The 288,358-nt window shown below is 29.5% G+C and overlaps 1 protein-coding gene across 2 annotated transcripts; it reads left to right on the top strand.

Annotated features, from left to right (window-relative positions):
* The first annotated feature begins 63,633 nt into the window (after positions 1 to 63,633).
* On the top strand, positions 63,634 to 286,032 carry LOC107439347 (acetylcholine receptor subunit alpha-like). 2 transcript variants are annotated; one of them, XM_016051913.5, is made up of 9 exons: positions 63,634 to 63,973; positions 170,141 to 170,274; positions 212,555 to 212,599; positions 214,394 to 214,503; positions 218,615 to 218,795; positions 232,662 to 233,122; positions 250,802 to 250,910; positions 265,564 to 265,818; positions 282,976 to 286,032. In XM_016051913.5, the coding sequence occupies exons 1-9, from the start codon at positions 63,907 to 63,909 to the stop codon at positions 283,171 to 283,173; spliced, it is 1,560 nt and encodes a 519-aa protein (XP_015907399.2). In that variant the 5' UTR covers positions 63,634 to 63,906; the 3' UTR covers positions 283,174 to 286,032. The 2 variants fall into 2 exon arrangements, with proteins under 2 accessions (XP_015907399.2, XP_042901965.1); XM_043046031.3 differs by having other exon boundaries at positions 63,644 to 63,973; positions 282,979 to 286,032.
* Positions 286,033 to 288,358: the final 2,326 nt, after the last annotated feature.

Below are 288,358 nucleotides of genomic sequence, written 5' to 3'. Positions count from 1 at the left end.
GGTGAGGTTGCTATAGCGATGACGTCAATTTCACATATTCTGTGGATAAAGATCATTTGATTGATCTAATGATAGGTTTTTTAGATAGTTACTTTGTTATTGCTATCTTAATGATGCGAGAGATGCATTTGAGGAATGTTCTTTCATAAATAAGTACGTATAAATTATGTAAAGGGTGTAAAGTTTAATGCAAAGTTCTATGTAAAGTTTAATTTTCAAAAGGATTCATTCCGGCACATTCAGAACTAATTTTTGATGACTCAATTCAGTTTAATCTAGCAAATGACTAAACTTTTTTCTCTCCAGTGGATTCCAAATGGATGATTTCTAATAAAATTATATTTTTGATAAATGAGTCTAGCGTGTGAGTCATTTTTGTTTAAATAAGTGAGTAAAAACATTTCGTAAAAAGTTCGGAAGATCTAACGTAATCTGAAAAAATTAAAACCATTAGATAAGGGATCAAATTTTTGACGTCTCACATAACTAAGCTCCTATAAAACTTCCTAACGGTCCGTGATCAGTAAAACTATCACAGGCTTCCAGATAATAAGTAGTAACACACACTCAAAAAATCTGCTAATCGTTGAACTATAATATCGGTACGTCGAACTATTATATAAGTACCTTAACACTAGATTGTGTAAGGAAGTCATTTTGACTAGTTTTAATTTCAATTAGAAAAACAATGATGACACAATTTCTTAGAGTTTGGTGTTTTTTTGTACAACATATATTTTTTTTATTGTTAATATTTACTAATAACTTATTATATGACTGAAAATAATATCAAAAACATTAAAATTTAATTTTAAACAAATTTCTTTATACATTAGTTATTCTTTCACAATTTTGACTGCTTTTTGGGCAATATAGGTATTTCAGTCTTTCTAGTTACTATTATTTTACCAAAATCATTTCTTCATGTGCAAGTCACTCTCGTGTAACAACTAGTACACCTTCAGTGCATTCCCATGACTTTGCTTAATAAGCGGTTAGTTGGAACTCAATCTATATTAGTCAATATATCAAATAAATAAAATTTTCGATCTATTTTTCCGTCTTTGTAGAAAATTTTCTCCCCATAGAAAAATAATTATGAGCCAACTTATCAGAATAATGTTGTTAGTGAAATAAAATTAGTCTCAATTAAACATTTGCATGAAAATAAACTGAAAATAATATTCTAAAGATGAAGAACTTTTTACTTTAATGTAAAATAAACTGGGGTTTTTTCCCTCCTGAGAATAAATTATTTTCTTTAAGTTCTTCTTTCTTAACTAAAAATGCATTAATGTTCTTTCGACTAGACGGGACGCTTCTTATGCTGCTGTTCTGCTAGAGCATGGCGCGTTAGAGTATGAAATGCTCCCTGATGTTTTTAGCATGGTAAGACAAAAGCCATTATTTAAATATTAACTTCTGTTATGCGTGTCAGAGCGCTGTTTGCGATGATGATGGTACTTTATGAACTTTACAAAGGTCAATTTCAATTTTTCCTTTATTATCGTCTGCTTTTAAATGAAGAGGAATAAAAACCAATGAGACTATTATAAAAAAAGACTTTCTGATTTTTACTTCTTTTTAATTGGTATTGTTCTTTTCAATGATCTTTTTTTATTATTATTACGGATTTTTGAAGATTTTATATAAACTCCTGTTTGTGAAAATTGCAACACCATGAAGGAATCGTCATAATTGAATGAAATTTAATACACAGTTGAGTGGTAGTGGTACAAATAAATGATTAAACTTTCAAAGCAAACAAACAATAACAAGAGATCGAAATCAGTATTTTGTGTAACCACCATGCTCCGCAATAAGTGCTGCTACACGACGTGGCATGGAGTCAAGCAAACTTTGAATGTCTGTCTGAGGAAGAGAATTCCATACTGTTTGTATGCGTACCCAAAGTTCGTCTGTAGAAGCAACAGGACGAGGATTACGAGCGAGACGCCGACCAACGAAATCCCACACATGTTCAATCGGCGACATATCCGGGGAATACGCTGGCCAAGGAAAAAGTTGTACCGGTCGCGATACAAGGAAGGATTGAACAGTCCTAGCAATATGAGGGCGGGCATTGTCCTGTTGAAATACAACACCTGGCAAGGCTTGAAGGAAGGGAACAGTTTGGTGCTGTAGAACTTCACTGATGTACCGGTTGCTGTTCAGATTACCCACAATTCGTAGCATGTGAGATCGTCCAAGATATGTTATGTCACCGCAGACCATAACTCCGTGTGTTCGTCCACTGTGGCGTTCGATAACGCACTCCGGAAGATGGCGTTCACCGGCATAGCGTCTGACACGAATGCGGCAATCATGGTACCACAAATTGAAGCGAGATTCGTCAGAAAACACGACACGCTGCCAATCAGCAAGCCAGTCCCTATGCTGGTTGGCCCATTGCAGCCACAGGCTGCGAAGGTTTAGTGGGAGGGGGATCCTGTATAAAGGAGTCCTTGCGTGCAGTCCACGCTGCAGCAGACGTCTACGAATTGATAAAGCACACAATGAAACACCTGCTGCTACTGACCACCGTGCTGCCAGTAGTCTAGAGGGAGCGGTACGGTCCGTTAGCTCAACGCCGAACAGGTGTCTATCATCGCGAGCTGACGTGACATTTCGGTGTTTACTCCCGCATTTCCGAGTTGTCCGACACTCGTCCATCCACTTCTTTCAAACACGCATCACTGTGCTGCTGTTACGCTGCACACGAGCGGCTACTGCACGACAAGACAATCCAGCTTAACGAAGGCCGATGATTCTCCCCCGTTTAAACTCCGTAATTTGTCGAAATCTCGCTCTCTTTCGTCGAATAGGCTTAAGTAATGACTAAGCTAACGTTTACCACTAGCAGATAACCACCGATAACCATACTCACTTGGCTACAGCCGTCTATTTATTCGGATCCATCCGCCGTTCAGAGGGCGCTGCTCAGCATACGCATGCGCTACGGGTCTGAAATTCTAATCATTTGCATATCATGCTCTGCTTTGCATTTCCTGAAAATTTCAGCTCACTCGCGTAAGTCCTTCATGGTGTTGCAATTTTCACAAACATGAGTTTAAGTTTTTAGAATTATTGAGAAAAATAAATTAAAAAAGTATGAAAATTAGAGGTCGTAAATTAATTTAAAGGCGACGAAAGGAAATTATCTTAATCTAACGCATCACGACAGTGGAAAGAAGGACTGAAAACATCTAAACCTGTCTGTTTTCTGGAAAAAATTTTATTAAATAACTAGAAGTACCGTAACTCAATTCACTGAACAAGCAAACTGGATTTTATGTTCTCTAATCCTAACTCCTAACTATTAGTTCCATATATTTTGTTGGCATTTTTTCTCTTCGCTTAAATGCTAGTTCACCAGCCATGCTGTGAAATCTTGTTTCACTTGCTTTTTAGCAAGGGTTCTCAAATTATCTGAACGTAGGATTAATGAGCATGTAACACTTTTTGTGAATTTAAGTTTCCCGTTTCGTTTACTTCTTTTGAACAAAAGGAATATTTAATTTCCATTTTTAAAAAGGAAATCAAATTTTATGCAGCAAAAAATTAGGTCAAAATTACCAAAATATGGTAAAATTTGCGTGTTACTGACTCTATGGAAAAACCAAAAACACTTGGTAATTTTTATCAGAATACTTTGGTAATGGTTTTGAAAAATTGACAACAAAATATGGTTTTATAATAATTGATAAAATTTTGAAAATATAGTGAAATTTGTTAATTTTATCATGATACCTTGGAGCATGGCTTAAAGCCATTTATTTGGTTAAATTTTACTTTTCAGTTTTGCATTTATTATTAAATGTGTACTAATAAGAATTATAATTTTGGAAACTAAAATTTCTGCAAAACCATTATCGCATTAATAGAGAACATGCAAAGTTAATAGCTTAAATACAATATATTTACGTTTTATTAACCAGTGTATTTTATTTTCCCAGAAATGTCATTATCAAAACAGATGATAATTTTACCAAAATAATTTTCTCCGGGCATCAATTGAAAGTATTACATTTTAAAAAAAGGTAAAAATTGATTTTATTTTAATTGGATTTTATTTTTAAAAAGAATAATATAAAAAATAACCCTTACAACGTTTTAAAAGTGCCCTTTGTTTAAAAAGAAGATTTAAAAATATTGAGCTTCATTATCTCTAATTACATCTATATTTCTTTTCCAACTTGTGACAATAAGAAAAATACTTAACAAGTAATTAATATTTATAGCAAAGAAAACTAAAGAAATACAATCAAAATACTACCAAGTAAAAAGAGAAGACGATATTAAAACACTTTTTTAAATAAATAAATAAAAGAAGAAATAAATAATTAAAGAAATTTTTGGTAGGTATAAAAAATCTCTAATAATTAAAAATAAACTCTGTTTTCGAGACAGCTCTTTTTTATAGATAGGTAGCTGTCCAACATTTCTTTTTCTTTCATGAAATAAAATACATAATTATTTTGTAATTTTAATCATTTAATCTTCACTTTTTTGTCTGATTTATCACTTTGCTTTAATTAATACCCATAGGATACCCTAACATTTTTTAAAAAATATATAGGGACGTTGGATGAGTTGTTTTTTATTTTAGTTATCAAGTAACAATCAATAGAACACTTTATCTATCATATCAATCTGTAAAAAATTTATCTTATCAATTTATCTATAGAACTTTAATGGAATTAGTCTAAATTTTAAATAATTTATTATTATTATTATTTAATTTAAATGCTTAGCAATTATTTTTTTTTAAGAGTGGAGAAAACAAGAAAAAGTAAATCTTAAAGTTAAGAAAATTGAAAATTCAAACGCATTAAAAAGTTTTAAAGGAAATTAAAATGAAGTATTAAAATAATTATAAAAAACTAAAAAAGGTTAAAAACAAATACAAATTTTTAAAAACATTGAAGAAATTAAAAGATGAAAAGAAAACATCAAACATATTTTTTTAAATATTCAGCTTGCAAATATAAATTAAATTGCACTATTATCTTCCTTACTTTAGTTTCATCTATTTTTTACAAACTGGCTGTTAGTTGGTTTATTAATTGTTCTATTAATAGAAATGTAGCATATTTACAATATTATAACTTTTTATAGACAGCTAAAGAAGCTAAAAAAAGGGGATTTGTAAGCCACTTTAGCCCTGAAAAAAAATTCCTGGTGATGGAAATAATCTCAGCATTAGGAGATGCCTGTTCTTTTTTGATGACAGGCTAGACCCTTTAAACTTTTTTTTTTACTGTAAAAGGCATGCTTTCTGTTCTGTCAATCCTGTGAGAAAATCTGAATTTTATTTCTCGGTATGATTTCTCTCCTGTACTTTATTACTGAAAGTATATTGCCTTTAAAATTGAAAGTTTTGTAAGAGTGGATAAAACGGATCTTATTTCTGATCTTTCAAACAATTTTCAATTCACCTTCCAGCTGGAAACATTAAAACTTTAAAGGGATATCACTACATTTGAATTTAAAATGCATTGGGTTTAAAGAAAAGCATTCTATTTTTTCTTAAAAAAATTTTGAATCATAAATACAACCACTTTTTTTAAATTTCGAAGAAAAAAATAATACGCAAATTGATTTTAGAAGAAATGTTTATTAATATCTATTGTTTCAGTAACAATTTTTCTTTGTTTTGTCTATTATTGATGTATCTATTGTGCCTAATACTTTTTCACTTTATCATTTTTACAAATGCTTTCCACAACAAGGTTTTCAATATATTACAATTGATTTTTGATAAAAGTTTAATTTATGACTCTGCATGAGTGTTTTAACGTGACAGTGTAAAATAGTTTTTATTTTCGCAAAAAATTTCAGTTGGATATCGATTTAAAAATCAAAACTGTTATACAGTATTTACTTGCCACAAAAATATAATCTTTTTAAATGTAGTAAGTATGTCAGAAATATTGTTAAAAAACTCACCTTATTACTTCAGATTTTTTTCTGAAAATTAGCAGTTAGCAAGTTTGCAAAACATTCCATTAAACATACTTATTGAAGTTATGATATGTATAAATAACACATTAAAATAATTTTCAAAAGGTTAAAACGATATTTCTTTAGAGTTTTAAATAGCACAGACAAAATTCCACCTCAAACTTGTAAAATTTGCAATATCGTTCGTATATTTTTATTAGCAGCTAGCTTGCTTCTATGACATCATCTTATAAATAATTAAGAAATTTGTAATCAATACATATTGTAAATAAAAATCCTTTCAAAAGATGCGCGCCATAATCTTTTATATTAAAGAAAACTTTAAATTTTGTTTATGAAACTCGGTCACAAATAAAATCGTTTGCGTAGTTTTATTCTTATGACTATTTGATATTGTAATAGAAGAACCTAATTAGTATAATATGATATATTAATTGTATTCCATAATAATTACAATAATATTATTATTATAGAACATAATTAATGTAGTAGAAGAACATAGTTAGAAGAACCCATCATTAATGTTCAAATTACGCTAAGGATTCGAAGTTGATAAAAATTTGATAAATAAATTAGTGTTGTGTAAACATGAAACATTATTTTATGATGTCCTTAAATAGAATTAATAAAATTTAATTTAATAAAAATAATAAATACGCAATTCATTGGTGTTTCTTGATGTTCTAAAGCTATTTCTCAAAAATTCACATTTTTTTACAAAATTCTTCATTTTAAACAGTTTTTTCAGTTCCCGAACTCTTGTATAAAAATGTATACTCTGTGATATAAATTCTGAAGAATATAAACTCAAAATTCACATTTCTAAACATATTTCGACTAAAACAAACGAATTTGTTTCGAACGTCCCCTTTATATTTTATCTCTTGAGACAAAAATAGTGTTAATTACAAAAAGGAGCACACAGTAGCCAAAACCTAAGTATATTTATTTCTTCCTGTTTAGCTGTGTTTATTTCCCACAATGTCGTAAATTCTAGAAGCACACATTTAGTTAGATCTAGTTCCCGTCAGGACTTGTTAGCGAGCGATTCCCCGGACTATTAATCTAGGGAGTGTAAGGCAGGGGATAAGGCCAAAAGGGCTTCAATGTTCGCAATATAATTGCAGTGTAAATCCAAGGCAAAGATGCCTTTCATGTGAGTTTAGCAGAAAAGGACCACATTGCTATACTTAAAGATCAAAAGTAATCTACGACTTAATTCATGGATTTAATATCTGGTCATGGGTTTATGTTGATTCAAAGAAGTTTTATATTTGAATGCGGATAATTCCGGAAAATAAGTGCGATGCATAATAATTTCCACCAGGTAGGCAAGTTATGGATTAAATATAGCAAAACGATTGAGTTATGTTTTTTGATAAGTTTCGTTTACACTGTACCTTTTTACCCATGACAAAATCAAGTCAATTTTTAGTTATCACTAAGCTAGTTACTCACTACTCAGTTGTTAGTTTTCACTAAGTTTAGTTCTCACCAATTTTTAGTTCTAATTTTTATTTCTCACTTTAGTTCTTCACAAAGTTGTCAGTTTTTAGACATATGTATGAAACAAAACATGACAGTAAGCATCATTATAAAATGAAACATGAATTTATTTGTAAATTTTTTCACTATTAATATAGGGTTTTCATCAGCAGATACTATGATAATCAGGGCTAAAATGTTAATGACTTAAATAATCTGCAAAATGCAAGAATAGTCTAAAAACTAAAATCTATAAACTGAAAACTATAAGCCTTATAATGAAAATTAATAGCCTTTATAGTTTCGAGAATATGTTCAAAATATGCAATTAAGAAGAAAAAAACATAAATATTCACCTGTCTTTATAAATCAAATTAAATAATTAAAAATTAATATAAATGCATAATTTAGGAATAAAAAAAAATGTAAATAAATACCATATATAGATTTAGAAGAATTTATAATTATTAGGTAAATCAGAATTATATTGTACTATTTAATAATTCTTTCACATTCTTAAAATCGAAAGAATACTGATTGTCTTAAAGCAAACTCTTAAATTTTGATAACATCGGTTTAAAATCATTACTTGTTTGTATTGAGCATGCGTAAGATGATAATGCTCGATTTAAAATCTGAAGTAATTTATAAAGCTAAAGACTAATTCAGAAGAAAATTACTCTCAAAATGAAAAATATCAATACCAATTCATAAAGGTGACTAAAAGGGGAAAATAAAATCTGAAATATGAAAAAAATTACCAATGGAATAAAGAATAATAGTTGTTTTTAAAAGAAAAAAGGATTAAAAAAATGCAACAGAACGCAAAAATGGCACCTAACCTTACTCTGAGAAAAAAAATAAAGCCAAATTAACCACGATATGGTAAAATGTATCAAGTTCCTGGCTCTATGGCAACTTAAAATGCACGGTTATTTTTACCGAAGCGCTTTGGTTAGGATTTTGGAAAAATTAACCATAAAATTTTGTTTTATTTGTGATAAAGTTTGGCAATTTTATCATGATACCTGAAAGCATGAAAATGTACATTTATTCTGTTAAAGTTACTTTTCGGTTTATATATTGTACAAAATATGTGTGATAATAAGAACTAGAATTTTGAGGACTAGAATTTTCGGTATAGCATATGAATGGTTTAAACACTGTATATTTTTGTTTTCACTTGAATTATGGTGTTTTTAGACAGAAATGTCTTTACCATTCAGTATAGCAATTTTATTGCGAAAACCTGTTCCATTCATTTGTGCGTCAAAGCATTTTTATCTTGCAACCATTTAAAATATTGTGCATTGCCGTTAATTAATTTCAAAATACTCAATATTTCGCAGAAAAAAGCATACAAAGTTAAATCCTTGCAAAAAGACTTTTTTAAATCAGACATTTTAACATACGCAACAGAATTTAGACTTCCTTTGATTTAAGTAACCACCCTTAGAAGCAAACACTACCTAAAGAGCACTAGTGCCATTTTATTAGTTAGCTTGTCCAAATTTTTGTATCCAATGGTATTCAATTTTCTTAGACTGGCCTTTTACCGATGGTTTTGGTGCTCTTGTCTAAATAATTCTTTTGAGTCGTGGTGGCTCAGGGGATAGAACGTTCATCTAACCCGGTTTCGAATCTCAGCAATGTCTGGTAGATAGAAATTCGCACCCGACTCGCACCAACCACATTGCTTGACGTAAAATATCCTCAGTGGTAGACGGTACATGGGTTAGAGTCCTCTTGCAGTCAGACTAACCGTGAGAGGTTCTAGGGTTTTCCCACCATGTTGCGCAATCATGGATTAGTTTCATCGAGAAGTCCTCCCCGAATGCTTGTTTATTCCAATGATTGATCCAGGACTTTCCTTGTTTTCTGGATTGGGTTCAATATTACAAAGATACGGAGCTGAACATTGGTAGTCGAAAACTCAACATTGGATCAATGACGGTTTAAAAATAAAATAAATCTCTCAAAGCCATGCATATTTTAAATAACATGACGAAGTGATCATCTGCCTTAATATTTTTGATTTCGGGCAATGGTCTAAAGAACAATTTTACCCGATTTTACACGTTTGATGAAAAATGAATAAAAACAGTTTTACACAAATTACTTTAATATTATATTAAGAAACCATATTTTGCGTATATTTGATGATTGATAAAAAAAAGGTATGAGTATGAAATTTTTCGATCAGCAGTATAAGTTATCGTTTTAAATTAATCTGTTATAGTTATAAGTTGCCTTGTAGCTGTAAGATTAAATATACTTTCGTTAATATGGAAAAAAATTCTTTACATTGTTTCTAAAATACTAGATAATATTAGATAATATTACATTCTGAAATATCAGAATATATTATCAATCATACATAATTATCGAACTGTTAAAAGACACACAAGAGTATTTAAAGTGGTTCTCTAATGCAAACTTCTAATAAGAACATAAAATTTGCTGTAGCGTTCCTTTAACATTAGCCCTTTAACATTCGAAATCCAACTGTTTTAACGTGAATATATATACAGTTTTTTTTGTTCTCTTTTGGTATGTTAAACAAATTCAAAAGGAATTGAAAATTATTGGAAATCTTCAACACTTATTCCGTTCGGTTGTTCGATTATAATTATATATCTTATAGTTTTAGGAAAATGTTTTCAATCAATCATAGCAATCCAATTGGGGAAAAACAAGAAAATAGAAATGAAATTTTTAATAAAATTGCATGCTGTGCTTTGTTTAATTCTTAATAGTAAGTCCTTTCTTTATGAAGAGCCTTTTGTCTTTGATTTGAAGTACAAATATGTTGTTTTAGTCTTCTTTGTTTGATTTCTTTATCTGACTTATTTTCAACTCACATTTTTTAATTTCCATTACCTTATTTTTATTTGATCTTCATTTGTCTAAATAAAGAGTCCCATAATTTATTTTATTTACTTTATATATTATTTTATGTATTGCAATTAAGAAGTGTATTTTTTAATCTCTTTTTCATTCGCTCTATTTGATTTCCTTTATCATTTTTCATTTGCTCCTCATTTGGCCTAAAAAAGAGACAAAAAATATCTTTTTTTTTTAAATTTGTTATCTTCATTATTTTTTTTTTCATTTTTCATGCATATTTTTACAATTGAATATCTTTGTGTTTATGTCAAAATGTATTACTTTGTTCTTCGTTGTTTGATCTCTTTTTATCCTACTTTTATTAGCTTTTATTTAGGCTCTATTTACCTTAATAAAGTAATTCAAAATTTATTTAGAACAATGGAACACATTTTTCCCTTATAGTTTTTTTATTCTTATGTTATACACTATCTGAAATTTTTATTGCTAAGCAAAAAAATATTTTTATAGCACATAAAGTTAACTTTTAAAAATAAAACATTATTGATACAAAATATTTTAGTTGATTAATGTTTATTTTTGGCTGCATTCTTTATTCTTCAATCATGGTAAGTAAATTACAGAGAATTCACAATGGCTAATCTATACTTTTATTTATTGTGTTTATTTTTCAAGAAATAATTTCGAGGGTTTCTATACGTTGGTAATTTAGAATACATAATTTAAATCATCTTCATGAATATTTAATTGCTCTCTCTTCTGAATAATATGATCGTTAGGTTCTGTGAAAATGGCAAAATGTTTATTTTATGGTAAATAAATTTTGCACGTTGGAAAGGAAAGCAAGAAAAGATGAAATGCACCTTTTATTTCATCTTTTCTACTGTTAGAGAATAAATCAACTAAATTTATGCGAACAGGTATATGTTGGAGTGCTTGCGAATGAGAAAATAAAATAGAACATCGAATGAAAAAAATCGCTGTTTTGTAACAGATAAAATTAGTTTGAGTACGATATTGAAATAAATCAAACCGTAAAAAATTCCGAATCAAATTACGGTATAAAGTACCGGAACTTTGAGTGTAAAATTAAATGCAAACTCAAACAAAAAACATAATTGTTTATTTATTTAAAATAGTTCTATCTCTCATAATTGGTAAATTTTTTTTTACACATAATTATATCAGTAGCGATAGTTTTTATTGGCGCCTAAGTTTATTTACAGTTATTAAAGTCACGCCAACACAAGTAGCATTTTCGTCCCAATAAACATTTGGCTGACCATAAACATTCTAAATAATATTAGTGCAGACAATATTTAAAATTATTTATTTGGGACAAGAACTTTTCTAAATAAACGGATCTACCAGTGATGAAGTTGTAATTAGGACTTTCAAAATATGATCTTACTGGTTAATTTTACGAACTGTACATTATATTTTGAAAAATAATGTATTAAAAAACATATTTTTAAAGATGATTGTGGATTTGGAATGTTTATCTTTATAAAACCATTAAGCGAATAATATAATTTTAATGAAGTTAAATTGAGTCTATATAACTATATTCAAATATGAAAATCAATTCTGATTCATAATACACATTGTCGTATGTCACATTGATAGATAAAATCCATCTCGCCAATCTATATTCACCAAGAAAACATCATTTTTGTACGGAAGGACAAAATCTTCAATTCCATTTCGCCTCACATAAAATAATTTCTCAGGAGATTTCTCTTTGACTGATGGTCCCAAGTATCAAAAAATGTCAGTATAATCAATTTTAAATCAATCAAAAAAATTGACAGATTTTATTTATTTACCTATTCAAAATTCGTACAAATACAATTTAGATTCAATTTCTATAAATGTAAGGAGGCATTTCAACAAAGTTTAAATATAAAAATCAATTCTAATTCATAATACACTTTGACATGTAATCTAACATTGAATTGATCGATAAACCATAAATTCCATCTCTTTTTCGAAGAACAAAATTATCATTTCAACTTTGCTAAACATAAAATAATTTCGCTTAGGAGTCGTCTTTAATGGTCCCAAACAGTGAAAAAAAGCCATTATTATAATTTTTAAATTAATCTAAAAACTTCTTGTCTTTGTATATTTACCTATTCAAAACTGACTATGAAAGTAACGGTGGGAAGCACAGTTTCGACAAGTTTAAGCAGTTCGTTTTAGTTAGTTCGTTTAGTTTAGTTCGTTAGAAGAGTTTAAGTTAGTTCGAAAATAAAAATCAATTCAAAATTCGTAATCCTTATTGATACGCAATTTAATAACGAATTGATAGATAAATTCCATCTCTCCAATCTATTCACCTAGAAAACATAATCCTTTACGGAAGAAAAAAAAATGTACAATTCCATTTCACTCCATATAAAATAATTTCTCTAAGAGTTTTCTTTAACTGATGGTCCCAAATGGCCTAAAAAAAATACCATTTTTTTTTTCCGTGTCTATGAGTGATGATGAAAAGAGGGTTTAAGAAAGAAGTCATCCCGATTTCCAAACATCCACTCCATATCTGGTAGGGTCCTCCTGAACTTTCTGCTGAAGAAGAAAAGGAACAATGGATTGACGTTGTCCCTATGACAGCCATCGAAAAGGAGTACAAATGTGATGGATTAGCCATTAGCGGTCTTCTGACAACAGCCCATACAATGGCCCGAATCGATAGAGAACGTTGTAGGCGGAATTTGGAAGATCGCGTGGGTGGATCGGACAAATTACCATGATATTCAATGCATTCTGATGCAGAGGAAGCGTTTGTGTAATGAAGAGGATTTTTAAAAACGTAATCTTTGAAATATCCGTTGCAAAGAGTGAAACTGTCTAATTAAGAAATTAAAGTATGGTGGAATGGTGCTCTCAGATTAGAATTTTCAATTATATTGTTTTTAAATTAACTTTTGGTTGTGAAATTCGGATTTTGACTATTAAAGATGAAAATAAGTCATTAATATTAGGCAAAAAAAATTGAAAAGAAATATTTTGACCATTTCAAATAAAAATATAATCAGTGCACTGAGAAAATAAGTATGGTGAAAATTACCAGAAAATGGTAAAATTTCGCATGTAGTCTATGGGAACAACAAACAAGCCCGGTGATTTTTGCTAGAAGTGCTTTGAGAATTATTTTGGTAAAATGAACAGTAAAATATGCCTCTATATTATGTGATAAAATTTGGTTAATGTGGTAAAATTTTGTAATTTTATCACGATACTTTAAGCATCGTTTAAAAACCATTTATTCGGTTAAATCTACTTTTCAGATTATACTTCCACTAAATGTTCACTTTTATTTTGAAAACCGTTTTCAGTAAACCGTTATCATATGAACGGAAAAATTACCAAATGAATGGTTTAAGTTCCGTATATATTGTTTTTTTTTAAACCAGTATTCTGTTATTTTTGTATTTACCAGAGATTAACCTAGTAATTCTTTACAAAATATTTTTCTCCTTATAGAGGATAAAAAAAGTAATCGTAAATTTGACAGTTTAATTAAAAAAAACTATTTATAAAATTGAGACATTTGGAATGCTGGGCCATATGAAGATTCGAATGGAAGAAGATAAAAGTCTTAGGGAATTGGAAGAAAATGGGAAATAAATGTTCCCATGAACCCAAAAATAAATGGTTGGAATACTTAAATGTCTTAGAAAATTAGAAGAAAATTGGAAATTGATGTCCTCATGAACCCAAAAAGAAATGGTTAGTGCAAACAAAATGGCTATGCTTTTAACAAAAGATACAACCGTAATGAAGATTTCAATTTGGAAACATAAAAGTTAGGAACAACACAGTCCAGTAAGTCAGGTCCCACAATGAGTAGTAGACCCGTAAATGTAAGAATTGTTTTTAAGTAAATATTTTTAAAAAAATATAAATAATAAAATCAAGTGTGGTTTTCACCTAGATCTTACAGAGCACGTTCAACTATATTGTTCCGATTTGGTGCATCTAATATATAGTGCGAGGTGGAACCCTTTTATCGTACTTCCTACCCACTATAGTTAAACTTGAATGGATACTCGATTAAATTAGATATCTTATTAAATTTGCACCGTATTATGATGTAAGGTATCATTTGTCCTTTTATAACATTATCTTTTCTAACAACGTATCAGCATCTTTTTTCCTTCATTCAACTTTCTTTCCATTGGCTTCAATTATTTTGCAACGCTATGTTTTCCAATTTTGTTCTTTAACATTTTCTTTTCCGAATTTACGAATAACTGCAGTGTTCAAAAATGCAACCATCACTCTGTTTAGTTCAGTTTAATAAGGATTAATCATGTATTTAAAAATGCAGGGTATGTTGTAGGCTTTCTTTATACCACTTCGCAACCCAAAATTTCACTTCATACTCAATTTAAATGTTTAACATTTTCATAATCATTTATTCTTTTGACATTCATTCGACACTCTTTGCATTAATTTCAACCATCTTTAAGATCATTTCCTCCTACAAATTTGTAATTAATAATTATAACATGAATGCTTTGCTGTGTTTAAGGATTTGATCGTAATTTAATGATCACAATTTAAACTAAACAGATACTGAGTGGCATTTCGTTTAAAAAAGCCTTTATAGTTACTCGCTGTTCGAAAAGGTTTCGAGCTTAAAAATCAGAAAGGAATGTTAAAAGTTCTGATTTAGTTCCTAAATTCCAGCATAGCAAAACATTTGTCCACATGCTCATAGATTAATCTACAAGGTTTTCCAAACATAAATCTACTCTATATAATAAATCATTTTTTTGAGTTTTGTTTAAATTTCTTAAAATATTTGTAGCACAAAAATTTAGAATGGACATAGGAAAAATATTTTCTAAAATGAAAAATTTTATATTAATAACGCGCAAATTTTAATTGTAAAAAAATCTGTAAAATTAAGGATTCACATTTTCATCGATTTACAGTTTATATTTACTTATAATGGTTTAATTAATTTTGCCGTTATAACACACATATTTGCGCTTCTGCTTGAATTATTTTTGTCAGAAACTATTGTCTGGGGCTTATTGTAAATCAAATACTACTTTAAAATGATTAAATAGTTAAAAAAATATAATCAGAAAACAGAATATTTAAATCTGATTCAAAAAGATAATCTATTTAAAATTATTCAGTAAATTAATATTCATTGAAAATATGAATTGAAAAATGTATAAAAATCTCCATAGATAAAAAGTAAATAAAAAATATAAAACAAATCATATCAAGGAAATGTTAAGCATGTATCGAGAAAGAATTAGTTAAAAATAAATATAAAGCACAAAAAAATTATGCTAAAAACGTTGTATCATAGGTTATTCAAATTGGTCTATTAAAGAGATTATATAGTATGTAAAAAAGTACATTTTGAAGAATGAGTAAGAGATCAATGCATTCAATATTTCTTAAAAGCTATCCAATAATTCGAAATTCAATTTTACACCTCATCCCCTGAGGATGAGGATGTCAAATTTTAAATTTGAAACATGAACCCTTATTTCTTTATTGCAGATTTGGATTCTCTAGAAAAAGTAGCCCTATTCGGTACAAACTGCTTAAAATTATGGAACTGTTTGAAATGATAATTGTTCAGTCCCATGCCACATCAGGTTAAAAAGGAATAAAAATATTTCTAGAATATTTTTTGGAGAAAAAATTGCAAAATTCGAAAAAGATTTCTTGAGACATGTTTATTATTACATTTTTCATCTGATGGATCCGTGATTTGCCTCTTCAAAAAGTTTGTATCCTATTTTAGTTTTCTCAGTTACACCATTTGTGAAGCAATATGCATAATCCTACAATTAAAATAGAGTAAATTTTTTCTAGAAAATCCAAATCTGCAACAAAAATCGGAGATTTAGGAACATGATTTCAAAGTTGCCTTCATCCCAACCCCAACGGAAAAGGATGGAAAAATTGATTTTGATATCATTTAATAGCTTTTAACCCTATGAGCACTGAATAGCTTTTCCGAATATTCAAATAGAGGTTTTCCTGCATCAAAAAACCAATTTCTCCAAGTTAAGGAATGCAAAAATAGCGCGTAACAGGAAAACTTCTGCTCAATTTTACCCGGGGCACAGTGCTTGGAGGGTTAAAATTAATTTAATGTGTCTTCACTTTTTTTACCCGATGTAGTATTCCCGAGATATTTGAACCCCTGTATTTTATCAAATAAATTAAAATGTCATTGTTTGAATAAATTTAATAAGACCTCGGCAACTATTTCAGATAAATTATTTATTAAAAGTATTCTTCTTTTCTTGTTTGAATTAATTCTTAATTTATTTCGTAATTTAAAAATAAGTGCAATTCACTCTAAATAAGAAAGATAATACTTATTTTATTTCAACGAGTAATAATTACTTCATAAGAAAAATAATCTTATTTTTATTCAAAGTTTCATCGTGTTCTTTGAAATTGCTGAAGGAGATAATGGCTTTTTAGAAAGAACAATAAAAAATAAATAACAATTTTCAACACGGCACTTTTAATGACGTATTTAAAATTCTGGAATCCCATTACATGTGATCCACCATTTTTTAAGAAAGAAAATTAAACTGAGCACATATGAATTTAAAACCCTTTTTATTTATCTAAAAACAAAGATATTACTTTTTATAAAATTTGAAATAAAATTGAAGCGATTACGCTTCATTTGATATTCCATTTGCACACGTCAGTCATTTTTCGAGACATTAAGAAAAAATTCTCACTTTACAAATACCTCATTCAGTTTTATAATCGAAATTCGGTTGTCAAAACTGGCAACGATTAATTATTCGCCAGGCTAGCTCATAATCAGAAAATATTCCACCTGACATCCACTTGAAGATGAATGGTTATTAATGTCACGTAATCGATCATAAACGCAAAAGATAACTTAAAAGCAGACGATGTGTGATATTTGTTTTTGTTTTTATAAAAAATGGCAACACAATTTATTCGATCCATCAAATCGTCTGCGTTTTTCCCACCGTTATATTCTACATAAATGGGAAAAAGTCAAATAATAAAAAGGGAAAGTGGTATATGAAAGCATATGACGTCATTCAGGACAAATAAAAGGAGTATAATGCTGTAATGCGACTCCATAGGGAAGTGCATTTTCACTCCATTATAGAAAAATTCGATGTTCACTTTCATATAAGGATTTAAGACGTTGTGGCAATGGCTTTTAAAAGAATACTGAACCGCCTTTTATGCCAATATGAAGTGAAAAAATAGAAATAAATTCCACTTTGAAGGAGAAAGTTGAACCGGATTTCCATACATATTGGTCTTCTCTATGAAGTGAAAATAATACTAAACCGAATTTTCCTCACAATTTCTTATCATCTGTCAAGAAGGGTTCATGTTTTTATTTTATTTTTGAAGTTCCGTTTAGAATTATTTTGCTTTAAATTTTGCTTATTTCCTGTAGCTAACAATATTATTTCTATAATTTCGGGGTAAAATGTCAAATTTTACGTGGCGATTAGTTTTGTTTTATGTTTAAAATAAAAATGCGTTGTATGTAATATATTTTCACTGGTGATTACCTTTTTTTAAATATACGTAAATTCAAATTTAAATAAAATTTTCATGAAAAATAAAGAAAAGTTTTTTTCTTATTTCAGGATAGTCACTTTAAAAAGAATACTAAAGAAAACGTTTTTCTCGTTTAAATAAATCCATCTAGTTCGTTTAAGGGAGTTTAAATATAAATTTTCCTCAAATATTTTTTTTTATTTCTCAAACTCTTTGCATCATTGAAGTTATTACTTGTATAGTGCACAAAAAAACGGACCACCCTGAATAACTTTTGATCGAATGATCGGATCTTCAAGATCTAGGACTCAATTTTAGTGACCTCAAATATGCTAATTGATAAGGGCAGGCAATATTTTAAGTTACGAAATATGACACTAAAACGTATTTTCTCTGAATAAACATACTTTGTTAAGTCGGATTCGGATTTCCGACCCCCAAAACATAAGGGGTAGCCCCAATGGGCGAAATATGGAAATATAGTTAGTCAGGAGAGTGCTTCAAAGTTCGGACCCCTTATGTTAATTTCACTTTTTGCGTATTTCGCTATAGTTAGAGAACTTTTTAAGCGAAACGAAAATTTTTTGTTCACAATTATGAAATCCGTATGCCTGCAAAAAATAACTTTTTGTAAAAATTTATTATTTTTTGTTATTTTATTCAATAATGATCTAAAAAAATTTGAATTGTAAGGTATACAAATTTTTGCATCATTTCAAAGAATATAATTTTACAAGTCAAAATACTAAATCTGAGCAAAATCGGCCCTGAGAAATGAAATTTTAACCGATTTTGCACTAATTTTGTATTTTGCCATGCAAATTTATCTTCTTTAAAATGATGCAAAATATTTTATACCTTACTATTCAAAATTTTTCAACCATTGTTGATGTTGAAATGAAATAATAAAAAATGATAAATGTTTACCAAAAGGTATTTTTTTTCATGGAATTATCTTTGAATAAACGAATTTCATAATTGTGTGCAAATTTATTTTTAATTCGCTTAAAAAGTTCTCGAGATATTGCGAAACAAAATGAAAAATAGAAAATGGGAAGTAAACATTTCGGAGCACTCTCCGAACCAAACTATGGGGACCATATTTCCCAGATTGTGGCTACCCCTGTATATACCCCCGAATCTGTCGAAAAAAAGCTTGTGGATAATGTTTATTCAAAGAAAGCAGGTTTTTGTGACTGAATTCGTAACTTAAAATATCGTCTGCACTTATTAATTAGCGTATTTAAGATTACACCCTCCAGACATCAAGATTGATTCCTAGAACGTGAGTGTGACGCCAGAATTTGGCATTACATATTTATTTCCTATCTTTTTAAAATATCCTTCATTACTTAACCTTATTTTTATTAATGGAAGAATTACTTTTAAAATAAATCAAAAACTTAATCTTTTTAAACGAACATAAAATATTTATTTCTTCTCTTCCAGATTGGTAACGGATACTTTCTTTTTATTTCATTATTATTGCAGACATATTAATTCACTGTCGCCTATAATCGAAAACAAAAATCTATTTATAACTTTTGATTCTAATTTTCCAACGGCTAAATGTTTCGGTTGCATGGTTATAATAATTCACATAAATTTGTTGGCGACTCGTGATCGCCAAGGTGTTCTTTTAAACCCATGTGGATATGCTAGTTGGCTTTGTTTTTGGCTATGATATACGGTGATAAATCGCCACCAATTATGGATCTCCTACCCATACTTTCTCTGTCCGTTGAGAATAAATATATTCACTTTTAATTTCTAAATTGGTGAGGCTGGGACCCCTCTGGGGGGGGGCCTCCCAGTCTCAATTTTCTAACGGTCAGAAATGTTGCTCTGGCTTTATGATCTCTCAATAGAGAGTATTATTATTTCATCCCTTTAAGGGATTTCTTATTTAGGATGAAAATGTGGCCACTCGAAATCTTAAATTATGCTTAATAAAATCTAAATTTACATTCAACGATTTGTACATTATTTCCTGGAAACGTTATTGTTTTTATTCATTCAATATTGGCCTAAATGAACATTTATATATACCACTATCAACTATACGGCTAATGACGGGGAAGCCAAGTCCTCCCTCACAGTGAGGATCCAATCATCAAATTAAAAGTTATTCAGTGTATTTATTTTTTTAGCACACCTAACATTATTAATTGGAATTTGACGAAATTCAATAAAAACTTTAAGAAATAAAAAAAAGAGATGTTTTTAAATCCATCATTTTACATACTAGAAACTAGACGAAAAAACAATTTATCCTACCGTATAAAAATAAGCATTAAATATTCACGATTAATTATTTTTTTTTCTTTGCGTTTTTGAGGAAACTGCCTCCTAAATTTCAATAATGGGTAGTAAACTTCGTCATTTGAGAAAGTACCATCTTCTCTTATTTGAGGACAGGAATTTTGTCAAAAGCATTAAGCGTGAGGCTATATATCGATTAAGACAATACAAGAAGTCCGTGTGAATTAAATCAACAACTTCAGACAACAACATGACTCGAAACCGAGAATTCAGCTTGACAGGGAAGCATATTAATCCCTGTGCCATCATGTCATACGGTGGGAATAGTTTTTATATCAGACAACAAAAAAAAAATTGTTAGACAACTTTTAAAATTTTCTGAGTAGAACCAGCTGTGAAGAAGCAGTTTTGCTAAATATTTGAGAGTCCGTGCTTAGTTAAGATTCACTTGAATTCGTAATGATATGTTTATCAAACACGACGAAATGTAGCTGAAAATTTGCTGAGTCTTCAAATAATTAAGTTCAGTTCCAAAGAGTTCGCAAAAGGATCATGATTTAAGCTGCGAAGGAGTGTAAACTGCAAAATATTAATAATAATTACCAAAAACGAAAAAAATATGTGGCTAAAGTTAGATTTTTAAAACTCTTTCAATTGGTTAGTTTGCATCTTGGAATAAACAACCTTAATTATAAAAATTTCGCAGTTATTTTGCACTTAAGAAATTACTAACATCGAAAGTAATAACGAGGAAAACAAAGCTTCAGGTTTATAAAACTATAATCAGACCAACCATTATCTATGGATCAGAGACGTGGACTCCAACCCAGAAACAAGAAAAAATGCTGATTACCTGGGAAAGAAAAATTCTTAGAACTATTTTTGGGCCTGTCAAAGAGGGTGATCTGTGGAGAAGGCGATACAATTTTGAAATCGCAATACTATTTAAAGAAAAATATATAATAAATTATGTAAAAGCAAAGAGAATTCAATGGCTAGGACACCTTGAGAGAATGGAGGAAAACAGAGGCACTAAGAAGATATTCAAGGGGCAGTGCCAGGGCCAAAGGAAAAGAGGAAGGCCGGTCAAGAGATAGTTTGACGAGGTGGAAAAAGACCTTAAGACTCTAAAAGTCCGAAACTGGAAGCAAAGAGCTAGAGACTGGCGACTTGAGAGGAAAATTGTTAGTGAGGCCATGGTCCAACATGGACTGTAATGCCAGGGAGTTAGTTAATTATAAAAGTAACTGATAGAAATATCAATAGGAATAATACCTTGCGTGAAATATTTTTATATTTGTGTTACGCATGGAAAAACACACTCTTAGAATTTTTATTCTATAATTGCGGAAAAATAACTGACTGCAGTCTGTCCATCCAAATAACATTAAGTTTATGGTTAGGACCATATTTTATCTTAACGGTTTTGCAATTACCACTGTTGAAAACCGTGACTATACGGTTTTGTAACCATTTACAATTATAAAATGAAACTTATAGGGACTCACAGCTCTGTGGTTGCTGTGCCATTTATGCGTGAATTATAATTTTGTAATCTAATAGTCCAGAGTCATGGATTGAATATAGCAGGGCACCGGAAACTCTTAAAGTATTGAAGAAATGAAAGAAATATTATAGTATCAAGACTGGGATTCGAACCCCTGTTCATCCGGCATGAGAGTGATCAATCAGCCCTCTTTGCTACAGTATGTACCCAGCTGCATGGTACGAAATGGCTTTATAATGTGGGCCTATTTGGCATCGGATTGGATTCTGGTTGTTTAACCGCACTATGAAAAAAACATTTAATAAACGCGTTTTCTCACACTGAACAGTTGTATTCGAACTATTTTATTACCAATTTATTAGAATGCTGGACTAATAATTCTTCGCTTTATTTTATTTACCACTGACTAATTTGAAATTTAAATGGCCTACTAAAATCTAAAGTGGATTAGTTACGTTAAGATTAAAGTTATTGCAAAAAAAGTTCTGTTACATTAAACAGTCCCAAACTGATGCGACCATTTTATATTATTTTCTCTGATTCATTAATTGCCCTAAAAATGTCACTTACCTGGCTCTTCCTTCAGGCTTTTTCACTGTGTCAGTATATGCTTTTGCTTTTCAGTTTCAAAAAAGATTTCGTAGTGTTTCTCAGTATTAATTATTGATTCCTTACTTATTTTTATTCACCCCTTCGAAAAACCGGTATTTAGCTAGGTGAATTTAAAAAAAATTTTTTTTTAATACTTCTTATTAAGCATTAAATCTCAACTTTTGTACAAGTTTTCTTCCTTAATTAAAATAGCCTCAATCATTTTAATGCACTTAACTTTCTTACAAGCATTTTAAGACTTAATCTAAATTTTTTCTTCAAACTTAAAAAAAAATCATTAGCTTTGCAAAGAAAAAAAAATATTTATTAGATATAATACGTAACATAAATTACGTTTTTAAATAGTTGTTGGGTAATCTATTAAAACCAAATTAAAGCAACGAATAAAAATTGGCTAAATACAAAAACACTAATTTAAATAACATAATATTGAGATTAAAATTCGATGTTTTTCATTATTTAACAAAAATTTTTCATAATACTAGTACTTGATACCCGATTATATTCTAAATTAAAATTTCCGAAGCAACTATTATGAATAAAAAGTCTCAACAATGAAACAGAATTATTACCGTTTTGAGAAGCTTCGATAAAAAGCTCATTCAACTCAATTAAATTTTCTATTTTTAATAATTATAATTCTAACATACTGCGGTTTTTGTTACATTATTGTCTTTTATAATTGTCTAATGTGTAATCCTTCAATTTCTTTATTTTTTTTCTAGATATTCTAACGGTTACATGGTCTTTGTTTCTAAATGTTCTTTGTTCGAAAATGGGCGGATAATTAGCTTCCTTTGTTGGTATTGGAGTCGAAAGTTTTGACAAGAAAAGATTCTCTCTTCTGTGAAAAATCCTATTTGTCTCTTGGCAATTAGCGTCTGTCACATTTTACTTTTGTAGCATTTTTTTACTGTATTTTTGTACTCCACTAAAGCGATGTTGAACTGTTTCAATTAAACTGTCATAATATTACTATTGAATATCAACCTCCGGTTTTTTTTTTAAAACAAACGAAAACGAAAACAAGTTAACTAATGGAGGAACGTTTGTAAAACAGTGATGAACCACAAAACTAATATCAGAAATATTCTATAAAAATTCAGTACTCAATTTTGCTATTTACTTAAAACTGCCTAAAGATAAACTTCTATCTATTTATTTAACCATAATAAGAATAAAAGAAAACTAGCTAATTTTTAGATGAAGGAGCAATGTTAATCTACAAAATTTAGTTACAGAGATGTTATACTGATTCTATATTTAATTACTCGTATAATATCGCAACAATACCATTGATACAATGATATTCATCAATTTACAATTTATCCTAAATAATAGTAAAAGCTAACAAGCTAGTTTAAAATTACAGTAAGTTATGTAAGACAACTATAAACTACAAAATTAATTGTAAAATATTCCTTTTTTATACAGTATTAAATAATAAAGACAAAAAAGATACTGCTTGACATTCGCTTTCTGTTTCACATTTCTCCACAATAAAGATATAAAAAAACACGTTAGTTTATGATTAAAAAGATATTTGTAATATAGTATAATTAAGTAAAAAGTTTATTACAAAAATATTATGTAAACTTAGTATCATCCTTCCATACGGCGAAAATAAATTCTGGTAAAATTTCCGAAAATAACCAGTAAAGAAAATCTTAACTCCTATTATTAAAATTAAAATATACGGTATTTAAACCATTCATTTGGTATTATTTCCGTTCTTATAGTAACAGGTTATGGGAAATTCTGATTTTAGAAATCATATTTCTTATTAAAATATATTTAGCAAAAAAAATACAGTACTGAAACGTAAATTATATGGAATAAAAACGCTTTTCATGCCATACATGTTATTGTTAATTTTAACAAAGTCATAACTAAAGCGCTTTGGTAAAAATTACTGAGCTTTTTGGTGTTCTATGACCAGAAATACTGCATATTTTACCATTTTCTTGTAGTTATACTTTTTTCTCAGCATATCTATACATTTTTTGTATTTGTTTTCATAAAAATGAAATAGAAATGTTTTATTTAATTTAGGAGGAATGTAACCATGGTTAAATTTTCATGAATCTTAGTAGAAGTCAATGAAAGAAAATTAGAAAATTAAATCACCATTATCCTGTTTATTTTCGGGATAAAGGCGAAAATCTTTTTCCAATGAAAAGTAAGTATATTCAATTTCAAGCTGATAAATAAACTGGATAAATGGATAGTTTTAATCGCATCTTTCATCAAACCGATGTAGATAATGATTCATCAGATTTCAATAATGTTTTCTTTTTCTACGTTTTATTGAATATTCTATTAAAATTGCCATTTTGCATAGCATTCTTTACATCATTTACATTATTACATTATTTACAGCATTTTTTACATTTCTTGCAAAAAAAAGCATTATTCTGGTTAATAAAACCAAAACATATAAATACACAAGTGGGCGACCTTTGTGCTAAAATACAAAATATATAGTATAATTAAATCATTCATTTGGCAGCTTTTCTTTCTATATGGTAACGGTTTACCTGAAATTTTAACTTTCAAAATTATAAATCTTATTACCCCTCATTTAGTAAAAAATACTAATTTAAAGAATAAATAAAGCCAAATTTATGATTTTTGTGTCATGCTCTAAAACATAGATTCTCAACCTTTTTAACATTACCACCCCCCTAAGGAGCAAAACAAATTTCAACGCCTCCCTTTGTGAAAATCCAGTTATTTTAAGCAAGGGGTGGAGGGGAGGTGCTAAATTATAAGAGGCAACATTTTTAAGCAATTTTTTAGGAGTAAAATTTGCTTGGTTCTTTTATAAATAGTAATGTGCACGTTAACTCGATATTTTTCTCCCGGCAGATAATCACATTCTATTTGTTATAATCAAAATAAATACAGTATTGAAAAAAAAAATACAACAAAGAAGCCTGTAGTTAAAATGAGTAATCTATTCTTAATCTATACATAATAATAAAAGCGGCTGTGTGTGTGTGTGTCTGTAATCACAATATATCGCCCCAGAAGCCTCGCCCGGGCACGAAACTCGGCCCATAATTGTGTTTTGACATAATGAAGAAGTATTTTTTTTTCTTTTTCAAAAATTTTGATTAGTTATTTAGTTATCAGTCATTTTGTAAGTCTATGCTTTTCGTCTGCTTTTTCGTCTTCAAAGAGCCATATTCAAAAAACTATTAAAAAATGCATATACTTTTCCCCACTCTTATAAATGTATGCTAATGCGAACCTCACAATTGAAATATTAATTTTCGACAACTTAAACCAATAATATACGAAGGAATTAATAATTTAATTGTAAAGTTCGCATTAGTTTACATTTATTAAAGTGGAGAAAAGTTTAACTTTTGTATTAAAAATGTGGCAACATATTCGATACGTAAATAGAACGCTTCGCTTTGATATATTTGTCGCTGTTCATAATTGTTATAATAAGTTTTTCTTCTTCTTTCCACGCTCTATTTTTTTTTCTTAAGCGAAGACGATAATTTTTATAGCGATATTGTAGTACTTTGTACAACTAAAAATTCTTTTCACAACATTATCTAAAATTTTAAATAATATTTGCTTTATTTTCTTTATATATACAGAGAACAGTCGGCAAAGAATTCGATTAGGTTGAAAAACATTTCGCTAAAAAGGAACGAATTCCAAAAGAAAAAATAAACAACTTAAAGAATAAAAATGTTGATGCCAGTCAATTTTTTGAAAGTTAACTTAGAAGTAACAAACCAAACGATGAACAAAATGACGTAGAAAGCGCAACTAGATCAAAATCATACAAGCACAACTAGATCAAATTATAATACCTGAGTGCTTGACGTAACAGATATAGAAATAGAAATTGATACCATAAAAAGTTTATTCGTTTTCGTGCTCTTTTCATGTATTTAGCATTTTAGTTCTTTTTTTCTTTAAGCGTTGCAGCTATATAATTTCAAACATCCTCAAGAGCTATAACACATCTGCAGCAGAACTGGATATGAAGACAAAATTGCTGGACAGGAACACTTTAATTGTCCACTATTCTTCAGATTTCCTGCCATGTTTTAAAAAACTTTATTTGTGAAAACCTTCAGCGTGGCGGACAGCTGGCCGCCTTAGGCGGCTAGTTAGATAATAAAAAGACACACAAAAATAATTTTTTTACTCTGAAAATTATTTTCAACGAAACAATCAAGTAACTATGTTAGTGGAATGATTGTGCTTGATGGTTCAGAGCCAGTTTCTTAACATTCGGTTCAATATTTTTAGTTAGATAAAGACGCAAAACTTTTTTTTTTCTTTTTTTGTGTGACTAGATCCGTCACAGCACTGAATCTTTGTTCGACAAGGTAGGAAGAAGGGAAGGCAACTTGAACTTTTTTGACAACAGTTCATAGTCCAGGTGAGTGGTGTTACCTTGGAGCCAAAATTCTGAGAGATGATCACCATTTCAAAGTTTCATTGCTTGAAAGTTCGGCCGATTCCTCCTGAATCTGAATCCCCGTTGTCTCAATATTCACAAAAGGATTCATATCCCATTTAGGGACTTCCAGGGACAAAACATCTTTTTAACGGTCGGAAAAGTCCATGTGTAAGGACTCAAGGTGCTAGTAATATTCTTGTGTATCACCAGAGGGAGTTCCACTATTCTTTTTAAGATCCGATTAGATTGGAAATTGGTTAAACTCATTCCGACCTAAATTTTGTTTTCTTAAAATAATTTTTTTAGAAAGGCAAAAATTAACTAATTTTGTAGTGATCAAATTGAACTTGTGGCCTTGAAGACGTAAATTAATACAATTAAATTTTGCAAATAAATCTATCATGTATGCAACTTCTATCTTAAATTCTAGCAATCCGTCTTTCAGAACTACATTTCTGTTTTCGAGGAACTCAAGTATTAATTCGGAAAGATGCTAAAGCCTATTGAGACAGGTGCCTTAGGAAAGACAGCGAATCTTAATGCCTAGTAGCAAGCGATTGAATTCATTTTTTTTCCACACAACTTATGAATATACAATTGATGAGAGCATTACTGTTAATTTTGTTCACAGCAGAGTTCGACATATTGCAATGACTGATGCAAACAGTCACTGGGATTTTTTCCAACTAAATGCTGTCTGTAAATCACGCAGCAAACAGTTAAAATATCTGGTACCCTCTTCAAAAGGGTGAAAAACCCATGATGTCGACCCACCATTGCAGGAGTTTCATCAGGGGCGACAGAGGTAATATTCTCAAGACGAATGTTTTCTGTTTAAAATAATCTTTGGCAGTATTAAAAATAGATTCACATTTGGTTTCTACAATCAAGCTTCTTGCAAAAAGCATCTCTTGAATAATTTTTCTTTCTTTAACTAACCGGACGTACGCCAAAAGTGAAGCCTCATTACTTAGCAAGGTTAACTCATAAACTTGAGGGGAAAATATGTTGGATATCAAAAGTTTGCATACAGAAACTTCAATGTCTTCAACCATCTCATCATTTCGTCGCTGCACTTCATCGTTACTTAATTGGATATTTTTGATTGCATTGAATACAGCTGGATGGTGTAAAACTGCTTCTAAAGCTTCTTTGTCAGCCAGCAGTATCAACTCTTCGCCTTTGGTATGAAAGAATCCCAGATTCAGCAATTAATTTTGATATATTTCAAGATGCTATCAAACAATCATCCTATTTTTGTGAGGAGGTTGCTAGCAAGCCCGAGACCGATCGTGCCCGTCAGAAACTTGTGCTTGATGTTCGTGAAAAATGACAGATCTTGATTTTGTTTGTCAGGATGAATTTTTTGCAAATGATCCTTCAAACGGAAAGGTTTTATTGCCTCATTAGATAAAACTTTCTAACAAATAAACACTTGCGTAGTTGAGAGTTCAACGGCGATTGAACAAATCTGAACTTCAAGTACGTGACACTGATGAGTATTCAAGTATTGACGACAATTCTTTCTGTTAACCGGCATTGTTGGAGGCAGCAAAATACAAACGGTGAAAGATAATACACTATTTTTCAAAATTAATAAATAATTTACGATAAAGAACTAATTCACGCAAGTTTCCTAGCCAAATAAACAGTGAAAATGAATCGAAACTGGGGGAAAATACTAAAAGGAGCTAACGAAACATGGGTCAAACCAAACATTCCTACTGAAATTATATGCATTTCAATTTTCGCCAAATGGCTCGTATGAGTCAGAGGCAAAAACAACTGTCTCATGCGTTGCGCTGGTTCGAATTCGAGAATATTGATCACATAAGTTCGTTTTATTGCTGGAACCAATGGTGAATCGGATAATCTTAATTTAATATATTGATTTAATCTTTCTTTTAACATTAATTTTATTTATTAAATCAATAGTAATTTAATAATTTTATTTGGGAGTTTCAAAATTAAATTTGAATGACAAAACATGGCCACCGCCCCCCCCCTAACGCCCAAAACATACCCACCACCCCCCTACTGCCCAAAACAAGTTCACCACCCCTCAGCATACTTCTACCGCCCCCCAGGGGGCGATATCGCCCCCGTTGAGAAACAATACTCTAAAAATATCATGATAAAATTACCAAATTTTACCACATTTAGCAAATTTCATCCCATATTATAAAACAATATTTTATTATTAATATTACAAATCTCATTACCAAAGCATTACCAAGACCGAGGTTGATATACCCATAGATCTAGAAATAGTGTAAATTTCACCATAATCCATTTATAGTTTTGATCACACTTTTTTTTCACTTCCATGACATTTCAAACTCTTAGAAAATTAGTAGTGGCACTAAAAATTAGAGTTAAGCACTTTTCCTTGATTTTTACGCGGTCTGAAAACAGAAGAAGGGTAAAAAAAATATGAAAACAAGAATATCTGAGTTACAAGATAGATGAACGAAATTACGAAATCACTTTCAAATTCGAGATGCTGCTTTGTCAGATCACGATTTACTTTGCTGTACTTAGTATGAAGACATTGTAAATTGGCTTGATGGTGGCAATTTTTAAAAACAATATTTCTCATACTTAGAGCAATATAATTACAAGTTTATTCTCTGAAAAAGTTTTAAAAACTCCTACGGTAAAATACGTTATAATGATAGAACTCACATCAAATTTTCCTGTCACATGAGGTCTTCGAAATAATTTTAACACAATTTATAATTAATTTTTTTCTAAAGTTAAAACATAAGCTTAATCCCCAGGGGGCAATATATACAGGCATATACAAACGTATTAAATTCTTAAAAAACGTCTCTTTCCATTTAAAGATTATTCAGAACATTTGAAAAAGTTTCAAAAATGAAGAAATATTTATTCGTTTTTCGTGTTAAGAATCTATAAATAAAACTAATACCTAGCAGTTCGTCTTACTCTTAGAGGTTGTTCCCACTAATTTTTTTTCTCTCAATTTTTTAAATTGGGAAAGAAAATCAAAAATAAATGAATCTTTATTCGTTTTTGGAAGGCCATCTACAAATAGACCGCACACCTTCTGTTTCTATTTAAAGATCCTTCAAATTATATTTTTCCTTTCCAGATTTAAATTTGGGAAACCAAGAAATAAATTACTATTTAATCAATTCTAGAATAGAGTTTTTAAAACCCGAGTTGTTTACTAATAGATTTATCTTTTCTTTTAAATAATATTCAAACCAATTTATTGTCTTAATATATAAATTGGTGTACTCCGAAGAATAAGTGACTATTTATTCGCTTTTAAAATAAACTATCTAAAAATGGAACTAATTCCTAATAGACTTGTCTTTCTAAGGATAAAACTATTTGTTTTTCTCACAATATGTAAACTTGGGAAGCCTTAAAAGTATATTACTATTTCATCGCGTTTGGAATAAAATATCTAAAACCGGAAGTGATACTTAGTAGGCCTGTCTTTTCCTTTACAAAATATTTAAGTTATTGTCTCAATATATAAAATGGGATAGTCCTAAGAATAAATGAATATTTATTCACTTTTTAAAAAAACTATCTAAAAATGGAGCTGACACCTAATACACTATTTTTGTATTTTAAAGATCCCTCAGACAATATTTTTCTTACAATATATAAACTTGAAAAGCCTTAAAAATTCATTACTGTTTCATCGTTTTTGGAATAAAGTATCTAATCCCGGAATTGATACTTAGTTGACTTTTCTTTTCTTTTAAAGATTACTGGAGCTAATTTATTGTCTTAATATATAAATTGGGATAATCCTAAAAAGAAATGACTATTTATTCGCTTTTAGAATAAACTGTCAAAAAATGGAGCTAATACCTAAGAGACTTGTCTTTCTACTTAAAGGTCACTAAAACTATTTTTTTCTCAATATCTAAATGTTTTATAAAGCCCTAAAAATATATTACTATTTCAGCGCTTTTGGAATAAGGGAGCTATTTCAGCCCTATTTAAAACCGAAGTTGATATTTAATAGATTAATATTTTCTTTTAAAAATTACTCAAGCTAATTTATTGTCTCAATATAAAAATTGGGGTAGCTCTAAAAATAAATGACTATTTAATCGCTTTTAGAATAAACTGTCCAAAATTGGAGCAAATACCTAAGAGATTTGTCTTTCTGTAATGGTCACTCTAGCTATTTTTTTTTCTCAATACATAAATTGGGAAAGATCTAAAAAATAAATGAATCTTCATCCGCTTCAGAATGGACACCTTATACATCCTTGTCTTGTAAGGTCACGTCCTTATAAGGACATGCAATTTTATTTCTGTTGGATTTGGGATGGTCTGAAAATTAAATTGCTATTTAATCACCGTTCGAAAAAGTATATAAACTGAAGCCATTTTCCAATAGACAAGTCTCTTCGTATTTAGATGATTACTAAAGCTAATTCCTTTATCTCAGTATATAAATTGTGACTTCCTAAAAATAAACAATTATTCAATTGCTTTTAGAATAAAAAATCTAAAAATGGAGCTAATACATAATTGACAAGTCTTTCTATTTAAAGAACAACTCAAGCTAATTTTTTTCTCTCGATTTATTAATTGGGAAAGCCTAAACATAAATGAATATTTAACCACTTTTTCTATTTCGGTATACCTAAATAAATTAATTAATTTCTTCCTAACTTTAATTTTTCTTGAAAAGACATAAACCAAGAATACCGACCTGTTATTTCATTAAAGAGTTATATCAAAGACAGAGTATCGTAAAAAGTAAACTATGTATTTTTATTTAAGAGGCAGTAAAATTAAATAGTTTATGTTATAACAATAAATTCTTCATACAAGTCATTGGATATTTATGGATCGTTATTCAAAAGAAACACAGGCGTACACATTTTTAACAATTGTAATAACTGTTATTTATAGCTTTTTTATAACTCTGGAATGACTTCGATTTATTAAACTGTTTGAAGGCCCTGTTTCGTCTTGTTACATGAAATAAATGTCAACTCAATACAATGTATAAAACTGTGAGTCTAATAAAATCTTTTAATAAAATTAATTTGCTATTTGATTTCTTTGCAGATTTATTAATAATAATATGAAAAAGTTTTATATGTTCGAGTAGATATGTATTGGCTTAATGAAAAAAACTTTTCAGGAAAGGAAAGAGACTAGAAAGAACGTGTATATAATTTATATGCATATGCATATAATTTATATTGAATTAAGAATCCAATTTTTAAGTAAAACTTTTAGTCTAACTCATTGTCAAAAAAGTCTTATTTAATTAAGTTAATAAAAATCTAACGTTCAGCTGTAAAAACTGGGGTGCACTGTCTCTACAAAAACAGCCAACCCCAAAACAACCAACACCAATGTTGAGAACCTTATTTAAAGGATGCAATTGAATCTAAAACACTTATAATGGAAAAATTTGAAACTAAGCTAATGAGTCTTCATATCAAACGTTTAATATTTTCACTTCCGAAAAAAACGATGTTGGAGCAATATTTATATCGTCTGAGACTGTTTAGAATCGATCTCAAGTCTGCGTGAGTTTGTTGTAATCGTCAATGATGTTTTACATAAACTAAAACAAGAGTTTGGTGTGTACAGAGAGAGTTTTAGTTATGTAATGAGGAAATTTATATTTTAATTTTTAAGTCTCTGTAAACTGTATTAACCCCTTAATGGTCACGTAATTTTAAAGTAAACGATCAATAAAGATCCGATTCTTTTTTATTCAAGAAAATTATATAAAACTAAGGTCATGCACAATATCTGTATTAATTTTTTATTTTTACGTTAAATTTTAGCCTATATATTTGATGAGAACTGACATCCAGTTTGAAATAAACTATCTCTAAACATATTGTAAATAGTCTGGTGTACCGCAAAGGACTGATCGTTAAGATACGGTGCCCAGTAAAGCACCGAAATCAAGTATCACTGGCTGCGGTCATTGCGCGGGTGGGTGACTACTTTGATCAGATTATGAAGGGACCGAGGGTGCGCGGAATCGGTCTTCGCTAAACTATTCGATCGAGAAGTGCTCGATTTCGCAGGCATCTCATTGGGCCTCCGAAGCAGGGGAGTCATCCCCTCTACAGAGGTTCAAAATTGTGATGGCATGTCTGAATCATCCTCAGGGATGTTTCTCAAACCGTCACCGATAGCCTTATGTGCAGCTCCAGTGTGACGAAAACAAACAACAAATAGTCTGGTACTGCCATCTGGTGCATAGACAGAGAAATAAACATGATTTCGTGCATAATAAATAGATAATTTTAATTTTTTGACGTGTTATTTTTGAATACTCCAAAACGGAAATTACATCGGAATGTGAAATAGACGGCGAAACTTCACCCCCTTTTTTTGACGGGAACGAGAAAGTAAGCGTTAAATAATTTTATAATGCATAATTTCTGTCCACTTTTGCTTTGCTAAGCCTAGTTCGAATTAGTTTAAAATTCTATTTGTGCTGCTCGTATGTTTGTTTTACAAGCTAATTTTATTTTAAGTATTTGTGTATATAGTATTTGCGCATCTTAAATTAGTGGTTCTTGCCTTATATTGTCTCTTAAAATTAACTCACTGACTCTTACTTTTATCTTATTTGAGTGTAATTATAAATATTAGAGTTACTGAAGAGTAAAAATTGTCGCAGCTACTTTTCATCAAGCAGTAGCGTAAAGGAACATTCTTAATAGTTAACTGCACTTAGTTCTATATCAATTTGGCGAAAAGTAGCTGCCACCACTTTTGATGTTAAAATGCACTACAATATTTTATAGAGTACATTATCCAGATTAATCAGAGCAGAAAGATAAATTAAAACCATCAAAGTCAGTTTATTTGACTAGTAAAGATAACTAAGTTATAAACTAAGGGTGAGCGTATTTTGGTATAAGCCGATTAATACACTTGTTTTTAATTTTAATCCATAGACTTTTCTGGTAAATCTCAACGAAGTTTCGCTAGATATTGGTAATTATTTCATAGCTAATATAAAAATGTTGTCAACCTAGAATGAGATTTAATTTATCAATGATTGAAGATATTTTGAACTGTGAGGAACTAAAATTTTTACATCTTATTAAAAATCTATTAATTAATAACAAGACTGAAAACTTGAATGAAATCGAATAAAAAGTTTCTGAGAAATGAAACTTACTTACAAAAACAATGAGTTATATAGTAAAAATAACAATAATGGTTCAAACAAGATACTAAGGGACAACTAAAATTAAGGGCAAATATCAGAAACATCATTAAGGGACAAAATAAGAGACATCTTTCAGGTATCGATCGTTCTTTACTAACTTAGTGGAATCATCTTTCTTCAGGCTGCATTTTTGAGGAGTTACATTTATAAAAAAAGTATGATTAAAACTACCAGAATATGGTTAAATTTACCGTATTTCTGGTTCTATAGAAACACCGAAAACTCGGTTATTTTTACCGAAGCACTTTGGTAAGAATTATGGTTAAAATGGACAATAAAATACAGTTTTATAATATTTGATAAAACTTGGTAAATGTGGTAGAATTTGGTAATTTTATTATGATACATTAAAGAAAGGCATAAAGAACATTTATTCAGCTAATTTTACTTTTCAGATTTGCATTTTTTACAAAACTTTTGAAATTGAAAATTTTTCGGTAAAGCATTACCATATTTTTTAATTAATACTAGAAAATTATTTAATTAATACCTTATATTTCGGTTTTATTAACCAGAATTATGTTTTATTTACTTATTTATTTATTTTTTACCAGAAATGTCATAACTATGCAGTACAGTAATTTCACCAGAATTTTTTTCTGCGTTCTGAATTCCATATTCACCATCAAAAAGTTATTTTTGCGACTACGTATATTATTTTTTTAAACTCCTTTTACAATATTTTTACGATAGTTTAGCAGGCTAGATGTGTTCTATTAATAAAATCATGTATCTTTCTTTGTAAAAGAACGCATAATGGAATAAAAAATAAAATAAAATAAAATGGCGGGAAAAAGGTTCAAATTTCAAAACCGCATAACTCCCTTCAATATTAAGCTATAATTTTGAAACTCGGACCGATAGTAGCCCTTGATGAGCCAAACCATCCTACCAAAGATAATTTGTAAAGATCATTTAGGTAGGCCGCAATGGCCCCTTAAGTCTTTTGTCTAGCTAACCGGGACAGGGTACTTGAAGCTATGTAGTAGCACGATCCCCGTATAAGCGTGGTTCAACGGCTAAGACCATGTGCAAGTGACTTACGCCTGAAACGAGGGGGCACGGGTTCAAACCCCAGCTGTGGTCAATTTTTAAAATTTTCTTTTCTCTTTTGCTTATTTTACATTATATTACTTATTTAATGTAATTTTCGATATATTAAGAGATCCTATATATAAAAAATAATTTATTTTTATTCTTGAAATTTCAAATAATGCCTAAAAACTGGAAAAATCCAGGAAAATTAGTTTATTTATATTACGGAAAATTAGTAATTCCATAACTAATTCACACTTAAGCAAAACTATATCAATTAAGTTATGAATCTATATATATTAACATAACCTTATTATTACAGGTCCGTGCTAACTAATTATCTCACTTAAAATGTATCCCATAAAACATTGAGGTTATATCTTTGCACGAGGACTTCACTTGGAATTCCGATCATTTAAATAAAGTTTCAAAAAAATATTACACGTCAACTAACATTGAATACACATTAGTAATTACACGTAAACTGAGTACATCAAAGACAATAATTACATGTAGAAACCGATTACATTAATTACATGTAAGCTGACGTTTGCATTACAGAAATATGTTTTTTCCCATTTGCATGTCAAGATTAGAATTTTTTATTTTTTTCAATAATACCTTGTTAATAATACCTTGAACATTCATTAAATGCGTTTCAATGTATTATTAGATATTTTGAAAACAATTCTTTTGATATTTTTTATTAGAAAATTTATTTCGTATTCATAACTACTTTAGTTAATACTACTTTAATAAAGAGTTTTTTCATTTATATAAAGGGTAATATGACAGCCAATTAACATATTTTCATTATTTTTTTATTCGAACTAGATAATTTATTCTGGGAACAAAAGAATTTTATTTATGGAAGTTCATTATAAGATGAGATTTATAATTAAATGCTTGATTCTTCCCAGCCGGAAGATTTGCGTTATTCCCACAGGTATTAATTAATTTACCCAAAAGTTTGTAAGTACAGCTCTTTTGTGTTAAAATATTTAAGATAAAATCTTCGTAAACTGCTTAAATGACACTTTAAAATTCAAAGAGCCTTTATTAATAAACTTAAACTAGCTCATATTTACTCAAGTTTTAATTTTTTTCCCTTATTCGGCCTTTACCCATACAGATTGTATATCTTGTATTAAAAAAAGCTAATAAGCAAACCTATACAATACCAAAAAATAAATGTAACACCCTGAAACATATCCTTTTTTTTGATGAATTTGGATTTTTGACTGACAAACATACTTTTTTTTCGACGGACTTGCGTTTTTGACTCTCAAATATGGATGTTTATCGACGGATTTTGAGTTTTTGACTCTCAAATATGGATGTTTATCGACGGATTTTGAGTTTTTGACTCTCAAATATGCGTGTTTATCGACGGATTTTGAGTTTTTGACTCTCAAACATGCATGTTTATCGACGGATTTGGGTTTTTGACTCTCAACTCAAACATACATGTTTATTGACGGATTTTTAGTTTTCACTTTTAAGCATACCTTTTTTTTGACAAATTTAAGTTTTCGACTCTCAAATTAGACAGGGTAGTCGCATTCTGGAAAGTATTGTCCCAAAAGTTCGGACGGGAGAGCGGTTGAATGTTTGGACTACTTATTGTTAATCTTACTTTTTGCCTATTTCGCCATATCTTAGAACTCTTTTTAAATCGAATTGAAATTTTTTTTCACACTATCCCAAAATAATTCCACTCAAAAATAATTTTAAAAAATATTTATTAATTAATTTTTTAACATTTATTAATTTTTTAATATTTATTAATTTTACAAAAATATTTATTAATATTTAAAAAAATTCATTATTTGATATAAAAATAGTTGAAAAATTTGAACTGTGAAATGCACAAAAATTTATATCATTCTAGAGAATGCGGTTTTAAATGGCAAAATACAAAATTTGAGAGCAATCGGTATCGCAGTCCTTGTGAAATCAAATTTTAAACACGCGGTTTCGTTTTGAAAAGTTTTTATAAAAGTTCACCACCATAACTTTAGCTGAATGAAAGTGAACTCATACGATATAAAAACTCTTAAGCTGAATATTGGGAGACATTTGCTTTCTATGAGAGCATTTTGATGGTACTAAGAAGCATGAGTAATTAAAGTTATTAACTTATGCCCCCTAGTATTCACTTAAATTCATAAAATATTTAATATAGTGCAAAATACCTCAATTACGGCGAATTGAAAAACTAATTTCGATTTAATAATTTTAGTGGGACACCTCACATTCATTTCAGACGTACAATGCGAAAAACTAAAAATAGACCACCCTAAATAACTTTTGATGTAATTATCGGATCTTTCCGTTCTAGGACTCATTCTTAATGGTTTGAGGGAGTGAAATTCTATATGTTAATTAATTAGCTCAAACGTCATTTTAAGTTATGAAATCAGACACGAAAGCGTACTTTCTCTAAGTAAGTATACCTTTTTGCCAACGGATTTGGATTTCTAATCCCCAAAATACGAAGGAGGTAGCCGCGATCTAGGAAATATGGTCTCAATAATTTGATTAGGAGTGCCGTTCAAAGTTTGAATCTTTTAATGTTAATTTTACTATTTGCGTATTTCACTATTTCTCGAGAATTTCTACAGCGAATTTAAAAATTTTGCACACAAAATTATAAAATTAGTTTATCCGAAGGTAATTCCATGTTCGATTCAAGAAATCGTGTGGTTCAGAAATCGAGTTTCAAAAAAGTCGTATTCTAAAAATTCGATTTCTCAGTAACTATTTGACCAATTTTATTCAAATTTTGTATTTTGTCATGTAAAATTATATTCCTTGAAAAGTTCTACATCTTACAATTCATCATTTTTCGACTAATATTAAATAAAATAATAAATATTTATTAAAAGTTATTTTTTACAAGGATAAATGATTTTTATGAAAATGAATTTATTTCTTTGGATAAATGAATTTCATAATTGTGTGAAAAAAGTTTTCAATTCTCTTTAAAAGTTATTGAGAAATAGCGAAATGCGCAAAAAGTAAAATTAACATTAAGGGATCCAAACTTTGTAGTGCTCTCCTGACCAAACTATTGGGACCATACTTTCCAAATTGAAGTTCCCCCTATATTTTGGAGGTCAGAAATTGGAATCGGTTGAAAAAAGGTATGTTCATTTAGAAAAAGTACTTTTTTGCGTATTATTTAGTAACTTGAAACATCCTCTGAGATCGCCCCATCGAACCATTAAGATTGAGTCCAAGAACGTGAAGATCCTATCATTAGATCAATAAGTTATTCCGGGTGGTCCGTTTATTTTTTTTCGCACTGTACATACTACCCAAATAAGAATATTCAAAGGAAAGTATGGATCAAAATTCTTATAATATGGATGTAATAAGGGGCTTGGATAACCTGGTTGGTAGGACGTGGGACGCATGTCCAAGAGGTCGTGAGACGAGACCACAGGACTAAGACTCCCAGTGTAAATGGCGAATGGTAAACGTTTAATTGATCAGGTCACAATGTCCTCCATGTTCTCATATCAAATCATACCTCTTTTATTTTATTTTATAACTGTTGTTGAACAGCCGACTCAATTTTTCTGTTTACGATTTCTAATTTTGAGCCTAATTTTAGCCTTGTTTTTGAGCCTAATTTTAGCCTCGTAATTTTGAACCAATCCAGAAGACAAGGAAACTCATGAATCAGTACCCCCAGAGGTATTGATTTGTTATGGGAACATGGAGGACTTTGCAACTCGACAGATTTAGAGAGCATCAGTCACCATTTACTACACTGGGAGTCTTCGGCCGGCCTGGGATCGAACCCACGAACTCTTGGACATGGGTCCAGTGCCCTATCAACCAGGCTATTCCTGCCCAAATCATACCTCCTTTTTTTAATAACCGTCGTTGAACAGCCGACCCAATTTTACGGGTTTACGACTACTAATGTTCAACTTCGTAGCCCTGTGATTTTGAACCCAATACGGAAGACATTGGAACTCCTGGATCGAGTATTGGGAGAAATTTGTCTTCGTGGAGGACTTTTTGACGGAGCTAACCCGCATTTGCGTTACATGGAGAGGAAGACTACGAGAACCTCCCGCGGTTAGCCTGACGGCAAGGGGACTCTAACCCATGATCTCTCTATCACTGAGGATATTTCTCGTCAGCACTGTGGTTGGTGCAAGCAGGGGGCGGAATTCGTATCGACTGGGATTCGAACCCGGTTCGCCTCATTGGAAGGCGAATGCTCTATCCCCTGAACCATCGCGGCTCAAATCATACCTCTTGGGGTACTGAGCTGGAAATTAATCGTTCTCTGGTTTAGGTCAAAATTGTGATATGTGGATGAAAAATGGCTGTATGAATCTGACCGCCCTATAAACGGGGAGTGGTTGAAGTCGCATTCTTCGCCAAAGATGGCGTCACCGAAGAAAAAAAAACAAGAAGCGCACCGTCTGCAATAAATTCGCTTGGTTCCACCTATCAATCTTGTTGGTATTGACAAGTGGCAATAGGAATAACAACAATTTTAATAAAGCACTTAAATTCAAGCTGTGGAATTTTGCTGCAACTGAACTAGGTGTAACGTGAGAATGACTTGAATGGACATTAAGTGAGGCTACCTACGTATTTTTTCCTTGTAAGAAAGTTGATCTTTTATTCAAATAACACCTTCGCAGGCTCTGTAAAAAATTCCGGATCAAACTACGTTAAAAAATACCGGCATTTCCATTACCTTAAATCCATTATAGCGGTAAATAAGGATTTTACGGCAAAATGGATTAAACGGATGATGCGTTCAAAACGCTAGTACTTTATACCGTCTTTTGACCCGAAATTTTTAACAGTATATTACGGTTGGAATGTACAATATAATATAAGATAAAAATTTTGAATTTCTTAATTGAAACTCATTTTATGGTTAAAGATACCTATCACTCAAATTTAAGAAGAAAAAAAAACGCAGTAGATGAAAATAATTTGAAAAGAAAAAAAAATCTTTTAATTCACCATTCATCATTTTTAATCATTATATTTAAAGAAAATATTAAATTTGTTTATTTTCCTTTTGCTGATGGATTCAATTTCTTTTATTTTTTGACAACGTAAAACAATCTTTTCTGCAAGTTATTGTCCTTCTAGTCAATAAACGCTTTTAATTGTAAACACGAAAGACAATAGTTCCCGAAATTCAGCAAACAAATACATAAACATAGGGAAATAAAGTATTTTTGTAGCTAAGAGAATGTTTTTTTTTTTTTTTTTTTTTTTTTTTTTAAAAAATAAGCTGTAATTGTCAGATTTGTTTCACGCATTTATTTTTTTTTTATTTTGATAATTTAAACTTTTTTTTTAAATTTTTGAAATTTTAGAACAGTTGTTTTACCGAGTAATTCGAAAAATTGTAACAAGTATGATCTATTTTCTATGTCACATATACAATTGAGAATAGAAAACATGCTAGCCTTGGTAATTTAAGAAACAAACACTCAAGCATAGAAAAGGAAAATAAATATTTATGTAGCTGAGAATATATTGAAAAAAATATATTGTTTATTGTTTTTTAAGCTTTTGTTAATTTTTATTTCATAAATTATTAAAAATTGCTTTGATTGAAAATGTATTCAACTGCCAGTAATCCAACTTTGGAAAAGAAAACGTCTTTTCGTAGATAAGAATAATTTGAAAAACAAAAAAGCTACATTTGTTTGTTTTTATAAAGACAGTTTCAATGTCTTCCATTTTTTGTCACTCGTTTTGCAGTCAAGTAAGTGGCACGTTAGTCGCATAAACAATCTAATTGTGAATAGAGAATATGATAGGCTCCAAAATTTAAGAAACAAATATTCAACCGAAATAAAAACTAAAAAAAATTCGTAGCTGAAGATAATCTAAAAAAGAAAAACGAAACAGTAATTTTTTTTCTGTCGACAATTTCAATGTATTTCCTTTTGTTGACAATTTGAATGAATTGTTTCATTAAGTTATTGTCATGTTAGTCAAAAGAACGATCTAATTGAGAAGAGAAAGACGATAACGAAGATCTCACCATGTTTTTTTTTTCAATTTTTTGTATTTTATAGCATAAAATACGATATACTATTAAAAATCAAAATAATTCAATTGGGAATCTTTTGTTCTGAGACTAATTTTAAAAACAAATTATCAAACTTAAGAAGAGAAAAAGCATTTTCGTAGATAAGTATATTTTGATAAACAATCGTTGTTCCATGCTTGTGTTTAGAAAAAAGAACTTAATTTGTTTCTTTTTATGCGTACAGTTTCAATTTTTTTAATTTTACCGACGCAGTAAAGCAATCCTTTTACCAAGTCATTGACAAGTTAGTTGCATAAACAAATTAGGAATGACGAAGGCTTCCGCCCTCAAAATTTAAGACACAAGTACTCCAACATAAGAAAGGAAAAAAAGCATTTTCGTAGCTGACAATAATGTTTAGAAAAAAGCAGTAATTATTTAAATTATTTGTATATACAATTTATATTTATTTCATTGACACAGAAAAAAATTGAATTACCAAGTTAGCAACACGTTAGTCACATAAACAGTTTAATTGGGAAAAGAAGAGACGGTGACGAAAGAACATAAAGAATTGTGAAAACATCACGATACTTTTTCACGATACTTTATTAGAGTATAAAATACGAAACAATATTCAAAAATTAAAATGCTTCAATTGAAAATATACTGAACGCTAAGTAATTTCAAAAACAAATACTCAAAACTTTGGAAAAGCTAGTGTATTTTCGTAGCTGAAATTAACTTTTAAGCCTTTGTTGCGGAATATTTATTAAAAAAATTTTTTATAATTTTTCATTATTTTGTAATAGCTTAAGTCAAAATAAGTGAAAAATGTTATGATTAGTGTTTTAATAATTTATGGTAGCATGATACAGCGGTGTCTCTTTCTGCGTAAAGGTAAAATCTTCCACACGCGAATTACTTCCAAACAATAATTTGCATTTATTTATAGGTATTTAAATCTAAAAGAGACAGTTATTCATAACTGAAATTTATTTAAGTTACAAAATCAATTATTGATAGATTTTTGAATAGAAATGAGAACAAAAATTTGAACTATTTTTGCTCAATTTTATATTTTAATACAAATATAAATTCGATAATCTAACAGATTACTTTAGCAACTTTAAACTGCTTTTTCTAATAAAAAAATACCAAAATATATTTTTGCGTGTGATTAGAACGTATAAAATATATAAAAGGGTATAAAAGCGTATAAAATATAAAAAAATGTATATAAAAGGGACACCGGTGTCAGATCTGTGCCAAAGGATTAAAAGCAATCATATTTTTCAATCTTCATATTTTTCAAAAAAAAATATAATTTTTTAGTTTAATGTAGACAGTTTCAATTTCTCTCATTATATGACACATTAAATAAATCGTTTCATCAAGTTAGTAACTCTTTAGCCGCATGAACAACTTCATTTAAAAAATAAAATCTATAACGCTAGCTTTCACCATGTTTTCAATAATGCATTATATATTACAGCATAAAATACGATAGAATATAAGAAATTCAAATGTTTCAATTGGAAATTTCTTGTACAGTCAGAATTTTTAAAAACAAATACTCAAACTTTAAAGCGCAGTTTCGTTGCTGAGAATAATTTAAAGAAAGCAATCATTGTTCCTTGTTTGTGTTTATAAGAAACGGCGTTTGTTTATTTTTATTCAGACAGTTTCAATTTCTTTCATTTTTTTTTGACACCGTAAAGCAATCGTATCGCCACGTTAGTTGCATAAACAATCTAATTGAGAATAGAACAGACGATGGATACGGCACGCTTGGATTTCCAGAAAATTCAATTTTACTCCTTGTATTCCTTTAACTGGTACCGATGGAAAACAAGGACAGATGGAAAGAAAAAAAAAAGATTTCTTTTGATTAAATTCAATAAAAATGGTAGAGATACCCTTGGGGGTGGTTTCCTACCCACTGAAACAGAAGAAACTAAAAGGAGAGAAAGGATTACGAAATTGAGAAATGAAATCTTTACGAAGTTTTCTCCTTTTTAGCTCCGTTAGTTTTTGTGCCACAAACAAAGGAGAGGCCTTTGTGCAGCAAAGAAAAAAGAAAAGTTAAAGAGATTAGAAAATTTTCAGTCACGCTGAAAAAGAAAATACAAACATTGTTTTCTAAGAAAGCTAATTAGGCCTTGTAAAGAGTAATTATTCTTAGAAAATATTTATACACATATAAGAGAAAGTGCTCGCTATGCCTTCAAATTTTTAAGATTTTGATTGTGTTCTGTGATATCTTCATTTGATGATGAAAAAGAAAATACAAACATTCTTTTGCGAGAAAGATAATTAGGCCTAGTGCAGAGGGATTATTTTCAGAAAATATTTACACAAGTATAAGAGAAAATTTCTCCAAATTTTTGAGATTTTGATTGTGTTTTATTCTGATGTCTTCATTAAAAATTATTTTCATTATAAAATAATCTTGAGAAAAATCAGAATATATCAGTAAAACTTGAATCAGAAATATTTTTAAATATGACAATGTGCTGTAGTACAAAATTCTGATTTGAAAATTGACTGCTTTTTCCCAATACTTCCATCATTAATTTTTTTTAAATATTTTCCAGAAAATTCAATTTTACTCTTTGTATTCCTTTAACTGGTTCCGATAGAAAACAAAAAAAATATTTCTTTTGATTAAATTCAATGAAAATGGTAGAGATACCCTTGGGGGTGGTTTCCTGCCCACTGAAACAGAAGAAACTAAAAGGAGAGAAAGGATTACGAAATTGAGAAATGAAATCTTTACGAAGTTTTCTCCTTTTTAGCTAAGTTAGTTTTTGTGCCACAAACAAAGGAGAGGCCTTAGTGGGGCAAAGTAAAAAGATATTAAAGAGATTAGAAAATTTTCAGACACGACGAAAAATAAAATACAAACATTTTTTTCCGAGAAAGCTAATTAGTCCTTGTACAAAGTAATTTTTTTTTAAAAAAGCATAAATACTAATGTAAGAGAAAATGTTCTTTATGCTGCCACATTTTTAAGAATTTGATTAAGTTTTATACTGATGACTTTGTTCAGTAAAATTTATTTTCATTTTAAAATAATCTTGAGAAAAATCATAATATATCAATAAAACTGGAGTTAGAAATAGTTTTAAGCAAAACACTGTGTTTTAGTACAAAATTCTGACCTGAAAATTGTTTGTTTTTACTCAATGCTTTTATTATTATGTTGTTTCATACTTTATTTTAACTATCTATATCTAGACTGAGAAAAAAGAGCCATAATTAAAGCTACCTAATATTTACTAGGTTTCTCACTTTTTTGTAACACTAGAAAGATTGGTATAATCTTTGCCGAAGTGCTTTGGGAATGATTTTGACAAAATTAACATTAAAATAATGTGATTTTGTAATACGTGATAAACTTTGTTAAATGCAGTAAATTTTTTCATTTAATTGTGATATCGCAGAACGGGCATGAAAACCATTTATTCGTGAAATTCACTTTTCAGTTATGTATTTTCTTACTAAATGTGAGGTAAGAAGAACTCGAATTTTGAGAACCAGAAATTCTGGTAAACCGTTGCTATTTAAACAGAAAAATAACCAAATGAACGGGTTAAATACCGCATATTTAGGTTTTATTAACCAGAATTACGGATTTTTTTTACCAAAAATGTCTTTACCATACAGTACAATAAATTTACCAGAATATTTTTTACTTGTATAAGTAACTTGGTTTCGTTGCACCGAAATAATTCAATGAATTAATTACAAAGATCAGCTCGAAAATATCCGAACTTCATTACGTTTCCTCCACGTGACTACATTTGAGTTTTGTGAAAAATACATTTGTCAGAGACAACCAACAAAAGCCAATTTTTAAAAAAAAAATCGAATTCTTATCAGAACTTGATAAGAATTTTGGCGCATGATCCGCATGATCATGCACCAATCAAACCTATCATGCTCAGATAGATCTGCATGATCATATCTCTATCCGACCTTCAATTTACTTTTAAAATATTTATAAGTAGCTGTGAAACAATAATTCTATTTCATTAAAATATTAATATACTATCTTAGCTACCACTAAAAAAATATTTTCTAAAACTGCGGAAAACCCGTTGTAGAATTCTTATCAAAACTGCACAAATTACCATGATGCCAGCAGTTCATATTACCACCATTAATATACAATAATTGAGCGTCATCTGTGACTTGCTATTTTCTGCGGTTTTCCTATAATTTCCTATTAACCTTTTCTCCTTTCATTTTGCTTTTTTGGCACATAGCTTATTTTATTTTATTTCAATTAATGCATATTATCAATATTAATAAAGCATTAGTTTCAATAATAAAATGGCAATTTCGTACGGCACCCCAAAGGAAATAAGTATCCATTCACCATTATTTTTGCTTTTAAGTTCATAAGTTTTCAATATCAATTAACATATTACCAACATAAATTAAGCATAATTGTCGTCAAATATAGTATGACGATTTTTTACAGTTCTTCTAGACAAAAAAAATCTTTACTCCATTACTTTTGCCTTCTAGTACATAGTTTATTTCCTTTATTTCAATATGCATATATTACCTAAATTAGTTAATCATGACAGGCGTCGATCACAATATGGCGATTTTTTTACCTATCTCCTACATATCTGATACATAAATACTTTTGTTCTATTCAATTACCGTCGATTTTAAATTATAAATTTTTTTAAAAACATGTTTTAGAAGAATTAATATAGAAAGAAAGCCCATAATATCAGTCAACTTTAAAGGTATAAAGTTGGGGTCGTAGACTACGCGTGCTACCATGTAAGGTTCTTCAGTGAATTATCTCTATGTGTAAATACGTGAAATAAACTATATATATATTTTTAACAAATACAGCTATGAGCTAGTAATTATCACTGATGTTGTCTTTAAAATATGTAAAAATTGAATAGTCTATAGTTAAATTTAAGAAAATGGCTAGCCCTCAACCAATTAGAAAATTCCTTTTCGTTTTTCGCTCATCCCGCTTAAGTGTTTATTGGTAAAATATTATAATTTCAACAGTGACCTTCCTCGTGCTTCAAACTATCTGCATACCGAATTTTATCGATTTCGGTTGGATGCTTTAGGAGTCTATAAAGGATACACACACACACAGACAAACAGACATGCATTAAATTTTTATATAAATTTATAGATTCGTACTATATTCCGACAATAGCGGAAAGATCGCTTTTTCCTTCCTTACAGTTTATATTTATAATTTTATTTCACTTTCGGAATAAACTTACAAACCTAAACTAGTTTTATAGTGCTTTAGGAGTCTATAAAGGATACACACACACAGACAAACAGACATGGATTAAACTTTTATATAAATTTATAGATTCGTACTATATTCCGACAATAGCGGAAAGATTGCTTTTTCCTTCCTTACAGTTTATACTTATAACTTTATTTCACTTTCGGAATAAACTTACAAACCTAAACTAGTCTTCATGACAAAAAATGTAGTATTTCATTTACTCTTGTAGTCAGGACAAAATGAGGGCCAAATATTATTCTATCATTTACTGTTAAATTTATGGAATCCGTAAAGAAAATTTAAAATATCAAATTTCAATCATTACTTAAACTATTTCTATTTAGTAGACTTTTCGAGTAATAAAATCTTTTTTATATCCCAGCCATCTATTCAGTGCTTTTTTTATGTAAGATTTATAAGGAATCAAATAAAAAAGGATTTAGCCAGACAGACAATTTTTTTCTATTATAACTTCTTCTTGTCTAGTATGATCAAAACAATAGACACAAGAAATGGGGAACAAAATTTCAATTCGCTAAAATTGCCTTTTATGCTATTTTTCTATAGATTTTGCATTGGTACTCTGTCTTGTTCCACTATTTGAATATAAATGTGTAGTTTGACTTTTCGTACCGGAAAGAAAAAAACATTTATGAAAGAGGCAGTAAATATTAATCACCACACTGAGCTCAAACAAATTATAAATAATTTGGAACAAAAATTTTCTAAAACTCGAATGAAAATTGTTTTGAGGAATATATCTTAAGTTTTAAAATGCAATTGGCATATTTTGAGAGTCTCGTACCACCAGAAGTGCTAATGACAAGTTCCAATTTAGACTTTGCGAGTGTAAATAGTTATTTGTTTGTCCTGCTTTAGACGGCGTGTCTTGAGATAACCATAATTGGCTTATTTGCACCTATTATTTCTTTGAAACAGATTTCTTTGAACAGACAGCTTTGATTCTCACTGAGTTGACCATCAAAGAAAAACAACATTTTACCATCAAAGAAACACAATATTTGACCGTCAAAGAGAAACAACAAATCACCATCAGAGATAAACAACAATAAATATTTTCTTCATTGAGCACAAATTTAATTTCAATTATTGATAATAAACGATGACTATATGCATAAATATAGTATAGTAAGAAGAACATCAGGGTAAGGAATACCGGGAGATGTTACCAAAAAAAAACTTTAGTTCACGGTATTCAGGGCTATACCTTTTAACCTTACAAAGACATAAAATTAGGATCTAAAGGGCAATGCCTTTTGACCTTACAAAGGCATCAAATTAGGATCAACAGGGCAATATCTTTAAACCTTACAAAGGCATCAAATTAGGAGCTACAGGGCAATACCTTTAACCTTACAAAGGCATCAAATTAGGACTTACAGGGCAAAGACATCAAATTAGGATCAACAGGGCAATATCTTTAAACCTTACAAAGGCATCAAATTAGGAGCTACAGGGCAATACCTTTTAACCTTACAAAGACATCAAATTAGGATCAACAGGACAATATCTTTTAACCTTGCAAAGGCATCAAATTAGGAACTACAGGGTAATAGCAATTGATCTTTAAAAAAATATGTGTTCCGGAAATGACCCTTTTTCTTGAAAATACCTCAATGTGGGGAACACCGAGCAAATGCAAACTGGGAAATAACATACTTATCACTACATTGTTTTTGTCTGGATTAATCTGATAATTGTTAATGATAAATAAAATTTATCAATATAGTCTCGTCATTAATAACCCATATTTCATCATACACTGTTATTTTATTTTAGTGTTTCTTAATCTATTGAAAAAAAAGTATTGGAAAATTTTTTTTATCACTAAAGATGTAAATGGAAGTTATAGTACAAAAATGATGTTGTAAAGATTATTTATGCAAATCGTATAATCTGAAGGGTGATATTGTTATACTTTAGTGTTTTCTTTGTTTTTAGCTTCTCATAAATATTTTTGGGATTTACAGTGGATAACTATATTTTGTTGGGGAAAATCGAAATTAGTGAATGTCACCATTCATAGTCGCAGTGGTGAATCTCCGGAACATTTACTAATTATCATTTATCTCATCAACCATCAACACCTTGTTCAAATCATTTATCTCATCATCAACTTGCTCCTCGTTCAACCAATTGTTCAAATTCAACATGCGTGAGTGCTCAAATATGAAGAGCTCAGTGGATTCGGAGTATAAGGGACATTTCTGAAAACATATTGTTATATTAAATAGCACAAATTTAATTTATTTTGCAATTTTTTTTAAAACTCCAGAGATTTTAGTGGGAAAAAGATTCAATTTACAATTTCTGAGTGTTTTAGAGCATAAATTATCTAATTGTGCAAAAATGTTGAAGAATCAGTTGAAATTATGACAAAGCAAAAATGTGAAGACAAGAGTAAGAGAAAGTTGAAGTGAATAGTACGAAAGGGCAAAAATGTGAAGACAAAAGTAAGAGAAAGCGGAAGCGAATAGAACGAAAGAGCAAAAATGTGAAGACAAGAATAAGAGAAAGTCGAAGTGAATAGCACGAAAGAGCAAAAATGTGAAGAAAAGAGTAAGAGAAAGCTGAAGCGAATAGTACGAAGGAACAAAAATGTGAAGACAAAAGTAAGAGAAAGCTGAAGCGAATAATACGAAGGGGCAAAAATGTGAAGGCAAAAGTAAGAGAAAGCTGAAGCGAATGGTACGAAGGAGCAAAAATGTGAAGACAGGAATAAAAGAAAGCTGAAGCGAATAGTACGAAGGGGCAAAAATGTGAAAACAAAAATAAGAGAAAGCGGAAGCGAATAGTACGAAGGAGCAAAAATGTGAAGACAAGAGTAAGAGAAAGCTGAAGCGAATAGTACGAAGGAACAAAAATGTGAAGACAAAAGTAAGAGAAAATGGAAGCGAGTAGTACGAAAGGGCAAAAATGTGAAGGCAAAAGTAAGAGAAAGCTGAAGCGAATGGTACGAAGGAGCAAAAATGTGAAGACAGGAATAAAAGAAAGCTGAAGCGAATAGTACGAAGGGGCAAAAATGTGAAAACAAAAATAAGAGAAAGCGGAAGCGAATAGTACGAAGGAGCAAAAATGTGAAGACAAGAGTAAGAGAAAGCTGAAGCGAATAGTACGAAGGAACAAAAATGTGAAGACAAAAGTAAGAGAAAGTGGAAGCGAGTAGTACGAAAGGGCAAAAATGTGAAGGCAAAAGTAAGAGAAAGCTGAAGCGAATGGTACGAAGGAGCAAAAATGTGAAGACAGGAATAAAAGAAAGCTGAAGCGAATAGTACGAAGGGGCAAAAATGTGAAAACAAAAATAAGAGAAAGCGGAAGCGAATAGTACGAAGGAGCAAAAATGTGAAGACAAGAGTAAGAGAAAGCTGAAGCGAATAGTACGAAGGAACAAAAATGTGAAGACAAAAGTAAGAGAAAGTGGAAGCGAGTAGTACGAAAGGGCAAAAATGTGAAGACAGAAGTAAGAGAAAGCTGAAGCGAATAGTACGAAGCGGCAAAAATGTGAAAACAACAGTGAGAGAAAATCGAAGCTAATGGTACGGAGAAACAAAAATACGAAACAGCAATAGGAGAAAGCCGAAATAAATTAATTGCACTAAGAAGCAAAAATATGAAAACCACAAAAGGAGAAAGACGAAGTGAATAGTGTGAGAACGGGAACATAGACTGAATGAGAATATAAGAACATAATGAGACAGAACTGAATGTATGTTTCTGAATTTGACTTGAGAAAAATGATGAATGTGCAGATTGATTGTAATTTATTTACAAGCTGCTAAAAAACATTTTCACTTTTTATTGCTTAACTATATGCAAGCTTTTCAAAAAAAATTTTCAATAAAATTGAATGAAATATGATAATATTTGCTTCTTTTGTAATTAGAATATAAACGTTAACTGTTACCTAATAATTTTATTTATATAGTTTTTATTTATATTTATTTACTTTGGAGACAATAATTACACGCAGAAATTATATATTCCTTGTAAAGAAAAATGTGAATAGAATGCTAACTCCGTTGTTCTCGATTTCTCAAGCAAAACATAATTTTGAATAAGATTTTTATTTTTAATAGGATTATTCTAGACAACAACTGTTTGATATTTGAACTCACTCGTAGTTCGGGATTCAAACTGTGATTATTCAAACATTTTCCTGCTTTGATCCCTAATAATTGAAACAGCAAGGTCTTTGATTTTTATACTCAGTTAGGATACGTCTTAGGTATTTATGCACAGTTAGTGGATTTTCATTAGATAGCAAAGTAGTTCGTATATTTTTTGCGTCAAAACTTTAATGAAAATGGTAAACAGATAGGAATAACTTTAAAGGGGAACGAAAAATAATGCTCTAAACTCACTCACAATGAGTAATAAATTTATTTGTAGAACAAACAGAAAGACGTCCGGAGTCATTCTATGACCCCAATAACTGATAAAATATCTATTGGAACAAGAAAAATGCCTAAAATAACTTATAATTATTCAGAAAAAGGCAGATATAGAAGTAAAACTCAGCTACTAATAAAAAAATGGATAAACAATCTTTTTACATTTCTAAGAATTCAAATTTATAGTTTTATTTCTATTTTTAAAGAAATAAGTGCATTCTGCCGGGAGACTTTCTACCCTAACGCACTTAGTTCTTAAAAACAACCACGTGATTCAAATGCCATTTTATTTTTCCTAACATTTCTGTTAGTCACGATATTCATTCATTTTTTCTTCGAACAAAAGTCCAGCGCCTGTGTTTTGTTAAAAAAAATAAATACTCTTTAGATAAAGTACCTCATTCACACTTTGACATCTGAAAATAAAAGCCATCTAACAAAAGAGCACCAGAAACCTTATCTCCCTGAAAAGAAAAGCTCTGTCCTGTTTCTCATAAAACTTTTACGAACTACATTCAGATGATGTGGATGTGAGATGAAATCAAGAAGTCATGAGTCCTTTATTCTAGGTGCTGAAGAGTCATATAAAAGAGTCATATATTTTTCAATGGCATGGAAGAATTGGATATCTCGAATATATCTGGGCTTTTCGCAAAAACCTTAAATATTTTATCAGAAATGTGAGAGTGTTTTTTGATAGAGGACTAAGAATTCAATTATTAATTTGAATTAGATGACGAGTTTCAAATTCTTATGTGCTTCAGAAATAATAAGTAATTTTTCTGTGTGACACATTGTTTAATGAAGTTACTGTAGCTTAAAAGTTACATTAGATTTTGAGAACTATGACATTTCTCTAAGAAAAGAATTTAAGCTGAAAATAAAGCTAGGGAATAAATCACGAAAAATAACGCAAACAGACATATAATTGTTTAAAGCACCCGACTGGATTTGGCACTCTTTTTTTGTAAACTGCATTAATTAAAAATTTAATTTTATTTTCGGTAAGCAGAGGTCATACCATTATAAATCTGTAGTAAAGTTTAAAAATTTTGAAAATATTTCTTTTCAGACAGAGGAGAAATTTCAGCATACAAACTGCACATTTTTTATGTCACGAAACGGCTCTACAGCAAATTTTAATGCATAAATAATTGAAAACTATTTTTCCAAGATCAATTATATAATGTGCGGTGTTATGTATGAAAAACTTTAAATATTTCAAATATACAATGAAATAGAACTAACGGAACTGAAACTAATAGACATAAAAATATTGTTCAGTATTGATTTTTTAAATTAAATTCTCAACATTCGTACTTAAAACGCGCTGACAATAATAAATTCACGCTAAGACTTTAACTTTTAGTTTAAAGCATAGCTAACATTATACAAAATCTACACACAATGTTTCAATGAAATCTATATTAAACCTTCTTTGTAACGTGTGTTAGGGTAATAAAGATTTTCTGAAAGTCAACGTTTTTCTGAAAATTCCTCAAAAGTATGTCATTGCTATTCTACCTAGTTAGTCAGCAAGTCAACAAATGACATCAACTTTGATTCTAAAGATTTGAGACTAAAATTTTAAAAAGATTTAGAAAGCCAATTAACAAAGGTTCCAATATTGACATTAAAAAATAGAAATTTTCTTCTGAATGACTGATTTTCCCCCAATAGGAAATCCTAAAAAAACATTTAAAAATCTGAAAGTGTTTCCGTGAAAATAGTCATCATTAGCAGGACAAACAAGACAGAGATAGCAAAATGGAGATAATATAATTCAACAAAAATTACGTCACACATATGGAAAAAAAATAGACAGTTCAAGAGTAAAAATAAGAAATTGTCAGAAAAAAGTAAAAAAAAAATGGTGATTTTTTTTAATTTGTGTAAAATAAGTTGTGGTAGTAAGATTAGTAACAGTTAAATTTTTGTTTTTGCAGAAAATCTAATATATGAATATATATATATATATATATATATATATATATGTTACGCTTTGAAAGCCTAAACATTGTAAGTTCGTAGTTCGGCCGGTGCTTCTTGAAAAAGATACAGGAAATTCAGGAATCATAATATAATTTTATTAAAGTAAGGGCCAGAGCCCCAGAATGACAACCTTACATGCTGGTGGATAGGTATAGAATAGCACATTTGACCTTGGAAAGAGGGTTTTTATATCTTTCTGGACAATATATTTAAATGTTAATAGGTCTCAGTAGCGTGGGACTGATCAATTTCCCAATCTACTAAAGCCACATCATCACATATTTTGAGATAATTAGATCAATATTATTACTTTCTTGTGGGAGAGGTTTTTAAACGTTTGCGCGTTAGATAAATGCTCTATTTATGGATTATATTTAATATATAATTGTTTTAGCATTACATAATATTTGTATATATATATATATATATATATATATATATATATATATATATATATATATATATATATATATATATATATATATATATATATATATATATATATATATATATATATATATATATATACTTATTAATAGAAACATCACACATCACATTTTTCAGACATGAAATTACAAATCTTTTAAACGACCTGTAACTTTTTACTATTATTCAATACTTTTTTCCTTTTTGATTGTACATTCATCGCACTATGTGTAACTTATCCTTTTTCAAAATATTTTATCTCGTTTTGCTGTCTCAGACTGTTTTGTTCTAAAGCCCTAGATTAACCTAGTTTCCAGGTTAATATATCCAGGGCTTTAATTTTCTCTACTGCTGAAGGTTCACCGAAACGCGTAAAAGTTTTTAATACATTTTACTACTTGAGATTTCAAATGTTGTTCTCAGCAAAATTTGATATTATCACTAAGTTTCATTTTGTTTATTTTATTTCAAAGACATACAATAGTTACTGTTGCATAATTAAAAATCTTCCTTTGTGACAAAAATAACGTCGATTTCGACACTGAGGAGAATTTAAGGTTATAATACCGAAACTATAGTATGTCTGCTTTACTGGCCTTATTTATGCTTTTTTTACGCTATCTATTCGTATTTTCGTATAAAGCTCACAGTATACGGTTTCTTTATCTGAAAGAATTTAAATATTTACAGCTGTGATACACAATGAGCAGACATCTCTACACTGTTAAAATTTTAATCCTTAAATTATGGTAAAATAACTGGCAGCTGTCTGTCCATCCGATTAACGGTAATGTTTACGGTAAAGAACATTTTTTCCTTTATGGTTTTGAAACCATTTACAAAAAGTATGGTTATAAGACCATGAATACAAAACTATGCTAGTTTTTAACCATTTACAACCAGCATTTTTCAAAAACGTAAAAAAAAACTTTTTAACTAGAGATTGGAGCTCGGCTTTTCGTAAGGTAATGGGCATTGGAGAGCCCCGGACACTGGAAAATCTTCATGTGTTGAAGGGAATGGAGGAAATAGTGTGCTGTCAACACTAGAAATCGAACTCCAGTTCTGCCGGTCATGAGATTGACAGATAATCCCGCTCGGCTATGATATTTACTCAATTGCAAAGAACTAAGTAGCTTCATTAGGTGGTTCTAGTTGGTGCGCTAAAATTCTGATTGCTTAACCGTATTAAGTGAAAGCAATTAATAAACAGTTTTTCTCAAACTTAACAGTTTGATTACCATTTCCTTTATAGTTATTTGACAGTTTTGCTTAAATATGGTAAAATAATCATTCAATAAACTGTAATTTAACCATTTTTTTCCAAGAAATTTCTAACAGCGTGTATATTGAGAGAACAAGCTTTGTGAAATTTTCTTCATTTTTCAGGAGACCATTATCTGATAAATGATATACGCGAACCTTTCGTCAAATAGAAAAAATTACTATTTTCATTTGTTTCAGGACATGAATTTTGCTAAAAGCTTTACTTTTAAAGCATTATATTTCATATAGTATTTAATAATTTTCAAAATAATATAATGACTTGTAATTTAATATAGTATTTAAATAAGGAATATGTTGCAATAAGTATATCTAGCTTTAATAAAATGTTTTACAATAAAGCATAAAAAACAAACTAATTAAAATTTATAAATTACACTTATGTTGAAAAATAAAAACCATTAATGAAATTAATAAACCATTTCTAACTTTATTTATTTATAAGTAAAGTTAATAATTATTCCTTTCTCTAGTTTACTTATGGTCGCTATTATTTTGCTAAAAAATACAGTAATTTCAAATAAAAACTTGAAACTTTAAATGTAAGCCGAAAATTGTCTGTAATTTAATATATTATTTCCCAAAAATAATACAATGTCATAATTATATCTAGCTTTAATTAAGTACTTTTTTGCAATTAAGGAATACCATACAAAACAAACTAATTAAAATTTATGAAATACATTTATCTTAATAAATAGAAACCATTAATAAAGTTACCTAAATTAACGAACTCATAATCTTAATGAGAAAAAAAATTACAGAAATAAACTTTTTTTGCGTAAATTAATTTATTTGATTTTTCATCCAATTAGAACTAAGGGAAAAAACTCATCTTTAGCTTATTAAGGAAAGTAAATTCAAGAGACTTATTTTTCTAGCATACCAATTATTTTTTATTTCCGATGATTTTCTTTCTGGTATGTAGTCCAAAAAAATTTAGACAAATATCTAACAAGTATTCTTTTTAAGCCTCCTTAAATTCATCGAGAAATAAAAAGTTCAGAAAAAGGCAATTCTTGAACTCATCTGCAATTTTTTATTTTTTTTCATAAAATGATTTTAAATCTAAAAAGTTAGTAGATTTCTAGTTTGCTTTTACAGTTAGTTTGTTAAATAACTTTTAACTGCATTTATGCAGATTTACAGCAAATGTGAGAAAAATAAATTTTCAAAAATGCCATTTGAAATCTAAGTGCTTTTAATATCTCTAAAATTTCCTTTAGCTAATAAAAAAAAATGTTTTCATTCTTTCCTGGCTAATATCTTGATTAGTACGAGCTATTTTAATCATTACAATTTAAAATATTTACTTTAACGCTATTAATAAAAAGTAAATATATTTTGATGTTCTGTATCTTGCAATTTTGAAATTTTTATGAAATAGTTATGAACGCAAAACTCTGATATACACGTTTATCTTTTGAATTTTATAGCTAGTTTTTTAAGTCTAAAAATTAAAAGAGATGCTATTTGCATAATGATTAGAAAATATGCAAAAGAATGCTAATTAAGCTTTTTATAAACTGAAACGCAAAGCTACAATTGAAATTTCAAAAAAAAGAAAAAAAAATCAGCATTTGCTTCAAAAGGTAGAAAAAATTGCTGATATGTTTCGAGTGCTCAGAAATAGGCACTCATTCTCAAGAACCACTAGACGTGAATGAGAAAAACAAAACAGAATTGAATAAGAATTCTCGAAGTTGCCAACCACACATAAAATTGAGATAAAGGAATAAGGGTGAAAAATCAAACTAAGAAGGCGAAAAAATGGTTTCGTTTCAACTTTTTTCGGATTTTTTTTGCTCTGGTTTTAATTTTATACATTTGTTTTATTTTCCATCCTTTCATTGAGAACTCTGACTTTTCTTTTTTCAAATCTTTTTTTTCTTATTCGCGTCTCGTAAATCTAGAGAAAGGTTTCCTATCTGGAGTGCTTGAAACATATCGGCCAGTTCCTAATAATTCCAAATAAATTCTTACCAGTGCCATATTTGAAGCTGGAAACGAAGATAATTTTGCGGTAGTTGGAGTTCGAAAAATTTGCCCTAGGCCTCTTTGTCAGAAATTCGGACCTACAGGTCGAAAAAAAGGATAAAAAAGAATAGAAGTCTTTTATGTCATAAAAAATATACAGACAGAGTCATATAAAGTTGAGTGAACAAAAGTGTTATCCAAAAGAATATTATGACAATTCTTGTGACGTAATTTAAATATTTGAACGTCCATAAGCGTCCATAAGTTATAAAACTAATAAAAAAGAACTCGGAAAATCCTTGAAAAACTATAACTAGCTCCATTGAAAAGTAACTTAAAAGATACACAAATGAATTTAAAGTGCCATTTGTAATAGTTTTTATCCTGAATATTCGCCAGAGAATCTTCTTGTAATAATATGTTTATATAGAAGCACTGTAATAAAATACGAATCGAATTAAGGTGCTTGTGCATTTTACAGTAAAATCCATTTTTCCGGAATATGTTGTTGAAAAAACTATATACGGTAATCGCTAAAGTAATAATAATAATAAAACCATCAAATCACTATAATTAAATAAATATTACTGGAAAAATCACGGTATAATAATATTTATGGGGAAAATGGATTTTACGGTAAAATGAATTTTATGGTAAAATAGATCTTTCGGATGATGCACCGAACTGTATACCGTAATTTAGTACGATATTTTGTATAGTATTGGTGAGTGTGGCAGAATTGATAGGTAGCTCTTTTCTTTTAATGATTATGCACAACTTTAATATTTTGCACAAATATATATTTTTCACTAATTTATTGAACTATTACTTTATAATATAAAGTGCAATTTTAATTAAGAACGTTTAACCACATTACTCTGATCATTGACGAAAAACAACTGACATAGACATATTTTAATGAATAACATTTAGTTACTAAGAATAATAATTCCTTCCTATTTTTCAAAAATATTATTCGAAAATATTTGAATAATTCTTTTAAAATTCGATGAATGATATACTTCGTATCAAACAACTTAATTATATAATCCATTTCTTCCGTGAAATTTTATTCTATAATTTTGAAAGCAAAATGCTTTTATTCATAGTTATTCAATGATTTTGCAGTTAAATAATAATCTGAAAATTACGATAAGTCAGATTTTTTCCGTAAAACTTTACAGTAAAACTGAATTTTACTGTAAAATGCACCAGCTACCTTAATAACAAGTACTATTTATCATAATTTGATCCAGAATTTTTCACAGTGAAGATACTCAATTTTCTGATCAGATTAAAAAGAGCATGAATTACTAGTCTATAATCCATATTTCAAACAAAAATATTCATTTTATCTTTCGCTATAGAATATACAAACAAAAAACAGTATTTTAATGAAATTTCCAACTTTTCGCTAGTATAAGTAAATAGTTTAATGATTAATTTCTAAGAAGAGAAGCAACTAAAACATTTCTCTTGCCATAAATTTTGTTTTCAGAAAATACATTTCAATAGGAAATGCACAGTAATAATTTTGATAAACTTATATCAGTATAATTTTGATAAACAGTATAATTTTGATAAACTTTTGATAAACTTATATAAACTTCAGTACAGTTACTTTCAACCAACCCTAATTTGATCCGGAATTTCTTACAGTGAAGATACTCGATATTCTGATCGGATGTAAAAACATAAATTTCTTTTCTGAAATTTATTTTTCAAACAAAAATATTCCTCTTATCTGCCTCTACAGAATATACAAATAAAAAACAGCGTTTTGATGAATTTTGCAACTTTATTGTGAACATCAGTAAATAGTTTGATTATTCATTTCTGAGAGGATGCTCAATAATGATTTTGATAAATTTATATCAACTTATATCAACATCAGTACAGTTACTTTCAACCCTAATTTGATCCGGAATTTCTTACAGGGAAGATACTCAATATTCTGATGGGATTAAAAATAAATTTCTATTCTAAGATTTATTTTTCATATAAAAATATTCCTCTTATCTGCCGCTATAGAATATACAAATAAAAAACAGTGTTTTGATGAATTTTGCAACTTTATTGTGAACATCAGTAAATAGTTTGATTATTCATTTCTAAGAGAATGCTCAATAATGATTTTGATAAATTTATATCAACTTCATCAACTTATATCAACATCAGTACAGTTACTTTCAACCCTAATTTGATCCGGAATTTCTTACAGTGAAGATACTCAATATTCTGATGGGATTAAAAATAAATTTCTATTCTAAGATTTATTTTTCATATAAAAATATTCCTCTTATCTGCCGCTATAGAATATACAAATAAAAAACAGTGTTTTGATGAATTTTGCAACTTTATTGTGAACATCAGTAAATAGTTTGATTATTCATTTCTAAGAGAATGCTCAATAATGATTTTGATAAATTTATATCAACTTCATCAACTTATATCAACATCAGTACAGTTACTTTCAACCCTAATTTGATCCGGAATTTCTTACAGTGAAGATACTCAATATTCTGATGGGATTAAAAATAAATTTCTATTCTAAGATTTATTTTTCATATAAAAATATTCCTCTTATCTGCCGCTATAGAATATACAAATAAAAAACAGTGTTTTGATGAATTTTGCAACTTTATTGTGAACATCAGTAAATAGTTTGATTATTCATTTCTAAGAGAATGCTCAATAATGATTTTGATAAATTTACATCAACTTCATCAACTTATATCAACATCAGTACAGTTACTTTCAACCCTAATTTGATCCGGAATTTCTTACAGTGAAGATACTCAATATTCTGATGGGATTAAAAATAAATTTCTATTCTAAGATTTATTTTTCATATAAAAATATTCCTCTTATCTGCCGCTATAGAATATACAAATAAAAAACAGTGTTTTGATGAATTTTGCAACTTTATTGTGAACATCAGTAAATAGTTTGATTATTCATTTCTAAGAGAATGCTCAATAATGATTTTGATAAATTTATATCAACTTCATCAACTTATATCAACATCAGTACAGTTACTTTCAACCCTAATTTGATCCGGAATTTCTTACAGTGAAGATACTCAATATTCTGATGAAATTAAAAATAAATTTCTATTCTAAGATTTATTTTTCATATAAAAATATTCCTCTTATCTGCCGCTATAGAATATACAAATAAAAAACAGTGTTTTGATGAATTTTGCAACTTTATTGTGAACATCAGTAAATAGTTTGATTATTCATTTCTAAGAGAATGCTCAATAATGATTTTGATAAATTTATATCAACTTCATCAACTTATATCAACATCAGTACAGTTACTTTCAACCCTAATTTGATCCGGAATTTCTTACAGTGAAGATACTCAATATTCTGATGGGATTAAAAATAAATTTCTATTCTAAGATTTATTTTTCATATAAAAATATTTCTCTTATCTGCCGCTATAGAATATACAAATAAAAAACAGTGTTTTGATGAATTTTGCAACTTTATTGTGAACATCAGTAAATAGTTTGATTATTCATTTCTAAGAGAATGCTCAATAATGATTTTGATAAATTTATATCAACTTCATCAACTTATATCAACATCAGTACAGTTACTTTCAACCCTAATTTGATCCGGAATTTCTTACAGTGAAGATACTCAATATTCTGATGGGATTAAAAATAAATTTCTATTCTAAGATTTATTTTTCATATAAAAATATTCCTCTTATCTGCCGCTATAGAATATACAAATAAAAAACAGTGTTTTGATGAATTTTGCAACTTTATTGTGAACATCAGTAAATAGTTTGATTATTCATTTCTAAGAGAATGCTCAATAATGATTTTGATAAATTTATATCAACTTCATCAACTTATATCAACATCAGTACAGTTACTTTCAACCCTAATTTGATCCGGAATTTCTTACAGTGAAGATACTCAATATTCTGATGGGATTAAAAATAAATTTCTATTCTAAGATTTATTTTTCATATAAAAATATTCCTCTTATCTGCCGCTATAGAATATACAAATAAAAAACAGTGTTTTGATGAATTTTGCAACTTTATTGTGAACATCAGTAAATAGTTTGATTATTCATTTCTAAGAGAATGCTCAATAATGATTTTGATAAATTTATATCAACTTCATCAACTTATATCAACATCAGTACAGTTACTTTCAACCCTAATTTGATCCGGAATTTCTTACAGTGAAGATACTCAATATTCTGATGAAATTAAAAATAAATTTCTATTCTAAGATTTATTTTTCATATAAAAATATTCCTCTTATCTGCCGCTATAGAATATACAAATAAAAAACAGTGTTTTGATGAATTTTGCAACTTTATTGTGAACATCAGTAAATAGTTTGATTATTCATTTCTAAGAGAATGCTCAATAATGATTTTGATAAATTTATATCAACTTCATCAACTTATATCAACATCAGTACAGTTACTTTCAACCCTAATTTGATCCGGAATTTCTTACAGTGAAGATACTCAATATTCTGATGGGATTAAAAATAAATTTCTATTCTAAGATTTATTTTTCATATAAAAATATTTCTCTTATCTGCCGCTATAGAATATACAAATAAAAAACAGTGTTTTGATGAATTTTGCAACTTTATTGTGAACATCAGTAAATAGTTTGATTATTCATTTCTAAGAGAATGCTCAATAATGATTTTGATAAATTTATATCAACTTCATCAACTTATATCAACATCAGTACAGTTACTTTCAACCCTAATTTGATCCGGAATTTCTTACAGTGAAGATACTCAATATTCTGATGGGATTAAAAATAAATTTCTATTCTAAGATTTATTTTTCATATAAAAATATTCCTCTTATCTGCCGCTATAGAATATACAAATAAAAAACAGTGTTTTGATGAATTTTGCAACTTTATTGTGAACATCAGTAAATAGTTTGATTATTCATTTCTAAGAGAATGCTCAATAATGATTTTGATAAATTTATATCAACTTCATCAACTTATATCAACATCAGTACAGTTACTTTCAACCCTAATTTGATCCGGAATTTCTTACAGTGAAGATACTCAATATTCTGATGGGATTAAAAATAAATTTCTATTCTAAGATTTATTTTTCATATAAAAATATTCCTCTTATCTGCCGCTATAGAATATACAAATAAAAAACAATGTCTTGATGAATTTTGCAACTTTATTGTAAACATAAGTAAATAGTTTGAGAGGATGCGTATGCATTTCTAAGAGGATGCTCAATAATGATTTTGAAAAATTTATATCAATTACAGTGCCGTTACTTCAAACCGGAATTTGATCCGGAATTTTTTAGAGTGTACTGTTTGCCTGTCATTAATGACCATTACGGGTTTAATGATCAAAAACCAAGCCTCCATTATGGTACACCAAAAGTAAATAGGACCTTAACGGGCATCTCCGCACATGAATCACAAATATCATGGACTATAGATTCTTTACTATATATTTATGTTGGAAACGAAATTATTTACCCAAAACTGAGTTAGCCTTAGCTGTTGTGGAAATATAACATCAATTTCAAATTTTTTTTAAAAAAAATATGGTTACCGAGCTAACTAGTCTGTTATTATTACAAGGGGGGAAAATTTTGTAGTAAAATAGTTGGTATTTTCAAATAAAAATAGCAAAGCGTTTACTATGAAATTTAGGTAAAAATCAAATGCTGGTAAACAGTTTATTTTTAAAAATATCAAATGTTTGAACATAATGACAAAGAAAGCGTTATAAATATTTTTTGAATCATTACACGGAAACACTCTGGTAAAACTACCGTACTGTATGGTAATGACATCTAGTAAAAAAGATTCAGGTTTATAAAAGCAAAATACATGGTATTTAAATCATTCATTTGTCAATTTTTCCGTTTATATGGTAATGATTTACCGGATAGTCTGCATTTCAAAATAACAGTTCTTATCAGAACACATTTAGTAAAATGTATTAATTAAAAATTAATTTTATCCGAATAAATGGTTCTTATACGGTGCTTTAATAAATTAACAAATTTTACAACATTCCCCAAATTGTGTCACATATTATAACACCTTGCTTTACTATTAATTTTACCAAAATCATTACCAAAGCGTTATGGTAATATTAACTCAACTTTTTGTTGCTATCACAGAGCTGGAAAGCTGTTATCATATTCAGGTAGTTTGATCATATTTTTTTCCTCAGTGTATAAAAATGTCTTGCTTGTGACGAACGTGATTTTTAACTCGGGAAGAAATGAAATTAGTACTTTTAGTACGATTTCCACTTTTTGGAGGTAGCTTACACAACTGATATTTCTTCCCAATAAAATCAGGAAGCAAATGTTCACTATTTGTTTATTTGAAAAAAGAAGCATTTTTTTTCTGCTTTGACCCTATTAACAAAGAATTTTAACTGCTTCCCGTGCATCTGCTAATCTACAGTTAGTTCTGAAAAGAAACAGTCGTCATAGTATCGGAATATTTTAAACGAATTGTACTGCTATTTAATGTTTAAAACAGTTTCATAGATGAGTGTAAAAAAATCAAGAGGGGAATGAATTTTAGTTCAATTTTTAGAGGATTACGGAGTTAAGAAGGACTTGAAAATATTATGTTGATTTTCTCTAAACTTCTTAGTGTAGTAAATATTCGCATTTGGATCTTTACACTGCTTATGTTTTGATATTTATAAGGAATTAAATCAATATTTTGATTTAATATTATTGAAACCGAATTTAAGACAAAGTTTTAACTGTTCTTTTGATTACAAATGTGCTATTTGTTTTATAAGAGCACCTGTATTAAATGCAAATGATGGTACAATGAAACATTTTTGCCGGGTATAACCTGAAAATCATAGATTCTGAACACTATGATGACAAAAAAATAAGCTTGTAAAGTAAAAAGGGGTAACATAAAAAGCTAATTACTCCGAAGAAAGCAAAAGCGCAGATAACATATCCCCAAATAGAAAAAAGACCGTACTTGTACCCTAATTAGCCCAGAAGAAGTATATCAAATAAACAGCTGTATTAGAAAAGTAAGATCCTGTAGAATCAATTGTACCATATAATTGTGTCTTGTAGTTTACGCAACACTGCAGGACACCTAAATAGCAGTCGTCACCAAACCTTCAGAACTTCTTCCCCAAAAACCATGAGCAGATCCTCACCCACCCCAACACGCGCGTCCCTTTGTCACCTGAGCTTGCCATTAATCTTCTTCTTCCCTAGGTAAAGCGACAGCATCCAGGGGAAGCTCAGGAAGAAGGTGGGAGGAGCAGAGAAGATCCCCGACGACGCCAGCGCCATCCGGAGAACAAGGTGCACTCACTTCGTTCGGCAGACCCCTTCTAAGTGGGGCTGTGATCAAAAAGTGTGCTTGGTGGGCGACAGAGACCCCCAACCAAAAACCAACAGTCGTACCAGCCGCCACGTTCTTTCAGGGCCTCTGGAGCATCCTGAAGTGGTGTGGTGGAGGGAAGATAAATTCCAGAAATGATGTTTTTGGGGTGAAGGATGGATGGATTAAAGATGTTGAAGATCAACAGGAGGTTCGGGTGATAGAAGGCGAGAAATGCTTAGCAGCGGGAGCCTGGCTGCTTTTCTTCTCGTCTTCTCTTCCCTTCTCATACTTGCTCCAGGTAAGGATCAACTCACTCTTCCTTGGGTCGATGGCCCACAACCACTCTGCGGTTGACTAATTGAGTGGTCAGGGTTCACTTCCCGGTTCCTTCTTACTCCCTAAAGTGTTTTAATGAAGATGTATTTATGCTTTGGTGATTCTTAATGCTTATCTTCATTTAGATGCCTATTTTATGTTTTAAAATATCTTTAACGCTTCTTTTAAAATGATGAACTTATGCATTACTTTCAGTTAAGATAGTCTAATGACATTTTATATTGAGTAATTGAGTTGCCAGGGTTCACTTCCCGATTGCTTCATAATACCTAAAGTGTTTTAATGAAAATGTATTTTTACTTTGGTGATTCTTAATGCCTATCGTCATTTAGATGTTTATTTTATGTTTTAACTTATCATTAACGTTTCTTCTAAAATGTTGAATTTATACATTGCAAATAATTTAGAGTCAAATAATATCTTAGGTTGACTAGTTGAGTGGTCAGGGTTCATTTCCCAATTGCTTCATCCTCCTGAAATTGATAAATTTTTTTGATGAAAATGTATTTATGCTTTGATGAATTTAAGTATTGTCTTCATATTATTGCATTAAAAAGTTGAATTCTCAGATTATTTCCCACATTATTCATGTTGAATTCGCATATTATTTCGCACTTTATTCACGTTGAATTCGCACATTATTTCTAAGAGAATGATATTTCTGATTGACTAATTGGGGGTCCGGCAATAATTTCCCGTTTGATTCATAATTGCTTAAGTGTTTTAATGAAATATATTTATGCTAATTCTGCTCTGAATGCTAACCATGCTCGTATCCTCAAACATTTGAGAATCAAGCGAAATATTTTTCTTCTCTTGTGGTAGACAACTAAAATGAGTATTTTTATGACAAATAGAATTTTTATGAGCCCTTTTTCGGAATATAAGTGCGCAACCAATTCTCTGTAATATCTTTTATATATCTGCTTAAATTATATGAGGTTGTGGACAAAGTTATATTAATTTTTATTTATTAAATATTAATACATCACATTAGCTACAACAGAGAAAAATATTACCTAAAATTAAGGAAATTCCAAATAGTCTAGAAGAATAGTTGAAGAGTTTGTAGACTGCACTTACTATTTTTATTTAGACTGTCACTCTAAGAATTATTCTTAAAATGAATTATTAAAATAATTACTGCGAGTTGTTAAAAAACCAACAAAATGTTACATATTTCTTTTAAAATGTTGAAGCTACAAATAATTTATGGTTTGAGATAAATTACATTTTCGGTTCCACAATTGAGTTCCAGCTTCGTAATTATATATGACTATATGAATACACATTATTTATAGAGATGCTATAAATTTTACCTTATAATTATAAATGATATAAATTAGGCAGTAAGTGTTTCATTATTTATTTTTTATCATTATTAATTTGGTATAGCGGACGATTTTACGTCAAAGAGGCAATTATAAATTAATCCAGGTTTTGTTTAGGACTACATAGACAAAACTATTCTAGTAAAATTATCGTGCTGTATGGTAACTTCTTGCAAAAAACATTATTTATTTAATAAACCAAAATATAATATATTTAAAACATTCATTCGAAAACTTTTCCAAATGGCAACGGTTTACCAGAAAATATGGTTTTGAAAATTACAGTTCTTATTACCACACATTTAGTAAAAAATACAGAACTGTTAAGAAAATTTAACTGTACAAATGGTTTTTATGCCCTGCTGTAAGGTATCCTGAGTATCCTGATAAAAGTACCAAATTTTGCTAAATTCACCAAATTTCATCACTTATACACAACTGTATTTTTTTTGTTTAATTTTATCAAAATCATTACCAAGGCACTTAAGAAAAAATTACGAAACTTTTTGGTGCTCTTATAAGATCCGGAAACACGGCATATTTTACCATATTCGGGTAGCTTTGATGACCATACCTTATTTGTTTCAGTGTAGATATGTAAGCAATAAGACTATAGCAATAAGATGACTATAAGAATGTATATTTTTCATGAGGATGTTTATAAATTCCACCTTGGAATCATACAGATATTGCTAGAAATTAGGCTGTGAAAGTCTATATATTTATTTTTCTTTTGTATAGAGGACCATTTTAGTTTCGAGGGGGCAATCATTCCTGTACGTCTCAGCATGGTACAGAGAGCAGGAGGTTATTACAGTATCTTTAGATCATTACTACTTTAGTTTTGTTATTATTATTACAAAGCAAGCAATCAAATAAGGGAAATTCTGCGAGACTTCTATTTAAAACACATCTAAACTTGATTCCAATAAAAATGAGAGAACACCAAGAAGAACAAGGGCTAAAGATTTTTTTTTTCTGCTACTTGATTGCAAGTCTTATTGTTTAGGAAAGGATTCTATTTTTTTAGTATCATAGTATAAAATGCAATTGAAATATTAAGCAATACGAATTTTTAAGATACGTTATATTTACAATTTTTATTACCTGTATGCTGAAATTATGCATTGATTCGCTTTGTCAAACTGGGTTGAGATCGCTAACAAATTTGGATTTATGAAAACATCGCTGTAGAATCACTCTGCTGTTGGGGCCATCACAAATTAAAAGCTAACCCCGATTCATTTTGAGACTATGAATAAAATTACTTTATGCTAATCACAATCAGTGCAAAGATATTCTAGATATAGATATACATATCTACAAACTTTTTTTGACAAATATTGTAATGAATTTTAATGCATCGATGCGAAAGCAAACTATAGTTACAGGCTAGGGAAAACCAATTCATCGTTTATTCATAATATTGATATCCGAGCCACTTTCATCAGAGTATATGATGCAAAATTAATAAAAAGTGACGTTTTTGCTATGTCTTTGTTTAAGTGGAACCATAGTATCGTGCTATGAATTTTAAGATGGTTTTCTCTGCTCTGTAATATGGTTTGCATGCTTCAATCTTTTAGAGTTTGTGTAGATTATGCACTTTATGAAAGCAAGTAAAAAATTTATAAATATTTAAAGATAGGTATTTAACTAGACAAAAAAGCATTTAACTGATTTAAAAATTGTACCGAAAATCTACTGATTTAAAAATCAATTCAAAATATAAATCTTAATACAATTTTTTTAACAAAATATCTAATTTTATAATGCAATCTCAAATAAATGCATACCATTTACGCCATTATTATTATACCATTAAAACTGGCATGCTAAGAACGGCATATCATTTATATTTTCACTGTAAAAAATTCCGGATCAAATTATGGTATATATGTCACCGTAAAATAAATTTTTTACTGTAAAATTTTGGAACAAAATATTTCTGTACCGTAATTTTTACTGTAAACTTACTAATTCACTGTAATTAAATAAATATTACTGTGAAAATTAGAGTATAAAAGTTTATGGTAAAAATGATTTTTACTGTAAAATAGATTTTACTGTAAGATTACTGTAAATTAGATTTTACTTAAAATAGATTTTACTGTAAAATGAATTTTACGAATGAGACACTTCATTTTTTTATATGATCTCTATTTTTAAACATCTGAAAAATCTTCGTGGGTTATTTTCCACACACGCCAACCCCCATACTGGCTTCTCATTTATCATAAGAAATCGATAAAAAAAAGATAATTTAGTTATTTTTGTTGTCTTTTGTTATAATTTTTGTTTTTAAAATGTTTAACTATTGTATTTTAATGTAAGTACATTTTGTTCTTATGTTAATCGTAGCAAAATAAACGAATATCTAGATTTTAAAAATAATCAGTTGTACTTGAAAAGAAAATTTAAATTTAGGAATACAGAATTTGCACTCAAACTGACTATTCAGATTTACAGCTATCGATTGCGAAGGTGCTTCCTTAATTGCCCCGATGTTTTATCTTACAGTGCGGGACTATGTAGAATTAACTATGAAAACTGTACTACTTTTAACTTCTAAACTTTAACCAATTAGGGATTACAGCCCCTGCTAAATATATAAAAAAAAGTTCAATTTTTGTAGTTGGTATTAATATACCAAAATTACTATTGTGCATAGCTTACTGAAGAATATTCTTATAAAAATGAAAGTATTTCGGCTGTTTCTCCTCTTCGTTTTTTCATCAACCTATTCACTAACGTTTAAGAAAAAGTTCTTCTGAACTGTATACTTATTCTATATCTACAGAAAAAAAAAGGATTATTTTTGAAAAATAAATTATCGAATAAAAATTTATGTTTTTATATCCGATCAAAAAATTGAATATCTTGGTGAATAGTAGGAGAATCACGTTTCGACAAGAAAATTACAAAAATATAATCATATCATCTTTGATAATTTTAAACATGAAAACAGATTTAAAATTTAAAAAGTTATATAATTTTTCCATCTCGGGTTAATCAGTTTCTCAAAACTTTGCTCTGAAGAATTAGAGAACAAGTAATAAAAAATATTAAATTTTTATAAAAAAGTAAAAAAATGTAAAATTTCTTTTTAATGATAATATTAAATTACAAGAGTTATAGTTACGAAAGTACCTTATTAAAGGTATGAGATAAAAATTTTGTTTATAATTTGCGAGTTTTTAAGCATTCTAAATATTTAAGTTATTGAAACAGCTATTTATTTTTAAATTTATTTTTATTTTCCAAAGCCCAATTGGGGGATGTGTGCTGAAAATTTCCTCCATGAAACAAATTACTTTCATCATATTTTACGTATGACCAATTAAATAGCAATAAACCAAAAATTTAGTATACTATTATTTGTATGAAAAATGATGTCTCGATGCTTAATATACAATTAAAATATTCGAAATACGTAAGAAATGTAATTATGCAAATTTTAACTCTGAAAAAAGACTAACTATTTAAATATAAAAACGATTTATAAAATTTATTATAAATCAAAACACATTTTCAGTTTATACTATACATAAAATAATAAATATAGTTGCAAGAGACGAAACATAATTTTTCGATTAACAGATTCAGAACTTCTACTATTTTGTTTGTATTTGTGAAACATATAATTTAACATAAGAAAATTGATTTGCATTTATTGCTTAAAGTGAAACAAAATATAACTAAAGCTCTTTAATTTCTATACATTCCTACTTATTATTATTTTTGATCTTGCATTATGACTTGCAAAATATGGTATTTCAAATCAATATTTATGAAGCTGTTACACTGTAAAAAGTATACTGGTCCCCTGATTGCCGGTACTTTTGACCGTAAAATATATTTCTGCCATAAAATTCTACGAAACAAATATCTCATAAACTAGAATTTTTACGAAAATATATGCTGCAAAATCACTGAATTATTGTGATTAAACAATTGCTAACTGTAAAAATTACTGTAAAAATTGCTGTGAAAATGGATTTTATGGACGCTGCACTGAATATATATTATCGTAATTTTATCCAGAATTTTTTACAGTTTACTTACAGTAAAACTACTTCCATTTAGTTCTGTATAAAACATTGATCGTTGAAAAGGGTAAAATATACTTTTAGTCATCCCTTTTGGTCACCAAAACTAATAAACAGTCACTTGGCCAAGTGAAATAGGTATATAAATACACTCTATAACAAAAAAAATCGACGCACCAAGTAGGAGTTCTCCGATTTAAACGAAAATTGGTCCTCTAGCCTGGATACAAACTACCACACGGCGTGGCATAGACCGATAAAGCTCCCGGATGGTCTCTTGTCGTATTTCCTGCCAAATTCGATTCAATTGTCGAACGAGGTCATCAACATTTCGAGCCAGATGCAATCGCCTTCCCATCATATCCCAGACATGCTCGATGGGAGAGAGTTCTGGTGATCTGATAGGCCAATAGGAGTTTGACAGGCTTGCAGACTGTTCATAGCAACACGTGCCGTATGTGGTCTAGCATTGTCCTGCTGAAAAACTTGCCCAGGGCGCTGCAAAAGGAACGGTAGCAAAACAGGTCTTAGGATGTCGTCGACGTACCGCTGTGCAGTAAGTGTACCTCGAATGACGACCAAAGGGATCCGGCTGTCAAAGGAAGTGGCACCCCAGACCATAATGCTTTGTTGAGGGCCGGTGTGGCGTGCAATAGTGAAGGCAGGATACCCCCTCTGCCCTGTGCGTCTCCAAATACGTCTTCGATGATCGTCAGGGCACAGTTGGAAGCGGGATTTGTCGCTAAAGACTATACGTCCCCAGTCGGCATCATTCCAGCCATGCACCACTGTAATCTGGCACCAAGAAGCAATCGGTTGATTGCTTCTTCGTGAGTCGATTTTTTTGTTATAGAGTGTATTATAATTTAAAAAAAAGGTTAAGAGATGTTTCGATAAAATTGGAATTACATAGGATTCGAAATTACAGACAAACCAACAAATTTATTAAATAATCAATAGAATAAAATGTAAGGAAGATTTCTTGAATAAGGAAAAGATTAATTTTAATCGTCAGCAGAGTAAAATTTTTATCCAAAAAAATTTATGTATATAAGCCAATCATGGTAATTTTAAGACCCACCGTATAAAATGGGACGATCCAATAACCATCACCCTCACAACCTGAAATGACACAATTCTCTATAACCGCTTGGAATGGGTTCACCACAGTCGGTGCTAAGCCAATAAAAAGAAGCCATATTGATTTTATTGAACTTAAAATTTGTCAGTCATTTAGTAAAAAATGTGGTACACTTACAATTAATTTTTTTGACCTATATTTTTAAGAAAAATAAAATTGGTGTTTTTTATTAACGAAACATTTTAAATGAGAAACTAACATTTAAATTTAGTTATTATCCAAACTTTTATTTCTAAATATATTTTTATTTGAAAGCTAAATAATATTTACATTTATTTTTAAAATAAACAATATATGGTAAAAAATTATGTCATATGAGTATAGTAAGTTAATATAAATTGTTTAATTACATAATAAACTATAATGCCTTAGTTTGAATCAAAGGCTTTCACTTATTTTTTTTATTTTCTTGTTAATTTATTTAAGTAATTTACTATTTTTAAATATTTAGTGTAAAAAAAAATTAAAACTTCCTAGCAAATAAGTATATTTTTATTAAATTATTATCATACGTAGTTAACTTTATTTCGAGCAAAAGGATTTCAAAAAAATTATTCTCTTGTACTTTTTCAATATTATTATAAATTGAGTTAAAAACTCGAGACATGAATAATTAATGGTTCTGCTATTCATTACGTATGCAATAATTCTATAAATGAATGCATAATCAATGCTTTATGTGTATTTCAAAGGAATTTATTTTTTTCAAATGTTTATTTTATATCATTCATTAAAACTTATTATTATCAAAAGATACTCTGTTTCCAGTGCAGACATTTTCTTACGGATGAGGAAATTAATCAGCATTGTTTTTTTTTTAACTAAATACAATTTTTATTCCTTTATTTCATTGTTTTAGATACAAATAATATATCTCTCGTTTTTGAAACTAGTTTTCTATTAAAAATTTGCCTAAAATTTAAGAAAAATGCATTTTTTTTAATGTTTTATTATTTTTTTCAAAAGACGCAACCATATTTTGTAAATCGTATTCGATGTTTTGTTTGTATCCATAATAGTTTTTATACTATTCTTTACAAAACCTATTTATAAACATTCATTGAAACAATAAACAAAGAACACTGATAAAAAAATGAGCAATAATAAACATAAATTACAATTTAACGGTACAATAAATAAAGAATATCATAAGAAAGGAGCTTATGCAACATTTATTTCAAAAATTGTCTGATGTAATGAACAAAACATTAGCTTCTTTATATACAAGGTTTCTTATAATCAGTAATATATGTATATATATAAGCTGAAATATTGAGAAAATAATAAAAAATAGAAGGAAGAAAGAAAATTATTAAAAATAATTTTTCAAAAGTATTTTTAGAAAAATATATATTATTTGATACCTAAAAGGAAGTAAAAATAAAAAATAAAAAATCCGGAAAACAAAACAAAAAAAAGATATAATCTCTTCATCAGCCCACACGACTATATCCGCAAAAAGGAGTGCTTTCTAATATTGTATTAATATAGCCAAAGCAAAATATATCAATAAAATAGTGCTATATATATATAAATGTATATGTATAAAGCAAGAGTCTCAGCTCGATATAGCTTTCAATTATACTGCTTTCAATTTTTTTGCTCGCAACTCAAAAGGCCAAATTTGAACTTAAAAACATTGATAAATCTTATAATACATAAACTATAATAATACTTATAAATAATAACTAAAATAAGTAATAAATAAATATGATTAAGATTATGTAAAAAAAATTATCGTATTTTATTAATATATATTTGAAATTGATGTTCTTCTTTTAAAAAAAATCATTGTTTTTCTTAATTTTTTTAAATTTGCTTTCAAAAAATCCATTTTCAGGGGGCCCCTAATCATTGGGGGGCCTTTCTTATTAATAACAATAGTTAGCAGTTATTAAGAACAATTATCATTTAACAAGTAATAAGACTTATTAAAAAGGACATCTAAAAATCGTAACAAATATACGTCTTTCTTTAGCATTTAAAAATAAAACTAATTAAAAAATGATAAATATTGTTTCTTGCAGAAGATTTCCTTCTACAGCGAAACAAAAGTAAAAAATTTTCATCTCACATTTGATTTTAAAGAGCATGTCATATGTCGCCAAGTCTAGAATTCCAGTAAGACTTCGAAACTACAGCCTTTTTTTAATAATTTTATGACATATATCATAAAAGCTAGCGCGAATTAACTGACATGTTTAACTTTTAAAGCTTTTATATTGTTTTGAAGGCATATTTGCATAATTTGATAAGGAAATTAAACGGAATTATTTGCCGTCGCGGGTGATAATTTAAGTCCTATACGGCAGTGGTCTTTTCTTAACTTGCAACAGAGTATAGAAATTATGTAAGACTAAGCAAATTCTGACTACCTTCTTGTTCAAATTAAGCTCATATACTTCACAAGTGAATAGAAATATACCTGAAACAGCGTAACATTTTTTTTAAATTACTTTTGTGATCCATATATATTGTTCTTTGAAAGAATTATATATTTTCAAGAAAAATTAACTATTTCATAGAAAAATCCGCAAAATGTTAGATGTGTTACCAAAAGGTTTTTTGCGAGATAGTACATTTGAAACGTTTTTATCGAATAAAGAAATTTTGGTATGTTTTGAGAAAATTACAAACAAATGTTTCTTCAACACTTTTTGTTTTTTTACACAAAATGAATAACTTCGTCGTAAAACTGCTAACTAATAATAATAACCAATAATAACTAATAATATTAATAATAACTAACAAAAATTCATAATACTTTAGTGAAATTTATCGCGTATAAACAAAGCAGTAAACTTCATTAGATGATATAATAGTTAATTATGAATAAAAGAAACTTCATTTTTTAAATTTTGATTTAATTTTTATCATTAAAGCTTCATTTATTTATTTAAATCTTACTGCAGATTTACCATTTGAAAAATTTAATTACTGATTCATAAACAAAGCATTAAAAATATGCTATAAAGAGTATCATTAAATTTAAAATTAATTATGGCAATATCACAGAATAGAATAAAACAAAAAATTTATTTTGCAGAGCATTCTTTACTAGATTGCTCTCTGACAGTCCAATTAAAAACTAATTTCGTATTAAATTTCAATTAATTCAATGTAGAGATATAATTAATTTTACTATTATATTTGGAATTGCTATATTTGGATGTAAAGTCATTATTAATAAAATGATTTTATTATACAAATATTAATCGCAAGTTTTAATAAAGAATGAAGTTGATCACTTTTAAAACGTCAAGCGAAATGCTTTTTAAGAGGCATGTTTAAAATGTTTATTCGATTTTCTTATTGCATAAAATACATTATTTATGCAATAAATTACAATTAATAGGCTCAGCTTCAATTAATATATGAAATTTATAAAATGAAATTATCTTTAGATTTCAATTGTTTATTAAAATCCTAATTTTAAAATTATAAATATTTTAATGCTCATGTTACTTACGGTATTAATTAATTTTGATTTTTTGAAATTAAATATGAATTTTTAAATATTTAAAGTGCTATATTTAACAATGATGAACTAGATGTAATGCCCATTTGAACAAAAAAAGCTTAACGTTTAAGTCGAATGTTTAATCATTTAAAAGAAGTGTTTAAATGCATAAACGCTAGCACTTGTTACACCACATGAATGAGCTAGTGAAATCGAGAGCGTTATTATGAAAAAATATTCCTTGCAGTTTAATGTGGCTATTGTTATTAAACCATCAATGTCGGAATTTTTTTATATGCCGTTATAAAAACATTGGTGCAGTAATAATATCCGTAAAATCACTGAATCACACTAATTAAATAAAGATTACTGTAAAATGCGCGATATAATATTTAGTGGAAAATGGATTTTAAGGAAGGTGCTCCCAAAGTGCCAATGCTTTTTACTGTAAAATATATCTGATATACCATCTTGTACAGTAATAATTACAGCAAAATCCTTGAATCACACTAATTAAATAAAGATAAGTGTAAAATTTACTGTATAATATTTCATGGAAAATGGATTTTATGGAAGGTGCTCCTAAAGTGCCAATACTTTTTACCGTAAAATATATTTCCACCGAAACATCTTACAAAACAAAAATATCTGATACACCATCTTGTACAGTAATAACTACCACGAAATCCTTGAATCACACTAATTAAGTAAATATTACTGTAAAATTTACGGTATAATATTTCATTGAAAACAGATTTTACGGAAGATGATCCCAAAGTGCCAATACTTTTGACCGTAAAATCTATTTCTACCGAAATATCTTACAGAACAAAGATATCTGATATACCATCTTGTACAGTAATAATTACAGCAAAATCCTTGAATCACACTAATTAAATAAAGATAAGTGTAAAATTTACTGTATAATATTTCATGGAAAATGGATTTTATGGAAGGTGCTCCTAAAGTGCCAATACTTTTTACCGTAAAATATATTTCCACCGAAACATCTTACAAAACAAAAATATCTGATACACCATCTTGTACAGTAATAACTACCACGAAATCCTTGAATCACACTAATTAAGTAAATATTACTGTAAAATTTACGGTATAATATTTCATTGAAAACAGATTTTACGGAAGATGATCCCAAAGTGCCAATACTTTTGACCGTAAAATCTATTTCTACCGAAATATCTTACAGAACAAAGATATCTGATATACCATCTCGTACAGTAATAATTACCGCAAAATCCTTGAATAACACTAATTAAATTAAGATTACCGTAAAATGTGCGGTATAATATTTCATGGAAAATGGATTTTATGGAAGGTGCTCCCAAAGTGCCAATACTTTTTACCGTAAAATCTATTTTCACCGAAGCATCTCACAAAACAAAAATATCTGATATACCATCTTGTACAGTAATAACTACCGCAAAATCCTTGAACCACACTAATTAAATAAAGATTACTGTAAAATTTACTGTATAATATTTTATGGAAAATGGATTTTACGGCAGGTGCTCCCAAAGTGCCAATGCTTTTTACCGTAAAATCTATTTTTACCGAAACATGTTACGAAACAAAAAAGTCTGATATACCGTATTTTCTACTTAAAATATTTCAAAGCTATAAGAGGGTAACCAAATTATAAAAAATTTATAGATTACCGACAAAACTATAAGCTCAGCATAGTAGAAAATTTGGCTGCAAAGCATGATATGATTAATCACTAATAAGTTTAGACATCCAAATGACAAACCGGCACAGTAGAAAATACTTATATTTCTTGTTTTTTTTTAGGTTATATAGTTATTATTTTTATATATTTCGATTGCATGTTTTTAGTATGATAATGAAAAGTAAGATCTTAGTGGGAAAAATAGGCTCATATTTATATCGCTTTCGCTAATGAAAAACTTACATTTTAGTAATCCAACGCACTTATATGGATTTATCGAAATGATAACGCGGCCAGGATGTATTGATAGTTGTCCGGTATTCCCCACATTAATGTTTCATTAAAGTAAAGACATATTGCCAATATACACCTCCCGGTTTTCTTTACTCTGATGTCTTTCTCATAAAATAATAATAATACACAAATAAGCTAGTCAAAGAAAAATTTCAGTTTCATAATATTTCTTAAATGAAGGAAATTTCATATTTCTTTTCATACCAACTAAGTAATATTTCTTTAAGAAAGAAAGCTATGAAAAATAATGACTAATGACTATGAAAAATAAATGACAAACCATACTATTATACTTTGTCAAAAGTGCATTTATCATTACAGACAATGTTAAGGTAAAGTATGTAATATTCGTATTTCATACTTCGTTTAAATATACCAGGCATTTTATACAATGCAACCGTTTCTTATATTTTTTTGGAAACATATAAGTAACTCAATGCGGAAAAATATTGAGATACCTAGTTATAGTGATAAACACACACTGTAAGAAATTCCGAATCGAATTATGGCAAATAGTACCAGCATATGAGTGCAGCATCCGTAAAATAATTTTACCGTATATGCCATTTTCACCTCAGAATATTGTACCTTATATTTAGCATTAATAATTATTTAAATACAGTAAATCAGTAATTTTAAAATAAATATTGCTATAAAAATTACTGTATATCAGATTTTTGTTCAGTAAAATTGTACGGTAAAAAGTATCATCACACTGGGTGCCGGTACATTTTACCGTAATTGGATCCGAAATTTAATAAAAGATACGAATATTTTTTTCTTATTTCTAAAATCTTTTGTCTTAATGTCTGGTACAAATAATATATCCGACTAATTAACAACTTATTTTAAATTTTGCATTTAAAATGGAGTATTGAGATTGAATGTACTTTAACGTTATGTCGAAGCATTATAAATAATGAATAGAAGCACTGTATAATAGAATTCAATAAACCACGATGACTTGTTAACTTCAGACAGATATAAATCTATAATTGGTAGAAATGATAAACAAATTGATCATACGAATGCATTTTCCTTTTCATACATAATAAATATAACTATTGTGAACATGATTGCGAGAGCAATTAACGAGCTGGCACGTTAATTCAAAACATTTCAGGTATTTAATTATCAAGTAAGTTGGAGAAGAAGAAAAAGAAAAGCAGAGATCGTGTGCATTGCAATTATATTGACATCCCAGAAAACATGATAAATTTTTAGCGACAAAGGCGGCTAATTTCATTATTCTGGAATTCAGATGGTTTCTAATGTCTGTTTTTCGTGCACGGAGCAATTTACTAGATTTTTAACATTTAATAGGAAATTAGAATAAAATTTTTCCGCATTTTCTTAAATGGAGTATATTTATCTTTTTCTCTTCAACGTTTTCAACTTTTTTGATGTTTATTTCGTTATGCTTTGGAGAACAGATGCAGGAAAAATTCTGACCAAATTAAATGATTCAATGTTACCTCCCATGTTGTTCTTAATAGCTATGGCTTTCAAATTACGTTATGTATTACGCTTATGCGCAATTCATAAATAATTCAATGTAATAAATCAAGGATGCATTTTTATATATCCTTAAACCTAAATATTGTGAGTGTTTTTTGAATTTAAATTAGACTTAGCGAGAAATGATTAAAATTTAAGAAAAAATATTTTTCTTAAGCCCACATAAATGAAGAAGGAAAATACAGGATTTTCCTAACAACGTGACAAAGAATGAGAAATATATAATAGTTTAAACTAGTGGGGTGCGCCCCCTGGTCGCTAACGCTCGCCAACCCCCGAAAATTGCTACGCAATCTTATGTGGTTTGCTTCGCAAACCAAGCTCGCTTCGCTCGCTACTAACTTAGGTACATTGCAAATGCATAAAATTCTAAGAATTCAAAACAATAATTCAAATCCATATAACAACTTTTTTTTTAAGAAAAAAAATACATCTTTTTAGTAAATACTAAGTAATTAAAATAAATTTGAATTCAAATAAATGACATGTAATTCGTTAAACCTATTAGAAATGTGCTATAGTATAAAATCTTAAGATAAAATTTCTAAAACTGATATATCTTCAAAAAGGTGAAAATTTTGGCTATAATTAAGTCTATGAAAAATTGAAATAAGTGAATTGCAATTGAAAAACCTGCATAAACAAATAAATTCTAGTAAAACAAATAAATTCGTGGTATAAATCAAAAATCATCAACTAAATTCGTAATATATAAATTCTTGAAAAAAAGCGCTTTCGACAAAATACTAAAATAGAGATCTATCGACAAAGACTACTCACTTCTGCCTAGCTTATGCTCTCTATGGTTTTTTCAGTTTCCGTTTTTAAAAGCGCTACATGTTGAGCCATCTCATCTAGATTCGGCATGTGACATTTTTAGCGGCAATCATTGGTCGATTTTCTAGCGTTGCCATTCGGGGAGTTGTAATGAGGCTTTTTTTTGTAGCCGTGTAAGAGAAATATACATAGAGATAGCACATTTCAGCAAATATTATTTACTCGTAAAATTAGTCTAACCTAAAAAGAAGAATAACTATGAACAATTTGATTGCTTACCAGACAGTTAACCAAATTACGGTTTGATAATTGATAGGATTTCTTTACAAAGATGCTTAGAGCTTGGATTAAAGAAGCACAACTCTTAATTATTTTTCTTATGTCTTGCCGTTGCAAGATCTAAACTGATAACCTAAAATAATGACTAATAAAACCACGATGAAATTTAAAATGCATCAATAATAAACAACCTAACTTTCATTTTAAAAAGGGAATTTTAAATACACATAAAGATTTTTATTTTACTCTCTTATACAGCAGTAAGAGTCCGTCCGGGTGGCCGAGATGTTTGCGTGCCTGACTGTGAAGCCAAAGACTGCAGGTTAGAACCCCGCTCAAGGCATGGATGTTTCTCTCTGTGTGTTTGTCTTCTGTTGTGTGTGATGTGTGAATGTGGCCCACCCTATGAACGAACATCCGTGCCAGTGAGGCGAGGGTAATGTTGCTCGCCTTCGTGACTTTAGCCACAAGGTGCTCATCAGACAAAGCAAAATGAGTAACACTTTCCATGACGATAAGTTTGGTGCCTGCCATTAAAAAATATTCAATAAATTTTCATTAAAAAAATTTTTTTTTTCAAATTTTGCTATTTTATTTTCATTGGCTTTTTATAAAAAAAATTCAAATAAGGAACCAAAATATTAAATAAATTATGAATAAATGATTGTATATAAAAATAATAATTCCTGGTTTAAAAAAATTACAAATTTTACCACGGATACTAGGACTGTGTGGAATATCTTTTGGGAACCGCAGCACTCGGCAACTAGTGTAAAACTTCTCAAAAATACAAGTTTTACTATTATTTCCCCTTAAAAATAAAAGTAGAGCAGAACACTATTTACTTTAAGGTGGATTTATAAAAATATTTCTAACAAATGGCCCTCGATTATTTTAAAAACGGAGAATACATGTTTTATGACTATTCATCCATTTTTGCCGGGAAAGGTGCCAGCGCTTTTGCGAGTGATAAATCGTCTTTGAAGTTTGTATGAACTTGCCCACTCATCGAATTTCTCTCGAATGAAAGTTTCCGAAAACAACGTTCCCGGTATCTGAAATAAAATAAACTGCTTTTGACATTTTAAATCAGAAATTTTCTAAAGTGGCATCAGGAAAAACACATCAGACAATGTCTTGCTGTAGAGAAGAATTTTAAAGTAGGAAACACTTCTACCATTTGTTTTTGAAAATGAATTATTTATACAAAAGAACTGTCCATTTGGAAATGATATATAAATTTTGTTTAAAATAGGACATGGAGTGTTTGGAAAAGTTTGAATTTATGGGATCTATAGATACGCAAATACTTATTTATGTCGTTTTGCGTTCTTAGTTAGGCAAAAGGTGTTTAGTTTTAAGGCATCTTTGCAAAACATAAGGACTACGGTCATGTTCATAAGAGAGTGAGCTCTTGTCTTAAACTTTCCATTTTCAGGTATTGCCAGGAACTTTAACAAAGATCAATTAGGATCTTCCTTTTCAGGATTCTAAAAGCTCAAAATTCAATCCAAGTCAAAATTCTTGTTGGTTTCAGAGCGATTCAAGGTGGTCCAACATCATTTGATGGTCACCATCATCCAACATTTTCCCTTATGCGTTCATGGCTTTTGATATTCTAACAAACTTCCTTGATTCCATGATGGAAAATGATACTTTAACACGATGATGGATAACCATTAAGAGAAGTTTGATTCTCATTGACCAACAATCCATGATGTTTCCATACACTTTCATGATGGATTAGTGGAAATTATAGTTGGTTCCACAGGAATATACCATCAAAACAGTTTTTTTTAAAGTTGGTCCATCAAAAATCCGTCTGAATTTCTAGATTGGGTTTATGGCGGTCCATGATCGTTCCAACATTTGATTTCTAAAAAACTATGATGGAAAATTCTGATGGTTCAACCTGAACAAACCATCAAAACAAGTTGATATTCTTATGTTGAACCATCTTAAAGCAGTCCGAATTCCTACGTTGGGGTGATGGTCACTTATGTTGGTTACCATCAGAAATATAATGCTTCAAGATGGAATTATTGATGGTTACCATCAAGATTATGTTGGTCCATCAATGGAAAACCATCAAAAAACTTTACTTGGGTAGGCACTAGTATTAATTGTCAGGAGTCAACATTTTATATAATATAAATTAGTGAAATATAATAATAATGGTATATAATATTAATTCAAAGATATGTGCAGATAGCTAAAACCTTTAACTTTTGATAATAAAAAAATAATAAGAAGAAATAATAGGCACACTATTTTTATACCTCCAGAATTGTTTGAAAATGTATAAAATATCAGAAAATAATAGTGAACATCAAAAATATTGATGCCCTTATTATGTTAAATTCAATTAATTAATCCTGAGGTTACGGTTTGACAGGGTTACGGTCTGGACAACCTAGAGAATAGATCGAATTCGATTAATGATTACTGAGATTCGCCCATATATTATGCAAGATAAATACACATTTCATGCTCGATTTGATCTTATGTTATATTTAGATAAAACACTTCCTTTGTAAGAGTCATCAAAATAGTTAACTTAAGCAATATCCCACTGAGAAAAAAACAATTAATATTTGGGATCCTTTTTTATAGGATCTCTACAACCCGTCATTGTAATTGACCATAGCTCAAACTTTCTAGGAGCTAAGATCAATTTTAATGAGTCAGGATTTTATGGGGAAAAATGGTGAAGCATCTTAATAATGGTATATAATAATAATGCAAGGAAATATTATGCAAGCAAAATACTCGTCACATACCCGTTCTCATCTAACAAGGCGCCTTACATCTAACAATATATTTAAAAAAACTTTCAGCTGTAAGAGTCATCAAAAACATTAATTAACCTAAGCAATAACAAACTAAGAAAAAAAGTGCGGCCAAAACTACCAGAATATGGTAAAATTTATCGTGGTTTTTACTCTACGGGAACATGAAAACACTCGGTAATTTTTACCAAAGCGCTTCTTCCATTAGTTTGTGTCTTAATTGTGTATTTCATTCTTGTTAATGCGCATTAAATTCAACTTGGAAATAAATATAAAAACAAGAAAAAGATGGGAAATAGAATTATTTAAAATAAATCATAATTTACTTTGTTTGTTTTGATTAAAAAATTAACCGATAAGCATTTCATCGAGCTAATTAAAAAATAACCAAACGATTATAAAAAAATTTATAAACTCAATTAAAAATTAATAAAGGAAAACGATAAACTCGTCTATCTAACTGATGGTTAAATTTTTTGCCGTAGTCAAATCTGTTTGGCCCAGATTATTGCCATTTTAGCATGCATCAAGAAAAAAAACACTTCGTCATTTTAAATGCTCTAGAATTAAAGTGAAAACTTTATACATATTTCTCAGTTTGGGAAACTACTTATGTACTTCTCTGTGGCTCTAACATATTTCTCAGTTTGGGAAACTTCTGTGGCTCTAACAAACATTAATAGAGTAGAAACTCTATATATTTCTCTGAGATCAAATCCAATGACAACTCTTTCTTCGGTATTAAGCCCGTGAACCGGTAGCAGAAGAAAGTTTTAATATAAACAGGTTGATCGTCTCTTCGAACGTAGTTGCACCAATTTTGGTGTGGATTGGTTCAGAAATGCGATTTCTTTAAAAGTACATACATAAATAGAAACATTCTGCTTTATTTATACAGATTTTCTTCCTGTGTTCATCGACACATATTTTGACGAAATTAGCATTCTCAAACAAATGAAGATAGCAATTTCCTCAATCTGACAAAATATTTACTCTGAGAATTTTGTTAAAAACAATTTAGTCCAATCCCGAAGTAAACCACATTGATTTTTTTATATTTTTATTTTTTTTATATAATATGGTTTTGGAATATAATAAATCCAATTGCACCATAAGTATTTCGGTGATACAAATAAGCACAAATATTAAATAAATAATCCCAAAAAACAGAAGCTGTATTTTATTACTATATTAAAAACTTCATTCGCTTCAGAAGTATTTAAATAGGAATTACCTGTCGACATGTTTCAAGCACTTTAAAACAGGATCCCATTTTCCAGACATGCTGAACTTGAATGAGAAGTAACAAAAGTGATTTGAATTAGAAAAAGGAAAGTTGTCAACGAAAAATGGAACAAAAAGGGGAGAAACAAACAATAGAAAAACCACAATAGACGAAAAAGAAAAATTAAATACTGCTTTCTCCCTCGGCTACTATTGTTTTTCTAAGTTTTGTTTATCAACAATATTTTTCCATTTTTGCGTTTTATAATTCAGATCACTTTTTGTTTCTTTTCATTCACGACTAGCATGTCTGGGAAAGGGGCACTTGTTTTTGAGTGCTTGAAACACAATGACTGATATTTCCGATTTATGCATTTATGAAGCGAAGCTTTTAATCTCTTAATGAGCACAAACATATTTTTAACTGAAAAAGCTCAATTCCTTTAAATTATTTGCTCACTGTGAGAATTATATACACAAGAACTACAAATATATAAACATTTCAAATATTAATCTAAAAAAGCATTTTTATTCTATAAATGATATTTTAAACTAACTATATATATTCTATAAAGGATGTTATAACTATGATATTATAAACTAAATTAAAATCTACCCGTTGTTTGCATTACCCTTCATTAAACTAAATTATAAATTTCATTTTAGTTGCTCTTTCTAATAAATAATTCTCAATTCACAATGCTTTCAGATTCTTTAGTATTTCAAGGAAAAATAGTGAACTGTTGTTGAAAGACACTTAATTGAATTGAATAGATTCTTTGAGATTACATTTCTGTACAAGTTTCATGTATTTTGTTTTTTCTTTGTTCTCTTGATTTCCTTTGAAACGCAATATTACTTCCGCTTTTGTTTTGTCAGTTCTTTAGATATTGTTAGATTCGCGTATGTCTTTTTTTTTTTTTATCTTCCATTTTCTTTTCTCTTCTTGACAAATAGAACAGATTCTTTTATAGATTGAATAAAAAAATAAAATGGTTAAAGAAATATTAAACACTTAAAGAGAATATTTTATTATTTCTCCTGATTTTGACATTCTGAATTAAGTTTGAGTTTGAAATTCGTCTGGGAGCATAAATTAAACTCAAGAAACTGATTGTGTTTTTATTCGTATCAAACAATCTAACAGAATATTAAATTATGCTTTTCTTTGAGAAATAAACATTGAAAATACTTTTATTTTCGTAAGTAATAATTTAATTTAATTTTATTATTGGTTTATTTACATGAAAACACAAAGAAAGATTAATATTTGCTTAGACTGTTATATTAAGTTTTCATTTGCATGAATTGTAATTTAATGTGCGGTATAATGTTATACTTATTTGTTCAATTATTGAACAAAGGAAAAACATGTTTTAATAAAAGTAAAAGTATTTAATATTTCGTTTCATTTATAAAATGGTATTTTCTGTGGAATTTTTATGTGTACAAAAAACTTATTACTATTAATATGAGTATTGCTTAAAACTCAGATGTATTAATTTATTAATCTCTTATTGAAATTAAAAATATTTAATAGCAATGTTCTAAAAACATATTTTTATCACAAATGTTCATTTTTTTTAAATACTTTTATTGAATTTAAGAACATTTTACTGTATTGTGCAAAAAAAAACTTAGATTAGTATGTATTTACAAAACTGAAATATATTATCTATTTATTGAAACATTTTAGAAAAAATAAAAATAATCTACAGTATTGTTCAAAAGAACATATTTTTATTAGTATGAGCATTGCATAAAACTCAGAAGTAATGTCTATTTATTATACTTTATGTGTAAATGTGTGTGTAAAAAACACATAATGTGTAAATGTGTAAAAAACACATTTCACTAATGAGTAAAAAACGCATTTCACAGTAATGTGTAAAAAACACATTTCTATCCGTTCGAGTATATTGTATAAAACTCAATTTAATGACTGTTTATTAAAGTCTTTTTCTTAATTTAAAAATATTTTACAGCAATGTGTCAAAACCGTATTTCAATTACTACGGGAGTAACATAAAATATGAGCTCTTATGTCTATACATTAAAACATTTGAATAATATTAAAAACATAGTACAATAATATTTAAAATATATAATTTTTATTAATATGAATACTGCAGGAAACTCAGATGTAATGACAATTTCTTAAGATCTTTATTAAAGAAATTCTTATAGTATAAGTACTGCATACAGCTCAAATGTTAAGTTTCTTTGTTAAAACATTTTATTAAAACTAATAATAAATTTACAATAATGCTTAAATAACATATTTCTATTAATATGAGTACTGCATAAAACATATAAAATGTCTGTTTATTAAAACATGTAAAAAATATTCCACAGAAATGTGTAAAAAGATATTTCTATCATCGTTAGCATTACATAAAACTCATAGTTAACGTTTATTTATTAAAATTAAATATATTTTACAGCGTTGAAATGTTTTTTTCTCTTACCACAAAGATTTATCGCCTGGACTCAGAGTAGTTTAAAGTCAAAAAAGCTAAAAGGAACTACATTGCATCGAGTATAACTAAACCAGAAGAAAATTAAGAAAGAGAAGATCTCTACGATAAGTTATTAAAAATCAATAAAACTTATTTAACGTTTAACAATAGAAAAAAGGAAAACGGTAACTAAAAATGTCGCAGGAAAAGGTATACAGAGTAAAAACTTCTGTTGCTATTTCAGTATTTTTTGTTAATGACGTTTCGAGTAAGCAAAAAAAAGAAATAAAATGCATAATTTTGGTAATAAAACCAAAATATGCGGTATTTAAACAATTAATATGGTAATGGTTTACCGTAAATTCCGGTTTGTAAAATTATAGTTCTCATTACCACTTATTTAGCAAAAATACAAAACTTAAAATCAACTTTAACCTAATAAATGGTTTTAATGTTATGCTCTAAAATACCATTATAAAACTATCAAAATTTACCACTTTTATATAGTTTTACAACATAATGTAAACCGAGCTTTTTGGTGTTCCCATAGAGTCAGAAACTCTTTAAATTTTACCATATCTCGGTAGTTTTGACCATACTTTTTTCTTAATGTATTATGGAAATAACAGAAAAACGCTTTTAGTTAAAAAAAACCTTTAACTTCGAAAAACAATCAAAATCTAAGAAGTTATATTAACAGAGAATAATATAATAAAGGGTTGATAAATTAGTATTGCTGCAAAATATAAATAAATTTATAAAAATAATTCAGTAATAAATACGGATATACCTTTCATTATTTCTATTCTGGTGATAGTTAAATACATTTAAATATTCTGTGTTTATTAACGATAAAATGGCATTTGTCTTATTATGAGATTAGGATAAAGTGTTTTTGTGAATAAACAGTTTGCTATAATCCAGCCAATTTTCATTATTCAATCCGTTTCAATCATTCTGCATCATAATTTAATCAATTCAGTGAACTTCACTATCATTGAAATAGTTTGCATGCTTAGTAACGCAATCAAACATACTGGACTGATTTTCAGAAAATATATCTAATTTTCAAAACAAAAAACAAAAATAAAGACAAAATTTTAGTCGAAACAGTTTTCTAAAAAAAACTAACTAAAATTTATTAAATTCATTTTAAAAAAATGTTTAATGTAAATAAATGTTATAACTAGATATACACTTTCATCATGTGCTGAAAAGTTCCCATGAGAGATTTAATGCACAAAATTAAAATATAGCCTTAAAAATTCGGAACAAGCTCTTCAAAAACATAATCAGTGGCTTTTTTAGATACCATAATGTAACAAATCATCATTTCGAGGACTTTTTTTTCATTTTTTTTTATATATGATAGCAAATTAAGCTTTCATAATTTATCAGCTTCAAAAAACGTTCGTCGCTCAAATAAGTTCGAAGCGGAGTTTTTCTCTTACCTTAGTAATTAGAAGCAGCAAACATCAATTTTTAAATAAAAAGTTAATTTATGCTAATATTAGTTTGAAAAAAACACTTGCAAGCCATTAACATATTAATTTGTTACATATTTTCTATGTTAAGCAGATATAAAGACACTTATAGACAATTTAACATACTTTCCGTTCAACTGCTGATTTATCATACGTAAACAATTCTCTCAACGAAAGCTTTTTTGACTAAACATTATTATACATGAAAATTATTATTTAGAAAAAAACATTTTATATTCTAATACCCCATTATACTTAATTGTAAATAAATAATTCTTTTGAAAAATATTTTATATTCTAATACAGTAATATTATCACAAATGCAAATACTCCTTCCTGTAGATGTTTCATATTCTAGTTGAGTAATATATTTATTTGCAAAACAATTTTTCCATAAATAATGCTCGAATACCATAAGCTAAAATTACTTTGCCTCAATATTCTGTAAACAAATGTAAGTATATTCTTCTAAATAAGAACATTAGTTAAACTAACTTTCGTTACTTCGATACACTGAGAAAAAAACATGGTTAAAACTAACAGAATGCGGTAAAATTTGTCTTTTTTTTTTTACTCTTTGGGAACACAAAAAAACAATGATTTGGTTTCTGATTGCTAATTTTGGCTAAATTAGTAATAAAATGTGATTTTAAAATACGTGATAAAATTTTGTAATTTTATCATGATATCTTAGAGCATGGCAAAATAGACCTTTATTCTCATAAATTTATGTTTCAGTTTTGTACTTTTTACTAAATGTGGGGTAATAAGAATAATTTTATTGAAAACTAGGATTTTCGGTAAACCTTTACCGTATGAGCGATACTTTTTATTTACAAGAAAATAAGTACAAATTTACCACGTTTAGAAGTCCTGATTGATACAAGATATCTAATTTTGAAACTTAAAAACTATATACCCAAGTCAAAATTCTTGATGGTCCCATCAAATCATTTTGATGGTTTTTGTTGGTTTTAGTGCAATTCATGATGGTTCAACATCATTTGCATTGGGATGATGGTTGATCATGATCGTTCCAGCATTTGATTTCTAAGAAACTATAATGGAAATTTCTGATAGTTCAACATGAACAAACCATCAAAACAAGTTGCTATTCTTATGCTGGACCATCATAAATCCGTCCGAATTCCTACATTGGGGTGATGGTTACCATCAAAATTGTAATAGTTCATGATGGAATTATTGATGGTTGCCATCAAGATTATATTGTTCCATCAATGAAAAACCATCAAAAATTTTGTCTTCGATATTGGTAAATTTTCCTCTGAATTTTCTTAGTGTTTTCTCAACAAATGCATTGTATGTAATTCACATTCGAATAAATGCTCTCAACAAATAATTAGGGGAGAGTGGGGTCAATTGTAACATGGTACGATTGTAGCAGAGCAAGAATTTCGAGTGTCGGGCTCTAGATTTGATTCCTATGTGGCACACAAGGTGTATTTAATAAATTTACATGTACCTTTCACAGCAAAAATTAAAAGTTTTAACCCCTTAAAGTTAAAAGTTTAACCCTTTAGGTGTCTGCTCATTATTATTTTTACTCCTAAAATATCACTACTAGTTTGATCAATAAGAAAATATATCACAACTATGATAATATGTATAATTAACTATGTTTTAGTTGAATTTATGAACTGTTACAATTGACCACGTAAGTGGAGACAGTTGTAACAAGTGCACGGCTGTCAAAAATTGTTAATAACTAATACAATGACATTTAAATAAGGTATTTTTTTTCTAGTAGAGGTCAGTCTACTTTCGTCTGTCAATTAATACTAATAATATATTGGATTTTTTGTTAGTTAAAAATAGTTAAGTAAAAAATATTACAATTGACCACACTCTACCCTACCTTTTAATTTATGGTTGGATAAATAGTTTTATTTTGAATTCCTTCCAAAATCCTATTTTTTGGTGTTATGAGAAAAGGAAACCACTTAATAATGCATAATGTAACGATTTCTTCATAAATAAAAACTAATTTATAAAAAAAAAACACTGTTTAACGCTTAATGAAATATTCATTATACGCCATGTTTGTAATATGCATATAAATACTCTCATTTTATTTTTTTAATTCTGCCAAATAATTATTATCTTACCGTGAATTGAAATTGACTTTAATAACATTGAATTCACAATAATTTCAAAACAAAAGAAATCATTTTGTTTTCAAGTAAATAAATTAAAACGTAATCGTAGCAAATTATTATTACACATCAATACATCAAATTGACGTTCAGTCTATCTCAATAACTTCGAAAGCAATGAACTCAACTCAGTTTATAAAGTAGAAATAAATTGAATTTTTATCAGTTGAACTGTTAGATGTATGCGTTTATTTTAAATCACTACACTCTCAACATTTTAAATCCAGAATTTAATTTTCTATAAATAAATATGCCGTTTACGTGAGCTTTAAGTTCTGTGAGATAAACAAAAAATTACTAACACAAGTAAAAGAAGTTACAAAAAACAAAACACAGCATTGAAGACTAAGTTAAGAGATTTCAACTAGTAATTCTTAAAAGATTATTTAAAAACAAAAATCTACATGCGACTCATTTCTTTCAACTAATTCCACATTGTTTTCTCAGTTTTTTTACTTAAAAAGGATTCAAATCATTTGAAGTCTTTAGCACTCAAAAAACTAGAATGCTTTAAAGATTTAAGACCTTTTCAAGAAGAAGCTAAGACTCACGAATTACAATGAACTTCGGTGGGCTGGAACGTGCTTTGTTTATGAACTCGATTTATTTATATCGTTGAAGGGTAGTTTATTTTGAATACGTACGTTAAATTACCAAATAGTTTAAGAGTTTAGTTTTTTCAGTTCTCTTCTCAAAATGTTTTATTTTAATATAAATTACTTTTCTCTGAATATTATAGAAAGAAATAGGCTTCATTTTACCGCTAAAGTGTAGAAACAAGTTAAACTACTGGCTTGAGATTTAGGAAAAATTACAATTTAAGTAGTTTATACTATTTTCAAAACTTAAGTGTTTGCAGTTTTATTCCACTGTCCTTGAAAGGATTAAAAAAAAGTTACTTTTCTTAACCTTACAATTTAATAAGGTTTATTTTTTTAACTAAAGTATTACAGATCAGTGTTCTTAAAATCACAATGATTATGTACCTCAAATTTAATTCAACAATGTAAAGTAAAACGTATCCCACTGCTCCTGAAAGGGTTAAAAAAGTTACTTTTCTTAATCTTACAATTTATTGCTCTTTAATTTTTTTTTAACAAAAGTATTAAAGATCTGTGTTTTAAAATTACAATGATTGTGTACCTGAAATTTAATTCAACAATGTAAAGTAAAACGTAAGATGATTTCTTTCCAAATACAAGACAACACATCATGTCACGTAAAAACAAAAGGAGAACTTTTCACTCCAAAAAAGCCATCATCGTTAACCTTACAATTTATCGAGGTCCTTCTCCGAGATCGCCCCAACAAACTTCTTTTTTTTCTGCTCCACATCATCTTCCACGTAGAAAAGGCTATAAGAAGAGCCTCATGGTGGTGAAAACGATAGCTCTTAAGACAACAAACTGAAAACAAAAACAAGTAGTCCAGACACATTGTTTTCTGGTTTGGAAGTACACCGAAGAAAAAGTAGTGGTTCAAACAGAAAGAACTCTCTCTCTTTGGTGAAGGAAATAATGAAATAAAGAAAAGAAACTGCTGAAGTAGGCTAAAAAACGTATTTAGAGAAAGAATGAGAAAAATCCGGCCAGAAACTGCGAATCAAAAAATCGATGGTTACAGAGATGGAGATAGAACAAATAATAACAGTAAAATGAATTCACAGAAAGATAGGAAGAAATGTATTCCTTAACTTTTTAGCAAAACTCTTTTTTTTTATATTCTTCTTTTCTTATGATAATGTACAACAAAAGTAAAAACCCAAACCGTGTTCTTGGATCCAGCTCAAACGGAGAGGAAAATTATTCATTTTGTTGCCCACCTCCTTCCCGTCCCTTAACTTTGGAAACCCCGTCGCCATCTTACCTATCTCTTAGAATCCCAAATGACTTTTTGTCTTTAAATATTCCACACGTAAGAATTTCCTTTAAAAAGATCTAATGTAATTACCATAAACTCTATTATCGAAAGCCCTCTTACGAAGGATTTCATTGCCAACAGTATAATTTAGGTAATGCCGCTATTCTTTTGAAATCTTCATTTTTTTAAGGAAGAAAATTATACATGTTATTTAAATTGAAACAGCCATTTTTATTAATATTAAATAGAATATGTATTAAAATTATTATTAGTTTGCAATTTGACTTGTTCAGATACAAACCGAATCAATGGCAATCCATCTAACACTGTTATATTTTAATATAATAACGCAAATATTATTTTTAAATAACATCAAACAAAATGATTGCCGTTTCTGACAAAAAATTTGTTATTGATAGTTTTTTATTTATTAATAAACAGAGCAACAATTTTATTTGTATTAAATATATATATTTACATTATTAATTTGATTTGGTGGGATATATTTAACAGAATTAATAGCGAATCCATTTAACACTCTGCACTAATAACACTTTCTAAATAAAATCAAACATAATAATTGTAATTTCTGACAGCCAAATTATTCATTTATAGATTTAGTATTCATCATAAATTGATTCAAACATTCAATGATTCGCTGATTCGATGGGTCCGCTAATTTACTAATTTGCCAATTCTTTTTCTTTCTTTTTTATCTTTACGTTCACTTGTAATTGTATGAATTTTCTTTTAAAAAAATATTCATTTAATAAATAATATTCATTTTACAAAATAATATTCCTTGTAAATGTAAATTAACGCATATTTTATAAAACATAGCTTTAACTAGTTTGCAATTTTATTTAGTACTTTTGCTAGGAATAACTAATTAAACTCGACATAATATGAAAATTACGATAATGCTAATTAACGTTATACAGCATAAGCTTCAAAAAGTAAATTTGAAAAATAAGTTTTGATTAAGAAATCTCTTTTCTCCTACTACGAGTTTTAAAAATCAAAGAAACAAATAAAAAAGTCCTTTAAGTTCTATACAAAATCCTTTTCCGATGTGCTGTCTATCTAGCAAAGACGTTGCCAAAGTGAAATCTCATAAAACGAAATGAGTTTCCGCGCTTAATTTCAGACAATACCGATTGCAATGTATTTTCTCAGGAGAAACAAAAATAAATCGTTTGCCGGAATAATTTCAACATGAAGCAACGAAAATACGTAGATGAATATATAGATCTAAGTAATAATTCAAAATGTAATATTTTCGCAGTAAAATATTTAGTCATACGCGATTATTTGGGCAGATTTAGACTCTTTTTGTTTTAGATGATTTTCTTTCTTTTTTTTTGTGAGTTCGAAAATGTTTTGAGATTAACATATGTAATTTCCCTATTATACTTTACACAAAATACTCTTGTTTATTTTTAGAATTGTTACGTAACGGATCCATGAAATAAATTTAATGCATACTTTCAAACATAATTCCATTTTTTTCTTTTCAACAGTTTTATATATTACAGGAAGTAACTATTTAAACTCGATAAACTCAAAACTTAGAACAATGCAAATGAGCGTCATACAACTTAAGCTTTTAATACTAGCCTAAAAGAACAACAGTTTTGATTAAGAAATCTCTTTTCACCGTCTAACAATTTCGAAGGTCCTTAAAGTTTTATACAAAATCCCATTCGATGCACTCTCCTTCGAACAAAGACATTGCCAAAACGAAATCTCATAGAACGAAATGAGTTTCCGCGCTTAATTGCAGACGATAACGATCGCAATGTATTTTCTCAGACAAGACAGAAACCATTCGTTTGCAAGAATAATTCCAGCATGAATTAACGAAAATGACTAACTCAATCAACACTAAAAGAAGAAAGTACAATTAAAATTGATGAAGGCCGTTAAGTTTCTCTTTTAAATCGCTATCTGGGAAAACAGTTTTATTAGTGACTTTTCGTTATTTCCTTTTACTATTTTCATAATTTAGAAATGGATTGATTTTGGCAGTGACCCTCATCAACTGTGGAGTTCAATCATGTTATGGTTTTGCTGAACTTTGCAATTAACTTAAATGGCATTTCTGAATAAGGTTTCAATTCAAATTGACTCTCAATCACTGTTTCAAAAAAAAATATTTTGTTTTTTGTAATTGTAATTTTTTTTCTTGCAATATGAGGATTTTAAGATTTTATTTTCAAAGGAAAATATCCTCCATCTATAGTGGCTTGAAAATTTTTTTTTTATCAAATTCTTGTTTATTTTTTTTAAATAAAATTTTTAGTAGGGAGAATTTTTCTACAAATGAAATAAAGGAAATCTGTATTTTCAATTTTCATATCCAGTTTCAAGTTAAATTTATAGTTATTCTAATAATTAATTATTATAAAATGATTATTTAGTTAAAAGCGAAATTAAAATGCAAATAATTATACAGCATTTTGTTTATTGCATTTATAATTATTAAAAAAGGCTAAAGTTGAGGTCAAGTTAAAAAATACGCCGTACTTTCCAATGGGTCTAATTAAAATTATTTTTATATTGCGGATTAAAAATACTATGAATGTTCTAATACACTCATGTCCGTAAATTACGGTTAGTCCAGAATCACACGGGAATTCAAATTTATCTAACCAGCATTCTCACCTGACTTGAATCCAATAGAGCATGTGTGGGACATACTTAGCCGAAGAGTTTCAGTCCGTCAACCACACCTCATACATGTGTACAAGAATTTAGAAGAGCATTGCTTGCTGAGTGGGGTACTCTTCCTCAAGATTAGCTCATGAGCAGCGATGGTTCAGGGGACAGAGAGTTTGCCTTCCAATGAGGTGAACCGGGTTCGAATCCCGATAATAGCTGGTCGATACGAATTCCGCATCCGGCTTGCACCGATCACAGTGCTGACATGAAATATCCTCAGTGGTAGACGGATCATGCGTTAGAGTCCCGTTGCCATCATGCTAACCACGGGAGGTTCTCGTAGTCTTCTTCTCCATGTAACGCAAATGCGAATTAGTTCCCTCAAAAAGTCCTCCACGAAGGCAAATTTCTCCCAAAACCCGAAAATTGGGTCCGCTCTTCAACAACTGTTATCGAATAAAATATACGATATTATAAAATAAATCAAAATAAATCAGGAATGCGTTATGCTTTTCCCATTGTGTTTAGTGATATACTAGCAGGATGTTTAAAGAGAATTGCTTTAAACCTGTTTTCCTATGAATTTGCAACAACCTTATCTTAGTAAAGCATATTTAAAGCTTCCCCAAATCATATGCACCACTACAAAATGCATATAATTTGTGCAAATTATTACATAAATAGGGCACTTTTATTATGAGAGAAATGCTGATATACGACTTCTCATTCGTGTTACTGCTAAATTTCCTTCTCTTTGAATTTTTCTGTAAAAATTTAACAAAGTTGATACTTGCTGTTTTATTTTGAAAACGCACTTTATTATTTAATGTACGGAGAAATCGGATAGTCGTCATTAATTATATTCTTTTTATAAATATAAATTATCATCTGTACCTCAACTTTGATTTTTGCGTTAGAGTAATTTTATGCGCATCCATTTTTAATTAAAAATCATAGTAATCGATTTTAAACGCACAGATTTTGAAACTTCTCTTATAAATTTCGCTATATTAATTCTCAATATTAATAAACTAAAACGAAATACTCAAATCATAAATTTTAAACATTATGTTATTCAATTTTTATATATTTATTTTCCTTGAAATAATTATTAATTTTCTTTTTCACAATCTACGCTAATTTTTCGTAGCTTCTACAAGTTTAAAAATTTTTAACGAGCTAATTCGACAAATAATTAAACCATTAAAAACTCGTTCTTGGAAGCAGTAAGATAATTGACTTAATTTTGTTTTCTATTCTAAAAGTAGGTTGTGCTTAAAATAAATAAATATTAAAAAAAGCAGATAAAAAATTTTTTTTGTAAAAGAGTTTGTAATGAGAGCGGTAATTACTTTAAAAGAAAAATGATGAGAACTTATTTCTGTTAATCTTATATCTAATCGGAGGGAGAAATTGTTGACCCGAGTCGGATCCTTTCAAAAATGTAACGTATTTTTAAGGTTCTTATGAGGTTGTTTTGAGGTGTCAAAGTTGATTTCAAATTTAATCGAAGTTGATTTCAAAAACAGCCTTAACAGGTCTACCTCCCAAAATGTATAATCAAGATGTAGGAAATTGGTTTATTCAGACTTGAGGTTGTTTTTAAGTTCCTCAAACATTTAGAGCATCAAACTTAGGGAGGTTGTTTTTGAGGTGTGCGGATTATTTTTTCTGCACTTTAAGCAAATACGTATATATTAGATATGGATAATTTTACCCGATCTATTTCTGAGTTATATATGAAGTTGATTTTGTGATACATAAATGAGGTTGAAATTGAGGTTTATTAATGAGGTTATTTTTGGTGAAAAACATAAACTCATTTTCTTCCTCCAGTGTATTTGTTTACTTCTGTATACCTCAAAATAACCTTAAAAACACCTTATTCTTTTTGTAAGGGCAGTCACCAAGAAAAAGTGAAGAGCTATCTTTAATAAGGCTCGATGTTTAAAAAAGAAGCAGTTTTAATCTGTGACAGAAATGAAGGCTGCTATCATTAAAGCTTGATATAATATTGATGCTACTGTCCTCCTGGTATTGGTAAATGGTATGCAACGTCATATATTTTAAGTCACATAATATATTTTGGCTATAATCAGAAGTATCATTTAGACACTATTTTTCTCCTTTTTTACTTATTCAATGTTTTATTCCTGTCCAAGTAATGAGTAACTCCTTGTAAATATGTATTTAGATATAGGCTTTCTTAAAATATATGTTTGGTTTTTCTTGGTTTTATTTACTTACCGTTATGGCAAAAAATCAAAATGACTGTGTTTAAGTGGAGTACATTTTGCGTTTAAGGTGGTATAACAGAAACGAAAAATATGCATTTCCAGCACTTAGATTGTTTAGATTGTTCGAACTTAGATTGTTGCTTTCAGTGGGAAGCACCTAATGTTTAAATTGATGGAGCCAAAATATAGAGAATTGTCTAAATTAATATAAAATCCTTATCGCTTATTCAAACTTTTATGTATAATGTTTTGTTTCTGAAACATTGTTTTTTTTAGATAAAATTGTAATTTCGTTGATCTGTCAAAAAATATAATTTTCAAAAATTAATAAAATTAACTCTAAAATAAAACAGTGTTAAATAAAATATATAGATTCAAATACAGTTATGTTAACTACTGACATAATTAAACAAACTAAAAATTGTAGCCAATTTTTTAACAACTTGAAATTGAAATTTTATTATAATTTTGCACAGATGAAGTTTTATTCATGACATCAAGTTAATTTAATGATAGCTAAAAACATTTTAAACGGCGTTAAAGTAGAATTGATTTTAAAAGAAAAGAAAATCAATGGAAATAAAATGAAAACTAAGAACCTCACATTTGTAGGACTTTGAAGTTTTTATTATTCAACGAAAATAAATTCTAGTAATTGCATGTTAAGGATTTTATTATCAAAACAAAAATGCACATTTTGAAAGTAGACCTTTTTCTTCTAGCTCCGTTATTTTTCGAATTACATTTCATTCCGTTTTGAATAAGTAAGAACATTTTTTTTTAAATCTTTAAATGTAACTCTGCTTTTTTTAATTTGCTTATGTAATACATTTTCTCTATTTGGTAAATATTTTTATTTTAACTTTTTGACGCAGAAACACCGGTGTCATTTTTTTAGTTAAAGTTACAATTATTCCAAACACGGCTGACTTCCAGACAATAATTTTTCAAATTTGCACTCATTTTCAGTTATTTGAACCTAAGAGAAATAGTTATTCATCACTGAAATTTCTGTAACATACAAAATCAATTATTGATAAAATTTTGAATGTGAATGAAAAAATATTTTTCGTAATTACTATTTTTGGACTTTATATTTTAGAAGAAATTTCATTACGATAATCTAACAGATTTGTTAGTAACAATTAGACTGTTTTTTATAATTAAAAATACGAAAATATATTTTTGCTTGTAATTAGTGTGTCAGAAAAAAATCCATAAAATGGAAAAGGATGTTAAAATTGCGTCGAAAGGTTGTGTCTTAAATAATAGCAACACAGCACTTTTAAAGCATAAAAAAATAAAGGGATTATGAGTGGAGTAACAGAGTGAACATCACGTCATTAGTGTAATTAGTTTAAAAAAAAATGAAAATATTGTAGAATCAGTCACGATAACAATTTGAATGAAAAGAAAGCTACCCTAATCTATGATGCTAATTTAAATTACTTCTTTTGCAAATGACTTACTAAATACGTTGAATGCTATTTTACAGACAATATTTTTCAGTAATGTTTAACTGTAACATGAGAAACAATATAAGCTCTCAAAATACTTTAGAATACACACAAATAAGGAGGCAGTTTCGTCAGGTTTCTCATATTACGTTAAGTCAAAAAATCGCGTAATTTCGATGGTACAGAAATAATAAGGTACAGAAATAACAAAATGCTGTTCAAAGATAGTTGAATTTTTAAAAGAAAAGAAATTTGTAGTTGAGAATGTGACGGATTCATTTTGCTTAAAGAAAAATAAGCAAAATTGATGTTACTTTTATTGAGTTCGCCTTATTTTTTAGATGCATATACGCTTTGTTAAGACTTGATTTTATGCTAAGTTATCAAAATTATACAGAGTGGTTCGATTATTCTCATACTAAGCCTTTTTTCCAATAATAAGCCGAAATTAGAGAAGTCCACCTATTATCCAAGATCTCTAAATAGCTAGGCGGACATGTTGATACACTTTCATTTACATAGCTGAACTGGATCCGTAACTTAAGGCTGAACTAGATCAGTAACTTAAGACTGAACTAGATCCGTAACTTAACTGTCTTGATCGTAGCCAACGATTACGATCAATTTCAGCTTTGCACTAACTTATTTTCTAGACACTGGTTTTATTTAAATTTTTGAGTGTGTCTGAATTCTCACTAAAAAAACAAAAGTTTGGATAGATTAAATAACTCTTTTCAAAATGTGGAATTTATTTTGTTTCTTTTTTACCTGAAACTGATTCCGTTGGATATTCAATTTCCTTGTCTTTTTATTGCCCACTGCTATACAGGGTGTTTTGTTAAGAATACTTTTAGCACATACACTTTTAGAGTCATTGTCAAAAAAAAAAATGCAAAAAAGTACATACATTTAAATGATAAAAAACACACTTTTAAAGGTTCGAAGAACATATATCTCCCTACTACCCCCTGTAAAAATGGGAGATATGCAATGTTCCACTTATCTTGCCACTTTATCTTAAAAATCACTTTTGCTTAACTGTACAAAAATAAGAAAAGACAAGGACAACCATTTAATTTTCCCAATCAAGAAATTTAGAGCTAATATTTTATCGAAACAACATAACACGTGACATCTGTAATCTGACGTAATCCGAAATAAAAGTCGCACTCACCAAAGATAAAGTCATTAGACTGTCCACGTCAGGAAAAAAAATTCCAGACATGCGCGCGTTGCTGTTATGAGGTGACAGATATAATACCACGAAATAATCCTTGTTTGCCTGAAGATTCTTTAGAGCTCAATACATTGCAGCAACTTGTCAAAGTAACTCCTAACTGGATTATGTCATTTCGGCTGTCACTTACTCTCGCCTGAACGACTCCATGCATCTCTTGATGTATAGAGGCCAAAACGTTGCTTTAAGGGTGAATGGAGCTTTTCCAGCAACGTTGGCTTGTTCAACTGAAATGTCGCCATCTTTCGACGATATGAAGCTCGCCAAGGATATTAATTAAGTAGAGATCTGCTAAAGTAATTTACCAGCTGTCAAGAAGTTTTAGTTAATAATAAATTGAGCTTTTGTTTGAATGGAGCTGTATTCTACTGGGAATGTTCTAATGCCATTGATATTTTTGTTGAGAAACGTGTTTAGTTTAATTAATTTAGTTTTGAGATATTAATGAATATTTTCTTAATCATAAAACATCCTTCAGATTTCGCATCTGAATTGTTTTTTGCTTTTCGGGAAGTGAAATTTAAAGCAATTCTGGAATATCAGTAAATTATGATGCTGTCCAATTGCTGAAGTTCGGCAAAGCTTATCCTTATGATTCTTGTAAAAGGTATATTGCCTTTACAATGTTCACAAACTATTTGCTGTATGCAATAATTAGAATATTAAAACGTGAGTTAATATATGATAATTAATACAGAAACAAATATTTAAAAGATAAACCAAAATATGAGTTGATATATGATGTTTCATACGGAAACAAATATTTAGAACGTAAACCAAAATATGAGATGTCGTATGATGTTTTATACAGAAACAAATATTTAGATTTTAAACTTAAGACATGAGTTGATACATGATGTTTTAAACAGGCACAAATATTTAGTGTTTGAACTAAAAATATGAGTTCTTATATAATGTTTTATATCGAAATAAATATTTAAAATGTGAACCAAAATATGAGTTGATATATGTTTTATACAGAAACAAATGTTTAGAAAGTAATTCTGAAACAGTTATAAACGTTTTTCAAGCAAAAGCATATCATTAAAAAAGTTTTATTACTGTAACAAATATTTCATGATATTAATTTGCAAATTTCTTTCAACAAATTTCATGATAAAATTAGCTTCTACTTTAAGCAAAAACGGGCATATTTTTAGAATAAAGAAAGAAAATTTAAATTTAACAAGAGGTAATCGTAACTGTGATAGAGTATCCATTAAATGTGTTTACTTTTCACTTAATTTTTATGAAGATTCTAAAATTTATTTTAAGAATCACTATGTAACACTCCGTGCCAAAAACAAAAAAAAAAGTAAAATGCCTCCTAATAAAAAAAGCCCGTTATCTTTATTACAATAGGTTTTCATAACATTTCATAGCAATCTTTATTTTTCCTACCTGTGTTTTATAATTCAAATTTTAATGCTTTGTTATTAAAGTCACATTTTTCCCAATGTTGGAATTCACTGCATGAATTTCCAAAATCAAAATTTTAAAAATCCATTTTATAAAAGCAAGTTGTTAGAAAAGTCGCACAAACACGTAGAAAAAAAATTCTAGTAAAGTTACCGTATACTCTATGGTAAGGATATTTCAAGTAAAAAAAACTATAATTCTGGTGATGAAACCAAAATATACGATATTTAAACCATTCTTTTGTGAATTTTTCCGTTCCTAACAGTTATAATAACAGTTTACCGAAAATTCTAGTTTTCAAATTATAGTCCTTATTACCCCACATTTAGTAACACATACAAACTAAAAAGTAAATTTAACAAATAAATGGCTTTATTGCCATGCTTTATGATAAAATTGATAAGATTAGCAAACTTATCACATTTACTAAATTTTCACACATATTGTAAAACAATATTTAATCACTTCGGAAAAATTACCGAGCATTTTGGTTTTTTCATGATGCCAAAGACGTGGTAAATTTTAACATATTCTGGAAGTTCATACCATGTTTTTTTTTTCTCAGTGCAAGAGCACATAAATATTTACTTTCCTTTAAAATACAAACAATCATCTCATTTCCGCTTCTTAACTTTTGGATAGAATTCTAAATACGTCGAAAATTCTAAGTTTTTAAGTCATTTTTCATTCATATTCCAGGCATTTCTTTGCTGAAAATATGGTGAGAGAAAATATCAAAAATCAAAAAAGTCCAATTTAAAAATCCAATAAGTCCAATTAAATCCAGGATACACGAATCCGCTAATAGAGATGTTCATTTTAATGTTCGACTTCTAGCATTCTTTATCAACTATTTACTTTCCTATCCCTATACTGTCTTAAAAATGAAACAATATGTCTTTTTAAAGAGTTATTTAGTTGCATAAATTTGATTATTTTGTAGTTCCAGTTTTACTTGGAGTTATTCTACCTAAGAACACACAGCATATATTTATTAAAAGAATATAATTATCAATTGTACATTTTAAACATTCTGCTATTAGAAATGTCGAACACAGAACGTACTTAAATATTTACTTTCTTCCAAAATAAAAACATGTATCTCGTTTCCGTTTTTGAACTTTTGGATAGAATTGTAAATACGTCGACAATTTCAAGATTTTAAGCCATTTTTCATACATATGCCAGACATTTCTTTGCTGAAAACATGTTGAGAGAAAATATCGAAAATCAAAAAAGTAGCCTTAAATCCAGGAAACACGATTCTGCAAATGGAAATATTCATTTCTATGTTTGACTTCATGCTTTTTATCAAATATTTACTTCCATATCGTTCCATATTCCATCTTCCGGCATAAGTTTCCGCTTTTTATTCCGTAGAAATTCAAGTTTTCTTCAACGTTCGACTTAGGCGTTACATAATACCTTTCTTCTCATCATTGCTATAGCAACTAGAGTTTGAAAAAAAATGCTGAATTCCCACACTATTTACATGAAGATGCATGGGAAAGTAGCAACTTGCAGCCATTTGATCAAATAAAAAAAAGAAGAAGAAAGATGCTTTTTTTGAGGAACAGTTAAAAGCTTTTTTCCTGCAGACGATTCTGAATTTTTTTTACTTTTCAAGTTTTTAACATTAAATTTTCTCTTCGTCTGAAATTATACGATCAAAACTTATAAAAGCATAGTAAACATACAATATTTAGTCGAAATGTTACATACTTCGTAGAAACGTAGTTTGTATTTACGTAAGTAAAAATAATATTTTAAACAAAAAGAACATATTTCTTATAAAAGAAGTACAATAAATGAAAACAGTCTGTTCATTTCGACTTCATGGTAGCTTTTTTAATAATAATAAAATCAATAAGTATTCGATTTATTTTGATTTTAAAAATATAATTTTGGAATTATAGTATTAAGTTATACATTTTTTAAAGTTGGCGTAATAATCTTAAACTGTTTATTGGTTCAGTTTTCAATAAGTATTTAAAAATTTGCGAAATTTTTATCAGATAACAACAAAGTAAGAGCATAAAAACATTTTACAGATATGTGTCATAGTTACTGCATATTACTGTAATACTGCATTATTTTAGATTATTACAGATAAGTCAACATTTTTTGCTGTGAATAGAAAATTTCCAACTGATTTTCCTAAATAATTTTGATCTTCAGTTATAACTGAAATTTTTTCACAAAAATATATTATGAAGTATACAAATTTATTTAAAAAGTTTTTCAAGGGTCAAGTTACAAAAAATACTTACAATCATAACATTTTAATTAGGTTCATTGTAACACATTTCAATGAATAACATGGTACAAAAAATATTTATAAATATCAATAAGTTACTGAAGGAATAAAGAAATTTCGGGTGTACATTTCTCCGTGGTTCATCATGGAAGAAGTTAAATACCTTTTATTTAATTATGTTGAGAGACACTTATCCGAAAATCAGTTCCCGAATTGCTAAAATTTTGAATGAATTGGAGTTTAAAAGTCGTTTTTTCTCCTGAAAATATAATGTATTTCACCAATCTAAGAAAACCCAATTGCTTATGCTCATATCTGGACAATTTATCACATTTCGTGTCAATAATGTCTAGCGTATATTTGACTAAACGTACCCTTAAACATCGACTTAAAGAAAACGAAATATAAGTTCAAAATAAGGATTTTAACCGATTTTACATCACTCTATGTAGTTAGAATTCAAATCTCGGGTTAGATTTTCATTCTACTAAAATCATTTAACACTGCCCTTCATCTACTGAGCTTGATTTTTGGGAATCATTACATATTTTGAAAAATTCTAATAATTTAGGTAATAATCTTTTGAATACATACTGTTTCTCCTTATTTATGAAGTTCATTTTAATTTAATCTGTTACACCCTGCGGCTCCCGCCAAATCTCCTCACACATGTTTCTTATCTCTCCATTGTTATTTCCTTGTTCAAACTTGTTCCTTTGTCCCTATTGGTTAAATCACTTTACACTTGTCTATGTCTTTATTTCTCAACCTTCATGAGACGTTTAGTTCGCGCTGTTTTTTGCTTTACTTAGCACAAAGTATTACCCTTTCCTCTGTTAACTACCTATTGTGTTTAAGAAGATACATCACCTTAAAATGAAAAAAAAAATAGTTTGTGAAACAAATCAGAAATGAATAACCTATAGCTTTCGTGCATAAGTATATTGTCTTCAAACTATAACTCATTTCTATATAAATACTAGTTCAATTTTCCTATAACGATCAAAAAACAAAAACTGTTTGAACTAAGAAAAGCAATTTTTATCAGAGTGTCACTCAATTTACTAAGTAAGAAGTACTAAGCATATCACACTGATGAAATCGAGTTTATCTCATTTTAGTAAATAATTTACTTAATTTTAAATTTTTGCTGAAGCCATAAAATGTATCCTCATGGTTTCAACAGTAACAATGTGTTTTAACAGTTGGTTGTTGAAAAACATTATGTGATGTTGATGTTCAAAGATATTACTTGGCTAACGAAAGCTATTTAAGGGTTTCTTCTTCCAGTTTTATGGTTTGATAGCCTCTAGAATTTTCAAAGTGTCAACAAGCGGAAATGTCTGTAAAAAAATTGTTTCCAGCAAATTCAGTCTGGAACTTTCCAGAGTTTGTCTTTAAGTAAAAGTTGATTTGTCATTAGAGAAGATATGTGATTATGAAAATAGATTACAACTTAGATGAACTGGTAAGCGTCCAATGGTTAATGAAACTAACTGTTAATGATGTATGAATGATTGATAATTATTGATGAATGTTATGGCTGATTAAAAATTAACTGTTAATGATTGTTAATGATAACATATATATTTAATGTTGCTAGATGTTTTATTAAAGCCTGCTTGTGAGTTTCTAAAACTTGCAACCCCCAATCAGTATGATTTCTATTCTCATGAGTTAAAATAATAAAGAAGATTGAGATTTAATGCTTTAAGATAATTTCTGATTGATTTCAACATTTTTGTGAGGCCAACATCCCCACCCTCAAATTGCAATAAATATTCTTAAAAATAAAACTTTCACTTAACTATTTCTCTTATTCACATCTGCAAGTGAACTAATAAATACAAATGAAACACACAACTGTATTCTCCACTTCACTAAATGAGAAAACATTTAATGAAGTGGAGAATACAGTGGTATTACCGATAAAATCACGCTAGATATCTCCCAATCAACATGATTTCTATTCTCATGAGTTAAAATAATAAAGAAGATTGAAATTCAATGCTTTAAGGTCGATTCAGATTGATTTCAACATTTTTGTGAGGCCAACATCCCTACAATCAAATTGCAATAAATATTCTTAAAAATATTACTTTCACTTAGTCACATCTGCAAGTGAACTGATAAATACAAATGAAACACACAACTGTATTCTCCACTTCACTAAATGAGAAAGCATTTAATGAAGTGGAGAATACAGTGGTATTACCGATAAAATCACGCTAGATATCTCCCTTCAGCAAACAATTTGCTTAATTTTAAAACTAGCAACCGTGAAGGGGCTTTCTCGTGAAAACCGCATAAAAATCTTATTATCTAAACAGTATGCTCCCGAGGAAACATTCTGTGGTGTAGATGACATTCCAATTTGTTAACGAAAGCTGCCCAAGAACTAATCTCATTTGGTTTCAGGTAGACATTTCAACTCAATTTACGAGTCCACCAACACCAAAGGCAAGAGGCAAACTTTTCAAAATAGAGGCTTTTCCCCTCCAAAAGCACTCTTCCTTATTACAAACTGCTGACATCAAAAGAAGGTGCGTGAATGGGCTCTCTTACATTTCTCTGAATGAGCTCTGAAAAGGGAAGCTAATTGTCAGACCAGATTCAACTTTGTGATTTATAGCGGGGAATTAAGATTTCCCGTCTTAAGGTGACTTGGATAGAATTTAGTTGCGACGAAAAGGGCTTTTAAAGCAGCTGCGAAAAGAGAATTTATAAGCCAAAGCTTACAAAGAAGTAATTGGTGGCCATTTTAATAGCGTTTGAACTGCTCCCTGAAGCGTACTTTTAAAAGTTCCATCTTAAAAGAGAAATTGAATTATTTATCTCGATTTTTTCCAAATTTAATTTATTTCATCTTTAGAAAATTAAGTAGGTATTCATATGTTTTAGATTTTGAATACGCATGGAAAATCCTTCGTAACTGGACCATTGTTATATCGTCTTGAGGAGCATTAGTGACGTATTTTTGAAAGAAAGCATCGATGCTTAGCATTTAAAAGTATTTGAATCCCACTACCATATAATCAAAGTATTAATTCTGAAAATACAAAGTATCTATAGTGCTTGATTGTATCCTTACTGAATTTTAACCTACATTTTAGCTTATCGTTATCATAGTAATATGTAATTTTCGATATTGATATTTGTATTGCTAAACCTCATTTGCCGAATTCTGTAAATATGCCAGTAAAAAGCAATAGTTCATGCAAAACACTTAATAAATTAGTTTTTTTCTTTAAAAAAGTATCATGTCTCTCGTGTTTAAAAAAATCATTGTAAACTCTAAAAATATTAAAAACGTTTTTGAAAACTAATTTCTGTTGAAAAATACCTGTTAGAAATTCACAGTACTATGGAATATAAGTTCTTATGTGGAACTACGTGACCACGCGTAAGTTTAATATTGCATTTGGCCATAGTGCTTTTGAAAAAGCGTTATCTCGAGCGTATAATCCGCGGATTAAAAGTTAAAAACGTTGCACTGCTGTGTCGATGCGGGTAAACTTCCGACATTATTTTCTCGCATCAGATATGGCGAATTTCCTATCGACTTTCGTTTGCCATGATAGTGTAAATAAGAACCGTTCAAACTGGATGAAGAAACTTATTGGTGAAATATATTTACCAGCGAAATATTTACCCGCGCATCCAGTGTTAATGCCCCTTAAGCATGATCAGCGATCACTATTGGTTTATATATGACGTAGATTCATTCTCACATGACATAGATTATGCCAATTGGAGAGGCTTGTGTATATATGCTATTTCCATTAAAAAATAGATCGCGACGCAACCGCATAATACGCGGATTATGCGGTGTGAGTTCCCGCGGATCTGTAGATTGTTCACCACCACAGACAATACACAGGAAATTACGGTCTTTGGAAACATATAAGATGCAGCTGGTACTTTTCCGTTTTCTTAACACGAAGAAAGCCAACCCGAAAAAACCACCTTACTGTATGGTAATGACAATTTTAGTAAAGAAAAACAACATATTTCTGGTTAATAATACCAAAACATACGTTTTAAAACCATTCACATGGTAGTTTTTCTGTTCGTATGGTTACAGTTCGATAGAAATTCTGCTTTAACAGTTATTACTACACAATTAGTAACAAGTGCAAAATTAGAAGGTAAATTTAACCGAATAAATGGGCTTTATGCCATGCGCCAAAGTATCAATGTAAAAGTACCAAATTTCACCACAATTACCAAATTTTATAACATGTTTTAAAACCATATTTTACTTTTAATATTTTCAAAATCATTACCAAAGCGTTTCACTAGGGAGCTAAAAATGCTGTCTGTGAATAGTCCAGTGCGCAAAATAAAAATGGACCACCCTGAATAACTTTTGATCTAATGATCAGATTTTCACGTTCGGGGACTCAATCTTAATGGTTTGAGGAGGTAACCTAGAATATGCTTATTAATTTGTGCAATTACAAAATCAGACGTTTTTTAAAGTTGCAAAATCAGACACAAAAACGTACTTTCTCTGAATAAACATACCTTTTTTCGGATGGATTTGGATTTCTGACCCCCAAAATATAGAAAGTAGACGCCATCTGGGAAATATGGTTCTAATAGTTTGATCAGGAGAGCGCTCCAAAGTTTAGAAACCTTAATGTCAATATAACTTTTTGCATATTTCGCTATAAGTGGAGAATTTTTAGCCGCAATTTTTGCACACTATTAGAAAATTCGCTTATTCTAAGATAATTCCATGCAAAAATTAATTTTAGCAAATAATTACTATTTTTTTATTATTTTACTTAATAACAGTCGTAAGAGTTTTGGTACATGCATTTTTCAGTAATTTTAAAGTAATCTAACTTTACAAGGCAAAATACAAAATTTGAGAGAAATTGGGTGAATAGTTTCTGAAAAATCGAATTTTAAAAAAGTCGTATATTTAAAATTTGATTTTGTTCTTCAAATTCGGATACTACACGTGCATTTATAATTAAATATTTCTGAAAATATTTTTTCAGGAGTACGAAACATTTTTCATACATTTAAACATTTGTTTTAGTTCTCAAAGCTTTTTTTCCACCTTCTATATTTTTCAACATTCATTTTTATTTCCAACTTATTTTCACTTTGCTTCCGTTATATTTTTTAAGTACAACGTATAGAAAAAACAGTATTTTATAAAATCGAGAAGCACTAGTTAAGTCAGAATATTTTTAAAAAATTCTGGGATATGTTTTGGTTTAATCAATTTAAAGAGAATTCTTCTCAACTTTCAGTTTTAGTTTCTTTTAAAACCAATATTCGAACAGTTGTTAACTCCAAACTTTTGCCAAGAGCAGTTCCGAGTGTAAATATTGATTATTACTTTTTCCTTGAACTACTTACCTCAACTTTTTTTCGGTGAAATAAAAATAATTCTATGTTTTTGTTATATTTTTTTCCTATTGCCTACATAAAAAAGTATTATATTTATGGTTTTGTCTAGTTACGCTGTTGGGGTGAAATAAGAATGTTTCGTTAACAGAATAAAAATATTAAAGCTAAGGTATTCATCATAATTTCTTCTCAGATTATATAAGTATTTTTTTTTCAGATTATATAAATATTTTTAAATTAAAATAAAAGTAGAAAATTTAATTTCGAAGCGTAATTTAATATCTTATATTTATGTGATGCAAAACTTTTTATTAGATATTTAAAAGATGTTTAAACTAACATGTTTAAATATTCTTCAAAAGTTTTTCGGACAGATTTTCATTCTTTGAAAAAATTACTTTAATTAAGGCTTATTGTCTACAATAAAGCTTCTAATATCGTTCTTTTAGGCTTAGCTGGCCGTAGACTTTTTGACTTTAAAAAGGATCTCTATAAGAAAAACAAAGTAGTTGAATCCTTTGGTCGATTGTCTGAATCCCTTGGTCGAGCCAGTTTTTATCGCTCACTCTAAAGTTCTTTCTTTCTTTTTTTCCCTTTTTTGGAGTTTCAAGGCTACAAAACATTTTAAACTTCACCATTAAACTACAAGAGCCAAGATCAACAAGGGCGTTATTTAAAGCTCTTTTGAAGAATTAGTTGTATGTAAAAAAGCTCTTTAGCAAATAATTTGCTATATCACAAAACTGTTGAGAGTTTTTAGCAGTTATTTATGAATGCAGGTTAAAGTTTTTTTTTTTCTAAACAGAATCCTTTTTGATGATTAACCGGTTCTCTATTATGACGTAATATTATGCGATATGATATTGTGTGCACCCTGTTTTGATGTAATATTGCGTTCCGCTTAAATCCTTCCATTCCTTTTTCCTCTGACGTATCATTTTGTTCTTCGCACTTTATCTGCATTCTAGCAAATAGCAAAGATTGCCTGTATGCTAGCAAATGACGATAGAAAAACAAATAGATACGAAAACGATAGAAAACAATTTTTCTCACTAGATAGCTCCTCATACCAACGTAATTTTAAAGTGCACGTAAAATGTCATTTCGGAACCAGCTAAGTGAGAGAGATATCTACGACGAGACGGTACCACGCCTGTTATTGCAAGATCTAAGGGCAAAATTCATATTATTAATTACAATTAAAAAGTTAAATTTAATTATTAACATCAGTAATTGCATGTTTTTTTAATTATTGTGGTGTGAGTTTTTCTCGTTTTGCAATATTTAAAATGTAATGAGAATAAACTGCAGTGTATCAGATTAGATATTTGATAGAATGAGATAGAGCTGCAAAAACTGTAAAAAATAATGAATAGTAAATTGAGTTTCTCTTCATCAAACTAATAATCTCTTCCATACGATAAACTCAGTTTGAAAACTTTATACCTAACTATAACTTCTCGAGACTGATATATTCTTTTATTGAAAGTTATTCAAATTAAATGAACGTTTGAAGTGAAAGAAATGGCTTTTAATATAGAACGATTTAGAAATTTTCAGCAGACGATATTTTGATTTTACCTTTTGTAGGAAATACAACTTTTCCTAACAAAGCGTGTGACTCAGCTTTTGGTTCAAATTGGTCTCTTGTTCCTTATAATAGTTTTACATTCTTGCTCTTTCATGAAGCTATCTACAGTAATTGCATTAGATCCTAAGGGATATCAATAGTTAAAGATCTTAACCAACAGAAATTGCTCTGTTTCAAGGAAAAAGAATATATTTTACTGCTTTAGCATCATTATTTTAAACGTGGTATTATTTTCTATTGTATTCAGATATAGATTCGTGGTATTCAGATAATTTATTTCACAAAAATTATGGTAAGAAACTCATTTTTATTACAAAATATAAAAAATTGGAATAATATTTATAACGATATTAATAACTATTGTAACTTAAAAATAAATTATGATAAAACTTTTACTAGAAAACGTTGAAAATTTAATTTCGAATGATAAGGATAGAAAGATACATGGTAAATAAAGTTATCGTTTGCTTTTATTATTCAAATTAACACTTTGACCTCATACCCGAAAATTATCTTGAAAAATCTCGAGGAATATTTTTTTTCTCTTTGTCGAAAACTGATATCTTCCTTCATCGAAAGTTATTCAAAAAAAATCAATAACAGCCGTTGAAAGAAAGTGCTTCTCAAATAAAAGAATATTGAAATTTCTAACCAGACGATATTTTATTTCACTTATTTTAGGGAACTACAACTTCTACTTTTGTAAAGTGTGTGAGTCAGCATTTGGTGTAAATTAGATTCTCGTTCTTTAAAATAATTAAACTCTCTTGCACTTTTATCGAACTATCTACAGTAATTGCTCTTGTTCCTCGGGGAGAGGATATCTGTTACTGTATTTTTTTATTATTCTTTTTTTACCTTTTTTCTTTGTCTAGATAGTCACGAACAAAAATTGATTTAAGAAAAATCTATAAAAGCTTCCCTTTCCGTCCCTTGGGGTATTTTGAGGTTTCCCGATTTCCCATACTCTTTTGGGAATCTGTTTTTATAACAAGATCAGAAACTAGAACTGCAGTTTTTGTTTCTTTTTGCAATTCAAAGAAAGCTTGTTCTTTCGAAAAAGAAGCTCTCAGTACTTCAAGTTCTGAAGCAGTTGCTACAGTACACAAATTAGATCATAGATGCATCGTTTGCGTTTTCTTCGTGTATCTATAAAAAAATGGTGCAATTAACATATTGACTTTTCAATTAGGGAATAATATCTTAGGGTAGTACTTATTCCCTTAATGACACGATAAAGTCTGTTTGCAGAGTTGCAATTTAGTTTATGCGGTTTTTTGGTTTTGGTTTTCTAAACGTAATTAGTTTCATGGAAAAGTTTTTTTTTCCTCCAAATTCAGATTTTTTTTTAAACTGGTAATCCTGGAAATGGAGTGATATTTAATTTCCATAAACATGTTTAACAAATAATGTGTTTGAAAAAAATAAACGATTTCAAAGCATCAGATAACGGAAAAGTAATTAAATTAAGAGTTTTTTTTGTTGTTAATATTAACTAATTTACTCAGAGTTGCTATAATTTTTGAATCCCTTTCAGTTATGATTTTTAGACATTAATACATGATCATTAGCTAGCTTTGTTTATTACAGAGCACTTCTACGGCCTGCAAAACAAGGTTTACATATTAGTCGTGAGAAATAATTTGCAATTAAAACTTATTACAAATTAGCAAAGTCGTTGTTAGAATGAAAAAGCATTAGAAATTAGTGGCATGGCTAAATTTACTCAATGATGATGATTATTGACGTTTAAATCATCATTATCGAGATAATATTAGCATTAAATTCCTTTAATTTCCTGGCAATACTTGATAAAAATATATTATTACAACCGAATTTTGTGAGAGAAAAAATTTCTGTATTTTAGCAATATCGTTGACAAAATTAAATAATGCTTAATACTTGTTGACTAGGACAAGACAATTCAATGTGTTTATTTACTTAAAATTAAAGAATATACATATATCGCATTTTTAAAGCAATAATTTCTGCTGAATTTATAAGTTAGAATGATTTTATATAAACCCAAAGAATATTTGTTTATAAAGAAAAAATAAAATTTAACCTTTATTTGTCCTGAAGTATACTCTAGGGTTCATAAAAAAAAACATTTTAAACTTACTTATCTTCTGATAAAGTCCAAATACCAAGAATGTCTTCAAACCAGAAGAGAAGTACAGCTACCTCTCCTAGGAGACTAGTCAGTACGGGATGGTGTACCGAAAAAAACAATGCGCAGGGAATGCAACATGCTCAGATTTTACTGAGCATCGTGAGCACTAAGATTAAGTAGATCGCAATTATAATGCAAGCTTTCATTTCCTTTAAAATTTGTTAACTGAGCTAAAAAAAAAAGTCAAGAATCATGTTTTTTTTAATTAAAAAAAACGGGTGGTAGCGCAGCTGGATTAAAAATTCACGAATCAGTTGTTGGTTGGGAACGCTGTCTGCCGCTAACTGCTATTTTATTCTACCGCTCTATCTCAAAACGTACTACCATATTTAACAATATGGGTGATGTAAATGAATTCTTAAATAAATAATACAGTAATTTTAATAAATAGTGCAAAAATGCAACAGCAGACCAACCATGAGCCATGGTGGCTCAGATGATAAAATGCTCGCCTTCCAAAGAGTTGCCCTGGTTTGAATTACAGCAATTGTTGGTAGATACAAACTCAGCACCCGGTTTGCACCGACCAAAGTGCTGACGTAAAACATCTTCAATGGTAAACTGATCATGAGTTAGAGTCTCCTGGCCGTCAGGCTAACCGTGGGATGCTTTCGCGGTTTTCCTCTCCATGAAACACAGATGTGGGTTAGTTCCATCAAAAAGTCCTCCGCAAATGCACATTCCTCCCAATACTTGAACCAGGAGTTCCCTTGTCCTCTGGATTGGATTGAAAATTGCAAGGTTACAGAGTTGAAGATAGGATTGAAGAAGAGATGGTTACAAATTCGTTTCAAAAAGATCCTCTGCTGCTGTGCCCCTAAATGTTGCTTTTTCTTTTGTACACAAATACCCTAACTGCCCTTGGGGGGGGGCGGTTTACATAATATCTGAAAAAACTAGCCTTCTTGAAAGTTTTAATAAGTATAGATGAATTCATAATTTTTTCAAAATTACATTCTTTTCTAAAGCTTGAAATGATGTTAAATTCTAGGTATTTCAAAGCAGTCTTTAATTGAATATAATATATATATATATATATATATATATATATATATATATATATATATATATATATATATATATATATATATAATAACGAACAATAATTAAAGTTTTATAAATAGAATAAAATATAAAATGGCATATAGTATAAAATAGAATACTTTTTTGTCCATAGAAATATCACTGAGAGAACATTAAATAAATCTTGAAAAATGGATAAACTTTTTAATTATTCCTTCCGAATATTCCGATAGGATATGCATGAAACGGCAACAAAATATATAATGTTCTCAAGTTGAATTATAAATTAGTTACTTGGTTTGCAATATTTCCTTAAACGATAACTAATTAAAACTAACAACTAACTCCATTTCAACAACGAAATCCTGAGCATCTATTATAACGTTCTCTAAACACTGCCCCACTAATACTTTAAATATCTACCCACTGTCTATTTGCTCTGTAACGAGAAAAACATTTTATATCTTAAATTTTTATAAATTACCGGTGGCAACGCTTTTGAAAAATAAACTCTTCCCCCACCCGAAATCCGTTTCGAGATTCATGACATTGGAATTGAGGAAGCGCTCAAGAGAGCTGCTCGATATTCAAAATCGAAAGCTTTGCAGAAAAGACTTGAATGTAATTCCTCTGTTCCGCTGTCGTCACGTGACTTCGTATTGAATTTTATGAGTGATCACCCACAACTCGTAAATCATACCCACAGCAGATATTACCATCTCACAAAAGCAGGCTTTGATCTATGCTCTTATTCATCCAAGAGAAGATTCCCTTCAATATTAAGCAACTATGGAGCCGTAAATTTGGATTTTGAGGCCTTGAATGGGAATGAATTTCGAAGATTTAAAAGATGTTGTTTATTTACTTTGAAAGGTTTCGCCTTAAATAAGCTGGAATAACTAAGTTTTGGAAAGACATTATTGACATATGTTGAAATCGAGTCGCCATTAAACGAATGATGAGATTTGAGGTAATGGAAGTTAAATAAAAATTTTAATTTTAATTCACGCGTTTTGAAATCAATGCGAAATTTTAATTTAATAAGCAGATGTTTCAACATACTTTTTATTGAAGTTATGCTTCTTATGCGACTTCCAACAAGTTTGCGTTAAACGTTTAACGCTACATTTTTATTGGCCGGGAAATCACGTGGTAGGATCCAGTTTTCCCTCATTCATTTCCATATTCTTTTGGTTTTCACTAGCATAAAAATAATAAAAGTCATAAAAGTATTGTACTTGAAGTTATACTTCTTATGCGACTTCCAACAAGGTTGCGTTAAACGTTTAACGCTACATTTTTATTGGCCGGGATATCACGTGGTAGGATCCAGTTTTCCCTCATTCATTTCCATACTGTTTTGGTTCTCATTAGCATAAAAATAATAAAAGTCATAAAAGTATTGTTTTTTTCTATAAATATTTTTTTAGTTTGCTTTGATACACATATAATTTAATAGGGTAGTATTTTTTATTTTCAAATTTAGTGGATAACAATTGTAAAAAATGAGTGAGAACAATCCCACGGACAATGCGACGGATTTAAGGTTATGTCAAGGTGTGAATATCAATTGATTGTTAGGTTTTCTCTTCTGAAATTACATTATGACGCATTCACATACATTATTAATAAAAATACATTTTCCAGGGCTACCACAAGCACTTCCACTAGTTCAAGAGGTCCACGTGGGAAAAATGCACAATATTACTGTGATTACAGAGCACGGAAACGAGCGGAGCAGGAAAAAGAGTCGTTGAATAGAACTAGTGATCCTTCTACGACTGCTGATTCTTCTACAATTAACGTCGCAGGTTGCGAAGAATAACTTCTTCCGCGCGGAGGGACTCTACGCACTATTTTTTTTTCTATTGGGTACTTGCAACTCGAGACGAAGTGATGTGATTACGCCTAACTGTGTGATTTAACTGTGTGATCGAATTGGATATCTGTAAACGACGTCACACGTGATTGACTTGTGAATCGACAAATGCCACTGTTTAACTAAGGCAGTGTTTCCCAAACTTATGACTTTTGCATACCCTTTCTAAATTTTTGTAGCGTTGTGTACCACTAATATAAAAATGAATGTATTTTTCACCGTAGAAAAATTGCCCAAATCATAAAAATTACAACTGGCGGTTGACACCACTAATTATTAACTGTTAACTCTGTAAAAAATAGTCAGTCGAAAATACGTAATCGTAAATTTTCATGACTAGCTTTGTTCTTAAATAAAAATTTTTGAATTTTCGTTTGTTGCAAGATATTTCGCATAAGAAAGCGTACCCCCGCTAAACTGTTCCCGTACCCCTGGGGGTACGCGTACCACACTTTGGGAAACACTGAACTAAGGTGACGTTACTTAGAGGTATCCACTTGCCGCTACGGATGAGTAACATTTTTGTCATTTATTTTAATCGCTGAAGGAGTTAAAATGAATGACAAACCACATTGTCCCACTCCCATCACCGTGACTTCGTTTTGAATTTTATGACTGTCGCCTGCGCAGTTATTTAACTCACAAGTCTTCTATTACTTTGTATATTATTCAGCATATGTACATTTCTTTTCTATTTTTTCATTTACCTATTTATTCTTTTGTTTCTATTTATCTATTTATAGCATCGTTTTAATTCGTTAATTTATTTCGCTGTTATGATTTGTTCGTTTTATTTTTCAATGAAGGAATATATAACGTACAAGGATCATAGCTAAACGCAAGCATCAAGGCTAACTATTGTGTTAAGAAAATGAATAAAGCTGTGTGTTCCAGTACACTTTAGAGCTATATTTTAACTGCAAAAACACCATTCGTAGATCTTCAACACTTTTGAAGCGTACCAAATTTTATTTAGAACATTTTATGGATTATATTATTTGCAAAATAAATCTTAAAACATTTAATAACTTTATGTACTGCCTTACAATTTCATAAAAAATTCGCCATTTCTTTTTTTTTTAAAAAAATAAATTTAAACACGCAAACATTTTTGAATAAAACAACATTCTATTCCCAGAAAAGAAATATTTACACTACTTTTACGAATACTTATGACTTATGATATTATTTCCTCTCTTCGCAAAATGTAGATTTCTTGAAGAAAGAAAGCATTTCAAAGGAATAAAAATAGGATTAAATTCTTCGAAAATCACCATTTTTTTTAAATATTCGTGTCAAATATAAATAAATAAATTAGACTTTTGGACTGATTCTTATTAAATTCGGAAAATGTTATTGTTTCGGTAAGAATTATTCATAAACCAAAAAAAGCAAATCAAGATATATTTGGTTGATCAAGATGTATTTGGAACAGCAAATGATAGTATGTTGTGCAATATGGAAAAGCTGGTTTTTTAATAATTCTTACTGCAGTTATGAACGCAGAATTTTTTCTATAGCATCTTGATTACACATTTATAATAATTTTAATGGTTATTTCATAAGATACAATTGCATAAACTGTTCAATGGTTATTCTTAGAGCCAAGGTGGCTCCAGATATAATGCGTTCACCTCCCAATGAAGTGTCCCAGGTTCGAATTCGAGTGGCGGCTGGTCCATATGAATTCTGCTCCCGACTCGCAGCGATCACAATGGTGACGTAAAATAAACTCCGTAGTAGACGAATCATGGGATAGAATTCCCTTGGTGTCGGGCTAACCGTGAGAGGTTTCCGTGGTTTTCATCTCCATCAAGAAGTGTTCCAATAAGGCCAGTTTGCTCCGTCACTTGATCTAGGAGTTCTCTTGTCTTCTTGATTGGGTTCAATGCTACAAGGCTACGGAGTTAAACATTGATAATCGTAAACATAAAACTGAATCGGCTGCTCAACGCCAATAATAAAAATAAAAATAAAATGAATATTTTTAGTGATTATTATTTTTTAATGCTTAGACTTTTATTTACAAGTTTTATTTTTTTCCATCGATGTAGTTGTTTATTATTGTTTCATATTATTAAAAAACAGACTTAATTTACAATAATAAAAGAATAAATAAAATAAAAACTACTGTACAAAAAAAATGCAATATCATATGCTGAGCTATCATTTGCATATTAATTTAAGCAATGTATCATAAAAACAATTAAACATACAGCGATAAAATAATAATGAAGATACAAAAAAGTATAAATTTAAAAATACGTAACATCAAAAGTTGAACTATCATGTTGAATTCAATTGAATTACAGATTCCAAAAAAAACTACGCAATTTACAACGAAAAATAAGATAATTCAACTTATAAAAATGTAATACATTTTTGAAAAAAAAGCATCATCAAGAAATGAACTAATCTAATTCTATTACTTCATTGACTATTAGATGATTGTATGCACTGAATAGATTTCGCCCTATTCTGCATCTCTAAATATCATTTTTAATTCGAATTATTTACAGTAAAGCGATTACTTATAAATGATGTCTGTGTTTATTTATTTTTGAATCACTATTTAAATATTTACTCAGCAAATAGATGGTTGCTTAACATTATTTGTAGAAAATTTTAATGTATAATAAAACGAAAACTGCACTTTTTGCGAAAGTAATGCGCTTTTCAATGAATAAATTTTCCACTGATGTAAGCAGAAAAGAAAAATAAGTCTAAATTGTTAAACAATGTTTGTTAAATATTGAAAAGTGAAAGAATCGCGCTTAGTTTTCACTGAATTAATTGTTTGCGGACTGAAATATAAATATTTAATGTAGAAAGAATGCCGTTTTTTTATACAATTTATGTTTTATTCATTGAAATCTTTTAACTGATACAGATATTTTTACTTTTGAGCTTACTAAATAAGGTCTTATTTAAATATATTTTGACATAACGGAATCGCTTGAAAATAATTTATAAAATAATTTTGAATATTGGCAAAGCATAAATAAAATTTCAAAAAATCGTAAACTTTATACTACGCTACAATTTTTAACACTATACGTTATTCATGTTCCTTCGAAATTGCATAGCAGGGTTGGATAATATGCACTGGAAATATGCACTAAGTATAGTGCAATGAATTAATACAAGTGGCAATTCGGTCAGTTCTCATATTACAGAAAACGATTTTTCAATTGCTTAACCACAACTTTAACAATTTAGGATACTGAGTATAAAGTGAGACTAAAATAGATAGATACTATAGTTAAGAAACAATTAACAATGATATTTTTTAGTACAGTAAATATTTTATGCATTGCAATTTTCTATATTTTTACTCAGAGTGAACTTACAAAACAGTATACGTTTATAATCTAGGTATTATAACATAACTTTAGTTGTTTCTTAAGAAAATATGATTAATATATATTTAGATGCATAGCTCTCGTATATGAACAAGTCTGCCTAACAATTGGTGAATACTATGCATATTGCTAGCCGCCTCTGGTCAACAACAATCTTTATCACGCCATACGACTTTAACGATAGTTTTTAATGTTATTTTGTTTGCAGTTATACGGCTGCAATTATACGGCTAACCATCCTTGTCTAACAGCTGAATTGCATATTAACTATCTTTCAGCAAGTTTGAGAGCATTTATTTTAGAAAATACAGAATAATCGAGAACCCATTTACAAAACAATTTTTTTCCTTGACTACCGCCTAAGCTTAAAACTTTGCAAAGTAATAATTAAATGATCAGCATGCACTCTAAAAAAGTTTTGTTAAAATTTAAAGACAAAAACAGGAATGTCTGTAAATTACGGAAGTTCTTGTTCAAATGCTTGAAACCTAGTTTTACATAAACAGAATTACAGAAAAAATCTAGTTTTTCTTGAACATTTCTGAAGAGGGACTTTTTTACAGATATTCTAATGCATTGTTCAGTACTTTATGAGTAGCCCATTCGGAATGGTGCAGAATTTTTGAACATCACGATACTCTTCAGAGTTCGATTATTTGTGATGAGAGCTGAGTTTCTAATCGATTTGTGCTTTCCCCGTTATTGCATAATATCTTAGGTGATTTCAGAAAAAGAAGAGTTCTAATATCTAATAACTGGAAAGTAATTTACTGAGTTTCACTTGCTGTATTTTAATAAAATTACTGATTCTTCAGTAAATATGTTTCGACATTTAACAGAAACTTTACGTTTTTAATTCTCTATAAATTTTACTTGTAAATCCTGATAATTGATTTTCCAGTTGATGCTCGTGTAAAAAAATTTTTTTGCATTGTGAAAAACCGAATACAACTCGTTCTTAAGTCCCAAAACCTATAAATTTAAACATCCCTTATCAGATTTTAAGTATCTGACTTTTTCGAAATACAATTTCTCAGAAACTATTCAACCAATTGCGTTCAAGTTTTGTATTTTGGCCATTTAAAATTTCGTTCTTTAAAATGATGCAAAAAAGTTTATGCTTTGCTATTCAAAAAATTTTCGACCATTATTAAATAAAAAATAATAAATATTCAGTAAAAGTTATCTTTTTGCATGGAATTATCTTTGGATAAACGAATTTTCTAATTGTGTGAAAAAAAATTTCCATTTGCTTAAAAAAATTTTAAGATATAGCGAAATACGCAAAACGAAAAATTAAAATTAAGGGGTTCGAACTTAGGAGCCTTGTCCTGACCAAACTATTGGGACCGTATTTCCCAGATTGCGTCAGCCCCCAGGATTACAGAAATCGAAATCCATCGGAAAAAAAGTATGTTCAGAGAAAGCACGTTTTTGTGTCTGATTTGTAACTTAAAATATCTATCGTCTGCACTTATTAATTAGCATATTTGAGATCCTCTGTCTCACACATTTCTCTCAAAACAGTACTTTTGAGACTACGTATTTCACTCGAAAATGAGTATATGTTCTTTCCTTTTTGAATACGAGGGGTTTTCAAATTCGACAGACTAAGACATATTTTGATACATTCTTGTTTTATTTAGAGAAGCCCTTTCTTTTACAGTGTACTAAATATATTAATATTGCTATCAAGGTAACCTACAATATAGTTACTGTTGAAATAGGTTTTCTAATCATCCACAGAAAGGAATAAATAACGGAGAAAATTGTTCATTGTGAATTTCCTGATACAATATTAATTTTGAGGATATGACCTCTAATAATAGCATTATTCCGAATAATATCGCTTAAAATTAGTTTTTATTTCAATGGGATGAACTTATAAGAAAATGCTTTGCTCAATCTGATAACATAAAGCCATCGAAAAAGGCAACAAATAATAATAACAAAAAAATGGAATTGTTTTAGCTTAACTAATTTTGAATGTATAGATATTTCATTTTTTGGGAATGATTTTCTAATGCTCCTTAATACTGATTTATTAATAATTTTTCTTTTTTTCGCCCCTTATAATGAAAGGAAATTCAGCTGGTATAGTAAATATTTGAATCATTAATATTTAGTCTTCTTGCGTATCTTGTTCTACAAGAATCCATAGCTAAAAGTTTGCTTCGTTCTACACAAACGTTTGTTGCAGACACAGCTAAAAATTTCACATTTTTATGCGCAAAATTAGTAACCTCTACTTTTACCGTAATTTGATCCAGAGTTTTTTACAATGTACTTTTTGTCTTACATATTTACTGTATAAAATTAAAGACAGAAAAAAATAAAAAATCGAATAAAAAACTAGGGAATCATAGACAAGATTAGATTTTAGGGAATTTTTTTTAACAAATATAAGCCCTATCCTCTATACCGTCCCGTCATACATCATATACTGTTTTAAAATAAGATAAAATATGTTGGATAAACCAATCATAACGTTACTGTGTAGGTGGTAAAAACTACCATAAACCTCTGCAAACTTAATCCAAAATACTACTTTATCCATTCACTTCAGAAATTAATGAATAACAGTCGAGATGTTTATTTCTTATTTGTTTATTTCTGATGTGAATGAAGTTTTCAATCACGTACTATCTTACAGTTACAGTTTTCAGGGATTATTTATTTGATAATACACTGGTGGACAAAATTGAGAGATGGAAAGCATTTTCGCACATTCATTCGCACATGCAAGATACTCGCACACAGCTCCATGTGTTTGACAATGGTTCCGTGAATGCCCAGAGGTACAGGCAGGAGGTCCTAGAGCCCTATGTGCGTCTTTTCAGGGGCGCTGTTGGCCCTGAGTTCATTTTTATGGACGACAATGGACCCCCCCCCCCAGAACCATTCTGGAGTTAAGAATTGCTCTGGTGGAAGAATGGGAGGGTCTTCCACAAGTCCTCCTTAACTCCCTTATTAGCAGCATGCATACTCGTTGTGCATGCTGTCTGTCAGGGATGGCCATACAACCTTACTAAAGGCAACACACAATGTACAAGCCTCACTTTTATTGTCATCTTTTATCCTTAAGTTCAGACAACATTGGATTTATTGGCAATAGGTCTTGCCAGTGAATGGCACTCTCATTTTCGTTTTGCATACTTTATTATCATGGAATAAGCTATATCCATACCAAATTTCATTTATTTATATTCAGTATTTTTTGAGATATTTGGGAAAATGTCTTCCATTTCTTAATTTTGTCCACCAGTGTATTTTATCCGTTTAATTTATTGTAACAGTTAAGCTATAGAGTAGAGACTAAATTTTGCAGTAATATTCACCCCAAAATTTTCAAAAAAAAATTTTTTTTTTGAAGAGCGCGAAACTTTAGTAGAAATGTCAGCTGTCTAGCAAAGGTAAAAGTGGTAAAAAAATGCAATTAATGATAAATTTATATGGTGGTAATATAGTGATGAATTCACTTGTAGTGAAAGCAAAGTGGACATTACAGAGCTCTAATTGAAGTTATATCACTCTAGTTACGTAGGACGAAGTCAAAATTTCAATTACAAGATGTGTTCTTCACAAATAGAGACGCATTTAGTTAAATATAAATATGGTAATAAAATAAACTCATTTAATAACTTAACTTTTATAGCTTAATCTTCAAATTTGAATTTTCTAATAGTTAATGCATAATCTTTTATCCTACTTTTTACCTCAAGGTGGCTGGGTGGCGCAGTTGGTTTGTTGTCGGCTTTCTGAGCCCAAGTCTGCGGGCACGATCCCCGGCCCAGACACCGGATTTTCGGGACGCAGAAAATCCTCAGCTGCCATGTAGTATCATTATGCGGCATGTGAAAGATCTCTGGAGTGCCTTATTGGCTCTTGGCATTTCCGGCAAAATTAAATTCCTAGTGCACTTTAGCATACAAATAGAATCTCGGTGCTGCCATCTAGTGTGGCAGAAGCTAGACGTCCAAAATTAACATGACCAATGGTATCTCACCCATTGTGGTGGTCCTGAAAGAGTGGATACCACCACTGGAGAACGCACTAGGTCTGCTCATCGACAAGACTGATTGTGCAGCTCATTGGAAATTAAAAAAAATTTAAAAATAAAAAAAAAACTTTTTACCTCAAGCACTTAGGAAATAATTGACAATATATCGGAAATAATTCGGAAATATATAGCTACAAACTAATAATTGAGTAAAGGAGTTTCCCAAGAGTAAATATTTCCAATCCCTAAATCCTAAATATTTTGATTCCTCACGGATCTTGTTTTCCAAGAAACCTTAGTTAAATGTTTGCTCTGCATTACACAAACACTTGCGACAGAAGCAATAGTCCCGAAATTCTTATACCTTTTTCTCTTTTTTTTGATCACCAAAAAATGAAATCCCCTTTAGTGTTGGGAAAATCCCTTTAGGAGATTGATTTTTGGTGAATCCTCTGATATACTGTTGGTTTCCCTTCTCAAGCGCATTCTCTCCGGGGAGAGGGAATAGGATTTATATCCAGTTTTCCCTTTTCCTACGGAATAGATTAGCATAACAAATACCTAAGCCTTCATTCGGATAGGTGGTTTTGTGAGAACATTTATTGTTCCGAAGTTTATGTCAGTGGAGGTGATGCTGGCTTTAAAGTAGCTATCTTTTATAAAAAAATTTTTAAATGCTTTAATTTATTTGAAAGTTTAAACTTGTTTTCGTAAATTTAAATTTATTAAATTATTTTATTACCATATTTATATTTTACTAAATGCGACTCTATTTCTAAGGAGCACATCTTGCAATTGAAATTTCGTCCCGGCTAGCTAGAGTGGCTTTTATTTTAACCTATTTATTTCTATAGCCTTTATTTTAACAGTAATATTTCTGTATTTAGAGTGATTCAGTGATTTTACAGCTAATATAACTGTAAAAATTACGGTATATCAGTTTTTTTGCTCCTTAAAATTTTAAGGTAAAAATGCATTTTTTGATAAAAAAGTACTGTCACCCTAAGTTTTTACCCCCTATTTGTTCCGGAATTTGTTACAGTTTATTGGCTCTGTTCCGATAGGTAACACAGTAAATTATCAGAAATTTTCCTTCCTGGGGTTCCAAATCACAGTTCAAGTCTAAGTCTATATAACTAGACATCATTTATAAAATCAACTAATTCAAGTAAACCTAGAGTAGGCCATAAGGTTTCAATTGCTAAAAAAAAATTTCAGAATATCAAAAATCAAGCACATTTTTGGAAGAGTACTTTCCCATTGCGTAATCATAAGTTTATCCTCTCAAAATTTGTTTCACAATTTTGACATTTTTGAAATTTCTTTTCAGTATTTGAAACCTGTGAACTCACTTTTTTTTATCTTTACTTAAGGTGAAAGAGAATTTGCGATCATAAGTTTATCTCGTCGTATAGCTTCCTCTTAATGAGATCAGGTGATCTCAAAAAACTGAGAACTTCACAACAAGTAAATTACATATGAATTATGAAAATATTTCTCAACAATGAAAACGCGTTCTTTCAATTTGCGCTACATTTTTAAAAATCACAACTTATCATCTATCACTTTTTCTTTTTTCTTCCTTTTGGCAGCATTTTACAATGGCTCAAAATTCAAATCTTGCTTAAGTTCTGGAACACCCTTTATGATATTTTTCCATAAATCACCGTTTTTATTCTTCACACAAAAATGTAAAGACTTTACCAAACTCTAATATTTCAACTCTAGTTATATTTCATTCATGAAGAATTAACTTCAGAAACTCATCACTATATATAATAAATTTCAATACTCTTTTTAACTACTGGTGAAATATAGTGAACTAATAACAAAAATATTAAAGTAAAAGTCTTGAAATAGACCGAAATTACATAAATCTCCCTGTAGTTTTATTCCGCACAGTAAATTTCCTTAAAAAACTCAAATATTTCAACCCTAGTTAGTCCATTTACAAAGAACTAACTTCAGGAAACCATCAATATCTATCGAAACTTTATTACTATATCTAACCACTAAGGAATGATTAAATCAAAAAGCTGAAGCAAAACTTTTTTTTATCACTTCCATATTTTTCCTTGTAAGATTTCATCGAACTCAATCGATACGAGTTCCCTGAAAGGCACCGTTTAAATTCTTTGTCGCTGAACTTTCATGGTGATTTATATGGAAAACGTCCATTCATTCTATGGTTTGGATATTTGAACTTTATTTCGCCATGAAAGGAGCCAATGTGTCAAAGCGTCAAAGGCAGCCAATCGACATGCGTAAATGGAGTTCTTATAAGAAGAAGGAAAAAAACGTTCATGTCTTATTTAAATTTTCTCCTCCCTGCACTTCATTGCATTAAATGATTTTGTGGCAGCACGGTATTACGTAACAATGAAGATTTTTAAATTAATGTAGTGGCGCTTTACTCAGAGAGGTTTTAGATGTGAAGTCAATTGATATCACTATTTTTATACACAGGATTTTTTAATTTAAGTTTTGTCTATGTGTTCTCACTTATGTAATATTAGCCACTGAATGGTCTTGAAAATCTACTTGAAACTTCGATTTTTACTACTAATTTGAAAACTTTAATTTCTGTTTCCTATGTTTAGTCCTTATTAAATTACATGAGTTAGTGCCCATATAGTATTAATGTTGGAAATTTTAAAGCCTGCATTTGTGTAAAAAATACAAAAACTTACTTTATCCCTATTTTTACTCATAAATTAATGTGTCTGAAAGTTAGAGGTTTTATATTTTATAATTTTATAACCTTCGTTGAACAGCCGACCCAGTTTTGGGTTTAAAACTACTAATGTTCAACTCCGTAGCCTTGTCAATTTGAACCCAATCCAGAAGACAAGGGAACTCCTGGATCAAGCATTGGAGATGATTTTGCCTTCGTGGAGGACTTTTTCATGGAACTAACCCGCATTTGCGTTACATGGAGAGGAAGACCACGAAAACCGCCCACATTTAACCTGACGGCAAAGGGAATCTAACCCATGATCCGTCTATAACTGAAGATATTTTTGCGTCAACACTGTGGTCGGTGCAAACCGGGTGCGGAATTCATATCCACCAGACATTGCTGGGATTCGGACCCAGATCACCTGTTTGGAAGTTGAACGCTCTATCCCCTGAGTCACCATGGCTCAAAGTTAGATTTTGTAAGATATAGCGCGAGAAGTATTAAAGGATATTAAGCTTTCAGAGCTTACGAGTTACAAAGAATTCAACTTAGTGCCCGCCGCCGAAGGCTACAATAACTCATTTGATGGAATTAATTAGTCATAATATATAAAATCGATATAAATTTTTTGAAATAAAGAATGTTTTCAATACATTAATAAAGTGATATTATCATTCGGAAACCAAATTCGGTGGTGAAAAGACCAGAAACTACGTAAGTTATGTTTATTTCCCCCATAGCAGACTGAACAGAATATTAACCTTTAGTGAACTAAGTCAGTACCTTAATATTTTACCTAACACTGCATACTCCTTACACTAAATTACTAGTCTTTCTACGAGAATCTATAAAAGGGCCCAATCCTATGTAAAAGTGTTAAATATCGATTTAAGCCTATAGATGGGAATCTATAAACAGTGTCGAATATCTATTAAGTTTATCAATGAAAATAGATAAACGATCGGGAAGGGCTAAATACCTATTAAGTCTCTCAATGAAAATCTATAAACATTCAAGGAGTGCTAAATATTTATTAAGTATATCAACGAAAATTGATAAACGTTCCGGAAATGAGATTATCTATTAAATCTATCAAGAGAATCTATAAACATTCAGGAAGTGCTAAATATCTATTAAGTATATCAACGAAAATTGCTAAACTTTCCGGAAATAAGATTATTTATTAAATCTATCAAGGAATTTATAAACGTTCAAGGAGTGCTAAATATCTATTAAGTCTAACAATAAAAAGATAAAAACGCTCTTGAAATTTTAAATATCTATTAAATTTAATAGAAATCTATCAATAAGAATCTATAAACATGTAAGATGTCAAAAAAAGCTAAATATCTCTTTAACCTATTATTGAGTTAAGAGGTATTTAACACATTTATTCAGCATCCTGCAGGTTCACGTACGTATGTTTTACGCAAGCTATTAGCGAAATTAACACTTAAATAAAAAAATTAGCCGGTTTGAAATTTAAAGAAAAGCAAATAAAATTATTAAAAGCTCTCAAAATATCTAAAATACAAGTACATTAAAAAAGTAATTTAATCCAACTAATGACAAATAATTTTCAAGCTAAAATTGCCTTAGCAGGAAGTCAAGAACAGTTCTTAACTTAAATATAATTTAGAGTTTTTAGTCCTATACGTGCATTAATCAGGATAAAACTTTCTGTTAACACGTTGATCCTCTGGAAACAGCTAACTTCTTTAATCACTTTCAATCATAATGAACTTAATTAACCAAGAGGTATAAAAAGTCAAAATTGTTTCATTTTCAACCCGAAGTAAAATAAAACTTCTCTTCTCAAACTTTCATCATTTACATAAATTATTTCGAAGAACTAAAAAGAAAATTAATTTCGTAGAATATGCGTAACAGATAAAAGAAATTGAGAAGGTTCTTGATTTATCAAACCTATCTATTTTTAATTAAAATGAAGTTAAGTAAAAGATCATGCTTTGATATTATGTTACCTTACTTAGTAATATTTTGGAATCACCTGTTTTTGCTCATTACAGAGTTAGTGATTTTTAAACTCAAGTTTAGTGAGATTAATTTTTTTATTAGAAAATTAGTTGTGAAATTAAATCGTTAACAGCGGCTTTTATACATGAGTGTCTTACTTAATCTTGGAAGATTACAAAAAAAAATGTGGTAAAATTAGCGTACTGTATAGTAATTACATTTATGGTTAAAAAAAAATTCTGGTTATTAAAACTGAAATATGCGGTAGGGGAGAGTGGGGTCAATTGTAACAGGGTACGATTGTAACAGAGCAAAAATTTCGAGTGTCGGGTTCTAGATTTGGTTCCTAGGTGGCGCACAAAGTGTATTTAATAAATCTACATGTACACCCCTGCTGTCAGCCATTTTTATGTACTTTTGAAAGAGTTACATCACAAAAGATATTTTGACGCTGCGTAAGTACTTTTTTTGGTATTAGAATATTATATTGTAACAAAGTAATTTTGTTTAAACAAATAAAAATTATTAACAGAATATGTAAGTGGACACCTTAATTAACATTTCAAAAATAAAAAGATTAGTTATGTCAATTAACTAGCATTGTTTTTAACAAATGAAGCTGAAATGGCGTCTTGGGGACAATTGTAACAATAAGTAAAGGGGCGATTGTAACAGCTGAAAATAAATTCATAATTTCAATTGCAATTGTTTAACCCTTTAGGTCCCATTTCTTATGTTTACAAACCATTACTTAATTCTTTAAGAACCACAAATAGTTTCATATATCATTTATATTATGTTGCATGTGCATTATTTTATTTGTCACCTTTCACAGCACAAATTAAAACTTTTAACCCCTTAGGTCTCTGCTCATTATTATTTTTACTCCTAAAATATAACTACTATTTTAATCAATAAAAAAATATATTACAACTATGATAATCTGTATGATTAACTATGTTTGAGTTGAATTTATGAACTGTTACAATTGTAACATGTGCACGACTGTCAAAAATTGTTAATAACTAATATAACAACATTTAAAATAAGGTATTTTTTTTCTACTAGAGGAGAGTCTACTTTACTCGTCTGTCAATTAATACTAATAATATATTGGATTTTTTGTTAGTTAAAGATAGTTAAGTAAAAAATGTTACAATTGACCCCACTCTCCCCTACTCAATCCCAGCATTTGGTAAATTTTCCGTTCATACGGTAACTGTTAACAGGAAATTCTAGTTTTCAAAATTATAACATTTAGAAAAAATACAAAACTGAAGAAGAACAAAACTGAAGAACTATTTAGTTAGTTGATGAGTAAATTTGACTGATTAAATGGTTCTTATGTCAACCTCTAAGATTTACCAAAGATGCTGTACTCTAAGATAAAATACCATACTCTAAGAAAATTACCAAATTTCACATTTCACTGATTTTATCTCATGTAATAAAATAATATTTTATTGTTAAGCTTAACAAAATCATTACTTAAGCACTTCCGTAAAAATTACCATGTCTTTTGGTTTTCCAATAGAGCCAGGTGTTTTAGGTAGAATTAGGAATCCTCTTGTGTCACATCTAGCATTATAATGAAAGTCGTAAATTATGTATTTTTTACTTCAAATACTCAAAACTATCCACTTACGCGACCTAATCATATTTCTCCTACAGAAATATATGTGCTATTTTTTAACATGTTTAAGTTTTATTGGCAATTAAAAATACTTTTTAAATAGAACTTTTTGAGAGTTGTAATTACTTTAAAAACAGCAGTGAAATTTGAAATATAAATACAAAGTACACAAAGAAATAATTTCTGGTTAAATTACCGTATTATATGGTAATGCATTTTTAGTTTAAAAAAGCATAATTTCGGTTATTAAAAATAAAAATATCCGGTATTTAATACATTCATTTGGTAATTTCCTTCTTTCATATGTTAAAAGTTTACCAGAAATTCCGGTTTTCAAAGTTATGGTTCTTATTATCACGCATTTAGTAAAACATATAAAACTGAAAAGTAAATTTTACCAAATAAATGGTTTTTATGCCGTGCTCTCAGGTATCTTGATAAATTTTATCGAAGTCTTATCGCATCTATTTTTTAACGTTAATTTTACCAAAATCATTACCAAAGCGCTTCGGTAAAAATTACCGAGCTTTTCGGTTTTCCCAAGGAGCCAAACATTGCATTATATCCTGGTAGTTTTAAACTTACTTCTTTTCAGTGTGGTTTATAAAACAACTCCCAAAAAGTCATTAGACGAAGAGCAATTAGTAATTTTTGAATGAGATTTTTCAAATTTTACACAAAATATTACGATAATACACTTTTTGAACACTTAAAGTTGCATAAAAGAACAAAATAAAAATCTTTTTGCAATTTCGAAATTGCTTGGCTCTAAAGAAGCCTGATAAAATTGCCAAATTTTAACCCATTTACCAAATTTTATCACATATTATAAAATTATATTTTATTGTTAATTTTACCAAAATATTACCGAACAATTTCGGTAAAAATTACCGAGCTTTTTGGTGTTCCCATGCAGCCAAAAACATGATAAATATTACCATGTTCCAGTAGTTTTGATCATACTTTTCTTCGTATTGTACGATTTTTTGCTTTGCATATGGAATGTCGCAAATTATTTCGTTTCAAGCCTGTATATCCAAAACTATACATTGTGTTACAAAATTATAAGACCCCCCCAAATATCCCTCATTTCTGTGGTGCACTGCGTAATATAAATAATTTTAAACTAGTGAAGAGCTATTGAAATAAGTTATCTTTTATCAAATAAATAAAAAGAGAAAAAAATAGTTAGTTTCACCTACAAATAATTTTTTAATATCTGGGTGTTACACAAATGCAAGACCATCTAATTCTTTTTTCAAAATCGTTCAAGTTTTGAACAAAAAAAATTTTTTTCTCTGAAAATCATACGTAAAGTGAAGCTTTGCATCTCAGAAAACGGTTTTATATAATATAAATTTATTTGTTTTCATAAGAAAATTCACAAGGCTTCGTTGGAAAGAATTATCTAAGCTATAAGTTAGAAACATTTTGTTTTTAAAGGTTGTGGGTAGCCGGAGCGTGAAACATGTAAGCTAATTAAAAGTTCTAAGACTGCTGCTCATAATGTTTAAACCATAAGAGGTTCTTATGGTACGATCTCCAAAGTAGTACGATCTCCCATACAATTGTATGGCATACTTAGAGATTGAATTCGAACGTTATTTTTCAAAAGAGTAAAAAGAAAGCCAAGACTGTTGAAGCATCCTATACAAGAGCACTGAAGTGGGCTAAATAGATCATGACCTGGGATGCTATGTGGAAAAATTTCATTTTTTCCGATGGAATTCGGTATTCCAGGATGGTAATAATTACTACTGGCATGATTTGCGAACAGAACCTTGTGATTTCTTTGATGGACAGATGGATGGCGGCTTGGTGTACTGTCTGGGGAGGCTTTGCGTATGATGGTAAATGCAACCTGCAGCGAATTTCTGAAAAAAATGAATTCGAGTTGTTATTAACAACTTCTTTACCAACACCTTATACGTTTTGGTCCACATCTTACTTTCCAGTAGGGTTAGACTGTAAATTTCAGGAAGACAATGCGCCATGCCATGCGTCTCAATGAACTGAAAATTCATTTCAGAACAAGGAAAGATTCAAGGTCCTAAGCTGGCCAAGTCATAGTCCTTATTTGAATCCTGCAGAAAACTTGTGGGGCTACTTGTCTAGACAAGTGTATGCAAATTATCGCCAATATGATTCTATATACGACCTGGTAAAAGCTATCATGAATGAATGGCACGCGATTCTTAAAATCACTTGATGGAGTCAATGAAAGTTCGAGTCTTTGAAGTTATCCAGAGAAAAGGTGAATCAACATTCTTTTAGTTCTGCAAAAGAGTTTATTTTAACTGGTGGTCAGATTGACTGGTTGTAACAGATGAAATTTTGAAATTGTTGACAAAATAATCATATTTAAATATATCTGTTACAAGGTATACACATGTGCCGGCCAGGTGACCGAACGGTTAGCGCGGCTGACTGCGAAGCCAATGACTGCGGGTTCGAATCCCACTCTGGGTATGGACGTTTCTCTTTCTATGTGTTGTCCTCTGTTGTGTGTGATGTGTGAATGTGGCCCACCCTATAAACGGGTTTGTGGCAGTGTGCCGTGGGTAATGTTGCTCGCCTCCATGACTTTGGTTCACAGGAGCCCACTGGGTAAGGTGAAATGAGTAACAATTCCGGCATCTTCTAATTCGAAGAATAGTGTTCAGTGCCTGCCATTTGGTAAAAAAAGTATACACATGTATTTAGTTTTCCATTTATTTTCATTAACTTAATTTAATTTTGGAAAGTTTATATCAGTTATAATAAAAGTCACAAAAACCACATCGGTCTTACAATTTTGCAACAAGCTGTATCTTATATGATTATTACTGTTTTCCTCAGATAAAAAATCCCGAAAATACAAAATCCAACACACAATTTTTCTTACAAAATATGTAAAACGTTAAATGAGGCTTTTGTGCCGCATGAATAGTATAGTTCAAACAACAATGGGCATTGAATTAAAATGTAAAGACAAACATGATTTTTTCGAGTCACATATGGCACAGATTATGTGCGTCGTAAATTATGTCGTTCTTATCCACTGCACCCAAAACTATATACTTATGTGACCTTTATATTACCATATTTCTCACACAAAAGATTTTACAGTTTCAGTTGATTCTCGAAAAGGAGGTTTATTGCTTTTGCCTAGATCACTTTTATGGTTTGAAATGTACTTTTCTGGAATTGGAATAATCTTGGGTAGCTTCCAGTTAACATAAAACTATTCCAAGCATCGGGAAAAGTTGTAAAGAGTTTTTATTTTAATAGCGAAAAATCAATGGAATAAATGCTGTCTGTTTTTACAATCTCCATCAAACAGTAAAACGAAATTTGAAGCATTGGTGGAATAAAAATTGACGTAAAAAGTATTGTCTGTATGTTAAAAAAATGCTAATTTCTTCTAACTACTTGGATATTTTCAGGTTAATGCTTATTTTTGTTAATTCATTTTGTGGTTTTAAGATGCTTTTGAAAATGAATTAACTCTTTATTTTTATCATATGTTTAAAAACAAGGAAAAATCAGTAACTTTACTTACAGAATCTACGCTAGTAAAAATTTAGGAAAGATTTATAGAAAAAATATTCCATATAGAATAGAAAATGTTAGGCCTAAATTATAAAATCATTATTGATATTTTTAGATATGGAACTTATTGTATACATTTAATTCAATTTTTATAAGTAAATATTAATGAATAAGCTGGTCTCAATTTTAATTTATTAATTCAACAAATAAAGAACTGAATAGAAATATTCATCAATCATAAAATTTCATCAATTACATCAATGATTTTATTTTGCTTATTACTTGACTTACTAAAAAGATATTAAATGATTTAATAAACTTTATTAAGTGACTTAGTAAAAGAAAATTTTCTGAAATTGGAATAATCTTGGGGCTTCCAGTTAACATAAAACTATTGCAAGCATCGGGAAAAGCTGTAATAGGTTTTTATTTCAATGCCAAGAAATCAATGGAATAAGTGCTGTCTTTTTTTTACAATCTGTATCAAACAGTAAAACGAAATTTGATGCATTGGTAGAATAAAAATTGTTGTCAAACTGTCAGTATGTTGGAAAAATTTCCATTTCTTCTGGCTTCCTGGATATTTTCATAGTACTTATTTTTATCATCTGATTTTGTGGTTTTAAGATACTTTTGAAAATGAATTAATTCTATATTTTTAACATATTCTGTTATTTAAAAGCATTTAAAAACAAAGAACGAACTATATCTTGACATATAGAATTCACGAATAAACAAGAAACCAACATTCAACTACTTTGTAAGGCGTTCTTGTAGCTTTTTAAAATCACGCCAACAAAACTTAAAGATGAGGAGAATCTTAAAAAACACAACAATTGTTTATTAAAGAGGTTTGTCTTTGATTAAAAAAGTTTTTTTTTTCTGTTAAATAGTTACCAAATATAACCTGACACCTTCACTAAATGCTTTTACATTTACACCAAAGAGCCATTACATTATGACCACCCTCCATCTATAACAATGGGCTAACCAAGGTTTTCATCGTTTCTCCCAGGAACAATGTTTTCATGGGGCACATTAGGACCCATAATCCTCATAGAACAATCCCTGAGGTCTGTAAGCTATTTGAACTTAGTTGCAGACCAGGTTCACCCATTCATGGCAACAGTTTTTCCTGCGGGGGATGGTGTTTACCAACTGGATAATGCACCATGTCATACGGGTTGAATCGTCATGAATTGGTTCGAGGAACATTCCCGTGACTTTCAAATCAGGTCTTTACCCCCAAATTCACCTGACCTTAATCGAATGGAGCATTTGTGGTCCTACTTGGAAAACCAAATTCGTGCTGCAACGCTACCGCCTCGCAATGTGAGAGAATTGCAAGACCAGTTGGTGAGCGCTTGGTACCAGATACCTCAGACTACCTATCAGCACCTTGTGGAATCAATGCCACGGCGGGTGCTGGCAGTTCTAAGGTCTAAAGGTGGTCCTACATGTTATTAGCAAGGTGGTCATAATGTAATGGCTCTTCGGTGTATAAGACGTGGCAGTTATCAATTTATTATTTCTTTAAGAAATAGACTCGCAGCAAAATATTTTAGTGAACACTTTTTATTTATTGCTAATAACTGCATGACGAGTCTCACTCGTCAAATGTACCTAAAGGGTTAATTGATATTGACAATACGTCAAATTTTCACTCTAGAGGATAGAGTGGCATACGTCAGAAAAATTTAAGACTTAAGTTTTCTATATTTAGGCTTATACAGTAAAAATTATTTAAGTAGTTAAATATATCAATTACTAAACTGAAACAAATTAGGATTAAAAGTTAAAACATAATATCAGTAACTTGCACCACTATATGGAGGGAGCCAGAAACAACATTAATAAGGTGTTAGTATCCTAACATTCATAAAGTGCTGACTTTTTTTTTGTTCGAGTTAAACTTTAATATCATGTAATCAAGTTCATGAAGTAAGATAATTTATGATCTCAGAACCATAGTAAAATAGTTTCAAATTGGAACGATCAATGCTCTCAATAACCATCCCACTAAAACAATCAAACATTTTCTTTTATACTATCTGATGATAATCAAAAAGCCTACTTTAAGAACTTATAAATTACCTATAAGTTTTTAATTTCTACTTGTTTTATTTTGCATATAAAATTTAGAGATGAACTTCAAAATGAATTCTAAAAGCTGGAAATTTCGCAATATTAAGAATGTTTTATTTTATTTTATCGTCACTGAACTGCTTACTCAATTTTGGGTTTACGAATGCTAATGTTCATCTCCATAGCCTTGTAATTGTGAACCCAATCCAGGAGACAAGAGAACTCCTTGATCAAATATTGGGGGGAATTTACCTTCGTGGAGGACTTTTTGAGGGAACTAACCCGCATTTGAGTTACGTGGAGAGGAAGACCATGAAAACCTTCCATGGTTAGCCTGACCGCAAGGGGACTCTAACCTATGATCCGTCTACCACTAAGGATATTTTACATCAGCACTGTGGTCGGTGGGTTATCGCGAATCAACCAGCTATCGCTGGGATCTAACCCGGGTCACTTAATTGGGAGGCGAGTGCTCTATCCCCTGAGCCACCACAACTCATATTACAAATGCTCCGAAAATTAAACCTACGTTGCAATGAATTCCTAATTGTCTTAAGCCTATAAAATTGCAATGAAAAAGATGGATTTTAGAAGAGGCACTGAATTAAAACAATGTATACACTTACCATCTTACAACCAAAAAAACAATTTAAATAATTAACCTTACCCTTTTCCATAATTTTTTTTTCATTTTTTTTATTGCTCATCAGATTTTCTAGCACATTGAAGTCAAGTCAATATGTTTAACTAATTTCCGTCGCATATTTGTATTATTCTTATTGTTGATTTAACTTCTGATAACCGTAAATTATTTCTAATATGATTTTTTGAAGAAAAATATAATTTAATCCAAGCAGAATTCGGCTATTAAATGAATAGGACCTGTCGGTTTTGACCACTGACTAATCAGGTTAGGTGTATATATATACTCAAAATTAAGTCGGCTGTTTAACGAGGGTTATATATATATATATATAAATATATATATATATTTATTCATTTTGAACTTATCTAATGAGTGCTGTTTACTTGCAGCTTAAGCGCAATAAATGTTACTTATTGTTTTTCTTAACTTTCTTAGTGTTTTCTTGTATTTATTTATTTATTATATATATATATATATATATATATATATATATATATATATATATATATATATATATATATATATATATATATATATATATAAAACCCTCGTTAAACAGCCGACTTAATTTTGAGTTTACGACTACCAATGTTCGGCTTTGTAACCTTAGAAGTTTGAAGCCGATTCAGAAGACAAGAAAACTCCTGACTCAAGTATCGAGAGAAGTTTGCTTTCGCGGAGGGCTTTTTTGATGGAGTTAATCCGCATTTGCGTTATATGGAGAGGATAACCACGAAAACCTCCCATGATTAGCCTGGACGTAAAGAGTCTTTAACTTATGATCCGTTTACCACTGAAGATTTTTTACGACAGTACTGTGTTCAATGCTTGGGGAATTCCTGTTTACTAAGTGAAAGTTTAAATTTTCAGGCCAATTCTACATCATACTCAAATCTTTTTAAACAGTTTAAAAGGCTGCTTATACGAGATTTCATCAAACACATTTCTTAAAAGAAAAAAAGTTCGCATCTTTCAGCCACTTAACTAATTGCGAAAAAAATATTTAAGAGAACAATATTAAAAGTCAAATGAAATAAAGAGAAGCAGCGAGTGCAGTAGCTTTCTTTTAAATTGAGCGAAATTTTTATGGTTTTTCTTCGTATACGAAATTTCACTTCAAGAAGTATAGTACTTCAAGAAATGAAGCATTCCATGAAGCATTAGTTGCTTCATGGAATACAGCAATAAAAGTCTGATATTCACTCATCCTGATGAGTGTTATTGCTTTTTTCACTTACTTAACTTCAAATTTATAAATACATAGAATATTTTTATAAAAATAAGAAAACTAAACTAGTTAAATTCATGTCTAAACACTTGTTTCCACTGAAGTTTTTTTTTAGCAATGATGAAAAACCACATTAACCAGTGTGCTATTCCGCGAGAGTCAATTATTATTAGTATTTTTTTTTAATTCGGTGCTTGGTCATCCATTTTATTTCTTCGCGCTCATTTAATTTTCTACTTATTCCGCAAAAATATTTGCTAACAAAATCAATCAACACGATGGAATTTCAATGAGTATATGTATATATATATATATATATATATATATATATATATATATATATATATATATATATATATATATATATATATATATATATATATATATATAAGTATATATATATATATAAGTATATATATATATATAAGTTCAAAATGAAGAATAAAACAAAGAAAAATTATAGACATATGAAAAAAAAGGGGGGGGGGGAATAATAAGTAAAAAATAACAAACAACAGTTTATATATACATATAAAAGAAAATTTTAAAAAAAATAAATGAAATTTTATTTAAAAAACCGGGAAAAAAAGATATAATATTTTCTTCAGCCCACACGATTATATCCGCAAAACAGAGTGCTTTCTGTTATTGTATCAATAAAGCCAAAGCAAAATATATTAATACAATAGTGTGAGGAGCACTCAAAAATTTTTTTAATGAAAATAACAATGAATAAAATCAAATTTTTTTCCGGTTTTTTAAATAAAATTTCATTCATTTTTTTTATATATATATAAACTGTTGTTTGTTATTTTTTACTTATTATTCCCCCCCCCTTTTTTTTCATATGTCTATAATTTTTCTTTGTTTTATTCTTCATTTTGAACTTATCTAATGAGTTCTGTTTACTTGCAGCTTAAGCGCAATAAATGAAACTTATTGTTTTTCTTAACTTTCTTCGTATTTTCTTATATTTATTTATGTATATATATATATATATATATATATATATATATATATATATATATATATATATATATATGTTACGGACGGGGAGTGTCGATGAAGCTTCAAAGCAGTCTAGGGTTGCATTTTAAAGCTTTTATAATGACAAAAAACACTTAAATGGCAGTACAAAATAATTAGAGCTGGAACATCTTAATGAGCTCGCTCCCCGTAGCCGTTCAGTGAGAGAATGCAAGGGAGTCTGCTTACTCACAGGTGGCGCTACATGGCGTATGCAACACTCTGTCATCCTGACTTAGTCGGTCTCCGACTAATTGCTTCAAAGGTAAATATTAAACATTATTAAAGGTAATAAACATAAAATATTGATGACAGAAATATTTTGACAATTGAATTGAAATATAAAACAATAAATTTATGAAAATTTAAATCTTAACTAATCTTAAATAAGTAATAAAAAGATATTTTCAAATATATAAATCCACAAATTTTTTTTTCTCACTTCTGAAAAATACGATCAATATGAATATATAGATCATTAAAATAGAAATTTGTCATTATATTCAGTTAAATATGTTCAATTAATTTTTGATTTATGCAATAAAATCCAAAATGAAAATAAATTTTAAAAAAAAATCGAAAGTCTGTGTAAAAGTTCTTGCACAGTTAAAAAGTTCATAGTTCATATGAAAAAAAAGGAAAAAGTTTATGGATCTTCCCACGGTTTCATTAAGTCTGCTGATGTGGATGTGACAGTTGGTCCTTCTCCTATACCGATCTTGTGAACATCATATCTATCGTTGGGTCTAATTTTTGTCACTGTGTATGGACCGAAAAATTTTGGTCGAAGTTTCAAACCTGTCCCGAATTGGGTTCGTTTGATGGCAACTCTGTCGTGGAGCTTATACTTCGTTGCTGTCTTTCGTCTAGTATTATAATTGTGCTTGGTTTTTTCTTGCATCTCAAGTATATTGCTTTTTGCTTCTTTTCGCATTTGTTGTTGATTTTCAAGTAAAATATGTATGTGCTCTTCTTCGAGAATTTTCTTGATGTGCAGGTCTTCTTTATTTCTCATCTTAACTCCTGTTAAGAGCTCGAAGGGTGTAAACTTTGTTGTTGAAGAAACAGTGCTGTTGATTACACGTTGGACTGCTGGTACATGCTTGAACCATTTGCTGGGGTTGTCAAGGGATAACTTGGTGATGACTGAGATTATCGTAGCATGAAATTTTTCCACCTGTCCATTCCCACGAGGTTGACCTGTGGTGATTGTGATATGATCAATTTGTTCGTCTTCACAGTACTTTTTGAATTCTATTGAGGTGAATGCGGATCCTTTATCTGATATGATTCTTCTTGGATTTCCAAAAGTAATTTGTTGCAGTTGTAGTTTTTCCAAGGCATCTTTAGCTGATGTTGACTTGACTGGATAAATCCATAAGAATTTGGTGAAAGCATCGACGACGGTGTAAATGTATTTATAATTCTTATGTGTACTGGGTAAGGGACCAAGAAAATCTATGTGGTATGTATCAAGAGGAATGTCTCCTTTTGGGATGGGATGTAAGAAACCTTCTTGTTTTCCTACTTTACGTGATGAGAGTATACATGGAATGCAATTGGAAATTACGTTTTCAACAGTCTTTCGCATGTTTGGAAAATAGAATTGTTGTTTTAGCAAATTTTCCGTTTTATTTATGCCAAAATGTCCTTTAGAATGTTCAAGTTGTACAATTTGTTTTTGCATGTCAAGTGGAACTACCAAAAGTTCTTGATCATTGACTATTTTGTAAAGCACATTGTTTTTTAATGTATAATCAGGTGCTGAAGAATTATTAATTAGTTGCTTTATACTTGCTGTAAACTCATCATTGATTTGTGCTTCTCTGATTTTCTGTGTTGATTCGTTGTATTGTATTACCATAACTGGATAGCGGCTAAGAGCATCTACATGTTGCATTCGTTTACCTGGCCGATGAAGTATTTCGTAATCAAAATCTTCTAAGAAGAGTGCCCATCGTGCTATTTTGGGTGGTAGATCTTTTTTTGTCATTGTCTTTTGAAACGCCTGGCAATCTGTATATATTTGGAATTTTGTGCCTATTAGATAGTGTCTAAATTTTTTTAATGCTGTAACTATCGCTAAAACTTCCAATTCGTAGCTGGAATATTTCTCTTCTTGGGGAGAAGTTTTACGACTCATGTATTGTATGGGATGGAAATTGTTTTCAGAGTCCTTTTGAAGGAGTATAGCACCAAATCCTTTAGCACTGGCATCACAGTGGAGTTGTAATGGAATACCTTGCTGATATAGATGTAAAACAGGTTCAGATGATAAAATTTGTTTCAGAGAAATGAAAGCTTGTTTCTGTGCAGGGCCAAAAATAAATTTGACTTTGTCTCGTAAAAGGTCGCTTAAAGGTCTTGCAATTAGTGCATAGTCTTTGATAAATTTTCTAAAGTATCCGGTTAGTCCTAAAAATGATTGAACATGTTGAGTTGTTTTGGGTTCTGGAAAGTTCATGACGGCGGTTGTCTTAGTTGCTGAAGGGCGAATGGTGTTTTGCTCAATAATATGTCCAAGAAAGGTTATCCTACGCTGTAGAAAATTGCACTTTTTGAAATTAAATTCTACACCATAACTAGAAGCTACTTCAAATACTTTTTTGAGTTTTACAATTCCTTCACTCTTATTTTTAGAAGGCACTATGATATCGTCCATATAAATTATAACAGTACCATCATTTAAAAGATCTTTAAAAATAATTTGAATGTATTTTTGGAATACTGAGGGAGAGTTACACAAGCCAAAAGGAACTTTGTTAAATTCGTATTGTCCAGTTGGTGTTACGAAGCTGGTAAATTTGCGACTGTCAGGTTCAATTGAAACATGGAAATAACCGTTCCTAAGGTCAAGGTTGGAAAATAACACTCCTCCTTGAAGTCTATCGAAAATGTCATCAATGAGTGGTAATGGGAATCTCTGTTTAATTGTTTTGGAATTAAGAGCGCGATAATCTACGCATATTCTTGTTGACTGATCTTTTTTCTTAACAAGAACCAAAGGTGCGGCGTAATCGGACGAACTTTCAGAAATAATTCCATCGGTAAGCCATTGGTCCATTTGGTTTTCAACGATAATTTTTTCTGTTTGGCCTAGCCTTCTTGGTCGTAACGCGATAGGTTTATCGTCAGAAAGAATTATTTTCATTTGTAAGTTGGTATCTTTAATTTTGTTTGGCTTATAAGATTTAATAAGTTGTTCAATTTCAGTACGCGTATCGGATTCTAAATGAGATAAATCAACATCGGTGTAAACTATATTTATATTAGATAAACAATAGTCTGTATTTTCAATAAACGCATTTTTAATCTCTTTATTTTCCGGATTAGAAGAATTAAAATCGTTTGTTTCTGTTTCGGCTGACGAAAAAATATCGGTTTCGGTTTGTTTGTTTACATCGGAAAGAGCACGGTGAACATTGGATGTGACGCAGCGATCACGTGTTTCGGTAGTATCCGCTTTCCTATTAGATGCAGACGTCATTGAATCAAACTCATTTATTTGTTTTTCAAATAAATTTTGAGTAGAAGTACTTTTGCATTCGCATAACAAATTTTCGGTTTCAGTTTGAAAAGGGAGTGGTTCATTAGTATTCTCTATCTCAAAGAAAGACTGACCTTCGTCTAACTGACGCCACTGTATTGCACCCTTGTCGGATCTATTTTTAGAAACTGGGGGAGAAAAATTATCGTTTTCTGTATTGGAAATGAAAGAATTTTGATTTTCTTTTTTAGACATTGAGTTTAATTCGAAAGTATTTTGTTGTTCGTTTTTAGGCAAAGGAAATTTAGTTTTAGAATAAGGAGAAATCATGTTTTCTTTTGAAATTCGATCATATTCTTTTTTTGCTTCATTTAAATCATCCAAAATATTTGGGGGAATTATTAAATCACAATAAAGATTTTTACAAACAGCTGCCGTTACTGTTACGGGATTTTCACGAAAGCTTGGAAGCGCTAATTTTATTTTTGAAAGTTCAGCTTGTACTTCATTTCCGAAAGCACAAGTTAATTGAACAGTTCCGACACTTTTAGTTTTGGAGGGAATTAAGTGTTCTCGTACGCAAATAATATTGGCTCCCGAATCAACTAACGATTGAACAACTAGTTTATCATTAACGAAAATTTTTTCATATTGTAATTCATGCTTAGACTCATTAAATATTTTAGCTTGGACTTTGCAAACAGGGTCTCGATTTGAGTTAAATCTACGATTTGAATTAGTTTCGTTTCTGTGAAAGCTTTCGCGCGGATTATTTCGTGATGGGTTTTCTGTAGAATTTCTCTCATATGAATTACGATAAGAGCTTTGAAATGAGTTATTTTTTTGCTTGTACTCGAACGGTTGTTGACGGTAGTGTTTTATTTCGGCAAAAGATTTCCGTTTCGAAACAAAGTATACATCGCATTCTTTCGCTAGTTCAGTTGGTTTAAACCAAGTTTCGTTTTGGCGTATCGCAATATGTTGTTGCGTTTCACGATCGAGGGTAGAAAACAATTTATCGGCTATCATTAATTCGCACAAGCTTTTATAATCATTAACGTTACGAAGGTTACAATAGTATTCAAAAGAGCTTGTCAATCTTGACGAAAATTGTACGTGTGATTCATTAGGTAATCGTTGAGCTCTTCGGAAATTAATTAAGCATTCCTGGGGTGTTGGCTGAAATTCTCGTAATATAATATTTTTAACTTTTTCGTAATCTTGGAGTTCGTTTTCCGAAATGTAAAGTAAAATACTATTCGCTTTTTCACCGAGAATATTTATTAATATTTCTGATTTGAATTCTGGCGGAACATTTTTGGTGGTAAACGCGCGTTCTAAAGAATGAAAGAATAAGTTAAAATTTTCGGGTTTAGTAGGAATCGGCATACTAAGTGTTTTAACTGATTTAATTAGACTTTCGAGATCTGAAGATGATGTTGTAATTATCGCGTTTGTGTTTTCGGAATTATTTTGATTTGAGCCGGAGTTAATTGATGCTAATTCGATTTCTTTTTCGATTTGGGCTAACTTGATTTTTTCTTTTTCGCATTGTTCTGCTTCTTTTCTTTCTTCGACGATTAAATAAATCATGTCTTTAACAAATTCTGGTTCATTTTTGAACGTATCAGTTTTTTCTATAAGTTCTTTTAAACAAATAATAGTAGCATTTTCTGGAATATCTATTCCTAATTCCTTGACGGTATTAACTAAATCTTCTTTTTTAGTATTTCGATACATATTTGATAATAAAAAGGATTGATCCTACCTTGTTTGAAGATATCGGTGTTTGTTGATATAAGAATTCACAACTGTTTCACTACGATGCTACGACTTTTATCGTTGTTGACGTTGAATGCCGTGACTTATGTAGAAGAGAAGTATCGATTTCTTAATTCGTTGAATGTTGATGTAGAGATTTCTTAATTGTGGACGGGAAATTGGTCACACAGGTGGTTGAATTGGCCTTGTTGTAGAACGTAGTTGAAGATATTTCTTTAGACACTTAGGCGGGGAAATTGGCCTCTTGAGTTGTTGATTTTTCGCTGTAGAAGATATTTAGATCTGGAAATATATCATAGGCGGTGGAATTGGCCTTTTGAAGTTGAACATTTGTCAGCAATAGTTCGATGTTTTCAAAGCGGGAAATTGGCTCTTCAGTGTAGGCGGGAGGATTGGCCTTTTGTAGTTGAATATTTTTCAGCAATAGTTCGTTGTTTTCAAAGCGGGAAATTGGCTTTTCAGTTCAGGCGGGAAAATTGGCCTTTTGTAGTTGAATATTTTTCAGCAATAGTTCGTTGTTTTCAAAGCGGGAAATTGGCTTTTCAGTTCAGGCGGGAAAATTGGCCTGCGTAGATAAAATTGTTCGAAGATATTTTGAATTATGCGGCGGGGTTATTGGCCGACTTATGAAGTAGAGTTATTGCGCCATTTTGTTTGGGCGGCTATCGCTTTCAATTTTAAGCATCAGGTTCCGATGACCGGGTAGAGCCCCCATGTTACGGACGGGGAGTGTCGATGAAGCTTCAAAGCAGTCTAGGGTTGCATTTTAAAGCTTTTATAATGACAAAAAACACTTAAATGGCAGTACAAAATAATTAGAGCTGGAACATCTTAATGAGCTCGCTCCCCGTAGCCGTTCAGTGAGAGAATGCAAGGGAGTCTGCTTACTCACAGGTGGCGCTACATGGCGTATGCAACATATATATATATATATATATATATATATATATATATATATATATATATATATATATATATATATATATATATATACATACATATATATATATATATATATATATATATATATATATATATATATATACATACATATATATATATATATATATATATATATATAAGAACCTCATTAATCAATCTGATATTCAGCTAGTGTTAATTTTTTTTTTAATTCAGTGTTTGGTCTTATCGATTATTATTGCTTCCGATTCATGTAATTTTTCTTTTATTGGACAAAAATATTTGCTAACAAATTCAAACAGAAGCATGTGATTGGTTTGAAAAAGTAAAACGTGATGTAATTTCAGTGATAAGAATATTAAGGAATATAGATATGTATATATTTAGAAAAAGGATGAAGAACCACATTAACCAGTCTAATATTCAGATGGCTTCAATTATCATTTCTTAAAATTCGGTATTTAGTCATCCATCGTATGGCTTCCTGTTCCTCTATTTTTCCCTTATTGCACAAAAATATTTACTAACAAAAACATATGATTGGTTAGAAAAAAATAAAACGCTATGGAATAGCAGTGAGAAGAATATCCAAGAACTGCCATTATGTTTGTAACGAATTCTCACCACGTATTCAGAGCCATTATCAAGCTTGAAAACAGCACAAATATATATAACTCTTGGCTTCACTTCAATTCAATAAGGTCATCCTCCATTGCGCAACATCTTCCAAAATTATCGTTATTTCTTTTGGAGCCGAGAAAATTGCAGAGAAGAATAAGGAAAACAGTAATCTATAAATCACGAAGTAAAGAGAGAAAAAAAACATCCAGCTCTGATTCTAGAATGAAGAGAAAACCAACCACTTGTTGAGAAGTGTATTTCCAGATCCCATCGGCGCCATTACGTCCCGCGTCCTCAAAATGTAACTGTAACTAAAACTGGGGTGTTGTGGAGAAGGGTGCACGAAATGAACGAACGAAAAAGCCTTCAGAATTGATGGTTGGCAATTCCGCCCTCTGGAGCTGCCTGACTCCAACTTGGCTTCGAACGCAACAGGCATCAAAGATTCAAGCCTCCTCGTGTAGCGAAACACGTAGTATTCGGGTTTTAAGAAGTTCTTCTAGTGGAAGGTATTTTTGCCCGGAATTGCTAAAACGTGAGGAATGCGAAAAAGAAGATAAGGTTAATTCTGTTGAGATTAGCTCTTTTCTTTTTAGAATGTTAAGGTGGAATGCTGTGTCGTATGATGGCTTTGTTGTCCTGATGGACGCTGGCATTGTTCCTAGTTTCTTGGGATATTGCTCAGGAGCACGTGATGCACTTTAACCCGGGATAATGTGGTTATCGTTCTTGTATGTGAAAAATACAGGGAACGCATTTTGAAAGAAAGCTAGTGATAAAGCAAGTTAAAAAGAAAAGATTATGTGAAAAGAATACAATGAGTAAATAAATTAAGTTAGAAGATGAAAACTTTGTTCTAGCTTAAATTTAAGAGGTAATTAAACTGGCTTTAACCTAGCTCAATTTCACTTTTAAAAAAGTATTTTGTGCTCGTTACATAGAATTAACACTCATTACATTATAATTGGATACTTGCAAGCGACGTCATCGTGGGCATAGGTCCAGATTAGCTGTTGACACGTGTTCTTTGCTTACGAAAACAGCTGTTCTTTCCATTCTATTTCGAATAAGCTAGCCCGTCAAATATGAATTATCTTAAAAGACAGATTCTATATTCTTTCGCTATGAAAGATTTCTTTTATTTAGTACTTAACACACAGACACGCATGAAGCCATGCAGAACATAAACTACTTATGTAAAAAAGTTGCCAGATACACAAAACAGATTACAATAAAATTCATAAATAAATAATAAAGTTAAATAATATTCGTAGAAAAGAAAGAATTGTATTTTAAGAAATTATATATCCAATACCTCGTTGTATTTAATTAAATTCACGTTAATTAACATTTTATATTATGCAAAGAAAGTTAACTCGACTTTAATCAACAATATCCTGTATAATAACACGCCATCTCATTAACATTTGGTCACTGACCTAATGGTCTTCCTCTTCTCAAATTGAAAATATCCCATTAAACTTATTTTACAAGAAAAAATGTGTTTAAGTATCTAAGAAAATATATGCACACTAAGAAATTATTGCATAAAAATACTACTTTAGCTTCGTAGAGGTTAGTTGTTTACTTTTTAAAACTATAAGGTGGAATATTGTGTTGTATAAAAGCTTTGTTTTCCTAATAGCTGCAACGTTGGCACTATTCCTAGTTGCTTTGGATATAGAGTTGTCCAAGCCAGAGGCTGAACTACTTCCTTGAGTGGAATAAATAAATAAATTTTCGAAATTTTATGGCTATGAATGGCAACTAGCTTTTTGCACTACTCTTATTGGATAATATGTATTTCCATCCCACAGTAAAAGCGTATTCATATTGGTTGCTATGTTAGGCAGTAACTGATTGGTTATTGATGGATTGCCAGTGGACAGGTAAGAGAAGTGACGTCAACTTAGACATTTTCAATACTAAGAAACACGTGATGCTCTTTAACCCAAGATAATGTGGTTACCTTTTGCGTCAGTGAAAAATACAAGAATTCGCGAACGCAACGACCTATATGGGGCGTTGTTATTTGAGACCAATTTCTGCTATCAGAACAACAGGATCATCAGTTGCACCGGAGATTTCTTCTGTGTAGCATGGTAATGTTCCTTTTTTTATTAGGGCTTAGTAAATTTAAAAAAGGATAATTTATGATATTTTTTTCGTATGCAAATGAAAACAAAATAGAATATCTTTTTTTAAAGAAGGAACATCCAAAATACATAGGAAAGCATTCGTAAAAAAAACTTGCAGTTAGAGTTAAAACCTATTGTCTTAGAAATCGTTCTACTAAATTTAAGGATCTAGTGTGAAAGGTCTATTTAAATTTTACATTCCATACTTTTTCTATATCATACTACTTCACACATTAAAATTATGCAAAAGTATACAGAAGCACATAATGCTATTCTATTTAATTTTGCAAAAAAAGCTTTTTGACAACAATTTGTATCAAAAAATTTAAAGTTTCAATAAAACTGTTATGTTCTCTGACAAATAATACGTGTCTCTTTTTTTATATACTTTAGCAGTAGAGTGGTGACTTTTTATATATTTATCTCTAGTTTAAATGACGCATCATAACTACGGTGAATATAAGGTGCATTTTATTAGCAAAGATCGGCCAGCCATGAACTTTCGTTTTCCTTTTCTTACCTTTTTTTGTTTTAATTCATTTTGTGAGCTTATGTTAGAATCAAAGTGTTATGAGTTTTTGTAAGAATGAATAAAATCTTGTGCTTTGATATTTTTAATTTTGTGTTTGAAAAATCGCAATGTGAATAAATTGAATGAAATTTTAATAAAGCGAAAGTTTCCCAGGATGTATATTTGTAATTTTTTTTTAAGAATTTTCTTTTAAAAAATTATTAACCTACATACAAAGCTAGACAAACTATAGAAGTATTCAAAAAGGGGAATGACCGAAGGAAATTGCGACAACGTTTCCGAGGTAGGCAATAGCAGCGAGCAGGGTTGAACTTCTTCGTTACATTATATTTGCTTGTTAATAACAAGTTTTGTCTTAAAACATTTTATTCTTATAATCTTTTACTATTAGAGAATAACTATCTCTTCGTTCAACTCGCACATACTAAATTCTAGTCTTTAAAATCTATTCACCAAACTGCTTTTAAAAAGTACACATCGTTTCACCATTGATAATGTTAGACAAGTAAACAAATAGCACTTGACAGAACTTTGCAAGCATTTTAACTGGGTTAGTTACTCAATAATAAACTTACAATCGAGCATTAGATTCCAGCAAATAAACTTATTCTTTGCAAAGTGGAAAACTCCTGAAGAATTTTCTGGAAGAATTCCAAATTTTCGACCATTGTTCGAGAACCTTTCAGATAAAACCCGTGGAACTCAACAATTCTGTCACATAGAAAATCGTATTACTATTTAAGAGAACATTTCTCGTGTTAAAAGAGTTCTCAAAGCTCTTTTGTGGAGGAATTCCAAAAGGTTTCGTTCCATTATGAAACCTCTGGAGAGGCGGTCTTCTGTTCTAATATTGCCCATTAGAATATTCATAATGATTAGGAAAAAATGAATTTCTTAAGTTGAATTTACATCCAGGCCATTTATATTCATTTTAGGATTCATTTGTCTTTCGAATATATATGTACCTTCTGCCGTACCTTCTCTACAGAAAGCATTAATAGAGGCTCCATTATGGAGTTAAATATTTCTACATATCATGAAAAGGAGGCTCAGGGGATAGAGAGCTCGCTTCCTAATTAGGAGACCCGAGTTCGAATCCCAGTGATGACAGGTCGATACGTATTCCACACCCAGCTCGCACAGCCCGGATCAAAAATGGTAGTCATAGTATCGAAATTGGGTCGGCTGTTCAACAATAGTTATAAAATAAAATGAAATGTTGACCGTGTGAGTCACGGTGGCTCAAATAATAGAGCGTGAGCTTCCCAATCAGGTGACGCAGGTTTTAATTCTTCCGGCTGACCATAGTGTTAACGTAAAATATCCTCAATGGTAGACGGATCATGAGTTAGAATGCTCCTGCCGTCGGACTAACCGTTGGAGGGTTTTGTGTTTTTTCTCTCCATTTAAGCAAATGCGGGTTAGTTCCATCAAAAAATTCTTCACGAAGACTAGTTTGTCCCAATACTTGATCCAGGAGTCCTTCACTTCTGCATTAGGTTCAAAATTACAAAGCTACAGAGATGACGATTGATATTCGTAAACTTAGAACTAGTTCGGCTGTCCAATACCAGTTATAAAACAAAATAAAATACTTACCGTTTTGTGCATTCTTAGTGGAAAGAAAAATCATGTGATATTGATCGTTAATAAACAAAGGAGATCCAGTTATTTTTGAAGGCCATCAAAATGAATAAAAGTTATAACGGTTTAAAAATTAATGCATATTTTTCAAATTTAATGGCATTTACTATTAATATTTATTTATTATCCCTTCTTAATAAAATTACATTAATATTTTGAGTGTGTGTCTTAAATTAAAAGCGTACAACTAGAAAATGTCACTAATTTAGTATCACATCATACAATCTTCGATTCAATATTTTGTGATTATAACTATTAGTATTAGTTTCACAATTATATAAAAAATATTAGAACAAAAGGTGTCTATGTCTGTTAAAATAATTATGAACTATTGGATGATGCCATTATTTTTCCTATCCCGTACTTAAATTTAGAGCTAATGTTTCCATCCTGTAAATAATATAGAATTTGAGGGGATATCAATGACAAATCTGTAAATGAAGATCGTCACAATACCTCAAGTATGACATACCAGTTTGTGATCATCATTCAAGATTTGAGGGAGATATCAATTACAAGACTGTAAGCGTAAACATTATTGTAATTCATTAGATTAGTTGTTATGTAACGTAAACAATCAAACTACGCTTAACCATTAGTACAAAATTAAAAGAGATGTATTTAAATAATTTATTTTTCAATATTATTTTAATTTTTAAAATAAAATACACATTTCTAACTTCAAGTAAGCAGTACTTTAAATTAAAGCGATTCATCAGCATTTTTAAGCTGTTATTCAGTAAAATTTAGACTTGAAGTTGAAAATGATAAAAATTTCATTTTAAAGCAATACAAATATCTACTATATGATATCTACTATATTTTAATATTTTTAATATTCTTTTAAATTGAATAAAAGGATTGGATTATGTTTAATAATGAAATTGTAATCATGTTTTTCAGTAGCACAATTGGGCCTGGATAGCCTGGTCAGTAGGGCCCTGGGCCCATGCCCGAGAGTTCGTGGGTTCGAACCCCGCCGGCCGAAGACTCCCCGTGTAGTAAAGTGACTGATGCACGTTTAATGTATCGAGTCTCAAAAGTCCTCCATGTTCCCATAGCAAATCAAAACCTCTGGGGGTACTGGATTGGAGATCGATCGTTCTCTGATTCAGGTCAAAATTACGATGTGTGGATGAATGAATGGTTATGTGAATGGGTCCGCCCTATAAACGGGTGTGATGTACGGTGTGTCAGAAGTCGAATTCTTGCGCCACTGTCAGAATATCGCCACTGGAAGACAGGAACAATCGCGCCCCATTCGCCTAAACAAGCATACGTCAACAACTAGCACAATTTTAAACTGGTTGTTGGGTGGAAAAAATGCTAACATTCATTAATTTCTTTACTAAGCAATATCACATTTTTAAGAAGAAGAAAAACAATTACGAGTCCTTTTCTTTCTTCCAATCTATTATAACACTTATGGTGTTTCAAAACTAGAGAATGCAACAAATTTCCCATAATGTAGCTACGACCGACTACGTTGTTTATTACGTTATGAAACTAACAGATACATTAAGTATCCTATAAAATACTTTATAGAAGAAATTAAACTCCCATTTTATGATTGCCAAACCACGTCATAAAGCATATTTTAAACAGAACCAAATACTAAAATCATCATAACTGTAAAATATTTTCATAGATATATTCGATTTCAGACACACACAAAAAAGAAGTATTATCATCGATTTCCCATTTTTTAAAAAGCATTTCTTTTATTCTAAAGACATGCATACTAGTATATTTCTTCTTCTTAGATAATCTTCTGTCTGAAAATCGTTTGACGATTTTATGTTTCAACGCTTGAACTCACTTTCCAACTTTTCCCCAAAGTTTTTCCTTTTACATTTGATGCGTTTCTCTCAGTATTTCGAAGCCGTTAAAAATAAGCAATTCGCTCCAGGTTTCGCCACACAATGAGAGCAATATTCATTGGAGGTAATACCTTTAAACCTTCTCGAATTTTCTACGTTTTTATCGCTAAACATAAAAGCTCTTGTCGTTACAGCATGGAATAATCCACAGATAGCTCTGAGCAGAACCCCAAAAAGGCATAAAAAGAATTATGTTGACAAAACCAACAACAAATCGAAGATTATGAGAAAATCGTAAAGAAATGAGGACGCCAGTCAGAGATGGCTTGTAAAAAGTTTTTTTTTCTTTATTTTTTTATTTATTTATGTTCGCTTTGATTGGCAATAAGCCATGAGGTATGAGAGGTAATAGTTTTTAATGCCGCCATTTTTGTCTAGTTGATGATGGTGGAAATCAAAACTCCATTTATTCGTGGACTTTTCGTAAAGTTCTTTCTAAACTTTTCGAAGCTAAAATGATACTTTGAAAGAGTATTTTTAAATATGAATTAAGTATTTTTCATAAGGAAATTTCACTCTTGAATACAAGTAAAGATTCTTTGAAATTTTTGAAATAAATCAAAGTTTGGAGTAATTTTTTTAATCACAAGAACTGTATTAATTTAAATACTAAATCACGGTATATTGCTAGTGTGGTTAGTTGGCATTTAACCATGAGTATTGAAAAATATACGTAATGAAGTGATTCGAAAAGTGTTTTTATTATTATTCATTATTTTCGTTTCAAGTGTAAATGTTTAAGCCTTCTTGCAAAAACTTTACCATGTCTTTAAGTGACTTTTAATTTAAATATTTCATTTCAATGTTTCATTATGGTAAAAATTGCTTGTAAATATAATGTCTTGAATAAAATAGACACTAAAATAGATTAAGAAAAGATCTGAATATTGGAGAGGGGCTAAAACAATTCATATGAAGCAATCTTCAAACCAATTTCATTCTCTGTTTTGGCCCTGACCTTACTTCTTTACATCAAATTCCTTTTAGCTAGAGAGTTACGACAAGCAGATAACAGTATGCAATTGGCCAAGAGCCAAAGTTTTTCGTAAACAGCAGAAAATTTTTCTGTAGACTTATCAAGCAATGATTGACAGGATTTCTATCTAGTAGAATTTTAAAATTATAGGTATTTTAAGGCTAGCAGAGACAACGCGATTAAAGAGATTGCCCAGAACGACGAACTGGTGAAAAGACATTATGATTGTTGCGATTCCAGGTATATATACGTACGATAGCAGTTCCGTTGAGTGTGCTTGAATTACCAAGTTACTTGCACACCAAGGATAAACATAGCAAAGCTAGTCTTTTAATAAAAACTAGCCGGTTCGGACTTTTTCAGAAAAGCCGGCTGTTTTGCAACCCTGGTTAAAATTAACTTAAAATAAATCATATGGTTTAATGACTCAATCACTTGGTTCAGTTTGGCTCTGAAAATATACTCCATTAAAAACATTAATTCGCGTCAAACAGATTTTGATAGAACTTTGAACATTACATATCAGATTCGGAATTTGTTAATTCTTAAAATTTTTTTAAGCTATTCTAAATTACATCTAAGAAATTAAAATTTTACAATATTGTATTATAAAATATTAAAATTATCTTAAACAATTCATGGAATTTAGCTACTCCATTAATTTACTTCTAAAACACCTGAGCAGATTTTAAATTATTTTTGAAACAGTCGTGATTTTTAACTGAATATTAAGTAAGTCGCAACTAATTTTCTGCATCATTTTTAAAACAGTTGTAAGAAATAATTGCGTGACAGGGAGTTTATATTTAAGAAAATGAGAGAGCATTTTAAATCTTAATGGGTCTTTTTAAGAAAAATCTTGCAAAAAAAAAGAAGAAACTTATCTTATAGGAATAAAAAAATAGAAGTGCTACTTAACCCATTTATTTTCTATCCATAAAACTTTAGAAACTTATTACAACCATAATAGTATCAAAAATATGACTTTTTTTACGTCAATTACTCTCTTTTTTGAACAACTAATAAAAGCTCTCGGTTTAGGATTTCAAAAAAATTGCGAACGGAAATTTAAAAAAAATACTGTGGTGTAATCTCATTAAAAACTAATACTATTTGCGAAGGAGAAAAAAAATTTTATCATTGCTTTATTATTCTGCGCAGAGAATCGATATTTTTTATACTAAATTTTTTTAAACGGATCTATTTTTTTTTCAAGTCACCCGTTGCCGCGAAATCATTCTATAACTTTATATTTTATTGCCGGGCTTGCTTTCTTTTTTATTATTATTATTTTTCTTTTATTATGATTTCGGAAACTAACAAAAAAAAAGAATTGCTCTATCGCATCTTTTATGCATTGTAAGCAATGTTCATCTAAAAAATACCTTTAAGCTTTTTCCAATTTTCTATGCTTTTATCGCTAAGCATAAACCTCTTGTCATTACAACAAGCAATAAGCCTTGATATGTAGTTATGAGTGAAACCCCAAAAACCCATAAAAGATATTACGTCGGCAAAAAAACAACAAGTAAACTCTTACAAGAAAAATCATAACAAAAATAACGACGTCAATCAGAAAAGCCATCAAAAGAGAGTTCTGACTTATGTCAGATTTGACTGGTAATAATATTTGATTATATGCGAGAAAACAATTTACAAGATTGTGATTTATGCACTGAGTACAAATCAATGCTATGTCTGAATGTTTTCGCCTTGTTTTTATCCAAACTGATCGAAAAGTATGAAAATGGTCAAATATCCAGAAAAATATGCATCAGATAAAATACTCATGTTAAGTATTTTCAAAATATACGTTCAAAGGTACTAAACTAACCTCTCCCAACCTCTAGAATCATAATCAATATCCTAGGGCAGTGTTTCCCAAAGTGTGGTACGCGTACCCCCAGGGGTACGGGAACAGTTTAGCGGGGGTACGCGTTCTTATGCAAAATATCTTGCAACACATGAAAATTTCGAAATTTTTAATTCAAAAACAAAACTAGCCATGAAAATTTACGATTACGTATTTTTCTATTGGCTATTTTTTGCAGAAATAACAGTTAATAATTAGTGGTGTCAACAGCCAGTTGTGATTTTTAACTTTTGTGCATTTTTTATAGTAAAAAATACATTCATTTTTTTATTAGGGGTACACAGAGTTAGGAAAAATTTAGAAAGGGTACACAAAATTCATAAGTTTGGGAAACACTGTCCTAGGGGGTAGGTATATGGAGAAAAATTCTGGTAAAATTATCGTACTGTATAGAATACGTACCGTGTTTGAATACGCGTGTAAAGTATTTTCAAAATATATGTTTAAAGGTACTAAACTGACCCTCCTCCTAACCACTTGAAGCATAGCCAACATCCTGTGGTTAAGTATACGGAGAAAAAATTCTGGTAAAATTACCGTACTGTATAATAATGGCATTTCTGGGGAAAAAATATTTAAAAATATTCCTGGCATTAAAAACATAAATATATGGTATTTCAACCATTCATTTAGCAATTTTTCAGTTCATATGATAGCATTTTATTGACCTTAAAATTACAGTTCGTATTACCACACATTTGGCAACAAATGCAAACTGAAAAATAAATTTAATCGAACAAATGGTTTTTATGCAATGTTCTAAGGTATCATGATAAAATCACCGCATTTTCCAAACTTTGTCACATCTCATAAAACCATATTTTATTGTTGATATTATAATATTATCAAAATCATTACCAAATAAAGCGCCATCTGTGAAGAAAACGCAAAACCTGTGTGTCATATTAGATTGCTTTTTTCTGGAGAATCCAAATAAAAGAGCAGGGAATTATGTTTTTAATGTTAATATTGACACTACACTACACTAGAGTTTGAAGTAGGGGGAAGTCTAGTTTGAAATCGAAATGAAACAATTTCCAAAAATATTTCATAACTATTTTAAGATTTTGATCCGAGGCGTGTTTTTCGAAATTCTTGGACGATATGATTCCAAAATTTGAAAAATTAGAACCTTTCCAAGAGACTTTGTGTCTTACAATTTTCACTAAAAACTGGTTCATACATATGTAGTCACTTTTCAATCAATAAGATTTTGAATTTCAAGAAATGTTTGTAGTTATACACCCCTTATCAAATGCTCCAAAGATAAAAACTACATGTTTTTTATTGAATTGGTGGTTCTAAGAAATGAAAAATGTATCACACACAGACTAATTATTCAAAGTTTGTGTGCAATGGTGAATTTAGATTATCATAATGATTCTTTAAAGAAGAGTATTTGCATATTCCTAATCTAACCTTCTACAAGCGCAAACAAAATAAATAAATAAAAACATCTACGCATTTATTTTCAATACGCATCATCCATCAACTAGAAGGATCAGATATACATTAAGTATTGTCTTTTTTTAATACTTTAGAGGCTAGAGAAACTTTTCTTATAAATGACTACGATTCGTAAAAATATCCTTAGTTTAAAACGATCAAAAAATTTAGAAAAAAAAATTCTTAAAGAAATGTTTGAATAATACCTTTCTGCCATCAATACATTTCACGAAGAAAGAATAATTGTCTCTAAGATTTTTTTTCAAGTTAAAAATACATTTTGTTTATTTTTATGTCACGCAAATATGTCGTAGATAATGGACAGTTGAAACACATCATTATTTTGATGTATTTGTGAATTTTTATCTCTTGTTTCCCTTTCAACAATAAAAGGCCTATTACATATAATATTTCTTCCTCCTGCCCCCATCAATATGCAATCTTTATCTTGTTTTTCGCATTTATGCTAGCAAAACTTCATTAAAATAGGTTATTACCTTTGTTACTAAACATTAATACATTTTAATGTTTCTAATATTTATATTTACTAAGTTTGCGATAATTTACTAAGCAAGCTAAAAAACATTCAGTCAAATTGAAAAATATTTAGATCCTACAAAAGTAAATATTTTATTTGGGGGTACCAAAGAAAAAAAATTTATTACTTGTAAACACAAATCTAACACAAATTTTAGTTTTCAAGTTTATTGATTTTTTTTAATACTTTAGAGAGAATTTTCTAAAGAAGAAATAATACACTGTAACACATTTCATATCAAATTACAGTAAAAAGTAATAGCCCTCAGAAATGCTTACCGTAAAATTAATTTTTTCCGGAGCATGTTACAGAGCAAAAATATTTGAAATACCGTAATTTTGCAGTAATAATTACACAAAGGTACTGAATCAAAATAATTAAATACTTACTGTCAAAATGACGATATAATATATTACAGAATAATCTATATAACGATAAAAAATCGATTTTATTTTTTGATAAAATGGATTCTATGGATGATTTATGGATGTTGCACCTAAAGTGCAGATGTCTTATACCGTAATTTGATTCGGAATCTTTCACAGTGTAATACTAAAAAATATATGCAGATTGCAAAATTTCCATCTCGTGAATACTTTATAATAAAACTCTATACAAAGTCAACAAATAGGTACTTTAAGGGTAAATCCTGCAACTTTACTCAAAAAGTAGGATTCGAACCCGCTACCTTCACATTTCATTGCATTTAGCGAAAGAACAATACCTCTCAGCAAATGAGTGATTCATGGTACAAATCTTGGAAACATCCTCAATATTACGATTTGGGTAATTGACAATTATGCAAGAGTTCCCTGGAAATGTGATTTTTTACGAGCTTTACAACTTATGACTGTGTTTATATACAATCCCATAAGTTTTTGTTTCATTACGGGTAATCTGTTATTGTATTTTAATTTGATACGTGCTTATTAATATCAATACTCAGCACTTTTGAAAACAAATATTTATATCTTAATCTATGTTATTTTTTTATCCTATTTAACGAACTTCCTCTATTCATCTTCCCTCTACTTTGTGGGTAAGATGAAGAAAAGTGGTAAGATGACGTTGTAAAATGACGAAAAGTACTATTTTGAGGTTTTGAGACGGAGGATATTTTTTTATCTTCCAAAAAAAATCTAATTATTTCTATTTTCTTTCACTAAACAAAAACTTTGAAGGAAAGCTTTTCATAAATTTCATATTTTTAAACCATTTACTGAGTTAAAGAAAAATGTTTGATGAATTGAAAAAATGAAGAATTGAATTGAATATACTGAATTAAAGAAAAATGTAAAGCTAATCATCTTACCCCCTCCCATTTCGTCTAATATTTTAACAGCTTAAAGTAAAATAAAATTTTCTCTTTTTTTTTTTTAGACTAACTTGAAGAATAAAAATAGCTTCGTCCTACCAACTAATTTCGAAAAATAAAAAATCATATTGGGTGTACAAATTAGTTCGGTCCGTTTTTAAAAAATGGCTCTGCTGTTATGAATGTTATATAGTGACAGCTGGTTTCAGTGGTTTCAGAGAGGTTAAGCATCTGTCAATAATATTCAGTTTATATCGCTTTGAGTTTCATTCAAAAACCTTGTTTTTTACTTTGTTTAAGATGTCAAATTTTGCGGTAATGAAGCACCATTTGCGGGAGGTTTTATGTTTCTGCTTCAATTAGAAGAAAAGTGCAGCTGAAGCGCATCGAATGCTTGTAGAAGTTTATGTTGACAATGCTCCAACTGATAAATCATGTAGGGAATGGTTTCGACGTTTCAAGAATGGTGAATGAAGAATGGTAAATGGTGAATAGTTTTGTATACTATGAGCTGCTACAAACTGGTGATTCCATTACGGGAGATTGGTATAGGCTACAATTGATTCATTTGAGCAGTGCATTACGAGAAAAAATGGCGGAATACGAGCAAAGACATGACAAAGTTATTCTTCTGTATAATAACGGTAAGCCTGATGTCTCAAAAGTCGTAAAAAACTATATGGAAACGCTCAAGTAGGATATTTTACCGCACCCGCTGTATTCCCTGGACATTGCTCCTTCTGATAACTGGTTGTTCCGACGGATGCAGCATGATTTTGCAGGTCACCAGTTCACTTCTTTTGCAGAAATCGAAAATTGACTAACTTGGATCGCCTCTAAAGACGAGACATTTTTTCGAGATGGAATTCAAAAATTGCCTGAGAGGTGGGGAAAAGTAGTAGCCAGCGATAGACAATACTTTGATTAATCTGTTCATTCATTTTGTTCTAAAATAAATGCATTTTTGACCACAAAAGAACGGACTGAACTAATTTGTACTCCCAATAAAAAAACATTTAAAACAATGTACTCAAAAAATAAATCAACTCTTCATAAACAATACTGCAATAAAACAAGCTTAGTTAAAAATATCGAAAATAAAATAATTACTTTTCAATTCTACTTCTTCTATTATAAAATATAATAGTCTGCTGTTTATTTAACACTTATAACCAAGCTCAAACAAAAATATTTAAAACACTTTAAATGGTTTTGAAATAGTTTTGAAATTATTAAAATACATAAAGAACTCTTTCATAAATTTTTGAAATAGTTCGTCGACATCAAAACAGAAAAGTAAGTTTCACAATATTTTACCAGAAATTAATCTAACTTAGAAAAGCAAAGAGTAAAATCTCCCGACGCAAAAATATAGTCAAACACTTTCTTGATTCAATTTCTCTCGAATATAGTAGACTAACATACACATATTTCAATAATGCATACCGGTCTGAAATAATTAAGTTTGTGATTTGTCTCGCTGAAATGAGTTTTTATTCTTCAAAAATGCCTGAATATGTATTATATGTATTCACTTTATTCAAATGCGCTGAAGATTAGAAAATAATGAGTATTGCAAACACTACGATTAAAAGCAATTTAAAATTAATGAAGAGGAGGATTATAACATTTATGAATTCAAACAGGCTGTTAAGCTCAATTAAGTACTTTAATTAGTTAAAACACGAGTGAAAATATGTTTGTATGCTTGAAAATATTTCATTTGTTCAAATATATTGTATGGTTGACGGAGAAACATTTGTTTGAGTAATATTTTGATAAAGTAGAGAAATTTAGTTTGTTATTATATTATATTAAAACTATAAGAATACAAATGTTTTAATACAAATGTTTTGTTAATAATACCATTTCATGATTGGTTGTATTAATTAAAATTCATATTTACTAATAATAGTAAAAATATCAGGAGTTATCTATTTATCTATAACTATGGAATGTCTTAAAATTATAAAACCAAAATACAGATTTATATCATAAATATTTATTCGCATTAAAAGAACTATTTATTTGCATCTATATGGCGTACAAAATGGAGGATACATGGGAAATCACATGTATATACATAGTTTCTTGTAGGGAAAGGTAGGGCATAATGATCTACCTACCTTAAAATATTTTTTAAAAATAATAACTAGTCAAATAAATAACTTCAAATGTTCACATGTTTCATTAACCAAACCATATAGATTTTGTGGTACTTCTTATTATAACGTATATTACTCACTTTTAAGTAAGGCTTAACTCCCCTACTTATCTGCCTCAAAGAGTGACAGACATCGTTACCATCCTCACGGTATGACACTATTACTTGCCACACAGTATGAAAGTATTACTTGCCTCACTGTATGAAAATATTACTTAGCTCACAATATGAGGGTATTATTCGAGATAGAGAATACTTGTCTCAAAGTATAACTTTATTTTATTTTATAATCGGTTGAACAGCCAACCCAATTCTGAGTTTAGGACTATCAATGTTCAATTCTGTGGCCTTGAAGTTTTGAACCCAACCCAAAAGACAAGGAAACTTCTTTGGGAAAAACAAGCCTTCGTGAAGGACTTTTTAATGGAACTAACCTACATTTGCTTTACAATGAGAGGAAAACAACGAAATCCTCCCAGGGTTATCCAGATAGAAAATAATCCATCTACAACTGAGAATATTTTACGTCAGCACTGTACGGTACAAACCGTTAGCAGAATTCGTATCAAACAGTGAACGCTGGAATTCGGACCACGATCACCTCATTGGGATGCGAACACTCTATCTCCTGAGCCACCATGACTCTCTTATAGTGTGATAGAATTCTTTGCCTTTAACTATATCGCTATTATTTTTCTTATAGTATAGCTGTATTATTTTCTAATAGAAGGATTACAGTATAGACACTGTCACTTGACTAACACTACGAAAATATTATGTGACGCACAGCATGGCATTATTACTTTACTAATAGAATATCAGTATCACTAGTCTCACGGTATAACATTATTACTTTCTTCAGAGGAGGTAAATATTGGTTGCCTCAAAGTGGGACGGTATTACTAACCATACAGAGGACAAAGTATCACTTGCCTTACAGTATGACAGTATTACTAACCTCGCAGTATCACTTTGTTACTTGTGCCACAGTACAATAGTGTGACTTATACCAAAATATTATATAATTACTTGCCTATATTTGTCACAGTATGACATGGTTTTCTTAATTTTACGTGAAATCAACTTTAAATTTGTTTACTTTTAAATCCAAGAGTTAAAAATTATAATTTCACATGGCTACAGCAACCAATATAATAGATGATTTTTGATATAGTTAGTGATTGAAAGAAAAAAAAAGAAGAAAAAAGCAACAAACAACTGACTCACAAAATCGATGACTTAATGAATTGAAGAGTCAGTTTTAAAACCAACTATAATTATTTATTTATTTATTTTTAATTTTCACATACTTTACTGTCATTATTATAATAAGCAAATGAGACATATTCAAATTTCTCCCATTTCCTTCCTTAATAAGCTAAGAACTTTATATTTACTATAATCTAATAAGATAGGGATATTTCCTTTCTTGAAATTTTCGAAAATGAGGCGGACTTCACAATCTTTAGAATATTCAATTAAATTGTTTAGTACTAAGTATTCATAACATGTACGATATTGAGAATTACTAGTTTCTTAGATAAACATTGAACAATATTCGGAAAGCTTTGCTTTCTTAAAAATATTCATTAAGTCCTTTCCGTTACTTAATATAAATGCATGTTTTCGAAACTGCCTCAAGCTCAAAAGTAATTAAAAATAGTAATTTTATACTATGGAACGTACATAAGAACTGAAGAATATACTTCTCATGTTTCGACTAATAATCTTTTCTTATAAATGCTTAATTATAATTTACATTTTACTTCATTTATTTTAATATTTTGACGTTATTTTTAATATTTTTACTAATTATTTCTTAGTTGTACATTTTGTTCGAATTGCGAAAAAAATAAAACGTTAACGAAAGAAATCTTCAATACAGTAAAAAATATTATTTTTACATTTGTTTCACTTTTTCTGCTTTTCTTGAGACAAAAAAAATTCAAAATTTTTTTTTTTTTTTTCTTAATTTTCAATCAAGTGTTTGTCCTAATTTATTGCCTATTCCATATTTTTTATAGAAAAAACTTTTTTTCATTCAAGTGTTTTGTCAACAAAAAATCTTAATTTGAGTGCTTGTTTCAATTCATTGGCTATTTCAAATTGTTCCTAAAAGGTTTTTTTCGTTAGAAAACCGATTCCGTTTCTGCTATAATTATTTCAACTTTTTTTGTTTCATAAAAAAAATAAGTTACAATGACGCAAAATAAATATGTAAACAAATGAAATATCTGTTTTGTTATTTCTACCATTAACTAACAGCTCTCAAAAAATAAGAATATTAATTGATTAGTTAATAAGCCTAAAAAAAAAGATAAAAAATTTAAGTAAGTGAAACGCATCTGTCCATTAACAAAAATTACAAAATGAATGGTTTAAATGCATTTTTAAACCATTCATTTGTAATTTTTCCATTTCTAAAACAATAATTTACTGGAAATTCTGGCTTTAAAAATTATAGTTCTTATTACCGTAGTAAAAAATACGAAACTCAAATAAACTGAAAAAGTTATACAGTTGGTACAATGCTTTCAACAAATATTTGAAATACTATACTCAATTAATGGAATTAATTTCCTCTAGGATTGCATTTGTTACATTAATTTTTACGCTTCCTGACTGACATATATATATATATATATATATATATATATATATATATATATATATATATATATATATATATATATATATATATATATATATATATGTGGGGACGGCATGAGTGGTCGTCTTTGAAAATAAGAGGCACTGTACTTTAACAAAACATATATTAAACGCTAAATTTACATAAAGATGGACGATAAACAAACACAGGAATAACACAAAATAAATGAGTTCGTCATCGTGAAGTTAAAAGAAAATCGTCATTGCTGCCCCTTTCTGGAATTCATCAGCGTCTCCTTTTTTGTTAGTTCCATTACGCGCTCCCGTGTCTCTCGTGTCTTTTGGAAATTCGCACGGGGTCTAACTTGCAGCTTGCATAATCTGTCATAATCTGGTTGGATCTCTAGCTAGATCAGCTTACAGCACAGGAACTGGTACTATAGATTGGAACTGGCACTACAGAATCGGCACCACAGAATCGGCCGTCCTGCATTTCGGCTGGTCCTCCAGCGACTCTAAAAGAATAAAAAAGAAAAACAGAGCAGACTGAAAAATATAATTGATATCTGAAAATTAAATGTTTTAGGTTAATGTCTTTCATGAAAAAAAATCTTTCAGGTAAGAGTGTATCAGTTCAGGCACTTTCACTCTTCCATCTTTGCACGTCTTTTCTCTTCTTCAAAGGCTTCGTCTTCTTTTCTTTTCAACGTCTTTGGTCTTTTTTCTTTAGCGTCTTTCGTCTTTCTTTTTAACGTCTTTCGTCTTGAACTTCTTCGTCTTTAAATTCTTTTGTCTTCTTTCACGTCTTTCGTCTTCTTTTACGTCTTTCGTCTTTAAATTCTTTCATCTTCTTTTACGTCTTTAAATTCTTTCGTCTTCTTTTACGTCTTTAAATTCTTTCGTCTTCTTTTACGTCTTTCGTCTTTAAATTTTTCGTCTTCTTTCAAGTCTTTCGTCTTTAAATTCTTTCGTCTTCTTTTACGTCTTTAAATTCTTTCGTCATCTTTTACGTCTTTCGTCTTTAAATAATATTCTTGAGCCGATTCACAATCCTTCATTTTTCGTCTACTTAATAGATCATGCAAATTGGCAGAATTAATTTCAAAAGAAAATTCGTCAATCAAAGCTTCTTTTAATTTTCGCCATGAATTTATTTCCGGTACAGTCCTGACAAATAAAGAGGCGTTACCACCAAGAGATCTTTTGGCAAAAATAAATTTTTGTAAATCTGACAAATTAAACAATTTTGAAATATTTTCGAAATGTTCGATCCAATGAACAATATTTTCATGCGATCCTGCATTATACTTAGAAATAGTACTTTCGATATCAGAATAATTAATAGCAACATTTTGAAATTCGAAATTTCTACAGGAATTATTTTTATCTTTTAAACACGAATTACTGTTTTTATTTTCATCATTTCTCTGCACTGGAAAATTGTGTTCCTTCTCTTTAATCAAAGGTTCAGTTTCACTTTGAGGATTGCTTATGTCGTCGTCCGACTCTGAACTAGACGCGTTGGCGCTGTTGGCGAACTCTGCCAGTTTATTCAAATCCATTAATAACGTCAACATGTTTATTGCAATTTCGGTTTCATTGCCTTCATACGAAATATTTAGAATATTGGAAAGAGTTATAAGTTGGTTAAGAGTGAATTCTTTTTCAATATTTTTTAATTTATTTTGAAATTCTTCGCTGTCTAAAGTAAAATTGAAACCAGTAAAATTTCTTAATCGTTTTCTGTTTGAACGATCGCCTTCTACATCGAAAATAAATTTATGTAAAAGTCCTATTTTGTCTTTCTTAAAATTTTTCAATGCTTTGCTTACTTGCTTAATATCGTTAAGAATCATTTTTGATTAATGAATAAAAGTCTAATAATAAATGTAGATGTCACAAATGTACGATACGTACCCCAATTGTAGTTGCAGAGATGAAATAAAAAAACGAAAGTTTCATCACAACGCCATTCCGTTACTTACTTTCACAAGAGTGAAACCATTCGGCATCCAATTTTCTTCGCCAATAATTTTCTTTTTACTAGCAATTTTTTCTCAATCTAATTTCTTCACCATCAATTTGTTCTTGAAACCACTTCTGATTTTGTGGGGACGGCATGAGTGGTCGTCTTTGAAAATAAGAGGCACTGTACTTTAACAAAACATATATTAAACGCTAAATTTACATAAAGATGGACGATAAACAAACACAGGAATAACACAAAATAAATGAGTTCGTCATCGTGAAGTTAAAAGAAAATCGTCATTGCTGCCCCTTTCTGGAATTCATCAGCGTCTCCTTTTTTGTTAGTTCCATTACGCGCTCCCGTGTCTCTCGTGTCTTTTGGAAATTCGCACGGGGTCTAACTTGCAGCTTGCATAATCTGTCATAATCTGGTTGGATCTCTAGCTAGATCAGCTTACAGCACAGGAACTGGTACTATAGATTGGAACTGGCACTACAGAATCGGCACCACATATATATATATATATATATATATATATATATATATATATATATATATATATATATATATATATATATATATATATATATATATATATATATATATATATATATATATATATATATATATATATATATATATATTATCTATTATATATATCTGAACGTTTGATTATGATTCTGTTTTGCGAATTTGGAAAATATTTTATTAGACATTGCGATTTTTTATTATAAGATATTATAGCTAAAAATCAAAAAAGATCAATTAGTTTAAACCATTATTTTCAACTGATAGTTCATGAGATCCAAGAGAAACAGGAGATGCGTGAAAAGGTTTACAAGTACATTGTTATAATGATTCAACTTTAAATCAATAACGAAACCATAAAGCGAAATAAATTTGCTTGTGTATAATTACTGCACTGTAGCTAATTATAAAATGTTATTTTATTTTACTTTTCCTTTTTTGATATTTTTAACTCCCAGAGCTTGCAATCTTGCAAATTACGAACATTTCAGTTTTTTTGGAAGCTTTCTATTCTAAATTTAAGCTAGGCCCAGTGAAAGCATTAAAATTAATATATGAACTAAAAGAAAATTCAATATTTTCCTTTTAAATGCAATATATCTCGATCAAACGATAGAATAAGCAATATTTTCATGAAAACCCTAATTTAGAAATCTCTCTAATATTATTGACTAAAAAAACCTTTTAAGATAGTTCTCTCTTTTGAAATAATATTCTTTAATTAACTTCTGACTCACTGGTAGAAATGAATATATCGTTTTGTCAAAAAAATTCATTTGCAATTTTAATTACATTTACCCCTGACGTCAACATAAACTTACCTAAAAGTTAAACGCAAAACCTGATACAAAACTAAATATTTCAGTTTTTAACCCTAACTTTGAATTTTGTTCCATATGGCATCCAAAAATAAGAAATTAAGAGTTTTTATCTAAATTAATATCTAATAAAATGGTAATCGTTTCGTGCAATCTGATTGGACAGAAAAATCACATGATGTGATCGTTAATAAACGAAACAGCTGCAGATATGTTAAACAGTCATTAGCTGAAAACTATTAAAAGTTTAGAATCGTTTTATATTGTTTCAAATATATAAAGTTTCACTTGGTGAAATAACGTTTTCTGTTATTTTTAAATGTAAAAAAATTGCATACCTAAGAATTCAAAATTTTTCCGACTATCATTAAGTAATATAATAAATATTTAATAAAAGTTATTTTTTGCATGGAATTATTCTTAGATGGGCGAATTTTATAACTGTGTACAAACATTTTTCAATTCGCTTTAAAAATTCTCGAGTAATTGTAAAATACGTCAAAAGTAAAACTAACATTAAAAGTTTCAAACTTTGGAACCTCACCAAACCCTCACCAAACTACAAGGACCATATTTTCCTGATTGCGGCTAGCCCCTATATTTTGGAAGACAGAAATCCGTATTCGTGGGAAAAAAAGCATGTTTATTCAGAGAAAGTACGATTTTGTAACTTAAAACATCGCAACTTAAAATATCGCCCGCACAAATAAAATAGCATATTTGAGGTCATCTCCCAGAATCATTAAGATTGAGTCCTAGGACGTAAAAATCTGGTCATTAGGATCAAAAGTTATTCAGGGTGATCTGTTTTCTATTTTGCGCACTGTGCATAATCAAAACTGTATTTCACGTTCAAAATTACCAAATTTGCTGTGCTGACAGAGATGCATTGTTTTTAAATATTAAAATCGAGAAAAGTGATTTGGTTTACAAACGGATCCCAACAAAATTGCTTGGTAAATCTTTAAGGATGAATTTTGATTACTTGTACATATTTAAGCGAAAAAATCTACTTTTAAGTGAATAATTTTGACATTTGAAAACACAACGATTGATACGAGACAATAATGGGGTTTAGTCGGATCTCGAAAAAAATTAAAAATTAATGAGTATTTAAAATTGCATAACTACGCTGCGCATTTTGTTTTGGGCGCATTCGTTTTAAAAACTTCCACGCAAAATACATTAAATATTATGTTATTATTGATTGAACTTCTCTGAGTTAGAAATAGTTATGAAATGATGATATTTCATGTGCAAAGTCATGTAAATTGCATTCTTTATAATAAGCTTATTTGAAAAGCGAAATTATTAGAACTTAGTTATGAACTCCACAAAAAAAGCTATGTCAATTATACAAGGAATAAAAGTTCTGTCCCTATCAAGTTTAACTTTAGTTCCAACAATCTGAAAGTAATTCGGTGATCTATAAAAATGAATGTCTGTGTGTTGGTCTTTTATAGACAATTACAGCATCAGACTGGAAAATATGAAATTCGGCACATAGATAGTTAAAATCAAGAGGAAGACCACTGCCGATATTAGAACATTCTACGACAAACCGTTCGAGCGGGATCAGTGAAAAGCGAAATGAAACTTTCTGATTGGTTAAGCACTAGCCAATGCCTTCAATTCAAATTTAGATAATTCTATAAATCATTTTTTAAAGATAACATCAGAGATACTTGTAGCTTATAGCATTATTTGATAAAAAAGTTTGTTGCAGGACGCATGGATACGTCACCCAATTTTTTAATGGAAAAAGCAAAATTAATGAAAAATAGGTACTAATTCGTTCAAGAGAAACGTAAAAAACCGCCATACTATTATTATCGCCAAAGATGCTTATAGTTTAAGTAATATATGCACACTGAAATAAAAGAAATAGGCTTTGTACTAAAAGATAACATTAATAGAGTAAAATTACTTATACGTTAAGAGGAACCGTAAAAAATTGCTAGTTATTGATGACTATGATGCTTAATTAATGTTGGTAACATGCATCAGATGAAATTTAACAAAAGCTAATTGCTATAATGAGAAATAAGCTATGTATATTCGAAATTAGTTTAGGGGAACAGTAGAAAATCGCTCTACACAGATGACGCTTAATTATTATTGTACTGTGTACTACTGGTATTATTTTAAATTATGCTATTTTGATAAGAGTTGTACAACAGGTTTTCCATTGTTTCAAAAAGCATTTTTACAGTGACATCAAAGATAGTGTATTAATATTTTAATGAATTAAAATGAAAAGAACTTTTTTAAACTACTACTTATAAATATTTTGAACTCTAAATTGAATTTCCTTTAGAGAAATATTTATGCTCTGAAGTCCTTAATAAGTTAATTGTTCTTAATTCTGAACACATAATTACTGTTTTAATTACTGTTAACGTAAAATTTGTATTTTTGTTTCCTTTTTAATTCTGATGTGGTTTGCTGCCACAGATAAATGTTGTATTTGTTGGGTTGAAGGTGTATGTCATAAGTACCAAATGTATTAAGGATAAGTAAAAAGTATTTTGTACGTAGTTGTTTTGAGAGTATTTGTATTACGTATGAATAAAAAATAGGTAGAAAGTATTTTTTAATTTCGTCCCTTGAAAATTTTGGCTGTCATGAGTTGATCACGAGCAATAATGCTAAGTAATCCAAAATACAATTAATCTCAATTCTGATGGAATGAACTACAATAATCTGAATTTGCTTAGTTTAGTAACATAATTTCATGGGAAAGGTTTGCAAATACTAATAAATAAAGAAAAAAATATTTTAGCTTTATTAAGGATATTGAAGGACTTAGTGGAAGAACCAAGTAAGGTACATTTTCAGCTAGTCTGAAATCAAAATAGGAAAAAAAAAGTGATATCATATCCGAACTATTTTATTACGCATACATTAGAAAGCGGGGCTAATAATTATTCGCCTTTTTTTATCTACCCCTTGCTTAATTTGAAATAAAAATCATGTAAGCATACTAAAACTAATGTGGATTAGTTTGTTGAGATTAAATTGAAGGCAAGAACATTTCTGTTACATAAAACATGCCTATATTGATGCAACCGATTTATTTTATTTTCTCTAATTCATTAATTCCCCTAAAAGTATTACCTGGTTCGTCCACTAGGCTTTTCAATTCAGTTTTGAATATGTTTTCGCGACGCTTCTCAATACTGATTTATTGATTCGTTTTTTTTTTATTCACCCCCAGTGGAGAATGGGTATTCAGCTAGTTACATAATAAAAGAAATTTGAGTCCTCTAATTGAATAATTTTTTGTTCAGATGTAACAATAGAATTATGATGCAAAGAAAGAAAGTGACAAAATTCTAAGGTAAATAAACAAAAATTATTTCGAAATTTATTTCATGAGTTTATTTTTTAAGAGATAAGTTTCTGGGATTTCAAAAAAACATAAACATATTTTTTTAATTTTTTTTTTGAAAATTTATTTTCTATAAAGAGTAATTTTTATTACAAAGAAGTTCTTGAAACAAAATTAATTAACTTTTTCTTTAAATTTCGTAAAAGAGTGTGAGTTTTAATGATGCTTTTGATCCTTTTAAATACTGATATCTTTTGTTGTTATATATACTTGTTGTTATTTACATTTATTTACTTGTATGCATAATGCTTCTGATAATATATATACTTTATTATATTACTTTAAATGAATATTCTATAAATAATATTGTAATATTAAAACAGTTAAGTATTTATTTCCAAATTTCAAATAAAACATTAGCAAAAGTTTAAAAGAAATGAACATAATAAAATCTGCATTTTAATGAAAGTAGTAATAACTAAACTTTGCTAATAAGAAAACACTTTATATGATGCTTTCAAAATAAATTAATTTTTTATGTTACTTACGAAAAGAAAAATTGCCTACTCTAAAATGTTATTCTTTATTTTTAATAAAATGTACCTAAATTTGGACGAATAATCCTTATGTATTTGAGCTTTTCTAATATTACTTCTCATAGAAATTTGTTTCAAAATAATTTGCAAACAATTACGTTAAAGCAATTTAGTTGCTTATATTATACAGAGACAATTATTTCGCCAAATCTCCTCAAAGCTTATTATGAGTTTGTATAGTCAAGACTGTTAGACAGTAATTCAGGCTTAATTAAAAACCGCTTTGCCTCATAAAATTGGAATTAAGCTAATCGATAGCAATAACTACTCTAATTTTCACACACTTGTCAGAATTTCTTAAAAGCATCGAGGCTTATAATAATTAGCAACTAGAGTGCTGAGATTGCATTTCATTTACTAATTGAAGAGTATTTAAATTATTTTGCCTAAGGTCATAATGAGTCATAATAATTGGAGACCTTTCTCTTTACATTTATAACTTAATGTATTGAAAGTAGATGTTCCGAGAAAGTATGAAGTTAAAATTATAACAACCCTGTTTATATATTAAAAAAGTAATAATTAATGTATATTAAGTTGCAGCAATAAAATTAAAGACTGTTTATCATTAGAGTGCTGCTTCTAAAAGAAATATTTTTTTGTTCCCAAGTAATAAAAATAATTTCTTATATTTAACAATTATTTTGCCCAAGGTCATAATGAGTCATAACAATAATTATAGACTTCTCTGTTTTCATTTATAACTTAATGTATTGAAAGTAGATGTTCGTTGAAAGTATGAAGTTAAAATTATTACAACCTTGTTTATATATTAAAAAAAGTAATAATTAATGTATATATTACAACTAATATTGCATCGATATAAGGAATAGCTGACAACAAATTAGTAATAACCGTAGCAAAGTTGCAACAATAAAATTAAAGACTGTTTATTATTAGAGTGCTGCTTCTCAAATAAATATTTTCTTGTTCTCAAGTAATAAAAATAATTTCTTATATTTAACAATTATTTTGCCTAAGGTCATAATGAGTCATAATAATAATTGTAGACTTTTCTGTTTTCATCTATAACTTAATGTATTGAAAGTAGATGTTCGATGAAAGTATGAAGTTAAAATTATAGCAACCTTGTTTATATATTAAAAAAGTAATAATTAATGTATATATTACAACTAATATTACACCGATATAAGGAATAGCTGGCAACAAATTAGTAATAACCGTAGCAAAGTTGCAACAATAAAATTAAAGACTGCTTATTATTAGAGTGCTGCTTCTCAAATAAATATTTTCTTGTTCCCAAGTAATAAAAATAATTTCTTATATTTAACATATTTTTTAAAAAAGAGGATTTAAAAAAAACCATACATTTATGATGAAGTCTTGCATAAAATTGCATGAAAAATAAACATTGTTTTTGAATATAAAACATTTTATTGTATACATTTTTAAGTTTTTTTAATGTATGAAGCATTGAAAAATTATCACACGAGCTATTTTTCATAGAATGTACATACAAAAATGTTTTTTTCTCCTTAAACACTCCGCAATATGAAGCTTTATCTTAATAAAACTTTTATTTTAAATTTTTCTCGATAATATTCAGTACTACTACTTTAAGTTCTACAAATTCGTACTTTTTTTCTACTTGTAACCATAATCATAATGAATTATCAACTTAATATGTATTTTCAATGAAATGATTTTCTAGTTAAGTAAAAAAAAAGTTATTTTTAATTTATTCCTCCTTTCTATCAATTTTTAACAAGTATCGTGATATACCTTTGTGTAAGCGTTGTTCATAATTAAATTTAATAAAAACTTAAACTATTTATTACAATATAAAAAAAAATCAGTTTGTTAATTAAAAAAATTTTAATTGTTATTTTTTTTAAATTATCCTTTTTTTAACAATAATCCATATATTTTTTAAAATAAAATAAATGTAGAATTTTTTTTGCTTTCATAAATTCAAACTTTTAAAAAAAAGTAGTTTAAATTAACAAAAAATAATAATTTATAAATTGAATGAAACATGCTTAATAGTTATCCACCTCTGTAGAACAAAATTCCAGCTTCTTAGCTAGAATTTTGATAATTGTTAAATTAGTCAATTTCTTTTATACTTTTTCTTATTTTATCGGTAAGTTAGTTTTTTTTTTCTCATTTCCTTTTTTTTCAACTCATTTACAATTACTTAAATTTTGTTTTCTGATGATTTTGCTTGAGTTTCTTTTCCGAATTGGCTCTATGTATTTCTTGTTTTTTTGTCCTGGACTTCTATACAAAACCTTCAGAGTACTGAGGGAGTTAATTTAGGCATTTGCCCACTCTCTCAATAGAAAAGGTTTTGTTTTATGGCTACCCCCTGGTCGGGGGTAGCCATAAAACAAAACCTTTTCTATTGGTCATAATTTCGGTACCCCCTGAAGACGTCGGCTTCGGTGGTCATAATTTTATTTTTATTTCTTTCGTTTCCTTTATTGATACATTTATTCTTTCTTTTTTTTAATTTCTGCTGCTTTTAAGCGCGTTTTTTTTTTTCAAAGAACTTTTGTCAATTTAGAATTAAATTGTTTGTATTATTTTAGTATCATTTAGAATTACGTTATTATTTAATTTTTTGAAGTAATGGGTCCCTATAAATAGTAATTTTTATCTTAAAAAAATTATTCTTTTCTTCGAAATGCTTCGGTCGTAAAAGAATGCCTTCCCGAAGAGAACTTTTACTTTTATTCCAACAAGCTTTTACTATATTTCTAATTATTTATTATGTTTCATAGCGACCTGAAACCACGTCTAATGAACATAACTTCAGAAAGATAATACTATTTTATTCTAGAGACTTTATTAATTCACTGAATAATAAAACATTTACCTTATTGTTGATTTTAGATCAGAATATAATTTTTTAAACTTCTAATTATTTTCTTCCTAAATTATTTGTATTTATAATTATCTGATAAGCAGTATTTTTTTTCTAAAAAATTATCATCTCTTTCAGAGGGAAACCCGGATGCTAAACGGCTTTACGATGATCTCATCTCCCGTTACAACAAGCTGGTACGACCGGTGATTAATGTGTCGGAGGCCCTGACGGTCTCAATCAAGCTAAAACTCTCACAGCTCATCGAAGTCGTAAGTTCCATCCATTTATTTGCTCTCACCATTAATAACCAGAAAAGCTCTCTCTCTCTCATCCATGTAACATTAGTCGCGCGTTCGCAAATTTCGAAATCATTTCCACGGATCATTCTGGTGAACGTAACTCTGAATTTGCGAACGGGAAATTTATTCTCTATGAATGTCGTAACATGCACGAGATATTTACCAGCATCGTGTTGCACAACCGAGTGAAATTTATGGCTGATAATTGAAAATTTGATGCAATGCTTGATGATTGTGAATATTGAAAGTGCATTGATAAAATAAATTCATTTATATATCCAGTTCCATAAGGAACTACATCTGATGCTTTAATTGTAAAAAAATATTTCATAATATTATTGCTATTAATAATTTGAAACGCAAGATGTACTAAGCATAATAGAACTTTTAATAAGTTAAAATCAATGGTTAAAAATGATAAAACTTTTAATAAGTTTGAAATATGCAAGCCATGGTCTGGTTCATAAATTTGTGAGAAATTATATTTTCTAGAGATCATTATATGAATTATTAATAATGTTTGGTTTATGGGATAATTTTTTTACAAATTATTGCCTTTCACCAATTTGTTTTATCACAATAATTATTCATCAATTATCATTTATAGTATACAATTAGGATGATGAAAAATTTTGTCCGTGAAATATTGGACAATTGTTTACCAGACAATGGCTTTTTGCCAAAACAATTTTATAGAAAATGCAGGCTGGTGATCCTTTATCTTGAAAAACATCTGTGTAGGGAATACCGGGCAAGCATATTAAAAACAATGGCCTACATATTCCTAACCGGTAATTTTCCTGGTAAATCCTTCTATTAAAAACAATGTAAGGTGGTTGCTAAAAGTTTGTCTTTCTTATGAAAAGAAATAAAACAAAGTTAATACCAACTCGTTACACCAAAAAATAATTTTAAATTAATATAAGTAAATCAAGCAGTGGTGGCTCCGGGGACAGAGCATTCTCCTGCTAATGAGGTGAACCAGGTTCAAAACTCAGCGACGGCTGGTCGATACGAATTCCGCACCCGGCTCGCACCGATCATAGTGCTGACGAAAATTCTCCTCAGTGGCACACAAATCATAGGCTAACCGTAAGTGGTTTTGAGGTTTTCCTCTCCATGTAACGCAAATGCGGGTTAGTTCCATCAAAGAGTCCTCCACGAAGGCAAATTTTTCCTAATACTTGATCCAGGAGTTTCCTTGTCTTCTGCATTGGGTTCAGAATTATAAAACAACGGCGTTAAACTTTAGTAGTCGTAAACCCAAAATTGGGTCGGATGTTGAATGACAATTGTAAAATATAAAATAACATAGATAACTCATAATGATACTCATTAAAAGTTAAAAATAGGCATATTTCATGTTTTTCTGTTGTGTCGTTTGAACTTCTTCAAATTGTTGAGGCAATGTATGAAATATTTAATAATTTCATACTTTGCCCGTCAATTTATCAGATTGTTTATGTTGCCGGATACCCAACTTTGACGATAACATCTAAATATTTGAACATAAGAAAAATGACCTAGCAGTGCTTCTAACTTTATGAAAATTATTTCAATTATGATTGTTTATTGGGTCGAATTCAATTAAAAAATTTGAATTAATTAAATACTTTTCAATTTGATACACCAGCAAGCGACGTCACGCGTGAGTCAGCCAATCACATCCGTGACGTCGCTTGCAGGTATCAAATCAAATCTGATCGTAAAATTTATTAAGTTTGGTAATAACCCAAACCTTAAAGCTGAAACCTTAACACGGCATGCACAACCACGTGATTAGACGCTACCGCGAGATTATTTGCAAGTACCCAATTACCCAAAGTTGACAAAAATATTTCATTCACAGATGGTTCATGATTTAACATCCATTGCAGAAGGTATTCCATACTACTTTTTACCTCTTTAAATCAGGCAAATGCTGATTAATTCAATTATAAATTATTTTTAAAATAGAACAAGTAGATTGTGACTCAAAATCTTAATTGTTGATCTTAAAAATTCGCTAAATAGTTCCACAATTTGATATCGGGGATAAAATTAAGGATCATTATTTAAGACTAATTGACTACTTTTATTCATTTAAAACTGATTAAATTAATTTGAAATAACACAAAAACTGCATAATTTAGTTAGAAAAGTGGTTTCTGTACTATAATATTTTAATAGAAAGCTAAGAAATTTCAGTGCAAAGTTTTTAAGTAATGAACATCTATTAAATTAATATTTTTGAATATCAGTGATAAAGCTAAATATACTGATAAAATTAACTAGTTAATTTAACTCAAAATAATTCATATACTGATCAATTTAATTAAAAAAGTTATTTTGAAAGCTAGATTCTGTTTATGCGATACTAAAAAATGTCTTTGTTTTGAAGTATTTCTCTGAAATTTTGAAATATTAAAGTACTTGCACCACCTATCTGACAAACCAATCTATTGTTTAATGATAGTGACAAAACTAAACTACTGTAAATTATTCGTCATAAATTATTTTCATATTTTTCAATAGTTAATGTAGCTATTATTACGTAAAATATGCATGACTTAACTATGATAATTTAAATAAATATACCTAGACGGAGGACTAATAAATAATTTTTGTTCCCTAATAAATTAAAAAAATAATGTTGTTTTACACACCAGCTTCGAACGAAAACTCTCTTTTCAAAAATTAAATTCACGTTACATTTTAATAAAAGTAATAAATTACAATGTGCTTTTAAGTAGCGCAACCGTTAAAAACCACGACAAATTATAGTTTTTTTTATGCCTAATCAATTTTATAAGAAAATTACTTTTCGTAACATTGCTAATGAAATTCTAATTCTTAAATTAAACTTTTTTTTATTCTCACATTTTCACTATCTTGAGCGTCAGGTACCAGAAATGAATTAAGTTTGCGAATTTTTTTTTTCGCTGAAGGTGAAGTCAAAGAAGCTCTTGAACCAAATAATAAAAAAATGGAAAGTTTCCAAGTGATCGTAATCGATAAAAAGCTTCAGAAATGCTTCCCAGCAATCTTATTAATAAATAGCTTCACACTTTCTTACTTTACAGAAGATATTTTCTCTCTCTCTCTATCGCTGATCGTTGTGATGATTCTTTAAGGTTGTTTTTTTTCTTCCTTGCTTTCCAATTTTAACACCGATAATAGAAGTATGAATAAATTAACGAAAATCTTAGTAAGTATATAGATTTAGTACGATCAATATATCGGTTATTTTTTATATCTAAATTATTTTTTAAAAAAAATTGGTTTGGTTAAATCAATCGCTCAATTTAACTTGTTATAAATGTTTATTTTTCTTAATTAAATTGAGTTTTATATTGAAAATTGGTTTATCCAGAATAAAGTTATTAACGCCTAGCAATTAGTTTCCCTCCATTAATCATTAGTTATGAACTATTTTACAAAGCAAGTTAATTTATTTTGCTCAGTAAATCTTTTTGAAAAAATACGTTTTTATGCTTTTCCACATTAATTATTTCTATCATTTGATAGTTAATTTTTTACACTCAGTTCAACTCAATCAGTTAAGGATAGAGTTGTTTAAAGTGATTTTTTTAGATTTAAGTATCGCTTTTCATGCATTTCATTCAATTACTTTAATACTATTTTAATATTAATTTAATCAATATCCTCAATATTAAACCTCAGTCGTAGAGTTTGTAGTATTCTATGTTTTGCCAAATTTACTCCATAATTTGTGGAAATTTTCTTAATCCGAAAATTCTTTAGTTGGATAAGTTCAATTTTAAAAATCAAAAAAGAAATTATCGCACATAAACTATATTTTTATAAGAATTGCCAAGTAAAATAACAATAATATAGTATGTATTAAAATTGCAACCTAACGCTGTTTAACTCACTATAAGAAAGTAAATTATCCTTATTATTTAGTATTTTAAGGAATATTCATAAATTTAAATGTCTTTATTTTATTTTATTCTAATTTGTGGAAATTTTGTTAATCCGAAAATTCTTTAATTGGATAAGTTCTTTTTTACAAATCAGGAAAAAATTAACATGATCGATTAAACTTTCAAAGTAAAAAATTCATCACAAATTTACTATGCTTCAGTTAAGTCTAAAAATATAGAATGATCATGAGGAGGCAAATATAGAGTGATCATAGAAGGCAATAATAAAAATTTAAATAAAATATATATTTTATTATTGCTTAATTTTTTAATATTAGAAAGTTTTCAAGCAATAAAGTAATAGTATTAATAATAATGCTAGTACAGATGATCAATTAATTTTTCAGTCTTAAATTCCAATTTTAACTTTGATTTGGTTAGAGAGGTATGAATAAATTAACCCTTTTCTTCTCGCTCCCGTGAAAATGATGAGTCGAGGTTTCGCCCTCTATTTCTCGATCCCGTGAAATTTCCGGGCTGGAGTGTTCAGTAGTAACGCACCAATAATAATAAAACTAATTCATTTCTTTTGCCTGGAAAACATTTTATTTCTCCCTTTACACACCAGATGGCAGTACCAGGATATATTTAAGGTAATTGTAGATAGTTAGTTTTTTTTTAAACTAGATGTCAGCACTAATTAAATACATGTATTTGGCAAAATAGGCACTTTTATGACCGTTTTCTTGAAAATTAACCGATCGTTAAGGGGTTAAAGAAAGTTTTAGAAAATATAGATTTAATAAGATCCATGTAATGGTTGTTTTTTTATATCCTGTTTCACAAAACTTGGTTTGTTTGATTAATACAATTTCTCAATTTAACTTCTTGTAAATGTTTTTATGGAAGTGAAGTTTCACATTAAAACTTGGTTTATATGGAATAAAGTCATTAAATCCTACAAATTACTTTTACCACTATTTATATTTTTTCAATTCAGTTAAGAGTTATTTCACAAAAGCTAATTTCTTTTATTGAATGAATCTGCAAACAATTTTCGGTTATTATGCTTTTTGCATGCTTTATATTTTCTTAATACGATTTATTCAATGCGCACATACTTTTTAATTTCTTTTCAAAATAATCTTAATTATGTCTAAAAGATGTAAATTAATATTAACTTTGAAAACATTAAATGTATTTAACATTTAAAATCTCCTGCATTGTGAAAAATTCCCTATCAAATAGCGATAAAAAGTACTGACGCTCTGAATGCAGTATCTGCAAAACCTTTTACCGTAAAATTCTTTTTTACAGTAATATTTAATACCGTAATTTTTACACTAATAGTTATTTTATTATAGTTAAGTTATATTGCACTTAATATTGCTGTAGAAATTACAGTATATAAGATTTTCGTTTTTCGTATAACCTTACGGTAAAAATGGATTTTGCGATAAAATGTACTGGTAGTCGGGATACCGGTACTTTTTGTTTTGCTTTCCTTTGAAATATGCTTTATTTTATTTTGCATCTTCATCTTACTTTAATCCAATAATTTTCTTTAATTTATTTCACTTTGTTTTACATCATTTGACTTTGTTTTTAATAACGTTGCTTTGCGGTTATTTTTGGTTTGCTTTACTTTATGTCTTCATATTTAATTACTTTACTGAGATTTATCTCTCTTAGAAAATTTTTATGTAAGTTTTGCGGAAATAGTAATTTTCAGTTCAATTCTATCGGAGTTTATAAATATGTACAAAAAACGATAATTTCATTAAACATTTTTTTTGCTTTATTTTCTTTCATATTTAATTACTGGATTGCTTTGTTTCACTTCTTAAATTGTTTTATACTATTTTACTGCACATCTTTGTTTTTCTTTTAGCTTCGCTTCTTTTTAAATTGTTGTTTTTTTACCTTTGTTTTACATTTCCTTCCTAGTTGCATCTTAATTTTGCATAGTTATCTTACTTTAATTTCATAATTTTCTGTAATTTTTTTCAATTTGTCTTACTTTATTTAATTTTGATTTTCCTGACTATGTTTCACTTCGTTTTGCTTTACTTTATGTCGAAATAGTTTATAACTTTATTTAATTTTTCTTCTATTAACTAATTTTTATATTATTTTTGTCGAAATAAAAATAAAACTTTTCCATTAATTCATTTTTAGTTCTATTGAAGTTTTTCAAAATGCGAACTATAAGAAAATTTCATGAAACATTTTATTTTGCTTTACTTTGTTTAATATTTAATTATTGGGCTGCTTTATTCTGCCTCCTAACTTGCATCATTTTATTTCACATCTTTAATGTACTCTACTTTAATAAATTTAATTTATTTTCTTTTTACTTGTTTACATCTTTGTTTTACTTTATATTTCTGTTTATCATTTAGCATCGCTTTATTTTATATTTTTCGTTTCTTATACTTTCCTATTTTTACATTATTCTTTCATATTTTCATGATTTTAGTTTTATCTCATTCTGTTCTTCTTATTTTGAAAATTCTTATTATTATTCTTTTCTTATTTTTCTTATTTTCTTATTGATCTTTATTATTTTGTTCCTTATTTATCTTAATCCAACTTTTCTTTGCTTTTCATTTCCAGTGTTCCAAAATCCATGCAAGAAAAATCTCAAAAATAATTGTTTGATTCTAAATCAAATTCTAAATGTGTTCAACAAGAAAAATATCGTCCTCTTTGAAAGAACATTTTAATCTGACATGAAAAAAAAGTATAACTTTAAAAGAAAAGATTTAGAACAAACATTTCACGATTCAATTTTCTTTTCTGCATGAGTGACATACAAAGATTTCTTTACATACCTCAGTCGTCATGCAACGGCATTCAGCCATCCTTTCTTTATATCTAGCTCAAGAAAACATTTGATAGATATTTTATACATCCTGACTCAAGAAACAAAACTTTTAAAATGTTTCTGAAATCGAAACTGTCAGAATAATAGTCATTCTGATGTCAGAGGCACCAAAACAATTTTAAAATTCTTACTTGATTTCTAAGTTTTTAAAGAATTTATCTCGAATTTTGAGCTCATTTTTTGAACAACATGTACCAAGCCATAGCTTTAATTTTTTAGTGAATCATAATAATGAAATTTAAATTCTTCTAGAGCCTACAAACTAAATTAATTTTGATAAAATCAATAATAAACATTTTTTTTTACTTTCTAGAATATTCTAAATTGTTTTTAAACAATATCCCACATTGATTCCAAAAAGGAAATGCTTGGAATAATTTAATAATAGTCATTTAGAATAGAATAATATAGAATAATGTCAGAATAATAGTCATTCTGATGTCAGGGGCACCAAAACAATTTTAAAATTCTTACTTGATTTCTAAGTTTTGAAAGAATTTATCTCGAATTTTGAACTCATTTTTTGAACAACCTGTACCAAGTCATAGCTTTAATTTTTTAGTGAATCATAATAATGAAATTTAAATTCTTCTAGAGCCTACAAACTAAATTAATTTTGATAAAATCAATAATAAACATTTTTTTTTACTTTCTAGAATATTCTAAATTGTTTTTAAACAATATCCCACATTGATTCCAAAAAGGAAATGCTTGGAATAATTTAATAATAGTCATTTAGAATAGAATAATATAGAATAATGTCAGAATAATAGTCATTCTGATGTCAGGGGCACCAAAACAATTTTAAAATTCTTACTTGATTTCTAAGTTTTGAAAGAATTTATCTCGAATTTTGAACTCATTTTTTGAACAACCTGTACCAAGTCATAGCTTTAATTTTTTAGTGTATCATAATAATGAAATTTAAATTCTTCTAGAACCTACAAACTAAATTAATTTGATAAAATCAATAATAAACATTTTTTTTACTTTCTAGAATATTCTAAATTGTTTTTAAACAATATCCCACATTCACTCCAAAAAGGAAATGCTTATAATAATTTTAAAAAGTAAAGAAATAAGGTTTTGTCTCCTTTTATAAGACAGAATTTGAATTTCATGTAATAATGCATATTGTTGCAAATATCTTTAAAATTAAATGGAAAGAAATAAATTCACCTATTAAGGTTTTATTATCGTCTTTTTACATATACCTATGCTATGAGAATAAATAAAAAAAACGCAATCGGCTTTGAGAGTAACCAAAATGCTACACAAATAAAAAATCCGTTAAAGAAGTACAATTGAGTCAAGAACTTTAAGAAATATAGTGATTAATCACACTTTTGACACTTCTAAATTTTTTGTTTAGCAGTTATTGGAAAAAACGTATAATTATGTATCATATAATTATGTCGGAAATAAACTTTATCTAAAATATATTTTATTCTAAATTCAATTTGACTTCTATTATTAAAAATATTTTAGGCATATAACCTTATGAAGAAACTCAAAACTGAATTATGGAAAGTGCTGCTATATGCATACTTGCGAGATTTAATACTTGTACAGAAAACTTCTTCACTCCATTCAGTTTGTTTAGACAAAAGTTTTAAACTTAGTTTGAGAAAAGATCCATTGTTTTATCCAGTAAAACTCTCCATTCTTCAGTTTAAACTGTTTAAAACCGTTCTTAAATGAAACTGAGATGATTCATTTTAGTCAAATTCATGAGAGTTAAGTCCGTGCATTTACAAACGTACTACTAAATATGACTTCGTAAGGGTAAAAAATATTTGCTATAACGAACATTGTAGTAGCTTTAAACCGAGAAACCGGAGTATTTTGTATACTCCCGGTTTCACGGTTTAATAATATTACATTTTCCGCCGTTAGAGAATTTAATAACAAATAAACTTTAATAAGTTTTGATCTAATATAGTATATATATATATATATATATATATATATATATATATATATATATATATATATATATATATATATATATATATATATATATATATATATATATATATATATATATATATATATATATATATACATATACATATACATATATATATATATATATATATATATATATATATATATATATATATATATATATATATATATATATATATATATATATATATATATATATATATATATATATATATATATATATATATATATATATATATATATATATATATATATATATATATATATATATATATATATATATATATATATATATATATATATATATATATACAAGGAGAGAGTGCATTAAAATATTCTTCCATTAAGTTTTATAAAACGCTCTTAGAAAAGTAAATATGGTAAAGCTTAGTACACATTACCGTGTTTCTGGCTCTAAAAGAACACTAAAAAGCTTTTATAAGTTTCACCAAAGCAATTCAGTAATGATTTTAATAAAATTACCAATAAAATATGGCTTTATAATAAACGATTAAATTTGGTAAACGTGGTTAAACTTAGTAATTTTAGAGTATGCCTTAGAGTATGGCATGAAAGTTTGCCTTAGTATATGGCATAAAAATCATTCATTTGGTTCAATTCATTTTTCAGTTTTGCGTTTTTTACTAAATGCGAACAACAGTTTTGAGAACCAGAATTTCTGGTTACCGTTACCTTATGAATAGAAAAATTTACAAATGGATGGTTTAAATACCGTATAGTTTGATTTTATTAACCAGAATTATTTTTCTACCAGAAATGTCATTACCATACGGTATAGTAGTTTTACCACGAATTTTTTTCACCATGGGCAAAAGTAGAATGAATTTCATTTAAAAAAAGTGGTTAATTATTTAATTTGATGTTGAGTAAAGAAGTTTTTTTTAACTCATTACAAAATTATCATATTTTGTTTTACTGCTTTAATTTGAAACCAAAATTCCCAACGTTTAAATTAATTGGTTCTCAAGAAATAAAGACCAAAAAACGTGTCTTTTTTTCAGTTTTATTTATTGGAAATAGTTAACCTGTTCATTAAAACTTTAGGATTAGTCACTTAAGACTACAAAAACAAAAAGTAAACATGTTTTTACCTCTTAATTTTAATTAGAATCAATTTAGATTTAAAAAAAATAGTAAATTAGTACGAGTAGTAGTAATATTAATAAATTGATGAATTTTATAATTTCGTTCAGTAATGAATTTTATAATTTTGTTCAAAGGTTTATGAGTTTGATTAAATCTCACAAAACAGAAAATCAACCTTTAAAGGTCCGAGAATCTTTCAAGTTTACTTCTTACCATACTGTACTGTTCAAATTATGGATAAGGATCAAGTATCGGCACTTTGGTTTCATCATCCGCAAAATCCAGTTTTACCGTAATAATTATTTATTTAGATGATTATTTAATCAGTATTTCAACGATAATTATTATTGTAAAAATTACGATATACACACACAATCAAAAATTTTACGGGATAACAGTTTAACTAGGACTTAAACCGCGCGCTCTCAGTTCCTGCGCAGGCTGATCAAAGTACTTAACAACCCGCTTTCTGACACAAGCCAGGGATGCTTAACTTCGGTGTTGTACTGGGAATATTGTCTTTATGATAGGTCCCCTGTGGAATATCCCACATTAGGACACATTTTATTTTGCAGAATTGTTATTCTTTATGTTTATTCAAAAGCTTTTGAGTTTAGAAAAACTGACCAATTCCTACTGATTTACACCAATCATATGCGCTTTAAGTACTATAACAATGAAAATCCTAATAATTGTTATTTTCTAATCTTTATTTTAAAAAGATCTCACGTTTTGTGAACCTTACCCTATGAAAATGGTGTCTATGTATAGTAAAGTAGCTACGCGCGAACAAATGAGAATACTTATGGCACCACATAGAGAAAACTGCGTAGTTTCTATTTTCAAAACAGTACAAGATATGGAGAAAGGGGAATTACAGAGCTATAGAATATTATCTATTTAGCATAAATAGACATTGTGTTTATAGGTGTTTAAAAAGGCTTAAAAGGAGCAGTTTTATGTTTGAAATTGTCTATTATGTAACGTAATCAAACGATCTTACGAAAAGAAACTTTATTTTCTGGTTTCAAACCCCTCTTATACTTTTTTATTCGAAAATAAAAGCTTTTTCTTAAGCTTTATGCATCTTAAATTATTCGAAACAAAGTTTCTAGCTTTTAATGAGCATTCATTTAAAATAATTGAGGGTAGTTACTTGTATAGATGAAGCAATTTCAGCAGCTCGTGTAATATTAAACTGTTAAGAAGAATTAATGAAAATGTGTGACTTAAACTATTTTTCGCTAGACACTTGACTACTCAAATGACCTTAAAGCTACGCATTCTTATTCTAAACTATTAATCTTGTTTAATAGTTAGCGGAATAGGAGACAAGGAAAAGGGCATTGAAATCTATGAAATTGCTTTGCTAGTGTGAATGATGATGCCTATCTCAACTAATAAATTTTATTTAAACGTATATTAAGTCAAAGTACTAAAATATAAATTTAATTTTAGTTACAGTTTCTTTATGTCTCCATTAATTCTAAATTTTAAAAAAAAGAACCAAAACTTAACGTGTTTTATACTTTTTTAGGCAATACACTGTAAAAAAATTCTGGACCTTCATCAATAAAATTCATTTTACAGGCAAGATCTATTTACAGGCAAGATCAAAATATCACACTGCAAGTTTTACAGAAATATTTATTTAATTCGAGTGATTCAGCACCTTTACGCTAAAAAATACTATAAGAATTAAAATATATCTTATTTTTCGCTCCCTAACATGTTCCGATAAAAATGAATTCTATGGTAAAAAATGGATTCGGCACTCATTGTGTCAGTACTTTTTACCGTAATTTTTTACTGTATAGAGGACGTTAAATGACGAAGTTTAACTACAAGCTATGGTTATGGTTAGGCGTAAAAGAACTATCTGTTCCGCAAATGGTTAATTTTAGGTATATAATATTTATTTGTTATTTTAAATGAAAAAGGTTTTAAACAAAAATGATGATCTAATCTGGTATACCGATGGATCAAAGAAAGGTTACCTCTCAGGACTGGGGTTCTGTGGCTTGTCACCAAGATTCAACCTTTTTGAAAGTCTTGGGGAGCATGCTACTGTCTTCTTGCTATCGTCAACTGTCTGCAGATAAATATTAAGAAAGGCTACCATGGTAAGCGGATTCTTATTTTCAGCGACAGTCAAGCAGCCTTGATGGCTCTTTACTCATTTCAAGTTTAATCAAAAATTGTTCTGGATTGCAAGAATCTCCTAATAGAACTGGCAAAAAGGAATAAAATCATTCTTATTTGGGTACCAGGGCATATGGGAATTTATGGTAATGAAAGAACTGATGAACTCGCAAAACAGGGATCCTCTTTCAATCCAATAGGAACGGAATCCTTCTGTGGAATCAATATGAAGACTACAAAGAAGGCCGTCCAAAAATGGGAAAAACAGGCGATGAACAAAGTTTGACGCAATTCTCTTGGACAAAAACATGCTAAAAGCATGATCAGCAGCCCTTCTGCAAAAATTGCTTCTGAAATTCTTAAGCTCCCAATATTGAAGATACAAACAATTGTAGGCTTCATCACTGGACACTATCATTTTAGGAAACATCTACATAGAATGGGACTTTTCGAACAAGAACCAATATGTCGGAAATGCCGTGAAGCGGTACAATCAGCACATCATATCCTATACGAGTGTGATGCCCTCGCCCTTACGCGTCTCACTACCTTAGGCAATCCATGTCCTAAAGAGCTTCACCTTAATTCCATTAAGGGACTGTCAGACTATATAAACAAAGTAGGCGACCCAAGACAATGGAACTAGGAAAAATTGGGCTTGGAGCACGAAACAAAATGCAACATGTGCAGAGGTGCCACATATCTGACAAGCCCAAGCAAGAAGATGAAGAAACAAAAAATTACTTTCACATCATTTTAATTTCAAAAAAATGTTTAAAATTCACCAAACTAATACATTTTTTTCTCTTCTATACTCATTGGAATATGCTGAAGTGACGTAAGAATAACACTTTTAGTATTATATCGGAAATATTCTCATTTTTTGAGTTTAAAATTACAGTTTGTAGTCATTTTTAAGTGATTTTAAGTAACACAGATTTGTTAAGCCATTAGATAGTTTTAGGTAGAGAAAATTAATTTTTTGTTTTAAGTAAAAAATACTTATATTTGATAATTACTCCTAATTTATTATTCATAATGATTTCAGAACTTAAAAAAAAATAATTTAACTAATATCTAACTTTTTTATAAGCACTGTTATGATGCACTGATATTTTATAACCACTGTTATGAAGATGTTAAGTGAAAAAAAATAAAACGTATATAAGTTTACTAAAAACACTACTTATTTTGAGTTTATCAACATGCTATGGCTAGTCTCAAGAGTAGAATAATTATTTGTTATTAGTTTATTTGTAATTCGGGTTTAAAATTAGTTTATATTTATTTTTAAGAGTTAAACACTAATTTGTGCCAATGGTTAATTTCAGGTACAGGTTATTAATTTTTTATTTTAAATAAGGCTTTCAATAAAAATATTTTTAAATAAAAATTATTTATATTTTATATTTACTCTTCTTTTATTATTCATAATGATTTTAAAATTTAAAAAAAAACAGTAAAAATTCCTTAAACTAATACCTAACATATTTTAAACGCATTGGAAGAAAGAATAACCTGTTAAATAACGCGATGAAAACACTGATTTTTTCAGTTTGATAGCATGTTATGGTTAGTTTTAGGTGTAAAATATTTGTTATAATTCCAGCTGCTTAAAAATAAAAACGTTTTTGAGAGATAATTTCTTCTCACAATTTATTTATATTTCTATTGATTTAAAGAATGTTTTACGTTACTAAACTTTTACTGAATAATGTTCTTTTACTCATATCTTCCAGTAAACATATAGAAACATGTATACATTACCTGACTAAAACAAGTTGTGACCTGAATTCTAACGTTACTTTTTAAATTAAAAAAGGGAGCTTATGTTACCAAAATTTCAGGCTATTCCTTAAATTCATGCTTTTGTCTTACATTACTTACAAATAAGGAGTTTATTTATAATTTTTACCAACAATAAAATAAACTTTTAAAAAAAATAGTTTGTCTCAATTTTGTTCATTATTTTCCATATTCAGTTTTATACAATCAGTAAATATTACACCATACACTGAGAAAAAAGTATGGTCAAAACTATCAGAATATGGTAAAATCTACCATGTTTCTGGCTCTATTAAAAAACTGATAAGTTCGATGTTTTTTTAACGAGGAACGTTGGTAATGATTTTGCTAAAATTGAGAATAAAATATTGTTTTAAAATATATGTTAAAATTTGATGTGTGGTAACAATCGGTAATTTAATCATGATAATTTAAAGCATAGCATGAAAACCATTTATACAGTTAATCTTACTTTTAAGTTTTGTATTTTTTACTAAATGCGTGGTAATAAATACTATATTTTAAAAAGCAGAATTTCCTGTAAAATATTACTATATAAATGGAAAAATTATTAAATAAATGGTTTAAATACAGTATATTTTAATAATATTAAACAGAATTATGTTGTTTGTTTTACCTTTCAAATTTCATTACCATACAGTGCGGTATTTCTTATAGATTTTTTTCTCCATGTAATATTAATTATTCTAAGAAACTTTGAATTATTAAACAGACATTTTTGTAAAGATTAAAAATAAAAAAATATCCATAATTTTTTAACCACAAACCCCAATAATTCGTTATTGGGAAAAAATTATGATTTTCCTAAACAAAACAATTACATTTTAATGTTTATAAATATCAATATAGCTTTTATTTCAATGTAGTTTATAAAAAATTAATATTTTTATTTGATATAATAGAGTACATAATTTAAATAGAACTAATTTTAATTAAATATTTAATTTAAATAGAATAGTTTTTAGCAATAGGACTAAAATATGTATTATTAGGTAAAAAAATAAAACACTTCTTTTTGACAAATCTATAATTTTTAAACATCATGTGAACAATTTTTAGAGATCAATATTAGCGACAGTAAAATACTTAGTAGAAATATGCTTGTGCGCTTCGCAAATATTTACTTACATTCCTCAACGAACTGAAAATGACATTTCTATTTCGATACTTTTTCTAAATATTTTCTATACTCTCAACTCAATTGATCTAATGTGTTTGAGTGATTTTCAATTATAGAAATTCTGAAAATGACATTTTACAGGAAAACTTTTTAAACAAGTTTTTTAAGTTGCTTTCTTAAATTGAAATGTCAAAAGCCTTTTCAGCAACTAGAAAAGATATCTGTCCCTTTCATAAGTTAAACGTAGCTTATATTTCTCACTCCACCCCACAAAATAGTTCCAAATACAAAGAATTAAAAGGAAACTATATCTGAGCATGCTTTTAAAAAGCTTTTTCAAACTTTCATTTATTTATTTCTTTTACAATTTATATTGATAACAAGAATAATGGAAAAATCAAAGTTTTGAAATCCAACCTTTTGATTGATGAAAAATTTACTAACTCTTTTCATCTTACATATTTTCTTGGATGATTTAAGTTGTAGAAAAGAATTTAGTCATAAAAATTTACTGGAAAACAATACCGCTATAGAAATCGTTTATTCAAAGAAATTTTTTGAACTTATATTTAACATAAATCTGTGCATTTTTAATTAAGTATTATTATTTATTTACTTTACAAATTTCATGAAGAATTTTCTTTACAAATTTTTTAAAATTTTGTTAAAAAAACTATCTTTTTGGAGGAATTACGACTTAGAAGGGTATTATATTTCTTTTTAAATAAATTCCCTTAATGTAAATTAAAAATTTCCTTAAATCATTTAAAATGCTATTAAAATTTTGAATTTAATATAAAACATCATTTAAACCTTTTTGAGAGCATATAAATATTACAATACGACTTAGAGGGATTAAGCTACCTACATAAATAAAGTAGAATGTTTACACTTCTATGTGCAATTGCATAATCACTCAATGAATACTTTAGTAAAAATTTAAAAAAGAAAGTGTTTGAAGGTGCAAAAGTAACTTTCAATTTTTTTCTTTACTTTCTTATTAAAGTATTTTAATTTCAGAATTTCAATAAAAGATGATAATATGAGATATATTATATGGGTTTATAGCTATTTTAATTTTAACGCTTTCAATTAACCAGTATTAAGAATAAACAAACATCTGCCTTCGTGAGACTAGTGTAGACACATGGTGATGAGCAAGTGCAGACGTTTAACACTGGCCCCAATGAACGAAATATGAATTAGTTTAAAATTTAATGTATTTGATGCTAATTATTTTATAAATTTCAATTATTTTGTCGAATAATATGCTTTTACAATTAGTGATCTTGTCGAATAGTATACCTTTGCAACTAGGGATTTCTTCGAATGATATACCTGTACAGTTAGTGATTTTGTCGAATGTTGTACCTTTACAATTACTGATTTTGTTGAATAATATATTTTTGCAATTAGTGATTTTGTCGAATGATATACCTTTCCGATTAGAGATTTTGTCGAATAATATACATTTACAAATAGTGAATTTCTTGAATAATATACCTTTAAAATTAGTGAATTTGTCGAATGATGTTCCTTCACAATTAGTGATTTTGTCGAATGATATACCTTTAAAATTAGTGATTTTGTCGAATGATATACCTAATAGCTAGATGATAATACTAATTGTGAAATTAGTGATTTTGTCAAATGTCACCTTTACAATTAGGGATTTTGTTGAATAATATATTTTTACAATTAGTGATTTTGTCGAATAATATACCTTTACAATTAGTGATTTTGTCATATAATATACCATTACAACTAGTGACTTTTCGAATGATATACCCTTAAAATTAATAATTTTGTCTAATAATATACATTTACAATTATGATTTTGTCGAATAATATACCTTTAGAATAGTGATTTTGTCGAACGATATACCTTCTCAATTACAATTAGTGGTTTCACAAGTAAAGCATTTAGCACGAAGCATCTGTATCAATACACTTTATAAAGATTTTAAGAAACTTTAAAGGAAATTATTTTTTGCAATACATTAAACTAAAACAGAGCATCAGCAAACTGTGGCGCGTTTTCTCTTTTGCGCGTTGTTTACATTGCTGTAGTGAAGGAAAGATCCTTTATCCATGCTCTCCATGTGTCGTCCATTCGGAATATTTAATAATCAAGTAAAAATTAAGGTGATAAAATTGGTTCTTTGCTTTCAAATAAATCAAAATGAATAATTGTTTTTCAAATATATTGGTTTGAGTTTAAAATGCTTTTAACTCAATGCTTTTAACGAATGCTCCAGTAAAAATTAGTATTTTAATTAAATTATGTGAATATTTATTCTCCAATAAGACATCTGGGACTCAATGTTTAGCAAATATTTCGATTGATTTTATGTTCTTCATATATTAGTTACAAGCCGTATAAAATCTTGATATGAGAAATCTTTTTATGGGAAAATGTAACAACCACTAATATATTTTCATAATATATAAAACACCTTAACAAGGGATTATTATAGCTCTGCACCATAAGAACTACTATTTACACAATATATTTTTATTTCAATAACATTCACCTCCCAATAACGTAAGGAGGCTAACACTTATGTTACAAAGTAATAGCAAAAGTTTCTTAATGAACTGCTGTTAAAACATAACAATTGCACCACAATTGTTTAAAAATGCAAAGAGGGGATCAACACGCTATTTTCCTAAACATACTCTACGAGTTTTAAGCCTATCTGCAATCATGATTTATCGGGCAACATGGAGCTCACCGTCTAATAGAATTAAACCGATTGAGCGTTCTCATAATCATTTCAATGGAATGACATCCAAAGTAACTCAAATTTGCAAAATTATTATGGCATTTATGGTAATACCGTTACTGATTAATGATCCTAAACTTAGCAGCAGATATGGTGATAATATAATGTTATTTATATTCCCGTCATTTAAAACTGTTATCTCGTAATGTTGGAATACATACATTGTTAGAAACAGTAGATCTCGTAAATTATTCATATATTCGTTATATTATTCAAACTTCCTATAAAATTAATGTTGTGCTAAGTGAACAATATTCTCGTACTTTTTAAACTTGATTAAAAGATAATATGGTTTAACTGGAACGGAAACATGCTTCAAAATAACTCTTTATTAAGATTACAGCAAATTTACACAGTATAGTTCCTGTAGCCATGATTATGGTTCAAGTTGAAAAGAAATATTGTTCATTCAACACATTAAGGTTACAGCACATTTTTACTGTCTAGTTCATATTACCAATATTATGGTTCAACTTGAATGGAAACATTGTTCATTTGAACACTTTATTGGTTACAGCAAATTTTTACCGTCGAGTTCATATTACAGATATTATGATTCAACTTGAACGGAAACATGGTTCATTTGAACACTTTATTAAGATTAAAGCAAATTTTTACCGTCTAGTTCATATTGCCGACATTATGGTTCAACTTGAATGGATTAATAGTTCATTTGAACACTTTATTAAGATTACAGCAAATTTTTACGGTCTAGTTCATATTACCGATATTATGGTTCAACTTAAATGGACTAAAAGTTCATTTGAACACTTTATTGGTTACAGTAAATTTTTACCGTCTAGTTCATGTTACCGATATTATGATTCAACTTGAACGGAAACATGGTTCATTTGAACACTATATCAAGATTACGGCAAATTTTTACAGTCTAGTTCATATTACCAATATTATGGTTCAACTTGAATCGAAACATAGTTCATTTGAACACTTTATTAAGGTTACAGAAAATTTTTATCGTTTATTTCATACTACGGATATTATTATTCAACCTCGAGTCAATTATATCGAAAGTATCTGAAAATCAAAATTTGCGTTTAAATAAAGTGCTGAAATTAGCATTGAATTTTTTTATAACTTAAAACTGATTAATTCAAGATATTTTTTTATATTTTTTTCATTTTATTTTTATATTCATTTGCTTTTTTCCTTATTATTTCACTTTAATACATTTTTGTTAAAAGAAAATTGTACTTTTAAATCCTCTATTCAGTATTAAATGTCCTAGAATGTTGATAGAACAGCTTTAACACCAGAATTTAAAATTCCTTCAGAACCGCGATCATGCATCGTGATCAAGAGTTTTTTCCCTTCTCGTATCATATACGGTGGTCCGCGATCACTCTAACGTGATTTAATTCGGTACTTACGTATTGTGTCTTGTATTTGTACGTATAAGTACCCTTTAGTGTCTCGAAATTCCTGGTTCTGGGGAAACGTTTCGTTCAGCTGATCTTGAAGGGGTTAAAGCAGAAACAGTTAAGTTATTTTACTGAAAGTATACATTTCATTTAAATTCGAAATAGTTATTTTATTTTTGTTCATGTTAATTTCATTCTAATTAATATTTAATTTATTTTAATTAATAAGAATTTAATTTTTATGGATGGGTGATCGTGTAAAGCTAAGGGTGGTGGCGCTAGTGGTAAAATTGCTCTTTCAAGACTTCCGGGTTACTGCTTCCGATATATTTTCACGCCGCAGATTGAAAAAACGCGCCATCATACTATTGCATCATATCTTTTGCAGTATTTCACATGTATCGAGTTCTTTCTTTCAGCCTTTAAACTTCAGCATTATCATATTAATATTATAATCATTAGAATATTTTCAAATTAGGCTATCTTAAAAATATATTTTCGGCGACATATTATTCAAATGTAGCCAAATAAGGGATAAAATACAAAACATGGCAAACCTTAAGAATTATTCACAATGCTATATTAACTTTCCAAAATTTTTTTTGGCCTTACGACCTCTGAGAATCAATACATTTCTGAAAGCTCTTATGAATGGTGCGATTATGTTTAGATTTGAACCCAAATTACAATAACAAAACTGCATAGAATATAAGGCTTGTTCACACATCGCCTCGTAGTCATAACATAAGCGGAGGGATACACCGGAAATTTTCTAAATTTCTTCCGGTTTAAGGACGCTTGTTATTGTTTACATTAGACCACCCATCCATACAATGACATTTCAACCGTGAAACAAAGTATCCCGGATAGTAGGCAACCTTGCATCAAACGATGTATTTTTATTTTCATTTAATTGGCATTAAAATGTTGACTAAACTTTTTTAAACTTAGTCGAAATATTAGCATGTCAGGCTTGTTTTTTTTTAGAGATTGAATATAGGCTGGAAATTTTCACTTTTTAGCCTTTACTGTAAACCTTGTTTTTGTCTTTTTTTTCATTCTACCTTTGTCCAGGTTCTCAAATGCAATATTTTGTTTGTGTTGAAAACTTATTAATAAAAACTGAAATAATCATTGGGAAAGTGTATTTTTCCTCTATTTGAGAGAGCTTTCTACTCTTGATTTGCAAATAATGATTTATCCTCAATTTCAGAATGTTTTCCTAGCCTTTTTTGTTTTAGTAAAGATAAATTCTATCTCGATATAAAAGGATTGTTTGCGCAAGCTTAATGTGAACCTCATTGCGCATAAACAAGCATAGTTAAATTGAATATTTTTTCAAGCACGCGCGATTTATTTACTAATCATTTATAAATCTTCTTGGGCTTTGTATTAAAGGTTGTTGCTGACAGTAAAATCAATTACACTGCTATCTGGAATGTATTTCATTCTAGTTTTAATTCATGGAAATTATTTCCTTTCAATTTCTATAAACAAACTAACTCACGCCATTTACATATTTTGAGGGTTTTTTTCACGTAATACTAGTTACTTACACTAGTGACACAAATATTATATTGCAAGAATTAGTCACATTTAGAAATTTGTAAACCTTCCTCGGTTAGAAATCCTAGGTTTGATAGCGCTTTCTACTCTTGATCTGCCAATAATGATTCATCTTCGATTTCAGAAGGTTTTCCTAGCCTTGTTTTGTAAAGACAAATTCTATCTTGATTTAAAAGGGTTGTTTGTGCAAGTTTAGTGCAAACCTCATAGCGCAAAAACTAGCATAGTTAACTTTAATATTGTTTCAAGCTTCCACGGTTATATTTGCTAATCATACATAAACCTTCTTGGGCATTGTGATAAAGGTTGTTGCTGACATTAAAATCAACCTTACATTTCTATGTGGAATGTACAGTCCGCAAAAAAAAAAAACGAATCACCCTGAATAACTTTCGTTCTAATGATCGGATTTTCACGAACTGTCAATCTTAATGGTTCCTGGGGATGACCTCAAATATGCTAATTAATTAGTGCTAACTATTAATTAAGTTACGAAATCAGACACAAAAACGTACTTTCTCTGAATAAACATGCATTTTTTTTCACATATTTGGATTTCTTATTGTCAAAATATAGGGGATAGCCGCAATCTGGGAAATGTGGTCCCCATAGTTTGGTCAGGAGAGCGATTCAAAGTTCGTACCCCTTAATGTTAATTTCGCTTTTTACGTTTTCAGTCATATTTTCAAAACTAATGAAGCAATTCAAAAAAAATTGCACCCACTCATAAAACTCATTTACCCAAAGATAATTTCATGCAAAAAATAATTTTTAATAATTATTTATTATTTTTTATTATTTAATTAAAGTGAGGATGAAAAAATATTGAATTATAAGGTATGAATGTTTTTATACCATATTAATCTACATATTTTTCAATTGAAAAATCTAAAGTTTCAACTGTTTTTATTTATTAGAAGCTGAGAAAAATTAAAATTAATTATTTTTAAAAAAATAATTTGGCGACAATAAAGAAATAACTAATTGGGGCGATTAATATTAAAATGTGATAAACTTGGGAGAAACTTGACTTCGCGCGCGTAGCGTAAAATTTCATTCATATTTTTTCGCTAATAATCGTTTGCTAATCTTTTTATTTTTATTTCTTTCACACTATAAAATACGATGTTTCTTTTTTAGTCATTTAATAATTTATTTGCAATTTAGTAAAGAATTTTGAATAAAAAACACTTTATTCAACAAATGTCTAGTTTTAAAAAAGCGTGCTTCTGATAGAATACACCAGATTGTGCTTTTTTAATGTGATTATTTTTTATATTTTTTATTTTGCTTTTCAATAACTGATACAATTTCAATAATATACATACGTATGCATAGATTTGGAATAATATATTTATCAATTTCTTGAATATATATTTTATAAATATTAATAAAAATACGTAGTCAACATTTTTAAACATCTCTCACAACATCGCAAATTTCTCAACATCTTATAGGGTAAACTAAACAATGAAGGAACACTTAGGCTTAGCTTGCCTTTAAAAAAAATTCATAAAAATTTCAAAATTTGTAATTTTAGCTAAATGATGGATTCGACATATTTGTTATTAAATGCAAATTATGTAAAAAAAGTTAGATAACTTACATAATATTGTTTTAAGCTTTTGGTGGTTTAAATAATAAGTAGTAAGATGACCAAGTGAAGGAACAGTTCTTACCAGTGAATAAACACTAAATTTTCCAGAGAATGAACACTTAATTTTGATGATGTTTGATGCTCGTTAGGAATTCATAGGCCACACAAATGTCTAAAAACAAGATTTTTCTTGGAATTACGACATATAACCATAGTTAATGTGGAAAATTTTACTTTTTTTTCAGTCATGGAATGGAAAGTAAAATATGTTTGAATACATAATTTTAAAAAAATGTTTTTCATTTTTTTCTCACAGTTTATGAATGTTTATCATTGTGTAATCTGATGATGTTTTTATTATTATTATAATTCGATCATTTTTTTGTTTAATCTTTTCCTCATATTTTTTAAGCTTCTTTTTAAATCTTTTTAAGAATTTTTTTTCTCTTCGTCATGAGTAATTTATTTCTTTTTCTTTTGATTTAACCTTCCTCTTTTTTCCAAATTTTTGGCCAATGTAAATGTATCTTCGAAATTTCTTTTGATTTTCCAGTTCCATTTCCAGAATTCCTCATTGGATAATAAATGAGAAAAAGGAGTTTCGAAGTTTGAGTAAAACCCATCTCTCATTGACTTATATCTAGTAGTTACTTATGAAACCAATCGTTTTTGCAACTAACAATGCCTCAAGAGGACTTATCTCAAAATCGGTTTTCAAGATACTTTCATTATTAATGTTAGTTGTCTCAGCTTCAGAGCCAAAATTTGATTATACAATTGTTCTTTTTGAAATAAATTCTTCAATATTGAGAAAAGCGCAGGCTATTGGATATTTGGGAGATTAAACTTTTCTGTCAATGTTCCTTTAAAAATTTGCAACATAACTTGTGAGATTTCCTTCTCAAGCTTCTGAAGAAATAGCGCATCGTTACTCTCGAAGCATGTGTTTTGTTGATAAGTTGTCTTGCTCATTAACTCTTGGTGTCTGTTTTGCATGCATTTGTTACAGTCAACGTTTTCTACATCGAATGAAAAAATATCGCATTTCATAAAAGCATTTTAACTTCATCAGTTGATGCCTCAAATCTTATTTAAAAATGGATGTAAAATTTTCTAGACATATTGTTTTACAATTCTTTTGTTTTCAAGATCTAACGAGATTTCCAAGAATTACGTAGAAAACTAAACCAGAAAATTCGTTTTGAGGAACAAAACTTGCTCAGTTTCAAATTGATATGAGATTTATACCTATCCAGAAGAAGCAAAATTAGGAATTTGATTGCATTTTTAATTAGCCATGGGTAGAAACATTTGCAATATATTTGTAAAATGTTGCTGCGGTCATCGTTTCATTTCATGAATAGCTTTTTCCAATGAAATATGTAGCAGGGACTGATTCTGTAATATCTCTACGAATTCTTCTGTAAGGAAAAACTACCAATGGAGGGACTTTTTCTTTCCTAGGTACTTTAGAATATAAATCCTTATAATTTTAAGGCCGCAGATTTTTCCCGTTTAAGGGCAGTATTCAACTCTTGTTTCATTCGCATTGTAAATACAATCACTTTATAAAAGGATGCCAGGGCTACTTCCCTCCTAAAGATTCTCTGAAGTTCTTAAAACCAGTATTTCGAATATTATTCTCTAAGGGAAGTTTTGCCTTTTGAAATTATCTTCGCATTGCACTGAGTCATCGGTGGATGTCACCTTAAAAAAACTTCACCCATTTTTCACCTAGATAATTGTCTTTAAATGGATTTTCCTACCAGTTCCCGTTAGGACATTAAAGACGGCAATAGGATAATAATTTTGCTAATTATTGGCACAAAATCCTGCAAAGATTCCATTCAAGCTTTTATTATTATATTTAGTTGTTATATTTAGTTAATAAACATAGTTTATTAAGGAGTCTAAGGTATGATGTAATAACTAATCATTACATTTATAAAGATAAATAATAAATTAATTATTATTATAATTCTTTAAATAAATTTAGCAATTAAATTTGCATATTTAAATGAAATAGTTATAGGAACTATTCATACAACATTTAACTGAATTTTAGGAGTCCTCTATGTCGCTGAACTACTAATTATCCAAGTAAAATCATATTTCACACATACTATTCATTCACTGGGAAATCTATTCTCAGTGAAGGAACATGCCTGTTCCTTCACTGGTTAGAAGTTGTTTTTTTTTTATTTTTAACATAATTTTGATTTATAATATGACAAAAGGTACAAGAAAATTAAAATTTTTCTTTTATTTTCATTAACTTGAAAAAATCCCAGTAAAGGAACACTTGCTTATACATTGGTTTTTCATCGTTCTGTAATCCAGTTAATAAACACCCCCTAATCTCAGTACTTGCTTATGTTATGATGCTTAAAATAAATAAAACGTAACTTCAATGACCATATTTTGAATTCTTTTTTTCACAATGAAAAGAAAAAGCATTATTATATGCAATTAATTGTAGTTTAAACGGATAACAACAAACACTGACCTTATAATTTTGTCAAAGAAACAAGGCGTTGAACAGATACTAACAAATTCAAAACTTTTTCCAGAGAAGACTCAAAGACCAGATAACTAAATGCATTGTTAAAGGACTTCCTATTGTTAGGTAGTAAGCTACTCTTACCAATCAATCTAAATTAAAACGTTTAAAATCTTATTTCTAAGAAATATCTATGAAATGCTCCTTCATTTGTTGGTTTACCCTATATCATCCTAATCTTAAAAGAAATTTCCGGAAGTGTATCGCAGAACTATTTTACCAACTATTTAATAAAATTTTAACATTTTAAAATTCTTATTCTTTTCCATTTTACGTTTATTATTTCTTCATTAATATACTAATAATTTTTTTAGAACTTTAATTTAGATTTTCTTTAATTTAGGTTTCCTTTTCAAATTATAGTCAAGTTTTTTTTAAAGAATTATTGTCTGCTAGCTAAGAATAAAACCTTGTTAAGAAATTAAAAACATTCAGCTGTTTAAAATAATTTAATGCAAAACAGCTGATTATTTACTTAGCATACTATTTTTTTGAAAAAAGAATATAAATTATTGATTTTCTTCTTTTTTTTTGTTTCTTGTGACTTCAACTTAGATTATCTAAAATAGTGTTGATGTTTTACAAGTCACTACAAAGTGGATAAAGATACCGAACATAAAAAGCTGTGGAATACGGAACCAATTTTTTTAGTGTCTTAAAATATCTCAGTCGTCCTACTATCTTAGTTGTGAAATTAAATTTTTAATTATCTGACCACGTGTGATTCACTAATTATTTCATTATATCTTTTACTCTTTATCATACCAAGTAGATTTTTTTTCTGATAATATACTAAACTATTTTGTTTAATTTTTTACTTTAGCATGATTTCCAAGATATTATTGCAGTATAATTTGTTATCAGGAAAATGCCTTATTTTGTTAATCAGGAAATACTAAAAATTGAAATTTGTAAGGATTCCGAAGCTGTGCACACAATACACAATTTCCGACCTTATTTTAATAAAAAAAAATTTAAAAAAAAACGTGGCAAGTAGGCTAACATACTTTTTACAGAAACTGTGAAAACTAATTTTTCCTGTATTTCGTTAAAAGAGGATAAGAATGATATTGCTCCAAGGGACCTACTCAATAATTTCGCTATTTCCAGAATGAAATCTGTTTGATCGAAACATATTATTCCTTGAAAATTACACGAGGGAAAAATTAACTTTTATTATTTATCTAAGCTTATTCCATTTATTTAATGATAGCGGTATTAAGGTTAAGGATATGCGTCGGAAGCTCCGTTTATTATTATACTATAAATGCATTAAATCATGTAGCTTGAATAATTTATTTTAAGAAAATTATTTAATAATTTTAAGCAAATAAGGGTGTAAAAATAAACTCGATCGAAATACTCCGAAAGTATACCCTGAAATATATGTAGAATAAACTTTGGAATCGATATATAAAAAATACCTATTCAAACAACTTCGAGTAGGACGGAAACGCTAACATGTTTAAAAAAGTTGTCCTTGTTACTATTTAATTTCGATTCCTGGTACTAGGGGACATTCCATTTTCACATTCGACTTTTGAAATTTCAATTGTAAACGGAATTTTTTTATGACCTTAAACTAAAATGTTAAGGCTTGCAGCAAAAAAAAAAATTTATTTTTTTTACTGCATTAATTTTTTTACAAAGTAGTGAATTATTATTTTTTCAATCTAAGAACCTGTGCCTATAACATATGTAAAACTTATTTTAATATCGAGTGAAATAATTTAATATGTTGTGTAACTAAATGGATTATCCCAAGAAACTGAATCGAAAATATAAAAACTTCATTGATTTAAAAAAAATAATAGATGATAATAAAAATAGACATGTTTTGAGCGTCCAATAATAAAAGTCACAAGTTATTCAAGCCTGACAAGTCTTGAGAATGGGCGATTATATTTGAAAACTCGAAACATGTCGACTTTTACTTCCCTCTTCATATGTTTTGAAGCCAGTTGAGTTTTTATCGTCAATTATACTGTTTTACATTTGGGTCTTGATCATTATTTTGATAAGGATTTCACACTAGTTAAAGTAAACATATGCATTTTAATATTTTATCAGGATTCATATGGTCTTTAAAAATGTAAGAACATCAATATTGTAAAAGTTATATTTAACTTAAAAATTAACATTTTGACACCAGATATTTTGAGTTAATGAAATTAAATATTTTATCTCTTAAATTTTTGTGCCCCCATTTCAGTATCTTAAGGATCTTACGAGCTCTGTTTAAAAAGAGATCATCAGATATATATAAGAAAGCAAAAATAACCATAGTAGCAGTATTTGGTGGTAAATGTAGCTTATCGTAATTGAAGAATATGCTGTGCGACATTTTATGGTGAATTTGCGAACGTATAAGTTTCAGAATGTATCGAAACATGAGGATGCTATTTGCTAATCATCTTTATCCAAAGGAAACGATGTAACCTAAATATGTAGTAGAATGAAGCGATTTTTTAAGCAATGAATCCTACAATTTGCAACATATTATTTCAATATCTTATTCTTAAACATAACATATTTCAATCTTTTTAAAATGCCACTAAACATTCAGCAATTCCTTGAGTTATAGAAAAAAAGAAATATCGTAAATTATAGAAAGCCTTGTGAATGTGCATTAGAATTATTATACAATCTACATTTTATTTTTCAAGCACTTTTTTTTTCTTCAAATTTTCTTGCCTTGAAGACTCGATTAAAACTGTAAAAATGATTATCCCTAAAATTTTGTATATAGCTATAATAAGTTATGCTCATTTTATTTTAGTATAAAATCCTCGAATAAATATAGTAAAAACAGTGTAATCTAAACAATATCAGATAAAAAGTTCATGTATTTAAATTCTAAAAACTATCATAAATAATTTATAAATCGATTCAAATTTACTTTTCAAAGGAGATTAAAATAATATTTTTTTTGCTTTTTGGACAGAAATCCCCTAAAAAAATTGTTTATGGCCTGGAAACTTCGAGATATTTTCTATTAACAATAAATTAAACCCCTCCGAGCAATCACTGAACATTATTTCAATTTTTTTACTATCAGAGTTTGGTTGCGTAGCAACGTAGTAAAATTAAGCACTCCTGTTTTGAATTAGTCAATGGGTTATCTTAAAATATTTATTTGCGCAGGCGACTTTTTTTGGCGGTTTTCTGGACTATCGCCAAATATATAAACCTTTATTGCGGCCCAATTTACCACCCAATTTTTGCAAAATTTTGTCTACCCCCACTAATTCAAGGGTCTAGATTCCAAATATGTAAAAAAAATTATATGTTTATTCAGAGAAAGTACGTTTTTGTGTCTGATTTCGTAACTTAATTAATAGTTAGCACTAATTAATTAACATATTTGAGGTCACCCCCAGGAACCATTAAGATTGACACTTAGTTCGTGAAAATCCGATCATTAGAACGAAAGTTATTCAGGGTGATTCGTTTTTTTTTTTGCGGACTGTACTTCACTCTTGTTTTGATTTAAAGAATTTATTTTTTATTTTAATTTCTATAAACAAATTAAATCACACTATTAAGATATTTTGCAGTTGCTGTTTTTTTCAAGTTCATAATAGTTGCTTACACTAGTTACACAATATTACATTGTGAGTAGAATTAATTAAATTTAGGAATTCGTAAACCTTGAAATTGATTGTTTGTCATTCTAATTTGTTGTCAGGCCATTGTTCATCAAAGCCTTTTCAATGCCGTATGTAGACGCTTTCAAACCTTCCCAAACTGAAATTAATGCATTCTTGACATGTTATAAGATTTTGAAATGTGTCCCTAAGTTTAGAATCTATTTCCATCCTATTATGCCTAGCGAGTGTGCAAGTTTACAGACAACTTTGCCGAACTTCTAAACGAATTAAATGGGTTAGATTTAATTCTTTTAAATTCTTAAGTTGTTCGCTACTAACCTTATGATTATTGAAATAAACTACAGTACAATTGTATGTTATATGTGAAGTTTTGATCTTGGAAATAAAGGTTTTTGTTTTTGTAAAATAAATCATGAAGTTCACAAAAATTAAAAAAAAGAACTTTCCATAACTTAAGGTTTACGTTTGGTTTCGACATATTTTTTTTAAAAAGAGGTTCAATTAAAATTTTAATTTCATGGTTAAAAAGCAGGGGATTCTAAAATTATAAATTTAAAGTAAAGTTTAAAAAATTATAAAATATTTCCCAAAATAATAGCAAATTTAAGCTTAAGACTACAATATCATTTCTAACAGCTATACAACAAATTGGGATGCATAATTTCAAAATAATTTTTTTCTTTACCTGTGCTTTGAACTGAAATATGAAAACTTTTCAAAAAAACAATGCAGTAGACCTAAATATATTGTTTATTATTGTATTTTTTTAAGAAAAATTCTTATCATTCTTATTTAATGCTCAAAAAAATAACCAATTCACACTTAGACCTTACCTTTAACTCAAAACATTGCTACAATTACACAAAATCTAAGTATCAAAAATTTCAAAGAATTCTATAATAATTCATTTTGTATGTTAGCGCGAATAAATTTTCTAAAAATCATCGTTCTTCAAAAAATAAATTTAGAAAGTTAATAATTTGAAAATTAATTTCTGGAAATGAATTTTGTTTGTCTCTTAAAAGTAATTTATTCAAATAAATAAGCGTTAAAATACTCACAGAAAAACGAAAACTCATTTTAGTTTCGTTTTCTGGAATTTACTTCCGGTTCCGGTAAAAGCATGGTCCCAATAGCATAGTAAAGAGCTTGGTAACTTTAATTTCTTTTTTTGCTGTTGTTGTTGTTGTCGTCAGTCATTAAGGCAAAGAGGTGTGATTGTTTCTGATTTCCAGTGGCACCATCTTAGGCCAAGAATTCGACTTCTGCCACATTCGTACGTCACTCCCTTTTATAGGGCGAACCCATTCATACATCCACTCATTCATCCATAGATCGTAATTTTGACCTGAACCAGAGAACGATCAATCTTAAATTCAGTACCCCCAGGCATATAATTTGTTATGGGAACATAGAGGACTTTGTGACCAGACAGATTTAACGCGCATGAGTCACCATTTACTACAAGGGGAGTCTTCGGCTACTGGATTCGAACCCCCGTTCTCACGAACGTGAGTCCAGTGCCCGGCCAACCATGCTATCCCAGCCTCTTTTTTGCTCATTTCGCTATATCTTAAAAACCTTTCAGCTAATGAAATTTGTGTCATGATGTGTCATCGCGGCAGCCACTAAATAAAACTTCTTAATTCTCCCTGGACTGGGGCTAAAAACTATGGTGGTTAGAGCATCCTATTACAAACCCGTAGGTTCTTGGTTCGAAACCTTCCAGTAGCCTATGAATGAACATCTCTACATAATAATTCTCCCGTCAATTGCATTGCATTTTGCTTAATCATCAGTGTATAGTGCTGCAATTTTGAATGCATAGGGTTTTCTTATTTCACTATTATTTGCTTCGGAGATATTTTGACACAATTTTGAGAAATTTTGGAGTGTATATTTTTTAATATTTAGAAACACTTTATTTTAATATAAAGAAATATTTTAAGTTGTTACAAAATCAGCAAAAGTGCTAAAGGTGAATATTTTGAAAATCTTGATAAAAAAATTGATACTTCATTTCCCTAAGAGCAGATCCATACAGGCAAGAAATTTATATTTCAACGAATTTCGTGTGTGATATGGTGCATTATTTAATTAATTTTATGTTAATTAACATTCTAACTTACCTATTAATTTTTGAGAAGCTTAGCTTAATTTCAACACACTATTTTGCTTATAAACGATCAACTGGCTATGAGGTCATAGGTCATATGTATTGGTATCCGTGATCTTCTTCTTTCCGAAGTGCAAGCACCCAATTGATCTATCTTATTTATATTGCTGCAACGAGTCGCGGTGGCTCAGGGGATAAAGCATTCACTTTTCAGTGAGGTGAACGGGGTTCGAATCCCAGCGATGGCTGGCCGATACGAATTCCGCATCCGGAAAGAAGGATCAGTAGCTGTAAGCCCAAAATTGGTTCGACTATTCAGCGAATGCTATAAAATAAAATATATTGTAGCAAGTTGAAAGTAAACTGAGTGTCACTTTCTTTCTACATTTTTTTGATACCATTATTAAAATTGCAAAAATAACAAATGTTACAGAAACTAATATTTTATACAACGAAGTAATAATCTTCTTTTATTTATTAGCAAAACATAGGCAAGTTACTTGTCTTTCACTAAGATATATGTAAACAATATTTATCTCATTTAACATATTGGATGATAAAGCTGGGAAAATATTTCCTAACCACTCTCTCATAAGGATTTAGCTATTTACATTGCACTTCAATAAAACAAAATGCCACCCCAAAGTATGCTTTCAAATATCAAAACAATTTTCTTTTACCTTACCACAAAACCAATTTAGGTTCTTAAATCTTTAAAGTAAATATAACAGCCAGAACGCTGGCTTCTGTTCAAAATATAAATATCTCAAGACAAACAAAAGATTATTAGCATTGTTTAAAATAATAAATCTAAAATTTTAAACTCATTCTCCAGTGCAAATCGTTTGAACCGAATAAATACGCCAGTTCATTTAATCCAGTAAATGTCATTATCTCCCACTCTAAGAAAAATGTCACTTTTATGATAAAACAAACTGAAAACACTGAAACACTACTTGTGGGAGAGAGAGAGAGTGAAATATGACTTTTTTCCGGAAAGTTTTTATGACGGAAAAGCCTCATTTCACGTTTTAACTGATTAGAGGGAGATAAATGAATTACCCTATTATAGCATTTAGCAGAAGGATTTTTCTTTTATGCAACAATTGACTTAATGGGTTTTTGTCATTTTCTGTCGAGCATTAAATCGCGGCGACGATTATGGTTTGAAGAAGATTATACGAACGAATGGATATAGTTGAAGGAACGGATGATTCAAAAATAGCTATTCTTTTTTCGTGGGTATTATGAAGAACGATTTGTTATTTTCGTTTGGGGATGACAGGCATGCATTTGATGGATTGGTTTAATGTTGGTGCTTATGTAAATTACTGTATTTATCACCAAATAGGGAAATCCTCCTTTAATTTGGAATAACAATTTTTAGATTATTTTTTATTGGATAATTAGTAAGATTTATCTTGATTTTCATTTTATTTTATTACCATTGCAGAACAGCCGACTTATTTATGAGCTTACGACTACCAATGTTTAACTCCGTAGCCTTGTAGTTTTGAACCCGATCCAGAAGACAAAGGAAAACCTGGATCATTGCGAGACGAGCATTTCATCCCCTGAGCCACCATGGCTCCTTATTTTTTATTGGTCGGTTTTGAGATAGCTTGGTAACGTTTCTAGTGGCAGATTAAAATGTATTGCAGTAGAATCCATAGTAATAGGTTATTTAGAGCTAATAGATGCAATCATGGCTTAAAATATTCATCAAGATCTAAAATACTAAATTTCTAGACAAAAATAAATATTTAAACAGCAGCATTTATGAAACCTATCAAATTGTGTGGTAATGAATGATGGCCGCTAACAAAAAGAGTTAAAGACAGAATTTTAATCTTCGAATGAAGATTTCTTTGTAAAATATATGTAACAATTTCAGAAAATGACAAATGGAAAATTTTGTTTAATCATGAAGTCTATAAAAATGTAAACTACATAATATTACCAGAATAATCAAAACTTATTGTATCAGATTGTTTGGCATCTTGCTAGATAAGACACCTCTAAAAAAATCACCTTTCCAAGTGTATAGAGTACCTAAAGATTTCGCTTAAGATGGGCAGATTGAGTACAATCTAACATTAAGAGGCTAAAGATCAAGTGTTGACGGACGAGGACGTCTCATATGATTCTTTGGGGGAAGCTTACTGAGATGGCACTGACCTATTGCTGGCTGTAGTGCATTTGACAGAGAAGAACACACGCGACTCATTTATTTCTTCCAAGCAATTCAAAAATGGTAATATTGCAACTAAACTAAACCAATATGATAGCATTATAAGTAACTCTTTATATCAGCGTTAAAGAGAAAGCTTGGTAAAATGACATTATATTCAAAACTCGGTTCTTTTTATAAACAAAATATCATATCATTTCTATTTTTTTATTTCATTTCTTTAAATGAAGTATTAATAAATTATTTTTTGAAGCAAAATATCAGTTTTATTTTTAAATAATAGCATTTTTTTTTAATAAAAATGAGTAAGTCTTATTAAAATTTATTCAATTTTTAAAAAGAAGATAAACATGCTTCTTAAAGAGTAAAAGTAACTTTGGATAATTTAATTTTTATTAAAAAGAGTTTTATTGATCATAATATTTCAAATGATATAGTGATATCATTTTAACACAAGATGTGCAAGTCAGAAAACCAAGGAAATTTTGATACATTGTGTATCGAAATTGATAAAATAATATAAATTATTATTCTATTATAACAATAAATGATTGTTAAAAAGAATTTTGTCTCAGATTATCTTTGGATAAGCGAATTTTATAAATGTGTGCAAAGAATTTTCAATTCACTTAAAATGTTCGCACGATTTGGCGAAATACGTAAAAAGTAAAATAAACATTAATGGATTCAAACTCATCTGAACAATACCCCTTATATTTTGAGGGGCAGAATTCGAATCCGTCAAAAAAAGGCATTCGGAAAACTTCCTTTTTTACGACTAATTTCGTAATTTATAATATCGTTTGCAATAATTAATTTACATATTTGAGGTCACTTCTTCGAACCATTGAGTCCAAGAACGTGAAGATCCGATCATTAGAACAAAAGTTTTTCAGGGTGGTCCGTGCTTTTTTTTGCACATTGCACATATTTTTATCGGATAACAGGATTTTATAATAATTTCCTTACTTTATTAATTTTTGTTTTTGATATTTTTGTAAAATAAAAGATTTATTGCTTTTTTAACATCCTCCGTTGAACATTAAACTTTAATAGTGATTATAAACACATCAAAATGGTTATAGCTTAAAATTTTATACGTTATTATACCAATATTTTAAAATTAAAAGCGTCGTTTTGGTTGAGCAAAGTGTTTTTAGAAATGTAATAATTACTTTATTCATCCCTTTAAAAGCTATGAATTACCACTTTAAATGTTTTTTATATAATAAGTTTTATGCTAGTTTAATATTCGAGATTCAGCATTAAACCACAATTCTGGCAATAAACACATCAAAATTATTATAGATTAAAAACGGCAGATTTTAAAACAACTATTCTTTTTGAAATAATTCAGAATGGCAATACGTTCTTGTCTTATGATTCTGACAGAGTCATATTTTACGAATTTGATGGATTACTTTTGTAAAATTTTATGGAAATGGTTAGATTTATCATTCAAAAATGGAATAAGTGCTATGACCAGAAGAACAATTTACTGTTTGATTTATTTCATTGTTAAACCATTTGTAAAGATTTATTGATTTTCGTTCTTTTTATGAAGGTTACCAGATTTCTGATGATTTTATTAAAGTCTGATTTAAGACAAATCAAAGTTATGTTAGTTTCAAGTGTTAGTCAAGTCAAGTTACGTTAGTTCATAACTAAAGCGTTTATATTAACTATTTACAAAATTGAATAAATATTCGATGTAGAAATTGTTTTGCCTATACTTATACTAATACACTAATAAAAATGGGTCAAAACTTCCAGAATGTGGTAAAATTTACCGTGTTTATGGCACTGTTTGAACACCAAAGACCTCGGTAATTTTTACCGAAGCACTTTGGTAACGATTATGGAAAAGCTTACAATAAAATATGGTTTTATAATATGTGATGAAATTTGGCAAAAGTGGTAAAATTTGATAATTTTATCTTGATACCTTAAAGAATGGCATAAGACCATTTATTCGGTTGAATTTATTTTCTAGTTTCGTATTACACTGCTGGACAATTGCTAAAGACGGATGACACTATCATCCAAAGCAACAGCAAAAGGAAAGGAAGCAAAATGTGGAAAATTAGAATAAGTGCGGGATATAGTAAGAAGAGATTTGCGTATGCAAATTTTTTTTCCACGTCTGTTCATCACGTGATAGCGCTGATAAGAGCTTTAAAGGTTTTGACGCGTGTGGAGAGTTGTTGTTTCAAGTCAAAGCTTTACAGGAAAGATTTAGTTTACGAACTTGAAATTTTCGGCATGTCTTCCCGATACCACTTAGATTATTTTAAGCGTGGCCGAGTTATTGGAAAGATCGAAGAAGGGCGAAAAATAACAGATGTTGCCAGGGAGTTCGACATCGCTCACAGCGTTGTTTCACGGCTGTGGAAATCATTTAAAACTACTGGAATGTGTAGTAGGCAGCACGGGGGAGGTCGTGTTAGAAGTACGACGCCTGCAGAAGACAGATACATCGTCCTATCAGCAAAAAGGAGCAGGCGCACCACAGCTCAGCAGGTGGCAAATCAGTTTCTTGCTGCCACAGGAAAGCAGATCTCTCGAAAAACTGTTGCCAGACGTTTGAGGGGAGGAGGACTATACGCCCGCAGATCTGTTGTGTGTATCCCATTGACCAGACAGCACCGTACTGCCCGTTTACAATGGTGTCGTGAGCATCACAATTGAACTGAACAGGACTGGGCATGCGCACTATTCTCCGATGAGAGTGAGTTCACTCTGTCATCGGATTGTACACGGCAACTGATCTGGCACGAGAGTGGTACTTGTTATCGTCCAGAAAATATCCAGGAAAGGGACCGATATCCGACATGCAGTGTCATGGTGTGGGCCGGCATCATGATCAATGGCCGTACGCTCCTGCACGTGGTTGCGAATGGGACTATGACGGGCTAACGATACATTGATGAAGTTCTACTTCTTCATGTTCGTCTTTTCCGTGGTGCTGTCGGTGATAAATTTGTTTTTATGGACGACAACGCAACATGTCATCGAACACTCGCTGTTTAGGATTGTCTTGACAGCGAGGGTATTCAACGCCTCGTATGGCCATCACGTTCTCCAGATCTAAACCCCATTGAAAATGTTTGGGATGCTTTGGGGAGGCAACATGCTGATCGAAACTATCCTCCGACAAAAAAGAACACCCTCATCCGTGCACTGACAGAGGAATGGAATAAATTGTCTCAACAGTTGCTGGATAATGTTGTGCAAAGTATGATACGACGTGTAAAATGTTACATCACACTCCACGGTGGACATATCCCGTACTGACACCTTTCTTCAAGCTGCCTGCTGACATTTAGATGCATTGTTCCATATTTCCGTAAGCAGCATCAAATGAACATTTTTTTTCTTTCAGATGTTTCATAGCTTTTGTACTTTCCAGAACAATGAATATTCTTTATTCTAATGTCTGAACAGTGTGGCAACTATATTTTATCCTACTAGGCCTCATGTCTCGCTTAATGTTATGCTACATTGCAATTTATGATCCGTCCTTAGCAATTGTCCAGCAGTGTATTTAATACATGTATCGTAGTAAGAGCTATAATTTTAAAAACTAGAATTTTCGATAAATCGTTGCCATATGAATGGAAAAATTACGAAATAACTTGTTTAAATACTGTATATTTTGGTTTTGTAACCAGAAATTTGTTTGTTTGTTTTTTCACCTGAAATGTAATTACCATACATTATAGTAATTTGAATGGAAATTTTTTACTCCTTGCATTGATGTTTCAAATTTCAGTAACATTACAAATTATTGCTATAAAGCAACATTTATATGAATTTCTTATTTGAAAAAATGGCCCAACTATTCTCTTAAAAAAGCGGAATTAGCAGCAATTTTATACTTATAGAAGTTGTTTCTATCTAGTTTTGACGTTGGTACACCTCCAGTTTTTTTTCTCCTACCAGTCAAAGTGCACCACAAATCAAACGTGATCTGAAAAACCTTAAACTTATTAGACATTATTGCTCTGTGTATCTCACAGTGAACAAAATGGGAGATGTTCCACTATTCTTGTAAAACCTTCAAATGATAGAGAGTGTTTGCTTTCTCACTTGCCGCAACTCACACTCACGTACGTAGGTTTTACGCAAGTTCTGTAGAGAGCAAAGACTATTCTACATTAAAAGTGTTTCGCAGAATATTTATATATGAGGTGATAGGATGCTACGTAAGCTTATTAATTATCAAGATTTTAAGCTTATGCAAGTTATTTCTACCTAGTTTTTAAATTAGTACATCTAAGGCTTTTTTTCTGTTATGCAATTAAAGGATAGCACAAATCAAGCAATATCTGAAAAATATTAAATTCATTAGACATTATGGCTCTGTATACCTCAAAGTTAACAAAAGGGGAGCTGTGCTACTATTCGAGTAATACCTTCGATCAATGGAAAGATTTTCCTCTCCCACGTAGCATACCGTGAGAATGTTAACGTACGTTGGATGCACGCAATTTCTGTAGAAAGACTATTTTGCAAAACAGCTACGTTGAACCTATAGATATGAGAGGATGCAGAATATCTCTAATATTCCTTACAACGATATGCATAAAAAACAGAAAATTAAAAACTTAATAATATTTTTAAAATTTACTTGGAACAGAAACGTTACAAAATGTTTTAATTTGCACCCTAAAACGTAGATTTGTCAATTTCCTTGAAAACATGATAAAAGAAATTTCCCTTATTCTTCATAAACGTAGCATAAATATTGCGACACTCCACTTTGGTTTCAAACCTTATTGATTTCTAACTTTATTGGTTTCGAGCGTTATTGTGTCGAAAATACAAAGTGTCAGCAAAATTATCTATTTGCTTGTAATAAACCAAAACTAATAGCCAACAAGCTGTACCGAACGTGCTTTTAAGATAACGGAAAGGAAAGAGAAAGCACAATAGTTTGAGTAATGCATAATTTTTTTTTCGTCGATGCCTGGCTTCACCACTATTCAGGTCAAAAATACAGCTTCAACTCAATTTCAGTTTTTCACTGTGAGTATCACGTTTCGAGGTTAGACAACTTCAAAATTTAGAAACTAAGCGATTATCTAATTCCAAGGGAGCCGGTAGAATAATATAAAAGGGGGTGCAACCCTCTAACTAACTATCCCTCCCCCCAAAAAAAATATTTTGTTATTACATTTTGTTCTGTTATTCCATATACTTTCATCTGTTAATCTTTTTAAGGATACATTTCTTCATTGTTAACAAGATATTTAAAAAAAAAGTTTCTTGTACTTGCAAATTTTGCCACAAGAAACTGTATTGATGGCGCTAGAATAGCTACTGACTTTGAAACACAAATAACTACAAACAGTAGTTTCGTATACTAACGTGTTTGTGCACGCCTAACATTGGTATTTATTGTGTTGATGAAGCTTTACAGTTGTCAGAAGTCAGTACAATGAGACGCATCAAAACATAGAATCGGTACTACAATGTCTCACTAGAGATTAAGTAGTTTGTGCATAGTCAGTGTGCATACGAAAAGAATCAAAGATGACTCAGAATTCATTGAAAAAGTTATAAACAGATTTGGACATCAAACAAGACAATTACAAATCTTGTTTGATTAAACAATTTTTTAATTGTTATGCATCAATAATTACTTATTTGTTTTCGAATAAAAATATTTTTAGTAAAAAAATTTTATGACAAAATTTTATTTCTGTATCTCTTTGCTTTTTTAAAAAAAAAACAGGGGGTGCAAGTGCACCCCCTTGCACCCTGCTGCCGGCGCCCTTGTCTACTTCCTACATTTGCGGTTACGAAACAAAATTTCATGATTTCAAAAAGCTAAAAACCTACTTATTTTCATTGAATTGTGATTCTGAGAGGGAAAAAAATCTCAACACAGAGTTGGCAGAGATAAAGAGAGAAAACTAACAACGCTGACGACAAGTAAAAAATACGACCGATAGTAGAACGGGCCAAGTAGAGATAAAGAATAGAGTTATGAATGTTTGATGTGAAAGAGATTCTGCTCAGCTGAATGTATTCTGAAGATATAAGAAACAAACAAACAAAAAACAGCGATTTGTATGCTTAATCTTTCCCTCTTCATCTCTGTCTAGAGTCACTTGCATCCCTGCACGCCGCACAGCTCCAACTCCCGTTTAAATTTTCTATTGTAAAGATAACGTTTTGATGAGAGTTGTCATTTGAAAACGCTAAAATTTTGTCAAAACAACCATAACCGTTAAGGCTCTGTAATCGTTTTTAATGTAATTATTGAATGCACAATTTTTAATAATTCAATGCAAAATTTTATTCTTCCAAAAAATATGCTCGCCAAAGGGTTATACTTGAGTCTACTTATTTTACAATTACCCTGTAGGAGCAGCGGTGGTTCAGGGGGTAGAGCGCTTGCCTTGGAATGAGGTACTCAGGTTCGAATCCCAGCGATGTCTGTTCGATACGAATTCCGCATATGGCTCGCACCGATCACAGGGCTGATGTAAAATATCCTCAGTGGTAAACGGATCATGGCTTAGAGTTCCCTGACCACTGGGCTAACTGTGGGAGGTTTTCGTGGTTTTCCTTCCCATATAACGCAAATGCGTGGTAATTCCCTCAAAAAGTCCTCTACGAAGGCAGATTTCTTTCAACACTTGATACAGGAGTTTCCTTGACTTCTCGATTGGGTTCAAAATTACAAGGCTTAGGAGTTGAACAAAAGTAATCGTAAATCTAAAATTGGGTCGGTTGTTCAACAACGGTTAGAAAATAAAAGAAATAACCCTGTAGATTATAAGTTTTAAGCTAGGTGAGAGATTGATAAATACTGACACACAAATCCTTTAACTCTTTTTACACAAACAGCTGTTTTTTCTTACTAAGTGATAAATTTAAACTCCAGATAGAAACGCTAAAGCTAGTTTATATAAAGTTGTTTAGATGGAAGTTATGTTAGGACATTGATCAAGAGCATGAAAGCAATAAAGTAAATTCTGTGAAGCGTATCGAAATAATTGAAACTAATAATCTCTTTAATCATATTTAACGATTTGATTTATCTCTAAAAGAAGATATCAAATAGACGATAATAGACGATCAAATAGAATATAAAGAAGATATCGGAATCCATCAAATGGTTGTTACATAAGCTGTTTCATTCGATGAGTTTTAAAAAAAAATCTGACAAAGCTAACTTTTCATTTTCAATTATTGTCTATGTGAGATAAATAATTTAGATTGCGTCGATTTCGCATTTTGATGGCTTTTTTTTCAAACTCAATAAGTTAATTTCTGAGGATTTAAGAGATGCACTGAAACTCTTTTATAAGTTGTTACGAAGTTTTCCAAGCAGCTTAAGTAGTATAATATGTGTTTGATATTATAAACATTTAAGGAATATTCCAGCCTTCCTAGGCGGAGAAAAAAATTCTTGTGAAAATTACCGTACTGTGCATATATCGAGCAAAAATAAATAAATAAAATGTAATAAAAAAAACATTATTTTGATTAAAAGACAAAAGATAGATGACAAATTTTGCCATTTTCTGGTCGTATTGATCATACTTCTTTTTCTCAGTGTACAGTACGCCAATAAAATGAACCATCCTCAATAACTTTTGATCTAATGATTGAACCTTCAGATTTTAGGACTCAATAGTTTAAGAGGGTCACTTCAAATATGCTAATAGTTAATGCAGACGATATTTAAAGTTACGAAATCAGATACAAAAACATACTTTTTCTGAATAAACATATCTTTTTTTGACGGATCTGGATTTCTGATCCCACAATATAAGATAGCAGTAATCTAGGAAACATGGTTCCCATAGCTTGATCAGGAGCGCAATCCAACGTTTGGATCCCTTATTGTTTACTTTTTGTGTATTTTGCCATATCTCGCGAACTTTTTTAGCGAATTGAAACATTTTTGCATACAATTATAAAATTTTTTGGCCAAAGATAATTCCATGCACAAAATTATTTATGCATATTTGAGTTCACCCTCTTAAACCATTATGCTGTGAATCCAAGAACGTGGAGATCCGATCATTAGATCAAAAGTTATTCAGGGTGGTCTGCTTTTTATTTTGCGTCAAGGAAAGAATGGGGATGTCTCTAAAACGAGATTCCGAAAAAAAAATTACATCAAGTGAAAAAAAATCAGCATATTTTTGTAACGAACAGTGCATGAATAAAGTTTTTTTGCGCCAAGAGTAGAATTGACATATATCTGAAAAGAATTGTGCAAAAAAATTTTTGCATCAAGAATTTAAATAACTAGGATCAAATTCTTCGAAAAACGTTTTTAATATCAATTTTAGAATCGACACGTTTTAGAACAAATTTTACGAAAACGTTTTAGCGCCCGATTATGAAGCCCACTTTTACAAAGATTGCTAATAAAATAGCTTTTTGTTTCTTATTTTTCGTAATTAAAATTATATGAAATCTTTTTACCCCGAATACTGTAAGATAATTCAATAATTTTGTAAGACAAAATTAAAAATTTATGCAAAAACGTTAAAATATTTTCCCAAAATAAAATAAATAAATATAACCTTATCGAATTTCTCACTAATTATTTAACTGATTTTGTTCAAATTTTGAATTCTGACATTTAAATTATATGAGTATGATAGCGAATAGCGTACTTATGCTCTTACTTTGCATAAGTATGATATCGGATGCACCTTAAATCTCAAACTTTTTTATCATTATTCAAAAAAAATTCAAAATTATTATAAATTATTTTGTTTTTAAAATCATTTTCAGGTAAGCAAATCATATAAAATTTGTAATATCTAAGAAAAATAGGTTTATTATTGAACCATAATAAGGTAGAAATTTTCTTCAATTTTTTTTAAAGTGTAAATTTGAATCACGTCTTCTTTCAAATTGAACCATAGTATCATGGTATCCAGTTTGAGAAATACGTTAATGTGCACTTTAACATTGTAACGTTAAATCAAATTTAAACGATATTATGGTTCAAAAAACTCTAAATAGTCGAACATCATTAAGTATAAGATCTATCACTAGGTCAAAATTTCTTCAATGCACTGTTTTTATATATCTGTTTTTGTATCTTTCCTGGGCCATTTGATTTATTTTTCATAATAAATAAGCTCATCAAAATATTTTAGATTCCACATATTCATCTCCTTCGATGTGAAATACAACTTACATTACTTTTCAGAATAAGTCAGAATATCAAAAATAACAAATGAATTTTAATATGAATGATCTATTTCCGATAAACAATGAGGGATAGATCATCCAGATTTATGGTCGAAATGATTGATTCAGACTAAAAAGATTTCCATTAGAAGATCATATCAAGATATCAAAGATCTGTACAACACTGCTATGATTGATATATAATGTTTTTTCCTCTGATCATTTGCACACTAATAGTATCTCAGGTCATAGTAAACAAGCAAAAATTGCTAAGGATGTTTAAAAAAAACAATATTTCAGTATGTTTTTTACTGACTAAATAATGTGACTAAGTACAATTCATAAATGATTAATTACGTACTTTATTTCTCTTTTAGAACCTCAAGAATCAGATCATGACAACAAATCTTTGGGTGGAACAGGTAAGAATCCTTTACGAATATATTATAATTATAATATTATAACAGTCGTTGAACAGCCGATCCAGTTTTTGGGTTTACGACTACTTATGTTCAACTACGTGGCTTTGTAATTTTGAACCCAATCCAGAAGACAAGGGAACTCCTGGATCAAGTATTAGAAGAAAATTGCCTTCGGGGAGGACTTTTTTAATGGAACTAACCCGCATTTGCGTTGCATGGAAAGGAAGAACACGAGAACCTCCCACGGTTAGTCTGATGGCAAGGAGAAATATTACGTCAGCACTGTGGTTGGTGCAATTCGGATGCGGAATTCGTATCGACCAGCAATCGCTGGTATTCGAACCCAGTTAACCTCATAGGAAGGCGAAAGTTCTATCCCTTGAGCCACCATGGTTAATGATACACAATCACGTGAACATCTTTACGTGAGCTATCTAAAAATTAAAAAGAACCAATGCAAGTTACGTGGACTGATTTCCGTGAACTTTTATCAATGGCCAAACTTAGCATATTAAAATTTTAACTACAAATTGTCACATGAATGACAATTTTCATGCTCGGCTAAATATTACAAACCAGGTTATTAACATACATTTTAAAAAAAATTTAAAAAAATAATTTTTTAAATATCATTACAATTTGCGAATTGTAGATTACCAAATCACAAAATTTCAACTGTTAGGTATTTTGAAGATGCCATTGCATTTAAGTTAAGATCCGAACTTAAGTAAAAAAATAACTTTTAAAAATTTTCTTTCAAACAACAATCATCTCTTAAATAATTTTTTACTTTACTCATAAAAGGATGGTTTACATTGTTCCTCTAAAACAAGTTCGATGTTTAGCAATCGTGCATTAAAAAGCTTGTATCGATTACCTCGCTTGTATCGATTGTATCGATTATCCATCGTGCATAAAAGCTTGTATCGAAATATGAAATAAATAAATCTAAGAAGGAAAGTAAATCCCTTAACTCATTTCTCACTTTCCCATTTAAAAAAAATGAAAAATTCCATTTTTGGCTTCAGGTTCGCAAACGTACCATTTCAGTAAATATTTTTTATTTACACTGTGATGTATATTTTCACTAATTTTTTTTTCTGCTGTTCTCAGGGATTCTGAAGACATCCATAAATTATTATTAATTAAATTTGAATAAACACTCTCTGTTGAGAAAATTTTAAACTATTCAAAATTTTTTACTTGAAACGGTTATTGACAAACGAAATGTTTTGAAAATTTATATGAGATATATCATATGTTTTTCAAATCTTTTGAGATATATCATATGTTTTTATGATGGATTAAAGTTATAAGTCAGTAAATAAAAATAAATAAAAAAATTTCATTAAAAAAACAAGCGTTCACCTAAATGGTTTGTTTATTGATTTGGTGAATGGTGCCTATACGCAGCATTTTATTTCTTACATAAAATATAATTTTTTATTCACGAATTTTTTTCTGCGGCTTAATGAATGTAAAGTAATCATATTGCAATGGAAACAATACCATATTTTATAAAATTTATATGCTTGGCCTGAAATGGGCTAATTGACTTTAACCTAACTAACCTACTGCCTGACCGTTGCTAAGAAACGTATCAATGAAACTAGACAATAGGCTTTCATTTATATAAACACTAATAGAACAACGGAGATGGCTTCATTAACAATGCTGAAAATTTATTTATACAATAGTATATAATTTACTAACTTGTTTAATGGAAAAATTGTTGTTTTTAAGTAAACTCTTTCAATATAATGGTATAATTCACTCAATCATCCTTTTTTCTAGTATTGGAACGATTACAAACTGACATGGGATCCGAGAGAATACGGAGGGGTGGACATGCTCCATGTACCATCTGATCATATATGGAGGCCTGACATCGTCCTCTATAACAAGTAAATATCAACCAATCCGTTTTTCAAAATCATTGGTACCCATATGTTTATACCGCCAAAAATCAATATATACAATATATTTATCCTCGTATCATCAACGATGTAAAATATCAATCACGATCTAATTTAATAATGTATATGAATGATGCAATGTAAAGACACCGGTAAAAGAACCTTTAAAAAATTTTTGAAGTTGTGGGTAAAGTGCCAATTCACAGGGATAATTTGTAACAGGATTTAAAAAATTCAAAATATTTAACGATAAGTTTCTTAAGCACGCGTTATTGATGCAATTTAAAACTTAATTGTGTGAATTCATCGGAAAGAGGAAAATATATTTTTTAAAAAAAGTAGAAGTTATGGTTAAAGTGCCAATTTACAGGTATAATTTGTAACAGGATTGAAAAATCAATTATATATAAAAAGATAAGTTTCGTAATAAAGCGTGTTTATTGATGTAAATTAAAACTTAATATTGTAAATTCATCGGAGAGAAAAAATAAATAAAAAGCGGAATTTATGAATAAAGGGCCAATTCACCGGGATAAACTGTTTAGTGATGAATTACCTATTGAAACGCGTTTTCATTCAGTTCCTAATGTAAATGCAATGAAATTGATAACTATTAGGAAAAAAATGGAAGTAAGTATTAAGTGCCAATTAACCTGGATATTTTGTGGCAGGGCTAAGAAAAAGTATATAATATTTATAAAATTGATAATGTAATGTCCCCGGAAAGGACAATTACTTATGAAAAGATGAAAGCAATATGCAAAGCGTCAATTATATGGGATAAATGTTAGCTAATAGAAAAAAACAACGAAAACTTTTGGTAAAAATTTCCTTTCTAAACTCTTGCTTATGCTTGTCGTTAATCGTTTTTTTTTCTTGTTTGTTATTTCGCGAGCGATCAAAGATCAACGTGAATGCCGTATGAGACTACATCACCAAATTAGTATTTCGAAATTACCTAAAACCATGTGTTTAGTTTATTCATAGTTTTACTTTTAAAATGCGTTCCTATAAAATTAATATTCTATTAACCCTTTTGAAGGCCGTGGTAAGTATACTTACCACCACGTTTTACCATCTTTTAATTTAGGTTTCCATTTTTCAATAACTTCAGCTTTCTTGAAGTGAGTTTGAGTAAAATTGGTAACCATTTGTCACTTTTAAAAAACGTATAAAAGTTATAAAATACATAATTTCTTTTGAAGTTTGTAGCATTTAACGAATTTATTTTATAAATAAAGAAAAATAAAAGTCAGTAAATTCTTAATAGGTCATGTTAAATATATTTACCACCAAAAAAATGGCATTTTTATAAACTAAATGAGTTTTTCCTTTTTTATATAAATTACTGTTCTTAAAACAATTTCAATTTCAAAAATACTTTAATTTACCTTTACTAGAAATAAAGGGCCCGTTAAAGGGTTAAACTAAGAGGAATTAAATAATTAAAAATTAAGTAATGCAGAGAGCAAAAGTGATGGTGAAAATTGAGCAAATGAGGTAAATTTTTACTACCATGAATTGGTCACTATCTATGGCGTCCTTTTCGTGGCCGAAAGATCTTGAGTGTAGTTAAACTTTATTCCGGTTAAAAACGTGTTTTCTGTAATCTAACAATGTAAAATCACCGAGTCAACTTTTTTAACTTTGTTATCATTTGTATTCATGATGTTCAAATGTTATTTAAGACCCGATTCATTGAATCCTTATTTTAGTTCATTGATGAACGAAAAAAAGATACTCAGTTAGTTTTAAGAAAATTTAGAGAAAAAGGATATTAAAATTTTATATATTGACATCAAGTATAAAGCAGTTACTCTTTTCAAACGAAAATACAGATGTAGTTTTAAACTCAAGTGATGCTTCAAACAGCCATATTGTGTTAATGGAGCTTGAAAAATAATGTCCTTAAGTAGTAACAGTCGATAACATTTTTCACATTGGTCCTGTTGGCAAAAGATCTTACCTACAAGTATTAAAACTGGCGTTATTCAGAGAGAAAAAAACCAAGAAATATTTTAAGACATATATTTAAATTACAACATAAGAAATTCCGTGGGCATTAAATAAATAATAACAGTTACTCGCAGCATCACTTAAGCGATATACTATTCTGATGGTTGTTATTTCTTCTCAAAACGTATGTATGTATGTGTATATACATAAGTTAAAAATATTGAGAAAATATGAAAAAAATATAATAAAGATTTATGAAAAGAGGATAAGAAAAATAATTAAAAATAATAATTTTGAAAACATTTTTAAAGCCTAAAACGGAATAATGAAAAGATATAATTTTGTCATCAGCTCACACGATTATATCCTCAAAAAAGAGTGCTTTCTAATATTGTATTCATATAGCTAAAGCGAAATATATCAATACAATATACAAATGTGATAATTGCAGTAAAATCTGGTACATTTTCATTATGAAACCTGAGCAAAGCATAAAAACTATTTATTCAGTTAAATTTACTTATTTAAAATTTTTTTACTAAATGTGTGGTAATAAGAATTACATTTCTAAAACCAGTAATTCCAAAAAATCGTTACTGTAGCTCTAAATTCATTCTAAAGAAAATAGACATAGCTTAACATTGATGTTTAAAAAAATTGACTTAGCTTAAAATGCGTATTTAAAAAAATGAATATAACTGAAAATGCGTACTAAGGAAAATAGACATAGCTTAAAAATGCGTGTTTGAAAAATGGTCGTAGCTCAAAATACGCTCTTAAGAAAATAGACAGTGCTGAAGATATTGTTTTAAAAAATTAACATAGCTCAAAATGCATTCTAAAAAATAGACATAGCTTAAAATGCGTATTTGAATAAATGCCATGACTCAAAATTAGTACTAAAGAATATAGACATAACTAAGAAAATTGTTAGAAAAAATTAACATTGCTCAAAATAAGTTCTAAAGAAAATAGACATAGCTTGAAAATGAGTTTTTGAAGACATAGTCGGAAATGCGTACATAATGTTTTGCACGATAAACGTAGTTCTGTGAATAAAAATTTATTTCACACCAAAAAAGTGTCAAATATACACCAAAATTTTTTACAGTCTAGTAAGAAAATGAAATTAGTTTGAAGTGCTCATTTGAAAAAAAATGGTAGCTTTAAATACGCGCTTGCTAAAATAATATTTAATAAAATAGGCATAGCATTTAATTTCTCTTGAGGGATGACAAAAATGCTAAATAAGTATACAGATGATATATTAAATTACGAAATCAGACACAGAAACCATGCACATTTGGTGGATAATAAGGTCGTTTTATAAAAAACTTCGAGAAAAAAAAGCAAATATTAGGGGGAACGGAAAGTAATGTCGTTTCGGTGCATTTCATATTTGTTATCGAGATTTTATTTTCAATCGATAATGTATTCACCCTCGTTAGCAACAACCTTTCAATGTCGGATCGAAAAGAAATCGAAATGAATAGAAAAAAATGATTGGTTTTTGAGACTAACAAATATTTAACGCTCCGAAACGACATTACTTTCCGGTCCCCCTAATACTCCTCTTCAACTTTGTATCACTTTAAAATTTATCATCATTTGCATTATTAATGTCTTTTGTGGACTCATTTAATTTGCATTAAAAGAAAGTGGTTTTTACGAACATGCTGCGATAATGAACAAAAAATGCGATAAATAAACAAAATATGCGATTTTAAAAAAATCCATTATGTTGAACAGAAACTACATCAATTAACTACATAGATGCTGTTACATTTTGAGTTAAATCAGGTAAATATTGAAAGAGCTGTCAAATCCATTACAAAATAGAAATGGCTCAAGAAATCGTCATTTAAACTTAATATTTGAGGTGGCAGTTCTTCCCCCAAACATCATGAATATTGATATCAAAATTATAATCGAATATGTCTCTTTAAGAAAATGTGAATATGGCCATACAAAAGCCATGTAAAATTTGAAAATCAATCATGCTGAAATTGGCAAAAATCAATCAATTTCAAAAGGTGTCTTCAATATTAGAGGTATGCCACACATCTGAAAATATAATTTTAACAAATAATTTCAGTATAACATTTTGTAATAGGTATTAACTCTAAATTTCTTTGCTGTGTAGTGCGGACGGGAACTTCGAGGTAACTTTAGAGACTAAAGCTCAACTGGACAGTAGGGGAACTATCCAATGGAAACCTCCTGCTATCTACAAGAGCTCCTGCGAAATAGACGTCGAATACTTTCCATTCGACGAGCAGACGTGTCTCATGAAGTTCGGCTCATGGACCTACGATGGTTTCAAGGTAAGTCTTCCTTAATTCTATACTCAATATAGTAATAAAATGACATCATGTTTATAGAGTCCTACTACTTGAAACCAACTGAGTCAAATACTGTGTCAATTGAAACCAACTGAATCGAAAACAGTGCGATGATAATTGTATAATACATATCATCGGTATGCGAAACAGTGAAAAAAAACGTGTTTAATGCAATCCATCGGTAATAAAAACAGTGTAAAGTAACTTTTAAATGCAATCAACCAGTAGCTAATGCAATATAAAGAAACGTACATAATACAACTCATTAAAATACAAAACAGTGTAACGAAATGTGCTAAATACAATCCATCGGCAAATAAAAGAGTGTAAAAAAACTTTCAAGGACGATCAACCAGTAGACAAAACAATCAAATACAACTACAAAACAGTGTAAATAAAACGTATTAAATACAATCAATCGGTAATCAAAACAGTGTAAAGAACTTTCAATTGCAATCAATAAATAGACAAAACATTATAAGGAAACGTGCATAATGCATCTCATTGGTATATAAAACAGTGTAAAGAAAAGTGTTAAAAACAGCCCGTCGATAAACAAAACACTGTAGAAAAACTTTCAAATGTAATCAACCGGTAGACAAAACAAAACGATATAACGTATATTGTGTATAATGAAACTTATTTGTATACAAAACAGTGAATAGAAAACGAAATACAGTTCATCGGTAATCAAAACATTGTAAAGAAACTCTCAAATGCAATCAATAAATAGACAAAACAATATAAATAAACGTGCATAATACAACTCATTGGTATACAAAGCAGTGTAAAGAAACGTGTTGAAAACAGTCCATCGGTAAACAAAACAGTGTAAGGAAACTTTCAAATGTAATCAACCAATAGACAAAACAATACAATATTACGTATATTGTGTGTAATGAAACTCATTGGTATACAAAACAGTGAAAAGAAAACGTGTTAAATACAGTCCATCGGTAAACAAAACAGTGTAAAGATGCTTTCAAATGTAATCAACCAGTAGACAAAGCAATATAAAGAAACGTGTATAATACAATTCATTAAAATACAAAACAGTGTAAAGAAACGTGTTAAATACAGTCCATCGGTAAACAAAACAGTGTAAAGATGCTTTCAAATGCAATCAACCAGTAGACAAAGCAATATAAAGAAACGTGTATAATACAATTCATTGAAACACAAAACAGTGTAAAGAAACGTGCTAAATACAATCCATCGGTAGACAAAACAGTGTAAAGAAATTTTGAAATACAATCCATCGTTAGATAAAACTTAGTAAAAAATGTGTCAAAGACTATTCAAAAGTATACAATCTGTCTAATTATGGATCAGTACAAAAAGAATCAGTATAAAAATGTATCAAATACTATACATACGTAGGTAAACCAGTATATAAAAAAGAGTCAATTACAATAAATAGGTAAATAAAACACGGCGAAAAGTAAACTTTGGTAGACAATGTAAGAAATATAATGAAAAGGTTTAAAAAAATTACGTAAAATTTTCGTTCCTAACATAATTGGATAATTCCGTTTCGAAAACAGTATAGTTCGCAAATATGTCATCTCGTTATAATCGTTTACACGTACGTAACATCAATTTGCACTATCAATTCTTTGAAGTTGGGAGTTGTCTTTGGGAGTTGGAAAGTGGAAGGAGCAAAGGACAAAGCGTACTAATTTTTTTCTAAAAATTCATCTTTTTCATTGTTTTGATTAAATCAAATTTTAATTGTGATATTATTCCCTCTAAAATAATCGAAAAAGTTAAATATATAATTTATCTCCGGTTCAGTATAGCTGAAATACTTGTCTGCAATACTTAATGCAATTTTGTAGTATTTCTCGACCAATTCATGACGCAATGCAAGTGGCAAGTGACGTAGTATGGGTATCTCGATCCTAATTGGTTGTTGAAACGTGGTATTTGTTTATGCTTGCAACTGTTTTTTCCATTATATTCCGAGTAAGAATCATTTTTCTTACTCGGAATCATTTTTCTTTATATTCCGTCAAGAATCATTTTTCTTAAGTGACACATTCTACATTCTTTCACAAAGATTTCAATTCTTTCTCTATATATTTCTTACTTAACACAAAGACAAGCATGAATCCATTTAGAACATAAGCAAACTAATTATGCATCGAAATTGTCTGGTTCAAAAACAAAAATATAACATAGTTAAAATAGAATACATAGACAAATAATAAATCCAAGTAAAGTAACAGACGTTGAAGAGAAATAATTGTATTTCAACAAATTCGATGTGCGATACGCCTTTGTATTTAATTAACTTCAGGAAAGAATGTTAATTAACTTCTCGTTAATTAGCATTCTAACTTATGAGGAGCTCAACTTAAACACGCCATTTTGCTTATGAGCGATCATCTGGCACAGAAACCATAGGTCACGTGCCTGAGTATCAGTGATCGTCTTCTTCTTGACGTGCAAGTACCCAATTGTCGAAGCTTAATGTTATCTATGAAATAGAACTCTTTTTCAAACAATTTCATATTTTCAAGGAGTTATGAGAGAAGTAATTCTATGAAAAATTCATAAACAGTACAGATGATATCTTTAAGTTTTCGGAAAAACCCTGTTTCTACATTAAGCTAACAGTACCAAATATTGCAATGCACTATTGAATTCAGAAAAGCAGTTTGAAATACTTTCAATACAATTTCCCTGCAGTAAAAGTAAATGAGATGTTTATAATCCGATGTCACAATTTAGTATGGAAAGAAATGACTTGAAACTGTACTGAGAACATTTGCCACGAAAATTATTTCAAAGTTCAGGGAGAAAATATTTCGAGTGAAACATATGCCCATTGATGTAAAAATAGCTAGCCTATATATACTTCTTTTTCAAAAAAACGCACGATCATTTAAAAATTGTTTCTTTTTTTTCTTTTCTTGTTGTAGTGCATACTTTAATAGTTCTTTTATGTTAAAAATTTTCAGCCGTTTTTTTTTTTATGTACGGAGCAATAACAAAATGGAATGTCAGTTTTGTTTTAGGATGACATAAACAGTTTAAAAAAACAACCTTTTAAAAAGAATAGTTAATTTTAGATTCGTCTTTCGATTAATCTGCAGATAATGAATGATGAAATAACTTTGAACGATAGATAACTAAGATAATAAAATGGCGTTAAATGACAAATAATTGAAAGGATAAAATGACAATAAATAATATATAATTGAAATTATGAAATAACGATAAATAATCAACAGTTAAAATGATAAAATAATATTAAATGATGGATGATTGAAATGATAAAAAAATTTTAAAGGATAGATAAATTAAAAGCTAACACAACCTTTCACTGATTGAAAAACAATTAAATTTGATTTGCTTCATATAAAACAGATTTAGAGTGATTAGTTTATTTCAATAGCCCTTTTGATGTCTTTTAATTATAGTTACATGAAAAATCTGTTAGATTATCGGAATTATATTTGCACTAAATTTAAAATCCGAAGAAAATAGTTTTAAATTTTTTTATTTATATTTAAAAATTTATAAATTATTGATTTTGTAAATTGAAGACATAAAAATTATAGTTACGCTTCAATTTCGTTCAGTTTACTCAAGCAATCAAACAGATTTTAATGTTTTTAGTTGGCTTCTATAATGATTCAACTGAATTTGATATCGTTTTTGTTTCTTCTTCGCTTTTAAATACCATAAGCAAATCCTCTCTGTCGAACTCAACTCTCGAATGGGTGAAGACGGGGAGGGAAAATTTTACAAATATGTTTTTAATCCTCTTTATTTCCTGAAGTAGGCCATTAAGGCAACGGGTGCGATTGTTCTTGTTTTCCAGTGGCGCCATCTAGGGCCAAGAATTCGACTTTTGTCACATAAGTCACACTCGTTTATAGTGTGGATCCCTTCATATATCCATTCATTGCACAAATCGTTACGATCAATCTAAACTTTAGTACCCCTTGAGGTATATTTTGTTATGAGAACATAGAGGACTTTGTGACCAGACAGATTTAACGCGCACTAATCACTATTTACTAGACGGAGATTCTTCCGCCGTTGTTATATCCGATTTGATATAACAGATTTAAAATATCCGTTGATATTATTATATTTATTCGATATTTTAAAAGCTGCTGAGGATAGATTAGGAGAAGCATCAGTATTCGGAGTACAGGCTGAATGCATACTGGGCAGTGGCACTAGGCCTTTAAAAACATTGATATAGGACATACCGAGCAGCGGCACGGAACCTCTAAAAAATATTGATGAAGGGCATACCGGGCAAATGTATACCGGACAGTGGTACTTAACATGACCTAGAATATATTTCGGACATTTACCAAAGCTATGTGATTGACAGCATTCACCGATGGAAGTTAGCAACCACCAATTTCGATCATTCACAGTAACAGCATTAAAGTTTTTAAATCCCATCAAGAATTCACGTTAACCATTTATTTAGCTTACGTGGTATTATAAGATATAAGAATTAAGAACCATTCCCTTTAAATTTACGATCTTAAATGTAATGAAACCAAAATAATGCATATGTGCTTCCTTTGGTAAAATATTGAAGAAAACAATTTATTCGCAGCAATTCCAGCCAAATTTTATAACGTTAAAATGAATGAAAAACACGTAACCACTTTTTTTTTTTCTGCTTTCATGAGAGTCTGAGACGATCGAAATATTTCATGAGCATTCTAAAGCATAAAAATGAATTACAACGCAAGTAAAAAACCCTAAACGATGGGATTTTGATCAAAACGAGGTTTTGAGTAATAAAAAATTCTATTTAAAAAGTAGATATCGATCGTTTTAGCTATTTAGAACAGAAAAAAAGCCTTAGGTACTTCATTTTTAAGGGGGGGGGGGGAATAAACGAATTACTAGGGGAGAAATATCCCCATGGAAATATTTATTCAATACGTAAGACAGTGTAAAAGTGCTTTTTGTGTAGTTATGTTATAAATGAAACTATCTACTGTTTAAAAATATATTTAAACAGTTTTTAGGTAATTGCAAATGTAATATATGATGTAATAACCAAATTGTGAAATAAGTTTTTAACAGCTAAAAGCGTTGCTAAATATTTTGTTTAATAAATAAAATTAACTATTATTTTTCCTTTTCCTATTCCTAATTTTTTCTCAGTGTTCTTTATAATTGAAACATGCTTTTATACTGTATACTACAGTTTTATTGATAAAACATACTTTTATACCGCATACTACAATTTCTATTGATGAAGCATACTTTCATACTGCATACTACAACTTTTATTGATCAAACATACTTTCATACTGCATACTACAACTTTTATTGATGAAACATACTTTGATATTGCATACTACAATTTTTATTGATGAAAAATATTTCAATACTGCATACTACAATTTTCATGGATGTAGCATACTTCCTTCGTTATTATTAATGGTTTTCTTTTTACATATGCCTTAGTTAGGAAATCGATCCATACAATTCGAGCAATCAATAGCATTACTTAGATTCACGAAACAGAGCAAAACAGATAAAATATAACAAAATTAACTATAATCAACTGAGAAAAAGGAATGAGCTGCGTGAAAAGAATGAGTGAATTCAAAATACAGTTCAGTCATTGAAGGTTTATAATGCCCCTTGCGTCCCAATATAAGTTACAAATGTCTCTCGATGGGTTTTTAAATATGCACATGGCCCGAAAATTGTGTTTGCGAAAATGGATACTGCACAAAATGAGTGTTTAAAAAATGAACAAAGTTCGAATATCATGTTTGCGAAAATGGACACAAGTCGAAATGTTTACGAAAATTTACACTGGTCGAAATGAGTGTTTAATAAAATGTACACAACTCCTTTTTAATGTTTACAAAAATGGACACAAGCCAAAATAAGTGTTGAAAAAAATGGATACAGATCGAAATTAGTGTTTAATAAAATGTACACAGCTCGATATTCATGTTTACGGTAATAACAGCTCGATATTCATGTTTACGAAAATGGACACAAGTCGAAATGACAAAAATGGATACAGATCGAAATTAGTGCTTAATAAAACACAGCTCGATATTCATGTTGAGGAAAATGGACACAAGTCGAAATGACTGTCTACAAAAATAGATACAGATCGAAAATAGTGTTTAATAAAATGTACACAGTAAATGTATTCATGTTTACGAAAATGGACACAAGTCGAAATGACAAAAATGGATACAGATCGAAATTAGTGTTTTATAAAATGTACACAGCTCGATATGCATGTTTACAAAAATGGACACAAGTCGAAATGACAAAAATGGATACAGATCGAAATTAGTGTTTGATAAAATGTACACAGCTCGATATGCATGTTCAAGTAAGTGGACACAGGTCAAAACGCGCGCTTACGAAAATGGACACAGATCGATATTAGTGTTTACAAACATAGGCACAACAAAAATGCGCCTTTTCAATTTTAAACCAAAATTTAATAACTGAACGAGGAATTTCGTGTTTAATTTTCCTTACTTATTTAAACATTAAGCATAATCATGAACAGACAAAATCCCGGACTTATTACAAATAGATTACATGATATCCGGCAGGTTAGGTATATTACAGATATAGCATTACAAGCGATGCTTCCGTATTCAGAACTCAAACCGATAAAGTGAATATTAAAACTCTAAATTTCTATAACTTAAATTTACTACCACTATTATAAATTTATGGCATCCGTGTCAACTACGTAAGAAAACTGACGAATTTTAAAATCTTTTCGAAAAAAAATAATAATTTAAGATATTCGACTAGTTTCGCCAACTTTTTTTAAATATTAGTATAAAATTTTTCAAAAATAGTTTATACGATTTATTGTGTTTAAAATATTATTATTAATTTATTTTATTTTTTAAATGGTCATTTTCAGGAAAAAATACGACTTTTTTTTTGCATATACGCTAAACAATGCAAAAAAAAAATTATTTCACCCAAAACAAAAATTCCTTTGAGGATTTTATTCAGAAGGCTATCAACTATGCTCTGAGATATTATCTTGAAAGTAAGTGCGCATACTGAGTTAGGGATCAATGTAGTTAAAAAAGCAAATTTTTGTATTTGTCTTTGCGAAAAATAGGCATAAAAAACAAAATTCTACTTTTTTCTCCCAGTCTGTCTTCTAAAACATGTGTGCTACAATCATAAACACCCTTGAAAAGCTGTGGACATTTATTTTAAAAATAATATGAGTTATTGTGTTTAAGATGGTGTAAAATAGGAAAAAAATATTATTTTGAGATAAAGGCATTTAAAGACTTAAAATCACTTGTCTATCTAGTGTTATCATCTTGCACAAAAACTGGCATAACGTTATAAATAATTAGAGTAAAAGCAAAAGTAAAGTTTTTTTAGAAAGCTACAACAACAAGAATTTTAAATTCATGATATACTAAATTTCGAAAATTTTGTCTAAAATCATGTGTAAATATTATCTTTATGAAATATACCGAGTCATTTATGCAAATAGATGATATCGCATTACGATTTGCATTCATCAGTTTATTCTTCAAAAAAGTAACAATTAACGCATCACGCATGCTCAGTTATTTAACACGTTGAATGCCACGCTAATTTTACATGGCTTGCCCGTCTGGTCAAAATGATTTTCTCCGTATGTATTGCATTAATTTTTTTTAAACCATTTTAGTAGCGATAATAATGTAAAAAAATTAAAAGCATTAAAAATTTACTCGAATTATGTGTTTCTAATTATCATGACTTCGCCGGTCGCCGGTGACCCCCGTGGTCCTATGAACAAACTCAGTGCCGGTCACCAGTGACCCCCATAGAACGTGTTAAATAAATCAAATCCTATTGGATGCAGATCATCCTATGTTGAAGATATTTTGATACTATGACGATATTTTTAATAAGGGACATAATATTTAGTACAAATATCCCTTTAATTTTACAAGCGTAGACAATTTATTTGAATAACAGAGCATGAATTTTCAAGTGAGTGTTACCACGCCTTTACGAGGGTTGCTATTTATATTTATGGCCTTGGCAACAGTAAGTGCTGCTAGGCGACCGCAGACGATTTTAATTGAAAGTTTGATATTTTTAAGCATAAATTCAGCAGACGATTTACCATTACAGCTTCATTTCTGTTGTTGACAGTAAATTGAAAAGTTTTTCTCTTTCAAAAAATGGAATTGAATCGTGAACATTTTCGTGCCATTATTTTTCATAACTTTTGACGTGGATTGTCAAGACAAGAGTGCTTCGATGAACTCAATTCTTAATTCAGCGATAAAGCGCCATCCTACAGCACTGTAAAAAATTGGTATAACGAATTTAATCGTGGTCGATGCTCGATCCAGGACGAATCCCGTGCAGGTCGTCCAAAATCCGTTGTTGTGCCAGAAAAGATCGATACTGTGCGTGAACTGATAAAGCAAGATCGTCATGTGACATACCGTGAGATAGAGGCGTCTTTGGACATTAGTATGACTAGCATCAATAAAATATTGCATGAGCATTTGAGCGTAAAAAAAATTGTTCGCGTTGGATCCCGCATAATCTGACAAACGCTCAAAAAAAGGCTCGTGTCGATTAGTGCAAGGAAATGTTGGAAAAATACGTTCAAGGTCAATCAAAGGCTGTGTATAACATCTACACTGGTCAATCATGGATCTTACGAATCATGGATCTAGCCGGAAACAAAACAGCAATCAACTGCATGGGTCTTCCAAGACGAGGGAAAACCAACAAAAGTTGTTCGAGGAAGAAGCACATCGAAACAAATGATTGCCTGTTTCTTCGGCATTAACGGTCATGAGGCAACAGTGGCGTTAGAGCAACGCAGGACGGTCAATTATGAATGCTACACGGCCATTTGTTTGCTAGAAGTCATCGGAGAAATTCGAAAAAAGCAGAAGAACAGGCGAATCATTCTTCATCATGACAATGCGAGCTCTCACACATCGACTCAAACAAAGGCATTTCTGACGGAGCGAACGATCGAATTGATGGGTCATCCGCCGTACAGCCCTGATTTGGCACCCAATGACTTCTTCTTATTCCCACACATCAAAAATAAATTACGTGGACAACGATTTTCGACCCCCGAAGAAGCGGTTGATGCATTCAAAACGCATGTTTTGGAGTTACCTCAATCGGACTGGTAAAAGTGCTTTGAAAATTGGCTCAAAAGCGTGCAAAAGTGTATTGATCATCATGGACAATATTTTGAAAAACAATAAAACCAATTTCGATCCTGCATGTTAGTTTTTTCATTATTAGGCCAGAAATATAAATAGCAACCCTCGTATTGTATGAAAAAATACTGATGGAAAAAATTATAAGCTCTCCCTACTCAAAAAAATACCATAACTATATGTTCCGCAATTACCACTCTTAATACACGTTTTTAACAACTTATCATAGATAAAAATACAGTGAGAGTCTCAAATTAAAATTTATCCGAATAAAAAACAGAATCGGTGTCGAAAGCGAACATAATAAACAACAGATAACGGTTCTAACTCCAAATATATATCATTTTAGACTTTCAAAAATTAAGTCAAAAGATTATACATATTAAGGGACGCAAATTTATGTATTTAAGCAAGGAAAAAATTCCACACTCAAAATCAAATGAATTACTTCAATGGTAGCCGGGATGAAAGACCTAAAAAATACCAGTTTGATAACAGGATAATAAATAATCTTTCAACTCCTGCTTTATTTTCAAGCAATCAATCATGATTTAATTTTTCTAGTTCCAAAATTCGATTTATTTCGATAATGTTCCGCTTTTTTTACCTTGCTGAAATATTAATTTAGAAAAACTATTTTATATGCTTTTTATCGGAGAATAATTCTGATATAAATTAAGGGTAGTGATTATATAACATCTTCTATGTGATTTCCTAATTTTATAATAGGGATGGGCTTTCGAAAGCGCATTCAACTATGTATAAATTAAAAACTATTCCTTCCATTTTTTCAAAACAAATTAACTGGAAAATAAAAGCTGTATTAAATATCTCTCTTATATTACTTTTAATGACTACTCAAACTTTTTTGAACATTTTATAAAAAAATATCTATAAATATTTTTCTAACAAAAAAATTCACGGTTCGTACATTAATATTAGCTTTAAAGAAAATATTATTTTTAAAATATTCATCTTGAGCTAAGAAGTCATAAATGGGAACTGAAGCCTGGGTAGTATTAAGTATCATTAAAGAATCTTATTTTTTCCGATGTATGGATTTATAGTAAAATAAAATGACAGAAATATAGGTGAATAAAAAAAGACATCAAAGCTACTTTTTATCTTCCTGAAAAAAAGCTAACTCTTCAAAAAAAAAGGAAAGCTAGATTTTTCTAGAAGATTTTATTTAACTTGACGTTTAAAGAGCTCCAGTGTTTATAACATGAATGAAAATCTTTTAACTTTCATTTTTGATCTAAAAGAAACTTTGTCAGATTTTGAAAACACTTTCAAGTTTTAGAAACTACGCTGAATAAGCAAAATATTGAAAAGAATAATGTTTAATCCGGATGAAAAATATATTTTATTTTGGATACATTCCAAATACTCAATAATTTTACGATTGCTTGAAACATATTTTTAAATCTGTATTTATGTTATTAAAGTAGATCTTATTTTTCTTTAAAAAAATAAATTTTTTAAGAGACACAATTATGTAATTGATATAAAATGCAAAATAGTTCCATGTGATAAACAAACTACCATTTCGTTAATTAATAGAATGTAAGAGGAAGGCAGAAAAAAACTTAACTTAAAATATAAAATAAAATATAAAAACTTTAAATATAGTATTCGTAAATCATTAAAATATTTATTTTTTTAAGTAATTACACACAATATTTCAAAAAATAACATACATTTATATTCATCAAAGGAATTTGATTTTATTTAATGAAAAACATTAAAAAAAAACTAATAATACAATGTTGTAAACTTGATAAAATATAATCCCGATAGATCTGGTTGTGTAAATTGATAGATGACTATCAAGATTTGGAGCAATTCAAAAAGTATCAATATTACTTACCCAATCTTTTCTGATGTCTTCTTTACTCTATAGTATTGAATTATAAGGCTTTGAAAATCATGAAAACCTTCTGCGGTTAGCCCGAGGGCAATGGAACTTTAACCTGTGATCCGTGCCACGGGAATAAGCAATACTATTACTGAAGTTACTTTGGGCCGTGGATCAAGCAGCAATTAGAAAGAATTAAATAGTCTAAATATAATGTTATTCTAAAATTGTTTTTATTTTTCATAATTCTTTTTAGCTATATAATTCTTTATAGCTAATGCAAAGTTGGCTAGTTTGTTTCACATTATCTCAATCACATCCCGTAGAATAATTCGAAGTTTCAGCGAGGAGTTAAGGAAGCTCTTACTATTCTTAATTATAGATTCATTACTATTTACTTTTTCTTCAGAAATGTGTAGATTCAAGTAAGAAATATTTTGATTTTCCTCCTTTTAACAAAAAAATGCTTTAGCTGTGTTTTTTGGAAAAAGTAAGTAGTTGTATTTAAATAGGTTGAACTTTTAATTTCTATTTTAAATGCATATTTCTAATTTTAAGAGCATATATTCAAGTATTTTAGTGCATATTTGCATGCATATTTTGTCCGTTTTTTAGTGCATAGCATCCGCTGTCTAGTGATCAGATATCTAAACCATGTGCGTTGGGAGCGTCTTCGAAAACTTTTACTATTCGAAAACACCTATATATTTATGTAAAATATTAATATATAAGTGCAACAATGGTTTATTTTTTTAATTGATAAATAATAACAGGTTTGGAAACATTTTCGTCTGACTTGATTTCATTAAAAAGCAGTTTTGACATATTTTATGATATTCTGCATTTTAAGATATGTGAAATAAATGAGTGCATGATTAATAAAATTTGTTAATTGTTTGATGAAATTATTTTCAGGCGAGAAGAGAGTTTTTATTTTAGCGTAGAGTTTTCTTTCTTCTTTTGTTTTAACTGAAATTGAAAATTGTCTTAAAAAAAAAAACAAGAGCTTTTCTAATTTTTCTTTTAATTTACTGTTTCTAAAAAAGATTAGAAGTTTTTGGATAAATTCGAGGGCATTTGTGAACACATGTTAAGATTTAAGTACATTATCTGTTTCATTCCGAGTTTGAACATTCGGAGTTTGAAGCACAACTGCTTACAAATTTTAGAATAATAAAATTACAGCTACTGCAATTCAAAGGCTTTCCTCAAGAGTTTGAGGTATCTGGTCACCTTAGACATACCGTAATACCAGAATCAAGACCTCAAGAGTTTGAGGTATCTGGTCACCTTAGACATACCGTAATACCAGAATCAAGACCTCAAACTTATTCTGTCGTATGTTATTTTCATATAATATTTCGAAGATATATGAGAACATGTTAAGATTTGCGAACATTTTCTGTCTTCAAATAATTTGAAAGTTTTTGAGGACAACTTCTGAAATTCGGGAGCTCTACTCAAGATTTGAGGCCGTCTGCACTGTTAGAATTTTCGTTTTAAAATTATGGTAAAAAAACCGGCAGCAGTCTGTTCATCCAATTAACCATTAAGTTTACTTGCAAAGAACATTTTTTATGTTTACGGTTTTGAAATCATTTACAACTAGCATGGTTTCAAAACCATAAAAAAGAAATTTAACTGGAAGTAGTTTAGCAGCTTTATAGTGCTGCCATCTATGAGTAAATGAGGGTATCGTACTCAAATAGACCAGAGTCACAAATTGGGGATTGAAAGGTACTAGAAACTTTTCATTCTTGAAAGGTGTGGCGGAAATGTAGTAGTTTCGACCTTGGGACTCGAACCCCGATTCTGCCAGTCATGAGATTGACATATTAGTCATCTCGGCTATAATATGTACCCAACTGCAAGAACTAAGTAGCTTCATTAGGAGGGGAGATAAGACTTTGGTAGTTTAACCGTATTAGGTGAAATCAGTTAATAAACGATTTTTTTCACAGTCAACAGTTATAATACCATCTTATTTATGTTTCTTTGACTGTTTTGCTTGAATATGGCAAAATAACAATTAAATAAATTGTTATTTAACCACCTTAACCGAAGCTCTATCCAATATTTGAGTGCATGGCCAAGAGTGGGAGATAGGGCTGGAACGGCAATCTTACAACTTCTCAGTAATTTTCCGTGAAGCGGGATATTTATTTACAGTGGATTCCGTCCCACGTTGGTCTGTACGGGAATGAGATCGCTGACTCGCTGGCTAAACTTGGCACAAATGAACCTCTGCTGGAAAGTTTGGCACTCACATCCTCGGAAATTCACTCCATTAGAAAGCAAGGTGTCCAGCTAGTCTGGAATACTCCCCCAGTACATATCTGGTACTCTGGGGATAAGCCGGGTCGTGCTTTGACCTTCAGCGGTAATAGAGGCGATCAGACCGCATTCACTAGATTTATCAGTGGTCACATAAAGTGCATGAGGTATGAACAACAGCGAAAGATCTATCCCACCTGCAACAAGCGTTCCTCCAGTGCAGCCAGCCCGGCCCACCTCCTTGGCTGCGTGGACTTTAAAAAGTAGGATTTTCTGCGTGACCCGGTCTTGTTTTTTGACTTCCTGAGGGTGAATGGACTCATGGACCTGGTCTAGCTCCGCTAGACCAGTGGGGATGAGAAACAACAACAACACCGAAAAATTTCTAACAGTGTGGTCACCTTAGTCTTACTCTCAAGTCAAGAATCGATGTTTATTGGAATATGCTATTTTTAATCTAAGCCCTCAAACTTATTATAGAATACAATTGTTGATTTTCTTAAATGTTACATTTCTTTGTAACAGGTGGATTTACGGCACAAGGATGAAGTGGAGGGAACAAACAGAGTCGACATTGGAATCGACCTGAGCGAGTTCTACTTGAGCGTCGAGTGGGACATACTGGACGTTCCCGCCATCCGCAACGAAAAGTTCTACACGTGTTGCGAGGAGCCGTACATCGACATCACCTTCAACATCAGTATGCGCCGAAAGACCTTATTCTACACGGTCAACCTCATTATTCCGTGCATGGGCATATCCTTCCTGACCGTCCTCGTATTCTATCTGCCCTCTGATTCGGGCGAGAAGGTCTCTTTGTCCATCTCGATCCTGTTGTCACTCACCGTCTTTTTCCTGTTGTTGGCTGAGATCATACCGCCCACCTCCCTGGTGGTGCCTCTTCTTGGCAAGTACTTACTCTTCACCATGATACTCGTCACCCTTTCCATCTGCGTCACCGTGGTCGTCCTCAACGTCCACTTCAGGTACAGTATCATTCAACTTTTAAGCTGTTTTTAAGAGCATTCAGCACACAAAGTGAGAGCTCTTTAAATTCCAGTAAAAACTTTTTTTTGATTAATGGCGGGCACTTGGGTTCATTTCCCATTGGCCTCAGAAATGCCAGAATTGCTACTCTCTTCTCGTTAGCCAGTGAGCACCTATGGCCAAGCAGCGTTGCCCACGTCACACAACCACAAACCCGTTTACAGGGAGGGTCACATACACAATCACACAGAAGAAAGGACATAGAACACACAGAGAGAGAAAGAAACATTCATGCCCTGAGTGGGATTCGAACCCGCAACCTTTGGCTCCGCAGTCAGGTACGCTACCCACTTGCCCACTTGGCCACCTGGTCGGCTTCCAGCAAAATCTAATTGTAAGCTTTACCTAATGTATAGCTAAAAAGAAATATCTGAACTCTAAAACGAACAAGCAGCTTCAATATTTAAAAGTAATTAATGTTTTGTTTTTTTAATCTCAAACTAAGCGTGATTTTTCAACCTTTATAGAAATCACCAGAATCAAATAAGAATTCTCAAAATATTTGCTTAATAATTTAGCATTGGAGTAACCTAGAAGTCAGTAAGAAATTATATCGCAGACCGTTAGAGAATAGTCAGAGAATTAAACTGCAGTCCGTAGAGACCGGGGTTCAATCCTCGACTTCATTAAGACCCGCCTAGTACATACGATGTATATGATCGTTAAATCTGTACAATAAAAAGTCCTGTGTTCGGTTGCTAAGCAGTACTATGGGTGAAGAGATCTGGAGAAGCTTTCCTTCCTCTCCTTATCTATGTCTAAATTGAGAAAGTGGCCTCATGAATCAATGCTGCTGCCATCTATCTGTGGGTTTCTATGCCTTAATGTACTTTCACCCTTGTAGTGCTCCCTCGTCAAACGAAAAGTGCACCTTCCTGACTTAATTCGCAAACTTCTAATAGCTGGCAAGCTTGGCTAATTTGGCTTGGTTTTAGCAGTCTAAATGACTTCCTTGGGCAATCTAGTGTTAGGAAAAATTCCTTGAAAATATTTTTTCGATGCTAACGTGGAAATTAATTTAAAACATTTTCTAGTAGCGTTGGTAGCAATTTTTGATTTTCTTTAGGCTGTGTCAAGTCTGGTATGCCTATGTTATGCAATCTTTTGTGCTTTTTTCACTTTCTTTAAACTTTCTGTCACTCAATAATCATACATTTAAGCTCATATTTTTTATACTAAATAAAGTGTGAAAAATATAGAAACAATAAATATGCTTCCTTAAAAAAACTCAATTTCTGCTGTATCACTATAAAACCTGGCATTATTTTCATTGTAACTAGTTTAAAGCTGTTAAAAGGAATGAAAAATGGGAAGAAAGAAAATGGAATGGAGAGTTAGAAAATAACACCCTTAAACTGTTAGATTCGGTGTCTACCGAGACTTAAGAAAATCGAGGCTCCATTAATCAAAAGACGAAGAAATCAATTCCGACTGTTTGTTTTCAAACAATTCTTGGAAACTCAAACTCTGTACTAGAAAACAGGTGGTGTGAGAAAAAAATACTTAAATAAATCCTACTTCTTGTTTTATGTTAAAAAGAAGGAAAAAAACTCTAGCTTGAAATGGATTTTTCGGATGTTGTTACAATGTCGTCTAATTTTTCCGTTGTTTATAAAAACAGATCCAGTGAAAATCCTTTCTAACTATGTTGCGAAGATTGAAGCTCTGAGAAAATTGTTATTCAGGAAAAAAAGTCTCTGTATTATTTTAGTTTAAATATTTTTCAAAAATATAAACGGTGATACGTAATGACCACCCTTAACACAATATATTTAAAAAATGCTTCGTCCCCATTTAGCTTCATACCCATTATTTTCTTTGGTGATAACAGATTCCTATATCAAAAAAGCCAAGAACATTCACATCGTTGTCTCTAATGCTGCTTGGGCAAATCAAGCTTGCTAGCTATTGGTCTATAGCGACTTCAGGACTTTCGTTTGACAAGAGAGCACCGCAAGGGTGAAGATAATTATTTGCTCAGAACCTCACGGATAAATGTCAGCACCACTCTTTCGTAAGGCTACTTCCTCAATTTAGACATAGATCTAATAGGGAGGGAAATATTTTGCAGATATCTGTACCTATGGTACTTCTCAGTGACCAGCCGCATGACTTTCGATTCCACAGATTCTATGAGCACATATGTACTCGTTGAATCTTATCAAAATTGATTCCCTGAACCGGAGTTCCATTCTCTTACCACTAGGCTACCTCGGCCCTTTCCAAAAACTTTTATTACATTAACTCGAATTTAGTTTCGATATGTTGAAAATAAAATTTGAACCTGATAATTTTGTGCTTACATTCCAACTTCGTTCAAAATATTTTGCATAAAAATAAATTAACCCATAGACAATTGTACCAAATTTACAAATTCAAATCAAACTGAAATTCAAAACATTAACCAATTATATCTTGGAACAATGCAATTAAAAGACAAAACTTGGGAATTTTCTATATTCTGTCCCAATGCAATCCATTTCCAAGTCATTAATTGTATTCTTTTCAAATACTGAAGTGGCAGGAATTTGCCCTTTGGCTCCATTGCTAAAGGTCGAGATCTCAATTTGCAGAACAGATGAAAATTCCTTAGTAGTAACTAAAGCTACATCTTTTGTCACACTAATTTGTCGACTCATATCGAAAGTTCAGTCTTACGATGAAAATGCCAAGTCTCAGTTTCCTATTCGCCTTTATTAAAACTGTTAATTATAAGATATCATTAATGAAACCGATAATTGTAATCATTTTCTCAAGAGCACTTTAAAAGTAATTTGAAACGAAGTAACTACTCTCTTTGTATCGAGCAATTATGGAGTATCGATTTGGAAAGAATAATTATTATTCGATATGCCTGAGTCAAGAATTAAATCCCTTTTGGAACTCGTAATCATCTTTTGAGCTTAACTCCATGCTGAGGTCATGAAAATAAGTTTATTAAACGGAAAGAGTTCAGGCATTATCGATAGCTTGATTTTTAGTTGACAACAAGTGCTCATTGTTGTACTTAAGAAAAAGTTGTTTTAAACAGCAAAATTGTTACACGTGTGATGTTAAAATGTGTCATATTTCATGGGTATTTTCAAAAAGTAACAAACACATACAAGCCATTAATTCTATCTAGCAATAAGTTTACTTTTTTAAAAAATTAAAGAAAACGTTCTAAAAAAAACGATCTTCAAATAATATTTTTTTTAAATATATTTGTTTTTTAGAGTAAGAAATTTTGTTTTGTTCCTTTTAGTGTGATGCGCATTTGATCTTGAGATATTCTGTAGTTGATATTTGTTTACTTTTAAAATTTATTTAGTTTCATTTTCTGTCAAAAAGAAATAAAATCAATATTCTAAGATAGAGGAGGATTAAAAGAAATGTTTTTGGCAATCGATTTTTTCCGAAAAGTGGGTCATTTTGCAAAATCTAAAGTGAAACATCTGACTCAAATTGAGTATGTTCAAGTATATTTTCGTGTTACGTAATATGCCAAGTACTTTTTCGTGTTACGCTCGTCAAATTCGGAAATAGGCGTTAAGAACTCCTGTGGGATATTTTTAATTACATAAAAAGTACATTTTTGTCTCTTTATGATTACTAACTCAGATGCCAAAAGTAAAATTTGTGTACAGAGGTACAATACGCAATAATTTGAAGATTGTAATTGTCAATTTAGAATTTTTTATAGATTTTTATTCGATTTAAATCTACAGATAGTATTATTAAACATATAAATATGTTCATTTTATTATGGATTATTTTGATAATATAAGAAGTTTGAATATCTAGTGTAACACCTGTGCATGCCAATAAAGTATTCTAGTACATAAAATAAAGGATGATATTCAAGTAAAATCCCTTAATTGGGTTGTTCAGAAAGTAATTTCGTTTTTTCCCTGCAGAGGACTTTTCACAGCCAATTTCACACTGAAGTCGCATAATCATTATGTATTTTGACAGATGATATGGCAACACATGCTTGCGAGACGCTTCGATTGATTTTACGCAGTTGATTTGCCCTTTCAAATATGAAAAGTGAAAATCAGAATTTTCGGTGTATTTTACTATCGGAAATGGATAAATATTGTTCAAAGAAGAATTCGCGTGCAGGTCGTCGGGCTACCGAAGCGGGGGTACCATCCCCTCTGCAGAGGATCAAAATTGTGATACCATGTCTTCGGATCATCCTCAGGCATGTTACCCAGACCGTCGCCAATAGCCCATTGTGCAGCTCTAGTGCGACGTAAATGAACAACAACTACTACAAACAAGAAAAAAAATTATCCGAGGTGTATGGAGAAGATGTATTGAAAATGCACATTGCCAAAATTGGTTTGAAAAATTTCGAATCTTCGACAAAATTTCGATTAAGATGTACGAAAATACACCACGCCAGTTTAAGCTGATGAGGATACGATGTTGCTGTCGTTGGCCATTATGGCATAGGGAGTAAATGCCTTCCCTTTTCAAAAAACAAAACTACTATACAAAAATTTCAAAATATCTTTGAAGAGATAGAAAAATTAATCGATGTAGAGATGGAAAATATTATGAAGTATGATCCTTAATTTTCCTAAATCCCTGTTTTTGCAAAAATCTCTTTTATACAATAAATTCTTGAATAGAAAATTAGTTGTTATTTTCAGTGAATTTATGTAGTGTAAAAAGTTATTCGAAAAAATTGCATTTTATTTTTCTCATTTTTTTTATTTATTATTTTCATAGTTTTAGGCTGCCTTATATTTAAAAAAAAACTATTATTTTCATATAAATCAAACAATGAATAAAAAAATTTTCAACGCAATATTGAAATATTTTTTTCATACAAAATTGAAATTTCTCATCGAATCTGAAATCATAACACATCAAGTAGCTACACGGAATATATTTACTATATTTTCTCATTAATATTTTCTAAGAACTTGACTTCTTGGCGAAAACAAGGGCTTTCTTTTTTTTAAATGGAAATAAAAACACAAAAGCGTCTTATCATGGCTTCATTATTTCTTTTTTTATCATGCAAAGATTCCATTCATTTTGAAAGAGTCATCAGCGGGAATAAAGAATCATTTTCATTTTTTTTTTTTTTAAAAAAAGTTTAGTGACATCTAAGATAAAAAAAACTGAAAAAGTACCTCCCCCAAAGCTGTAATAATTTTTTTCATAAGCTCTATTTATATGGCTCTTGTTTTTCCTAGAATAATCAGCCTTGGGTAGTAAATAGTTTGGAGTCACGTAGGACAAAATAGCTAGAGATAAAGCTAGTGAAAAACAATTGCTTTCAACGAAGTAAATGCATCAGGACGTGAAATTTATCTGCTATTATGGAGTTTGAAATTTTATTTTAACTTAGTTTATATTTCTTTATTGTCTTATTGTTTATTGTTATTGAGTTTATATGTTATATAGTGATTATTACATACTGTTATAGTATCATATTGTTTATTGTTATAGTGGCAGCCAAGATATATAAAATCAGGAAAAATAACTCCTAGAAAATTCTAATAATTTTTTTCATTAGCTATATTTATGTGGTGTTAGTGTTCTTTAAAGTAATCAGTTTCTGGGGAGTCACTAGGGACAAAATAATCAGAGATAAAGCTGAAGAAAAAAATTGCTTTTAGCAAAGTAAATATAGCAGGACTGGAAATTTATCTATTAATATGGAGTTTAAAATTTTATTTTAACTGAGTTTTTATTTGTTTATTGTTTAGTTTCATTTGTTTGTTTATTGTTTGATTTTTATTTGTATTTTTGAAAAAATAAATGATGCGTTTGTTTATTAAATTTTCATGTTTAACCCTTTGCAACCAAAGATCTAATAGTCGGTATCGTCGCTTAACATTTCGCAAATAGATTCAGGTTTCATCAAAATGTTCATTATTTTATTCTGCAAACTTATTTTGACTTTTGTTATATCAGTCAGTTCTATTTCTTGAATAGAAAACTAATTTAGCAGCGTTACTGCGCGTTGAACGTATTTATCAGGGACATCATTATTTTGAAGTCACTAATGTTTAAAAAGATTTTTAAGAAAATCGCGTGCTAAAAATAAACAATTTCACCAACAAAACTTTTCAACATAAAAAAGAAAAAAATGTCTCGCTAATTTTTTTAACTTATGTGGATAAAAATAGTAATAATGCACGATTAAAATCAAAAATGCATCGCTGACTTTTCTATATCGAACAAAATGACTGAAAATTATAGCATCCTGATAATTAGTTTAATTTCTTGCCTCGAATTTAAAATAAGCACTGAATTTAAAGAAACTTATTTCATTTCAAGAAAATGTGTGTGAAAAGTGTAAAGAAACAAATTAATTTGCGGATTAAAATGCTTGTTTTTCTCACAAGCATCAACCAAAATATACATATCACCAAACCATGCCCATTTTTAGAGCTATATCTTTTAACTGTCACGGTAGGAATTCCACGTAATTTTTACGCTAGTCTGATGACATGGGCAGTATCTGAGCTTGTACTACTCTCTCCAGACTTTCATACCACGTCCAAGATGAGGCCTTTCAATCACGACAGATTTAACGTGCACCTTGCTATGAATACACGCAGGTTATTTTGTTGGATGCCAGGATCGAACTCACTACCCTCAACTTTCCAACCGGTGGTGTAATCGTCGCATTTACCGAGTGCGTCAATAGAGCATTATAACCGAAATATCCAAATTCCAGTTAGAATAATTTATAGTGAACAAAAAAAAATGCATTTATGTTCTAATGATCGAATTTTTACGTAATCAATCGTACGTAATCAATTACGTACGATTGATTACGATTGATTACGTACGTAATCAATTACGTAATCCCTTTTAACCATTACGATTGACACAATCGTAACGGTTAAAAGGGATGACTTCTATTGTACTAATTTGCACAGACGATGTTTCAAGTTACAAAATCATACTCGAAAATATATGTTCTCTGAATAAAAATACTTCCTTTTTATTTGATTTGGAATTTAGTCCATCAAAATATGAGCTAACCGCAATCCAGAAACTATAGTTAAGACAGGAGGGAGCTCGAAAATTTTGGATTTCTCTTAATGTTAATATCACTTTTTGCATATTTCGCAACATATCGAAAAGCTAAGCGAAAAAAAATTTTATGACACTATATAATTTGTTCAGCCACTGATAATTTTTAATAATTAATTATTATAATTTTTGTGATGATAAGGTATACAAAATTGTACGCTATTTGATACTATGGAATCTTAAATAACAAAATACAAAGCTTAAACGAAATCGGTAGATCTTATTTTCAATTTTAAAACTGAATTTAACCTCAATAGTCTTCATTGAAAATCATATAAAAATAATAGATAAAGTAATCCATAAACGCACTTCCCTTATTAAAAATAAACACAAATAACTTATATTCTTTGAAAAATTGAATTACATAACTTCCCCAATTGAACAAAAAACAGCAATTTTAACATTTTTCTCTCAAACTTTTATTATAAATCTATAACTAAACTTAAAGATTTAGTTCGTGTTTTTCTATTTTCTGATAAAAGTTTTGATGGAGGTCTTCAAACAAGGCTTGAAATACAATAAGATATTAAAATGATTCACAGAGGATAAACATTTACCATTCTAGTAGTTTGTAAAAGTATAAAAATCATAAAAAAATGAATTTTCAAAAAAAAAAAAAACGCAGTTGCAACTTCAAAAAACTTAAAAACAAAACAATATTGTTTTCTAAGTGCCTTTCAAGTAAATTAGAAAACCTGGAAACCTCGGAAAACTTTTTTATCAATTGCGTCCATAATGATAATTCCGCCTGTTATCGTCATAAGCGTTGATACCAATTTAAAAAAACTGAAACATTTTGGTTTTTATTAAAAAAGAAGCATGTTTCTTTTTACTATTTATAAATCGTTTTCAAAAATAATAGTTTCAGTATAAATATTTAAATATATATTTATGATGAGGGAATTAGGAGTTGCTGTGAGTTATATACTATGATTGACTAATTGAAGATTGTGATAAAAAACAGGATAATGAAAAATGACATCATTATATGCTATCATTGACAAATTGAAGATTGTGATGAAAAACAGGATAATGAAAAATGACATCATTATATGCTATCATTGACAAATTGAAGATTGTGATGAGAAACAGGATATTGAAAAATGACATTATTATATGCTATCATTGACAAATTGAAGATTGTGATGAAAAACAGGTTAGAGAAAAATTACAGTTGAAGATGAAAACTGAATCATAATTATAATAAAACTTTTATTTAGTAGTATTTGTAGAGCTCTAGACACAAATTATAATTTTATCCATCAGACTTTCTAACTTAAATAAATTTTGCATATTATTAATAAGGACAGGCCATGGGAGATAAATCCCCCATGACCAGTCTAATTAAAATCCAATTTTAAAAGCAATTGAATTGTTCCCAACATACAGTTAAGAGCATAAAAGAGATCCAAGGTTGAAGATTTATCGAAAGATAACATCTCCAAAATTCTGATAATCTGATAATCTAGAGATTTTCTTAGCAACTATTACACTGTTTTTTATTATTTTAAAATACCAAAACGTATTTTGCTTGTAATTAAAAAGTCAGAAAAATATATGTAAAAGGGACATGGGTGTCCAATCTGCGTCAAAGGGATAACAAAAATAATTTCGGTTTGGTTGGAAATAAATCATTAACAAAAACTCTACAACGCATTCAATAGAAATAATAGTCTAATTTGAAGCTCTTTATTTCAAAATTTTAAAAAGTCCTAATTATTATTAAACTTCATTATTAAAAACCTTAATTAAAACCCTTTATTTCAAAGTTTTAATGAATTTGAAAATCAATTTAATTAAGAAGAACAAAATTTTTATCATGAAACAAAGTAATCTATTGTGCATTAAGAAGGTTATGTAATATGTTGAAAATAGTTGCATGAGGAATTAAAAACTCATTCTCCAATACCAACGCTTAAATAAATGCGAAAAGTAGATGGTATAATAAAAACCAAAAGGTTTTTGAAAGAAAATAAAACATTTCTGGGAGAAAATCTATTTCTAAAAACAATTTAATTTCGTAACTTCAAACGATAAAAATAACGACCCTATATACAATTCACTAACTTAAATCTCGTAACATTTCTCAAAATTTTATGCTTTTCTAAACAATTTACTTAAAAAGTCAATTCAAAGCTTTTAGTTTTAAAAAAAAATTCACTTCATTAAATCTTAAAAACTCCTTAACAACCATTATTTTAAACCTCAAAGTTCGCATTTATTTTTCATAACAATAAAAATAAAGCATGCACAAATGGTTATTCAGTTTCCCACAATCGCTTAATACTCCATGCTTTTCCGAACAGGTTATTTAAGAAGCTGAATCGGAATTTATAGTTTATAAAATCCGCTTTATTAAACTCATTTTATAAGCTTCTTAAACCACGGTTCTTAAGATTGATCTATTCAAAATGCAATAAAAATGTTTTTCTTCGCTGACTGCACATTCCTGCGACAGGAAAAATTCTGCAAATCCATTTTACTAAGTTTCCCAATTTCAACTCATTTCCTTCTTTCTGAAATACAATTTCACGCCTGGCGACGTTATAGAATGCAGAAAAAAAATGCTCGAAAGATGAGTCGCTCTCTTATATTTTTATGCATTATTCTTTGAGGAATACTCCCCTCCTATCGCGAATCGGAAATAACTTTATGGATAAATACAGTTTTAGGAAGATGAACAAAAACTTTTTTCTTCCCGCTGCGCCAAAACTTCGTGCTGATGCATTAGTATCACTTACGCATCTCCATGGTTTCTTGTTGTTCTTTTAATATTCGCATCTGGCAACACAAAAGAAGTCTCATTTCGAATTCTTTGTTTTTGGGAATAAAAAGATCGTTCTGCTTTGTCTCTATGGTTACAGCAAGCAATTTTGAGTGTAAGAATTCTGACGAGGAGTCTTAAGATATTCTGATTTTAATATTCATTGCACGGACTTCGAAGTAATGTCCTATAAAATTTGAATACTTGTTAAAATGTATACTTCCGGAGCCTGTTTTGTTGCGATATTTCTTGAATTTTTGAATTGATCTCCTTAAAGGAAATCTACTTATATTATAATTTTTAGGGATGTTAAGTTTGCACATAAAGGTATCATAAATTTTTGGAAAATTGAAAGCATAAGTATGGGGATCAATAAACAAAGTTCAAACTTAAAGTTAATAGAATTATTCTCTGCTAAATTCCTGTTAAAGGTTTAAAGAAACACAGAAAAATTTATGCACATTTATTGTTATATTTAATAAGCATATTTTGTCTTGTCATTAAATACTTCTCATTTTTCAAAGAGGCTTAATATTTTGCCAAAAAGTTCAGGAGCTTATTTACCAGCTTCATAATTCTTTTTATTTTTCAAATTGTGTTTTATCATGAACTAGTTGAACGATTATTTTTAAATTCTTGATGAAAGAAAACACATTTATCGTTCTGAGTTTTTTTATCTTGTAATTTAAAAATGTTTCAGTCATTATTAAATGAATAACAGAGCAGGAGAAGGTTATAAACAGTAATTTCGAAAAAAATAAACTATCAGGGAAAACTCTTATCCAAATTTATTTTCTTGTGTGTTTTTAAAGTGAAAAAACGAATCTAATTTTTAAAATAGTTCTTCCACTCTACTTTAGAAGTAGAAGAATCATTTGGCAATAAGCAATCTACGTTTAAACTACCTTTTGAAGGATCCGTCGTCAGATCAAATGATGTTTTTTTGCAAATAATATGCTATTGTCATAACTGTTGTGAGTTTGCAACAGCTACTCACAACTGTTAGATCATGTCTAGCCTGTCTAAAGCCAGCGCTGTCTGAGTTTGTTATGAAAATGGTGCAAAACGTCAATATGGAGAAAAACTACAGTTTTGAGAGAATGAAAAGAGTTTGTGGTCTAATTTTTTAATAATAAAAACATACTCCAATGTTGTATAATCTAATCGCATAAAAATTTGCAAAACTTAGAATAAAGCAGTTATTTTGGTAATTTTCATCTAGGCTGAAAAATGTCTTAGAATTGGCAATTTTTTTTAAAAAAATTAATAACTTTTAAAATATTTTAGTTATTTGTCTGTTCTAAAGCCCAGATAATTCTTCACGACGCGATGATATATATAGTTTAAAATCATCACTTTGCTCAAAGTAAAAGGCACTTAAACTGTGGCCTTTTTATTTTTCTTCACTACCGAGAGCTTTTAAAAAAAACTATGTTAACCCTATTAAACTAGTCACTTGGCTGGATATTGAACGCCAAAGCAAACAGGCTTAAGGAGGGTTAGGGGTTAATAGATATCGCCAATTAAAGGTTTGCGAGCAAAATACTAAGACAGATCATAAGCTTAATTTAATTATGCCATTTAATTAAATTAAAACTCATTAACTCACTAAAATTTCACTTAGAAAATTAATCTAATCAGTTCTTCAAATAAATATAAAAGAATATAATTCTATAATTAATAACAATTATATAAACAATAGCAATATTTAAAGCTTATTTTACCAAGAACAAATATTTGAGTAAATAAGTACTTAGTTGGAAAAATCTTTTTTTTTTCTGGTAATTATTTTAGAGATATGGTGAAGTGGTAATTACTTGATTAAAAATTTGAATTAAAAAAAGTGGTAATTACTTGATTAAAAATTTGAATTAAAAAAATGGTAATTACTTGATTTACTGATCTGAAGTGGTAATTACTTGATTAAAAAATTTAATTAGCTTTAATCTGGTAAGTCATGAAAATGGGGCCCTTTTTGAGAGCTTGTCATGTCGACTATTATTTTCAATCTGTATATTTTTGAAGAGAATGACGTTTTTTAGTAAAATAACATTAAAGGATTCAAAATGTTTGGATGGACTAAGCTACTAGTAGCATACTTTTAAATAATTTAGCATTTCACTTCCCTATTTTGAGGGTTAAGATTCTGAATCTGCCGATTAAAAATATGTTCTATTACAAAAAGTATATTTTTAATATCTAACTTTTAAAAAAATTTGCATTAAAATAGAATGCACAGAAATACAAAAGTGATTCATTCAAAATTTAATAGTTTATGCAATAAATTTTAAACAATGCTAAAATTTGGACTACATTACATAAAAGATTTTGAGATATAAATTTTCATAAAAGGCGTATTTTAAAATTTCAGTTTCTCGAAATCTATTCAACTAATTTCCTTCAAATTTTGTTATTTAAACTACATTGAAGTATCCATTTAAAAATCTTCCGAAGAATAACAAAACAAATTCCGAGAAAGTGCGTTTTGTGTCTGCCTTCTTAACTTAGTTAAAAGTTAGCACTAATAAAATAATATATTTAAAGATTACCCTTAGAACCTTTAAGATAAGCATTTAGTTGATCATGAGATTAAAAGTTATTGAAAGTGATATATTTTTCAGGAAACATGAATAAATAATTAAAATTTTATATTTCAAAATAATTTTCCGTATAAAATATCTGGGCTTATTTTTAACACCTTTTATTAACAAAAAAAATTTCCAGAATTTTATTCAAATTATTATAAATAAAAAATTCTGTACTCAAAACTTTTTTTGCAGAAACTACTACTCGTTTCGTAAGTACTTGAGTATAACAAATTGGAAATAAAAGACCTTCTAAATCCGTATTTAAATTTAATACTGCATCAATATTAAAGATGACTGATTCTCAATCAAGAATCCCTATTCGAATTCCTAATCTGAAAATGACAGATGAACCGTTTTCACGATGAATGTCGAAATACCCTTGATTGAAATCCCAAAATAGCATTCGATGACAAATTTTGTTGATGATAGTTTGAGCAGAGAGCGATGCCAACTCATAAAACGTAATAATACCTTGGGAATCGCGAAGGCAAAGTAATACAGATGTGCCTCGAATAAAGCCAAATAGGCCCGAAATGGGACTTCCAATTTCGCGTTAGTGAATGGACAGATGATATTTAACTTTAAGTAAATAGATGATTTCTGTGAGATTTAACTATGCATGAAGATACACGTTTGAAATTGAAGGCGGTCGCGTGATCTCAGATTTCAAATTGCGAAACAGTAATTTAATCCTTAAACATTCGGTTTCATTATTAAATATGTAAAAAAAATGAAAGGAAGATGCTTCCTAAATTTGAAATGTTTAATCATCATTTAGGATAAAAATTACTTTAAATAAAATCTATTTAAATAAACTAAAAATTATCCTTAAAGTTTCATAATCATGTTTTTATTACATAAATTTAAGAGAGGAGATGCCTTTTAAGAAACTTCTACGACCACAAGAACATTTTATCCTAAGTCGTATTATTAGTTGTGTAGCAGAAAATACAGGGTGTTCCATATTGCACGAACATAATATATATTTTAGAACCCTCGTCAAAAATAAATTTAATTTAATTATTAAATATTCGATGTTATTGTTTAGCAAATAAAATATTAAAGAAAAAATCTTTTTATATTTATTTGTTGAAGGAAAATTTAGGATAAAAATTGTTTCAAATAAAATGGATTTAAATTTCTTTTAAATATCACAAAGCTTTATTAATAATATCCTTATAATTTAAATTTAGGAGCAAATTTTTTTTCAGAAGCCAATCAAGAAAATTCTACGACCACATCATCATTTTATCATTAGTCATTTCATTTATGCAGTGAAAAATGCAGGGTGTTTCATATTGCTCACCTTTAATATATTTTTCTTTAGAATTCTCATCAAAAATAAAGTAAAGCCTCTTGTGGGTCGAAAATTAATATTTAAACGAAGAATCAAAACAACAGAAATCTAACACCAAAATTGCTGAAAGAAATGGAGACACACTGAAAGACAATTATTAGAAAGACCTCCAAGTTTTACCAGGCAATCAAATTGGTTTTAATGTTTTATGATCACCTTTAATGTATATTTATATAACCTTTGGCAAAACTGAAGTTAAAATCATAAGCCCATTTAAGGTAATGAAATATTAAAGCGAGTAAAGAAGAAAAACGCTTTGGAAACCAAACGAATCTCAACTGAGAATGGCGGGGCTGAAAGCAACAAAACATATTTGATTGCCAGAAAAAACAAAGAAATGTTTGCTTAACAATTAATAGAAACGCCTCTAAATTTCATCGGGCATTAAAACTGATTTTAATACTTTTCATCCCTTGTTCATCACTAGAGATTCGAAAAGTTTTGATGGAGTTTTTGTTTCTTCCTGGCATAAATATTAATTTAATAGTCATAATGTGTATTTTTTTAATTTACTTTATTTTCAATGATGATTTCATAACAGGGATTTTATTACAGAACACCCTGCATATTTTGTATCTAGTGCTAAACCGTATAATACTTTAATTTCTAAGAATTGGGAATTAACTTTTTAGCAGTAAATATTGTATTGGCATATGGTGTTTTTTAATTATTTTAATTAAATATTAATTAAATATTGATCTTTGAGCTGGTATAAAATATATACTTATTTATTAAAGGGATCTGCAATTGCTCAGGGTTATAACACGGGCTGTTATTATGAAGAAGTGGGGTTCGATCCCCAGTGTTGGCTTGAAGCTCACTCAGTTTCAGATAGATGAGTACCAGCTTGTCTGGGAAGTAGACGTGGCCTGTGTGCAGTGCTGACCTCATTGTTACAATCATGTCGTTGGTCACGAAATTGTGGAGCGGTATCCTCCATGACCCCCCTGGCCAACAACGGGCTGTTGCGGAAATGCTTCACTAAATGATGCATGAATAAAGATCCATTATTTTTGGACTAACGGTAAGGTGTTTGTGGTTTTCCTCACCATGTAACGAAAATGCGTATCGAAGTTACTTCGATTGAAAGCAAAGTTGTTTCTTTTCTGGGATGGTGAGTTAGCTTGTGCCTTAAGCTGGATTAAAAATAAAAGCTGGATTAAAAATAAAAAGATTATGGAAACACATTTTATTGCTACAAATCCACAATCTATAATCTGCCTGAATAAATTATTTATCAAAGAAGGTAAAAAAAATAACGAAACTTTATCATTAAATTTTTACTATAAATGTTATATTTTAAAATTCAAATAATTTATCAGGTGAAATAATTGTAACAACTGCTGTTAAAAACTTCTTTTTTTTTATTAAAATGAACATTTTTTATTAAAATGAACATTTTTTTTTTAAATTTCAGACTTTTTTTTTAAAGTATTACCAACTGACAAAAATATAAATTTTTAAAACTGTATCAAAATATTGTCCTTAACACATTTCAACAAATCTAAAATCAAATATATAAAAGAAATGTTTTCACAAAGTTTTTATTTTATTTTTACGCATTTATTTATTAACCTTTGTTCAAATCCTCGAAACAAAAGGAAATTAAATTAAATTAATCTAAAATCAAATATATAAGAAAAATGTTTTCGCAATTTTGTTTTCATTTTAATATATTTAAATATTAAACTTTTTACGAATCCTCGCATCGAAAGGAAATTAAATTAAAAAGACAATCAAATGGTTCCTTGATCTGAAAATCACAGAGGAAATTGAAAACTGTATTAATTGCAATAAGCTCTTTTTTATAAAAAAACTTATTGAAGCTATAAGTTCTTTTTTTCTGCCAAATATTTTGCTTTCAATTCAACTTGTAATTCACTTTTTTCCGAATTAAGCTTTTTTCCAATATTTGAATACAAAAATTACAAATTAAAAATAGCAATTTAATAAACCATGACATTGTGCATTGACAATGCAGAAGATTGTTTATTTCTTGCTATTATATCACATCGAATCGCTGTAGTAGTTAACATCAGCCAGTCATTAAAAATCCCATAGTATGAACCCCTAGTGACCTACTCGCTTGACCAATAAAAATTAAAAATTTTACCGTCTTATTTAAAGCTACGTACTGAAGATTGTGATGATGAAATTTCACAAATTTTGGAATTTTTAAAAGTAACACCTACTTTACCATATCAAGACATTATACTCAAAACATTATACTCAAAACATTATACTCAAAATAACAAACATAAATGGGGTTGCAATGATATTTTTAGCGTGAATAGTGACACTAGACAGAGATGAAAAAACAAGATACAACATACAAATTAACATATAGTGGGCAAAAAAAGACGAACACGTTTAGAATTTTCGATTTAAAGAACAAATATTCACATAGTTTGAGAACCTATACATAGTTTCACGTAGCTATGAATATGAATTTATTTCTGCAGACGTTACTTCAAGTTGTGAAATTAGATACGGAACATACTTTCTTTAAATCTCTCTCACTCTGTCTCTGTATATATATATATATAAATAAATAAATACAAGAAAACACGAAGAAAGTTAAGAGTTCCATTTACTGCGCTTAAGCTGCAAGTAAACAGAACTCATCAGATATGTTCAAAATGAAGAATAAAACAAAGAAAAATAATAGACAAATGAAAAAAAAGGGGGAAATAATAAGTAAAAAAATAACAAGCAACAGTTTTAAAAAAAAAGGTGAAATTTTATTTAAAAAACCGGAGAAAAAAAAGATATAATCTTTTCTTCAGCCCACACGATTATATCCGCAAAACAGAGTGCTTTCTGATATTGTATCAATAAATCCGAAGCAAAATATATTAATACAATAGTGTGAGGAGCACTCAAAATTTTTTTATAAAAATAACAACAAATAAAATAGATCACAAAAAGTAAAAATAAGTAACATGTAAAAACAGAACATAAAATTAAAAAAAAGAAAAAAACATTAAAAAGGGGACTATAAAGCGAGTAGCAAAATCAGATCAACTTACATGGGCAGAAAATTTTCCAAGAATGATTTAAAAATGTTTTCGCAGAAAGATTGCCAGATTACAAAATATGAAAACAAAAGATGAAAACAAAAGCGCAAATTGAGTGTAACAAGAGGGTTTTAAAGTGTCGTTCTTACTGCACTGATTTTATTTCCTATCATTCTGCATTTTCACCGTATATTGAGTAAAAGTCACCCTTTTTAATGATTTCACCCGTTATTATGATTGGAACTAAAAAACAATATTAATGGCTCAAAAAGTTTTCAATAAACATGATAATTAATTTGTTCTTACAATTAAGTTACGTAGTCCGACACAAAAGTATACTTTGCAAAAAAAAAATCCATTTCTCCAATAAATTTTTTGATGTTTTGGGAGCAAAAATGTTTAAATTCTGATAAAAACTTTTCCATGCATGCAAAATATACAAAAAGTGAAATTAATATTTAGAGATTCTCATTTTTTCCGTTGTCCAGACTAAACCATTACTATCATTTTTTTTTCAGCAACAGGAAAACCCTTATTATCATATTTAAAAAAACCAAACTTGTTAAAAAAAATAATATATTCCTTAAGATAAAGTACATTTGTTGTGTCTGCTTTCTTGTGTCAGATAATAATTAGCACTAATTAGTTACTATACTTACGGTCAACTCTTTACACGACAAATACTAGCACTAAATAGTTGAAATTCCGATCATTGGAAAAAATTCTAGGAGGATTTCTTTTCAAAGCACAAAAATAATCAGTGGCATTTTATTTCAAATTAAAATAACTTGTAAATAAAATTTCTAGTTTTCAGAGAAATTTATTAATTTTTTTTTCAATTTCAGAACGCCATCTACACACAAAATGGCACCATGGGTGAAAAGAGTATTTTTACATCTTCTTCCACGACTATTACTAATGCGACGTCCTGCTTATCCTGACGACAGTCCAAAGGTATTCTCTAAAATATGAGTTTATTTTTTTAAATATAATTTTATGATAAATGAAATATACTTACCTCACCTTAACCTTACCCTAAATATACTTACTTATCGGACCTTAAATAGTGGCAAATATTTATTTACAACTGATACAAAAAAAAAGATACATTACGCCATGATTTACAGTCATTCAATTTACTTAATATTCACCAATAGAGTTCAACCCATCGCTAGCGATGTGAAAATTTTACGTTAACTTTAGCAATGATATCTCAATTGATTCTTTTTATATCACAAACGAAGCGGTCAATACCGGACAATGTCTAGATATTGAGCCGTGATGACTCAGGGGAAAGAGCATTCGTCTACCAATGAAGTGAACAGGGTTCGAATGCCAGCAATGGATGGTCGATACGAATTCGCATCCGGCTTGCACCGACCACAGTGCGGACTTAAAATATCCTCAGTAATAGACGGATCATGGGTTAGAGTCCCCTTGCCATCAGGCTAACCATGGGAGGTTTCCGTGGTTTATCTCTCCATGTAACGCAATTGCGGGTTAGTTCCATCAAAAAGTTCTCCACGAAGGCCCATTTCTGCCAATACATACTTGATCTAGGAGTCTTCTAGATTGGGTTCAAAATTACAAGACCCCGGAGCTGAACCTTAGTAGTAGTAAACCCAAAATTGGGTCTATTGTTCAACGACTGTTATAAAATAAGAATAAAATGTGTGGATAGTTCTGAAACAATTGTTACGAACTGTCTTCATCTAACACGTTATTTACAGGAAGACTGAAAAAAGGCAACAAAAAGTAGTCTTCTAACGTCACAGGCCTGAAAAAAGGCTTATCAAATTTATACCATTCCTGAAATTGAAAATCCCATCTTGCAGGGATTGGTGAAAAATAACCACGTGACGCATACTGCCCGAATTTCAACTTGACTCGACAGCAGGTCAGCAGAATTACAAGGGAAATATCAGATTCTTGTTCATCTTGTGACGTCACGAACCTGATGTCAGGTCTCGTGTAAATGGGGTGAAGGTTTCCTCATTTAAGGAATCAAATAAAAAGCATAAAGTTAGAATAGTAGTATGTGCACAGCCCAAACTAATGAATCCACTTCTTTCCCACTGAAAATATGTGCATGCTTGCTTTATTTTGATGTCTTTCGTTAAAGATTCTTACTCACTATCATTACTGTTAAGGCCAGGAAGTTTCTTCACAAATCTCTTTAAGATTTTGATGACACTGTCTTGCTGTATGTACACAGTCCTCATCCAACACCTTTGTTCTTGTCACGAAAGCATCGTGACAAAACTACATTAGACTGCTATCTAGCACGAGGCTTAATTCTTCTCGTCGGTACGCTTCCAAATACTGAAATTGGAAGTCTATTTGCCCTATGGTAAGAGGGTATGTAAATATATTTACTTGATATGACATGTGGTATACGCAAGATTCTGTTACATTGTATTACGTAAGATTCTGTTACATTGTATGACATCTCTATAGAACAGTGTTGAAACGATTAAAAAATGGAATTTAGATTTCTCAAATATCGTGTTTGTACGCGTATTTCAATCGTTCCTTTGTTCATTCCTTCCTTTGTTTTCGAACCTCACTATGCATACGTTAATGAATAGTTTGATTCTTCGTATATGGTATATCCTAATTCGATTTATATTTTTTATTTTTCCTTCTTTTAGTGTCTATATTTGACACAAGACATGCACAATTTTTGCCCTCATTTTTGATAAAGATTCTACAATGGACGGTCATTGCAAAACACCTCATATATTTCCCTAACCACCCTTAAAGTATACAATATAATTAATATTTTCTAAGGAATAATTAAAATGCCATTGTATATTTCTATATATAAATGAAACTTTAATCCAATCTCACATTTGATCCAAAACAAAAACAAATATATTCGGTAAAAATTTAGTTCTTTGAAATCCTTCGTTGTACGTGGAAATTTAGCATTCATTATTCAAACAGACCCTAATCTTCTGGTGATAAATTATACGAAGAAACTTTAATGCGAAACTTTGTTTTTTCTATGCAGCGAGGCTTTTATTAATGAGATGTTTAGATCTCCACAGCATCTTGTTATCATGAAGGAGGAATGTTCCAGTGAGAATAAGCTTTAAATGAATATTGACTCAAAGGAAAGTAGATTACTTGTTTCTTCGTAGGAAACTGCAACGAAATTTAAATGTGGTATCGTCTTTTTTTCGATTAATCGATAAATGGTTGAGTGCTTAAATTTATGCTCTCCTTTAGACTCAATGAGTGAGTAATGCTTTTTTAAGGAAAAACTTCTGTGCATATTTTTATGCATTCTATTGATTGCTATAAAAGTTATACGCTTTGAAGAATATTTTTCTGGCAATGCAAATGCCAGAAGAATATTCCATTAGCTTTTCCAACTGGTCGAACTCAAGGTGACTCAAACTTCACCCAAGATCTGCATTGCGCGATTTGTGCAAAATTTTTTTAGTTGTTGTTGTTGTTGTTAATTTACGTCGCACTAGAGCTGCACATTGGGCTATTGGCGACGGTCTGGGAAACATCCCGGAGGATGATCCGAAGACATGCCATCACAATTTTGATCCTCTGCGGAGGGGATGGCACCCCCACTTCGGTAGCCCGACGACCTGCGCGCGAAGTCGAGCACTTTACGGTAGCACAGTTTAACGAGGACCAATACCGCACACCCTCGGTCCATACGCAGACTGATCCAAGTGGTCACCCACCCGCACACTGATCGTAGTCAGTGATGCTTGACTTCGGTGATCTGCTGGGAACCGTGTCTTAACGATCAGTCCACTGCGGGACAAATTTTTTTAGTAATGAAAAGAAAAGTAAAGCTGAGTAGCTGTCAATTCAGGATTATTAAAAATCGAGGGTTACTCACAATACAATGCGTTACCATTGTTGAGCGAAATTTTCAGTAAATTTGAGAAAATTAAGCAAAAATGCAATATTAAGATCTTTCAGAAACCTATATACGTATTTCGTAAAAAGAAATAAAATATAGGGCTGTACATAAATAATGAAATTATCAAGATTTTTTTAGAAACCTATATGCGTATTTCTTAAAAAGAATTAAAGTATGGGGTTGTCTATAAAAAATAGAAATTCTCAGTAGTTTTAACAAACTCCACAACTTGGCTTTCATGGGCAAGAACTTCAAAATTTGGTCGAGATCTGCTTCGATTCTTATACTGCCTTTGCTTTTTACAGCAATACAAGGAACGGTAGTTTTTCTCTTGCTCAATAATAGTGTTAATAAGCTCTTCTACGTGATCCTTCTCTGTTCCGGCTACGTGAACCTGATATTTATCTTAATTAACATCGTAATAGTGTTCAAGAAAGTGAGAAATTAGTACTAATACACATAAAATATGGAGCTCTCCATAAATAATGAAATTATCAAAATTTCTCCTCAACCTACATTCGTAAAATATGGAGTTGTCCAGAAATAATAAAATTATCGAAATTTTTCGCAAACGAAATATATGGAGCTGTTCATAAATAATGAAATTATCAAGATTTTTCACAACCCTACAAACATATTTCTAAAAAGGAATTAAAATATGGAACTCTCTGTAAATAATGAAATTATCAACATTTTCGCAAACCTTTATGTGTATTTTTTAAAAAGAAATTTCTTGGAAGACAGAGCTGTCCATGAATAATGTCACACTATTTTTCAATTTTAACACACTCCCCTCAATTTTGACACACTTTAAATTTAGAAAACTGAAGTTTTTTCAGCTAAATGTCTCAAGAACAAACTATTCACTCAAAAGAGAGAAACATCGTCAAATTTATGAAATATTTAACATTAAAAAAATGAGCATAAAGATTGAAAAATTAATATTTTCCTCATACGATCGCCAAATAGCTACCAAAATTAATATTTTCCTCATACGATCGCCAAATAGCTACCTTGCTCAGAATTATTCACATCCTTCACCCAAAAATAGCAAAATAGTATCGTCGGATAACACGTGATGAAGGCAGAGGCAAGTGCCAACTCCTGGTGAACGAACTATATCGTTCAATGCATTTCTTGTCTAAGTATGCCAAATACTTAATCCAATTAATACTTAACAGTTTTTTGAAGCAGTGTTAATCATTTGGGTTCACCCTGTTAAACGTTACAAACTTTTTTGGCTACAAATGTCTGCCCTTTCTTTTTGATTGGTGAGGTTTTAGCACGTTTCCATTGTATACTATAGACAGGTTGGCCACTTTCGTCAGCATGAACAACTGGTGAATAATGCAATGAACTTTTTTAAAAAGAAATCAGAATGGATTAAAATGTTTAAAGTAACATTTAATTTTTTTTAAACGAAAGTGAAACTAAAAACTAATACAAGGCACTAAATAAAAGGAAAACAATTTAAAACAAAGAAGCTAGAAAGAAATAAGGAACAAACTTTTAAAAACATTTCAGTAGGTATCAAACCAAGTAATAATGAGAAGTTATCCATCAACTAAATTTTTTGGATTAAATCCTCTAGTCAACCGCAATTGAGATGATGTGTTCTTAATAGGCAGAAGAGAATTTCGTTAAATGCTTGTCGTTTTAAAAATACCAAAAATTTAGGGGCTAGACCTATTTAGTTAATAACAATATATTCTTATTATTTGCACTTGATCTTAAAATTACTGAAACAATTTTAAAACTTTTGATTTTTCACTTGAAAAGCAATGCGTACGAAAAGCACTAGTCATCCCCTCTCCCCCATATCTTTTTGACTACAGGTTTCCGCCTGTAAGAAGATCTTAAACCCACCACCTGAAATGGGAATGGTTACCAAATATTTTCTCTACCATTATTTGAAATGGGGAAGTTTCCCTTTACCATCTGAAATAACGCCAGAACAGTATTAAACCCAAATTCATTGAGGTGAAATATTGCCGTAATGGATCCAAAATTTTCAAAAAACAACTCAACTTTTTTATCAATTTTCCGATTTTTATATTATTAAAGTAACTGAAATTATTATTAAAAATTTCAACAAAGAGAAAAACTCCACTTGGATTAATTACTATTTTGTTTTACATGAGAATCAGTGAATCACTGAATCTGAAAATTTGTGAATTAGGTATTAGCGAATCAACTAATCAGGGAATTGAATTATCAGTGAATGAGAACATAATATTAATAATAAATAAATACATAAGCGTGTTATTTTTACCATTACAACTCATAAGCCTATTATATACAACTCATAAGCTTACTATGAGTTAAAAATCGATGATAAATAAATAATATATGTTTTCAATTCTGAAATAGTTTAACTTCAAAAGTAAAATTTTTTTTAAGTATTTGTTATTTGTGATATTTCCCCACAAACAATTTTAAGAAAATAAACTCAAAAAGATAAAAATAGAAAGATTCCACTAAAAAACCAAATTGAGCTTCGTTATCATGAAATGCATCTCGAAAATTCCTCTTCAGAACAACAGAATGATTTGATTATTCAATTTTTCTCATCGTGAACAAGCTGGATAAAAAAGCCAACTTAACAATCATAAAACCGTTTCATAAATTTCAAACAATCATCCAAAAAGATACGCTCTTTATTAATCCAAACTCTTCCACTTTATTTCCTAATCTTCCTATTCCAAACAACCCTTAACAGTTTCGACTTGGCACGAAATTTGGCGTGCAGAGAGGGAAATAGTGGGGAGATAGGGAAATAAAGATGCCTTCTCGTGCCATTGAGATGTTTAAGACAAAGGAGGATTTTCTCTCCGTGTATCCCGAATTGTTACATCAAAGGGAAAATCCCTCGCATGTGGGCTCAGTTGGTAGGGGAATTAGTTCATGGGAAATAATCGGATTCCGACTGGAATCCTCCTTAGAAAATTGAATGGCTATGCTGATGGGGGAAAATGAGCCACATGCGGGGAAATTCCGTGGTTTTCACCATACATAATTACATAGTTTTGTAATGAAATGAATCCATGTTCTGACCCTTTGACTACCTAAAGATATTATAGTTAACTTTTTTTTATTTAAAAAAGGAAGAAAGATATTTTGAGACAAAAAAGTCATTAGCTGTTTAATGTTATTTTTGAAGTTGAGAAAAATTAGATATTTTTTTAATGAAGAATACATAACAATAAATGATGTAACCTACATAACATTTCAACGAAAAGTCATTGAAGTTTTAGTATGCGTGTTAAATATAAACTGATGTTCGCTTCGGGACTAGAAATCTTGATTAATCATTCTTTAATATTTTCCGTTCTTTATTATTATATTTTCATTTAAACCCAAACACAAATACAAATTTCTAATAAATATTGAAAAATGGACGGTAAAATAACATTGAACATTAACTTCATAAACTCAAATTGGAAAAGCGCATAATGTAGCTATAACCAAATTTGTATTTATTAAGTTTTTAAAAAAAAGTTACTAAATATTAAAATAAAATATAATATAAAAAAATATATATATAAAATATATAATTGTGTGTTGCAGAACAGCACTTCTTCAGGGGACACACTGCCTGCAAACACACAGGAGCCTTTCTGTTGTTAGTGTTAGTTGTTGTTAATTGTTAGTTGTTGTCAGTTTTTCATTTACTATTATAAGTATTCAGTTTATTTTTCCGTGTCCTTACAATCAATTCTTTTTTTACTTGATTATTTTTAATATTACTTACTTTAAATTTTTAAAATATATTATTGTTGGCATTCATTTCAAAGACAATCATTTCTATTTACGATTCTTTATATAGTGAGTGAATAAAGACAATCAATGACAGGTTAAAAAGGGAATAAATTAATCAGTGAATCAATGACAATTAATTACAAAAGGAAAATAGTGTTTTTGAGCACCCTATGCGAAAAATAATTTGTAACTTGTAACAATCATTTTAGTTATTATGTACAAAAACCCAATTGCACGCGATTTCGTAAAACAAGCTTAAATATTTATGGAAATATGGACATTTTCATAAAAACAAACTTTTATCTTACGTTTTTTGAGATAACTTTGAAAATATTCAATAAAATTAAACAAAATTTTTGAAGCAATTTAAAAATAAATTACACACACACATATATATATATATATATATATATATATATATATATATATATATATATATATATATATATATATATATATATATATATATATATATATATATATATATATATATATATATATATATATATATACACCTTTAGCCTTTAAAACTGCTAGCGCCCGCCGTGGCATTGATTCCACAAGGTGCTGATAGGTAGTCTGAGGTATCTGGTACCAAGCGCTCACCAACTGGTCTTGCGCATTGTCCCCCTCACATTGCGAGGGGGTAATGTGGCAGCACGAATTTGGTTTTCCAAGTAGGACCACTAATGCTCTATTGGATTAAGGTTAGGTGAATTTGGGGGCCAAGACATGACTTGAAAGTCACTGGAATGTTCCTCGACGATTCGACCCTTATGACAGGGTGCATTATTGCCTGTTGGTAAACACCATTCCCAGAAGAAAAAAATGTTGCCATGAATGGATGAACCTGGTCTGCAACTATGTTCAAGTAGCTTACAGACGGCAGGGATTATTCTATGAGGATTATGGGTCCTAATGTGTGCCATGAAAACATTGTTCCCGGGCTAGATGCCATGAAAACCTGGGAGAGCCTATTGCTATAGATGGAGGTTGATCGTAATGTAATGGCTCTTCGGTGTATATATATATATATATATATACAAAGAATACTCATAATGTCAATTAATCCTCAAAAATTCATTCCATTTTAGTGAATTGATAATTATTAATGTTGGTTGACTTTTTTCTCTTAAATTTGATTAATAAAGACAAATATAGATTCGATCTTTTCTTATAATCTTATCAAGCAACTACAGCAAACTTTAATTTAACTTTTTACAGCATAGAAAACAATCGTTTTTACTTTCGTTAACTCTTGAAAAAAAATTAAAATATCGAACGATTTTTCTTGTTTTTTCTTTTCGTGTGATTTTTCTTTTTTTTTTTAAAAAAAAAACGAAACAAAGAATGTAAGAACAATGCAAGGAATACATGCAACAGACCTAACTTGCAAGACAAACTAACCGAACGTCCAGGGAAGTTTCAATCTTTTTCATTACATTCGTGTTAAAACTTAAGCTTTTATTGAAAGAAAACATTTGAAAATATTGGTTCTAACATCAGAGCTAAAAAATACATCAACAATGAAGAACACCTACAAGTTTCATTAAAGAAAAACTTCACAATTCATTGTGATACACACGTCATATTACAATGACAGAAAAACAAATTCAATTCTTTAATAATTTTTATTTAAACTAGTGTTCTTCATCCCCCTGTTTGCTATCCCTCTAGGATTGCTATGCAGTCTTATACGGTATACTTTGTAGACCATGCTTGCTTCACTCGCAACTAAGTTAAACCTATTTGAAAAACTAATTCATTTAATTCCCGAAAACAAAATTATTTTCTTCTATAACCGGTTTTAAACAACTGATTCGTATAAAACTCAAAAGTTACTCGATTTATTATTAAACCAGTTTTGAACAATCAATTAATATAAAACCAAAATAATGTTTTAATAACAGACATTGAGCAATCAATTTATATCAAACCGAAAAGTAATTTTTAAACAGTTTATAGCAACCAATTCATATATATTCCAAAACTTTTTTAATGATAGACATTAAACAGCCCATAACGAACCCCCCCCCCCAAAAAAAAAAACATTTCATTTTATTTCATAACCAAGTTCAAAGAACCGATGTATATGAAAACCAAAACCTCCTAGCAATTAAATAAAATCTAAATCCATTTTATACCTAGTCTAGAAATTTTTATATTATTATAAATAGTTACAAAATACTATCAGCAATAAAAAGAACAATCTAGATTTTCTTATTAAACAACTAAGAAAAAGTTATATGTTTCAGAGCTAATCTCCTTTTATTAATTCTGAGAAATCTAAAAAGATTTTTAAGTACCATGATCAAATTAAGGTAGATAATTTTAAATAATGGTTTCACTTTCTTATCAACATTAACAGTAAAAAACAGTCTTAACTTTTAATTAGATTTCTCGTTTTAATTACAAGTAGGGTGACAAGTTTCGTTATCTTTTAACTCTATTTATAAAAATAGGAAGGTATGAAAAAAATAAATTAAAACTCTTCTTGCCGTAACGCAACCGCATTAAGGCGACCTGTCATTCCAAATACGCTTTCTGAAGAAGGTTTACAGCTTACTTTCATTTTAAATCGCCTTTGGCGACGAAAAGTTTTGTCGCCTAGCCCATTTTCAAATCTCGGCTTAACGCAGTGGAAATTTAAAATGGAAAACGTAATTAAACCGGTTCAAATATTTAAACAGAAAATAAATTGCTGGCGTTGAGAATTGTCCCGACTTTTGCGAAGTTTCTTATTCTTATAACGGTGCAGGTTTTGGATTTAAAATAATTTATATCTCGCCAAGAAATAATCTTCAATGTTTTAAAAGCTCATTAATTTAAGAAATATTTAAATTGAAATATTATATGGTTGCTAAATACTTCATAATCTAGGAAGATTCAACTGAAATTTCTTTAAAACCTGATATTTTAGGAGCACAGATAACCGGAGTATAATTTGAATACTCTTTAAAAATGTAAAGTATGGACCATCCTTGCATTCCATTTTTTTTTACTCATGCTTCAAATTTAAACTTTTACTCATACAATAGAGCAATTAATACAATAAATATTTTCTATCTAAAATCACATTACAAACTAGAGAAACTATATTGTTCGTAATGTAGTGATCTTAAATGCGAAACAAAAAGAACTTCCCTCCTAGAGTTTGTGTACAAAATCATCTCACAATCTAACTACATCCCGGTTTGGTGGTTAAAGAGCAATCAGACATGTTCATCATTATTTATGCATTCATCTCTAATTGTTAAAGCAGGAAACCGAATCGATTCTGAAGATAAGGCGATGATAACATGCTCCAAATGACAAAGGGAATCAGCATAATTTGTGTTAGTTTGACTTCTAAGTGTGTGCTGTAGTACATCCCTAAGCATCATGGTTATCTTATCAAGTAGACTGCTTAACAATCATGAGTTGGCTCTTACAAATCAACACTTTAAACATCGAATTACAATGGAATATTTCAGACAAATGCTGCTATGAGATGGAGTTTTATAGTTTTTTATTAGAGTGAAGTATTTTGTTTTTCGCATGGAAATTCAAGCAAGTAGAAATATAGAATAAAATGGTAGGACCCTTTAAAATAACGGGGTTTATTACTGCGTAATATTTCAGAAAAATACTGCCCTCAGATAAAGTATTAAAGATAGAATGAAGAGTACGTTTTTGTTTTCATACGTTTCGTGCAATGCAACAATTATACTGTAAAATGTATGGACACTTCATAATACCAGGGTCTTCAGCAGTGACAGTATACATATTTGGATTATATTTTAAGATATCCTTAAAATATAACACAGATTTTAGAATTCAAACTTTAATATATACTTTCAGAATCCTTGTCAAAAAAGAAGTCTAAAAATTTATGCATTCATGTGGCAAATTAATATTTAAGTAATGAAATAAAAAAAAGAAAACAACAAGCGAGGAAAAGCCTGAGGGAAAACAAACTGGTATTTTGATGTAGCTTCTGCTTAAACTTTCCAATGCTCTAAGAAGCCTTCGGCAATCAAGCAAATTTTGATATTTTTATTCTTTGGTATCATTTGATACCATATTTTGATATCATATTTGTATTTTCATGACTCAGGTATTAATTTGCGTTCACTAATTGCGCTTTTTAGAAATGCTTTTTGTACAAATCCTTAAATGCAAAGATTTTTAAGAAATATATATAAATTGAAAAAAATCATTATGAAACAATCCATTATGAAACAATCCATTATTGGTCATGCTGAATGAATATTTTCATTACTGTTATTTAAACTCAACATGTAATTATAATAAAAATCACAGTTTTTGTGATAAATATTAAAAAAAAAAATTTTCAGAAAACAATTTTTGCGTAATTAGGAAAAACTGAAACGTCCCTGAAAATTAGTGACATAGTGCAAAATGTCAGGAAAAGAAATTATCTAGGGCTAAACTTCTAAACTCAAACTCAGTGACGCAACAGCTCATAGAGGGACCAAGGCCTACTGTGCCCATCTCAGTTTTCTTGACCTTTGGCTCTGGGGTGCAGGAGCAGGTGTTCCGGTCATGTGGTCAGCCGAACGCAGGACCCCCAGTGTTTAGTTCCCAAGCATGCTTGGTACTCATTTATCGACCCACTGAAGATATGAAAAGCTGAGTCAACCTTGCCCGGCCAGAGGATCGAATCCAGGACCACTCAACTACCGGGGATCGGGCTAAACTACTATGAAATTCAACAACAAAAAAAAAGATTCAACTTCAATATGCTAAATAAATTTCTAGAAGCAAGTAAATTGTTAGCAAATTATTAAATAAACTATTTTCTATTAGATATTTTCTATAACATATTAATTATCAATTAATAAATCAATAAATTCACTTTTTATAGCTTTATCCATTGAATTAATTACTCATGTAACATTCAGCAAAATATTTTTAATTATTTTAATCATTAACATGAGAAAAACCAAAATTTTTAATTAAATTTTCATTGACCAAATTCTTATAACTACAAAATTTGAAGTAGGAATAATTTTAAAGTATTTAATAGAGAAAATATTGCAAAGAAAGTGTAATTAAATTTATTTTTGATGACTAATTTTTTATCGGTGCTAAACTGTTAAAAGAATATTTACTCTTTATTTCACTACAGTTAAAGAAATAAAAGAAATTTTTCTTTTTTATGCTACTAAAATACAATCATTTTGATTGTTTAATACAGCAAAAACAAAACCCAATACGTATTCATTTTTAGTTTTTTATAGATTTTAATCTTCTGTCAAAGAAATCGATGGAAAAAAAATAGTTCACAATTCCAATTTATTTGCTTCAATAATTTGTAACAATATTTGCTTATTTTTTATTCATTTATCGTAAAGAAGGAAAGATGGTAAAATGTGATAAAAAAAATTATAAAATGCCGTTGTTAAAGTTTCGCCTTTATAAAACTGCTTTTCAATTAAACAATTAAAAAAATACTCTTTTCTAGCAATTATAACTAAGAGTGGGTACTTTTTTGTATTAGTTATCGAAGCGTTTTTAAGCATTTATTTATTGTCTCATTTACATTTAAATATTGGCTCTGTTTTTAGATGCGAAATACTCATAAATGCTCGCGTGAAATACTCATAAAAAATGCAACTATAGCCTATATATCATACTATTAGGCAAAGCATATTTGTTCTGTTTTTAACGCACATTTTAAGTATCTTATTTAAATATGAAATTATGTTACATCAAATTATTATTAACAGTTTTTAAAATGAAATTTTATGTTTGGCAAAATGAGTTTTATTGATGAGCTATTTTTAAATTTATTTATTTAGTTAATTTATTTATGCAATTTATTCACTTTATTTATTTATTCAATTTATTTATTTACTTAAAATTTAAGTCTGGTTTAATTTAATTAAATTTTATTCATGTTTATTTATATTTTTATCGAATTTTATTTATGTTTATTTATATCTATTAGTTTATAGTTATTAATTTTTACTTATTTATCTAAAACTAAACTCAGTGGCGCGACAGCCCTTAGAGGTCCAAGGCGTACTGTGCCCATCTGAGTTTTCTTGACCTTGGGCTCTGGGGTGCAGGAGCAGATGTTCCGATCCGGTGGTCAGCCGAACGCGGAACCCCCAGTGTTTAGTTCCCAAGCATGCTTGGTACTCATTTATCGACCCACTGAAGGGATGAAAAGCTGAGTCAGCCTTGCCCGGTCCGAGGATCGAACCAGGGACCTGTGGCACGACAGCGTGAAGCGCTACCGCTCAGCCACCGGGCATTTATTTATCTATTTACCTATTTTATTTTATAACTGACGATGAACTGCCATCTCAATTTTGATTTTACGAATATCAATGTTCAGCTCCGTAGCGTTGTAATTTTGAACCCAATCTTTAAGGCAATGAAACTCCTGGAATAAAACTTAAACTCCTGGATTGGGAAAAACTAACCTTTGTGGAGGATTTTCAAGGGAACTAACACGCATTTGAGTAACATGGAGAAGAAAACCACAAAATCTGCTATGGTCAGCCCTTCGCCAAGGGAATTCTAACTTATGATCGGTCTACCATTAAGGATATTCTATGTCAGCACTATGGTCGGTGCGAGCCGGGAGCAGAATTCGTACTGAGTAGCGAGCAACCAAATCTGGGATCCAAACCTGGGTCACTGTTAGGATGCAATTGCTGTATCCCCTGAGCCACAGCTACTAACTTATTTTAGATATTATATTTAATTTTATGAACATCGTTGAACAGCTGATTCCATTCCGAGCTTTTGACTATCGATGTTTAACTCCACAGCCTTGTAAATTTGAACTCAATCCAGAAGATAAGGGAACTCCTGGATCAAGTATTGGGAGAAATTTGTCTTCGTGGAGGACTTTTTGATGGAACTAACCCGCATTTGTCTTACGGGGAGAGGAATACCACGAGAACCAACAGCACAAGAAAAACCGATAGAACAGAGAGATAAATTACATTCATGCCCGTAGCAGGCTTTGAATCCGGTACGAGTGACAGGATTCCTGGTCATACCCAGTATGTACCTGGTATGAAGCCAACTACTTGACCACCATTTAGCCCGGTCGGCTTATGTCGTCATTTCTATGTCGTCTAGTTTCAAATGTCTAGTCTTCATTCTAGCTTCGTCATTTTAATTAACAATCCCCCACAATGCACTGCGATGAAGTTCAGAGTTGAGGTCATATATTTGAGATTTGGTGTTTCGTCACAAATTACGTGATTTTGTGACAAAATGATTCTCAAAATTAACTAAATACAGCTCAAGGATTACTGAATCGTCAAATGTTTAATTTCTGAAAGCGTACTTGGCATATATTACCTCTAAACAAAGTAGAGTGACCTTGTCACAGGGTACCCTTTGAAAGTACAACTCCATTACTTTCAAATTGTCGCACTGCTTTGTATGAGAATCATTGCCACAGTATAAAAATGATAACTTTTATCATTTATTAAGTTCTGCACTTTCATTTATGAAGTATTTTATTTCAGATAATATGACCAAAAAACCATAAACCTTTTTTTTGTCGCATGCCTGTTTAGGCAGAGGGGGTGCGATTGTTTTTGCTTTTCAGTGGCGCCATCTATGGCCAAGAATTCGACTTCTGCCACACCATTTACACGACCGCAAACCCGTTTATAGGGCGGGTCACATTCACATACACAAAGGAGAAAGGACATAGAACACACAGAGAGAGAAAGAAACAGGCATGCCTTGCCCGGGATTCGAACCCAGAACCTTTCTTATGCAAGGACAGTTCCCTGCCCCCTACACAGGCCGGTCGGCTACCATAAACCTTAAGCATGCCTACCATAAACCTTACTTTAGTAATTTGACTCGGGGTTCAGGTAATTTTACTCATGTTCAAAGCGAGCGGACCACCAGAATGTACCCGGTACTCATAACGTCCAATTCAAACTACAAAAAATTACCAGATTTTCTTTTTCGTTCCAGGTGATGGTTCGTACCTGTAACGGTACAGAACTGCAACCGCAAGACTATGTAGGGAATGGGAGTGGAGGTCGCTGCCCCAGCTACGACGAGCTGCCTCACTACAGTGGCTGTCGAATCCATGGTCCAAAGGAAGAGGACGTCGCACAAATGCATGAACCACTTCGCAGATTGCATTTTTGCCCAGATTTACAAAAGGCAATGGAATCCGTTCATTACATAGCTGACCACACAAGGCGCTATGACGACCAAATGGGTGTAAGTATAAATAAACTCCTAATCACACTGTTGTAAGATAACTAGGATTCACTATATGCACTGTATAATTTGTTGAATCTAATTTATAAAACGTATAAATAAGATCTTTGTTAAAAAAGATAACTTTTATATCTATATATTTATATTATCTATTTTATATTATAACAGGTATCAATGAAAGGTTTCTTACCTGTTCTTCAACCCGGGCGGTTCGTATCTAAATAAATCAAAATAATGACCACAAACTCTAGAAAAAATACTCCTTCGAATTAGTTAACATGTGTATATTAACAGCACTACGGAAACAACATTACAAATACAACATGATCTCTCGATCGACAGTAACATACTCGTCTGCCAAAATTGTTGTTAATTAGTAAGAATTCCAGATCTCGCGGCACCATCTAGTTTGTCCTCTAGAAAGGAAAATGGTTTTCTGTTTTTAACACTCCCCTTTTTGAGTTTCGGGGCATGTTGAACCGATAATCCCGGCAGGGATGCCATGTTAAAAAAGATAACTTATTTCTTTTATATCTTCAACTGAAACAGGTATCACTGAAAGGTTTCTTACCTGTTCTTCAACCCGGGCTGTTCGTATCTAAATTAATCAAAATAATGACCACAAACTCAAGAAAAAATACTCCTTCGAATTAGTTAACATGTGTATATTAACAGCACTACAGAAACAACACTACAAATACAACATGATCTCTCGATCGACATATTCATCTGCCAAAATTGTTGTTAATTAGTAACAGTTCTAGATCTCGTGGCGCCATCTAGTTAGTCCTCTGGCAAGGAAAATGGTATTCTGTTTTTAACAATATTGATTATTCAAAATTTTTCCTCATCGGGCGAAATTTTTAGTTTTTAAACATAACGCAAACTATTTGATGAAGAGGGGAACCTAATATAAGTATGAAAATTTAATTAAACAAAAATGAAGACCAGAATTTAAGCAAAATAAGTCGAAATGGAAAAGCGCTATAAGCAGCTTAAACCAAAATTGTCTTAAGTAAACAATTTAAATAAAAATGCGAGAATTTAAATAAAAACCAAACAAATTTTGAAGATGCGCATATTACCAGAAGCAGTATTTCATCAAGGGACACACTACCATGCTTGAGCCTTTTTGTAGTCAGTAGTTAAACAAGAAACTGACTGTGCCCCTATGCCTTATAATGGAAATCAAAATTAGAATATAATACAATACCTCAAAATAAAATTGAATATCCAGAGAAGCTCATTTTAAAGCGAAAATAACTTGAGTCAAAAGTACACTGAGAATAACACGACTACATGTAAAATCTGCAAAGAGAAAGTTGCAGTTAAAATAACCAAAATATATTAATTGTCCGATCATTAAAACAACTAAGCAAATTAAAAAATTCCAGTGCTGTTCTCTTTCGAAAAATATGAAAGCAAACTAAACTCCCGAATAAAGAAAAAAACAAATTAAACTAACATGCGTATCTTAAAAAATTTTTTCGTTTTTATTTAAATTCTCGCATTTTTATTTAAATTGTGAAAAAGGGAAACTAATTGAGGAGCATATTGATCGTTTGCTTATTGGTGTGAATCACCAATAAACGGAACCTTAAAGAAATTCTCCCATTTTTATTTAAATTGTGAAAAAGGGAAACTAATTGAAGAGCGTATTGATCGTTTGCTTATTGGTGTGAATCACCAATAAACAGAACCTTAAAGAAATTTCTTTAAAAATCTCTCAAAAGAAAGAATTTTTTTTATCAATACATAATAAAAGAAGATAGTATTTGGAAAAAAATAATTAAAGGCTTATAACGATTATATGATTTTCTACGTGGGAGATATGTTTCATACGAAGCATGGCATCCTATTTTTACTACTATGGTATATAATACCAAAACTTCAAAACTAATGCTCCTTTATTGAGTCAATTAGACTCAATTTTAAATATATGACACAATAAAATCTGCTTAATTTATTATAATTATCTTGATTATTTCAATCCACAATTCTTTTTTATTTCTCTTGAAATTTATTTTCGTTAGTTAAGAGTCGTAAAAAATTAACAAAGTATTTAATTAAAAATTTAATTCTTGGGTAAAATATTAGAATACGTTTTACTCTAATAAAATATTATTGATCTGTGAATAAGTCAGTACATCGATTTTATATAATTCCTTTCGGGCACTTGGCAATTTACAGCAAACAGTGGTTGAAGGGCATCATTTAGAAACTCAGCAAAAAAATTTGCTCGGAGCCATTACTTGAAAATGAGAAGCATATTTTTTAGATGAGTTGGATTTTTTTTTAAATACATCGTTTCTTATTTCAACTTGAATACTTTAAAAAAATAATAGTTTAAGTTGATATCGCTGGTTCAAAACTAAAACGACACATCTGCAGGCATAATACGTTTGAAAATGTGTCGTTTTAGTTTTGAACCAGCGATATAACCAATAAATGTTTTAAATTAGTACCAAACTACTTTTGATATTGATTTGTCAAGTGCTCCACGAAAACTCATGACATACCCGATTGATTATAATTGATAAATAGATTATCAATCGCTAATTGGGACAAATACTTTCATGCTTAATTTCCTGAAAGTTTACTTAGTTAATTATAAAAAATCACAATTTATAAAACTATAATTTCTATGTTAATTACTAAAAGTATTTGTAAGAAAATACATGAAAGCTTTTTGAACTTTCATTTACTATAATTGATTGAGATGGTAGTATTTAAATTAAAGTAAGTAATAATGTCAATAAGAAAATGCTATATAAATAAACGTTGTTTCTAATCTTATAGCTTTTAAAATTATAAACTAAGATAAGAACAATGGAATTCGGTTGTAGAATGAAATTCAGTAGCAAACCCATGAGTTGTAAATTTTTAGTTTTTTGATATACTTTTATTATTTAAAATAACCAATGAAAGTGGAAGTCAAAGTGTAGCAATGTAATCATCAATAAATAAAAGCATAGTAAAAGAAGCCATTATCTATTTTTTAAGTTCCTAAAAAGCAAAACAAAACCAAAAAATAATGAATGAAAATATTAAAAAATATAACGATTGTTAATATCAAGACTTTACTTAAAAAGAAAAGTAAAACAAAAGTCCATTTTTACTGTTTAAGTTTCATTTTAAGCTTTTAGTTGAGACGGAAAACCGGTGTCCCTTTCGTGTTTTTTTCTGATGCTCTAATTATATGCAAAAATATATTAAGGCATTTTTTTAATTATAAATGACTGACTAATAGTTAATAAAAATGTGTCAGATTAGGAGTATTATATTTGTACTAAAATATGAAATTCACGAAAAGTAGTTTGAATTTTTTTCATTCATATTCAAAATTTATTAATATTTTATTTCGAAATCAAAGAAATTTCAATGAATAACTGTTTCTCTTAGATCTAAAAAATTGCAAATAAGTGCAAATTGGAAAAATTATTGTTTGGAAGTGAGCCATGTTTTGAAGATTTTACCTTGAAAGCAAAAAAGACACGGATTTTACGCATGCTGTATTTCATAACTACAAATTATTAATAAATCAATACATAATATTTTTCACTTATTTTAACCTAAATTACTAGAAAATAATCAAAAAAATTAAAAAAATATGTTTAATGAAATGTCTGTGTCAAAGGGTTAACGGTTCTCTTATTTTAAAAAATATAGCAATAACGATAAATTAAAATAAGACATAGTAGAATTTATAAACTTTTTATTAAAATAAAAATGGTTCTTAAATGGCTATTTAGAGCAAATCTACCATTTTATGACAAAGCTATAGCTTTTTTTAAAACGGAAAATATGATTCTCAACACAATTGGAAAAAAAAAAATTCGAACTAGAAATCAAGATTAGTTTTTCATATAGGAAAGGAATGGAAAAGGGAAGCTTAAGAATTCATGCATTACTATGCATCATAGGGTTTGTAAGAATACGCTGAAATGAGCATCGACAGACTTGAAAGATGAAAAATAGACAGGACAAAGCAAAGAAAAGCGCTGAAACGAGAAAAGTGAGAGATTGAAAGTTGAAAAAGAAAATTCTATAAACTTTGAAGAAAGACGGAGTTTTGTTTTTACTCGCCGTTTTATATAAATTTGATATCTCTCAGAAGTCTTAAAATACTCTTAACATTTTCTATGTAAATAACTGTCCTAGTTCTGTGACAGTTTAAAATTATAAAAATAATAAAGGTTACAAGAAATATGTTAGTTTTAATAATAATTCATCACATTTAATTTTTCTATGTTATTTTAAAATTATTGTTCTTATTATCATACATTTGGTAAATAATGCAAAACTGAAAAGTAAATTTAACCGAATTAATTGTTTTTACGCCATAAAGTATCAAGCTCTAAAATATAATGATAAAATTACCAAATTTTACAACATTTAACGATTTTTATCAAAGATTATAAAACCATATTTTATTCTTAATTCTTCCAAAATAATCACCAATGCGCATCCGTAAAAATACCGAGATTTTTGACGTTCTCATGCAGCAAGTTCCACAGAGAGATTTACCATATATACCGATAGTTTTGACCATGTTTTTTCTCAGTATACTATATTATTAAATAAAAATTTTAAAAAAACTTATGGCTGAATACGTAAAATAAGTACGTGATTAAAGCATTAGCTCATCAGTATAAAAGCTGCAAAAAAGTAGAAATAAAAGATGAATAAGTCTTCATTTGCATCTCAAATATTTTAAAAAACATGACACACAATGCAAGAAGAGCATTAACGATTTCAAAAATCACAACAACAAAAAAAGAAATCAAAGCTTTTCGGAGAAAAAATGAATGTCTTGACACAAAATGTCAGTAAAGAATGCCAACAGAAAAAAGCAATGAGAAATAAGTTCTCGTCCTCACACTATTTAAGATTTACCGCTGTGATTGTCCATGGTAATAATTCACTAGAATTAGACAACGTTTTTGGTTTTTTTCCTCACTTAAATCTTAATTCGTTACACCAATTATACACTCTTTTGTATTCATTTTTTTACTGGAATTTTAAATATATTAAGAGGGGTAGCTACAAAATATCTTGTACAAAAGCAGATGTACCAATAAGAATCCTCTTACAGAAAATAATAGCTTTTAAAGTTTGATATTTTCCTGTTGATTCTGATAACTAAAAAGTATAGGAAATACTTGTGCTGTGTAAGCTAAAGCAAAAAACAACGTGATTAAAGCACAAAAAATAGTACAGAAATGGGCATAATATAGTATGCCTTTTCCTGTTTGTCCGTCATTCAAATATTTTTCTTTTGCTTTAATTCTAATGTATTATCTTTAAGAAATCAGAACAAAGCAAACAAGTGACATAAACAGGCAAGACTGCAACTAACTGGGATTAAAGTATTGGCTTATCAATTTTAAGGTGATAAAAATTAGAAATAAACAATGAATAGGCCTTTGTTTTCATCCGCCCAAATATTTCGGGAAGTTTTATGACGCAAAAAGTGATACGAGCATTTACCACACTTTCTCGAAAGTCACCGAGAAGCAAAAAAGCACCTTCTGAAAAAGAACTGAATGTCTGGAACACAAGATGAAGATCGATTTAGAATGTCTCTTTTAATCGAGCTATCTGAAATCACTGTGATTGACTCGTTAGATTCGTTAGAATCAGATTATGTCTTTGTTTTTTTTTTCTCTCCCTTAAATACTATTTTTAGGAAATATCTTGTACAAAATGCTGATATAGCAAAAACATTAATATTAGAAAAACAATTTCCGAAGTTTGACGTTATCATGGTGATTCCCCTGTTTTATTTTAACGAAATCAGAACGAAAAAAGCAAGTGAGAGCTACAGTAAGACGAACTCAAACTGTGATTAAAGTATTGGCTCATCAGTTTAAGAGAAGTAAAAAATGGAAGTGAACAATGAATAAGCTTTCGCCTGCATTCTCTCAAATATGTTGTGAAATTTATGACACACAATCCAATTAAATATAAAATTTATGACGCACAACCTAATAGCTAGAAACTAGAAACTGAAGTAGCGCACCTTCTGAAAAAGCACTGAATGTCTGGAACACGAAATTAAGGTCGATTTAGAATGTCAGAGGAAGAAAATTAAGAAGAATAAGCTCTTTTGATCAAACTATCTGAAATCACTGTGATTTACTTTAATAATGATTCGTTAGAATTTGATAATATCTTTGACCTTTTTTTTTTCTTACTTAAATACTAGTTTTGTAAAACACCTCGACCAAAAAAACAGTCATACCAAAAACAATCCCTTTAAAAAAACAATCCTCTTAACAAAACAATTTTCAAAGTTTGACGTTTTCATGTTGATTCCCCTGTTTTATTTTAACGAAATCAGAACAAAAGAAACAAGTGACAGCTACAGCAAGACGAACGCAAACTGTGATTAAAGTATTGGCTCATCAGTTTTAAGGCGGTAAAAAAAAATGGAAATAAACGATGAATAAGTCTTCGCCTGCAATCTCCCAAATATTTTGTGAAATTTATGACGCACAACGCGACAAGAGCATTTATCACTCTTTCTCGAAAATCGCTAGAAGCAAGAAATCGAAGCAGCGCACCTTCTGAAAAAGCACTGAATGTCTGGAACACAAAATGAAGATCGATTGAGAATGTCGGAGGAAAAAACTAAGAAGAATAAGCTCTCTTCTTCAAACTATCTAAGATTTACCAACTTTCCCGAAAACTCTTCTTCTCCTTCAAAGAGATATTTAAGATTATTCTAGATACACTGAAGTGATTTTATATTGAGTGGATTTTCGTCATGTCGGAATTCTTTTCGTTATTGATAGCTGTGGTATGTCTGAGACATCTATTAATAATAATTTTCATGAATAGGTTATGGAAATTGATACACTGTAGAAGGAAATAAGATTAGATGAACTCGCTTAGCTACTCTAACAAAACGGAAGGGAAAAATCTTTCATCCTTTTGAATGGAATCGACTGCATTTTTTCAAATGATTTTAGTTTTCAAACTAGATTATTTCGGAATTATTAATTGTTTAAGTTCTTAAGGTCATTCCAAATTACTCTGGACCATTCTCGATTTTATTTTATCTTTTTATTTTATTTCTATAAGATTATGCTTTATTTATAGAATCGTTTTTACAAACAATAAACTCATTTCTGATTTAAAGTATTATTTTTAAATGTAATTTCTTATAACACAGAACCGAAATTATCCTTATTATATGATTTAGTAATAATAATCATAAAAATAGAACGAAAAAGGCCTTAATTTACATTATTTCACTTCTAAATAGAAATATAAAATTTAGAATTAGAAAACGATTAAAAAATTGCTCGATTTATACATAATCGTTTTCTCAAACAATTATATTTTATTTCACTTAAAAACATTTTTTTTAAATGGAACATTTTATAATATAAAATCGAAATATACCATATTATATGTTTTATTGGAGTAAATAACCACCAAGACAGAACGAAAAAGGTCTTGATTCGCATCATTTCATTTCTAAACAAAAGTTAGTTTAAATTTAAAATAAAAAAAAGATTAAAAAAATTCCTTTATTTACAAAATCGTTTTCTCAACCAGTTATGTTTATTCATTATTTTTAAACGTAACTTTTAATGATACGAAAGCGAAATTTTAATTATTACATAATTTATCAAAATAGATAATCGCATTATTGGGAAAATAAATTTATCTTCTTTGGAGTAGAAATTTATTGAATGCTGTCAACAGATTCAAGTACTTATGATTAAATATCTCCACTGAAGTTACGCAGTATTCACAAATTTTAAACGTCATTCATTAATTATCGATGCTGATCCACGTTCGTAAACCTTTTGTTGTGTTAATAATTTACTTGAAGTAGCAACTACTTTATCTCCTTGAACTAAAATGATATTAATCTCTCAGATTGTCAGTGCCTTTAATAGCTTTAAAATATATTGCTAAGCTAAGCGTAATATACTACTATATTAAAGTTTTGAAAACTATTTTATTCTTTCAAATGCTCTCTGTAAGCTTTACTTGTTTTAAGTAATAATATTTGATATCTCCAAAATCTACGTCTTTCGAACAATTCAAAATCTCTACCCAAATAGTAGTCAGAGTTGTGAAAGAAAAGAAAGTTAAATAACATAAAAAAGGGATAGTTTATTCGAAAGTTATATGTAAAGTTTCGCAAAATACAGTATCAATATTTAAAGAATTTTTGAGAAAAAATGATTAGGGGCCATCTTTTAAACTAATCCATTTTTATTATGAAAAAATCGTAGACAAAATCTGGCATCTATTTAAAAAAAAAAAGATATTTTATTCAGAAATTAGAAGTAAACTTTTTCAGATAAACAGTTTAAACGCTAATAAAGAAAGGATAAACCAAATAATTTGAAAATTTAGAAAGTCACTACTAAAGAGTATTGAACGACAACAAATTAAATTTTGTGAAAGAATTATGTTAAGTGTATTTCTTACGACGTTCGATTTGTGGAAAATTAGCGTTTGACCGGGGCTTTTCTTATTGACCCTGGTTAAGATTTCTTCACCTCTGTTTCAGTACATATTTTCAGTTGGAACAGAACAGTGTCCACTTTTAATACTTTGCCTTTAAAATTTTAGAATAAAATTTTAAATTTGGTACTTAACAGAGGTTTATATTATCCCTTTAAAAGCTTTTAAGTAATTTAATGTAATATTTTTGAAGAAAAAAAATTTAAATTATATTTCAAACGAGAAAAAAAAATTTAAATTCAAAAATTTTGAAACTTTACAAAAAATCAAATAATTACGGAGCTAAACTAAATTTCTAAAAAAATACATAATAATGTAAATTTTTAATGTATGTAAAATAATATGATTAAGATTTTTATTGCTTCTATTAAATTCAAACTCAAAATCCATGTTTGATTTCTGAAACAATGGCAGGAAAAAGGCTTATATAAACTTAATAAAAGGATAAACAGCAAAAGCGCTGGTGTAAAATTTTGCGAATAAAAAATTTATATTTTATTCCTAACTTCTCTATAAATTAATGCATGAACAATCACAGTGAAATCACAGCCTAAAGAGAAACGGTAAGCATTTCTTACGCTATTATATAAAATTATAATTTTAAATAGCTTGATATAATATTATATTATTAACTAGCTAAATACCCGGTCTTCGTACGGTTTTATTTTTTTTTTCAGTTAAAATCTCATTTTTATTTCAGTTAGTACCTATTACCAAAGAAAAGTAAGCACCATTGACGTTAATAACAGTTTGCCAATTTTTTACACTCTCATGAGCGAATTATTAACATTTCCTCATTAATTTTGCCTTTTATTACATAACTAGTTATTTTACTTCAATTAGTAACTATACCAAAACTAATTAACATTGGCATCAATAATTATATTACTATTTTTTTTACGTTTTCCCTCAATGAATCAAATCTATTTCTCCATTAATTTTGCTTTTTAGTACAAAACTTTTTTTAAGTCAATTGCCGTTGATTTTTTGTTATTTAGTTTTATAGAAACAGGTTTTAAAAGTAAAAAGTCTTAAACATAATTATAAACAAAATAAACTCGTGATTTCAGACAATATTAGATAACAGTTAGGTTTCGTAGACTACTTATGCAACCACGATCCCGTTAATTCAGATAACCTGATATAACGAATAAAAAGTAACAAAGTATTTCAGAACACACATTAAACGAATTTTTCGATTAGAGCTATAAGCTAGCAAACATAACTGATGTTATCTTTAAAATATGTGACAAAACTTAATCGTCTGCGATTTATTTTAAAACAATGGCTTCCGATAAGTCAATGAGAAAATTTCCTTTTTTGAAAAGGCTCTGCATTAAAAATACAATAGGTTATAATATTAATAATATAAGATATAGTATAAGATAGGTTATAATATAAGATATACCCACAATTCCTTTATGCGACACACAGAAATTCTTTATTTTATGTATAGCTTTATTAAATAAAAGTTTCCGCACTTTTTCAAACAATTACACAATGTCCACATTTTAAAATTCCTAAGTCTTAAACGAATAGAAAAAAAAACATATCATTTTAAAATTACATGCTATATTTTGCCAATTAATGCTCGCCAATTTTGCCAAGCTCAAATCATAGATTAATAGAAAAAACTTCTGAATTAGGAGACCACATCCATAACAAGCCTATCGTAATACAATCAGCATTTCTAAACTATGAATAAATAATAGTTTTCCCATTTCGTTCTCCATAAAATACATACTATCCACAATTGAGAATTCTAAAGCACTATTTTTAACGAAAAAAACAATTTTAACTGGAAAAAAAAAGCAACATTTCGTGATATCTAAAAAAGGGATCGTTTTATTTTACGTCAAAGGATATGACAACTTCAACACAATCGAACTTCAGCTTTCTACTTTTTATTGTAACTTATATATATAATTCTAGAAAACTTTATTCTAGAAAATAAAAGGATACATTGAGATAGCGTGAGAAAATCCGTAAGGGATTTTTCTCTAAGGGTTAAGGAAATATATTTCCTGTCGAATTGTGTTCAAAATTTAAAGAAGACATTATATTCTTTCCCTTCTTTGAAAATATGAACTATAAAAATCGATTCAAAAAAGCGGATTATAAATAAAGAAAAACTCAATATTTTATAGCATTCTTATCAAGTCCTTTTTGAGAATTTGAGTTTATTCTGTTTTTTTTCTTCTCAATACGATCATAAAAAACGACATATTCTCCTTCTCTATCGATGTATACGCTGACCAAGGTGCATATTTTAGAACATAATAGTGCTAGTGACGTAAGTTGAAATATCGTGCTTTTTTTGGAGTTGAAGATTCGATACACTAGAGGGTATGATATCCTATCTGTGCTTTTGAAAGTTTGTTTTCGAAAGCAAATAGCTTCATTTTTTATTCGTTAAAATTTATATTTTTCAAACAAATGGAACTGCATGCTTGAAAGAACTATACAAAATGTTAACGTGTATTAGCCAACAGTCTCATAGTCAAAAACAACTTTTTTTTTTGATATTGCAAAATAATGATGCAAAAATTAGAATATAAACGTTTCCATAATCTATAACAGCGGTTCCCAATTTTTTTCGGCTACGATACTCAAAGTAATCAAAAAAAATTTGGAGAAACCCCAACTTTGAAAATAAGTTTATTAAGGTAAATTTGAACGTTATAATCTATAAAAAAAAAACTATTTTTAAAATATCCAATTACTGAAACGAAAATTTTTCATCGTTTTATCAGTAATAATCTTAAACTAGACTTTTTCCGTCCCTTAAATTGACAGTCCTTGTTCTATATCTAGAAACTTGTTCTATATCTGGAAAAAAAAATTTGGCGTATATACATGAATTTATAAGATAAACTAAATTAGGGTTTACTCCGAGATAAAAATTGCTTTGAAAATGGTTATTAGAGAAACATATTTCTTTATTAAAGAATTATCTTATTTTGATTTGATAAGCGCGATGGGAAATACTAATGCAATATTTAATTAATGTGCTCGCTCTTTTCATAATTTTTTCAACATTCCTTTGAACAACTCCATTTTCATTTTATTGGCATTTTACTTGAAATAATTTCATAAAGGCAACCAAAAGAGTAAATAAATAATGATTGATAGGTTGTATCTAAATTTAAGCAGAGGTTTCCAAACTCAAGGAGCCCTAGGGTTCCGTGGAATATAATTCGGGAACTACTGATTTATCGTATTATTGTCTAAAAAATTAATTTTGTTTGATCGCCTGAAACAGATGGTGTGGTTAATAGATGCAGGTCTAGACGCAGTATGGTTATACTTTTCCAATTTATATTTTCTATCTTTTCCAGTCATACTTTTCCAGTATAATTAGTTACACTTTTTCCAATCATGATATTTTTACATAAATCTATTTCATTGTATTGTTTCCAAGTAAGTGAATTTAATTGTATTCTAATAAACGTCATTAAGGACTTTTTTCGATTATATCAGAAACTCGATTAATTCTGTATTTCTTTTCATTCCGTGTCGTTCTAAAGACGATATTTGCTTACAGAACAGAAAAAGATTTCTGACTTTTTAAAACTCTTTTACTTGTGTCATATATCACAGGAGAAGTGTAGTTTTTATGTAATGTTATTTAAATAGTAATCAGGACACGCTATATTTGGCGTTCTCGTCATTTGAATATTTTTTCTTGTAAGTTGCTAGCTAAAATATTTCATGCCACTATGAAATATTCAATCATCATTCTGAAGTTTAGGTTTATGCTAATGTTATTAAAGTTAATCTTCTCACGATAGTAGAAATAATCATGTCAACAGTAAAGCTAGACTTTTGCTGCTCTAAAATCATGTTTCATTCATATGAGCTCTTCACCAGTGTCCTTTGCAGCATTTTTATTTGCATCATGCTCTGATTTGATCCTCTTGACTACTGCGGTTATTCTAGCTTTGTTTTCACCTTTATTTTATCTTTCCTTTTTTTTATTAGCAATTATATGTTTGTTTTTCTTCTGAATCTTTTTTTGATTTTGAAGAAGAGCGACAGTTTTCGAACATATCGATTTTTTCCACCATTATATTTTTTGAAACAAATGAAACTTTCTCATTATTCAATGTAGGTGGGTGTTAAAAAAAATTTTTGATTTGTTACACTGCCAGTACTCTTGTAGAAAGTAAATACATGGCCTGTCTCAAATATCAACAGCGTAATCATTGACCTAAGCTTTTCTCCTAATGGCTATTAATTAAATAGCCACAATGGCAAGATTAAAAGGAACCTTACATTAACGCTAATTAACAATATCAAATTACTAATTACTGAACTGAATGCTGCATTTTTGAATACTTCTAATCCGTTTCCATCCTTCAATTTCAATAAGGAATTTCATGAGATATGTAAGCAAATCATTTACTTTATATTTTCCCAACGTTCTTATCCTTTACTTATTCTTTCTTTTATCCTTACCTTCTTCCGTTCTCTTTTCTTACTCTAATTTCTTCTGTAAGACAATTCTGTCCTATTTGATGCTTTTTTTCCGTCCGAGCAGTCATTTAGCCATTTTTACCGTTTACTTTTGGGATTAACATTTACTCAATCACTTTAGAGTTAATCACTATAAAAGGGGCAGTATCCAATTTAACCCATTTATCGCCGCTGTAAAAGTTATTAAATTAAATCATAATCAACTTAAAAGCGCACTTAACTAACAATAACTATGAACACTTAACATTATTTTTATATTTATAATTGATAATAACTCAATCATCTGAGTTTTTTACCACTAAATAAAATAGTATTTGGTTCCATCAAATACTGATGTCTTAAGAGCAATTAAATTAGAAGTAACTTTAAATTGTTAAACAGTGAGGGCATGAATATATTATTCTTTTAATAAACTGACCGAAAATGTGTTGCTCATTTTTGACAAGAATTCCAAAAAAAAAACAAAGCTGCAATTACAGAATACTCTGTATAACCACTTAGCTGAGAACAAAGTTAAATTAAGCAACTGTGCTGCTTCAAATCAAAGTTGCTCTATTATAGCGCAATTACAAGTGACAAAATACTCGTTTAAAAAAATTCATTGAAAAGATTAAAACGGAACATTTAAACTGTGAAAACGAATTTATATTGAAGAATTCAATTTTATTAATATAAAACTTTATAACTATGAATACTTTAAATCCTACTTTTTACTACTTTTGTAATAGTTAAGCAAGCTAATAAGAATAAATTCTTTTATGTTTAATTCATCAGTCACTAACTTATTTGATCAAATAAAAGAATCCAAGCATCTCTAGTATTCAAACAAATTTTTAAGAAATGATTCAAAAGGCAAAAAGTTTAAACAAAACCTTTTGTGGAATTAATGTTATTCAAATAAAATTTTATTAAATGCATACTTAAAATTTCCTTTAATAAAAGTATTTCTTCGTAATAGTTTAACAAACTATTGGTGGTATATTTTTATTAGTCAAACTAACACTTAACTGGTCAAACTTACTTAATCATATAAAAAAAATACAAATGCCATTATTATTAAAGACAACAAACAAAAGTTTTTCTTCTATAATATGAATGACAAACAAAAGACGAGCAGTCTTTTTCTTTCAAGTTGGTTGAACCATCTTAGCAAACAAAAATAGAAATTTTCTAAGGGTCCTTTTATTTCCTTTTCCTTTCGTTACATAACAAAGAACTTGGGTGACAATCGGCCTTTTCTCTACAATTCCTCTTTTATTTTGCCCACGTTGCCAAAGTCAAGAAACAAACTTTCTTATTTCATCAAAAAGCAAAATTCAGAACATGAAAAATTATTAGGGCTTCCTAAAACATACGGGTGGATAAATTTTCTTGGAAAATTAAATCGTTTTCTGGAGCGGAAGCAATCGCACCCAAAGGTTAAAATGAATGTTAGGCGATTCAATTAAATTCTCGTCTGCGAAATAAGAATTTTGTTTAATATTTTATAAAAGTCAGTGGCAACAGCTATGCATCGAACAAGCAAGATTAAATTGTTCCACAAGTCTTGATTTTATTATTGTAGCAACTGACTCGTTAAAGTTTGAAGAGATAAGTTTTGTTTTTAACACTCCATATTACATCCCATTTTTCGAAAAATAATTTAAGCAAAACCACATTTTTTAAACAATGAAATTTTTAGAAAGAAAGTTGCAAAGTTTTACTTCATTCTATTCTCTTCAAAATAAAAACGGAAGGGAGTATATTAATGAGTAGAAAATGGTAGAAATCTTTTTTAATTTCTAATAGGTTGATGAATAGAAAGGTTTTTTTCTTATAACTGCAGATTGCTACAGGTTTTAAGGAGAACTTTTTTAACTGTACAAACTTTAATTTGTTGACTAAATAGGAAAAAAAGATTAGTTTCATTATAAATTAAATGCTAAATTTTTACTAAGTGTGAAAATTTGTTTAAAATGCACGTTCCATCGTTTTTATTTTAGAATCTTAAGAAAGACATTTCTATCTTTAGTTGCTATATGTTTCTTCTTCTTGATAGCCCTGATCTTATTGCATATATTTTCAGTATCAATTAACAAACAAAAATAATTAAATTTTAACATGGATTAAGGGTTATTTTTACATAATTTCAAATGAAATTATTTTTTTTTCTATGAAAATATCTTTGTTTCTGATTTTTGAGAAAGATAAAACATTTTGTATCTTGTTGCGTATATAGATATTGAATGAGCTAATATTAACACAAATAGATTATGAATGAACTTATATTAACGCAAATGAATTATGAATGAGACAAACGCATCATTCCATATAGATCTACTTATTATGTACCCTTGTTACGGAATCTTGAGAAAGATCCATGACATTTTCATCGTTAATTGGTATATATTTCTTTTTCTTAATAGTCTTAATCTTTCTGCATATACTTTCAATATGAATTAATAAATAATACTAACAAAAGTTTATACTAAATTTTATTGAGCTTACATTAATAGTTCCATCTCAATAAAAAAAACTCTCTTTTCATGCGAATAACCATTGTTTTAGTACCTAAATAAAAAAAATTACATAATAAGTTGGGAGGCATTTTCTTTTCTTAATCGAGCAAATCTTCTTGCATAGATTTTCAGTTTCCACTGTTAAATAAATACTGTTAAGTTTTATATAATATATGAATGATTCAAACTGCATCCTTCCCAGTACAATTTTTCTTTTCATGTGAATAACATTTATTTTAGAATCATTCATCAACTAGCAGAAAACATTTCCATCAGTAATTAAAATAGATTTAGTATTAATTTTGAAAATCTTAGCTCTCATATTTTCAGTTTCAGTTACTAATTATATTTTATGGTCTTAAATAAATAATGGAATCACGAAAGTTTAAGTATTATTCCTAGCACCATTTTGTGTGAGTATATATTCTCTGAAATCTTGTGGGGAGGGAGAAATGTTTGTTATGCATCATTATTGTTTTTATTGTTTTAATTAAGAATCAAAAATTCTAACCAACAATTCAAACTCGATCGTTTTCAATACTAATTCAGGTGAATATCTCAAATAAAGCGGATCCAAACTGATTGACATGGTCCCAAAAGTTAGAGTTGCAGCAAGAAAAAAACGATGCTAAGGCCTAAACTTACCGAGGCTGAAAAAGCCAAAGCCAAAGAACGTAGACGGAAATACCTTAAGCGTTACACACAAACGGAAAAACGAAAGGATTCCGTTCGCAAACGCAAGCATAAAGCCCGTCCCTCACGAAAGTACCTAAGTGGTTGAGAAAATTGAACCCTGCCGATGAGCGAATGGTAACTCTCCGAACCTCTTTCATGCAAATACGAGAACTGAGTGTTGATCACCAGTTAGGGATAAAAGGATCCATTGTCAACGTACCCAATAACTTGCACAATACCGCATAGACTGTCTTCCACGCAATATAAATGATTCATTCACTATTCATGTAAAATTTAAAAAAGCCTAGCTTTCAAATCATATTTCATGTATGAACTTGTGAATCCGAAACGGGTGTATGATGCAGCTTACAATCTCCATCAAACACCATTGTACCATTCCGAAAATGTCAATATTGATCTCGATTGGCTGTTCAGTGTCTATTCAGTCATCAAAAGAATTTACACAGAATGTGTCTGAGCTGCATTTAAATATGTCCGCGAAATTGTGTACCGAGCAGTTCAGGATTAACAGTTAAAGATGTCCAAGATTAAAACACAATAAAGCTTCTTTTCCAAAAAAAAATTAGATAACAACCATTTTGCCAATGGGTAACCAGTGATCGTCGTAAGAAGATCACAATTTTCTTCATTTTGTAGTGAATCGTATTTCTCTCTGTTTTGAGATTCTTTATTTCAGATTTATTTTCTCTTACTAACAATTCAAATCTTGAAACAAAAAAAGCTCAGTTGATAAGCAAAGATAATAATATTTATTATAGATTATGATTGATTCTATAGTAATGTGCTATTATTTCTGTGATTATTCTTCCTGTGTGCGATTTTTAAATTTTTAGTTAAGATATATTAATTCTTCTTTATTGTACAAACCTTGCTACACGCATTTTTGATTTCATTAGAATAAAGTTTTGTTTGAATCATGATTGACTGCCTATGAATGCATCTTTCCCAGTGAAACCATTCTTTTTGTGTGAGATAATCTTTGTTTTGGATTCTTGAGCAGGTGAAAGAGGACTGGAAATACGTGGCAATGGTTCTGGACCGACTTTTCCTGTGGATCTTCTCGGTGGCCGTTCTGGTCGGCACATGTGGAATCATCCTACATGCCCCAACGCTGTATGACACACGCGAGCCTATCGATATGATAATGTCAGAGGTCGCCATAGCCACATTTCACCACCATAGAGGCCTCACGTGACTTCTATAACTTGTGGTGCCAGAATAGTCCTTTCTTGCAGTCATCGTCGCCAACCACTACTCAAGACAACGTCGTCCAGACTGATATATCTATATATATTCAGACTACCGGGATCATATTGCTTGCTTTGCCTAGTTGGGTGATAAATTCTTCGTCATGATTTAGCCATTTTGTTTTTTTAAAGCTTGTTTCTTAGTTTAATCCTAGTATTCTTAAAAACAAAACTATATAACTATCAGTAATGAAGAAATATAAGAGATAAATACTGATTTATAGGAAAAATACGTATATTTTAATATTGATCTAACATATTGGTCATAAGAGCTCTGTATAAATGTGTTACAATACAATACATGTCTGTATGTAATTCTTTTTTTCACCTAAATGCAAAACATATATGCATAGCTATATTATTTTTGCTTGTGACTTACTCGTTTTAAAGCTTAACGTACAATGTCAAATATTTATTTCTTCTAGATCTTTCATTTCTTCAGTTTATTTCTAAATATTCTTGTACGCCTCTCTATCAAATTCTAATATTCATTTGCTGTTCTTTAAGCTCACGCAATTTTAGCTAATACGCAAACAGAAACTTTTAAAAAGTCATTTAACTAACTTTCAATATTTTTTTTCAATGTATTTTACAAAACAGTTTACCATTTATTATGTTCAAAAAATTATAAAAAATTATTAATACCTTCAAAACAAAAGTTCCTATAAATATGCCGCCAAGTAATTTTAACATCTTATACTAAACCAATTTCGCAAAAGTGTCTTGTTATTCTCAAAAAATTTCAAAAGAAACTGACGCACAAAAAAAAACTACTTTAGCATAATTCAGTTACAAATTAATTTACGAGAGAGAAGACTCTTTATAATAAATATCACCATCAATTTTCAATGTTCTCAAAATGTTATCAAATCATAAGCAATTTTTGAAGTTTGAAACAAGTATTAATATTGACAAAAAACAAAAATTTCATACGAATTTTATATTTGACGGCAGATGGTTGGAAAATGGAATCCGCCCAAAAACTTAATTATCTACTTTTTATAGGGAAATGAATTTAGATTAGATAAAAGAAAATCGAGCATCGTAATTTTAATGTTGAGTTCAATTCTTTCTTTCAACTAGATAAAAACTCTCTTGAGAAAATTATGCGAGATTATTATTTTAAAGTAGCATTTATTAATGTATAATCAATAAATATTTACGTCTGAAGATCAAAGGAAAAAGTCACAATTCTTTTTGAAGTCGTTTGCGTTTGCTTTTGACTCTACGTTAGTTTTATTCCCTTAATGAAAGGAATACTATCTAAAAATTAATTTCTAAATTGTTCTAAGTTCTTTTTAATTTCACGAAAACATTTTATGAGAAGCAATTAAGTATTCCAGTAATATTTTCCAGTAATATATTCCAGTAATATTTATTTATATTGTAATTTTTAAAGGCCAAAATTTTTCTTATATTGGCAGACGATATCTGTATCAATTAAATTATTCAAACTAAAAACAAAATGGCTGATTCATTGCATATCTTTTCGTTTTTCTTTATTTTTGTAGTTATAAACCACAAGAGAAAAAGACAAATATTTTTTATTTAATAGTTAATAATTTTTAAAAAAAAAGTATGGTGTTCCTCACTTATAGAAACTACAGCATAAGATGCATAAAATTAAATTCGGTTATTCAATTAAGTTCTCCATCATGAAAAATACTATTTATTTGCCAAATAGTAAATCAAATCCTTATCATTGATAAAAATTAACAAAGTCACCTTCTACCCTTTCAGTTTTCAAATGGAAACTCTATGCAGTTCACGCTTTTCGCATTACATTTCAAATTAAAAAGGCAATTATTGGCCAAAAATGGAAAACTTGTGTCACAACGGGTGACGAATATTCGTTAGAAGTAATTATTTGAAAAAAAATAAACATGTAACAAGAAATGAGTGAGGATTTATTTGAATTAAATAAAAGGATAGAAAATATTTTTAATCGTTTAAAAACAGAATATCTTTAAAGTCAGTCAATTTAAAAAATATGTCAGAATACTTTTTCATGCTGTTTCTTAAGCCTAGAGCATATGAAAATGAATCATATTGAAATTTTAAATGGTTAAAACTACATAAAATATGTTATATATTATAAATAAACTATGTTTTTTCTTATCCCACTTGATAGAAAGTAACATCTAGTCCATAAGCCCGTGCAGTTTTAAATTTATAATAACTTCACTTCACTGGCTGGAGAACTGTTTGTTCTTCTGGCAAACGATGCTGGTCAAGAAATGAGCAGGAGTGCCTTGAGTTACATTGCATTTTGTCAGGGAAGAAACACCTTAAATTCTGACACTTTTTCAAGAAAACAATTAAGGTTTTTAAAGCAGTAAAACTATATTTTGATAGTAATTCGAAGCCTAATTTAATGAAAAATAACCTCTATAGAGTGTTTTATTCCTACTTAACTGTCATATTGAATATGTATTGCCGAATTACTCTGCATCACACACTTAATACGAAAGATCTTTAAGATGGAAAATGCTGGTCAAATATCAATTATTTACTATGGTTAAACTTGTCAAAATAAATTTTAAAGTTCTTCTTTTTAAAAGAAGAAAAATTATTTTTTGAAATGAATAATCATTAAACTAAAACTTTATTGTCATCACACTGAAATGACTTTTACCTGTGATAATGTTGGATCAAACGGAGTTTTTGTGGATCAAATTAAAAAAAATAATGTTTTAGTTACCTAATGTGATCAACTGACTTGCACCATCAATACTAAAACAAAAATGAGGAAACTTTCTAATCCAAACTATTTGCTGCGAAATATTTATTTAATATTTTATTTAGAAGAGGAGAAAATATAAAAATATAGTGAAATAGAATTTAGAAATTCGATTTGATCATGTTATTTAAAAATGAAAATATGATAGAAATTTTGTGTGTTTAAACCATTTTAGATTTTATCATTTTTCAAAAATATCATAGTTAACTTTTAAGTTCAAATAATATAAAAATTCTTTTTAATAAAAAGCTTGATTTTATTTTTATAACCAATAATTCATGACTTTAAGTTTGCTCAACCTCGAACACCATCTTAGTTAAAATCGAGCACAGTAATGATATTCGAATTTTTTTTTAAAGTGATAAGGCACTAAAAAACATAATGAAAATACCTTAATTGAATTCTGCTTTACACTTTCTCTAATTGACACTGAAACTTAGAAAAAGTTTTCAATCTACTAGGTATTTAAGAATATTTTTTCTCTTGTGGTTGAAGTACAACAACTTTTCAACTACGCCAAAAAAATATCAGAATCGTGTGAAATAAGAAGGAAAGAAGGTATGTTTTTCTCGTTTTGAAACGACTGAAGATTTGCTTCCTTAATAGACATACTTCCATTCCATGAAAAATGCAATAGGCGATGAATGGCGAGCTTATTATCTCTGAACCAATCTACTCTTACATTCTATCGCCAATAGAAAGAAGCACTTAAGGATTTACCATGAATAATTCATCACTCTTATTGTTACCAGATTTGTGCAAATACTTTCTTTTTTTATCGTTTGGCATAGTTGAAGAGTTGATCTACGAAACGAGAATCATTAGTTTGTATTTTATGTATTTTTTCTCTCATTTTGCAACAATGTTAAGCTTATAGAACCAAGGGTCCAAGGATATATTTTTGCAAGCTGTTGAAATGCTCTTTGGAACACTAATGCGTCGTATTAAAACCATTACAGATTCCACTCGATGAATTATGCCTACCACCATGCTAATGGCTCAACCGTTTGATGTTATTCCTTATAACTACATTTTGCCTCATTATCTGCTATTATTTGTTGATAATTTACAGGTTGTTATTAAAAAAAGTTCATAATATCAAAAAGATTTTTTTTGTCTAACTAATAAAATTTAAGAAAGTTAGAAGAAAATGTTAGAAATAACATGTACCAGAAAAAGTATTATTTAAGATTATTTAAATAATACATACCCTTAATCGAATTTTCAATACTTATGTAACACATAAATAATGTTTATTTCTCATTTTATGGCTAAATATGTTATATATGCTTACCTATGCAAAATTACTTTGCCACTGCTTCCAAACTTGTGCCATATTGCATTCTGTATTGCACAAAAATATTCTTTAAAATGTTATAGTCATGTAAAAAATGTTAATTGATCATTAATTTCTAAACAGTTGAAGCATTTATTCATTATTTATGCTTATTAAGATCATATAGCAATTACACTAAAATAAGGAATTTAACTAACAGAAATGAATAGCCATTGCTTTAACAAATCAGAAACAATGTTCGATAAAAATAAACTTGATGCTAAGGTGTGTTTAACTCCATAAAGTTCACTTTTATAAGTAAGACATGTCTAAGTCACTGAAAACTTCATACGTCTGTTATTTATTTTATGTTGCATTTTATTGAGTTTTTTCTTTTAAATTAAGCCATCTAAACTGTAAAAAGTTATCGAATTTCATTCAAAAAATTCTTATGAGTCATAATTTTAATCTTTTACTGATGAGTAAATCTAATCTTGTTTTAGTTTCTTATGTTTCTTGTTTAGTTTCCTTAGTTGCCTATACCATTTATTGGTATAGTAAATTGATCATAAAGTTCACATCATAAAGTACATCCTACAATTGATACTAAAGTACAATTGATCATAAAGTACATCCCAGTTTTTTTAAGTTTAATTATGTACTTTTCAATGTGCGTACTCTAAGTGTTTACTTACAGTGTATGGCTGTTGATTAATTATTATCTATTTTATTAAGATATATTATTCTCGTTTCGATGGTTGATACGGTGGATGCTAATAAATTTGATGCACTCTCTAGGCGACGCTGATTTCGTACGCCCAAAAGTAGATGAAAAAAAGATTCCAAATTTTATAAATTCAAACCTGTCCTAAATTTGATTGATTGGTCATGAATAAAACGTTGGCCAAAGATGTCTGCTGCACTTCTCTTAGCATTAGCTTGCAACGTATGCACGTTTGAGAAGTAGGAGGAATTTAAATTACGCGCACCAGTTTCTTGAGAAACGATGTTACACTTTCACAACTCCGAGTTCGTAGAGGTTGAAACACGATTTTAAAAGTCACAGCACACTCATCATTTAAACGTATCACTTTTCATATTAGTATTTGGCAACGGT

The sequence above is a fragment of the Parasteatoda tepidariorum genome, chromosome 9 (assembly GCF_982258835.1).
Source record: "Parasteatoda tepidariorum strain Cologne lab strain chromosome 9, Ptep-v5.0, whole genome shotgun sequence".
NCBI lineage: Eukaryota > Metazoa > Arthropoda > Arachnida > Araneae > Theridiidae > Parasteatoda > Parasteatoda tepidariorum.
The sequence above is the reverse complement of the archived record's forward strand: the minus strand, read 5'-3'. Positions and strand labels throughout refer to the sequence as shown.

Coding starts and splice junctions, on each gene's coding strand:
- LOC107439347 (XM_016051913.5), top strand. CDS start 63,907: ATGCTTAGCAGCGGGAGCCTGGCTGCTTTTCTTCTCGTCTTCTCTTCC. Junction 170,275..212,554: donor TCTCACAGCTCATCGAAGTC/GTAAGTTCCATC, acceptor TTTCTCTTTTAG/AACCTCAAGAATCAGATCAT. Junction 233,123..250,801: donor GTCCTCAACGTCCACTTCAG/GTACAGTATCAT, acceptor TTTCAATTTCAG/AACGCCATCTACACACAAAA.